Source organism: Pristis pectinata, chromosome 15 (assembly GCF_009764475.1).
Source record: "Pristis pectinata isolate sPriPec2 chromosome 15, sPriPec2.1.pri, whole genome shotgun sequence".
Classification (NCBI taxonomy): domain Eukaryota; kingdom Metazoa; phylum Chordata; class Chondrichthyes; order Rhinopristiformes; family Pristidae; genus Pristis; species Pristis pectinata.
Window position 1 is genome coordinate 34,629,525 of NC_067419.1, and position 288,358 is coordinate 34,917,882.

At 40.5% G+C, this 288,358-nt stretch overlaps 1 protein-coding gene and 1 long non-coding RNA gene across 5 annotated transcripts; one reads left to right on the forward strand and one right to left on the reverse strand.

Moving 5' to 3' along the window:
- Window positions 1-35,443: 35,443 nt before the first annotated feature.
- LOC127578288 (uncharacterized) lies at window positions 35,444-51,527 on the reverse strand. Its single transcript, XR_007957509.1, has 3 exons — window positions 51,466-51,527; window positions 50,098-50,198; window positions 35,444-35,527 (listed from the first exon to the last, which is right to left on the reverse strand). It is a non-coding gene; the product is annotated as an uncharacterized LOC127578288 (long non-coding RNA).
- Window positions 50,764-195,172, forward strand: LOC127578287 (potassium voltage-gated channel subfamily C member 2-like). 4 transcript variants are annotated; one of them, XM_052030114.1, is made up of 5 exons: window positions 50,764-51,684; window positions 181,296-182,226; window positions 184,794-184,958; window positions 186,498-186,590; window positions 195,064-195,172. In XM_052030114.1, the coding sequence occupies exons 1-4, from the start codon at window positions 51,139-51,141 to the stop codon at window positions 186,557-186,559; spliced, it is 1,704 nt and encodes a 567-aa protein (XP_051886074.1). In that variant the 5' UTR covers window positions 50,764-51,138; the 3' UTR covers window positions 186,560-186,590; window positions 195,064-195,172. The 4 variants fall into 4 exon arrangements, with proteins under 4 accessions (XP_051886074.1, XP_051886072.1, XP_051886073.1 ...); XM_052030112.1 differs by lacking the exon at window positions 195,064-195,172 and having other exon boundaries at window positions 185,747-187,434; XM_052030113.1 differs by lacking the exon at window positions 195,064-195,172 and having other exon boundaries at window positions 186,498-187,434.
- Window positions 195,173-288,358: the final 93,186 nt, after the last annotated feature.

Genomic DNA, 288,358 nt, shown 5'->3' on the forward strand with positions numbered 1-288,358 from the left:
GTAGAGAGTTTACTGTAATATTCCAATTTTCCTTAGATATAGAGGAGGTGCCAGAGGACTGGAAAATAACAAATATGAGAGTCTTGTTCAAGCAAGGGTGTGAGGACACTTCTAGTTAGTTTAACCTTGGCTATGTGTAAGGTTCTAGAAGCAATAATCAGCAAAAATATTAAGCAATTGAAGAGGTTTGAGTGAAGTAACAAGAGTAGGCACAGAATTGTAAAGGCAAATCCTGTTTGACGAACAAAAATTGAATGTTTGTGATGCAGTAGCAGAGAAGTGCCTAATGAAAGGAATGCAATGGACAAGTATCACATAAAATGCTGACTAAGAGGTCGATGCTCATAGAATAGAAAAGTTAGTGTCAGCTTGAATAAAAAATTGGCTTAAGGGCATAAAACACTGAGTCATTGTAAATGGTTGTGTTTCAGACAGAAGGAGGAACATTTTCCATCACTATATCCTGCAATATTTTGAGCTTCCTTGAGACATTCAGCAGTGGACATGCTTTGGGGCCGCTGTGCAATGACTTTTGGATCACCACAATCTTATAGGAGCTATTTATGAACCACCAAGACCTCAAAATAATGACAAGGACAAAGAAATATCATTCTATTACTCTATAATTGTCATTTATATACAGAATTTTTGGTTTTACCACTCTCAGGTATATATTATTGTCTACACTGCTTAGGAAATGATTTGGTAGGTGATCATTAACCTTTCGTGCATCACACTTGACTTCTGAATGTCATGGCATAAAAATAAGACAGGTTCCATAGTGGATTAGTAATCAGCTTTGCCACAGTATTGTGCAGGTAGTGAAGATTAAATTCTACCTGAGTGATTTCCACTCCCATAAATATGAGTACCATATAATAATTCATTAATAAATGTTATTGCTTGAAAAAATTCTGTTAGAATTAATGACTAATTGAGCAGCAAAAGGGAGCAGCTATGGAAAATGTCTTCCCTTTCAAGAAAAAAAATCTAAAAAAATAAAGAGTAAAATGGTTTATTTGTTAAAAATATAATTGTGGATGCAATTTTTTTTATATTTGCAATTTTGTCATAGCCAACATGACAGATGTTCTACTGCCATAGGGAACTGCATCCAAATAGTGACCCAAAACAAAATCTACCTCAAAGAGAGCCCACTATGTTCCTTCACCTTCCATTAATCATCTTATGCAGTTAACCAATAGGACGCTGAATATGCAGATGCTGCCTTGCATAGGTACCTCAGAGTCTGCTGATGTCTGCAACAATATCCCTATTGATTAAGGTGTGATACATAAAATTATAATCATTAATATTATTGCAGGAAGGAAACACTAACTGGGTACTAGATTTGGTACCATCATTACTGCACATTCCCACTCCCTGGGGAGTAGAAATCTGACTGTGGTCCTTAGCTAACTGGTGCTAGAGTATTGGGTACCTCATGTTTTCTTCCAGGGATTGAATTTCAGTACAACAGGCAATGTTGGTCTCCTGTAAAGTACTTCCTAGCCCAATATTTGAATGACATTTTATCTTTGGTTATTGTTTTAATGTTCCAAATCATTTGTAGACACATTTAAAGGTCTTTCTAGGAATTGAATATGTGTTTGACCACTAAACAATTTCTGTCTAAGTCACTTTAATTCCATGTGGGTTCAGTGAATTAATTCCCTGAATCTCAGCCCTATAGAATCATGCACTATCAAAACAAATGTGATCATCATCATTGTTGAAAAACAGATGAACTGGCCATTCCATTTGTGAGATCTTGCTATGTAGAAATTGCCTACTGTATTTGCCTACCTAATTATGGAGATAACATTTCACATGTAATTTAGCTGTGAAGTGTTTTGATTATTAAAGTATTACATATATGTTAACTTATATATGAATATTATAAACAATGAATGCAGTTTGCATGGCTGAATAAACCAAATACATGCAAATATTTTGAACATAAATTATTTTAACTGGATGCATACAGGTAGGCTGAATAAAAATAAAAACTGAGAATGCTAACAGTGAGAAACAGACCGAAGGTCCTATTAAGTCAACTTCTCTCTCTTCAGGTGCTGCCTGACCTGGTGAATATTTTTGGCGTCTTCTGTTTTTGATTCAGATTTCCAACATCTGCAGTTTTTAGCTTTTCAAAATACTGGCTTCTAATAGCTTAGTTAATAAATATGTTACTGAGTCGATCTACCCTGGAAGATCCCAAATTTGGTCACTGGGCTGTGCTGAGTTGCCTAAACTCATATCAAGTGAGGACTGGAGGGCTAGAATTACCCTCAGGAAGTGGAAATTCAAAAAATCAATCATGGTTCCTGCTGTTGATTTTCGTTCTCCAGTGAATTGTGTTGGAAAGTGCACTTTTGTGCCTGTCATGTAAGAACAGCAACATGCTTGAAATAGGTGCACAATTCATAAAATTGCCCTCTTGTACTCATTGTCACTAATTCAGTCATAGGAAGAATAGTTCTGTGTGTGAATTTCGGGTAAATAGGCACAGATAGGTGTGTGTGTGTGTGTGTGTGTGTGTGTGTGTGTGTGTGTGTGTGTGTGTGTGTGTGTGTGTGTGTGTGTGTGTGTGTGTGTGTGTGTGAGTGTGTGTGCGTGCATTTTTGCGTGTGTGTGTGTGTGCAGGAGTGCATACATCCATGTGTGTGTGTGTGTGTGCATGTGCACAGAGTCTGAGCACTGTAGCTGAAGGCAGCACATTTGAGGTTTGGGTCACTGTGACAGCTCATGTGATCATGCCTTTTGTTGCAACATTCCATATTTCTGGGGGGTAGCATTTTGATTGACAGCTCTACTGCTACCTGTTCATAGCTAACGGCATCACAAAAAAAATTTACAACACAGAAAAAGGCCATTCATCTCAATGTGTCTGTCCCAGTCAGTAAAAGAGCTTTCCTGTGGAATCCCATCTTCCAGTACCTTGCCATCACTCTGCTGGTTCCAGCTCTAAAAATACACCTTCAGTGTAACTGGGGCTTCTGCCTCCAGTCACCCTTTCAAGTAGTGAGTTCCAGATCCCAGCCACCTTCTGGGTTTAAAACAGAAACTTCTCTCATCTCCTTTCTAATCCCACTACCAATTAATTTAAATCTGTGCTCTCTGGCTTTTAACCCCTCTATTGAAGGAAATAGATCGATCCCATTTTTTCTACCTAGGCCCTCATAATTTTGTAATTCTTAGTTAAGTCTCTGCCCAGCCTCCTTTGTTCCAAAGAACACAACCCTAGCTTATCCAGTCTTTCCTCGTAGTTGCAGTTCTCCAGTCCTGCTCACCTTAAAGGCCTTTGGTCTGTCCTGGCGCACAACAATTCCTTCACATTGTGGATTTCCTCCATCTGAATCTCCATAACATAGTGGACATGCTCCCTTCCTTCTCCTGCATATGTAGAAAATTGCAGTTATGCCATCCACTTGCCTTCATCTGGAGGTGATGGTCATAAAATGGCAAGGAAGAATTAAAATAGGTTTTGGTTAAACAATTCTGAATCAAGCCTGTATTTAAATAGTGTTAGGTGACTTCGTAGTCTTTGCTGCCATCAAGAGGACATAAAGATCTTTCACACTTCCCTATAAACCTGGGGCAAGTTTTTTGAAGCTTTGAACTCCTTCAATGAGCATGGTAAAATGTAAATTTTAGTAACTGCTTTTAGAACTGACATAATCTGAGGAACTAAATTATTAAAAATTAATTAACAGTTCTCAAACGTGCTGCTCATATTACTAAAGCGAAATACCAGATGCTTATAATCTGAAATAAAAACAGAAAATGCTGTGGAATGGGGAACAGAGTTAACATTTCAGTTTGGTGACTTTTCACCAAGATAATAGTATCTAACAATCATGGTTGAAATTTTGAAAACAAAAGAGACCGCAGATGCTGGAATCTAGAACAAAAACAGAACACTGGAATAACTCAATACGACAATCATTTTCAGGGTGAGACCTTGCGTCAGGACTAAGAAGGAACAGGAAAGTTTGTCGGTATATAGCAATATGAAGGGGGTGGGATGGAGGCTAGTAAGTGATTGGTGGAACCAGATGTGATGGAGAGGGGATGATTGGTAGGTGGAACCTGGTAGGGGAATGGAGCTGAAACAGAGACTGTTAGGAATAGGTAGGACCGGATGTGGAAGGGATGCTGGGAGGATGGAAACAGGTGGGGGGAGGGTTGTGAGGAATGAACAAAGTGAGTCAACTGTTAAATTGGTAAATTGGTTTATTATTGTTACTTGTACCGAGGTACTGTGAAAAACTTGTCTTGCATATTGTTCATACAGATCAATCCGTTGTAACGTTGAGGTAGTACAAGTTAAAACAATAACAGAATGCAGAATAAAGTGTCAAAGTTACAGAGAAAGTGCAATGCAGGCAGACAATAAGGTGCAAAGTCATTGTAGAAATCTAGGGAGACAGGTGAATGTGTGTGTGAGGAAAGCACAGGGTGTGTAGATTATAGTACGAATATTTAATTTTCCAGTTTCGGGTAATCTACACCCTCAGTGCCCTCCTCCCACACACACACACACACACACACACACACACACACACACACACACACACACACACACACACACACACACACACACACCTGTCCACCTAGTTACTTTCTCCCTGTGTTCATCGCTCACATCTCCTCCCCCACCTGGTTCCATCTGTCCATTAACCCCTCCCCATTGTCTCCCCCTCTCACCTACCGGCCTCTATCCTACCACCCTTCATGCTGCTATGTACTGGCAATCTTTCCCCTTGCCTCTCAGTCCCAATGCAGGGTTTCGACCCAAAATGCCGACTCACATCTTTTGCCTCCATAGATGTTGATTGACCCGCTGACTTGATAGAGGTGTACAAGATGATAAGATACATTGATCGAGTGGACAGTCAGAGACTTTTTCCCAGGGCGACAATGACTAATACGAGGAGGCATAATTTTAAGGTGACTGGAGGAAGATATAAGGGGGATGTCAGGGGTAAGTGGTGGGTGCATGGAACACACTGCCAGAAGAGGTTGTGGGGGCAGATACATTAGGGACATTTAAGAGACTCTTAGATAGCCACATGAATGACAGAGAAATGGAGGGCTATGTGGGAGGGAAGGGTTAGATAGATCTTAAAGCAAGATAAAATGTCAGCACAACATTGTGGGCTGAAGGGCCTGGACTGTGCTATAATGTTCTATGTTCTACGTTCTTCCAGCATTGTGTGGTTGAAGTTTTAACTTTGTTTCTCTATTCAGAGGTGCTGCTAAGCCAAATGAACATTTCACCCAGTTTCTTTTTGCCACTTATGACATCTGTATTATTATCCATTCCAAGAAAGGAGGTTGGGGGGAGGATGCTAGAACTTGATAACCTTGTAATAAATGTATCTACACAGGGAACCTTAATTACAGCATGAAGTAAATGAACAAATTATGTCAAAGTACGCAATGTTCCTTATGGTACAATTAAGCTGTCATAAGAAAATGTCAATTGTCTTTGAACCACAGGAGGTTTAAAATACTGAATTTTCTCTCAGTACTAAACATTAAAAACATACATATTTCAACTAGCATTGGACATATCACCATATATTTTTGTATTTTCTTTGGTAATAAAAGCATTTACCAAAAGGGGATAAAAATGGGGTGTTGAACATCTAAGTAAGTTTCTGTACCATTTCAATGGATATCTAAAGATAAGAAATGATTTGTAATATTCTTTAAAGTAGGGCAATGAAAATTATTTCAGGAACTGTGTGATATGCATGCATAATGAGTGGGTATTTCTTGGAAGTTGAAAGGATTGTATTTAGTTATTATTATTTCATTGTCAGTATCCAGTATGAGCTTGTTATTAATAGAAGTTATTCGATATAGCAATGTTAAAAATATAAGTAACATTTAGCAAACCTTCATATTTTGTTTAGTCTTTGGTAGGTTTATATAGAATATGGACATTGCATTTAAATTTTCAGAAGCATGCAGATCTTATATTTACATATGCCTTTCAATATAAAACAAAATAAATCCCAAGATGTTTTATGGAATGAAAAAGAAGCAAAATGAAGTATTTGAAAAGACCATGTTGTACATGCTAAACATGTGATGTAGTAACATACTTGCATTAAACTCTGCTTTTCAGATATGGTTCCAGTAAAATCAATAGACACGAATTTCAGAAGCAGAGTTCAAAACAGATATCTCATTATATTGTGTGTTCAGCATGCACAAAAGAGGGAGAATTTTTACCACATCTTCCTCAATTTGGTGCAATCCTATATAATTGAAATATTAAATTTCAGAATGAAATTGGAAAATATTTGCTGGAGGAAATTACTCAGTCCTACATAGAAATAGCAAAGAACTTGGACTGATTGGACATCAAACTGCCAATGATTGCCTCCTGTCATGAGTCTTTCTATGATTCTATGTCTTGGTAGGCCCTTGGTACAGTTGCCATGTGCTTCAGTCGAGCTGACCAATAAAGGAAATCCATGCATTAATCACCAGTCTTTAAACAGCTACTCTTCAGCAAGGGGAGAAAGGGATGGATATTAAATGATTTGATAACATTGTTCATATCATTAGGGACTATTCAATGCCAAGGAATTAATATTTGGCCAAGAATCTTTTTAAATACACTTTATCACTATTCCCATGTAATTGGAATGGGATTTCTTTTACAGTTTAGGAAATGACTCCTTGAATTATATATTGCTAATTCTGATGATGTATTCCTGTAAGAGATATAAAGAAATTCCTTGAATTCATCTATATTATTGGGAAATATATCATTTTAAAAGAGATAATTAAAGAACATGATGCAATATTCCAGGTGTTATATCTCAACAGATAATAAATAAATCACCAAAGGTTAATATGGGAAGGTTTCTAATTTGGATATTTAACATAATTGTTGAAAGAATTAAATAATTCTATCTAAATGTAGGTGTATAAACCTAAATTTTATCAGATGTTATGTTGCCCTGATTATATAACATTAATTTTATTTATGGTGGCACATTTTGGAGTCGTTATACAAATAAAGCAGAAGGAACACAGAAAACTGTTTGCTAATTTTGATCTTTATTTCCCAATTAATAAAGATATTGGGCCAGATCATAATAGATCAAAATAGGTATTGCCTGCATTACCCAACCACACTAACGTCATTCAGATACAGAAGCCTGATTGAGTTGACCCTCTGTTTTCTAATGTCCTCCCTGAAAGTGAAGTAGGGCACAAGCAGTGACTCAGCCTTGTCAAAGGGGCAGAGACCACATCCATTGTTTACTTTTGTAAAACTAGACATCTAACATCGTGTTCAAATTCTTTCTTGGGCTCTGTCATTCAGTGCATTATGAAGGTAAGACCAGTGGTAAGTTAAACATAGTTCCAGTTTTTTTAAAAAATGGATAATCAAAAGACAAATTTGATTAAAGGGATCCAATAATACAAAGTAGGTTACCATAATGTTTGTGCACAAAGATAGTAGGTTGAAATCAAAACATTAAATCTGTTGAATAACAAAGCAAATTAGTGTTGATGCTGGAAAAATAAGACAAAAATAGATAGTAGAGAAGGAGGCAATTAATATTTCTGGCCAATGAGCTTTTGTCAGAACTATAAAAGGTGTTGAGCTCTGGCCTGGTTCATAAGTGAAGCAGAATCTGCCACTTCATGTTGGAAATCTCACTCCATATTGTTTAGTGTCTGATCTGACCCTGTCTGTAGATCTGGGCTGCAATTATTCTGTAACTGTAGTGTATGCCTGGAGCAAAACTGGTTCACACAACTGCAAGGTTAGATCTTCTGTCCAGGTGACTGACTGGCGGAGCACACCCACTAACTGCATGATAGACCAGACGAGAAACTCGCCCATTTTGACAGCTGGACCTCCGCAACATGGGGATGGTTTTGTTGTGTCTTTCCTGTGTCTTCCAGGACACGCCAAAGCACTTTGCAGCCACTGAAATACTTTTTGAAATGCAGTCATGGCTGTGACCTGAAAAATCCTTCAGCCAACTTGCACACAGAAAAATCCCACTGACAGGTGGTAACAACAAGCACTCTGGAACTCTGCACCATCAGCTCCTCCAGGTTTCCTGCAAGTTTAGTACAAGGTGGGGCCCACTTTCAGAAGTATCAAATGCAGCAAAAGCTCAGGTGGATTTTGTGGAGATTTAAGGAGGCTCCTTGTTCACCTCCACCTTAAACAAATAAATTAAAACTGATCTGCTGGGGTCCTTCCAGCTGATACTGGGACCATTAACATTTCTACTCAGATAAATGTAAATTTGAATCTAACTGATGAGTGTAATTTGTAGGATTTAGGACAGTGTTGATTAGTAAGCATCTGCCCACCTCATTTTCCTATCTGGCTCTCCATTCCATTAATCTGTGTCATGAAGTTGCATAGTGCTCTGATATTCATAGGCTAATGAAGATCCTGTTTGCTTCTCTATCTGAAGTAAACTATATTTGAGCTCTTAGTGAATCAGCTGTGACATGGGCAATATTCTCAATATATAGGCATTGCTTGGCAGGCTAACATTTATTGTCAATCTCTAATGACCCTGAAGAGGGGGTAGCAAGACTTTACCTTGAACCACCCTCTGCAGGAAGAAATTCCTACTCATATCAGTCTTAAATGACCACCTCCTATCTTGAAACCATATCCCCTTGTTCAGGATTCTCCCACTAATGGAAATGTCTTGGCATCTACCTTGTCATTCCCCCCTGCCCCTTCCAATGACCTTTTATGTTTTAATAAGATCACCCTTTATCCTTCTCCACTCCAAAGAATACAGATCTAATTTCTTTAGCTGCTCGTAACAGGATAACCCTATCATCCCAAGAATTAGCCTGGTAACCAAGACCTTCCACAGTGTAGAGGGAACGTGTGGGCAGAACATCACACAAAACAAATGAGAAAGCTTTGGCTGATGGCTAAACAGTGCCCTCCAATTTAGTTGACTGATAGAAATATGAATGTTTCTAAATGTTTCTGATTCAAAAACATTCAGTAATCCCAAATTATTAAAAATAATTATTTTTAATGCTCCTAAAAATATATTGAACATGTAAAATATTTAAAAGTATTTAAGCACCCTCACTGTGATCTCTAATTGAACTAATACTCATCTATGTCTATAATAGCTGATCTCTTCAATTGGACTGACCGTTGGAGTCCATCTTCAAAGAACGTTTAGAAAAAGAGAGATGAATGATTAAGTGCAACTCAGGGTGCAGACATACATGCAAAAATCTTTAAGATAAGATATCCTTATTCGTCACATGTACATCAAAACGCACAGTGAAATACATCTTTTTTGCGTAGAGTATTCTGGGGCAGCCCGCAAGTGTCACCATGCTTCCAGCGCCAACATAGCATGCCCACAACTTCCTAACCCATACGTCTTTGGAATGTTGGAGGAAACCAGAGCACCCAGAGGAAACCCAAGCAGGCACAGGGAGAACGTACAAACTCCTTACAGACAGTGGCCGGAATTGAACCCCGGTCGCTGGCGCTGTAATAGCATTACGCTAACCGCTACACTACCGTGCCTGCTTACAGTTACACTGGGAAATGTTGGTAGTTACCTGGGTAAATACTAACAACTCCCTGCAAGATCTGAGCAATACTTTGCATTATTTTGTCTAAAGTAATTTTCCTTAAACAAAAAGTGTTGATGATATAATCCAGAGAAATTACTGAGTCAGATAGTATAAAGAATGTAATTAAACATATGGTTACAGAATGGAGAGGGCTTCATTTAATTGAACTCCCTCACATTATCTCAATTATTAATTATCTCAAATCAATTCTCAAGAAGACACCTTTGGCAATTTAGGTGAAAGTAAAATTCAACAGAATGATAAAGCTAAAGAAAATAATATTAAAGTTAATTATACATTTTTAATTAGACCCTGCAAAAAGAAAACGTGATGAAAAAGCAGCTTAGTTTCTTTTCTACTTTTAATGTCAACAACATTCCACTCCAAGCATCATGATCATAAAGTCTTGGTAGACTTTAACCTAGAGCTTTTTATCAACATGCAGAGAGAGCCATCTGCTGCACCAATACTGCATTGCAGATGGTTGGAAGTGTACATTAAAAATAGTTTTGAGCTGCATCTTGCTTGACCCTGCCTCTATCTTGTGTTCACCCCTATATAATTTTCCATAGTGGTAACCTTCTGTAATCTTGCAATCTGTTCAAGCTGCAAGCCTCACTGCATGGCCTTCCTGTGAAACGGAACTCTCCACAAGCCCTTAGGTGCCAGTTTCTGAGGTCCTGTTCCTGGATCAGAGAGAATCATAGTCATACAGAGATACAGCACAGGAACAGGCCCTTTGTCCTACTGAGTCTGTACTGACCATCAACCACCCATTTACATCAATCCTACACCAACCCTACTTTTTATTTTCCCCAGATTCTCATCAACTTCCCCTGATTCTAGACACTAGGGGGCAATTTATAGTGGTCAATTAAACTACCAACCTGCCTATCTTTCGGATTTGGGGGGGAAACCAGAGCACCTGATGTAATATATTTAATACATGTTTTCTCTATATGAATTAATTAAAACACTAATATTAATTTACATAAAAACAAACTACTTACCTGTCCTTTCTTTACAATGCAACTCTGTGCTAAGTCCAGTGGGAGTCTGACATGTTGGCATCTGGCTTGTAGAACACTGACTCCTGTGCTGCAAGATCTAGGTGTGGAAGTCAGGAATGCTCTAAACCCTTAAGACAACCTCATCAGTGGTTCCCTTCGAAGCCCGTCTTTTTAATAATGTCAATAAACCAACTCTGGTGTTCAAAGTTGCTGTGCATAATGTACAGTGCAAGTATTCTCTTTGCTGACAATTACATTCCTGCAGTCACCACATTCCTTTTGTTGATATGTTTCAAAGCTTTTGAACTATGCAACAGGCAAAGGTAGTTTGAAGGAGCCAATGCGCTAAAGTTTCCTGCTAGTAATAATTATGAAAACAATGACAATGTTTGCCTTTTCAAACTGATTTGCATAATATAGTTAAAGATAGATCTTATGAATATTCTTAATTCAGCAAATTAAGCAATTAGTGAGCATTTAACATAGGTAATATATTGCTAGACTGGCAACAATATGCAACCTCCAATTTGCAGGCATGGGGGCAGTTTTAACAACTAATTTCTGACCCTTTGCCACACAGGATAGGTAGGGATTGGGTAGTTAAATTGATAAAGATGCAGACAGAATCCTCATTGGACACAAAAAGCTGTTTTAACCAAAACAAGTTGAAGAAGGACCTGCCCTTGAAAGCGGAGCTGCTATTCTGAATCTTATATTGAGGCTGCAGGCCCAGCTGTTTCAGCAGTTTGAATTCAATCCAACCTGCAGAAAATCTGACAAATAAAAGGGGGGAAGAAGCTGACAAATTCAGCAGGTCAGTGTTTTTCCAGCACAACTATGAGCCTGGAATACAACCCCACTGTACACTGTCCTCCCCAGATCCTTAACTAAAACCTGCCCTGCTTCAAATTTGGTCTGTGGTCAGGGACAAGAGGGTGTGACTGCAAGTGAGGCAGGTAGGAGAATCCAAGGGATAGTGCTGGATGAGCCTCAGCCTTTGAGCTTGTCCAACAGTCTCAGATTCCTGCTCCCCATGCGGATGAGAGTGGGAGCTGTGGAAAGGATGAACAACTGAACCATAGTTCTGGGATCCATTCCAGAGGTGGGGGGAAAAGGAAAATGTAGTTGGAATTGGGGATGGTATAGTCAGGGGAATAGACACAATTCTCTGCAGCAAGGATCGAGAGTCCTGAAGGTTGTGTTGCCTGCCTGGTGCCCGGATTCAGGACATCTTGTCTGATCTGCAGAGGAATTTGGAGTGGGAGGGGAAAGATCAATTGTTGTGGTCCATGTGAGTGTACCAATGGTGTTGGTTGAACAAGCAAAGAGGATTTGCTGAGGGAATTTGAGCATCTAGGGACTAAATTATAAAACAGAACCAAAAAGGTAATAATCTCTGGATTGTTATCTGAGCCACGTGCAAATTGACACAGTTAAATGTGTGGCTCAAAGATTTGTGTGGCAGAGTGGGTTCGAATTTGTGGGACATTGGCACCAATATTGGGGAAGGAATGAGCTATTCCATTGGGCTGGGCTCCACCTGAACCATGCTGGGACCAGGGTCCTGGCGAATTGCATAACTAGGACTTTGGATGGGGCTTTAAACTAAATAGTAGGGGGGTGGGTTCAACAGATTGGGAAAAGTATGGATATAGTAAAAGGGAAGGCCAGTGCAAGAGAGGTTACTGAAGTCACCAGAATAAAGAATAAGACAGAATGTTTAGAAAGGGATAAGGATTTAACTTCAGGCAACATGGAGACAAATTTGAGAAGAGGGCTGGTGAATACAGGACTGAAGGTATTCTATATGAATGCACACAGTATACAAAATAAGGTAGATGAGCTCAGTTAGAAATTTGCAGGTATGATGTTGTGTGCATCATAGAGTCGTAGCTGAAAGAAAATCACAGCTTGGAGCTAAACATCCAAGGAACATCCTATCGAAAAGACAGGCAGGTGGGCAGAGGTGGTGGGGTGGCTCTGTTGGTAAAAAATGAAATCAAGTCCTGAGCAGGAAGTAACATAGGATCAGAAGGGTAGAGTTAAGAAACTGCAAGGGTAAAAAGACCCTGTTGGGAGTTATATACAGGCCTCCAAATAGTAGCCAGGACGTGGGGTACAAATTACAACAGGAGCTAGAAAAAGCATGTAAGAAAGGCAAAGTTATGGCGGTCACGGGGAATTTCAATATGCAGGTAGACTGGGAAAATTAGGTTGGTACTGGATCCCAAGAGAAGGAATTTGTAGAATGCCTACGAGTTGTTTTTTTAGAGAAGCTTGTGGTCGAGCCGACTAGGGAAAAGGTAGTTCTGTATTTGGTATTGTGCAATGAACCAGATTTGATTAGGGAGTTTAAGGTAATGGAACCCTTTGGAAGTAGTGATCATAATATGATAGAATTCAGTGTGCAGTTTGAGAGAGAGAAGCTAAAATCAGTATTAAAGTTGAGTAAAGCTACCTACAGAGGTATGAGAGAGGAGCTGGCCAAAGTTGATTGGAAGGAGACCCTAGCAGGGATGACGGTGGAGCAGCAATGAACGAAGTTTCTGGGAGTAATTCAGAAGACACAGGATCATTTCATCCTAAAGAAGAAGCAGCATTCTAAAGGGAGGATGAGGCAACTGTGGATAACAAGGGAAGTCAAAGACAGCATAAAAGCAAAAAAGAGGGCATACAATATTACAAACATTAGTGGGAAGCTAGAGGATTGGGAAGCTTTTAAAAACCAACAGAAGGCAACTAAAAGAGCAAAAAGGGGAGAAAAGATGAAGTATGAAGGTAAGCTATCCAAAAAAATACAAGAGGGTACCAAAAGTTTTTTCAGATATATGAAAAGTAAAGGAGAGGCAAGAGTAGACATCGGATCACTGGAAAATGACGCTGGAGAAGTAGTGATGGGGAACAAAGAAATGGTGGATGCATCAGTCTTCACTGTGGAAGACATCAGCAACATGCCAGAAATTCAAGAGAGTTATGGGGCAGAAGTAAGTGTAGTCACTATTACTAAGGAGAAGGTGCTTGGGAAGCTGAAAGGTCAGAAGGTAGATAAGTCACCTGGAATGGATAGACCACACCCCAGGGTTCTGAAAGAGGTAGCTGAAGAGATTGTGGAGGCATTAGTAGTGATCTTTCAAGAATCACTAGAGTCAAGAATGGTTCCAGAGGACTGGAAAATCATAAATGTCACCCCACTCTTTAAGAAGGGAGGGAGGAAAGAGGCAGGAAATTATAGGCCAGTTAGCCTGACTTCAGTGGTTGGTAAGATGTTGGAGTCCATTATTAAGGATGAGGTTTCGGGATACTTGGAAGCACATGATAAAATAGGAGGAAGTCAGCATGGTTTCCTTAAGGGGAGAGCTTCCCTGACAAGTCTGTTGGAATTCTTTGAAGAAGTAACAGGCAGGATAGACAAAGGAGAGTCAGTGGATGCTGTTTACTTGGATTTTCAGGAGGCCTTTGACAAGGTGCCGTTCATGAGGCTGCTAAACAAGATAGGAACCCATGGTATTACAGGAAAGGTACTAGCATGGATAGAAGATTAGCTGAATGGCAGAAGGCATAGTGTGGGAATAAAGGGGGCCTTTTCTGATTGGCTGCCGGTGACTAGTGGTGTTCCGCAGGGGTCGGTGTTGGGTCCACTACTTTTCACGTTATATGTGAACGATCTGAATGACGGAATTGATGGTTTTGTGGCCAAGTCTGTGAATGATACAAAAATAGGTGGAGGGGCAGGTAGTGTTGAGAAAGCAGGAAGTCTGCAGAAGGACTTGGACAGGTTGGGATAATGGGCAAAAAAGTGGCAGGTGGAATACAGCGTAGGGAAGTGTATGGTTATGCACTTTGGTGGAAGGAATAAAGGCATAGTCTATTTTCTAAACGGGGACCGAATTCAGAAATTGGATGTGCAAAGGGACTTGGGAGTCCTAGTGCAGGATTCCCTTAAGGTTAACTTGCAGGTTGAGTCGGTAGTAAGGAAGGCAAATGCAATGTTAGCATTCATTTTGAGAGGACTAGAATATAAAAGCAAGAATGCATTGCTGAGGCTTTATAAGGCATTGGTCAGACCACATTTGGAGAATTGTGAGCAGTTTTGGCCCCCATATCTAAGGAAGGATGTGCTGGCATTGGAGAGGGTCCAGAGGAGATTTATGAGAACAATCCCAGGGATGAAAGAGTTAACGTATGAAGAGTATTTGATGGCTCTGGAGTTTAGAAGGATAAGCGGGGATCTCATTAAAACCTACCTAATATTGAAAGGCCTGGATAGAGAGGATGTGGAGAGGATGTTTCCAGTAGCGGGAGAGTCTAGAATCAGTGGGCACAACTTCAGAATAGAAGGATGTCCCTTTCAAACAGAGATGAGGAGGAATTTCTTTAACCAGAGGGTGGTGAATCTGTGTAAGTCATTAGCACAGATGGCTGTGGAGGCCAAGTCATTGGGTATATTTAAAGCAGAGGTTGATAGTTTCTTGATTAGTAAGGGTGTCAAAGGTTACAGGGAGAAGGCGGAAGAATGGGGTTGAGAGGTAAAAATAAGTCAGCCGTGATCAAATGGCAGAGCAGACCTGATGGGCCGAGTGGCCTAATTCTGCTCCTATATCTTATGGTCTTATGACAGCCTTCCTGTTTGCAAACCTGCCTTCCCATTCCCTGTTTTCTCTTCTCCCTCCCTACAATTTAATTTTCCCTCTGGATTTCTCTCCTTCCTGTAACACCTGAAATATGAACACTTCAACATCTCCAATTTGAACTGCAGTTGTCAATGCCTCAATGCACCTTTATTCACAGTCTTCACCTGTTCATTCTGCTGATGCAGCTTATTTCATATTTCTTTCATTATTTTTCTTCCTTTGTCAACCTGTATTTATTGTCATCAGCAGATTTTCAGTTCCTCTATTCCAATGTTCACTTACCGTTTGTTTTCCTAGCATTTCACTCTTTTCCATTTGTACCTCCAGGGGGATTTTAGCATGTTGGTACTGAGTTAAATAAGAATCTGTTTCTGTCCTTTGTTGTAATGTAAAAACCATCTGCCCTACTTCTTTACCTAAGTACACAATGGCTGACAAGTTCTCCCATGCGATTCACAGAATTCTTGTAACTTTGGATATGATTGTCTCTGATAAAATAAATAGGATATCCCATGATCTCAGGAACACTCTTTGTTTAAAGAAAAAGAAAGGCCTTCATTTTACGTCATGTTCTCATACGTCTGGGTATCCCACAGTGCAGTATGGTCAATGAATCTCATTTGAAATGTAGTTACTGTTCTAATGTAGGAAGCAAGGCAGTCAATGTGCATGCAGCAAGTTCCCACAATCAGCCATGTCTTAAGATAAGATTTATAAGATAAGATTTCTTTATAAAATTTCTTTATTCGTCACATGTACATCGAAACACACAGTGAAATACATTTTTTGCGTAGAGTGTTCTGGAGGCAGCCCACAAGTGTCGCCATGCTTCTGGCGCCAACATAGTATGCCCACAACTTCCTAACCCGTACGTCTTTGGAATGTGGGAGGAAACCGGTGCACCTGGAGGAAACCCATGCAGACACGGGGAGAACGTATAAACTCCTTGCAGACAGCAGCTGGAATTGAACCCGGGTTGCTGGCGCTGTAATAGCGTTAGGCTGACTGCTACACTACGCAACCAGAAAGTGTGTTTTAGTAACACTGATTGTGGGATAAAGAGTGGTGAGGATGCTAAGAATATTTTTTCTGCTCATTTTCAAGATATTCCTGTTTTGAAGAAAAGCTTAGAGGGATATGGGCCAAATGCAGGCATATGGGATTAGCTCAGGAAGACACCTTGGTCAGCATGGGTGAGTTGGGTGTGTGGCAGATAGCCAAAATGAAGGAGGAGTTAGTCAGCAGAAACTGGTCATCAGGTCCAAGGTCCTCCCAGTGCTGCTGTACTTGCTGCAAGCGTGGACCATATCCTGCTCCTTCGCCACTGCAGTCACCTAGGCCATCTTTCTGTTTCATCTGGAGATCCAAATTTGATTGCATGCATCAGGTTGTGTTGAACAGGTCTTCAATAAAGAGAGGGGGGGTTCTGGAGAACATACTTTACATAGCCCTCATCTTCTTGGCCACCTTTGCGTGTGGCTGATCAAGTTGTGGATATCACCTGAGTATGCAAGTACCAAATGTCACTACGTGCTGAGGTCTACCTGTCTGTGGTATTGTGAAGAATGGGCCTGGCCTGAATGGGCCACGCAGAAATCCATTCAATTGGATCTTGCCATGCTATCTGTGCCTTGTAGCAATGTTCCTGCAAAAACAAACCTTTGATCACAAGTCCATCAGGCAGTTCTCAGCAAGGAATATCCAAAAGGCTCTGAGGAAGATAGGTGGACGCCGTGGAATGGTTCCCCTGAACAGACTGTCAGAGTTATTTAGCAAAATGCCTCATCACCAAAACTCACAAACAAGCATCAAGATCTTGCTTGGCTGGTGATGGGGGGGGGGAGAAGGGAAGAGGGAGGGAGGGAGGGAGGGAGGAAAGGAGGGAGGGAGCATCCCTGTCAGATTCCTTGTGCACAAATAAGGCCTGAGGCGCAGGTGAGAAAACTGTCTGCCTCCTCGTGGCCTGTGCATTTGCCAAGAAGGTCTGGAGAGGATGCCGTGGGTCTCGCCAATGTTTCGTCCTGAGCAGCTGTGTCCCACTGGGAGAAGCATGAACTTCTGCTGGAAGATCATCAGCTCAGTGAAAGGTGCATTTTGGTCTTCCTGTTGGCACATTCCAGAGCGCAGGAATACGTGCTGAGGAACGCACTGAAGCTCAGTGAAGCCACCACAGAAGCTCCATGGGGAAGGACCACAGTCTAGCATCCTGCTGCCATTGAATACTGAGGGGCTGGGCCCTGTGCAAGAGCCTTTCAAGTGCTTCATGAATGCAGTGTTTAAGGAGGAAATATGAGTGACGTTGACATTGACACATTGTAAGAGAATGTATTGAACCAATAGTACAATGAACATAGAGAAAGACACAACTGCAGTCTCTTGTGTTTCCATAGAGAAAGATATGCCCCATATGTATTTACTGTATATAATACGAATCAAGTGTATTTGGGGGGGGGGAGGGGAAAGAATGTGCCATGGGATCTTTCTGTCCCACATAACAAAGCAGAGAGGACATTGATATAACATTTCATCCAAAAAATGGCTTTTGGGCAGACTGCCAACCATTCTGATTTTAACGTTTTAATGATGGAGGGCTTTGTTGAAATAATTATCCACATTAATTTAGGCAAGATAAGTATCTCTTCAGAACTGTGAATATGAATTCTTACATGATGCTGACAGGTGGGTATCAGGTGTGAAAAATAAGAAAACCAATTAAGTACTTGAAAAAAAAGACAAAGAACCTCCTGGAGGTTCACCAGCAAATAAAAAGAAAAAAAATAGATAAATGACATAGCTTTAGCAAGAGGATCTCTTCAGCACTAACCTATATCTTTGTTCTTCACAACAATACTTCTACATTTTGTGCTTTATTTCAAATGCAATGAAGGAATATCTTGCATGCTGAGGATGTCTTTTAACTGTGAGTTCATTGTCACAACATTTGCTGCTGTTTTGCAAAATAGGGGATGAAGAAGTGCCAAAGTAAACAAAACTTCCTGAGCAAGCACTGTTAGTAGCCAAACCTTGTGTTCAGTTCAGACAGGTATATTACAACATGCAAACCCATTTGCTGCACAGACAGCTATTTTAGGTCCCCAAAGTGAATGATATTATTGCTTGGAAAGGTCAAATTCAATTATAAGCTGCTAATGGCAGGTTGACTGTCAGCAGGCATAATCCATTTCAGTGCCCTTTCTCAAAGCTCTCTGATCTTGTATATATTTCAGCTGAAAACTTTGCTACCGATTTTTAACTTTGCCTTTTTTGATATAATTCAAATAAATTACTCAAGCACCCTTATTTTTCTTTCTTTTGTGTGTATTGGGTTAAAGTTTTGTACCTATTTCTCAAAGCAGTGGACACATTTTGAAATAACAAGAAGACTGTAAATTACTTTCAATATTAATTGCAGCATAAAAGAAGTCCCTCTATGCCCAATGTAAGTGAGGAAGAAAATCTCTTATGGACAGGCTATTTAACTCTGATTCTAATAGGAGACAGTGAACAGCATGGGGCTAGTTTGCCTTAACTTGTTGGTGTAAAGCCATTTTAGAAGGGCCTGGTGGCAGTGTAGGAGTTAAGTACCTGGACTAACAATCCAGAGTCTTGAATTCAAATCCTATCATAGCCACTGTGGAGTTTAAGTTCAGTTAATAATCTGGAACAATACTTATAAAAGAAATGCTTCACAATGATGACTACAGAACTATCACTTTGGCATTAAAATCCATCTGGTTTGCTAATATCCTTCAGGGGAGGAAATCTGCCACTCTTACCTAGTCAGATCTATGTGTGACTTCAGACCCACAGCAATGTAATTGCATCTTAAAGTGTCTTCTGAACTGTCTTAGCTAGTCACTCTGTTCAGAGCTATGAGTGATGGACAATAAATGTTGCATTGCCATTCATGCTCACATCCTGAAAAATTAATTTAAAAAAATCTTCAGAGCCCCACTAATATCCTTTAGGCATTCCTTCCACCCAAGCACAACAAAGTAGTCCAGAGGCCAGCTCCTGTTATCTATAAGAACATCAAGGAAACCGTAAAAACTTAGGCAATGCTTCCTTGTTAGGCCTCAAAGTGGTTTCTGCTCTTCCTGGTCCACAAGGTAGGAGTTAAGAATTAAATGAACATCTATTTAGGCTTCTTCTAGCTCTGTACATTGGATGTGCAGTGCTTTGGGACATCCTATGTTTGTTTTCCCTTTTTATGATCTAGGTTGATTCTCAAGATGGTGCCATCCTTCAGATGAGGACCGCTCAGGCAGATGCAAGGGATTCCAATGCACTATTTTGAAGAAGGGCAGGGGAATTCACCATTATTTATTCCTCAGTCAACATCAGTATTACTAGTATAATTAATGTATGATTAATGAATATTATTATTGCACTATTATTATATTCTTATTAATCATGTCATTAATATATTGCAGCACTTGGTAATTTGCTGTGAGCAAATAGGCTACTATATTTCTAACATGACCATAAGTTATGTATAATTTATGTTAATTTAAGTTGGTTAATTTATGTTTGTAATGTACTGTGCTGCTGCTGCCAAAAAAACTAGTTTTCATGGCATTTATACCCTGTGTTTGTATATCTAAGACAATAAACTTGAAACTGTTTCATTCTCTATAAGGCAGGGCATAAGTCTGTCTTTGACAGGTTATGGACAATATACTAGCCTCACATCCCCTCCTCACATCAGGAAAGAGGGGTTAAAATTGTCCCCTTTCAACATTTTTTTTGTGAACAAGACAAAATAAAATGCTGCAGCTGGCTCTTGTCGTACTGTGCAGGTTAATTTGCCTTTCACTGTCAGAACAAATTATAGCCATTAGAGGGAGCTCTCTCTCAATCTGAATTACTCCTGTTCCAGGATCTGATTTATCTGCCCTTGTGGCTGATCGTTGCCCCCTCAGAGTGTTTGACCACTCCCAACAATGATGTAGCTGTATAAAACATTTGTTCGGCCACATTTGGAGTAATGTGTGCAGTTCTGCTTGCCACACTGTCAGAAGGATGTGGATACTTTAGAGAGGGGACAGAGGAGATTCACCAGGATGTTGCCTGGATTGGAGTGCATTATCTGTAAGGGGAGGTTGGACAAACTTGGATTGTTTTCTCTGGAGCATTGGAGGCTGAAGGGATACTTGACAGAAGTATATAAAATTACGAGAGGCTTAAACAGCTTAGATAGTCAGAGTCTTTTTCCCAGGGTAGAAATGTCAAACACCAGAGGGCATAGCTTGAAGGTGAGATGAGTTTAAAAGCAATTTATGAGGTAAGTTTATTTTACACAGAGAGTGGTAGGTGCTTGGAACGCACTGTCAAGGGAAGTGGCAGAAGCAGATATGATAACAATACTTAAGAGGCATTTAGACAGACACTTGAACTGGCAGGGAATAGAGGGATACAGACCATGTGGAGGCAGATGGGATCAGTCAGATTGGCATCATTGTTGGTGCAGACATGGTGGGCTGAAGGGCCTGTTCTGCCGTTGTACTTTTCCATGTTCTAAGGCAAGAGATATTTCAACACAACTTGTCCTGTTTTCTCAGATTTCTTTACAATAAAGAAGCAAGCCATTCAGCCCATCGAGTCTATGCCAGCTCTTAGATCAATCCCACCAGTTCCATTTCACCCATTTGTTTCCTCACAACCTATTCTTTCTCACATAGCCATCCCCCTGACTCCCCTGCCACCCACCTACATGAGAGGTATTTACAGTAACTAATTAACTTAGTACATCTTTGAGCTGAGGGAGGAAGCTGGAAAGCCCAGAGGACAACCATGTGATCATCGGGAGAATGTTCAAGTTCTACACAGACAGCACCGGAGATCAGAAATGAACCCACACTGGAGCTGTGAGGCAGCAGCACCATTTAAACTTATCTGTTTTCCGTCAGTATTGTCTGCTACCTTCCTGCTCTTTGGACATTTTAGAGTCTACACAGGGTTTGAATTATTACTTTTAATTTAGTGTGAATTGCTGGTTGGTTTCTGTTCCTGAAATACAATATGAATATTCCATTTGATAACCTCCTAATTCATGTTTTATTAAATGTGTTTTAATTTCAACATTCTGATTGTTGGTATTCCCTGGTGATCCCCTTTTAACTCAGCTGTTTCATTACATCTTTCGGTTTTCTGACCTTCAAAGGTCAATTGGGCAAAGACTAGCCTGTGGAGAGTAAGCCCACAGTAAGACCAGAGGCACCAGCTGGAAACTCTGATCCCAGAGAGTTAGCTGATTGCAGGGCTAACCAAAGGGAGAAAATCTTAATTGTTGCTGGCACTCCTTGGTTGTGTTGAAGGGTAGTGGGTAGAGAGGGTGCCAGCTTCTTCCCCTGACTGTGTCTAATCATTGGGAGCTAGAGACCATTGGACAAGCACAGGAGTGGGCTTGATTATAGCCTGGTGAGACGCTGAGGGTCCTGAGGCACCAATGCTAAAACAGCCACAATCAACAGAGCCACATATGCAGAGGTCAGTGCATCTGATGGCTGGTGCTTCAAATAATGAGGCATTTCTCTCACATGATCCAGACACTTGAATGAGATGTTTGTGTTGTGGATTTCTATGAATCTCAATATGTGTTTAATATAAGAATGTAAGAAATAGGAGAAGAAATGGGCTATCTGACTCTTCGTCATTTGTTGATCTTCTACTTCAGCTTCATTTTCATTCAAAGCTGATTTCTGGATAATAAGGGAATCCATATCCCTTGATTCCTTTAATATCCCTTAATATCCAGAAATCAGTTTTGAATGAATACAATGACTAAATCCACACTGCCCTCCACTGTAGAGTATTCCTAAAGTTCACCACCTCCAAATGAAGAAATGCCTCCCCATCTCAGTCCTAAATGGCCTACCCATATTCGGAAATTGTGCCCTCTGATCTTAGACTCAGGGGAAGTATCAACCTTGCATCCAATCTGTCAAGCCCCTTAACAATGTTGTAAGTTTTGATGAGATCTCCTCTCATCCTTCTGAACTCAGGAGTGCGCAGTTCCTGTCTATGCAATCTCTCCTCAAACAGCAAACCTGTCATCCCGACAACCAGTCCATTGAATTTTTACTGTACTGTCTGTGGCAGCTTGCTGTACTGTACTGTCATTTCTTAGGTTAGAAGACCAAAATTGTACACACTGCTCCAAGTATGAGCTCACCAAGGCTCCATGCAATTGTAGCAGAACTTCCTTAATGCTGTATTCAAATTCTCTCTTTATGAAGACTAACACACCATTCATCCTCCTACTTATTGCCCTTGCATGTTGGCCTTCAGTGTACAAGAACACCCAGGTCTCTTTGAACATCAACACTGCCCACTTTCTCTTCATTTAACAAATACTCTGCTTTCCTGCTTGGTGCACCAAAGAGGAGCTGTCCACATCATATTCCACCTGTCAGGTTCTCTCCCATTCACTCAGCTTGTCCATATCCCTTTGAATCCTTACATTCTCCTCTGTACTCACATGCCAACCTGGTATCAAGCAAGCTTGGAAATATGACATCTAGTCCTCATGGCAAGCTCATTGATTTGAATTGTGAATAGTTGGAGCCCAAACGTCAATCCCTAGAGTGATACATTATTTACAGTCCACCAATCTGAGAACAATTTGTTTATTCCTCTCTTTGTTTTCTGTTATGGTGCATAGCAGTTTGGGTAATGCTACTACAGCACCAGCGGTCGGGGTTCAATTCCCGCCGCTGTCTGCAAGGAGTTTGTACATTCTCCCCGTAACTGTGTGGGTTTCCTCCCCATGCTCCGGTTTCCTTCCATTTTCCAAAGATGAATGGGTTAGTAGGTCAACACGGGTGTAATTGGGCATGCGGGCTCGTTGGGCCAGAAAGGCTTGTTACTGCGCTGTGTAAATAAATAAATAAAAGTTCTCAATCTATATCAGTATCTTGTCCCAAATCCATGTGTTCTAACCTTGTCCATCAATCACTTATGTGCGACTTTATCAAAAGCTTTTCAAAGATCCAAATACACCACCTCTACTGTTTCCTTGTTACTTACTCTCAGTTGAATCTTCAAAGAATTCCAAGAGATTAGCTAAATATGACTTTCATTATGTAAGTCCATGTTGTTCCTACTCTATCTTATTATTCTATTCAAGGCATCCGTTCTTACATCCTTCATTATTGATTCCAGAATTTGCCTTACCATTGATGTTTGGCTGACAAGTCAGCCATTCCATTTTCTCTCCCCCTTCTTTCCAAATTAGTGTTGGTCACATTTGCCACCCTATTTTAGATCAATAGGATTTTTTCTTTCTCACCTGTTTTCTTGTGCTTCACAATCTCTCTTTTAAAAGCTTCTTGTTGAAGATCTATTTCATGAAGCTCCATTCCATCACACAAATGACTTTCCTTTGTGAGTGTGATTGGATACTGAATGTTGCGAGACTATTTGGTCATGGAAGGAAAAGCATATTACTTCCAATTCTGTTCTAACCTTCCATTCACATGCATATGCATGAGGTGATGAAGAATAAACACCCAGACTGATTTCCTTCTCTACCCTTGAGATGTACTGAACAATTTAGAGCAATCTTGCCTCAGCCTGAGATTAGCTTCTGATGCAATGCTGAATAACCTTGCAGTTTTTCTGGCATGTATGCAACATCTTCTCAATCACATTAATGGGCCTGGAGGTTCACATTGGCTTTCCCACAAAGAAATACTATACATATGAAGCAGAAGGGAAGAATTTATATGTACTGTATTCTCCTATATATAAGAAAATGTGTGGAAAATATGCTGATTAACAAAGCATGATAGTATATGTCAAGATACATTTGCCTAGAAATTCATCTCTAGCCAATATCATTATACACATTATATCATAATGGTTATATGTCTACTCTACATCTATGATTCTGTTCCATTGACTTCATTTAAAGAAAATTTCAGAAGCAGAATGGAATATGCAGCTGTTATTACAAACTACATTTAGTACTGCTGACCCATGCTGAATATCCAGGCAACATGCAGACGTAAATGATTGCCATTTGTCTCGGCATCAGGAACAGAATTCCCAATTTTTTGATTCAGGAGCACGAATTCTTCAATTGAACGATCCTAGAATTTGCTTGTTGCTCTTCTTGGAACAGACCATTTGAAACTTGTTTTGAGTTGCACCTACTCTAAAAGAAATTGTCCCATTTCCCTCCTATTGTTCAGTAAAATGAAGATCAAGCAGTGAACAATGATGCTGAGGGCACGTACCACCAGATTTAAGGACAGCTTCTACCCCACTGTGATAAGACTATTGAACGGTTCCCTTATATAATGAGATGGACTATGACCTCACGATCTACCTTGTTGTGACCTTGCACCTTATTGGACTGCAGTTTCTCTGTAGCTGTGACATTTTACTCTATACTGTTATTGTTTTTTACCTGTACTGCATCAATGCACTCTGTACTAACTCAATGTAACTGCACTGTGTAATGAATTGACCTGTATGATCGGTTTGTAAGACAAGCTTTTCACTGTACCTCGGTTCAAGTGACAATAATAAACCAATACCAATACAATGCCCAGTTAATGAGTTGAAAATCAGTCCTACATCACTAAGTTTTTTCCTTATTTGAAGAAATAACAAATCCAGCAAAAGTTGAGGTAATTTTTGAAAATGGCTAACTAACACTGCAAGGCAGTATTCGTTAAGAGTAGACTTGGACATATCTTGAGTGAAAAGGTACATTGGCCTTGCTCTATGCTGATATTTACACAGAGTGCATCGCATAAGATTTCCTTCCAAATACTGAATGAATGACTCAGAGGCCTTAACAATTTGAAATGCATGGTAATGACCCTAAGGAAGTAAACCTTTTGTCATTGAACAGTAAGTTGATGTTTTAGCTAGTCCATATAATCTTGATATTGCAATAGGTCTATAATTCAGAACAGCATTTGGAATAGACTGTGGGACCTGGCAGGTATAACTACCCAGACCTACTTTTAATTTACAAAGAGCATATTGACTTTAACTAGGCTGGGTAGTTTTTACATTATTATTACAGCCATTTATATTTTGATTTAGGTCAGCATTTGCTCTTACCCAGACAGGTCTCAACTAAATTACCTTTGTAATGCTCATTGTATAATATGATTATGGACCATGTGATTATTGTAGTTCCTTTGCATTAATGTTAAAAGATTATACAGTGAACATAGAGTTGAAAAATTGGATGAAGGGTTCTGAAGCTTTTAATACTGCTTTCATTAATGGAAAAACAAAATTTATCTTGAAATCATGTCACTAGAAATGTATAAGGCACAATGGGTCTATGCCAGGTGTCATATGAAGTTTTATTAACCCTTAGACTTCCTCTGTGAAAACAATTAACTTAACCTCAGTGGATCATCTGGAGAAGAGACAAAATGTGCAGATTGCATAAACATCAGTGTAAATTACAGTAACTACTCCACGTAACTTTCTTTACACTTGCCTTTCCTCCTTCTGCCATTCCACACACCCCCCCCAACCCCGTTCCCCTCCTCATTATCTCAGCAGCTACAATAGTAATGTGCCATGTCGTAGAACATGGAGTTGAAGTGGTAGACTGAGCAATGATATGCAAATCAAATATCATATCTTGGATTAATGAGCTGATAGTTACAGGGCTATACTAAGCAGGCAACTGAAAGCTAACTTGAGAGTAGGAGACAATAAATAAGACATTTATTGAGAGCTTACTGGTCCAGAGCATGTTGTTAATGGATGTGCACACACATTTGTCACTACCCTATGTAATAAATAGGAGTTCACCTTTCTCTAAGTCGGGAACATCTTTGAGGTCATCGTGGTCCTGAATGGAGAGGGACAAGACAGAACCTTCAATGTCAAATCATGTGGGGAAACTAGAACAAGCTCCATCCATGAAACGACTGACAAAATTTTACCACATTGCCACAAACTCACTAATTTAGCTGACTGTCAAACCTTGCAAAAAATTAAATGTTTATAGATACCCCTGACATTCAAAAACATGGAAAAATATTCAGCAACTATTAAAAATGTTTAAATTGTTAAAATGGTGAAAAAAATACTTCTGAATACTTGTTAACGTTAAAACATCTAAGTTCAAATGCATTAAATGAGCTTAAATAGGGTAAATGAAGAAAAGTAATTCCATTTAAGGAATTGTTCAAGATCTACAGATACAAGTGTTAAATTTTGGGCAGAAGATACAAGGGCAATGTGAGGTAAAACTTTCTTATACAGAGAGTAGTTAGGACCTGAAATTCACTGTCTGTAAGGATAGTGGAAATAGAGTCAGTGACATCAAAAGAGAACTGGATGGGGACTTGAAAGAGAATAATTTGCAGGGCTATAGGAACAAAGCAGGTGAATGGAACTGCTGGCATTGCTCCACAAAGGCTGGCATAGGTTCAATGGGCTGACTGGTCTTTCTTTGGCACCACTTCATCCTATTGAAATGAATGGACTTCCCGGCCCAGCTTCAGTGAGCAGATTTCCCCAGGTAAATGCTGTGCAGTTTCCCCAGCTTCATGCTCCACTGTTGGAGTCCAGGATCAGTACCTTTGGGAAATCACCAGAGAAAAGCAACCAGCAATTTCACTTACAGTTCCCGCTTGGAAATGTTGGTATCCCTTGCAATCCCCAGCCATTTATTGGACATTACTGAACCAGCAGCAATTTTTTTTTTTATGTTAATCTTTCAACATCAAGAAAGATGTGAATAATTTCACCAATTGCATTATGTTGTTTATCTGTTTGATATTGTTTGAAATGCAACCTTTACATTTAATTCATCAATAGAAAACATTCTGATGGGAGTAATCATATGTAGTATTTACTAACCAAGATGTCTTTTGTATTTCTGTACTCATTCTTTGAAAGAATGTTCTTCAAGGGATGGGACTAAAACCTGCCAGTTATTAACTTAGCAACTGGAGTGTTTTATTTGGATTTAATACCTGCAAGCCATAAGATTTCAAGGCCTACTCAAGAACTTGTACATAAGGTGTAGCTGTGCTGGCAGGCATTAGTGAGGGCAAGTACTATTAAAGCACTATTCGTTGACAGAGCCATTAAACAAAGTCCTCCTGCTTTTTCAGACGCATCTTTAAGGTGCCATATGGGCAAAATTTTGATTGTTTCAATAATTTGATTGTCATTTATAACATTATGCTGCATGGAGATTGATGCTATGTAGAAGACAAGGAGAGGAAATGGATTTCTACACTTACAGGAATGTGGACAGTCCCAAAGTACTTCAAGGCCAGGTAAGTACTTGTAGGAAGTAGTTACTTTTGTTATGGAGGGAAAGAAGGCTGTAAATTTGTGATCAGCGACGTCCCATAATGAGGTAAATGCCCACAAAATCCATTGTTAAAGATTATTAGTCATGGGACATCTTTCAGGAGTTATCAAATAGGGGGAGAAGTGGTTAATTCCAACAAGAACCAGTCTCAAAACATAGAACATAGAACAGTACAGCACAGGAACAGGCTCGTCAGCCCACAATGTTCTGCCAATCCAATTACATTAGTAATAAAATATCCAACTCAACTAATCCCTTCTGCCTACACAACGTCCATATCTTAACATTTCCCTCACGTTCATGTGCCTGTCTGAAAGTTTCTTGAACACCCCTATCATATTTGCCTCACCCGCCACCCCAGGCAGTGCATTCCAGGCACCCACCACTCTCTGTGTAAAAAACTTGCCCTGCACATCTCATTTGAACTTACCCCCCTCTCAACTTAAATGCATGACTTCTGGTATTAGATATTTCAAGCCTGGGGAAAAGGCACTGGCTGTTGACTCCATATATGTCTCTCATAATCTTATAAAACTCAATAAGATCTCCCCTCAGCCTTTGCCACTCCAGAGAGAACAACACAAGTTTATCCAACCTATCCTCACAGCACATGCTCTCTAATCTAGGCATCATCTTGGTAAACCTCTTCTGCAGCCTCTCCAAAGCCTCAACATCCTTCCTATAATGGGGCAACCAGAACTGAATGCAATACTCCAGATGCAGCCTAACTAAAGTTTTATAAAGCTGCAGCATAACTTACTGACTCTTGAACTCAATGCCTCGACTAACGAAGGAAAGCATGCCATATGCTTTCTTTACCACCCTATCAACCTGTGTAGCCACTTTCAGGGAGCTATGAACTTGGACCCCCAGATCCCTCTGCTCATCAGTACTGCTAAGGGTCTTGCTATTAACAGTGTACTGTCTAACTGGATCCTTGACTTTCTAACAAACAGACCGCAATCAATGAGGATAGGCAGCAATACCTCCGACATGATTATTCTCAACACTGGTGCCCCACAAGGCTGCGTCCTCAGCCCTCTACTCTACTCCCTATACACTCATGACTGTGTGGCCAGATTCTGCTCTAACTCTATCTACAAGTTTGCAGATGATACCACAGTTGTAAGCCGTATCTCAAACAACGATGAGGCGGAGTACAGGAAGGAGATAGAGAGCTTAGTGGAATGGTGTCATGACAACAACCTTTCCCTCAATGTCAACAAAACTAAAGAGCTGGTCATTGACTTCAGGAAAGGGGGCGGTGTACATGCACCTGTTTACATCAACGGTGCTGAGGTCGAGAGGGTTGAGAGCTTCAAGTTGCTGGGAATGAACATCGCCAACAGCCTGTCCTGGTCAAATCACGTAGGTGCCACGGCCAAGAAAGCTCACCAGCAACTCTACTTCCTCAGGAGGCTAAAGAAGCTTGGTTTGTCCCCTTTGACTCTCACCAACTTTTACAGATGCATCATAGAAAGCATCCTATCTGGATGTCTCACGGCTTGGTACGGCAACTGCTCTGCTCAGGACCGCAAGAAACTGCAGAGAGTTGTGGACATAGCCCAGCGCATCATGGACACCAGCCTCCCCTCCTTGGACTCTGTCTTTACCTCTCATTGTGTTGGCAAAGCAGCCGGCATAATCAAGGACCCCACCCACCCAGAACATTCTCTCTTCTCTCCTCTTCCATTGGGTAGAAGATACAGGAGCCTGAGGGCACGTACCACCAGACTTAAGGACAGTTTCTACCCCACTGTGATAAGATTATTGAACGGTTCCCTTATACAATGAGATGGACTATGACTTCATGATCTACCTTGTTGTGACCTTGCACCTTATTGAACTGCACTTTCTCTGTAGCTGTGACACTTTACTCTGTACTGTTATTGGTTTTACCTGCACTACCTCAATGCACTCTGTATTAACTCAATGTAACTGCACTGTGTAATGAATTGACCTGTACGATCGGCATGCAAGACAAGTTTTTCGCTGTACCTCGGTACAAAATGACAATAATAAACCAATACCAATTTGATCTCCCAAGGTGCAACTCTTGACATTTGGCTGGGTTGAACTCCACCTGCCATTTCTCTCCCCATATCTACAACTGATCTATATCCCGCTGCATCCTTTGCCAGTCTTCTACACTATCCACAACACCACCAATCTTCATATCATCTGCAAACTTATTAACCCACCCATGTACATTTTCATCCAGGTCATTTATATACATCACAAACAGCAGAGGTCCCAGTACAGATCTCTGAGGAACACCACTAGTCACAGACCTCCAGCTAGAATAAGTCACATCGACCACTACCCTCTGTCTTCTACGTGCAAGCCAGTTCTGAATCCAAATGGCCAATTCACCGTGGATCCCATGCATCTTAATCTTCTGGGTGAGCCTCCCATGAGGGACCTTGTCAAACGCCTTACTAAAATCCATGTAGACAACATCCACAGCTCTACCCTCATCAATCACCCTCGTCACCTCATAAAAAAACTTTTACATGTAACCTCCCCACATTACTCAAAAAGACACCATTATCTGTTAAGAACAGAGGCTTCTGGTTCACCACAGGAGGCCACAAAAGAGATTTGCTTTGGAAACTGACAAGTGCAATGATACTTTATCAAACTAATGGGACTAACTTAGATGGACACCTTGGTTGGCATGGACAAGTTGGGCCGAAGGGCCTGTTTCTGTGCTGTATTACCCTTTGACTCTAAACAGTGTAAACACTGATACTTCAAGGTCATTGAAACCAGTCATTGAGTGTGCGACATTCCCTGGTTCTGTACCATTGTAACTGCACAGGGGAAGATAATAAATAAATGTTCATGTTAATCGACCCTCATTGAAACCCCATGATGAGATCAGGGAAGCCATTGAGTGGCCATCTCCTGTATAAACTCATTGTTAAAGACATATCCCTGCCAATTAATACACCATTCAAGAAATATCTGTGTTGTGTGAAAAGGTTCTTTTGGAATCTTAAAGATGGAGGACCCTGGTCACAGGCTTCGGATTTTAAAAATAGTTTAATCACAAAGGCAAACACGGGAACAGAATGAATGGGAATGGATGCACACTCACACATGCACACACACACACAGGGGACCGCGAACATGAGGGTGGAATCGCAATGAGGATGAGATACACACACACAAACAAACAATAAACAAGGTACAGCTTATCAAGGGATAAACACTTCAATGCCTGAATACCTTGACCCAAACAAGCATTGGCTCTAACACTCCCTGGAATCTGACTAAGATGCTCACAAACCACATGGTGGTGCACCGTCTTACCAGTGGTCTCTGCAACGTTTTCTCACTATTCCTGGGGCAGTCAAGAGAGGAAGGGCCAGGAATGTGCAACACCCTTTATAGTGCTGGAAGGCTGGGTGGACCCCGGCCAGGTAATTTAGACAGGCTAATGGCTTGGAGGTCAAGGACAAAGGTGTTTACCATGGCCAATGGTCAGGCAGGTTCAGGAACAAAGGTGCTTTCTAAGGCCAATCCCTATGCCCACACCTGATGGGTGGGGTGGAGCCAAACCTTGATTGACAGTGGTGTCACTTTCAATCTGATAAACAACGCTGTCCTCCGACCAGAGGGGTCAGTGTTGTTACTGTCACGTGACAGCCATGTGCTCTCATACTACAGTCTGTTTTGTCAATTAATATTCTGGCAGTTTGCATATCCAGGGAGCCATCCCTCAACACTGTAATAAAAGTTGTATATTTTGGGAGTCTGGTGTTTTGTGCTCAGAACCCCTTGGACCAGTCAGCAGTATTTGGATATTCAAAGGTATTCTGTCAGTTGAGATGTGCTTCCATTGTAAATATGTAATTCTACAAAATTACCTGTCTACACCCAAAATGTTGAAGTAATGATAATCATTGAAAATGTAGTTAATCACTTATTGATATCTTTGTACTGTAGAGTTTCTCCAAGAGTGTGTCTCCAAACCAATGCCTGCAAGTTGTGCTGAATTCGCCACCCTTTACATCTACAGCTCCAGTCTCTGTGTGGCTCATTCAGAGTCACAACATCCATCCTTGTGATATTGACTATGGGATGAATATTAAACATATCTTGGTCCTTTTGAAATGGAGCCGAGGGTTCTTCAATGTTCACCGTAGAGGGCTGGTGTCATCTCTTTTTAAGGTCCTTGCACCTTCATCAATCCATCAGCAAATGCCAGAAGTATTAGTCTAGATTTTGGACTGGGCCTAACTATAATCTATTGTTGCAAAAGTTGCAATCTGTATGATATTGCCCTTCTTATAAACATATTTTAAAAGTTGTGCATCAGCCATGTACTTTGTCAACTTTTCCAGTTGTAGTTTTCCACGTCTTCAATTAGAACCCAAGTAACATCAACTTGTTGCTCTGCAATTACTCCCCTCGTTTCATCTTCCCAGCACAGATGCAGCAGTGTCACAGCTGGTGAGATGTAATTGCTCTGTGACAAATTTATATAAGCAATTTCTATCATGAGTTAGATATAAGAACTGTTAATGAAAATAAAAACAGTGTACAACTTTAAAGCAAGAACACATTTCATCAAATTATATTCCCTGCCTCCAATCTATTTTTCTCTGATGATTTTACTTGGACCTCACTCTATGTAACTGCAACATGAGATCTACATGTTAGAAGTGTTTTCTGACATCTTTCCATTCAAGAGTCCTATATCAATAGTACCAGTGTTTTTCTCCTCCCTACATTCACTGTTGTATATCTGGGAGGTACCTGCCTTGTCAAATTCTTAATCATATTTCTTCCCCATTGACATGACAGGCCGTGATTTTATGATTACACACCAGTGGGTGTTGTAGAGCAGATACGTCAATGTTTTATCTGTGCCGGGCCTTGAAGCTTTGACTCACATCTGTGCATTCCAAGTATTTGCAGTTTTCATAATATTCCAGAATGAAAACTGAGTCTGCAAGAATCAGAACCCATTGACTTGGGAAGGTTTACATTTTTTTTTCAAAATAATTCAAAACAAAGTGGAGATTGAATTTTCAATTTCTCTTTATTTCAGCTGAGCAATGAAGTTATTTAACTAAAGATTTGTGCTGTTCATTGATGAGGTACTTACAGCAAAACAAAAGCAACATGTCTATGCAGAACCAGCTGTAACCTTATGAGTGACAGCAGTGGAGAAATGAACAGCTGTTTGTGGATTTTGTAGCTGATTAGAGAGGAAAGCAGATTGCTTGTAGTAAATGATTCTTCCATTGATCATTCTTTTGATGGTTGATACTAAATTGAAAATCACCTTCATTGAGCTTTGGCAACTTGTGAATGGAGAAAAAAATAATAAAGTTTGAGGAGCTTTGGCATGGTTTAATAAAAACAAGATATCACATTTATAAAAATGGTTTAACTTATGAAAATTATTCCTGGTGCACTTCAAGCGAAGGTCAGGAATGCAAGACAGGTAACTGTTTACATTAAAGACACATAGCCAGTATACAAAGGGCTGAAGATGATGGAATCTTATAGGAGAGGAAGGTGAGGCATTAAATAAAGTGAGGGAGGAGGGGAGAGGAACCAGTGGGAGGACCCCCCCCCCCAGTCCTTTGTCACTTCCTCCTATCACCTCCCAGTTTCCGATATCATTCCCACTCTCCCCGTCCCTCAATTATCACCCTGCTTACCTGGATCCACCTATCACCTACCAGCTAATGCTCCACCCCTTCCCTTCAACTTTGTATACTGGCTATCTCTCCTCTTTCTTTCAATCCAAATGAAGGGTATCGATCCGAAACGTCAACTGTCCATTTCCCTCCATAGATGCTGCCTGACCTGCTGAGTTCCTCCTGCACTTTGTGTGTTGCTCCAGATTCCAGTATCTGCAGTCTCTTGTGTCTCCAACTGTCTACATTGTCTTTTGTTTTCTATCCATTGGTAGTTGAAGGCTGACAACGGGGAAAATACTGGTTGAGGCACTTGAGTTATAGAATTGCCCAGGACCAGATCCCAATGCTGCGCGAGGGCCTCCCCACTCTTTCCCTGCCGCTGTTCCCGACATACCTCTCCACCCCCTCTGATCTCATATCCCACCCCCATCCCAAACACCACCCTCAACCCCTCCTCCATCCCCCTCTCCTCTTAGCCCCCTTCCGCCGACCACGTCACTCCCCCAAGCCCTCCCTCCGTCTTCTGACCCCACTCCTGGCCCCAGCTCCACCTCTTGCCCTCTTCGCCATCTCCTCTGATCTCGCCCTCTCAGATGCTGTGCGGTCTGTCCTCAGCAGAGGCCTCAACTTTGTACTCTTGCACCCACACATTAATGAGCTTCAAGCCCATCGTGACGTCGAGCTCTTCTTCTGTTAGCTCTGCCTTCGTGACTACTTCCTTGCCAAGGAGTCCTTGTCTCCCACTGATGACCCTTTCTTCTTTGTCTCACACTCCCCTTCCTCTTAAACACTCCTTTCCTCCCTTTACCCTCTCTTGACCTTTTCATTTCCAATTGCCAATGCGTCATCAACTGCTCTGACCTCTCCACTACCCTCGCCCACTCCAACTTCACCCCCTCCACTCGCTCCGTACCAATCCCAACTTCGTCATCACCTCCTGATCCACCCAAGTGGTCCCGCCTATCCTCTTCTTTCCAACCACCACCCCCCACTCCCCACAGCCTCCTCTGTTTCCCAGTTTGCCTCCCCTCCATCACTGAGTTCCATCTGCCTCTCACCCACACACTTTACCCACTCGTTCCCCTAACCCCTCCCCTCCACCCACTGTTCCCCATTTGCCCAGCATTCCTCCCTTATCTGGCTCCACTCATCACTTGCCTTACTGATTAGATTCCATAATCCACAGCCCTTTGTTGCCTCCACCTTTCACCTCCCAGCCTCTGTCACTATCTCCACCCCTCCCTCCCCAACCTGACTCCATCTGCCCATCAACCCCTCCTCACCTGGATCCACCTTCTACTTTCCAGCCCGTGCCTCACCCCTTCCTCTCCTCTCTTTACACTGTTGATCTCCCCTCTACACTCTCAGTCCTGATGCAGGGTCCCAACCCAAAACGTTGACCAATCCTTTAACTCCACAGATGCTGCCTAACATGATGCGTTCCTCCAGCAGCTTGTTTTTTGCTAACAGTGTGGTGATAGCCTGATGTTCAAAAGGGACGAATGAAAATTTACAGTCCAGTTCATCTGACCCCACTTCCCACAGGGGTTTAAACTCCACATCCCAATACTAACAAATTGCAAAATCAGCCATTATTTCTAATTTCCAACTCTAAACCTTGTTGAACCTCACGATTGCCTTCATCAAATTTTATTTCCAGAACCCTCCTGTAATTAGGATCCTTTTCCCATAATGCTTCTTCCCAGGCCTGACCCAGTGTTCCAAGGGCGTGGAGATATCCTTCTGCACCTAAAAAACAGTTCAATGCTAATAAACACCAAACCTGTTCTCTCAGATCCCAGAGGTATCCCTAATATCAACAAACAATGATAAACGATCTTCGACCTGAAACATTACCTCTATTTCTCTTAGCACAAATGCGGCCTGACCTGCCCAGTACTTCCAGCATTTTCATGCTTTTATTCATCAATAAACACTTTTTTTAAACTTCCTATTCATGGGGAGGAGCACCACTATGTGTGTCTGAAAGAGACAGGGAGATAAAGAGAAAGAGAGAGTGAAGGGGAGAAAGGGATGGAATACTTGGGTATCTAAGAGTGAAACATAAATAATTTATGACCCAGCATTTATCCATAACTATCTTTTAAAAAATGGTGGTGAACTGCCTTCTTGAATCACTGCAGTTCTTCTGGTGAGGATACTTCTCCACTTCAGACAAAAATGGATTCCCACGACTTTGTCTCATAGTTGATGTAGGAACGATAATATACTTCAAACATCCAGGTGTAATGCTCCCTGTTGTCCTTATCCTGTTGGTGGTAGAGGTCATGGGTTTGGCAGGTGCTGTTGAAGGAACATTTGCAAGTAACTGTAATGCATTTTGTAGGTTGTATATACTGTGTCCTGATAGTGAAGGAAATAAATGACTAGAATGGGGAATGGTTGCTAATCAAGTGGCCAGCTTGATTTGAGCAAATTTCCTGTTATAAACTGTCATGCCTTCAAAAACATAACAGCGTTTTCAAGAAATTAATTAATTTGAAGTTGTTGTGCAAATCAATATTTTATTGTGTCCTGGTGATACTAAGCTTTGGTTTAATTTTAAATCCTACAAAAACCTAATGCTAAGTTATTAGTCTAAGATTTAACAGTTTGCAAAACTGTTATTTGCCTTTCAATTGCATAGGCTAGAACGGTGTGAGACCTTTCATTTTTGGTGATTTATCAGCAGTGTCGAAGGATTATCGTTCATCTCTGGCATGTTGTGCATCAGATTATTTGTGAATAACATTTATTAGCTTTAGTTTATAGAAAGCAAGAGTTTATAAAAATAGCCTTTCTTGCTGGTTATCAGAAAAGAGAATATGGAGAACACTCAGACATTTACAACTTAGTTACCTCCATCCCATCTTTTTGTATCAGCCTGACTCAATCGATCCTTCAGCTATATAGAATTTCATGAACCTCTCAGTCTCACTGCCTCTCTCTCTTCCTTTAAATTCACCATAACCTTAGTTTGACCAAATTTTTGGTCACCTGTCCTTGGGTGATTCAGTGTCAATCCTTGTTTAATAACATAGAACATAGAACACTACAGCACAGTACAGGCCCTTTGGCCCACAATGTTGTGCTGACATTTTATCCTGCTCTAAGATCTATCTAACCCTTCCCTCCCACATGGCCCCCTATTTTTCTATCATTCATGTGTCTATCTAAGAGTCTCTTAAATGTCCCTCTTGTATCTGCCCCCACAACCTCTGTTGGCAGTGCATTCCACGCACCCACCACTCTCTGTGTAAAAAACTTACACCTGACATCCCCCTTATACCTTCCTCCAATCACCTTAAAATTATGTCCTCTCGTGTTAGCCATTGTCGCACTGGGAAAAAGTTTCTGACTGTCCACTCGATCTATACCTCTTATCATCTTGTACACCTCTATCAAGTCACCTCTCATCCTCCTTCTCTCCAAAGAGAAAAGCCCTTGCTCACTCAGCCTATCCTCATAAGACATGCTCTCCAATCCAGGCAACATCCTGATAAATCTCCTCTGCACCCTCTCTAAAGCTTCCACATCCTTTCTATAATGAGGCGACCAGAACTGAACACAATACTCCAAGTGTGGTCTGACCAAAGTTCTACAGAGCTGCAACATCACCTCGCGGCTCTTGAACTCAATACCCCGACTAATGAAGGCCAACATTCCATGCGCCTTCTTGACAACCCTATCGACCTGCATGGTAACCTTGAGGGATCTATGGACATGGACCCCAAGATCCCTCTGTTCCTCCACACTGTTATGAGTAAATACTGTAATATCTTGGGATATTTTATGATGTTAAATAAATTCAAGAGATTGTTGTTATATCACTCTCACCTTTTGAATCGGCATCTGATATTTATCCCTCTACAGTCACTTGGTACAGTATTGGTTTGAAATTTCTTGAAAAATTATGATTAGTAGCTCTGCATTATCATTGTAGTCTGCATTTCAATTAACTAATTGAATGACTGAATGCCAGAATTGTACTTTCAATATCGATATAAAATCACTCAACATTGAAGAAGAAATATTTGAAACAAGAAGAAAACAGGTAAAAGTGGAAGAAGCTGCCATTAGTATCTAGTTGAGTGTCAGGTGTGGACAATATGAGTTCACTTACTGCTGTTCATATTTATTTACCACAGAAGGACCCCATACCACCTAATGAGTAATAGTCTGGTTCTCAAAGCAATCTCATCAGTCCCTTTCCCCAGTTATTTCCTGCAAACTGCTCTCTCTCTCTCACACATCCACTGACTGCATCTGATTTGTCTATCATCCACCAATATACGAAAGGTAATTTACCACAACCTTTTAACCTCCCAACCAACATCTATTTGGGATGTGGGAACCCAGGGCAAACCTATGCAGTCAATGTGAGAATGTCCAAACTCCGTACACGCAGCACTGAAGGTCAGGATCAAACCCAGCACCATTGTTCTACTGCACCTTATGTGCCTTTTGATTCAGAAGACAAAATGTCCTGGTCTCCCTGTGGAATAGCATTATACTTTCATTCTGAAAAATAGTGGAATAAATATCCAGCTTCACAACGTCGGTGGAATCTGGTCATGAATCACTTGACCATTATACAACATGACTAATTTTGAATTCATTAAGATCGATAGAATGAACATCTTACTATAAAGGCAGGCAATTTAATTCAGTTAATTTAGTTAATTTAATTCCCTTCCTATCCCCTCCAATTCCAAAATAGTGAAAGCCAGTATTAATAATCTTACTGTATTGAGGGACAGAAAGTAACTTTCTTCCCTTCCTCTTTTGACATGCATACAAAAACAGGCCAAAACTGACAGTTCAATAGTTCATCATGAAGAAAGAAGAATTTGCATTCATATAGTGATTTTCACAACCTCCAGGTGCCATTGAAGCCTTCACAGCCATAAATGGACTTTTTTATGAGGTGTAGTTACCGTCTTAAATTAGAAGGTTTTGTATGCAGAATGATCACACAGATAGCACTGAGATAAATGGCCTGTTTTTGTTTTGATTGTTCCAATCTATGTGGGTAAATTTCCTTCTAGATACTGATGGTATTATATTGTTGAAACCACATCTCCATATGGACTTAGTGATCTTATTGTTTTTATCTTTGTTATTTATATCTTTTCTGGTGACAGATTTCCCTTTTCTGATGTTTCCAATATCAATTTTCCACCAAAACAGTTTTTTTAGGAATTCTCCTGATGGCTCAGTAAATGTATCGAGTGAGAGATAAATCATAAAGAACAATAGCCTGCCAAGTGTCACTGTCAAAGAATGGTAAAGTAGGGCATGGGAAGCTGCATCCCAGAAAGCAGATGAAAGGAAGAGAAAAATGCCAAAGTAAAGAGGATGGATGGAACTGTTGTTTTTAGTCCACAGTTAACATACAGCAGGGACTCCACAGTCTCCAGCAGCCAAAATTGCGTAGTACTGCCCTGAAAATCACAAGGAAAGAAATTATTTATTTATTCCTGTTATTTATTTGGCTTCTGCCATTCTTAAAGGGACCTACCATTCTGCAGCCAACAAACCTTCCTACTTCTGCTGTTTGCGCTTAGCCTCCATGCATTCCAATTGGAGATATTCAAATCACTCAGTCCCTTCCCAGATGCTCCTCCGCCATTTTGAGTTGTCATGGGTCAAGGATTCCCATGGGTCAGTGAGGATGTTACCATCTTTCAAGTAAGTTTTCAGGATTTCCTTACAGCATTTTCTCTGACATCCTGGAAACTGCTTGCTGTGACAGAGCTTAGAGTATAGCGCTTGCTTCCGGAATCTGGTGTCAGTTGTGTGGATAATGTGACCCACCCACCACAGCTGATTGAGCATGATCAGTTTTGCAGCAGCAGTACATTGCAAAGACATGAAAAACAATAAATTACAAAATAAACAGTGCAAAAAAAAGGAACAATGAGATAGTGTTCATGGGTTCATGGACTGTTCAGAAATCTGATAACAGAGGGGGAGAAGCTGCTCCTGAATCATTGAGTGTGAGTCTTCAGGCTCCTGTACCTCCTCCCTGATGGTAGTAATGAAAAGAGGGCATGTCCCGGATGGTGAGGGTCCTTAATGATGAATGCACCTTCTTGAGGCACTGCCTCTTGACGATGTCCTCAGTGGTGGGGAGCATTAGGCCCATGATGGAGCTGACTGAGTTTACAACCCTCTGCAGCCTCTTGCGATCCTGTGTGTTGGAGCCTCCATACCAGGCTGTGATGCAACCAGTCAGAATGCTCTCCACCATACATCTGTTGAAATTTGCAAGAGTCTTTGATGACACACCAAATTTCCTCAAACTCTAACGAAGTAGAGCTGCTGGCATGCCTGGTGGCATGAATGATGGATGGGAAAGCTGACCTGGTCTATGACATTGTTCTATGCTGCCCATAGATTTGAAGAATTATGTGGTACCTCTCCAACACTTTAAGGTGCCTGTTGTAAGTTGCCCATATCTCCAAAGTGTACAGCAGGCCGGGGATTGCTCCTGCTTTATAGTTCATAAGCTTAGTACCAGTTATGATGTCTTGGATCGAATACCTTTTCCTTCACTTGATCATCCATGTGTCCCTTCAGGTGGTGGCTCCTGAGATATGGGAAATGACCTGGCAACCTGTGTTCAGTACTGGCCTCTGTTGCTGTCTGTGTGGAGTTTGCACGTTCTCCCTGTAATCACGATAGGTAACCTCTGAGTACTCCCAGTTTCTTCCCATATCCCAAAGATATGCAGGTTGGGAGGATAACTGGCCACTGTAAATTACCCCTTGTATGTAAGTGAGTGGTAGAATCTGGGGTAAATTGATGGGAATGTGGGGAGAATTAAATTAGATTAGTGCAGGATTATTGTAAAAGGGTGCTTGATGGTTAGTGTGAACTCAATGGGCTGAAAGACCTATTCCTGTGTCTTATGAGTCCGTAACTTTATGACTCCCTGATTCATGTTGGCCAGGGGCTCATCATGGATTATGCTCAATGATACAGGCAGGTCAATGAAGAACATTTGCTTCTAGCTGTTTAGTCTCAAGCATGTTCTCTTGTGTGTTTCAGTGAAGGAAAGGATAAAGGTTTGGAGTTCAACTTCAAAGTGCGTTCATTTGCAATGGACCTCAGCATGTGGGACTTTGACAAATTAAGTTGGTGTGATCTTGGTTCTGGAGTGGAGGTAAAGAACTTTTTAAAATTATCTATTCAATGGATGTGGTTTTGGCAGGCTGAGCCAATATTTAATTGCCTATCCCTAACTGCTCTTGAGAAGGTGGTGGTGAACTGTCTTCCTCAACCACTGCAGTCCCTGAGGTATGGGTATATCAACAATGCTGTTACGAATGGTGTTCCAAGATTTTGAACCAGTGATGGTGAACGAACGGTGATATATTTTCAAGTCATGATAGTGTCTGGCTTGAAGGGTAACTTCCAGTTTGTGGTGTTCCCATGCTTTTGCTGCCCTTGTCCTCCTCGCGGATCGAGGTCGTAGGTTTGAAAGGTGCTGTCTAAGTTGTCTTGGTGAGTTGCTGCAGTGCATCCTGTAGATGGTACAAACTGCTACTGCTGTGTGTGGGGATGGAGTGAATGAATGTCTGTGGATTGGGTGCTTATCAAATGAGATGTTATGTCGTATATAGTGCTGAGTTCCTTGACGGATGTTGAAGCTGCACTCATCCAGGTATTGCTCTGTATTTCAGTTTCACAATGCAAGACCTGCACATTTTTATTGAACTGGAAGGTGGAGGGTGGTGAAGATGAATTGAACACCACCATGTATACACTTCAAAATTGTTCTCGTGAAATTCAGTTTGGTTCTTTGATGTGGTTGTCACATTTGGATCTTGCTGCTAATGTATACATCCTTCCTGTCTCTTACTCATATGTTGACATGGTCTACCAGGTGCTAGTCCTTGGATTGGGGTGTTGTCTTGAAGACAGTCTGACAGATCGAGATCACAAGACAAAGGAGCAGAAGTAGGCCATTCGGCTCTTCGAGTCTGCTCCATGAGCTGCATTAAAAACTATTCCTATCTAGCCCCAATTTCTGGCTTTGTCCCTGTATCCCTTGATACCTTGACTAGTTAGATACCTATCTATCTCCTCCTTAAACGACCCTAATGATTGGGCCTTCACAGCTGTATGTGGCAAAGAATTCCATAATTTCACGACCCTCTGGCTAAAGAAATTTCTCCTCATTTCTGTTTTAAACCGGTACCCTCTAATTCTAAGATTGTGCCCTCTAGTCCTGGACTAGTTATTGGTAATGACAGATACCCAATTGCCCTCATTGTACTGATATGAAGTTTGAGTTGAAGTGTGCAGAGAAAATTTCTGATAGCGCATGCTCTATGATGCCCTATTCCAGCAAGAGTTGTACAGTATGAAAACAGGCCCTTCAGCCCATTAAGTGCATGCTGACTATCAAGCACTCTAATCCTACACTCATCAAACTTTGATTGCATTCCCAGCTGTGTTCATATTCACAAGCTATTACAAACAATATAGCAGCAATTTTTAGGAGAATACAGAAGTCAAAATTTCATCAACTAATGCTTTCGATATTGTTTACAGGAAAAGCCAGGAAGCATTTACCAACTTACTACCATTCCCAGTGAAGGAGTTCATCATCTGCTATCTCATATAATGGATATCTAATCTACATCTATTTCATATCTTAAGAGTGATCCACTTTCTATGAACTTGTGCACAATTAACTAGAGGATTGTAGAAGGTTTCTGAATACCATGAGGTAAAAGCCTGCAAATGGAATTGCAATATCACTGTGATAATACATCCCTATTGATTCAGTTGGTGCATAAGTTCAATTATACTGTTTGTTCTTTATTGTGCAATGGACTGATGCTCACTGGGAATTAGATTTAGACTGACAAATTAATTTCATTTAGGGCCTTCACAGCTGACAAGAAAAGGAAGCTTCCACCCTATCATTTAGGCCAAATTCAACATGTCTCAGAAGCAAAAACTCAGTTCTAAACCAGTGCCTCACAAAGTAATTTAGCAAGAATAAAACCAAGTAACTATTGTGGTAAATTGACATGGATCCACACCTGTGCAGACTATAAAAGAGGCTTAATGTCACATATTTCATCCAAATGATTATTTTAACATGTCAGAAACCTTTAAAGGCAGAACAATATAATAGAGGATACCACATCTTGTGTTCTGTATAAAATGCTTGGAATTTTTACCCAACATTACAAACACTAGGAAGGTTAATGGTAATGCTACGTAACCTGCAATGATTAAAAAAAATTGAGTGGCTTCAGCAAAAGCTTGCTACTCTGAGCTCGGTCAAATTGTTTTTTTTTAAGAAGCTACAGGAAGAGGATATGAGTATGAGATGTGTTGAATCACTCATGGACAGGAGATTCATAAGGTATCTTTATATGCAGATGACTTGTTACTTTATATTTCTAACCTGGAGGAATCCATCCCTGCAGTATTATTACTGCTTGCTCAGTTTAGTGTTTCTTCCGGTTTTAGGTTAAATCTTAATAAGAGTGAACTCTTTCCATTAAATATGCAAACCCCAATTTATAGGCAATTACCATTTAGATTAGTAACTGACCATTTTATGTATTTGGGTGTTAAAATTATCAAGAAGCATAAGGACTTGTTTAAAGTTAACTTGTTACCTTTAAATGATCATGTTAAACAATTATTTACAAAATGGTCCCCATTATTTCTATCATTGATAGGCCGAATTAATGCGGTTAAGATGAATATTTTACTCAATTTCTGTATCTATTTCAGGCGATTCCAACTTTCATCCTGAAATCTTTTTTTGACACTATTGATTCTAAAATTCTTTTATATATATGGAAGAATAAAAACCCAAGGTTAAGTAAGAAATATTTACAAAAATTAAAGAAGGATGGTGGCATTGCTTTGCCTAACCTTAGATTATATTACTGGGCAATTAATATCAGATATTTAATTTTTTGGGCACAAGATTTAGATGTAATTCAATGACCCAAATGAGTATACCTTGAGTATGAATCAGTGCAAGGATTTTCATTAGGTCCTATTTTAAGAGCCTCACTCCCTTTTGCACTTACTAAATTGAGTAAACATATGACTAATCCAATAGGTAAACATACAATACGAATATGGTTTCAATTCCATAAATTCTTTGGATGAATAAATTTAACTTATCAAGCCCCATTCAATCTAATTTTTTCTTTCAACCATCCAGAATCGACTCAGCTTTTTCTTTATGGAAAATGAAGGGAATAACATGTTTCCGTGATTTATTCAATGATAACTGTTTATTATCTTTTGAACAGTTGTCTAATAAATAAAATTTGCCTAGATCACACTTTTTTCGATATTTACAGACTAGAAATTTTTTAAAAGTTACTATGCTTTCTTTTCTGACTCCATATAAAATAGAAATTATGGAAAAATTTTTAGGTTTTAATCCCTATCAGAAGGGCTTGATAGCAATAACTTATGATCTAATTATGAAAATACGTCCAGAGACACTTGACAAAATTAACAATGAATGGGAAAGTGAACTCCAGATACTTTTACCCATAGAGACATGGAAGAAAATTCTTCAATTAGTTAATACATCTTCAATGTGCGCCAGACACTTTTTGATACAATTTAAGGTGGTACACAGGACCCATATGTCTAAGGACAAGTTAGCCCGTTTTTATCACCATATAAATCCTATATGTGACAGATGTAATTTGAAGGTGGCTTCCCTGACACATATGTTTTGGTCCTGCCCTCTTTTGGAAAAATATTGGAAAGACATTTTTAACATTATTTCAACTGTATTGAATATTGATTTACAACCTCACCCAATCACTGCAATTTTTGGGCTACCAATGATGGAATCTGGCTACTTATCTGCTGCTGCTTGTCATATGATTGCCTTTGTTACATCAATGGCCAAGCGATCCATTTTGTTTAAATGGAAGGATCCAAAACTATATCATGTTTAAACTTAGAAAAAATTAGGAATGGCACTGTTGATCCTTCGCTTAAATTTGAAGTTTGGAGTCCATTCATTCAATATTTTCATATGATATAGATCCCTTTTCAATAATCTTTGAACTTAGAGGAGCAGAGTTGATGACATAATAATGCCCTTTGTTCATTGAGAAAAATGAGTCCAATTTTTTTTCTTTTGAAATTTTTTTTTAGTTTCTTACGTTTTATTACTTATAATTTTTTTGATTAGGTTTTTTTTAAACAATAAATCTTTCTCTTTCCCTTTTTGATGTTTTTTGTAATATATTCACTTACTAAGAGACCGTGGGGCCTAGAATATATTTTTTATTCTTCATAATTATATACGTCATGATTGTCGTCCTGATCTCTTTGTATTATGTGTATAATCACCGATGTTATATGTATTAATCTGTATTAATTTGAAAATTAATAAAAAGATTGAAAAAGAGATATGTTGAATTTTAACATTAGAAAATAAAGAAACATGAAAGAATAAAATGTAGGGATAACTTGTTAGATTTAGGAGTAGAAAGAAAATAAAAATTCAAAGGAACAGTTTAAATAAAATTAAAGATGGCAGGTAGTTTTGATAGAATGACAGAACCTGGCCACTGAAGTAGAAGAAAGGTTCTCCTTCAGACAAAGGCTTCCAATTTTATCAATGACTATCCACTATTCGATGTAGAGCCATTATTCTTCTGAGGTACTAAAGTAATCAGTAGTATGGGCGACAAATCTAAGTCCAGAAACTCCTGGCTATCTTGACAAAATGTTTGTGAATATTATGGACAAACAATATTTTTGGTAGGAAAATGGGAAGAACACCACTTAGCAAGATATCCGTCCCAAGGTTGATTCTCACTAAATTCTCTCTGGGAGAAGTACAATTTTCAAAAGCATTAATTGTGTGTGTGTCAGCTGCCAGTTCTAATCACTGTCACTCATTCAATTCTACTACAAATCAGCATGTGCAGAATAGAATATAATGTGCATCCATTCTCTCACATGCATTTAGCTCTACTCAGATCAAAATTCTCCCCACCTGTGTGCATTCAATACCTTCCTAACCTAGGTTAGATATATTATCAAATGGTTTGGGGCAGTGCAACTCAAAGCATTAAAATTGAAACGTACTTCAGTCAAGGCCAAATGAGAATGCTATGGCTTAGCTGTACCTAGATTCAACTGAAATGGACGGTTATGAGGAGTTTGTGAGCTTGACAAATGATGAGAATTTCAGTAGCAATTTCTGAAGCTGGAAGTGACATTTTGCAGCTTTCTTTATGGCATTTTGCCTAGTCTCACTTCTAGCACACTGCCACTGGGAGATGCTTATTGTACCCAATCCCCATCGAGAACTTTTCAGGAGCAGATGTGCCATTCTCCATGGGAGAATGTTTTTAGCACTGCAGAGTAAGAATGAAATAAAATCATGCAGCATGGAGGATGGACCCATCAGTATGTCCCTCCCCATAGAGGCCAGACAAGGGCATTATTAAGATAACGTCATTCAGAGGAACACACATCATGAAAGATTCATTAAGGCAAATCTACTACCTATCTCATGAAAACATGCAGTCAGTCATTTATTCTCCAGATATGACTGGATAATCACAAGTAAAATCAAGTGCAGATACCCCCATTTTGCTGGACAATAGTTCAGCAGTCCTTCGACTTTGTATTTAACAGCCATTTGAAATAATGTGCTCTGGTCTCTAGTATAGGTTGACTTCCTGAGCTGAGGTGATATCACTGAGCTAAGGGTTACATGTAATTGAATCAACAGCTCATCACCAAGCTAGTGCACTCTTTCCAGTTTAGCTTAAGCCTCCATGAATGCCAAAGCAGGAGGCAGGTGCATGTTCTATTTGTCTATAACCATATCCAAAATGAATGCAATTCAAATTACTCATCCTTATGACCAATGGACATTCAAATGAACATTCATTTAACAAACATTTGTGTTTCCTGGGCGCGATGCAAAGGCCAGCATAAAAGTAAATGGTTCACTGCTCATGCTCCATAGTAGCATCAAGGCACTGATAAGTCTCTCCTTCTTGGCTGCACCTTTGGATCTGTAAAAGGACCAGCCAGATGTTCTGTAGTTTCAGCCCATGCCTCAGTGGATAGTTGCTCTTGCCTTTGAGTCAGTAAATTGAGGATTCAAATCCAGTTCCAGGTACTTGAGCTCAGATATCTAGACTAACAATTCAGTGCTCAACTGAGGGGGAGTTGCACTGTCAGAGGTGCATCCTCTTACAGCACCATCTTTAACCTGGTAAATATAAAAGGTTCTATGGATTTGTTGAAGAGGGGGGAGAGGATCTATCCCTGGTGATCCATTTTTACTCCTCAATTAAATTGCACAAGAACAGGTAACCTAGTCATTACCACCGTGTTGTATGTGAGAGCTTATTACATATGAGCTGGCTATAGAATTTCCTATATTACAACAGTGCCCACATTTCAAAGCTACTTAATTTACCTTGAAGTGCTTTGAACTGACCAGAGACAATATACGAAAGCCAGTCTTTTTTTTTACTCCTGCATTCTGTTGGATTGGTGGGATTAATGGGGGAGAGGGGGTGGGGAGAGGGGGTGTGGTCTGTACCTTGTGTTACTGTTCTGACTGGCTGTAGGCATTAGCTTTCCACTGTGCCTGAGATCCACGTCACTATAATTGGATGAGTTGAGTGCTCAAATGGAAGCTAACAGCTATCAGATTCTGAGAGCCGACTTTCTTAGGTGAGATTATGCTGGAGATTCCAATGAAATTGCCATAGTGTTGTCACATTTTTGTAATGCTGTATCTTTGCAATTCCTTTCACAAACACGCTATATATTTTCCCTATAGGTACCCTGTGTATAGTTCAGAGCATGCCCAGTGTGATGATAAATGAAAGCAGCCATGATTCCACACTGCTCAGCAGTGCATCTGTATAATTAATCACAAATATAAGGGCTAACACAAGGTTTATACATTCTATCCATGAAAGCTTTCTTAATTTTGTTTCCAATGACAAGAATCACATGTATCATTAGCCACACATCCTTAGATTGATATCAGAATTGTGCATTGGATATATTCCTTGAATACTCATATTCCACATGTATCCATGACCCCACAATTTCAAAGCCATTCAAAGCCATTCACCCCATCTCTCTACATCCTTGCCCATTCCCAATGCTCCAGTTCTCCCGTGATCTGTACATTCCCATACAATGTTCCTACCACAGTGAATTGTCTTGAGGTGACAATATTTGCAATGGTGAGGGAGCGAGAGTGAAGAAGCAGAAGACGAGGGGTTGAGTTTAAGGGAGTTACTTCAGGCTTGAGGAGGTTCGTAAAGGAGCTAAAGGGATGGTTTGGGTGAAAAGTCAACTCCTTCATCGCCATCCTCCTTATCTTCCTCAAAGATTTCTGTTCCTCCTTGATCCTCATCATTATAATCCTCTTCCTTCTGTACTCCACTCCCTCAGTACATGGAAAAGGAAGGTTCCATGATGGGAAGCTTGTGGTTGTGGGATGTCCCATAGGTATGGCACCATGATTTTTAGGGAAGTCACACACTGAACTGGTGCCAGTCCTATTGCCCCAACCTCAGAATCTCCCACAGAGGAAGCAGGCAGCCTCCCCATGAGCTCCATAGCTTTTTTCTTTGGAAACTGTGAAGTCAATGAGGTTGTAGACACATCTCTCTCCCCACCTGGCCCTCACAAGCACTGCGCACCATTTTGACCCTTAATCAGTTTACCCAAATCAGGTGAAGGTTATGCAAATGAGCAGCAGCAAGTGCCAAAATGGTACAGAAGATGGAAGCAAGAGACATTATGTTACGTGGAAGAAAATATTTCAGGGGTGTTCATGCTTATAATTGTTCCAAAGGAAATGGGCGGTTGTCCCATCATTTTCTGAGTTTTCATTAACAAGAGATCATTGAGCAAGTTTCATCTTATAGTTGTTATTTTTCATGGGTGAAGAGCTTACTGGTGCTCAAAAGATGAGACAAGAAATTGGATGGTGTTACTTTGCCTGCTCTGGTCCTCTTACAGCATTTGTCTGCAGCCCAGGGGCTGAAGGTTACAGCACCACCTCTCTCCCCCTTGGCACTTGACCATTTTAGTAGTTTCCTTACCACTCATATTTAGTATTGTCACCCTCTGTTATGTTACAGTGAATGGCATATCTTGATTGGCCTACATCTGTAATATATAGCATCTGTATTGTGTGGGATGCATGTTAAATGCAATCTTTCTTTGTGCATAAGTCTCTTGTGGTGTCCTTGCTACAAGTGGAGATCAATCACAAAAAAATTGTAAGTTTGCAAAATTCTCCTCCCTTTTTTACAGACCCTCCATATCCTTCTCTCCACCCCATCTCTAATAACAACTGCCAGCCCAAATACCCCAAATTCTCTGCATTCCTCCAAATCTGGCCTCTTACACAACACCAATTTTAATTATACCATCACATACTATTGGGGGTGGTTGATATTGTTGTGCAGTGGATGCAACTCAGTAGAGGACATTTGATTTCTAGGTATTTAGTGCAAGGCCCATTCTTTCATGTACTTCTGTGAAGAAGCCAAGAACATTTCAGAGCTTGGTCTCTGAGTGTAAACATACCAAAATAACATCTGCACACTGTAACCTGATAACTTGGGTTGTCGTGACCTTGGTTCTGAAGTACAAGTGATGAAGGCTGAGCAGTTCAGGTTGTGCTTGTGACAGGTCCAAAGGCACTTTAGTTTATGATTAATTAGATTCTGAATCTTCTGTTCATTCTCATCAAAATGGCAGAGAAACCAATAATCTCTGGACAGGTACTAATCATGACAGGAACCAGGCAGAAAATGGACATTCTGCAACCATTGTTGGTTGTGAGTCATTGGGTTGTCTGTGTGATACAGACTGTCCAAAATAAAAACAGAGAATGCTGGAAACACTCAGCAGGAGAGGCAGCATCTGGTAAAGAGAAACATTTCAGGTCAGAGACACTTCATCAGATTGCTCCCTTTACAGATGTTGTCTGACCTGCTGAATATTTTCAGCATTTTCCATTTTTATCAATGCATCTCCTACCTGTTACACTTTACCATCACATTTTGAGTGTCACATTCAGATAACCAGGTCAGGCAGGGAAAATAAAGGAATAAAGGTGGTCACCTACAGAACGATAAAACATGAGTAATCCAAGGTTGTGTCCTGATGTCTCAGTGTTCACTTTACAGCAATGAGAGATTGTGATTTTACAGTGACACTTTGGCAACAAAATAGTAAATTCTACCATAAATAATGTAGCACTAATACAGCAACAATAGATTATTTAAAGAACCCTCCTTATTTTATGCTTGTAAATTATGTTGGTGCTTTAAAATTATAGCTGGAATGAAAAGTATTCACTGTTAATACGACAAAGGAACAAGGTGGTATCCCTGTCGCCATGAGTGGGAAATAACGGCACAACTGCTGAAACCCATTGACCTAGATCCAAGTGCACCAGTGCTTATTTTGTGCAACGGAGGTTTCAGTGGGACTTAACTTGCCGGTTTAATTTCTCACATCCCACTAGCTTGCACATTCTGCGTTCATATTTAGAAACAATTTATGAGGTTTCCTATCTCCGTTGGCAAGACCGAAGGATGATTCTTAAACTGCATTTAGGTTTTTCAACAGAACAGTGAAATGTGTTGCGAGGGGCTATTAATAAAAGCTGACGGTACACGGTGTGAATTTCAACCCTATTCTGTTACTGAAGCCCCGTTGAACGAGCGGGCCCCACTGAAATTCAGCCACCATCACGCACATTCATAAAGTCTGAGATAATCAAATGCATTGTAGAAGGCAAATCCTCTCCTGCAATACCAACGCAGGCAGCTGTGAGTTGGCAAGAGACTCACCTGTAGCTAGAGGCCGCTTTGCCTCCATCTGTTGAGCAGGCAGCCTGGAGCTTGGGAACTATCGACGGATGAGGAAGCGCAAAGTTTAACGCCGACAGTCCCTATAGGGTTAACAGACATTGTTTTTAATGTTCTAATATGCGCTAAGCGAGACCCCCGACATATATAGTTATGTTAATTCATGTTTTAGTGGAATCCTCCATTGAAGGCTTCTGTGTGAATCGGCTGTAGTTGATACAATGATTGCAAAGGGTAGAGAGTGAAACACTGGCATCTCACACAAACAATGCGTGTACCTCGATAGACAATTTTAGGAAGCGGGTGTCTCTCATGAATAGACCGCGATCTCAAAGGTGAGCAGGACTGACTCGGGGGGTAACGAGGGGAAAAAAACAAAACGTGCGTAACGGTATCAATCCAACAAGTTGCCGGGTGTTAGTTCAGCTTTGACAATAGCCCGGATACCATCAGGACTTAAACGTCTTTGCGTAACCAATATTATTATTTTTCTTAGATAACAAAAAATGTCTGGTCCTCTCTCTCCACCCGTGCTCTCATTGCTAGCGACCTTCAAAGGCAATTTGTAAATAACAGGAAGAAGGGATGTTAAAACATAACACCGAGGCATTACGTGGGCTTCGGGAGCAGGGTGTTGTCTGCCGCTTTCTCCCTGCAAGGAAAACACGGTCACGTACTTTCAGAAAATAAGGCGATCACTTTCCTCGCTCTTTCACTCTCAGAGGTCGATCGCACCCCCAAGGAGGGAGGAAAGGGAACTGGTCAATATTGAGCAGCAGTGTCATTCCGTTTGACTTCACCTGCTCGCCTCGCTGTCTGCATGCGGCGACCGGGAACGGCACAGAAGGGGGCTCAGCGTTCAGCTTTGCTATCGATTTGGCCCTGGTTTGCCACGGGAAAACATTAACAGGCGAAAACAACAACAAAAGCATCCCATCCTCCCCTCCCCATTCCAAAAAAAGAGAGAAAGAAATAATTCACAGCTGCGGGTCTCTTTTTCCGAGTCATGTCTGAGCCGGAGAGATGGGCAAGATCGAAGGAAACGAGAGAATAGTTCTCAACGTAGGGGGAACTCGGCACGAAACTTACAGGAACACGTTGAAAACCCTTCCCGGGACCCGGCTAGCGCTGCTCGCCGACTCCGATGGGCAAAGCAACCCCGACTATGACCCCAGAGTGAACCAGTATTTTTTCGACCGTCACCCGGGAGTCTTCGCTTATGTCCTCAACTACTACCGGACGGGCAAACTGCACTGCCCTGCCGATGTGTGCGGGCCACTTTTCGAAGAGGAACTGGCCTTCTGGGGTATTGACGAGACCGACGTGGAGCCTTGTTGCTGGATGACTTACAGGCAACACCGGGACGCCGAGGAAGCCCTCGACATCTTCGAGGCGCCCGATCTCCTGAGCGGGGAGGTTCAAGACGGCGAAGACGAAGCGGAGCTGAACAAGAGACTGGGCATCGAGGAGTGCAGCCCCGGGGGCAGCGGTAAAATCAGCCGCTGGAAGAGGTGGCAACCGAGGATATGGGCACTCTTTGAGGATCCTTACTCTTCTAGAGCTGCGAGGGTAAGAAACAACAGGGAGGGCGGGGGGAACAGCTAAATAAAGGAGCCAAGTTTTTTTTAGGGGAAGACACGGTTTTCCTCCCAATGCTTAATTTAATTATTATTTTGTCTCAATGCTTGAAGAGGTTGCCCTCAAACTAAGCTCATTGGTGTCTACGCTAAGAGGGCCGGGGATTATCCTTTCTCTTCAATGGAAAGTGTTACAGGTTGCACGGCTATTCGTGTCTCGAGTAACGTATGCCTGCTCGACACCAGCACTGGGATGCTACACTTGCTCGCGTTATTGCGCCCCCCGCCTCAGTCGCGCAGTGTGATGGCATTCAGAGTTTGTTCCGCGGTTTCATCTTTATTTGTGCGCGGGTTTCGCCATTCCTGATTGGCCTTGAGAAGGTGGTTGCTGAGCTGGTTCTTTGCTGTCTGTGTTGTGATGGTACTCCCAACCGTGCTGTTAGGTAGGGAGGTCCAGGATTTAGATCCAGCCACCAGAAGGCAATTGCAAGATCTTTTCCAGAACCCGGTGGTGGGCGGGTTGGTATCCCCATGCAGTTAAAGGTTTGGGGAAGTAGAGTTGAAGAAGGCTCGCCGAGGTGCTGCAGTGCATCTGGCGGAAGGCACACACACAAGCCAAGGGACTGAGCAGTTAAGAATGGGGTGCTGCACATGCCCTGGGCGATATTAAACTTTTTGAATGCTGGAGTTGCGTACATTCAGACTCGAGGAAAGAATTCCATCACACTTCTGTCTTGTGCCTTGGTGGTGATCTAAAGGCTTTGTGGAGGCAGGACGCGAGTCAGTCGCTGGAGGACACCCAGCCTTTGACTTGCTTCTATCGCCACAGCAGTTATGTAGTTGGTCCAGTCAAGCTTGTACCAGTGGTGGCTTCTAAGATGCTGATGGCGAGGATACGGTGACATCGGATGGCGTGGAGGGAGGGGGATCACTGTTGTCAGACTTACTCTTAATTGTGGCAATCTAAACCAGCTATATTTGGAGAACTTTACCGTATATAAGTTGTGTTGACTTTTATAATCAGCACGTGCTAATACAATATGCTGTAATAAGCACAGACAATTTATTTTTGATAGCGATTATAGCTACCTAGCAAATTTATTTTAGAGGTCTTCCGCAAAGAAGTTGCACGAATTCTTATTTTGTATTGCAAATTTAAATCTAAAAAGCAAATTAACGACATTGATATAAATGATCTTGATTCACTTTTTGATCCAAGAAATGTGCAGAGTCAGGTTACATTTGAGTTGTTTTCAGTAACGATTGCAATGGCCGCAATATCCACATGAGATTCAGTGGGTGGCAAGTAACAATTACAAGTGCATCGGTTCAGTGCTTATTCAGTAGATTCTCTTAACCTTGTTAGTAAATTAATAACGTATTCAAAGGGAGCTGCAGTTGCAACCTGTTGCAATAGGATTTTCAAAAGAGGTGGTGAGCTTTCTTTAAAAGTAGTACATACTTAATTCACGTTATTTGTAATATTGTACTAAATTCCGGCAGCGGTCATAGTCATTGGAAAGAAAATCCTTTCATCCCGGACAGTATGTGGGTATTTAATTCGGAGGCAGCCCCCACCCCCCCCCCCCAAAAAAAGGATATACATTCCAACATCTCAAAAGTTGAGTTCAAGAACTTCTGAATTAATATGACACAATGTAAATCTCTTAACTCCCACGAAATACCGCTGTGGTTATTAATATAATGAACCCGAATATACCAAGTAAGAATATAAGATGGAGATATTATCAAGAACCTTTCTCTCAGTTTCACGTTCACAGACAGTTGATTGTATCTTCCGAGAAGTCTTTCCTGGCGAATTTTATGGTTGGCTTGGAAATGCCTTCTTTTAGTCACAATGACAAATGAATATTAATTCTCTGCTAGTGAACGTCAATACCGGAGAAAATAGAATAGAGATTTTGTTTTTGCGTTGTGAGGATAAAAGGCGGTCCCTAAGTATATGATTGGAATGTTCCTTTAAGGGGAATTTGTAAAAGGGAATTAGCATACACAATGTTTACCAAACTGGAGAAAGGAGACTGAAAGCAGTGACATGCATGCACGCATGAAATGTCGCAGGATTTACATGGGAGACAAGTTAGCCAGTGAGGAAGTTGGGGGGGGGGGGGACCTCTTATTTGTACGGATTTAATATTCATGATATTCTAGTCGGTTCTTGCAGTAAACACGTGGTTATGTAATAATTAAACAGCATCCTCAACGACTGTGTAATAATAATCACTCTAGGAATATTTAACGGCGTTTTGTCCCCATTTATCTGCGCCTCCAAAGCGCTGCGAAGGAACCTGTTTGCTGTGTTGAAACTAATTTTGGTGGCAGGGCATGCTGTGATTGACAGGGGGCCCAGTGCACGCGCAGTCACGCGCCGCTGTCCCCGCGCACGCGCTCCGCTCGGCTGCACAGCTCCTGCTCAGGTTGCCATAGCGACCGCCATCTCCTTTGCACTGAAATCTGGTCTCTTGGCTGGCTGGTGCTACCCGGTGAGTCAAAAACTAAAAGGGAGGAAACAAAAAAAATCCATGCATTGCTCAGCACCATTTTAGGAACTGTTTCTAAACTGTTTATTCCACGCAAATCAAAGGGCTCCTTTTTAGCCATGAATGTTCTGGTTTATATCATGGTCCCGCGTTACTGAGGTAGGTCACAATTTCATTACAGAATGTGAACTCCACTCCCATCTTATCATGTCTTCCGTCTTGGCAAGTGTAATCAACGAGCTATGCAGGGCATATGAGTCCTTCCCATGCACGCACATGTCTTTAACCCACAGCTAAACAGATCAATTAAAACTGCACCGATTAAAACTTAAAACTGATGATTTTACTCTAATATTTTGTTTGCAATGAATGAGGGTGTTTGCTAGAAGGCATTTATTGATCATAGCTAATACCAAAATTAATGTCTTCCTAGTCCATTTCATAGACTAGTTAAGAGTCACATATAGACTGGATTGGGTAAAGGTAGCAAGATTTCCTGAAAGACGTTAGTGAATGTGCTGTTTTCTTTTGATAATCATAGAACATAGAACAATTACAGCACAATTCAGGCCCTTCGGCCCACAAAGCTGTGCCGAACATGTCCCTACCCTAGAAATTACTAGGCTTACCCATAGCCCTCTATTTTACTCAGCTCCATATACCGATCTAACAGTCTCTTGAAAGACCCAATCGTATCAGCCTCCAATCCAGTTGTTTCATGGTCTCTGATGCTTTTTTTCACCACAGATTTGTTTACTTGGTTTAAATTCCCCAGCTACTGGGTGGAATTCAAATTCATATCACAGCACAGAAACATACATACCCATATGAGTATTTGAAGTAAATCTGCTAAAAGCAAGATAGATGAAGTAACAGGGATTCAGTTGGAGCAATCAAGTTGGACCACCGCTAACATGCTTAATCTCATTTAAGTAAATGAAACCATGAAGTTGAAGCTTAGCATACCTTTAATGGCGTTTATGTAAGGGCAACAAAAATGGAAACTAAATGGAGTAGTAATTAGCAAACTGGTCACTATGTAAACACAGGGGTTTCTGTTTTATACAGTCTTCGTTTATAATCGCACATCTTCAGTCTATTTCTAATTGAAGTTGACAATATAGGAGCTCATTTCATGGTTTAACCCAGTGCTCTCTCACATTCCCATGGGATATGCCAGATCAGAAGAAAATAGATTTTGATGTAAGCACGTGGTTATTAAAAAGTCATAAGGATGGTTTCTAAGTTTAAAGACTGAAGGTTCATTTCACTGACATGCATTTTGTAAATAGATGAAAACCAACTGTATGTTCTTTTCGTGAACATGAATTCAGCCCGACTTTTCTAGTTTAGTTGTAACTGGACATTTAACAAAACAAGTGATTGTCAATAGAGTTGTAAATTATCCTAAATTTTAACTAATCCCTAATATTCATGCCAGTTTATAAAACAGCAGCATAATATAAACCAATATAAAGAAACAAGGTAGAGATTGAACCAGTTTAATGTGGTGAGTGTGGTGGTGTTCAAGCTATTAGTGTTGAATCCCAGAATTCAGTAACCCAAGAGACCATCTGTGGAAAAGCAAAATGCTAAATTACATTTTCACATCTATTTGATGTAGGTCAGTTAAAGGTCATTTAACAAATGCACCCTTCAATGGTCCACATTAACACTTCAGATTCTGATATTGTTTTTCAAATGACTATATATTATCTAATGTTATCAGTTTGGAAAGAACAGATGGTGCTATGAATAAAAAACATCACAGTAATGCTATTAAAATCACCCTAATCCATATTGCTCGCAGTTAAAATTAAAACATCTAATTTTTGACTAGTTATTTCTTTGTTTAACATGAATGTATGATGAGATGCCAAGAAATATGATCTGCTTGGTAATTGAGAACCAGGCAATGATTCATGACTCACCTGCAGTTTTATTATTGGTGTGGCAACTTATTGAGTGGAAAAAAAAATCCTCATCAGAGAGGGTCCATAAACATACCAGCATTGTTTTATCTGCTTTGGATGAAATAGAACATACAACAGTACAGCACAGGAGTAGGCCCTTTGGCCCATAATGTCTGTGCTGAACATGATGTCAAATTAAACTAATCTTTTCTGCCTGTGCATGATCCATATACCTCCATTCCCTGCCTATTCGTGTGCCCATCTGTTGTGTGAAATGGTTCTTTTCTGTCTTAAGGATCAAGGACTCTGGACACGAGCTTTGTAGACCAAAACTATTTTAATCACAAAGGCAAATGTGGGACAGAATGGATGGGAACAGACACACACTCACGCACAGGATACCACGAACACGAGAGGGGAATTGCAACTGGGGTAAAATACACACACACACACACACACACACACACACACACACACACACGCACACACATTGATACAAACAAGCACACAATAACAATGTACAACTTCAGGATATAACACTTCAATGCCTGACCCACACTAGCATTGGCTCTTAACGCTCCCTGAGTCTGAGTGATGCACTCTTACCAATGATCTCTACAGCGTTGTCTCACTACTCCTGGGGTCATCAAAGAGGAAGGGCTAGGGGATGCAGCCCTCTTTATGGCGCTAGGAGGCTGGGTGGAGCCTCACTGTTGTGATTTAAACGAGCCAATGGTGTGGGAGTCAAAGACAAAGGTTCCTGCCACAGCCAATGGTCAGGCAGGTTCAGAGACAAAGGGTACCGGTCAGGCAAGTTCAGAGGCAAAAGGTACTCTCACAACTGAGGGCTGGGTGGAGCTGCACCTTGATTGACAGTAGTATCACTTCCGATCAGAGGAGCAGTGCTGTCCTCTGGTCAGCGGGGGTCATTGTCATTACTGTCACGTGGCAGCCATGTGGATTTCTCACAACGTTCCACCCCTTGGAAGTTAGACGACTTGCCAATCAAGGGAGGAGCTATCAGGGTACACAGAAACCATAATCAACAAAAGGAGGGCAATGGCCAGTGGATGACAGTAGCCCAACATCCCCCAGTGACCCAAACGGCCACTTGTTTCCCATAAGGTGTCGTGCTGGAGGAGCTGGTCCCTTGGTTCTGAGTTTTGGCCGCCGAGTCCCCGAAGTGAGCAGCCAGGTTGAAGGGGTTGCTGGATTTATCAGAGATAAAGGTGCAGCACTCCTTTGTAATCACCACACATGTACCACCATACGCAGCAAGTGGACCATCCAGGGCCGTCTGATGCCATCAGGTTACCAGCCTGACCGCAGTCAGCTCTGCTGCCGTCGTCGTTTCTCATGGGACAGTCTGGCCGTGCAATATGGGGGGGGGGCAGGCTATCCTCTTGAGCCTCTCCACCTCCGCGATGGCTCTGCTGTCCCTGTACCCGCTGTGTGCTGGGTGCTCCCCCGTTCATCGAGTGAGGATTCAGGGCACCGTCAAACACTGGAGGACAGCAACTGTACCAGCCTGTGGGGAGCCACGGATAGGTACTGGAGCTATATATCCAGTGGGTCACGTTCTGAGTTTAGGGAGCCCCAGCTTAGCGGCACCATCAGCAGTGGTCATGGGGCACCTGGACACCAGTCTCACTCAAACTCACAACGGCCAACTGAAAAGGTGGAACTGTACTCATCCTGGAGTCTACACCAGCATTCCCTTGGCGTGCTCAGTAACTGCGGAATACTCTGAGGGTCGGGACTCGCGTGGAGGTCAAATTGTATGCAAGGAAATACCAGCTCCTGAAACACCCACTCCATTCGGAATCTCTAGAAGGAATGTACAGTGGTGGGGGAAATGATGAGGAACTGGCATCCAGCCCCCCCAGAACACGGATATAACGAGCCCGACAGGTGCAACAGGGAGACCAAACCGCGCAACACCGACGCAACAGAAATAAAAGGAAAACTAATAAAAACAAGAGAGTCCATGTAAACAGTCCATCTGACAAGTAGCCAAAGGAATCATCGTCGATGGCAAGGCTTCAACAGCGTGTGCCGGGATTCAGGGGTAGATTCAACCGTTCCACATGCTCCACGGTTCCGTCGTTGGAGGTGCTGGTGGTTCCGTGAGTAATATCAAGGGAAGGTTGAACAGGCATTTCATCAATCATCATAGTCAGCAGAAAGAGATGGAGGGGGAAGGAGCAGTGCCATCGTCCTGTAGCGGGGGAAACAAACTCATTCCCGGCAGGTCAGGTGTTGGGTATGGAGACAGGACAGGTTAGTTCAACCCGGAATCACGACCTAACGAGTGTCCCCAAGACCACGTGCTACGACTTCCCCCTTCTGAGGGGGGCCTTGTGGCTGTCGGACCCAGACTCTCCCGGACTCCTCAGTCCCGAGGGATTCGGGGTCTCGCAAGTCGGATGGTGGGGAGTAAGCCAGATGGCGGGAAATGGAGACCCCCTTTGGCCAGTGGGCTGTGTGTTCAGCTGATCGACGGCCTGCTGTAGCACACCCGACCACCCCTGCAGTGTGCGGGAGGGTGTCAGCGTGTGTATCGTCTCTTTCAGCAGGCCGTTCATCCTCTCGATCAGGCCTGATGCCTGGGGATAGTAAGGGATGTGAAACAGCCATGAGGTCCCCTCCTCTGCCACCCAGTTTTGTACCTTGGACCCCGTGAAATGGGAGCCCTGACCGGACTGTACCTCCCACGGTACTCCATAGGTGGAGGAGAGGTACTGCAATCCCTTGATGGTACTGTTCTGGTCGGCCCTTTCACAGGGCACTGCCACCAGCACACCTGAGTACGTGTGCACCATCGTTAGGGCGTATTGCTTTCTGTTATGGCGTGGGAGCAGTCTGATATAATCTATCTGCCACATGCGACCTGCTCCCGTGCGGCGGTGAATATGGCCCAGTGGCCCCGTCGGCCAACCTCGTGGTTTCACCTGCCGGCAGATGGGGCAGTTCACGACCGTGGTCTTACACTGGTCCATTGTAAGGGTGACCCCGAACCGTTCTGCCCAGCGACGTGTACCGTCAGCCCCTAGGTGGCTGCTCTTACGGTGCGCCCATGCAGCTAGGGCGCTGAAGTCAGGTTCATCAGGGGGAAGGGTAGCGCAACATATCTGGGCAGCCTGGTCCACCATGGCATTGTGGATGGCCTCCTGGGTCTTTCTGTGTGTATGGGCATCCACGTGGTGGACTGATATGCGTGTCTGGGCCACTTGGTCCCAGACATAGGGCCAATGTTCCTGGTCCCAGAGGGGGCGTCCATGAATTTCCCACCCTGTTTCGTGCCACTGCGCTATCCACACTGCCATACCGTTGGCCACTGCCCAAGAGTCAGTATAGATGTGGACTGGGCCGGTGGAGTTCTGTAGCATGAGTGTCACCGCCGCTAGCTCGGCCAGTTGACTGGACCCTCCCGCTCCCTCTTTTGTCACTGTTTTCCCCGTGGTGGGATGAAGTGCCGCTGCCTTCCAATGTTGCTTCCCATTTTCCAGCGGCTGAAGCAGTCTGTGAACCAGGCCTGCTGCTTCTGCTCGGGATCGAGGGAGTCGAAAGGTTGGCCCCAGGACACGGGGGAGGGCGCGATCTCAGGAATGTCTGGGAGTGATTCCTGGGATTAGGGAAAGGACATGACCTCTTCGTGGAGGCGGCTGACCCCTTCTGGACCGGGCCAAGCCCGGTCCGTAATGTACCACTTCCACTTCACCACCGAGGACCTCTGGGCTCGGCCCTCTTTGTGAGTAGAGTTGGGGGACTTGACCCATCGCATGATGGGCAGATGGGGGCAAGGATGACGGGGTCAGTGCTGGTTTGGTGTTCTGTGGCAAGGAGCGCCAGGTAAAAGGCCAGCAGCTGGCGCTCGAAAAGGCTGTAGCGGGCAGCAGCCTCTGGCAAAGACTTGGTCCAGAAGGCAAGCGGGACTCTGCACCCCTGGGTCCTTTGCCAGAGGCTCCATTCAGCGACCGACTCACTACTAGAGACTTGTAATTCAAAGGGGACCCCTTCCTGACAGGGGGCAAGGGGCAGGGCTTGCTCCACAGCTTGCTTCGCTGTCTCAAAGGCAGCCTGCTGTTCAGGACCCCAGGAAAAGGTGGCCTTTTTTCGGGAAACCCTATGGAGGGGTCTCAGGATCATAGTAAGGTGCGGGATATGGTGTCTCCATTAACCAAGGAGTCCCACGAACCTCTGTGTGTCGGTTTTGTTCTTGGGGATGGCAAAATTCAAAATTTTCATCCATGCGGGCTCAGGGATCTCTCTCCCGCCGGCGTAGCATCGGATTCCTAAGAACATTACATCCTGGGCTGGGCCTTGCACCTTTTCCATATTAATGGCCCAGCCCCGCTCTCTGAGAGAGGAAATTATCATGTCAAGGGCTTCTGCAACAATGGCCTCAGAATGGCCTTGCAGCAAGACATCATCGATGTAATGGGTGGCTACCACCCCTGAGGGGAGTTCAGTGGTCTGCAAATCCCATGCAATTAACCCATGGCATATGGTTGGACTGTGGATGTACCCTTGGGGGAGGTGTCTAAATGTATATTGCCTCTTGTCCCAGGTAAAGGCAAACTGATCCTGGGAGGTATTGTGGAGGGGGATGGAGAAGAAAGCATTGGCCAGATCTATAACGGCGTACCATGACTTGTCTGGGCGCCCTGACACATTCTCCACGAGGATGACTATATCGGGTACTGCGGAAGCAAGGGGGGGGCAGCCTTGTTCAACTGCCGGTAGCCCACTGTCATGCGCCAGGTCCCATTCTTTTTCCAGACGGGCCAGATGGGGCTATTGAAAGGGGAGGCTGCGAGCCTAATAACTCCCTCACGCAGCAAGGCTTGCACAGCCTCTGTGATATCCTGGTGTCCTCCCGGTACCCTATACTGTCGACTGTAGACTACCTGCGAGGGAGGGGGGACAACAACTGGCTCCCATTTAGCCGCCCCGACTACCACCGTGGCTCGGGCGACTCCGAAAGTAAACTTGCCCCGACTAGTGTGTAGGGACTGTCCCTTTAGGTCATTTATCCCCAGTATACACTCAGGCGAATCCGCAATTAAAATGGCCACCATCCGGGGGGGTTGGTTCCCAACAGCCATGCGGACCTTGACTTCCTTTGCTGGCAAAAGGGAACCCCCCCCAACCCCTCAATTTGCATCTGTGGCCCCTTCCAAATCGCGGGGTTCCCTGGTACAATGGTGTCCTGGGCACCCGTGTCAACGAGTGCCATCCACCTTTGTACGTTCCCTTTTCCCCAGTGTATTGATACAGGTACGCATGGCCTCAGATCCCCTGGGCGCGCAAGGGTGATGGAGCAGACACGCTGGGGACCCTGGCCTTCATCCTATGGGAGGGGGCTGGGGGTCTGCCACTCCGTGGGTGAGGGCTCTTGTGGGCGGAACTGGGCCATCTCCTGCAACAATAGGTCCTGTAGCTGAGCTATGAGTGCAGGAGAGGCCGTTTCAGGTAAGGGAGGAGCAGAGGCAATGTCAGCCTCTGCAGGGGCAGCCCACGTGGCCCGGCAGTTGGGGGCACCCCCTGAGTCAGGCTTGGAGCTGGGGTGGCCTCGGGTCTTTCCACAGCCAGGCTTCTCCCTGCAAAGCTCCTTCCAGCGCGCGTGGAGAGCGGAGGTCGGAGCTCCATCTATACTCGCGCCATCCACCCCTGCGGGCAACAGATCTAAGTACAGCTGCCTGCATGTGGGGCGGGGGGAGGTGTCCCCGGCCCTCATCTCCCGTATGGTCTTCCCCCCCGATTGGTCCCATGAGGGGCAGGACCACCGGTCTCAATTCGGGCCGCGCGGTGGTGACTAGGTAGCCTGCTAGCACGCTGGTTGCCACGGTATTTTCTAAAAGCTCCAGGTCACCTGCCCTCTTGTAAATACCTGTCACCAGCACCCACTCTCTAATGACCCCTGTGCCCTTGCTGACCGTACTCCACTGGGGTCTCCCGAATAGGTCCCATTCTAGGAGGGTAGGGTACCGGGTCCTTACTGCGGTCACTATCCGGTTCTACAGCGTGGCATCGTTCCCAGCCCTCCCTGGTGGCACCTGCAGGGCGTTGTTGATGCTTTGCTGGTCGGACAGGCTCCCCAGGGCACACGCCTCCTGGTGGGAGAGGTTCACGTTGGAGGCCCCCCCATCTCACAGCTGGAGCAACCACGCGGCCAGGTGCTCGCCCAGCTGCTGGCGGTACCAGTCCGCCAGCTGCGTTAACTCCTTGATGGAGAAGTCCCGGGTCTCCATGACCTCGGAGGGGTTCTGTGCATTCTCCCCCGGGACTGTCTCATCCCCATTCCCCTCCCTCGTGGAGCGGACCTGGGACCACGTTCGGATGGGTCGATCCTGCAAGGGCTCGGGGGCATAGGGTGGTGGTCGGGCTTGGAGGGGCTCCTGCTCTTCAAGTGCCCCTTCCTCGTCCGTGTCCATCCATATGTCCCCGTCCCCAAGCCATGTGTCTAGCCGGTCGCCGCACTGGACCAGGGCTTGGATTTTAAATGGATTTGGCTGCCAGCCGGCTCTGCGGGCAGCTTGTGCCTGCTGCACCTGGACCAGCCGGCACCGCCTCCTGGAGTGTGCAACACCTTTGTTGGAGGGTCTCTATCTCTCCCTTACTGAGCAGGTATCCTGCAACTGGCCAGTGATCTCGACCTGGTGCCTCAGGAGGGTTGCTAGGAGTCAGATGGCACCCCTCGGGCTCCCTCTGGCGCTGGGGAACCCTGACTGCTGGAGGAGGGCCATCACGTGGTGTCCCAGTTTCTCACCACTTGGATCTAACTGCTCAGCCCAGTCCATGGGCTTGCCGTGGTTTGCCAGCAGGCTGGCCAAGCTCCCAAATCCCTCACATTCGTCTGTCCACCCCGGGATCCTCTCCTCTGTATCTGCGCTAGCCTTGTATCCCCAGTTCCAAAACATTCTCCCCGCGTTTGTGTCCAGCCAAAATCCTCAAGACCCTGTTTGCAGTGCTAAATGTTGTGTGAAATGGTTCTTTACTGTCTTCAGAATCAAGGACTCTGGACACGAGCTTTGTAGACCAAAACTATTTTAATCACAAAGGCAAACGTGGGACAGAATGGATGGGAACAGACACACACTCGCTCACGCACAGGATACCACGAACACGAGAGGGGAATTGCAGCTGGGGTAAAATACACTCACACACACACACACACACAGATACAAACAAGCACACAATAACAATGTGCAACTTCAGGATATAACACTTCAATGCCTGACCCACACTAGCGTTGGCCCTTAACGGTCCCTGAGTCTGAGTGAAACGCTCCCTGACCATGTGGTGATGCACTCTTACCAATGATCTCTGCAGCATTGTCTCACTACTCCTGGGGTCATCAAAGAGGAAGGGCTAGGGGATGCAGCCCTTTTTATGGTGCCAGGAGGTTGGATGGAGCCTCACTGTTGTGATTTAAATGACAGTGAGGCTCCAATGGTGTGGGAGTCAAAGACAAAGGTTCCTGCCACAGCCAATGGTTAGGCAGGTTTAGAGACAAAAGGTACTGGTCAGGCAAGTTCAGAGGCAAAAGGTACTCTCACACCAGAGGGGTGGGTGGAGCCGCACCTTGATTGACAGTAGTATCACTTCCGATCAGAGGAGCAGTGCTGTCCTCCGGCCAGCGGGGGTCATTGTCGTTACTGTTACGTGACAGCCATGTGGATTTCTCACAACACCATCTAAAAGTCTCTTAAATGCCACAATTATATCTGCTTCCACCACCACCCCTGGCAGGGCATTCCAGGCACCTACCACTCTCTATGTAAAAAGCTTGCTTTACACGTCCCCTTTAAACTTTCCCACTCTCATGTTAAAGTGAATTGGTGAATGCTGGATAGGATACCTTCTGTGGTTGAGAATTTCACAGGTTCGTCATTCACTGGATGATGAAGTTTCTCCTTGTCACCATCCTGAATGCCCGACCCCATTCACTCAGGCTGTGACTCCTGGTTCTGGGCTTCCACAAATCAGAAACATTCTTCCTCAATCTGGTCTGTCTATTCCTGTCAGGATTTCATGAGTTTCAATGAGGTACCCTTGCATTCTTCTCAACTCTAGTGAGGATAAACCCAAATCTCTCCATATATCAATGCTGCCACTCCAGGGATCAGTCTGATGAACTGTCGCTGCGCTGTCTCCAATACAAGAACATCCTTCCTTAGATAAGGAGACCTAAAATGAAAACAATACACAAGAGCAGAAGGCAGTAGAGAGACTAAATAATATCAAGTTATTTCCTTCCCTCTCTCCTCTGCATCTTAAAACTTGAGATATTTCTAAAGGCAAATACTCCAGGCAACATGATTGCAGTTTCTCTTTAGTGAAAGTGCACTGTATAAAACTGATCTGAAAACACAATAGCACCAATTAGACACCTCCCAATGAGCAGCTAGTGGGATAATTGGCCCTTAAATTAACCTGTTTTTTGTCGGTAAATGGCAAAAAGAAATAAAGAGGTGTGGTTGGGCATGTGAAAGGGAATAAGTTGCAGGACTGCAGTTAAAATGGAGGGGGGGGGAAGAGAAAGAGAAAAAGAGACAAAGAAAGAAAGAGAATGAGACAATTGCATGAGAAGGCATAGACTTGATGGGCTGAATGGCCTCTATCAGTATCAAAGTAAGAAGAAAGTTAGATGTATGGCTGGTGTGCAAAATGCAACCTGAGTGACTGGTGCAGAAAATGAGCTGCTGAAGGAACTCAGCGGGTCAGACAACATCTGTAGAGAGAAATGGACAAGCGATATTCCGGGTGGAAACCCTTCATCTGGATTGGTCACTTAGGTTTATCACTGTTAAGGAGGTTCAGTGAGACCGAGCAGGATAAATTTATATCCGTTAAACCTATTCAGTGGCTCAGTTGCAAGGGCTTGTTGATGATGAAAATGTTTTATAAGTGTAACATTTGAATAGTGCCCATAAAGATGGGATGCAGTGGGCCAGTAAACATTTGGTTCATGGGCATTTTGCACACGGCCAATCAGGAAGGTAAGACATAAAAGGTCTGATCAAAGGTTAATGACCTGAAATATTAATTCTCTCTCTGTCTCCCTCTTTCTTTTCCTCTTCTCTGTTAAACACACTGCTTGAATGGCTAAGTATTTCCAACGTTCCAACATTATGATTCTACATGAGGCAGCTGAAATTTATTTCCATTACAATTTATATTCAGTGATACTAAGATCAAAGAAAAAAACTTCATTTCTGAAAAAAAAGAGAAATGGAACAAGGGGAAATTAATCATTTGATCATGGAAGTAATTGCAAGTTCAAGTTCGTAGGTAATGCCTTAAGTGAAGGTGAAATCATCAGCATATTTTTGACTTTTAGATTTTATTTCATTCTATCTTCATCACTTTAAAGTCAAACCATCGTTATTCTAATGAACTCATTGCAACTTTGAATTATATACTTATGATGCTCAGGTTAAAATATAGTTAAACAGTAGAATAAGATTCTTCAACATGGTTATTTTCCACATATTACTATGAGGTTGTTATTTCTAAATTTGCTTTGATTAATTAACATATTGGAACTTCACATTCTAGTTCTGGGACATCATGTTGGCAAGTGTTCATAATGACATATGCCACCAGTTTAAATAATAGAATAAAACTACCCAGAGGGAGTAAGTCTTGCACACAGAGCTAAAGTGTTGGTGTTCTCAGGCAATAATTTTCATAGGTGACCAAATAATACATCGATGCAGCTGGAGGCAAGGTGCACAGCAAGTTTCAGAGGTAGCTGGATGCAAATCCAGGAAAAATAGTTGGATTGAAGGTCTCCACTCTGGCAGCTATAATGATCCAGAATGAACCAAGTTTCATGAGCCTTAAGCTGGATCTTATGGACAAATGGCCACAAGCTGAAATTACTCACAGACTCAAAACTAAATTCTAAATGGGGACTTAGTATTTGGGTAGAAACATATTCATTCATGTGATTAATGATTTGAGGCTTGCATTGGGTGTTGGTTTCATGGTGCCAGTGGTATATATGGGAAAAGGGCAGAGTCAGGGGTGAGGAGGCAAAACAGCAATAAAGTTGTTTGGTTGCACCAGTTAGACAGACTATTAAAGCCCATCAAGCAAAGTCAGTAGGTTGATAGCAGATTATCACTGCTCCTACTTGTGCTTGCTCAGTCAGTAAATTGAATCTCACTGTGAGGTACCACGCTGAGGAACTGAGACCAAGAAAAAAAAACAGAGACTTGATTAAGAGTAGAAAGGAAAATGAAGAACTGCATTTACACAGTGCTTTCCTTGCTCTCTGGACATCCTAAAACCCTTCACAGTCAATGGATTACTTCAGAACTATTGTCACTGTTTTGTGTGCGAGTGAGCCTGACAATTTGTGCGGAATTGAATAATTGACTAATGTTTTGGTGAGGATGTGAGGTTGGATATTGACTAGGACACCATATCAGTTGAGAACTTGTCATGTAATCCTTTCCATCCACCTGCACAATTGCAACAGGGGCTTCAGTTTAATATCCCATCCAAATGCAGCACTTTAGTACTGGAATGAATTGTCAAATTAAATCATGTCCTCTAGCTCTGGAATGCACTTGAACTGACAATTTAAATAATTGAAAAGCAGAGCAGGATAAGGTTAGGGACATTTTTTTCCTCTTAAAATGACCAAATGCAAAGTTCTATCCAATATGGTGTTGCAGGTTTTCTAGACCTCCCTGTTCATTGTGGATGTGGGCCCTGACTGCCTCAGTTTTGTCAATAGTTGGGAATCAATTTGCAACCTCAGGTAATAGAGGAAACAATGGAAACTGCAATGTGATTGTTACTGTTGGTATTCGTTTCTGATCTGGCACTCGAAAATTGGACATAGGCAACAACTGGACATGGAACCCAGCCTTTCTTTTGCATATTATCAAATCTTAGAACAAACCTGTAAGGACCAACATATGGAGAAAAGAGTGGATGGTGATGGGCTGCCTCCTTGAATCATGGAAATCCTTGCACTAGAAATGCTCAGACAATATTGTTATATAGGCAGCTTCATTCATTGTTGTGGAAATGAAGGAATAACGCCTTGCCTCCCAGTGTTGACATTGTTTGACTTGGAGAACAAACCAACAATTTGTTTAAAATGGTTTAGTTTTGCACATGGTTTGTCATCATACTGACTCAGTATAAATTTTTTTAGCCAGTTTTACAACTTTTGTCATTTGCTCCATTGTCTTTCAAAGTATCTAGTGGCATCTGAAAAGATAGTCAGAAAGTCTAATACTCAAATATCGTGTGGACTGGAATATGTCTTGAAAGCAGTGTACACTCTGCTTCATTACTTTTAAATGGAATAGATTGTTGGAGACATGACTAAAAAAGACATGAGTGCTTGTGACCTGACAACAGGATGCATTCACTGAAATGGTTTCACTAACTAAATGTGAAAGCACTTCTTGGACAGAATAGATTTAAAGTAAAAGTATTTTCATAATTGTCTTTTTAAACTGGAATTTTAATTTACTAGTCAGATCAGCATGTATTGTAAAATGAACCAGTAGCATAATTTTATAACCTTGTTTATAAATTGATATAAGAAGTATACACATATTTTACTGACTGATGAGCTATGCTCAGCTCCTTATTAATATTGTTCTTATTATCAAAAGTAATCATCAAAAAATTTCCTGAGGCAACTAATATCTTTCTAAACACTGTTTACAGTAAAGAGTGTATTTGTAAAAAGAAATGTTTGGCAAACCTTATTTCTTCCTTTTTAAAGTGTGCTGTGCAGATAAATGAATCATATCAAATGCATTGACACATCACTTGTTCATGACATTGTCATGGCAACAATTACCTAGATTTTCTGAAATTTATTCTTGATGAAACAATGAGAATAACTTTGGCAGAGATTCCCATTTAGGTTGTTCTTTGACTAAAGTGGTCGGGCCAACGTCACTTTCTGATGATGAATGCAAATTTCCTCGTTATCCTTAGTGAATCATCTTACACAGCCAATAGGTTTTAGCACCAAAAGTTGAAATGTAAGTAAATCAGAAAAAAGTAGGAAATTTGTGTTAAGAGATTAAAGCAACTATTAATTCACCTTGAGTAAATTCACATTAAAAGTTTACTGTTGGTTCAATAAAAATCTAAGCATCATTCTTAAGTAATATATGCTGATATTAAACAAGGTATAACAACAGCTTTATCTTAATTATTGTGAAGCACACATGGTTAGTGAATGGCACTGTTTAGTTAAGTGTTTCATTAGCAGTCAACCATTGTCTCAAATTGATCAATGAAGAATCAAAACACATGTATTTTTCTAAATACATTACACTCAGCTTTTACCCTGATACTGCTTTCTTGTGACTCCCTGCACTATTTTTAAATTATCAGATTGTACAACATCCATTGTTGGATGAGCAAAATTTATTTTGTCCGCAGCCAGCGATTCCATTGCTTTCCCTGGCAACCATCTGAAACAGAACCAGATGGTTCACAACCTTCCTGTCATATTTGACCCTAAGTTGAGCTCTGGACCTCACATCCCTACCATTGTTTAGATTGCCTATTTCCAACCCTGTAATATCCCTCAGTTCATCTGCTTCTGAAACTCCCATCCAAATTTCTGTTATCTCTAAACTTGGCAAACCAGTGCATTTCTGGCTGGCCTCCCTCGCTCTACTGCCCGCAATTGTGGACCAACACTAGGCCCCAGCTAAGTAGCACCATAATTCTAAAACTCCCATCCTTGTTTACAAATCCTTCCATGTTTTCACTCGATCCTATCTCTATAATCTCTTCTAACCCTTAACCCTCTGAAATGTTTGCATTCCTCCAATGCTAGCCCATTGAAGCTCCCCAAATGTATTTGCTCTACACTGGTCATCATGCCTTCAAGGTGCCAAGGCCTAAAGCACTAGAATTTCATTCTAAGCCTTTTTGCCTCTTTACTCTCTTTTTGTTCCTTTAAAATGCTTCTAACCTTTTGACCAGGCTTTTAGTTATCTACCCTAATATCACTATATCTTGCTTAGCATTAGTTATTTTGTTTCAATGTGTTCCTGTGAAGCATCCTGAGATGTTTTATTGGCATTAAAGAACCACATAAATGTGAGTTGTCATTGAACAAACTTAGCCAGACACTGATATAATAAACAAATAAATGAACTGAATTTTATTCTTAGTCATAGTTGCTAATTAATGTGTCTTAAAAGCATATTGCTTTGCTATTATTTGGAATATGGATCACCATAGGTAACCTGATATCAACTTAGTCACCACTTTGCCATCACTCCTTGTAATGGCCATTGAACAGACAATCATCAAAACTCTGTGGTCTGGACCATTTCATCATATCCACTGAAAGAAAGTGTTTGAAGATAAGCGAAACAAATGAGGAAGGAAAAGGGAAAAGTTGATTGACTAAAGGAAAGCAAATAGTGTAGAATGTGGGTATGCAGCATAAACCAACTATTTAATTGTTTAGTGAAAATAAGAAAAACAGTTGATTCTGAAAATCTAAAATAAAAACAGGAAGTGCTCAGCAGATTGGGCTGCATCTATGGGAAGAGAAACAGAGTTAATGAGTCAGGTCAAAGACCCTTCATAACTAGGACTCATAAACTACAGTGTGATTGATTCCACTGTAAAATTTGTCAGGTGCATTTTCAGGTACCCTGGATGTACGAGCACTTGAATCAGTCTGTCGATAGTGGGAAAAGTAATTTTGAGCTCATAATTTCCTGGATTATCCATTAGTTTATAAATCAGCACCTTATTCAATTCCCCTGGACCCTTAGAACATGTACTATTGTAAATTTATAGTGATGTGATTGGGACCCCCTCAACTCCTTTCATGTAGATCCCTTACTACAAGTGAATAGGGGAACTTTATACTTAAAGCTTTCAAGTGACACAAGCTTACCTTCCAGTGCACATAGCCATCCACCCTATTTGTAGTTTGAATGCAGTATCATTTTATTATGAGTAAAATAAGGACCTTCTCAGGTATAATTATTTAGTTGGTGAGCGGTCAACTGACACGGCACAGCTGAAAGTTGATGCACCAGTCTGGGTCATTCCCTGTTATTACTCTCCCTGGAGCTATATCCCTGTCTGTATTTTCTCTCTGCATAGGACTGAACATTGCCTAGACTGGGCAGGATGATTCACAAAGATCCTTGCATGTTCTTCAGTCTGACAACTATCCATTGATGACTGCACTGTGTTCAGTTCTATTTACATTTTCTCAATAATGAATCTGTCCACAGAGCATGTTGCAAGATCTGGTCAACATTTCAGGCATTGGCTGACAATTGGAAAGTAACAGTTATACTACATTAGTATCAGGCAATGAGAGAACCTAACAACCTCCCATTGACATTCAACTGCATTACCGATAATTAATTTCCCATCATCAATATCCGAGCATCACCAGTGGGTCGAAACTTAACCAGCAATGTAAAGGTGATGTGGAGCTTCAACAACATTCAAGAAACACAACGTCTTCCTGGACAAAATAGCCTGCAAGATTGGCATCTCAACCTCCATCCTACGTGATCACTCTGCCCACCACTGGTGCACCACGACTGCACAACCCAAAGTAGTGACCCATCATGGTTTCATTGTGATCACTTCTGCCAAGAAGGAGAAGAACAGTAGGCACAGGGAATATCACTATCTGCATGTTCCCACACAAAATCCTGACTTGAAAATACATCCTTTGATGCTAGTTCTATCCTGGAATTCGCTGCCCAACAGCAATGTGTTAGTACCACGGTTACATGGCTGTAATGGCTAAAAAAGGCAGGTTGTTATATATTCATGAGGATGTTAAGCAATGCTGGTGCTGTGGGCATGCCACTACAAAAGGTTACCGTTACATATCCCTTCACTGGCATTACAGGTGACCCTTGCATTATGGCCATTCAAGTAATGGAAATTCACCCTCACAGAACTCACAAATCACTACCACAAAGTTTGAGATATGGAATAAAATTCACTCTTAAAAAACTTATGTGAAAAAAGTAAATAAATAAACACAAAATTTATCTTTTATCGCATTTCTTGATGCGTGTGCAGATGACGTGGCTTTGCTTTACAGTAAAATATGATAATGCAACTCGCCCTCCCCCCATAACTTGGAAGTTACCTGTAATGCATGAAGTGACAGGGCAAAAACACGGTCATCCACATCGTAGGCTGGTCCCACACATTCAAAGAGCTGGTGTAGACACTATGGGTAGAATGGTCTCTCTCTTGGCTGATGAATTCTATAATTATCCTTTTACAATTTGCACATCCAATTATAACTCCTGGAAATATTCCAGGAAATTCCAGAGCATCAATAACCAGGATGGAAATTCGATGTAGTGGGCCATTTTCACCCCCCACCTTATGACATGGCTTCTCACCTCACTTTTTCCTCCAATTATGACAAGGAAATCATGGACCTATACTGAATAGTCTTCTCGAGATAGTCAACAGGTTTGACAAATGCTGCAAAAGAGATTCTTTAATACTACTTTATTTCTGTGAAGAAAATCTTAACAATAGCACTTTGGCTTACAGTGCCAGGAATTGTTTCAGGGAGCTTCTATTTTAGGATTTCAATGAGGAGATCAGATTTGAGTGGTACTGATCTATTCACAACGGTATTGAAACATTTTTAAAGATGGGTCGTTTAAATTCCTGATCTGTTGAAGCTAGCTGTGAAAAATGATGTTAGATTAATTCTGGCAGCAGATGTATCTTTCATTAGTGAAAGTTTATTTACTTAGTTTATTGAAAGGTATTAAAAGTAAATGGAACATTTAGTTAAATTAGATACTCCAATTTTTAAGTTGTACCAAAATTCAAAGAAATAGATAGCACTTGACATGAAACAGACGAAATTTAGCAAGTAGATTTGTTACAGTTTCTGGGATAACAGTTGGTCTGAATGGCTGCTATCCATTTGCAACCAAGTGCAGTGTCTACAGAGTGTAGAAATTGATGAGGAAGGGGGTAATTTCATTTTAAATATTTAATTGCTTAATTTAACTGTTCAATTCTCTCAACTTGTACCAGTAAACAAACAGTATAACATGGTAAACAACCCTGCATCCTGTCAGGTAATTATCTAACCAGCTGCAACTGGTTAAGTGAAATCTGCTGACTCAATTTGTGGAATCTGGGGATTTAAGCCTGGATTCTGCTAAGGCACAGCATGCAGTTTCCATTAGATGCAGTGTATATATAGAGTGTTGACTTTGAGTGAGGAGTCTTGTGGTAAGAGCAATGGTGCCAAAGGAATATGAGCAACTGGTGTCCAGATTTAACTATAGAGCCACAAAGGTAATAAGCATCAGATCCATAAAGACAGAGAGTGGAATATGTGGCTCATGGATTGGTGTGAGAGAAATGGGTTTAAATTCATGGGGCACTGGCACTAGTGCTGGGGAAAGAGGAAGCTCCTTTGTTGGATTGGGCCTCACTTGAATCAGGCTGGGATATGTCTGAGTGAGATGAATATCTAGGCCTGTAGTAAGGGCTTTAATCTAATTATTCTTGGGAGGAGAAGAAAGGAGAGGGTTTTGGTGAAGGGAAATTTTGATTCTTTAAAGATAGAGGATAAGGTAAATGGGTAATGATAACCAGTCTGTTTGTAAGGGACAGAGCAAGCAACCATGGGAGTATAACTCCAATTAGAGTTTGAACAAGGAAAAATGGTAAAAAGGCAAACTAGAACATTCTGTATCTGCAAGCATGCAGCATTCATAGCAAGATAGACGAATTAATGGCACGAGTAGAAATAAATGGGATCTAATAGCTATTACTTAGATGTTTGATAGGCTGCAAAAGTGTCCAAGGTTGGGAACCGAATTTACCAGAATGCTTGATGTTTAGAAGAGACAGTCAAAGTAAAATGAAAAAAGGGGTAGTCCTGATAATAAAGGATGAGATGGAGAAAAATGAAACTTATTTGGAAAATTAATTAGAATGGAGCTAAGAAATAGCAGGGGCAGAAACCATTAGTGGGAGTTCTATATATGCCTCCAAACACTAATGGTAATGTGGAGCAGAGTATAAATCAGTAAATCAGAGACACATGCAGTAAGGATATTCAGGTGGCCTTAAATCTACAGAGACTGGGCAAATAAGATAAGCAATAATTTATTGGAGTGCATAAAATCAGTATGTTGAGGACAAATACAGGAACTATTTTTTGATCTAGTGTTATGCAATAATAAAGGGTTAATTAATGATCTAGCGGTTAAGAGACCTTTAGGGAAGAGTGATAATACAATAGAATTTTACATTTAAAATTGAAAGTGATTTAGTTCAACTGAAGCCAGAGTTGTATATCTAAACAAAGCAAACTCTGGAGGTATGGGATGTGAGTTAACATGGTGGATTGAGAAATATTGTTAACAGTAATGGTAGCAAATAAGCAATGGCTAGCATTTAAAGAATTAATTGTTTTGTGTACAAGAAATAAATATCCCTTTTTAAGGTATAAAAACCCAGTAGGGAAAAGTGATCTAGCATCAGCTAACCAGTGAAGTTAATGATGATAGTAAATCAAATGGAAAGGCTTGTAATGTTGCCAAAAGGAGAAGTAAGCTGCTTGAACATTGGGGTTGTGGGGAGGGGAGGAGAGGAGATCAGGTCAGCAAAGATGGGGGGGGTGGGGGAGGAAACTAAGAAATAGATAAGAACATGGGGGGAGGTATTCAGGGGTATGGAAACTGTAGGGAGGAGTATTTAAAAGTAACTTAACAAGGACAAGGAGAGTGCAGGATTGTGGACAATCCCAAAGCCTTTTATATGTATATTAGGAACAGGAGGGTAATGGGGAAAGAATAGGACCCATTAGGGATCAAGGTGACGATCTCGGTGTGGAGCCAGAAGACATAGATGAGGTCTTAAATGAATACTCTTCATATTGTTGGAGATTTCAGGGAGAAGGGAGTGAAATTCCAGAACATATTAGCTTTACGAAGGAGGAGAACTTGGTGTTTTTAGCAGTTTTAAAGATGAATAAATCTCCAGGGCCTGATGTAATGTATCCCAGAGGGTGCTATGAAAAGCAAAGGAGAAGACTGCAGAAGCGCTGACAGAGAATTGTTAGTCTTTACTGGCTATAGTAAGGTGCAGATGACTGAAGCACAGCAAAATGTGGATAGTGTTGTTTAAGAGCAGAAAGCATAAACCAGGTAATTATGTGCCTGTGGAGTCTAGCATTAGTGGTAAGAAAGTTATGGAAAAGAGACAAGACTAATCTACATTTGAGAAAGAAGGGATTAGTCAAAATATTCAGCATGAATTTGAGGCAATCCTGTCTGATCAATCTAATTTAAATTTTTTTTGAAGGGTAACAGAATGTGTTGATGAGAGCAGTATATGTTGATGTAGTTTACATGGATTTCAGTAAGACATTTGGCAAACTCCCATATGCTGATCCAAAAGGTTAGAGCCCATAGCATCTGAGGCAAGTTTGCAAAATTAGCTTGATGATACAAGATGATAGGTGATAGTAAAGGTTGTTTTTGTGATTGGAAACCTGTGACCAGTGGTGCCCCACAGAGATCAATGCTGGGGCCTTTTATTATTTGTCATATGCATTAATGATATGAATGTAGGAGGGATGGTTTGCAAGTTTCCAGATGACATGAAAACTGGGGGTATTGTTCATGGTGAGAAGGATATCCTTGGGTTACAGGAAGACATTGATCAGTTGATAAAATAGGCAAAGCAATGACAGAAGGAATTTAATCCTGATAGATGTGAGCACTAATAAGATTTGGACATACTCTAGAGAATAGTAGGGTCCTAGGGAGTACTGAGGAACAGAAGGACTTTGGTGTACTAGTCCAAAGGTCCCTGAAAGTGGCAGCACAAGTAGATAATTTGGTGAAGAAAGTGTATGGGACATTAGTCTTCATTAGTGGGGGCATAGAATGTAAGTGCAGGGATATTATAGTACAGATATATAAAATATCAGTTAAGGTACAGCTGGTGTACTATGAGCCATTCTGGGCCATACTGTAGGGAGGAAATGATAACACTGGACAGAGTGCAGAGGAGAATGTTGTCTGTGTTTCAATTATGAGGAGAAACCGTCTAGACTGGTTTGTTTTCCTTGGAGCAAGAGAGGGAAATGTGATAAAGGTATATCAAACTACTATGAAACTTTTCCTATAACAGAGGTGTCAAAAACTAGAGGACATGAGTTTGGGGTAAGGGGAAAAAGGTTTAGAAGGGATCTGAGGAAGAACATTTTCACCAGAGGATGGTTGGAATCTGCAGCCCAATGTCTGAACAAGTGGTGGAAGTGAGTACTCAAGTACTATCTAAACAAACACATGACTTGCCAATGTAAAGGAGGCTAAGGGCTAGGTGGGATTAGTGTGGATGGGTAATTCATGGTCAGTATGAACACGGTGAGCCAAAGGGCTTTTTTCTGTGTTCTATGACTCTGTAACTTGTAATTAAGCAAGAGCCTGTTTTTTGTTTTAAAAAAAACAAAAGTTAATGTGAGTTCCTTGGAGACTGAGATGGAATGAATTGTCTTGGTGAAGAGAAATTTTAAGTGTTTTTTTATGCCTGTCTTAAAAAGATAAAGAAAAGTTCATGAAAATAATGGAGAACATAATTTCTTGACTGAGTATGGAGTTGACAGGGATTGGCATTAGTTTTAAAAACAAAACATAAGTTATTGGAGAAATGGGACCAAAAGCTAATAACTCTGGACCAGATGACTTGCATGGATGCACTAATTGTCATCTTGCAAACTACCATAGGATCAAGTACAGTTCCAACAGATTGGAAGGCAGTAAATATAACCCCACTATTTTTAAAAAGAAAACTGAGGGATTGAGAAAAGAGTCAATTATCCTGGTAGAGAAGATACTCCATCTTTTATTCTTAGTGTGGCAACAGTGTATTTAGAAAAAATAGTAGGTTTGGGAAGAGCTGAAATTTCTTGTAGTTGTAACCAGCAGACTGGATAAGAAGGAACTAGTGGATATGGTGCATTTGGACTTTCAGAAGGTCTTTGATTATGGTACTACGAAAGAGATTATGAAACATAATTAGAGTACTTGGGATTGAGTGTAAAATACTGGCATAGAGCGAGGATTAGATAACTGTAGGGAAAGCAATAATAATAAACACATCTTTTTCAGGTTGGGAGGCTGTGACCAATGAGAGACAGAAGGGTTTGGTGCTGGGAGACCCAGCTGCTCACAAACTATATCAGTGATTTGTATGACGAGATCAAGTCTAATATACCCAAGTGTACTGATGTTATAAAGCTGGACAGCAGTGTGCATTTGTGAAGATGACGCAGAAAGGCTTCAGGCTAAGAGATTGGAGCTCTTCCAGTTGGATAGGGCTGTGATCAGCCACGGAGAGCAGAAAACAAAGCCCCAACCTTGGTCCCGCAACTGATGCTTAAGCCCTCACGAGACATCTTCCAACAATCAAAAGTTTGGAAAGAGTTGAAAAAGTGCAAATAATTTAAAACTTTCTTAAATAATACATTTAGTCAAAAACACTAGACTGCTGTTAATAAATTAAAAACATAGATGTATGCAGTGAAACAAAAAAAAAAACAACCTAAGCTGAATTTGCCTTTTAAATGAAAATTGGTCACTCCATTCAAAGAAATGGCTACATTGCCAGCCATAGCCAGTGTAAAGCTGAAAGTCCAACTACAAAATCTATCTGGCCTTTCAGAATATAGAACATAAAAGAACATGGAACAGAACAGCACAGGAACAGGCCCTTTGGCTCACGATGTCTGTGCCAACTGTGATGCCAATTTAACCACCCCATATCCCTGCACGTGGTCCATATCCCTCTTTTCCTTGACTGTTCATGAGTCTGTCTAAATGCCTCTTAAATGTTGCCATTGTATCTGCATCTACCACCTCTTATCCCATTAATTTCTTTCCCCCCCCCCCCCCTTTCCCTTCTCCCCAGTACCAACCACTTTGCTTTTTTTTAAAATATAAGCAAAGTGGTTGGTTCCTGGAGGGGTGATGCCTCTCATCTTAAATGTGTGCCCTCTAGTATTTATCATTGAGATTTAATAAACAGAGTAAGAGTAGAGTACGTATTGAGTTAAAGACTCTATCTGCTGTCTAATGCCTCTCACAATTTTTATATACTTCTATCAGGTCTTCCCTCAGCCAATCCAAATTTGTTCAGTCTCTCCTTATAGCTAATGCTCTCTAATCCAAGCAACATCCTAGTGACCTTTTGCATCCTCTCCAAAGCCTCCACATCCTTTCTGTAATGTGGCAACCAGAACTGCACATAATTCTCCAAATGTGGCCTTACCAAAGTTTTATACAGTTGCAACATGGCTTTCCAACTTTTACGCTCAGTGATCTGACTGATAAAGGCATGTATGCTATATGCCTTCCTTACCATCCTATCTATTTGTGTTGCTGCTTTCAGAGAGCAATGAACTTGCACTACAAGATCCCTCTGTACATCAATGCCCATCAGGGTCCTGCCAGTTATTGTATACTGGAGACATAAAAAGGTACAGATGCTGGAAATTTGGAGCAATACACAAAAAGATGGAGGAACATAGCAGATCAGGCAGCATCTGTGGAGGGAAATGGATAGTCAACATTTTGGGTCAAGACCCATCATCAGGACTAGAAAGAAAAAAAGAGGGGAGATAGCTGATATAAAGAGGTGGGGGGAAGGGGTGGAGTATTGTCTACTTTCCTCTTGCATTTGGACTCCTAAAGTACAACACCTCACTCTTGTCTGGATTAAACTGCATCAGCCATTTCTCTGCTCATATTTCCAACTGATCCATACCCTGTTGTATCCTTTGACAACCTTCCTCACCAACCAGAACTCGGCCAATTTTTGAATCATCTGCAAACTTGCTAATCAGCCTACCTACGATTTTGTCCAAATCATGTTATCTCTAATATATCACAAACAACAGAGGTCCCAGCACTGATCACTGCAGAACACCACTAGTCACAGATTTCCAGTCAGAAAGATGACCCACCACTAGCCTCTGCTTTCTAAAGGTAAGCCAATTTTGAATCCAATCTATCAAGTTTCCATGGATACCATGTGCTTTAATCTTCTGGATCAGCCCACCATGAATATGTTGTTGAATGCTTTACTGAAGTCCATGTAGACAACATCCTACCCTCATCAATCATCTTCGTCACCTCCTCAACAACAAAACAAAGTTTGTAGCACATGACCTCCCCCACACACAGCCATACTGACTGTCCCTAGATGTGCCTGGTCTCAATCCTGAGTCAAGGGGTTTAGTGAGAGATCAACCGCACATTAGTCTGACCTCCAGCACGTTGCTCACTTCTATGCTGCAAGCTGCACTGCAGCTGGCTGGTGACTCCTGATGGACCTGCCAGTCAGCTGTCAGCATGAGATGACTGAAAGTACCACCAAGCTATTGGCCACTTTCTGTGCTTCCTTCCTTGTTATTGCCTTTGTGTCAACATCTTCATTCTGAAATAAATTGTCAGAATTTACTTGTTGGCTCCAAAGGTCTGCTTGAATTGTTGCTGATTGGTATTATGCTTGGTTAAGCTATTAACAGGAAAATGGTTGCACCTGGAGAATAACAGTGCACTTTGTGAGATGCATGAACTGACTTTAAAGTTATAATTCGCAAGGATTGTTGTGGCATTCATTTACCTTAATTCTGAACTGGACCTTTATGAATTAGAAATTGAATATTCTACTTTAGATTTTGAATATGTGGCAAAGCCAGTTTTAAACATTTTCAACATTTATTAAACTGCAAGGAATACATTCTGAAGAAGGTATTTTAATCTTGTGGACCATTCCCAGCTCTGTTGTTTTCAGTCCAGTGCTTCCAATAATTTGATGTATCTTCCTGTATCCATACAATTTTTAATTACTGAATAAATCTGACCATTTTAGTTTGAATGCTAGGAACTGATAACCTAAGTCATGAAAATGTAGTTGGCACCAACAAAGATGGCTTTCAGGAGATCAAAGCTTCTTTCTTTAGCCCTGCCTGCCTATATCTTTGAATTAATCATGTGCAGTAAATCAATGAAGAGATTGATCCATATAAGCAAGGATTATTGAGGTACCAAAGTCATTTATACTCAGTTTTACTTGGATAACTCAGTTATTTTATGCTTAAAAATGAATTATCCAATAATTTGAAATAAAGTAAACAATGCAAAACAATGAAAGTAAAGTAATAAAAGAAATGAATTATCAGATAATTTCAGTGGCATTTTGTGTGGAGGATCAGCAGTGCTCTTCATTATATTCTGGCTGATAGTGTTATGATTAGGCAGTCTAGCAGAAGAGGGTGAACGTGCATGGACAAATGTGGCATCAGCCATTTAGGTAAACAGCTTCTTCTGTGCTCAATCTCTTGCCATGGGCACAGCCTCAGCATGTCCACTGATGCAGGTCACCAAACAGCTGTAAGCCGAGCCTAACAACTGTCTTCACCTAATCCTTCAACAGGAGTGCTTACCTTACATTGAAGGTCAAAGCTTATATTGCAGCAATCTGAGCATTCTTGAGAGAGAGTCTAATTGAACCGTGTGTCTATCACTGTAGGCCAGGCTGGTGCCTTACTGAGAGTTGATACTTGTAATGGACTGTGGTGCTAAGAAATAGTGGTGCACATCTGCTCTGATAATGGTTATGGACTCCTGCACTGTCACTGACAGACCTGTTAGAGGATTTGGCACACTTTCTAAATGCACCTGAAATCAGATGTGCCCAAATAGTTTTCTCCTATTTAGTACAGACCTTGCAAGATCCAAGTCCCTGCACTTTGCAGGAAAGGACAGCTGCAAGCTTGTACTCCGGAATCAAATCCCAGTTTATGTTCTATTACCATCAGTTGCACCTGCTTACTCATTCTCCGTGCATGACTCGGTGCAATCAACTGCAATCCCCGGGAGTCATTCTAGTATTGACACTTGGAAGGAGTAAGTGAGATGGTGCTGACTTCCTGGACAGCACTGGGATTGTCAGTTGATTCATTTGGATAAAATGGGATTGAAGAGTAAAATACATTAGAATGAGGTCGTAAGCCAACCATTAACAAAGCTGGAGACACGAGACTGCAGTTGCTGGAAGCAGGAGCAAAGAAATAAACTGCTGGAAGAAGCAACATCTGTGGAGGCACAAGGATGGTTGACATTTTGGGTCAAGACCCTGCATTACCCTCTTGGAATTTAGCAAGATTTGAAACATTTTAATCCAATGGGTCCACTATCTCTGCAGCTATTTCCTTTAAAACCCTTGGGTTCATGCCATCGAGTCCCAGCAATTTGTCTGTGTTTAGCTTTGTGAATTTCTTTAATACTTTGTTGTGATTGGGATTTTTTCAAGTTCCTTCATGTTATTTGAAATTAACATATCTGTTATCTTGGGAATATTTCAATTTCTTTTCAATGTAACATTATCCGTGGCCCCTGTTAACCACAGAGTGTGTCTCTTTCTCATGGAGTTCCTCTTTTTAATTGGGATAAATTACTTATGAATCAACTTTGAATATCTGCCACTTTTTGGCTGAACTTGTCCATGCTGACCAAGGTGCCAACCAAAGCTAGTTCTGTTGCCTGCATTTGGCCCATATTCCTCTAAACCTTTCCTATCCATGTACCTGTCCAAATGTCTTTTAAACATTGTAATTGTACCCACCTCTACCACTTTCTTTGGCAGCTCATTCCATATACCCGCCACCCTCTGTACGGAAAAACTTGCCCCTCAGATCCCCTTTATATCTTTCCCCTGTCATCTTAAACCTACGCCCTCTAGTTTTAGACTCTCTTTCCCTGTAAAAAAAGACTGTGACTATCTATTCCCAACTATGCCACTCGTGGTTTTATAAACCTCTGTAAGGCCACCTCTCAGCCTCCTTTGCTCTAGGGAAAAATGTCGCAGCCTATCCAGTCTCTCCTTATAACTCAAGCCCTTAGGTCCCAGCAACATCCTTGTGAATCTTTTCTGTACCCTCTCTAGCTTAATTGCATCCTTCTTGTAGCCTGCTGACCAGAACTGCTCATTACTACCATCCCGGAGGAGGTACAGGAGCCTAAAGACCCACACTCACGTTTCAGGAACAGTTTCTTCCCCTCTGCCATCAGATTTCTGAACGGTCCATGAACTGTACCTCATTATTCCTCTTTTGCACTATTTTATTTATTTTTTCGTATTATGTCTTGCACTGCAATGCTGCCACAAAACAACAAATTTCATGACGTATGTCAGTAATAATAAATCTGATTCTGATTCAATACTCCAAGTGTGGTCTCACCAACATCTTTCAGCTAATGACCTGTCTCTTAGCTTATTTTCCCACTCCGCCTTAGACAACTCCTTGATACCATTGTAATTGGCCTTATTTAAATTGAAGACATTGGTGTTGTTCATGTGGCGTTCACCCTCAAACTGCAATGGAATTCTATCATATTGTGATCCACCTAGAGAATCTTTAACCACGAAATCTCTTATTAATCCTTCCTTATTGCTCATGTCTAAATCTAAAATAGCCTGTTTCCAGATAGGTTCTATAATGTACAGTTCTAAGAAGCAGTCCCTGATGCATTCCACATCCTCCATGCAGTTTCCCATTTCGTCCTTCTGTTTACACAGGGAGCTAGAAACTTGTATCAGTTGTACAAAGATAATGACTGAGGCTCCTTTGGAACTAGCTTCTGGATCCCTCTTCCTGCCTCTTCTATAGTCACACCATCCTGTCCCTGACTATTTGCCAAGTTAGAGATAGTTATTCTAAGGGGTGTGACTGACAGAATTAATTGGCCACTGGTAAATTGGTCCCTAATGTGTAGGTGAGTGGTAGAATTTGGGGGGGAGTTGATGAGAATGTGGGGACTATATATAAAAAAAAAATGGGATTAATGTTACCATTGATGTAAATAGTGGTTGATGGTCAGGACAGAACCCTTGTTGGCTGAAGGGTCTGTTTCCGTGTTGTACTCTGTGACTCAGACATCGTGACGTGTAATGATTGTTAACTGATGGTGGGCTTCCCCAAGTTTTTTAAGTCATCAGCCTGTGTCACAACAGTCTTTCAAAATTGGATTTCCATGATCATTGGTTGTTGGACACCATCATGTATTACCACATTTTGAAGTATTATATTGGCTTTGGGTGGAATATTGGTAGTGCAGGTAGTTCAGCTGACTTACTGCTCTAGCAGCCTGTGGTACAGTTTCAAGACTTTTGGAACTGTCAGTGTGGTTTGCTTTTCTAACTATGACTGCATGGCTTTCACCTGGGCTGCTGCGGTTTCCTCCCACAGTCCAAAGATGTGTTGATGGTAATTTAATTGCCCACTCCAAATTGCTTTTAGAGTAGTGGCTGATAGGAAAATTAGGCAGGTGTCAATGGGATGGGTGAGAGAATAGGATACAGGGAAATAAATGAGGGAATGGTTGAGTCTGTCTGAGAGCTGGCACAGACTTGATGTGCCACATGGCCTCCTGCATCACAAGTAATAAATGAACACTCCCTGCATTTAATTTCTGATCTCCTCTAGAAGCCATGGCATTATAAGTGGTTCGTCCAGTTAAAATTCAGGCCACTGGTGATTCCAGGACATTGATAATATTGCTGTTAAATGTCATGAGAAATAGACATTTTAGGGAATGTCATTACCTAACTCTTACTTGTTAGTCATAAATGATAAGGCCACCATTAAGCCATCAAAAATTGATGTTTGACTCATAGGACAATCCTGTTCTTTTAGTATGATGGAAGTGATCCAGTGGTATTTCAATGAGGTTGTGAAACAACCTGATTTTTGCAGGATAGGTAAATTCCACTCCAACTTCACCAGCTCATATATTCAAAATACCTAAACCCAAAATTGGTGCCATAAGCTCTCTCTGGAATACAGATTCCTGCCACAAAGTTTGATTGACTTCTAATCATTTGCATTAGCAACACCAATTAAATAGAATATGTTGCTCTGATAGTGTGTATAGGTTGTTACAGTGAGAAAGAGACTAAGCCATTAATCACAACATTTGGCCCATTATGGAATAGCCCTGTATGAAAATCATGGAAAGCTAAAAATTGACATAAGCCTTGTCCCTTGATAAAAGTCCCTTGCAATTGTTGCTTACTTTAATTGCAGTCCCATGATCTGTAATGAGATAATACCATACACAGGGGTGTGTGTGGAAAAACTCATGTTTGAATCCTAAACATTTATGCCCAATTCTTGGTGTTTTATCCTCTGAAAATAGTTAATGGTATGAAGGAACTATGTATTTTACTGCCCGATTTCATTTTGTTCTTCGTCATCATAAATAATTTTTCTATTGTCTAAAATAATTTATCAGTGTAGTGTTTTCCTTTCTCAGACAGATCAGAAGTATACAGCGGACACCTCATTGTGGGTTAACTGGGGGGTGGGGGGAGGTGGGATCAGTCGGCTGTTAAACCCATGGTTTGCTTTGACTGAGTGGCTGATTAAAGATTGAATGCTAGGAGCAATTGCTGTTTCTTTTTGCAATGAATATTGGGACGTAAGCTGAACTATAAAAGATCGTTCTCTGGGTCTGGATGTGGAGTCAGGCTGTTCAGTCCACCTGGTCTATTTTAGCATGTGTGCTACACCACAAGGAGCAATCCCTGCTCCAAAATGGCCTGCTCCGCTTCCATATCCCTTTATTTACCTACCCTTCAGCCACTTTTCCCAACGTTAACACAGGTCTACATCATTGGGTAATTACCTAGCCTGCAAACCTCCTGTGCATAGAATTTCCTCTTGCTTCTTGAGATATTTCTCTTAGGTTTTGTCTTGTAGTCATGTCCCTTTGTGTGATTGCAATAGCTGCACAATCTATCGACCCTGTTTTGTAAACATTTTAAATACCTCCATCACACTGTTCTGTGTAATGGCTGTTCTAATAAGCCAAGTCCTATTTAAATTGATGGAGTCAGGCAGATATGTTATGGGTTGTGATCTATTGAAATTACCAGCGCTACTTGACACAGACCCAGGAAAACCTCCTCTTGCCTGGCCACTAGAAGTGCTATGTCTGTAAGTGTTACTTTTCAGTCATAGCTTACATTGAACATACATTCTGCTGAAGAATTTCAAAAAAATTGAACAGAAATTTAAGTTAATTAATATTAGTGAAGAAAATGTACCATATAAATCAGTGGGACAAAGCCAAGAAATCCCTTGGCTCTGATGGCCTAAATCCTTGAATTTTAAGAGGTGGCTGTATAAATAGGGAATGACGAGATGTGATCTTGCAGAATTCCTAGACAGTTCTCATGGGTTGGAAAGTAGCCAATGTAATCCTGCTGTTTGAAAAAGGAAAGGGAGAGAAAGCAGAGAACTGTGGCCGGTTAGCCTGATGTCATTAATAGGGAAAGTGCTCGAATTTATTATTAGGCAAGTGGTAACAGGGTACTTGGAAAATGGTGATATAATTAGGCAAAGTCAATGGAATTTTATGAAAGGAAAATCATATTTAAGAAATAAGTAAGGTTTTGTATGTATAATTTGCAGAGTTTTTTTTAATTTGGTATTGGAATTGGTTTATTGTTGTCACTTGTACTGAGAAACAATGGAAACCTTTTGTTTCCATGCCATCCAGACAGATCATTCCATACATGAGTACATTGAGGTAGTAAAAAGGAAAACAGAATGCAGAATATAATGTTACAGAGAAAATGCAGTGTAGGTAGACAAATAAAGTGCAAGGGGTGCAGCGAGGTAAATTGGGAGATCAAGAGTTCATCTTTTAGAGTGTGAAAGGGTCTGATAACAGTGGGATAGAAGCTATCCTTGAGCCTAGTGGTATGTGCTCTCAGGCTTTCATATCTTCTGCCTGACAGGAGGGGGCAAGAAAGGCAGATTTCTGGCAGTAACAGCATTTATTATCCATCCCTTTTTTGGTCCTGACAAAGCAGTTGAGAGTTAAACACAATGGTGGACGGGAGTCAGATGCAGCCAGACTGGGCAAGGTTAGCAGATGTCCTTTCTGATAGGGCATTGGTAAATGCTAGGTCTTCATGACAAAATGATGGTTTAATGGTTACCATTACTGTTTAAGTTCTGCATTGATTTAATTATTTAAGTTTAAATTCACCAGCTTTCTTGGTGGAATTTGAACATGCATTTCTGGAACAATGATTGCTGGTATAGCAACTTAACTACAAGGCTGTTATATCCCTAACTAGGGGTGTTGGCAGAATATATAGTACATTTGGATTTTCAAAAAGCATATAACAAGTTGTTACCCAAAAAAGTAGATTAAGGTTCATGGGATTGGGAGTAACATTATCTATTGTACTGGGAGAATTGTATTAAATATTAGTTAACTGGGAGAAAATAGAATGGAAATAAATCGGTCACTTTTGGATTGGCAAGTCATAGCAGGTAGATGTCACAATGATTCGTGCTTGTGACAGGAGCTACTTACAGTGTATATCAATGTCTTGCATCAGCCAATCAAGTATCATATATCCAAATGACCTTATGATACAAAGATAAATTAGAAACAAAACTGTGAGGGGGACATAAAGAGGATGCAGAAAAACACAAAGGTTAAGTGAGCGACAAGGGCATGATGGAGTATAATATGGGGAAAATCCATGAACCTTTAGTAAGACTAGTAAATGACTAGTACTGAGGGATTTGTGTGTCCTCTTATACATCTTAGAAAATTAAAGTATTTATTACTTTTACTTATTTATTTATACCTTTATTACTTCCAGCAATTACAGAGGGATTTTGTGAGACCACACCTGGAGTATTGTTTGTGATTTTGATCTCCTTACCTGAAGAAGAATGTATTTGTAAAGGTGAAACAGAAGTTCATTAAATTGATTTCCTCAGAAGCTGCAATTGCCCTTTGTGAAAATATTGAGTAAGGTGGACTTTTATTCCCTGTGGCTTAGAAGGACTATAGTTGATGTCATTGACACATATAATATTAAATGAGGCCTTGATGTAGTCAATGTCAGGCTATTTTCCCTATCTAGAGACTCTGGTCACACAGGCCATAATTTTAGGACATGGGGTTTGATCATTTAGGAATATGAGATGAGAAGGCATTTCTTTATTCAGAATGTTATGGATCTTTGGAATTTCTCCATTCTGTGGAGCTGAGTATAACTTTTAAGTCTCTAAATTTGATTTTTTTTTAGTATCCCTGTCCATTTCTTCAACTAATCTGAGGCCTTTTCTGTGTAACTAAGGCCTTTTCTAGGTTTTTTGTTACATCAGCAATTTCTTCTGCTCTCTTCATGGCTCCAGCAAATTTGACCATGTCACAGTGAAAAATGTCATAAATTATACATAACTGTTCCTTATGTAAGTGACATTGAGGGTCAGATTCAATTAAAGGGGTTTTGCTGATGTACACTAAGTATTTGTGCTGTACTCATGGCTTATCATGTCAATGACATGCCTGAATTAGCAGTGGCATCATAGCTCCATGTCCTGAATATTTTATTTCTACATATAATGATGATATAAATTAGAATTGAACACAGCAATCAATAAATCATTGTTTTTTTTCTTATGAGTCACCTACTAGCACAGTGTTGAGTATGATGCACACCCACCACGGTGCTGATGTCATCTCACAGTGACTCAAGTATAGGCAAGGCCCAAGTGAACAAATGTGGCAAGGAAACAAACTGCTCATAAATTATTTTCTTTTTAAGAATCTAAGAAGTAGGCCTGGGATGGGGCCAATTCAACCTCAAAACCTGCTGAAGACTATGGGTGATTTTCTATTTCAATTCCAAGTTCTTGTGTTACCCTCATAGCTCCTTTTGTATGCAAAATTCTACTCATGTCTGTTTTGAATATACTTCATGACTGAGCATACATGATCCTCTGTGGTAGAAAATTCCAATAATTCACAAACCTTTGAGTGGGAAATGTTTCTTCTCATCCCAGTTGTAATCTCTTTATTGGGATTTTGGTACTTAATTCTAACCTTTCCATCACAGGCACAATCATCCCAGCATTCATAAATCACCCTTTAAGAATTTCATATGCTTCAATGAGATTAAGAGAAAATAGGCCTAGTCTTTGCAGTCTCTTGTTAAAAGACAATCCCCTTATCATTGGAATTCCCATATTAGACATTCATTACACTCCCTCTGAAGCAAGTTTATCCTTCCTTGGGGAAAGGGAGCAAACCTGTATAAAATATTGTGAGTGGTCTCATCAAGGCACTGTGTTATTGTCATAAGATTTTGGTAAATCTTGCACTTTAATTCTTTTATTATTCATAACATTCTATTTGTATATTAACGTTCTGTGACTGATGTGTACTGATGTGCCAGGCCCCTCTGTATACCAACATAAGAACATGAGTAAATAGGAGCAGAAGGCGGCCACTTGGCTGATCTGCACCAGGCCTCATCTCATCTTCTGTGTCAGCTCTCCATTGTCTTCAGTTCCCTGGGCTTTTAAAAACTTATTTACTTCCTCTTACCCCCAGTCTTATAGCCTCCACAACCTTCCAGTGCAGAGAATTACAAAGATTCACCACCCTCTGAGAGGAAGTTCCTGTAAATCCCAGTTTTACAGGAACTAATCTAGTCACTATGTCCCCTCGTATGGGATTCTCCCAGAAGTGGAATCATCTTCCACAACATCTAACCTGTCATGCTGCCTCTGGATCTTATATGTTGCAATAAGATCATTCCTCATTCTTCCAAAGAATATAGATCTAATTTCTTTAGCTGTTCATGATAGGACAACCATCTCATCCAAGGAATTAGTCTGGTAAAGCTCTTTTTTTGCTGCTCCAATGCTAGTATGTCCTTTCTTAAATAAAGGGGGCAAAGCTGTGCACAGTACTCCAGGTGTAGCCTTACCAGTACACTCGCTAGTAACAATTCTTCTCTATTTCTAAGCTCCAACCCTCATGCAATAAAGGCCAATATGCCATTTTGCTTTCCTAACCACCTGCTGCACTGGCCTGCTAACACTTTGCAATTTGTACACAAGAACACCTGGATCCCTCTGCACTTGCTCGTCTGCAATCATTCTCCATTCAGATGATAGTCTACCTTTAGATTCCTCTTACCAAAATACATGACCTCACACTTTCCCACATTAAACTCCATTTGCCAAGTTTTTGCCATCAACACATTGATATCCCACTGCAGAGTCCAAATATCCACATTGCAACATGCTCTCCCACCTATTTTCTTGTCATTGGCATTCCTTAGTTTCTGGTCATTTAAAATGTTTATTTTTAGTTTTCAAAGTGGATAACAACATTTTTTTTACATTATATTCCCATCAACCCTGATAGAGGTATATAAGATCATGAGGAACATGGACAGGGTGAAAACACATCATCTTTTTCCCAGGGAGGGTGTGCTAAAAACAAGAGGGTGAGAGATTTAAAAGGGACGTCAGGGGCAGCTTCTTCACACAAAGGGTGATGCATATTTGGATATAGTGGTTGGGGCCAGCACATTAGCAACATTTGAAAGCCATCTAGCTAAGTACGTGGATAGGAGAGGTTTAGGGGGCCATGGCCAAACATGGGCAGATGGGACTAACTTGCTGGGCAACACAGTCAGCATGGATGAATTGGGCCAAAGGATATGTTTTCATACTGTATGACTCTATGACTCCATCAGCCGTGTTCTTACCCTCTCTCTACCCCTTTGTAGCCTCTTTATGTCCTTCTAACAGTTTGATCAATTAGGCAGCAATACTTGGATAGATGACATTTAGTCTCCGATCTAAGTCATTGATTTAGATTGTAAAGCACTGAGGCCCAAGCATTGATCTTGTTGTATCTGACTTATCACAGTCTGCCAACATGAAAGTGACTCTTTATTCCTGCTCACTTTTCTGTCGGTTAACTAATACTCAATTCATGGCAATATCTCTGTTAGTCCTATTTTGGAAGTAAGTCTTTTTGTATCACTTCATCAATGCTTTTTGAAATCCAAGCATACAAATTCTACTGCTGTACCCTAAACCGTGGAAGCTTCTAATGAATTTGCCAAACATTTTCACCAAGATTCATTGCAATATGTTTTTGTTTGTCTCTGTGTAATGGAATTGAAAAATGATTTCTTTCAGAGTGAAATACTATGATAACTGTTTTGGTGTTGTTCACTCAAGAAATTTGACCAGGCACTTGTGAGTCACCCTTTTGTCCCAATTAAGGTTAGGGTCCTCAACCCTATTCACAACGGACAATTAAGCACCCATCTTCTCTTCCTAGCACCCAAATTAGGTGATTGTGTTAACAACTCTCCTCCTGAGTATTCACCCTCTCTTGAAAATACACATCTTGACCCCTCACAAACTGCCCCCTCAACCTTAACCTTCTTTACCTCTCCAAAAAAACTTCAGTACATTTTAATCTCCCGATAACAACGTGCATCTTAACCAAAACCTCCATCCCTACCATGGTACGAAAATGGCTCTTATCACTTAATGACATCCTTTGAGATCACGACAAATGTCGTCCTCCATCCTTGTTCTTCTCAAATCATTTGCAATCTTTGTTGATCTCAACATCCTCTACAGCTTCTTTAACACTGTGCAGCTGAGTGGGATTGCTTGTACCTATTGCAAGCTCCATTCTTCTGCATCCAGTCATGGACAGAATCTACTGTAGCCTCTTTTCCCACCATTACCTCTTGTTTCCTTTTCACCCCCACCTCCCCCATCCAAGGATCTACCTATGGCCCTACCTATTTCTCAGTTACATGCTGCTCTAGGAATATCATGCAAAACAAATGTCAATTTGTACATGTGATGACACTCAGCTTTACCTCACCACCCTGGACAGTTCATTGCCTCTAAATTACCAGACTGCTTTCACTGAATGGGTAAGAATTTCCTCCAAGATTGTTGCCTATGGTCCATCAGCTCAAAATTCTCAGCCATAATAGCTCCATGTCCTTATCCCTTGATATCCTTGTGATCTCCTCTCACCCTAACACTTCCTAAACTCTGTGTTTCTCTGATTCTAGTCTCATGATCAAAACAAGTTTAATTGCTCCACCAATGGGCCATGCTTTTAGTTGCTAAGGTCCTAAACTATGAAATTACTTCCCTAAATTTTTCCGCCTCCACATTTCTTTCCCTTTAAGACTTTCCTTAAAACTACCCTTTCATCAAGCTTTTGGACATCTGCCCAATGTGGTTTGGTGTCAGTAGCTGTTTGATATTGCGGATGTGAATTGCCTTGGAATGGTTTGCAATGATAAAGGTGTCATTCAAATGGAAATTGTTGTAATTTACAAGCTAGGTGCAATCTACAGAATAACATATGTTTTACTGGTTGTGCTATGTACTCTGAAACTACTGCTTTCAAATCTGTAGTAAAACTGCAGCCAAAATTACTTCAGCATTTCCCCTGTAGCCTATTTACGCACCTGGTAATTTTATTTTTAACCTAACTTTCAGATACGGTTTTCATCAAGGCCAGTGTGAAAATTGTGAACAGTTAAATATAATGGTAGATGAATTAGTAATTTTTTTCATAAAGTTGAAAATTGTCCTGTGAAATTGAAATATGTTGGTGGGAAGAGATAATTGGAAATATGTCAGCTAATGCTGGATCAGTGAGATTAAAGTTATCTGAACTTTCAAACCTATTTGTTATGACTGCTTTAAACTTACAAAATAAATTATTAACTGTGGAATATTAAAAGGGTAAAATGTTTATAATTTTCATACAAATTTAAAAATCATTTTACCTTTTTCATGATGAATTATTTGCCTTTTTACCTTCAATAGTTTACTCAACATTGTAAAAGAAACAGAGCATAAGTGGTTTTCAATCAGGCCACTAGTTTTGGAAAAGTCATCGTAATAAATATAACCTATAGACTTTGCTTCTTCACATTATCATTTGGGCAGCAAGCCAGACCCAGCAGTCAGCATAAATATGTTTTCACTCTTGCTTTGGGCACTTCTCAAATTAATAAAAGCAATCTTGGTATTAAAAGATAAAATATAGTTTCAGACTATGTTTGGACAGTTGCAAGAACATTTGCTACTATATTGTTCCATCTTTAAAGCCAAAAATGGGGTTGAATTTGGAGCTCAATGGATCCAAGTTCTTAGTGGAATACTGATACATAATGAATCCTTTTAGAAAGGCAATTACCATGCTAGAATGGTGTTGGAAACATAAATTCAACAGCACTTTGGTTAAGGTGCTGCGGAGAAGCCTCTGGCATCAATCTAAAATAGACATTAGGCCACTACAGTGTAATACATGCTTGTTTTTGGAATTTTGGAAATTCATCTGTTTTTTCAGGGTCAAAGGAACTCTTGATGATTGCCATCAATGGGGCATATTCTCCTGCTCCTTAACATCACTGTGAAGCACGATCAGCCTCTGCTCATTACAATTGCCTCTCTTACCCACATCCCTCTCACCTCAGGCCCTTACTGAGCATTGCAGAAAGTGAACATTAATCCATGCTTTGCTGGCCTGGTGGATAATATGCATCTTTGAATATTTATCCTATTGAGGTTCAAGCTACAATACTGATTGGCTTTTAAGCCTACCTTTTCCAGCACATCAGCTTTTAGTCTCTGAAACTGTACACATTGGGCCCATTCTTTTCTCTCATCAGTAATGGTGATTGCAATTCACAGTAGCGCAAGTATGATTTTATTTACATTAATATGTTTAAATTTCAGTGTGGCAGCTGGTGTTGCAGATGGGACACCCTGTTACAGAAGCTTTCATACCTTCATTAAAAATGAGATCTGAGCATTTCTAAAGGGTGGTTGATCAGCATTACTTCAGCTTCACACCAAAGTGGCAAGCTGAGTGAGTTATTCAGCAGTAGGCAAATAATAAGCAGTCCCATGTGAGGGCTCATTAGTCAACACTCACACTTCCTGTCAGAATCCACGGATCAACATTTAGGAATGAGGTCTGAGATAGTGTTCCTCTCCTTCATCTATATATGCAGACTGGCTGCTCCACCTCAGTTGGAATGGAACAGTCTTTGTTACTGATGTCCACTCCCTCAACTCATTTTCTGGTACATTGATGACTGCATTGGTGCACAACTCAACAGTTTCATTACTTTCGCTGCCAAATTCCACCCTGCCCTCATCTTCACATGGTCAATCTCTGACTCTTCCCATCCTTTTCTGGATCTCTTGGTCTCCATCTCAGGAGATAGGGCAATTACTAACATCCATTACAAGTCTACTGGTTTCCACAGCTATCTCGACTACTTTGTCCCACCCTGCCTCCTGTTAGGACTCTCTTTCATTCTCCCGTTCCTCTGTTTCCACTGTATTTGCTCCAATGCTAAGACTTTCCATACTGGCACCTCTGAAATTTCTTCTTTCTTTCTGAATTATGGTTTCCCTTCTACCATTGTTAACAACACCACTGACTGTACCTCATCCATTTCCTGTGTATCTGCTCTGACCCCCTCTCCTCTGGGATGGAACAAGGATAGAGATTCCCTGGTCCTTGCCTTCCACCCCACCAGGCTCCACACTCAACAGATCATTCTCCACAATTTTTGCCACCTTCAAAGAGATTCTGCTAGCAGACACATCTCCTCCCTTCTCCTTTCAGCATTTCACAGGGACTGTTCCCTTAGTGACTCCCTCGTCCACTCCTCCTTTCCTACCAACCACACCACTTCTTACAGCACTCTCCTTTGCAAACACAACACTTGTCCTTTCACCTCTTCCCTTCCCACCATCCAGGGACCCAAACAGTCTTTCCAGGTGAAGCACTGATTCACTTGCACTATGAGTACACTGCATTCATTCGTTCACAATGTGGTCTCCTCTGCATTGGACAAACCAAGTGTAGATTGGGTGATCACTTTGCAGAAGACCTGTGTTCAGTCTAGAGGGAGTGACCCTGAGCTTCCTGTTGCCTGCCACTTTAATTCCCCGTCCCATTCCCACACTGACCTGTTGATCTGTGGGCTCCTGCACTGTGACAGTGAGGTCCAATGCAAACTTGAGGAGGATCACCTCTTTTCTCGGCATGTTGCAGCATTCTGGACACAGTATTGGATTTTTCAAGGTAACTTGACTTCTTGATCCGTATCAGTCATCCATCTAAAATATTAGCTAAACTAGTTTTGTTTTCCTTTTTTTCCTCTCTGGGAGTGGATGAACTGCTGAGCTTGTCCTGCTCTGCATTTCACAACTCCCACATCTTTCTGTGTAGGTTTGTTTGTCCATGTTCTCACCCTCAAACTGCTCCCATTGACCAGATAACCTTGTTTACAGCTTATCCCCATGGTCACCCCAGTTTTACCCTATCAAAGACATCCCTCCCTGCACCCACCCACCCCCCCCCCACCCCCCAACCAAGCTTCTTTCTCCCTTTCAGTTCTGACGAAGTGTCTCCAACCTGAAACATTGACTCTGATTCTCTTCCCACAGATCTGGCCTGACCAGCTGAGAATAGAGACATAGGATCATACGGCTGGAAACAGGCTATTTGGCCCAACTCTTGCATGCCAACCAGTGGGCACCCTTCTGTATTAATCCCATATCCCAGCCCTTGGTCCATAGTATTCTAGACTTAAGGAATTAAAGTGCTCGTCTAGACACTTATTAAGATCTGTCAGTGATTCAGCTTCAATCACTCTCTCAGGCAGTGCATTCCAGGTATTCATCACTCTCTGGTTGACGAGGGTTCCCCTAATATCCCTCCCCCACCCCCACCCCCCCCCCACCATAAATCTATGTCCTCTAGTTTTATCTACCTCTGATGTGGGGAGTAGTTTCCTGCAGTCTACCCTATCTGTATCCCTCATACTTTTATAGATCTCAATCATGTACCCTCTTAACCTCCTCTGCTTCAAGGAGAATAGATCTAGCTTCTCTAGATTCTGAGACCAGACCTCCTTTCTTAGTATTTCCAGCATTTTCAGTCTTTGTTTTAGATTTCCAATATCTGCAGTTTCTTTGATTTTCAGCTGGAGTGGTGTTACCTCATCAAAGGTTAGAGATCCAGTCTGATTTTTCTCATTCCATGTTGGCCAACTGCTCACTTTCTGAAGCAGAAAAATAATAACAGCTATCACTTTGAAGTATTATGAAGAAACGCTCATGCAGTTTTTAGGGTTTTCCTTTGCTATGTCAATCCAAGTCGTTAAATAATTTTAGTGAAAAAAGTTGACTAGAGGAACCTAATATCTCACAACTGCCTTGCCCTAAACCTTCTGCTCCCCACCAAAGCATGGAAGACCACTAGACATTTTGTCACTGCTCAAATGGATGATAAAGGTGTGTGTATGGTGGTGGGGTAGGAGGAGGGTGAGATTGGGTACAGGAATCTGCTTGATTTCCTTGACTTCCACCCCTTTCCATACCAGTTCTTTGGAGTGTGGCAAAGGACAATGGACATTGCTAGGAATCCTGCTCAGCGCCACGTTGAAAGGAGAGGATGCAGTAATCAAACCTTTTTCGTCTCTTAGGGCTCTTTTTAAAAACAACTACCATTGTAACCTTGTTGTAATATTTCCCCTATTATTGTGGCAGGTTCAGTCTAGGTAATAAGACTTCTGTAAGATTAAATAAGCCATAAAGTTTGGCCTGGATCATTGAAGGAAGCTGAACTTTAAGGGAAATCCAGAATGTGGAAGCATCCTGTTCCGTAATACTATTGTCACAGTTTGAAAAAGGTATGTTACGTAATTAACACACTTTGATCATAAGCATTCAATTCATTTCAAAACCGAGGACACCAATGTATATAATCATTCTAAGCAATTCCACGTGCTTATCAGAAAATTTCAAACATAATAAATGTAACCCCATATATTGCTTCGAATAGACATTTTCCACACTTAAGGTGTTGGATAAGGTCTGACAGCCGTTGTAGTTTAATAGATAAATAGTTGCTTAAATTGTCTGCAGATACAAGATGTTCTGAGTGGGAATGGACAAAAAAGAACTAAAGTTGCCAAAGAGAGAGAAAACTCTGTTCTCATTCATCAGAAAAAAGTATAAGGAGGATTGCTTTATTGTTTATGTCACCGAGGTAACAATCGAGTGGCACAGTAGCGCAGCGGTTAGTGTAACATTATTACAGAGCCAGCAATTGGGGTTCAATTCCCGCCCCATCTGTAAGCAGTTTGTATGTTCTGCCCGTGATTGTGTAGGTTTCCTCCGAGCGCTCCAGTTTCCCCCCACATTCCAAAGATGTACGGGTTAGTAGGTTAACATAGGTGTGATTGGGCGGCGCGGGCTCATTGGGCCGGAAGGATCTGTTACCGTGCTGTATAAATAAGATTTTTTTTAAAAAAAGATATCACTGGATGTCAGTGACACTACATCCACAATTTGTCTGCACATCTCAACAGTATGAACTTAGGAAATTTAAGGAAGCATTTGCAATTCATTTTCCAGATATTAAGTCTTCAATACAGCACATTGCTGCTCACCTTAATATATCTCTTTTTTAGCCATAATGGGTAAGCTTGGCCTACATCAAAGTCATTAAGATTAATTTCGATGTAATAGTTTTGTTAGTACCCCTTTTATGGTCTCATTTAACTAACAGCATAGGTATCCTTTAAATAGCAAATATTAAGAGGAATTCTTCAGTGTTTGGGCTAAGTAGAATGGCAAGGGCAAAGAATGGAAATTGTGTATGTATGGGCCAAGGAATTTGATCATACAGTGCAATCCAGTGTTATTTACCATCCAACTTGCACCTACAGAAAGAGGAGCCTTTGCCCGGATTTGTCTGCCTTTCTAAGCTGCAGTTCCCAAGAGAGGTTGTGACCTGATCATTATATTTGTTTCAAATTGACCTTAAGACACACGCTATCACAAATGTTACACAACCCACTTTCCATGCAGGTCAATTTTATCTTAATATTTCATTATACACATGAACTCAGGTGTGTAAAGCAAGTCACTGCTGCATTGTTTGGAAGAACAAACCAGTACATTACATTCCCCATGGTAAGTTTTAATAGCATGAATTCCCCATGGAACTCATGTGGCCCTTAGCTGAGATTTGAGTATTTTAAGGCCCAGCAAAGTTACCCTTACTTGACCATTTGAAGAATTCATGTTGTCCTCATTGTTTGGCTTGGGCAGAAAAATGCAGTTTTGACTGTTTAATGGTCCTGGCATATGACATCAGTTAGGCAGTAAATGACAAAGGTATAATGAGGTGCAGGGACCACTGATAGATAGATATCAGAACACACTGATCATCTTGAAGTAGTATTGCAATTGGCATGATGTGTCAGGTTGCATGTTGCAGAAATATCCATTCAGAACTTTCCAATCACTATAATCTGTTATACGCTGCACAGTTTTCCAAGTAACAGCAGGTGTGGAACAGTTGGAGGAGAACAAACAACTCTTGACAGGAGTTAAGGACCAAGCATGGGTAAACTAAAGGATCTTCCTGCAGAAGCACCTTTATGGCCATCACAAATAAAACCCTTGCATAAGTAGAGCAAAGCATAAGGTGCTATTTCTACACCTTCACCATGATGTACCTAATACAGCCTTGGGAATCACACCTCCAGCATTATCTGTACACATTGGACAAAGGGGTAGCCAGTTGTTAATGCCCAAAGGGAATGTGTGTGTGTCCCACATTCACATTCTTCATCCTAGAGATTGCTATATGATGTATCAGATTCCAATTTAGTCATTCTAGATGCCCCCTAGTAAATGATTTGGTCGGCTGTTGTGTGTCTGTAGTAATTATTAGTAACTAAGGAGGCTCAGTGTAATATTAGAGAAACAAGAGACTGCAGATGTTGAGGAACTCAGCGGGTCAAGCAGCATCTGTGGAGGGAAATGAACAGTCTTTGTTTCGGGTTGAGACCCTTCATCTGGACTGAAAGATAGAGGGAAGGTGGCCAGTACAAAGAGGTGTGGGGAAAGGGCTCTTCCATCTCAGCAACTGTGGAGGTTTATAATTTCACAGAGCATAAGGGATGAGAATTTATATGATGGAAGAATGTACCTTAAGAATCATGCAGTTTCTTCCAGTCTTCAGTCTTCAGTCACAGATTTATAATGTTCAGTTGTAAGAAAGTTTGGACCTTTGTATTTCTTTGTGAATGTGACAGAGATAAAGTTACAGGTATAAGATTCAAGATTCCTTCTTTATTATGAACCTTTAATTCATTTAAAATTAAAACATTTTGGCTCTTTTGAAATGGTAGAAAGAGCAATTAACCTTCAGATGATGGTGATATCATGTACAGTCATTTTTACCCTCAAAAGTCTCCCTTGGTTCAGTGGTTGTCTCTCCCCTCAGTTGTGCTGTTGAATGTAAAGACCTACGCTAGTTGACCTATAAGCACACAATGACTAAACTTATAATCTAGGTGAACATTTCAGTGCAAGTATTAAAGCAGAGGTGTTTGCTCAGGAGTATTTCAGATGAACTCAAGTTCCCTATTTGCATGATTTCAAAAAAATTGCTGTGGAAAAAGAGCAAAATGTTTTTCCCATCATGATCCTTCACTAAAATAAATAGTACTATTTCATTTATAATTTAATGAGAGACAAAAATGTAATTAAACTTTAAAAGTAATTCTTTGTATTTGGGGCACTTGGGTATATTCAAGGATACACAGGATGTTATATTTTTGCCAGGTGTATCTTACAAAATGAGTGGGCTATGTGAGAGTTTGGTAGTCGAGCAATTTCAACATTGGATTAGTAATGAGGTGCCTTGATGTTAAACCCATCATACTATGTATTGAATTCATTACATCTGCTAAGAGTAGCACCAGAAAATTTATAATGGAAGTTGTCAGATTATCTGTAAGGAAGTTTGAATCCTCTACCTCTCCTGTAAGACCATACTGTACGGTCTGCTCTTAATGCCTTCAGAGGTGATGAGGAAGAGCAGTAAATGTTGTCTTACTGTGTCATCTCCTGCTGAAAAAAGGGTAATACCAAAAATCTGATTTTTCCCATTCTTCCACCCTCGTCCATTCACCTCCCTGTCAGACCATGATAGGAACCCTGTCCTCGTCCTTGCTTTCTATTCCATATGTAAAATAAGTGATTAATTGCCACACTGCTATCTCTAGCCTGATGTCAACATCAAACTCATCTTCCCTTCCTTCATTCAGTATTCCAAAGGGACTGCTCCTTTTGCAACCTGCTGGTTGACTCTGCCGTCATTCCCGGCACCCGTTTCCATGCCGACAGCATCTTCTCAAGCCCTTTCACCTCTGCTATTCCCTTGATCCACCATCCCAAACATATCTTTCAGAGAAAATGGTGATCAATTTGTACTCCATCTTATTTGGGCTTATTATACATTTTCCAATTTGCTGAACTGTATTTGTTACCATATAGTCTACTCAATCTCATATGGACCAAAAACAAGCTTAAGCTTCTGTTCATACATTATTTCTCCATCTCACTCCTACACTGACCTTTCTGTCCTTGGCCTTTTACACTGTGAAGCAGGGATTTGCTTGTACAGTTTTCAATTTATTCATTACTCACAATGCGTCACTTTCAAGATCATTTTCTCAAATGCTTCCTTTTGGTCTGCAAATATGTCCTGAGCTTCTGTCACCTGTCACGTTAATTCTTGATTCCATACCCATTCTGTGCATTCTGTCTTCAGCCTCCTGCAATGTTCAAATAGAACTGAAAACAACTTGAGAAGCAGCGACTCAATCCTTAGAATAAGCACATTATAGCCTTCTACATCCAACATTTGAAATCAGCAAGAATTCCAAATCATTCTTATGTATCTCATATTTCCACCACTTTCCTTTCACAACCTCAGATATCTCGTCTTAATTATATCTCCTCTGGATCAATCTTTTCTTCCTTCACCCATTCCATTACCACAATCTTTTGCCTCACAGTATAGTTCGCACAGAACATTTAAGAAGTATCCAGAAGGCCATGGACCAAATGCTGGGTAAATGGGACTAGAATGGAAGGGTAGTTGATGGTCGGAGTAGACATGATGGGCTGAAGGGCCTGTTTCTGTGCTGTATGACTCCCCAATCCTCTTTATCATTTAATCTCTTCATGCTGCCCTACCACAGATCTTCTCATTTGTTCTCTCCTTCCCTTCCTCTTTTTTTGCCTCTTACAGCCTATTGATCTGTAACTTTTCCCAGTTTTGTTGGTCAGTGATCCAAAAATATCACCACCTTTTCTCTCTCCATATATGCTTCCGGGCCTGCTGAGCATTCCCAATATTTTCTCTTTTCATGTTCGTTTTCCACATCTTTTTCGATCACACTGCTTGCCCTTTGTTCTTATGTTCTTCATAACAATTGGTTGTGCCATAACTAGGTATAAATCTCTAATCTTTGATATTATCCCCTATATGTCTAGGACTGGTTGGTGTTCTGCATAATGTGGAAAAGGTGAAAAGGGTTGGCACAGTTGCTTCACAGCTCCAGCAACCTGGGTTCAATCCTGCCCACTGGTGATATCTGGGTCCAGTTTGCACATTCTCCCTGTGACCATGTGGATTTCGCCAGAGTACTCGGGTTTCCTCCTGCATCCCAAAGTCATTTGAGTTGGTAGGTTATTTGACCATTGTAAGTTGCCCCAAGTGTTTCAGTGAATGGGAGAATCCGGGGAGGAGTTGATGGGAATGTGGGAAAACTAGTTTATTGGGAAAACTAGTGGAGGAATTGGATTGTTTAATTTGGCTTCATGGTTGGTGCAGACATTATGGGCTGAAGGGCCTGTTCCTATGCTGTACTGTTCTATGTTCGATGTTCTGTGAGCTTGGCTTCCTTCTGTGTTGTAAAGGAATATGAAATTTCTCATAGTTCGTTGTGGTATGATGTATTTTGCCAGTTGGAGATCTTTTGTTTACTCATATCCTTTAATCATCCTTTGATCTGTGTCATCACTCATTACTTTGGGTCTGGAATCAAGCCCCTTATGCAGTTTTTTTTAATTTTAAGCATTTCGGTTACTGCATTCCCACTGTCTGTTTAGTCATTTCCTTCAAAGTATTGGAATGATAGCCAATTATCGCCTGCCTTTACAAATCCACCCTGATTGTCCCTAATTAGCTCCATAATCGTTTCACTATTATGGTTGCCAGCTTGAATTCCTGAAGATAATAGCAAACTAGTGCTTGGTGACCATAGTGGATATAAATGTTAATTCCATAATCAGACCCTCCCAGCAGGGAAGGTGTGCTGAATTATAATTGTCGTGGATTTAGAAAAGGCACTTGATAAGGTTTGACATGGGATTTTTAAAAAAGAAACATGGGGAAAAAATGAGAAATTAGCTGGAAAGTAAAGAGACTTGACCATAGAGGTAAAAGGAATGATACTTGGGAATAATTGTATACAGAGTAAACCTTGGCCTCTTAGTGCTGAAGTTTCTCTTTTCAAGTATTGCTTAGGATTTGAGCCTATTGCTGGCGGTGTTATCTTGGTAAGTGAGGTGCTAAACTGAAACCATGTCTGTACTATGGCCCTGCTTGAGGAGCTGGCACATAAAGCAAATTTGATTGTCATGTAGCACCAGCAGAAAAAGTAACTATTTAGTTTAGAATACATGCATATAAGGTGAGAGGGAGAAAGTTGAAAGGCGATGGACAGGGCAAGTTTTATTTTACACAGAGTGGTAGATGCCTGGAACGGACTGCCAGGCTTAGTGGTGGAAGCAGGTGTGGTAGTGGCGTTTAAAAGGCTTTTAGATAGACACATGAATATGCAGAAAATGGAGGGATGTGGATCATGTGCAGGCACGTTTAATTTGGCATCGTGTTCAGCACAGACATCGGGGGCCAAAGGGCCTGTTCCTGTGCTGTAATATTTTATGTTCTAATTGTTGAGTTTGTGGATATTGCTCTGTAAAAAAAAAGACTGTAGGTTGCTTTTATAATCAAGATTAACTGCATTTCCAATTAATTCACTGTATTCATAAGTTGGTTTTGGAATATTTCTTGAGAAATATTTGCATAGTTATTGGATCATCCTGTTTTTTGTGCTTATATGTGTTCTAACAGCCAATAAGGTTCTCTCTTAATATATAATGAAATAGACCAAAAAGTACCTTTAAATTACTGCTCTGATGGATTGCACACAGAATCATGCACTAAAGCTGAACCCATGTAGTTCCCAATGGGAGCTACATTAATAGTTTACAACTATTTCTGCCACGATGATCATCGGGAAGAGCATCAGACCTTAATGGCAGCTACAGTAAAATAAAGCTACATAAAACAGTTGTATTCCCTGATTGATTCCAAGACCACATCTAGCCCCACACTAGTGCAAGGTACGGGAAGATCAAGAAGGAAAAGCTCTAACATAAACTCTACAAAGAGTCAGTGATGCAGCAACCAGAGTTGAGGTTTCCATTATCCTGAGCATTGAAAACTGAGGCAGGTAGACATCAGTGCCAAAGTGGAAATACCTATTGCCAGTCTCAGCATAATGTGCTACTAGTTTTTTCATGAGTATTCAATGAAGCTGGTAGATTGCACTCAATAGCTCCAGTTTACGCTGCCTGTGGAGTCATTAGGAAGACACCTGTCCTGCTGAGGTGATTAAGCACAGAAGTGCCTGGACCAATTTCCCAATAGGTGTGGTTTCAAATGGAAGTGGTTGCTATCATGATCCAACCCAAGAAAAATTGTTTTTGTGTGATTTGTGCATAAAAGGGGTGCCAATCTAAGCTTTATTCCCCCGAGAGAGAGTAACAATGTGGAACATAACCTGCAAGTGGAATTAATAGTCTGCACATAAACGTCTTTCAGAAAAGTCAACAGAATAGAATCTGATTAAGAATTTTGTTGAAGGTTAATGATGTAAATTTATGTGATAACTGAGGAGTCTAAATTGCAGATTGCGCAGTGTTGGACCTCTATTACAATGGGCTGGATCATCTGACCCACTCCTTCTCCCAAGGGTCTGGCCTCCATTTTGGCCACTCCTGGGATCTCTACTCTCTTTCTTGGCCACTCCTGGCCTTGCTCTTTGAGACCCCAGACTTGTCTGTTTTTGCATCAAACACTGTGAACCTAACCAATCACCTCCCTGTACCGGAACAATGATATGTAATATACCAAGGGATTTGTATTCAATTTAAAATAATAGCTACTAAGGTAAAATATTTCACTGATGCTAGTATAATGGCATAACTTAAATGTTTTAAAAATATATAACATTTATATAGCTTAAACTGTTTTTCTCACTTACTAGAGTCATTATATATGCTGACTTTGGCAGATTATTGCAATCAGTAAAAGTAAATATTTTCTGTAATTTTGTCCATCTCGTCTGCAACTTGCATGCAGTCTTTTGGAGTTCATCCTGCAATTTTGATTGTGCCTTAGTGATAAAACATTCCATAGAATGAGAAGATATGCTATGACACTGAAGTTTCTGAGGGGAGTTGTTGTTAAGGAGAGTAATAAACCAGGGAAAGGTTAGGAAGGGATAAATATTTTGAATTTGAATTTTTGAATTTGATTAATTCTGAGAATTACAGAGAGTTAATAGATACTGTAGAACCTATATTAATGTCAATAGTGCATGCTCTTTGGAAGGGGTGGGGTCGGTGTATTGAATTGTCTTTTATTATTCTGTTTTATGTTCTCGTATAGATGCAGCTTATGTAGAACTCAACCATGATCTGATGCCTGAGGCTGCAGGGAGGAGGATGAGTAATAGTAATCTGTTTAGCTTGCCAGCACAATCTTAGCCTTGGTGGTATCAATAGATTCTCACAATCCTGATAGACAGCTTTTAATATTTTAAATTGCTTAAAACCTAGAGTCTGTACATGATCAATTTGCTACCAATTTAAATCCTTTGATTTGTTAAAGTATACTAATTGCTGCTTCAAGCATCCAATTATTTCAGGAGTCATTTCTAAAATGTATATTTTGTTTTACTTCTGAATATATATTAAAATATGCAATTAAAATTAAATTGATTACGTTTTTCTTTAAATCTCTGTTAAAGTAGGAGTCTATCTGTTTTGAGCCTTGTTGTTTGCCATGCCACAGGGCATGTGGTCAAAAAGCTGCAATGTATTTATGGAATTTCCCTGCTAATGCCATTAGTCTTTAATTTTGGAATCTAGTTATTCTTATTGTCATGGTAACATCCTGTTCATTCCCTCTCTGCATCAAATTCCAGATAAAAGACCACTGCACAATACATATATTGTAGTGTAATCTATCCACTATGTGTTATATTTGGCTGTATTTCAGAAGAGGCTTGTCACATCAGAACCCATCCTCGATATTGTGGGAGATATGTGGTCCAGCTATTGATATGGAAGTACATGACAACCAAAGCATCACAGCACAATCCTTTTTGTTTTCCAACATACAGTAACTGGTAGAAGTGCATCTTCATGTCAGTTCAGAAAAGTCTGTATGTTATTTCTGCTGTTTTGCAGAAGTTTTTCCATAGGTAATAGCCCTGATATTTAGACATGAGCGGGGATGGATGGGCTCAGGTAGAAACAGCTGATTTGGAGATAGTGGTCCTGCCGTAGATGCTGCCACTAAATTTTCCAAGATCTCATTGTTTCCTTTATTGTTTATTGTTTCTTGCCTGGGAGCTAACACGTTGACAGGCTGCTTTGCTCTAGTGGGGGTGGGGGAGGTGGATGGTGAAGAGATGGAAACTAGTGGCAGAAGACTCTTGGGGATTATGGACTAGACTGCAGACTGAAGCTAGGGGACTGTGGGCCAGATTGGTTCATCGGGCAGGTTGCTTATCAGGATACAGGGGCATGAAAGTTCACTGATTGTGGCAGAGGCTAGAGAGAGGCTGCATTCAACGGGAGGGTATTTTCAGTACCATATTTTCTTAAGTGCACCATTCTATAGATTGTGCCTTGGAATAATCAATAATGGGTTGGCTGCTTACCTGTTATACACTACACTGCAGGGGGTGAACTCTGATATAACAAGCTTTTATTGAAATCTAGCCAAATATAATATTTCTATATTAAAAAAACTCTCCTTTCCCCATCAACCTGATTGCATCTACTTAGCATCTTAGTACTCTGTTCAAAATGTTGATTTAAATTTGTGTATTCTATGTATAGGAATACTCTTGTATATCATTCAGTTCGAAGCTCCAGCAATCTCTTATATTTCTTGGATAGTTATGTAATAATACTCACCTGAGTAATCATCAGTAGCACTCAGGGATCCCGGTCAATAACAGAATATCAATACCCACCATTCATTTAAGTGTTATTCAAAAGAGCATTTCACATGAAAGCTCAATGTGTAAGCCTAACACTGTTGACTAAGAGGTATAATTTAAAACATACCTGTGCAAAGCCAGTAGAGGTTAAACCAAGCACAATTTTTTATGCAATTTTTCATATTACAAATCTCCATCTGTATATTATTTTATTGGTTCGTGTACCAGGCTTTTATATTTAATGAAATAGCTTTTGAGCTTCAAAATTTTATGCACACACATTGTTGTATTCTTGAAAAAGCTAACAGGTGGGTAATGTACATGCAATTTCCTAGTGTTCACTGCACCGTCAGAGAAAAAAAATTTCATCCTTCTATTATATTTTGCTCTAGGAGCTTTTAGAGTGTGCTTTGAAGCTTGTGTTCAGGTTTTTCTAGCTCTTTAGGTTGGCATTAGTGCTTGCAGATAATTTCCCTAAGGGTTAGCACATTGACAATGAATAAAAAAACTGAGGAGTAGGCTCTTACAACACATCTGCAATGAACTTGTACACATGCAAGAAGCATCATCGGGAAAGTACATATACCACCTATGTGGCACAATGGCTGATATCACCAAGATCTTCACAAATAATAATCAAACCAGAAGTAGAGAAATTGGAGCGTAAATCTCCACAAATTGAAAGGATAAGGAGCCACCTTCAGTGCTGGCACAGTCTTACCATTGTACGTGTTCCTTTGCTACATCTACATATAGTCAGCGTATCTTAACTGTTCAGTGCTGTGTCTTGTTCATCCCCTTTATTTGGTTTGACCAAGGTTAACAATGGACTCCAATGAAATAAATTTCTCTCATCATTTACGATTAAGAATAATATTTTGTGGAGCATGTCTGCAATGCAATTTACCCTCCCAATTATTGTAAACAGGGACAAGAATTCAAAGCAAAGAATTGGCTGAAAAGATACCATCAAAAGAAATGGCTGTACAATGGCTGTACAATGCCAGTACCAGGAAAACTGTTGTTACTATCAACAAACCAAAATGAATATTGCTTGTAGCAGATATAAGGTGTGTTTTTTTTAGTGAAACAGATTTTCACCACATCTGGTATATTTGTTTAGTGAATATGTGAGAAGTTCTGAAAACAACATGGTAATTTATGTTCCAAACTGTTTTCTGTGGTTTTATATTTTTCTAAGGATAAATGAGATAACAGAAGTGTCAGAAGAATTTTATATTATTATTCAATTTAGCAACATTTCCATTCATAGAGAGTGCTATATTAACTTATTAAGAACATAACTTTCAATGGCTACACGTTTGTCAGTACAGGGATAGTTGAATAAAACAGGTCATTTTATGGTCGCAGAAATATGGTGCAATATGGAGTATGTCAAATTCTTGGGTCATTAGGACCGGTTCTAAGGCAAGGTGATCACCTGGTACATTAAGCTACTGCCAAGAACATTGGTTTAAATTGAAAAAAAGATAATGAAGATGATAATATCTTTATTAGTCACACATACATCAAAACACACAGTGAAATGCATCTTTGCATACAGTGTTCTGGGGGCAGCTCACAAGTGTCACCATGCTTCCGGCGCCAACATAGCATGCCCACAACTTCCTAACCCTTTGGAATGTGGGAGGAAACTGGAGCACCAGGAGGAAACCCAGGCAGACAGCTGGAGGATGTACAAACTCCTTACAGACAGTGACCGAAATTGAACCCGGGTTACTGGCGCTGTAATAGCGTTACGCTAACCGCTACATTGCCGTACTTGCCCATATATCTTTCATAAACGCCTTGTAGTCACTTTGGGCAAAGAAAAAATGGCAGCATTGATAAAATAAACTCTTATAGCTACTGGAAGGGAAAAAGACAGAATCTATTTTCTCATATTCACACACTGAACATGAGCAATGCTAACAAGACCAGCATTTATTAACCATCTCTAATTGCTCTTGTGAAGGTGATGGAGAACTGTCCTTGAACCACTGCAGTTTCTGTGCTGAACATGCTTACTCAGTGCTGTTATATAGGCAGTCATACTATCTAGCCCCATAAATAAGGCAGGTATTGTGATATATATTCAAGTCAGCTGGATGTGTACCAGGAGCAGAAGTTGGATGTGGGAATGTCCTTGCTTGCATTGTCCTTTTCAGTGTCATGTTCATGGGCTTGGGAAGTATCATCAAAACTGCTGTGGCCAATAATGGCAATGCACCTTATTGATGGGACATGCTGCAGTCATGGTCTGTCAACACTCTATGCATTTCTACATGGAGGTAAAGCTACTGACCAGTAGCTTTACCTGCCAACAAGCTCTTGGAACAAGTTAATAATCACTTTAATAGCTATTCTGATGGGGATAATGGTTGACATAGACAGTGAGCAATGTAATTGTTATTGGATTAAGTGTCTGATTATTTTATTTATGGCTGAGTTGAATTGCTGTATTTGATTTTGCACTGTATTTTCAGATTGGAGTTTGCAGACACAGGGCAATATCTCATTATAGTGTATTTGTTTGTAAGGTAATAAATGATGCCTTCTTGAGTAGGCCATGCTCAGTCCTTGTATGTCTTTCAAAGTGGTGACCGGCTCTTCAATTGCCATATTTACAATTACAGGATCATTGCCTTTCTTGACGATGATAAATCCCTGCTTGCATTGTAAATTCCAACATGACACGGAGGCCATGCAAGTGCAGGATTAAAGACAAATTATAACCATTATGATTTAGCAGTTCATGTGTTGGTCTTTTCTGATGGATCCTCTAATTACTTGTGTTCCTGTTGGTCAATCTCTGGTACTTCTGCCAAACAGCCATCAGGAAATTCTATTTTGGAGTCAGTTCAGATGGTGTGATCTGAAAAATCATCTTTTCAATGTTGATTAGTAATAATCTGTAGTGAGAAAATGGAAATTTTTTGTAAGCATTTTATTTTGGTCATCCTTTCACTAGGAGAGATTTAGGTTTGCCTGACTGTTTTGATGCCAAGATTTAGAAGGTATGTGACTCCTTCAGAACCTGTATAGGAGCCCCAGCATTCAAGATTGCCCAGAGATAAAGAACATCTCCTTACCACACTTGGCAGAATATCCCCACTCTTGATGTTGATGGTTGAAGTCACCTGTCTGGTTGTGGATAGTCAGGAATGTGATGGATAAAAGGTGACAACGATTATATCACAAACCTGGACAGAACACCATTCTGTTGTAACTTGAAAGGTGTAATCTCCCTTGATAGTACATGTTACATCATCCCTAATGAAAATAGTAAAGCTCGGAGTCCTGCAGGCAACAGTCTGCAAGACATTAGGTTCAGGGCCTCATCTTCAGTTGCTGTATCATGGGTATTCCTTATTAAAGACCTGTTTGTGGTCTGACACATTCCAACACTGGTTGCTCAAGTTCAATTGTTTTCAACATTGAATTGCAGAACAGCCAAGTTTTACCCTCATTGATAAGAGGGATTACTTTGGCTTATCCCCTGGTATTTCAATGCCTTGCTTTTCCCTACACTAATGATGGGAGATATTGTAAGAAAGTCATCATAATTACCCTGGGGTATAAAATAAGTGCTTTGCAACTGCCTTCAAGGATGGAATTTGCAGTGACTGAGACTGCAGACTTTCAGTCATCCTTAGATAAATAATGATGACAGGTCTGTGAATGTTGCACATTTGCTTCAAAAGGGAGAGGTGGATAAAGGCAAGTGCATGGAAATACAGAAACCTAGAAAGTAGCAGGTGTAGGTAATGTTGTCCTTCGGGCCTGCTCCACCATACACCATGATCATGGCTGATTATCCACTTTGTTCCTGCCTTCTCCCCATATCCCTTGATCCCTTTAACATTAAGAAATATATCTGCCTCCTCCTTGGTTATATTTAATGAATTGAGCTCTGCTTCCTTCTATGGCAGAGAATTCCACAGGTTCACCATCCTCTGTTTGAAGAAATCTCACCTGATCTCAGTTCTAAATGGCATACTCTGTATCCTGAAAATGTGATCCCTGGTTCTGGACACCTCACAAGTTACACTAGTATTGGAAGTGGAGAAATTTAGAGACATTCAAGACAAAGGTATTTATGGTTAATAAGTGCTCAGCACTAGTTGAAGGGAAATCGTGGTTGCTGAACATCACTGCAGTTCCAGCAGCCAGAGCAGCAGAGGGGAGGAGCCAGCAGCTTTTTTTAAATGTTTCTGATTGGCTAAGTGCCAATAAAAGGCAGGTAAGGTAAAGCGGAGCTGCCATTGTGTGAGTGGGCCAGTGTAAGAGTGGGGAGCTGAGGCTTTGGCTCAAGAGGCTTAGGCATGAAGAGGTGGAGGCTAAGGTGAGGTTCTGTTAAGTTCTCTTTCTTTCTTTATTATTGTACAGGTAGAGCAGTGGGAATGACATCCAGTGCAATGGTGTGCTTCTCTTGCATGATGTGGGAAGTCAGGGAGACCTCCAGTGTCCCTGATGACTATATCTGTGAGAGTACATCCGGCTGCATCTCCTTACAGACAGTGTTAGAGAGATGGAGCTGGATGATCTTTGGATCATTCGAGAGACTGTGGGGTTGAAAGACAGGAGTTACAGGGAGGCAGATAGCTGGGTGACCGTCAGGAGAAAGAAAGGGAATAGGCAGTCAGTGCAGGGTACCCCTTTGGCTGTTCCTTTCAATAACAATTATATGGTTTTAGATACTGTTGGGGGGGGGGGGTGGGAGGGTTCTACCAGGGGAAAGCCACAGCGGTCAGGTCTCGGGCACTGAGTCTGGCCCTTTGGCTCAGAAGGGAAGGGGGGAGAAGAGGCAAGCAGTAGTGATGGGGGATTCATTAGTTAGGGGTTCAGACAAGATCTTCTGTGGACGAGAACGAGACCCTCGGGTGGTATGTTACCTCCCAGGTACCAGGGTCAGAAATGTCTCGGATCGAGTCCATAGTATTAAGTGGGAGGGTGAGCAGCCAGAGGTCATGGTACACATTGGTACCAATGACATAGGCAGAAAAAGTGACGAGGTCCTACAAAGTGAGTTCAGGAAGTTAGGTGCTAAGTTAAAAGACAGGACCTCCAGGGTGGTGATCTCAGGATTACTACCCATGCCACGTGCTAGTGAGGCAAGGAATAGGAAGATACTGCAGTTTAACATGTGGCTAAGCAGATGGTGCAGAAGGGAGGGCTTCAGATTTTTAGATCATTGGACTATCTTCCAGGGCAGGTGAAATCTGTACAAATGGGACGGTTTGCACCTGAACTGGAGGGGAACCAATATCCTTGCGGGAAGGTTTGCCAGTGCTGCTCGGGGGGAGGGGGGTTTAAACTAGAGTTGCAGGGGGGTGGGAACCAGAGTGGCAGGGCAGCAAGTGGAGAGGCGGTGGGGAAAGTAGATGTCAAGACTACGAGCAAAGGTGGAAACCGAAGGGTTGAGCATGGTGGGACTAATGTTCCGAGTTGCATCTATTTAAATGCTAGGGGTATTATAGGTAAGGCAGATGAACTTAGAACTTGGATCCGTATGTGGAATTATGATGTTGTAGCCGTCACTGAGACTTGGTTGCAGGAGGGGCAGGATTGGCAGCTCAATGTTCCGGGTTTTGTTGTTTTAGGCATGATAGAGGGGGAGGTATTAAAGGGGGAGGGGTGGCATTACTCATCAGGGAAAATGTAATGGCAGTGCTCAGAGAGGACATACTGGAGGGCTCGACTACCGAGGCAATTTGGGTGGAACTGAGGAATAAAAAAGGATAATCACATTAATGGGACGATATTATAGACCTCCCAATAGTCAGCAAGATTTAGAGGAGCAAATTTGTAGAGAGATAGCGGACAGTTGCAGGAAATATAAAGTTGTGATAGTAAGTAATTTTAACTTTCCATATATTGACTGGGACTCCCATACTGTAAAAGGACTGGATGGGATCGAGTTTGTCAAATGTGATCAGGAAAGTTTCCTTAATCAATATGTAGAGGTCCCAAATAGAGAGAATGCGATACTGGATCTCCTCTTAGGGAACGAGACAGGGCAGGTGACAGAAGTGAGTGTGGGGGAAACTTTGGATCTCGTGATCATAATTCCATTAGATTCAAGATAATTATGGAAAAACAGGACTGGTCCTAGGGTTAAGATTCTAAGCTGGAGGAAGGCCAATTTTGTTGGCATCAGAAAGGATCTGGCAGGTGTGGATTGGGATAGGTTGCTTTCCAGCAAAGAAATGCTTGGTAAGTGGGAGGCCTGCAAGAGTGAAATATTGAGAGTATAGAATCTGTATGTTCCTGTTAGGATACAAGGCAAGGCTTACAGGTTTAGGGAACCTTGGTTCTCGAGGGATATTGAGGCCCTGGTAAAGAAAAAGAAGGAGATGCATATCAGGTATATAGGTAGTTAGGATCAAATGAAGCACTTGGGAGTATAAGAAATGCAAGAGAACACTTAAGAGAGAAATCAGGAGGTCTAAGAGAGGACATGTGGTTGCTCTGGCAGACAAGGTGAAAGAGAATACAAAGAGTTTCTATGGCTATATTAAGAGCAAAGGATAGCACGAGACAAAACTGGTCCTCTTGAAGATCAGCGTGGTCACTTATGTGTGGAGCCATAAGAGATTGGGGAAGACTTTAAATGGATTTATTGCATTGTGTTTACTCGGGAGACAGACACAGAGTCTATAGAACTGAGGAAAAAGAGTAGTAAGGTCATGGACCATATCCAGATTACAGAAAAGGAGGTGCTGGCAGGTAGCTAGGCTCGTAAAGAACTTTTGGCACATTGGCCTTCATGAATCAGGGCGTTGAGTACAGGAGTTGGGATGTTATATTGAAGTTGTACGAGACATTGGTGAGGCCAAATTTAGAGTATTGTGTGCAGTTCTGTCACCTACCTATAGCAAAGAAATCAATAAGCTTGAAAGAATGCAGGGAAAATGTACACAGATGTTGCTGGGACTTGAGGACCTGAGTTACAGGGATAGGTTGAATAGATTAGGACTTTATTCCCTGGAGCACAGGAGAATGAGGGGGGATTTTATACAAGTATACAAAATTATAAGGAGTATAGTTAGGGTGAATGCATGCAGGATTTTTCCCCTCAGATTGGGTGAGACTAGAACTAGAGGTCATTGATTTAGGGTGAAAGGTGAAATACTTAAGGGGATTCTGAGCAGGAACTCCTTCACTCAGAGGGTGGTGCGAGTGTGGAATGAGCTGCCAGCGGAAGTGGTGGATGTGGGTTCAATTGTAACATTTAAGAGAAGTTTGGATAGGTTCATGAATGAGAGAGGTATGGAGGGCTATGGTGTGGGTGCACGTAGATGGGACTTGGCAGAAAACCAGGCCAGCATGGACTAGTTGGGCCAAAGGGCCTGTTTCTATGCTATAGTATTCTATGACTATGGAGATAGATAAATGTTTGGAAGATTGGTAATTTGAGAGTTATGGGAACTGGCATAGAAGAGTTGTTGTGGCCAGCATACATCAGTCATGATAATATTGAAGGGCAGGGCAGAATTTCTTACTTTTTCATGATTGACCTTTACTTGAGTTGTTAGCAATAAATTGATGTAATGGCTAACATTACAACCTCTCATACCCTCCTGCTCAATAACACTTAACTCTCCATTTCCAGCTATCCATGGTAACCTTTCACTCTTGCTTGTCAAGTATCTCTGTACCTCTGCCTTAAAATATTCAGACTGGGCTTCCATTGCTCTTTGAGGAGAGAGGGAATTCAAAAAACTCACAACCCTCTGGGAGAAGAACTTTCATCTTATGTCAGCATCAGAATCATTATCACTGACATATAATGTGAAATTTGTTGTTTTGCCCCAGCGGTACAGTGCAAAGACATAAAAATCTATAAATTGTCTGTTTTAAATGGGTGACCCTTTATTTTTAAATGGTGACCCCTACTTCTGGATTTACCTGCAAGGTGAAACATCTTCACTACAACAACCCTGTCAAAATCCCCTCAGGATCTTGTATGTTTCAATCCCCTCTCACACTTTTAAATTCTAGTGGATACAAGACTAGCCTGTATAATCTTTGCTTATAGATAACCTCTCCATCCCAGTGATTAGACTGGTAAATATTCTCTGAACAGCTTCCTTAAATAAGGAAACAAATACTATGTACACTACTCCAGATTTGGTCTGAGCAATGACCTATATACCTGAGCATAACCTCACTATTTTTGTGTTCAATTCTCCTAGCAATAAATACAGGTCCTCTCCAGGTTATGAATGCCCAACTTATGTACAGCCCGTACAAAAGAACAATTGTTTGTGAGTCCAGCGGGATGGATTTGCCGTCTGCTGTAGGGCTGTAGACATCTTCTGCCGGGTGGGAACTCAGTTCACAATCACATTTCTGACTTGCAAACTGTTTGGGTTACGAACAGTTCACAGGAATGGAGCCCTGCCGTAACCTGGGGAGGACCTGTAATAACATCCCATTACTTTCCTAATTATTTGCTGTTCTGCATACTGTTCTCCTCTGAATCATGCACAAGGACATCTGGATCCTCTGTATTTCAGGATTCTTTAATCTCTCACTATTTAGATGTTTTTGCTTTCCCTGGCAAAAGAGGCAATTTTACATTTTCCCACTTGCCAAATATTTGCCCACTCATTAAGTCAATCAATATCCTTTTATATCTTCCTTATGTCCTCTTTACAACTTGCATTCATATCTAACTTATATAAAAAGCAAATTAGGAACCAAACCTTCAGTGCCTTCATCCAAGCCATTTTACTTATTGTTAAAAAACTGAGGCCCCAGTGCTGATCCCAGGTCATTTATTACATCTTGCTAATCTTGAACAGACTAATTTATGTCTACTCATTTACTTGTTAACCAGCCAATCTTCTGTCCACAACAACATGCCACCTCCTATATGCCTTATGGAAATCCAAGTATAGTAGATCCACTGCTCCCTCTTTATTTACAGCAGATGTTACTTCTTTACATAACTCCAATAAGTCAGTCAAATATGATTTAAACAATGTTGACTTTGCCTGGTTACTTTGAATTTTTCTAAGTGCTTTGCTATTGCATCATTTAACAAGAACTTCTAAGATTTTCCCTCAGCTAATTGACTGCAGTTTCTTGCTTTTCTTGCAGTTTTATCCTTTTGAATAAGGGAGTTACATTTGCTATTTTTCAATCTTACGGAAACTTCCCTGTGTATTGGAAATTAAGGAAGTTTAAAGCTAATGTATCAACTATCTTTCAAGTCATTTCTTTTAAGACCCTAGAATGAAGTTCCCTTGAAACTTGTCAGCCTGTAGCTCTTTGTTTACCATTATTAATTCCCCAGGCTCACTTTCTACAGGACCAATGGTCACTTTGTTAACTCTTAAATATCTTTAAAACATATTACGATTTGTTTTTACATTTCCAACTAGCCTTATCTCATTTTATAATTTTTCCTGTCTTAATTTTTTTAGTCATTTGTTACTCCTTTTATAATCTGATCAACTTCTGACCTTCTACCCATTAGCTATTTCCAGTTACCCTTCTTTGTACAATTGTATTTTTTTTAAACATGATCCTTTTGCCTTTACTTTTTTTAGTTACCACAGCCAGTGGGTCTTTTCTTTCAAATTTATTATCAAATTTTTAATCAGTATACTCTCAAAAATATTAAACCCTTTAATATTTCCACACTTTTTATGACCGGCACAGTACTGTGCCAGTTATCATAACGCTATTACAGCACCAGTGACCCAGGTCAATTCCGGCCGCTGTCTGTAAGGAGTTTGTATGTTCTCCCCATGACTGCGTGGGTTTCCTCCAGGTGGTCTGGTTTCCTCCCACATTCCAAAGACATATGGGTTAGGAAGTTGTGAGCATGCTATGTTGGCGCCAGAAGTGTAGTGACACTTGCGGGCTGCCCCCAGAACATTCTACGCAAAGATGTATTTCACTATGTGTTTCGACATACATGTGACTAATAAAGAAATCTTATCTTGTCTTATCATATATCTAATATTTTACTAACTTCCACCATAACAACAATGTGTCACCCCCCTCTTGTGAAATGGCAGATGCAAGCCATTAATTTGGATTTCTATCCATGTTTTCCACCTCCATATGTTGGTTACCTTTTTAATCTCTAACAGTGCCTACTTTTCTTTTGGTATCCTCTTGCTCTTTATGCATCTGGGATTTCCTTGCCAACTTACTTGCCGATATTTTTTCTCTCATACTTTCTGCTTTTCTAATTTGCTTATTTAATTCCACCCCTGCACTTTCTATTCTCCATTAAACTTCCTGCAATATTAAGCTCTCAGTATCTGATGTAAGCTTTATCCTACACCGCATATTTTTTTAACATCCAGTGGGGTCTAGATTTAGGAGCCTTGTAACTGTCCTCTCCCCTTAATACCCACATTAACACATCCACACATTCTTAGTGGAAACACATTTAATGCGAACCCTGATGATCTCCTCCTTGAATGGTTCCCACTGCTCTGACACCAATTCAGCTACAAATAGCTGTTTCCTGCCACTCCTCCTGAAGGCTGCATGTTTCACAAGTACAGCCTACGTGGAGCTAATTGGGTAATTCCCTGTCAAACAAACAAGACTCCAGCCAATCAGTATGGAACTGATTGGATAATTCATTGTTAAGCAAGCCTGGTGACAACACTGATGTATGATATTGATGTTCTGCAAGTAGTTTACTTGTAACCATTCTTCACTCATTGCATTTTGCTGGATAAATAACCCAGCTTTCACTGGAAGTAGTTGCTGTCACTGGTTTCCTCTGCTCTTTAAGTAGACCATCCATTGAGTAAATTGATTTTGTTTGTTGTGTCATACCATTTACTTCCAACTCATTGGCTGACACAATGTTCTCAATAAATATTGTTTTCTAAAGCATACCTTAGCTGTATGAAAGTAACCTTAATCTAGTTGAGAAGTTTCACTCTGGTCAGTGATGAAGCCTATGGTAAAATAATTAAGACTTTCGGTATGGAATGTAGCACCCTCATGCCTGCTCGTGCCTTGCATGATCATGCAGTTCCCAGTGTTTTGCGGACTGTGTTTCTGTGACTGTTTCTTGAGGCTAAGCGGCAAAACCTGGGTTCCCACCCACAGATCCCACTGATGGGCTTTCCACAGCCTGGGTCTGTCTGACACTTGCTAAATATCCCAACTTTTGTAAATTAATCAAACAAACATTACTCTCAATTGCTATCTGTCAACTAAAGTAATCATGATGAAATAAGAAATTCTGCCCTGCTATTCAATATGATCTTGACTAATCTATGCTGGCCTCAAATCCACTTCTGTGCCAGTTCCCCATAACTCTCAATTTTCAGATATTTCAAATACTTATCTATCTCCACCTCAGTAACATTCAGCAACCATGATTTCCCTTCAACTAGTGCTGAGCACTTACTAATCATAAGCCCTGAACGTCTCTAAATTTCTCCACTTCCAATATTAGCGTAACTTATGATGTCCAGAACCAGGGATCACATCTTCAGGATACAGAGTTTGCCATTTACATCTACGATCAGGTGAGATTTCTTCACACAGATGATAGTGAACCTGTGGAATTCTCTGCCACAGAAGGAAGCAGAGGTCAATTTATTAAATATATCCAAGGAAGAGGTAGATATATTTCTTAATGTTAAAGGAATTAAGTGATATGCAGAGAAGGCAGGAACAAAGTGGATAATCAGCCATGATCATGGTGTATGGTGGAGCAGGCCCGAAGGGCAACATTATCTACACCCGCTATTTTCTAAGTTTCTGTATTTCCATGCCTTTGCCTTTATTCTTCGCTCCTTTTTGAAGCACATGTGCAACCTTCACAGACCTGTCACCATTATTTATCCAAGGATGACTGGAAGGCTGCAGTCACAGTCTCTGCAAATTCCATCCTTGAAGGCAGTTGCAAAGCACTCATTTTATATCCCAGGGTAATTATGATGACTTTCTTACAATATCTCCCATCATTAGTGTAAGGCAAAGCAAGGCGTTGAAATACTTAGCAAGGAATGACCCAAGGTAATCTCTTTTACCTTTGAGGGTAAAACTTGGCTGTTCAGCAACTCGGTGTTGAAAGCATTTAAAATTGATCAATGAGTGTTGCAATATGTCAAAACACAAATAGATCCTTAATAAGGAACACCTATTATACAGCAATAGAAGATGAGGTCCTCAACCTAATGTTTTGCAGACTGCAGGATTCTTGGCTTTACTACTTTCATCATGGATGATGTAACATGTACTATCAAGGGAGATAACACCTTTCAAGTTGCAACAGAATGGTGTTCTGTCCAGGTTTGAGATATAATCGTTGTCACTTTTTTTCCATCACATTCCTGACTATCCACAACCAGACAGGTGACTTCAACCATCAACATCAAGATTGGGGATATTCTGGTAAGTGTGGCAAGGAGATGTTCACCTCTGGGCAATCTTGAATGCTGGAGCCCCCATACATGTCCTGAAGGAGTCACATACCTTTTAACTCTTGGCATCAAAACAGTCAGGCAAACCCAAATCCCTCCCAGTGGAAGGATAACTCAAGTAAAATAAGTTGGGTGGGGGGTGGTTGGAAATAAAATGGACCACCTACCTTTTTAGTGATGGTCAGTGACCCTTCAAGTGAATGGAGCCATATTAGATGCACCAGCTTTGGCTGGCACAAAGCTGATTGGCCAGATATGAAGTGTATTCGGTGGTGAGTCTGGAGTGACAGGTAGGTCAGATATTCCTGCATCTGGACCTCCCACTCATTCCATTTGTCGACTTGACAGTATGCAGGTACATCTCCAGAACATGCTGGTATGTGCTGCTGCTCTTTGGTGATTTTGCTCAAAACTATTAACTGTTGCGAAGCACGCTATAGACTTAGGTGTTGACAACACACTGCATAACAAACGTGCATGCAATATTAGAACCTGTGGGATTAACAGGACCATGGCAGCACGGATATAAAATTAGCTGAAGGCCGGAAAGAGAGAGCATCAGAGCACAGTTGTTTATCAGACAGGAGCACAGAGACATGTTTCCCAGGAAGGACTATTGAGATTATTGTTATTTTTCATTAAAATTATGTTATATCTAGGTCAAACGTTTTAAAATTTGCAGATGCAGAAATGTACGAAACCAGAGGAAAAGAGTAACAGGGCTTAGACAAGTGAAATGGGCAGATATACAGTCTAGTGAAGTGTGCAGATGCGGATGGTCTGAATAGGTGTGCAGACATATTATGGGAGATGAGAGTAACACAGAGGAATTAAAATAATTTATTTTTCCTGGAAGGTGCTAATACAAAAGAACCTAATTTTAAAGGTGCTGCAAGAATAGAAACAGGTGGGGGTGTAAGTGCACAAATCTTTCAAAGTGGCAGGAGAAGTGGAGAAGACTATTTAAAAGTGTAAATCAGGTCTTTAAATTAATAATAGTGGCATAGAATACAAAGCCATTAAGTCATACAAAACTTTTCTAACTCTGGTAAAGTATTGTGTTCAATTCTAATCACTACAATTTTAAAAGGATGTCAGGGTCTTACTGCGGATGCAGAAGAGTTTGATGGGAATGGTAGAATTGAGTTGTTTGAGGACATCAGAGGAGCTGATGTGTTCTTCTTTGAGTGGAGCAGTTTAAGAGTTAATTTGATAGAGATATTTAATACCATGAGCCACAGTTATGATGGGCCAAGTGGCTTCCTTTTCAACTCTATTATCACAAATGATTCTGTTTTGCCACAAAAAATTGAAAGAGTTTGTTCAGCTGTTAAGTCAAAATAATTGAATAGCCTTACTTACAATTTTTAGATTAGCGTAAAGCAACAGAACATTGGGCAATTTTTCTTCAGTTTTTCAGCTGAATTTTTTTCACCATCGTTTGTAGTGCTGGATGCAGACAACTAGAAATTTGCTTTGTGCCCCACGTTCTGATATTACCTTTGTTCCTCCACCTGAATGTTTAAGTTAGCATTGCAGAGGCTTAATTGCCCACTTTAATTTTGGCTTACCTGCAACAACTTATGCTCTGAGAAAGAAGGTCACCAATGAAACACAGAAAATGTGTAAAAACAAAATTCAGATTTAGTCTACATGCTTTTTGGCCACAACAAGTACCATTCCAGTTCAAAAATGACATTCAGTGCACGGGATATGCTGATTGCCATATTGGTGAGTGTTGGCACTCTGCAGCTTGTGCAGGCAGTGATGCCCATTGGCATATTATGAATTGATGCCACAGTTGCCATTTTTGAGCTGGGGCTTCTAGATACTGCCCTTTATTAATTGTGCATTGCTGAATAAGTGTTCAACAGCAGAAAGGACCCCTTTCTAACCACTCTCCCATGGCTGCCAGTGCTATATAATGTCCATAAGATATAGGAGCAAAATTAGGCCATTCGGCCTATCGAGTCCTCTCTGCCATTCAATCATGGCTGATTTTTTTTCAACCCCATTCTCCCCTCTTCTCCCTGCATCCCTTAACCCCTTTACCAATCCAGAACCTATCAGTCTCTGCCTTAAATCACCCAATGACTTGACCTCCATCATCTGTGGCAATCAATTCCACAGGGTCACCACCTTCTGGCTGAAGAAATTCCTCCTCATCTCGGTACTAAAGGGATATCCCTTTATTCTAAGGCTGTGCCCTCAGAGCCTAGACTCTCCCACTAATGGAAACATCCTCTTCACATCTACTCTATCCAAGCCTTTCAATATTCAGTCGGTTTCAATGAGGTCCCCTCCCTCATTCTTCTGAACTCCATCGGGTACAGACCCAGAGACATCAAATGCTCCTCATATACTAAGCCTTTCATTCCTGGAATTATCCTTGTGAACCTCCTTTGGACCTTCTCCAAGGCCAGCACATCTTTCCTTAGATACGGGGCTCAAAATTGAACATAATATTCCAAATATGGTTTGACCAGTGCCTTATAAAGCCTAAGCAGTACATCCTTGCTTTTATATTCTAGTCCTCTCAAAATGAATGCTAACATTGCATTTGCCTTCCTTACTACCGATTCAACCTGCAAGTTAACCTTAAGGGAATCTTGGACTAGGACTCCCAAGTCCCTTTGCACCTCTGATTTCTGAATTCTCTCCCCATTTAGAAAATAGTGCACACCTTTATTCTTCTTACCAAAGTGCATAACCCCATATTCCATCTGCCACTTCTTTACCCACTCTCCCAACCTGTCTAAGTCTTTCTACAGCACCACCTGTCCCTCCACCTATCTTTGCAAATATATAAAGCAATCATTGACTAAATTCAGGTTAATTACTGATTTATTTTCATTAGCTGTTGCTACAATTCAACAAACGTTCTTTAAAATGTTGAAGTCTACACAGGGTTTTGTGGCTGATTCTACACTAACCAATTGTTCCCAAACATGGACAATTAGGCATGTAGCCTAATACATGCTTGGAATGTAGCACAGAAGGGAGACTGCACAGAGGCAAATTTATGGAAGAGGGAGGAGAAAGAGGAAGAGCAGGAGGCCACATCAGCCCAGGATGTTTAGGGAACTGCAGAAAAGAACGTGTGAGATGTCTACAATTCAGTTAGGACAGACTCTCTGCAATTTGCCAACTGCCCCCAATCACAACTCACCTCACTTTTAAGAGGTGCAGGCTTCCTTTAAGTAGCGCCCAGAACTGGGTTCATTGCTGAGGTGTGCAGACACTCACCACCACAGTTAGTGCCAGGTTGCATGTTGTAATAATGTTAATTACAGGTGGCACATAGTATAATTTCTATATTGATAACAACCAACAGCACATTTCTCATACCACTTTTAACGGGCTACTGAATTTGGCTCAGCCAGGTCTTTCCATCCTCTTGCCTGTCAGCTTAGTTTAACAACTGAGTATTTTTTTGTTCAGGCAAATATAATGGTTTTAGTTTCATGCTCTAGGTGAGAATTTGCACCTAACAGAAGCAGTTATCAGAAACTGTGGTTCAAAGTACCCACAATTTTAATTCAATAACTCGAGAACGAAGGAATCAGTAGTGGTTTTATTGACCCATATTGTGGGAGTTAAAATAAAGACAAAGCATTTGACCATTTGGGAATACAGAGCAGTAAAATAACTGTAACATTAACAGTGGTAAGTAACTTTGAACTCTAGCAGTTTTGTGCACAGTTACTACATTGGAGAACAGGTTCTGTTCCCACATCCTGCTCTTCAGGGTTCATGTTTGTTTTCTCTTCCTGTTTTTTCTTAAATTCATTTTATGGCCCTCTACTTCAACGGCACATCTCTTCCAAAGGTGTTGACATGTGATGGTTTAACTATCATGCAGCTTCCACTAACTTGCATTTTTCCTTTCTCGTTTAATTCTTAATGCAACACCTTAGACAGTGATTGACATCACACTATTGAAATGATAGTCACACAGTGTGGAAACAGTCCCTTTGGCACACTGAGTCCGTATCGACCATCAAGCATTCATTTACATTAATCTCAGACTAATCCCATTTTATTCTCCCAACATTCCCATCAGTTTGCTCTAGAATCTACCTCTTACCTACACAATTTAGTGGTCAATTGACCAACTAACCCGCATGTCTTTGGAATGTAAGTGAACAAGATTATCTTCGGGTTGTAAATGAACAAGGACAATGAAAAAGATTCTTGAATGTTACAACAGAATCTAGATCAATTGGGAAAATGGGCAAAGGAATGGCAGATGGTATTTAACTTAGACAATGCAAAATGATGCTTTTGGGGAAATTAAACCAGGGCAGAACATACACAGTGAATGGCAGGGCCCTGGGGAGAGTTGTAGATTAGAGAGACCTAGGGATACAAGTATATACTTCCCTGAAAATGTGACGTAGGTAGACAAGGTATTGAAGAAGATGGATGGCAAGGTAGGGGAGTTCAAAACTAGAGGACACAGATTTAAAGTAAGAGGGGAAAAATTTAAAAGGGATTGGAGGGGCAAGGTTTTCACACAGAGGGTGGTGGATATATGGAACAAGCTGCCTGAGGTAATGGTAAAAGCAGATACAATTTTAATGCTTAAAAGATATTTGAACAGTTACATGGATAGAAAAGATTTATAGAGAGATGGGACAAATACAGACAAATGGAACTAGTTCAGGTAGGCACCTTAGTTGGCATGGACTAGTTAGGCTGAAGGGCCTGTTTCTGTGCTGTGTGATTGTATAACTCTGAGGAAACTGGAGCATCCAGAAGAAACCCACAGGGAAAATGCAAACTCCACACAGCCAGCACCGAAGGATTGAACCTGGGTCTCCAGAGCTGTGAGGCAGCAGCTCTACTCACTATGCTACTGTGCCACTCCGATGGCTGGGATAGGCATCCCTTCTAAGGTTAGCATATCCCTCAGCCTATGGCTAAATACCACTGCTAAATAATCAAAAGCTGCACCTGGTGGCTAACATCAGTTGGATCAATTCAACAGGATTACCATAGAACAATACAGGCCCTTCGGCTCACCATGTTGTGCTGACCTTCAAACCACTCCTAAGACTATCTTTCCTTTTCAATCTTTTTGTTAGTTTTCAAATTAATACAGATTGATATATAGCGTCAATATTTATACATGTAATACAAAGAGATCAGGATAACAATCATAGCATAGATAATCATAAAGAACAATAAAATATTTTAAAAATCTGTAGATCCAACGATCTCTTAGTAAATTAATATAATTTAAAAGAAAGGAAAGAAAAAGATTTATTATATAAATTAAAAAACCCAAATCAATAAAAAAAATTGTAAACAATATAAACTAAACAAAAAAATTTTCAAAAAAAACAAACAACAAAAAAAAGAAAAAAAACTGGGCTAAAATTTCTCAGTAGAAACAGAGCAATATTATGTCATCAAGTCCGTTTCTCCAAGTTGGAAAGTTATTGAAAGGGGCTCTACATCAAGTGAAAATATTGAATAAATGGACTCCAAATATCTTCAAATTTAAGCGAAGGATCAACAGTACCATTCCTAATTTTTTTCCAAGTTTAAACATGATATAGTTTGAGAAAACCATTGAAAAGTAGTAGGGGGTATTGGATCCTTCCATTTAAGCAAAATGGATCGTTTGGCCATTAATGTAACAAAAGCAATCATACGGTTAGCGGAAGCAGATAAATGGCCAGACTCTATCCTTGGTAATCCAAAAATTACAGTGATAGGGTGAGGTTGTAAATCAATCTTCAATACGTTTGAAATAATGTTAAAAATGTCTTTCCAATATTTTTCCAGAGGAGGACAGGACCAAAACATGTGTGTCAAAGAAGCCACATTCGATTTACATCTATCACATATAGAATTTATATGGTTTTAAAAACGAGCTAACTTATCTTTGGACATATGGGTTCTGTGGACTACCTTAAACTGTATCAACGAGTGTCTGGCACACATTGAAGATGTATTAACTAAATGAAGAATTTTGTTCCAAGTCTCTATAGGTATAGATGTCTGGAGTTCACTTTCCCATTCATTCTTAATTTTGTCTAATGATTCTAGATGTATTTTCATAATTAAATCATAAATTATTGCTATCAAGCCCTTCTGATAAGGATGAAGACCTAAATTTTTTTCCATAGTTTCAATTTTGTAAGGTGTCGGAAAAGAGGGTATAGTAGTTCCTAAAAAATTTCTAATCTGCAAATATCGAAAAAAGTGTGATCTAGGCAAATTATATTTATTAGACAATTGTTCAAAAGATGAAAAACAGTTATCAATGAATAGATCCCGAAAACATACTATTCCCTTCCTTTTCCATATGAAAAAAGCTGAGTCAACTCTGGATGGATAAAAGGAAAAAATTAGATTGAATGGGACTTGACAAATTAAATTTATTCAATCCAAAAAATTTACGAAATTGAAACCATATTCGTATTGTATGTTTAACAATTGGGTTAGTCATATGTTTACTTAATTTGGTAAGTGCATAAGGGAGTGAAGCACCTAAAATAGAAACTAATGAAAATTCAAGAACTGATTGGTGCTCAAGGTATACCCATTTGGGGCATTGAATTACATCAGAATCTTGTATCCAAAAAATTAAATATCTGATATTAATTGCCCAATAATATAATCTAAAGTTAGGCAAGGCCAAACCACCATCCTTTTTTAGTTTTTGTAAATATTTCTTACTTAACCTTGGGTTTTTATTCTGCCAAATAGATGAAAGAATTTTAGAATCAATAGAGTCAAAAAAAGATTTCTGAACAAAAGTTGGAATCGCTTGAAATAAATATAAACATTTTGGTAAAATATTCATCTTAATCGCATTAATTCGGCCTACCAATGATAAAGACAGTGGAGACCACTTAGTAAATAATTGTTTAACATGGTCAATTAAAGGCAATAGATTAGTTTTAAATAAGTCCTTATGTTTCTTGGTAATTTTAACACCTAAGTACATAAAATAGTCAGTTACCAATCTAAAAGGTAATTGGCTATAAATTGGGATTTGCATATTCAATGGAAAAAGTTCGCTCTTATTAAGATTTAATCTATAGCCAGAAAAAACACTAAACTGATCTAGTAGTGATAGTACTGCTGGGATAGATTCATCCGGATTAGAAATAAAAAGTAACAGGTCATCTACGTAGAGACATATCTTATGAATCATCTGTCCGCGAGTAATGCCACGTATATTTGAAGAATCCCGAAGTGCAATAGCCAAGTGTTCTAAAGCAATATCAAATAATAAAGGGCTTAATGGGCAACCTTGTCTAGAACCTTGAAAAAGCCTAAACAAAGGAGATCTTTGATTATTAGTAAGTATTGAAGCCATAGGTGTATAATAAATCATTTTAATCGCAGATATAAATTTAGGGCTAAGATTAAATTTTTGAAGTGTAGTGAATAGATATTCCCATTCGACTCTGTCAAACGCCTTTTCAGCATCTAGTGAAACAACACATTCTGGAATTTGGGATGAAGGGGTATATATAATATTCATTAATCTCCTGATATTAAAATGTAAATAACGATTCTGAATAAATCCTGTCTGGTCTTCAGAGATAATTTGTGGGAGAACCTTTTCCAATCTAAAGGCCAATATTTTGGAAAATATTTTTGAATCTACATTTAATAAAGAAATAGGTCTATAAGATGCACAATCAGCGGGATCTTTATCCTTTTTAAGAATTAAAGAAATAGTTGCTTCTTAGAAAGATTGTGGTAGTTTACCCACTGATAGGGCATCTTTAAAAATTTTGGCTAACCAGGGAGCAAGAATATCAGAAAAGGATTTAAAAAATTCAGCTGTATATCCGTCAGGGCCGGGTGCTTTACCAGAGTTCATTGAAAATATTACTTTCTTTATTTCTTCCTCCGAAATGGGAGCATCTAATGTAGAGCGTTCATTTAAAGATAGTTGGGGAATCTTCAGATCTCTTAAAAATTCATGCATTAATGTAGGATCCTCAGGGGATCCTAATTGGTATAAAGAAGAATAAAATTCTTGGAAGGATTTGTTGATTTGAACAGGATCTGTCGTGTAGGTATCATCTGATTTACGAATTTTATTAATCTGACGTTTAGATAAAGTAGGTTTCAATTGGTTGGCCAATAATTTACCAGATTTGTCACCATGTATATAAAATTGACTTTTGTTTTTAAGTAGTAGATTTTCAATTGAAGATGTTAATAATAAACTATGTTGTAATTGGTGTTCTGTTCTCTTTTTAAAAAGCTCCAGATTCGGAGTATCAGAATATTTTTTTATCAATTTCTTTAATCTTGTCAACCAATACACGTATTTCATTATTAGTTCGTTTTTTCAAATCAGCGGAAAATGAAATAATTTGACCATGGATATATGCTTTAAAAGTATCCCATATTATCCCACTGGAAATTTTTTCAGTAAAATTAGTTAAAAAGAAAAATGAAATCTGTTCTTTGATAAATTGGACGAAATCTGAGTCTTGTAATAGAGAAGGATTAAATTGCCATTGTCTGACATCAAAGGATCATCTGGTAATTTAATTGATAAAGTCAATGGTGCATGATCAGAAATGGCAATTGCATTGTATTTACAGTCCATAGTAATCTAGCATCAATAAAAAAAAATCAATCCTCGAGTGGTTATGGTAAACATGAGAAAAGAATGAAAATTCTTTATCATATGGGTATAGAAATCTCCAAACATCTAAAATTCCAGATTCAGCTAAAAAGGAATTAATAAAGACAGCGGATTTGTTTGGAAGTGCAGGATTTGACACAGATCTATCCATGGAAGGGTTTAGACAACAGTTAAAATCTCCACCCATAATCAGAGTGTATTCATTTAAATTAGGAAAAAATGCAAATAGATGTTTAAAAAGTTCAGGGTGAGCTACATTGGGTGCATAAACATTAACCATAACAACTTTTTTATTATGAAGCAGACCAGTAATTAATAAAAATCTACCATTTTGGTCTGATATTGTCTCATGATGAACAAACAAAATTGAGGAGTCTATAAAAATAGAAACTCCTTTCACCTTTGCTTGTGATTTCGAATGGAACTGTTGACCCCTCCAAAATCTAAAAAAAACATTGATTATCTTTCTTCCTGATGTGAGTCTCCTGAATGAAAATAATCTGAGCATTTAATCTATGAAAAACTTTAAAAATCTTCTTACGTTTAAGTGGATTATTTAAGCCATTAATATTCTATGAATAGTCTTATCCATTTTAACAGATTTAATAAGGTATGTAAAGGGTTAATCTTGATATTTCTGAGTCTTACCAACAGGAAGAAGTAAAAAAAAATTCAAAGAGGAAACGGATGTGACGACAATTTAGAAAAATTTGTAGTTTAGCCCAGAAGAAAAAAATGTAAAAACAACCCCACCCCCCTCCCCCAACAGCCCGAAAACTGGCCAATAGGCAGCCAGTAAGCTACCCTCTAATTGAACGAACCCCTGTTTTATTGGTGGCAGTAGTCCAAATTGAAAAAGTATATAAACCACCCATGTTTTGTCTAAAAATGAACAACATAATACAAACAGAGATAATGAACTCACAACATATTTGCAAGATTGAAACAGAGCCAAAGGGCGTTAACAGCCGACAGTTAAAAAATACGGTTTAATAATTATTTCGAAAAGAAAGCAAACGATCAGTCATTTTGTTAAATTCTTAATTGTTATTAAAACAAGACATTAAAAATATTAAAAGAAAAAAGAAAGGTTTAAATCTAAAAATTAATTAAATAATAAAACAAGTAGGTAGTAAATCAAAGGAAAAACAGTGTGTCTCTTCCACAATTTCTTAGCTTCTAAAATTAAAAGCTAATTCAAAAGAAAATTCTCGGCTTCTTGAATAGATTTAAGCCATTTACGAGATTTATCAGGCAGTGTAATTCACAGCCTTGCTGGGAATAATAATGCAGGATGATAATTGTTTTGATAAAAATGAGCCATAATTGGTTTGTAGGTCAGCCTTTCTTTCATAACTTCTGGAGTGTAATCTTCAACTATTCGAAACTTCCATTGTTTAAATTGAATCATTCCACGTCTATGAGCGGTACGAATCAGGAGCTCCTTGACGCTGACAAAATGGAATCTCAGTATTACTGGCCGAGGTTTTTGATCTGGAGCAGGTTTAGATCTTAATGCTCTGTGAGCCCTATCCAAAATGGGCTGAAGAGGGAACATTTCGGAACCAAAAACATTGACCAAAAGATTAGAGAAGAATTCCATAGGGTTACCAGTCTCTGTATTTTCTGGAAAATTGATGATCCTTAAATTTTTCCTCCTGCTGCGTCCTTCCAGGTCGATGATCCTCTGTTGTTGCTTTTCCAGGTTTTGCTTGGTTGTAATTAAGGCTTTTTCAAATGAGTGAAGTTTGGCATCTCTCTCTTTACCAGCTTGGTCAAGTTCAGCAATTAATTGCCTTGGTTTGGCATTCTCCTGGATAAGAGTATTTTGCTTTTCTTCAAAGTCTTTTAAAGTAGACTTCAATTCGGCAAAGCTCCGATCGAACTTTCTGTCCAGATTAGAAATAGCTTCCAAAGTAGGTTGGTCTCCACTACCTTTACCATTAGCAGAGGCTTTAGATCTGGTGGTCATTTTCAAGATTAAACTTGTGCCAGTATTGTAAAAGACTTATTAAAGGGTGGTAAATAATAAATCGAAAAGTGCCTGGACCAAAGCCAAGTTATGACTTAGTCCACTGAGCGCCACCAACAGACTCTCCTAAGACTAACCTAAGACTATCCACTACCTTTACCATTAGCAGAGGCTTTAGATCTGGTGGTCATTTTCAAGATTAAACTTGTGCCAGTATTGTAAAAGACTTATTAAAGGGTGGTAAATAATAAATCGAAAAGTGCCTGGACCAAAGCCAAGTTATGACTTAGTCCACTGAGCGCCACCAACAGACTCTCCTAAGACTATCTAACCTCTTCCTCCCATATATCCCTCTATCTTAAATTCCTCCATATGCTTATCTGACAATCTCTTGAACTTGCCCAACGTATCAGCCTCCACCACCACCCCCGACAGTGCATTCCATGCACCAACCACTCTCTGGGTGAAAAACCTCCCTCTGACGTCTCCCTTGAACTTCCCACCCATTACCTTATAGCCATGTCCTCTTGTATTGAGCATTGGTGCCCTGGGAAAGAGGTGCTGCCTGTCCACTCTATCTATTCCTCTTAATATTTTGTATACCTCTATCATGTCTCCCCTCATCCTCCTTCTCTCCAAAGAGTAAAGCCCTAGCTCCCTTAGTCTCTCCTCATAATCCATACTCTCTAATCCAGGCAGCATCCTGGTAAATCTCCTCTGCACCCTTTCCAACGCCTGCACATCCTTCCTATAATGAGGCGACCAGAACTGGACACTACTCTAAGTGTGGTCTAACCAGAGTTTTGTAAAGCTGCGTCATTACTTCGCGGTCCCACGACTTATGAAGCTAACATCCCATAAGCCGTCTTAACTACCCTATCCACCTGTGTGGCAACCTTCAGTGATCTGTGGATATGAACCCCCAGATACCTTTGCTCCTCTACACTGCCCAGAATCCTGCCATTTACCTTGTATTCCGCCTTGGAGTTTGTCCTTCCAAAGTGTACCACTTCACACTTCTCCGGATGGAACTCCATCTGCCACTTGTCAGCCTAGCTCTACATCCTATCAATATTCCTCTGTAAGCTTCAACAGCCCTCCACACTGTCCACAGCACCAGTGATCTTTGTGTCATCTGCAAACTTGCTAACCCACCCTTCCACCCCCTCATCCAAGTCATTAATAAATATCACAAAAAGTAGAGGTCCCAGAACCGAACCCTGTGGGGCACCACTAGTCACAGCCCTCCAATCCGAATGCACTTCCTCCACCACAACCCTCTGCTTTCTACAGGCAAGCCAATTCTGAATCCACACGGCCAAGCCTCCCTAGTTCCCTTGGCCTCTATCCTTCTGAAGAAGCCTACCATGCGGAACCTTGTCAAACACCTTACCAAAATCCATGTAGACCACATCTAGTACACTACCCTTATCAATCCTCCTGGTCACCTCCTCAAAGAACCTTATCAGGCTAGAGAGGCAAGATCTTCCCTTCACAAATCCATGCTGGCTGTCCCTAATCAGTCCACGATTCTCTAAATGCTCATTGATCCTATCTCTAAGAATCCTTTCCAACAGCTTGCCCACCACAGACATAAGGCTCACTGGTCTGTAATTCCCTGGACTATCCTTACTACCTTTTTTTGAACAAGGGGACAACATTTACCACCCTCCAATCCTCCGGTACCATTCCCATGGACAACGAGGACTCAAAGATTTTAGCCAACGGTTCAGCAATCTCCTCCCTCGCCTCACGAAGCAGCCTGGGGACTTATCTGTCCTAATATTTTCTAACAGCTCCAACACATCCTCTCTTGATATCTACATACTCTAGAATATTACCCTTACCAACACTGTCCTCAGCGTCATCAAGTCCCCTCTCCTTGGTGAATACTGAAGAGAAGTATTCATTGAGAACTTCACCCACTTCCACAGCTTCCAGGCACATCTTCCCACCTTTGTCTTTAATCGGACCTACCTTTACTCTAGCCATCCTTCTGCCCTTCACGTACGAGTAAAAAGCCTTGGGATTCTCCTTAACCCTACTCGCCAAAGCCGTTTCATGTCCCCTTCTCGCTCTTCTCAGCTCCTTCTTAAGTTCCCTTCTTGCTACTCTATATTCCTCACAAGCCCTGTCTGATCCTTGCTGCCTACACCTTCCATATGCTGCCGCCTTCTTCCTAACTAGTTGTTCCAACTCCCTTGTCACCCATGGTTCCTTCACCCTGCCATTCCTTCTCTGCCTCACCGGGACAAATTTATCCCTAACATCCTGCAAGAGATCCCTGAACATCGACCACATCTCTATAGTACATTTCCCCTCAAAAATGTCACCCCAATTTACACTCCCTAGTTCTCGCCTTATAGCCCCATAATTCGCCTTTTCCCAATTAAATATCTTCCCATCCTCTTTGCTCCTATCCCTGTCCATGACAATTCTAAAGGTTATGGAGCAGTGGTCACTGTCCCCCAAATGCTCACCCACCGACAAATCTGTCAACTGACCTGGTTCATTACCTAAAACTAGATCTAATATGGCATTCTCTCTAGTCGGCCTGTCAACATACTGGGTCAAGAATCCGTCCTGGACACACTTAACAAACTCCGCCCCTTCTAAACCTTTGGCACTAAGCAGGTGCCAATCGATATTTGGGAAGTTGAAGTCTCCCACTATAATAACCCTGTTATTTTCGCATCTTTCCAAAATCTGCCTCCCAATCTGCTCTTCAGTATCCTTACTGCTGCCAGGGGGCCTATAGAATACCCCCAGTAGAGTAACTGCTCCTTTCTTGTTCCTAACTTCCACCCATATTGACTCTAGAGCGGATCCTTCTACATTATCCACCCTTTCTGCAGCTGTAAGTGTCCCTGATCAGTATTGCCACCGCTTCTCCTCTTCTCCCCCCACCCATCCCTTTTAAAACACTGAAAACCAGGAATATTCAACATCCATTCCTGCCCTGATGTCAGCCATGTCTCTGTGATAGCCACAAATATCATAGTCCCATGTACTTATCCAGACTCTCAGTTCATCTCCCTTATTCCTGATGCTTCTTGCATTTATGTTAATGCACTTTAGCCCATCCGCCTTACTACTTTTATAGCCTGTACTCTGCCTCTCCTTCCTCAAAACCTCTCTACCTGTTAGATCTGACTTTCCCCATCCCCTTCTTCCTCTGACCTACTCCTCCGGTTCCCATCCCCCTCGCAAACTAGTTTAAACCCTCCCGAACCTGGCTGCAAGGATATTGGCCCCCCTCAGGTTTGGGTGTAACCCATCTTCTCTGTACAGGTCCCACCTTTCCCTGAAGAGATCCCAATGATCCAAAAATCTAAAACCCTCCCTCCTGCACCAACTTCTCAGCCACGCATTTATTTACAGCTGGTACTTTCTGATACACATGGCCCGGATATTCACCCATGCTCAAAGGCAACTCATGCTATCCAGGAAGACATTCAGTGACTTCTGTGCAGTCACTTTGTCTATTTGTCAAGTACTGAAGCTGAAAATATTTTGCATTACATTCTTTAAATTTCTTTTTTGGATCTTTGTTAAAATACTTGGATTGCTTAAAGGTACCAATGAAAGAAGTGCTGATGTAAGAGAAACCATTTCCTTTCATCAAATTACTTACAGGTGCTTAATTGTCCTTTACCTTCCCTTTTCCAATTTGTAACAAAAAACTTAGCTAAAATTTAATCATCTAACACTCCTATTAAAATGTAGTAAGCTTCAACTCTGTCTATTCTAATCATTGAAATTGTTGTTCAGCCTCATTAACAATTTAAAGCTTGTGTCAGGCTATGTAGATTCCACAACATGAGTCTTTTGAATATTATGGGGCAATTTTTGTACTTGCAAAACCAGCACAGGATTTCACCTGTTGGGAACACAAATGGCAAACTTGGGTTTGCACTATGCATGGTTTCAAACTATTTGTTTAACAGAGAAAGAAAGGCTTTTATGACCACAGTGTTTTACAACCGATTGTGTTTGAATTGTTATCTTTCTAATGTGGGAATAACCCAGCAGCTAATTTGCACACTGCTTCCTGTAAACACTATCTGATTGACTGTTCTAATGACGATGATTGGCAATAGAAGTAAAATAGCTCTTGGAATATGTTTAGGATTTAAATTTTACAGTTTTTAATTTTGGTGCAGTTTGGGTTTTTAGTGTTTGGCAGTTGTGATTATTGTAAAAACTATATGTAATAATGTGCATTTAGCAGGAGTCTCTTACAGTGTCAATTGGTGCAACTAAATCAAAATACCACCAAATTTGTGGGCTATCGTGAGAAATTTGTGCACTGATGCTCCAACCTATTTTTCTATCATTTGAAATCTCCTTACTCTGATTATAGAGGATCATGTACATGGGACCCCTGCTATTTACTTGATAAAGATTGACTTTATCTCTGCTTCTTTTCAGGAAGTAGTGAATTTTGTCATTCATGCTGTTTTTTTTAATTCAACCATGCCTTGGAGTTGAAGTGAGCCTACTTTGCAGTGTGCCAGGTAATGGGTTTAGGATCTAAAATAATCCCATCAGTTACAATATTTGTTTTCACTTAGAGGGCATTAACTGCTTGACTGAATACTGAAGGTGCTTCACAAAATTTCTTTTGGGTGACATGGCCTCCTGAGTGAAATACCTCAGAAAGAACAACTTTGACAAAGACATCACTATAATATAGATTGTTTTCCACTCCATTTCTACCTGATACTTTTTCCACTGTGCTCATGGTGTATCTCCTAGACAAATGCAATTAGTCAGAGTTCTGTCAGTGGGGGGAATAAATTTCTCTGGGAAGGCCTTTTGGGAGTGTTTTTCCAGTTTTATCAGTTAAAACCAAAAGTCTCAAACCAAAATGCATCTATTTCTTCAAGGCAAAATAGTACATAAGCATATTATGGTACTTAAAATAATACTATCCATCTCCAATCTTAGCAGAGTGATTAAATTAATGCTAGTTTGATATTCCACCAAATCCTGCTGTTGCCAGCTCTGCCTCAAGGTCATTATCCATGCTTGCCCTGTGGCCATATTCTATTGTTGCATTTCTGCAGCTCTCAATGCATTTGCCAGTATTGCTGCTGTAGGTCTTCCACAAGGTGCAGCAGAAACTAAGTTCCCTGCACACAGACTGCCTGGATTGCCTTCTGACTGTTCATTGTATCCAAATGTCTCTGATAATGCATTTTGTGAAGGGTTGTGGCTGTGACAGTGATATGGTACACTCATTTGAACCCTTAATAAAGATTCAGTGCCCACATTATCTCCAGACACTGTGCAGCAGATTCACAAAGGAAAACCGTCGAACCTACCTACATTGCTTTCCTTCTGACTGAAACCCCTTTAGAAGTAACCTTTTAATATGGCAAGTAACAATTATAAAGGGGTACAACTATGTTTAAAATGTTAATTATCTAATTTGTTTATTTAAGTACAGCATTGATATTATTCATTACAATGAGTTTGTTTTGCCGACAATTGGATTTGGGCCAGGATAGTATTTCACAATTATTTGTGCAGTTCCAATCTAGTTACTAAAGTTATCCATTCTGGAGAGCTAGGCATTAAATGCAAATTTATCATTAATTTGAACAAACTCTGCTTGTATCTAAATGGAAGGATTATGTGGAATTAATTTTTTAAATAGACTATGCTAATTAAGTGTAATGACAGGTAACTGTTCTTTATCAGTTTTCTGAATACAATAGAACAAATTACTATCAGAACAATGGCAGTTTTGCTTTGTAAATTTACAAGTTACAATTAGTATTGTGTGAAGGATATAGAGGAAAACTCTAATCTATTCTCCAACTATCTGGAAGTGCACGCGGTTTGGCCTCTGGCTCACTGGGCGATGTTTCAAAAGCTCTCATCCAATTCACCAGGGCCCTAGTTCCTGGGTTCCCTTCCAATTAATCGGAGCCCCGGTTTTCCACTCATCAGGATCCTGATTTCCAGACACCCTTCCCACCCACAAGGCCCCTATTGTATGTGTTGCCTTCCCACTCACTGGGGCCCTGTTTCACATGATCTTTAAACTGACAGGACTTTGGTTCCCGCACTCTTTGAAACACATTGAGTTTGCCGGGAAATTTATTATAATGTGGTTTGACACCTGAAAAAACATAGAACATTGGGGTATTAAGTGAAATAACATTCTGTAGTCTGCAAGATCTGCTAGACCAGCAGCACCAAAATCCTGAGCATGCCAGATTATCAAAGTTTCACTATATCTTCAAGTTTCTTCTGTTGCATCAATGTCATGGCAGAATTTAACCTGGGAATAATCAGTGGTATGAACAGGACATCAAAACTAACAAAGGTTTCAGAGCAAGAGGAAGCGACAGCTTTCATATTTATCTGAAGCATCTCAGTAAATAGCTTGCTTGCTAACATATTCAAATTGTTCAATTGATGTATTTCAAATCACTTCTACATTTAACAGCCCTTCTGCAGGTTTACTGAGCTTCTAGAAACTTGCCAGTGAAAGCAAGGTAGCAATAGCAATTGACAAAGCTAGAGCAACCTCAGAAATTGCCATGGACACTTATGCCAGAAAACAATTGTGAGTATTGTTCGTGGGAAAGGGTTTGTCTGAGCACTAGACCATGCCAGTTTTTCCAGAGAACCATAGCTGAATTGCAGAGGGAAGAGTGGTGACTGAGAGTATGGTACACTTCCCTTGTAATGTGCTATGTATGGTACAAGATATTCAGCCAGAGGGAGACATTCCTTGGCTTGCCTGCCTGTGCCTATATTCTGAGGCTTAGGATATCATATTAGTGTCAGATATCGGCAGCCTCTTAAAAGACTTGCTCTTTTGGTAACTGGTGACCACGTTGGCTATCCACATCACCATTGCACTTAGCTTTTTTGACCCTTTGAACCTTGCATGGGTCTGCCAGAGATGTATCAAAGGTCTCAGAGTTGGCAGAATAACACAAATATTATCCTGGGTAGAGTTTCCACTTGGGCTGCACTGGTTTCCCAGCAGTGTTCATCCACAATTTAACTGTGCAAAAATTTCAAACGTGATGCATCCTGTACAAATCAAATCAGTGCAAACTTTTGCTCCATTCTGCAAAACTGACCACAACCCAGATGATGTGCAGAAGATGGTAAGTTTCCATCAGTTGTGTCTGTCTGCAGCTCTTTGAAGATCTTCTTAATATTATACTTTCTTTAGGTGCAAAGATACCAAGGGTTCCTTTTAGAATCTTGGTGTGGAAATTCATCGTCTGTTGAATGTGCTAAATGTTCAATGGATTTAATGGAACTGAATTTCAAAAGTAGCTTTCAACTCTTTTACATTACTGCAGATTATAGTGGACAATTAATTTTTAAAAAAATCTTACTTGGAAATTTACTGGTGTTAGGTAATAAAATTGTAAATGGTTCTCCATAATTTAAGTCATTTCCATTATTTAAAATTAGATTACTCAAGCTGGCAAAGTATATGCTTAATAAAAATGTCTCTTTGTGATTAAAATCTTGTTCAGCTGAATTAATAAAACTGCCAAAAGTCTGAAACATTAAAAGGAATAATGATTGCACTTTTAAACTCTGCCTATTTGCATTGATTCATGGAAGAGTTTATATTTGCTAACATACATATGAGCTTGAGTTAAAACTTAAATCATAACCAAGTCAGAAAGTTAATTTTGTTTTGAGCAAAGTTTGTCCCAGGATTGTTAATTGCACCCATACCAAAAACTGGTATGCTATCATTTCTGATTTGTGAACTATTGTTTCTCTTTAATTTCACTTGTGTATAAAATTTTAAAACTTTATGCACTTTAATTTTGTACCTTTTCTCAGCCACTGTTCTAGACATCTAGTATATTGTTCACCTCTTCCTTTCTGCACTAATGATTAGGTCCTCACAAAATGTAAATAAATGTTTGCATAATTTACAAATAAGATTTCTTTAATATTCACATTAAAAGTTTTACAGAATTTTATACCATGGGATTGTTGGATATAATGACTGTAACAAAAGTAGATTAAGTGTTACTGAGTCTTGTATCTCTGGTTCAATTTGTGGTCTTCCTGGCAAGATTTGTTGTGTTCTGATGAATATATCTCAAGGAAGTTTGAAACATTTTACACTCCTAAAAGAGAATTTTCTCTGATAGAGCAGAAATAGACATGGGAAATGGTGGATCTTTCTTCACTTTAGAAGTACAGAATTATCCCTACTGTCCTTTTCAACCAGATGGTCTTTCTTGGTCACACATTTTGCTTTGGTCCTCAACTTGTGTGTAATCAAGCCTTAGCTTAACAATTGCTTTAATTGTCTTATAACATGTTCAAGGATTTTCCTTTGTATTGTTCTGCAGTAGCTAAAATAATTCTTTTCCTTCTCTTTTTCTGCGGCCTATTGATTTTTTTTAACTCTGATTCTTATCTGTACATGTAGCAGTAATAAGATAATGGCAACCATAAATGATCATTACCTTTTACAGTAAGTGATATTAGATTAAAGGTTATGCCCAAGATAATGCTTAAATGTAGTTTCAACTCTGATCAAATTAAACTTTAGTTAAGATCAATTGTTTTATTCGGTGATTATGTTGTGACTTTGCATTTATGAATTCAGACAGGAATGAAACACTTAAAAACAGAAAAAAACTAGAAAACTGGATTTGGTTCATTGCCATTTTAAAAGGGAAATCACAGACCAATGCTTTTGATACAAGCCATATGTCAGAAGGGAATGTGAAGGTACGGTGACTTATTCCCAAGTCAACATGTACTCTAAGACTTGGGAGTGATGATATTCCAATGCGTCTTACTCTATTCTTCCACACAGCAGAAACCACAGGTTTAGAAGACTTGGTGATGTACTGAACAGTACCCTGTAGGCAGTACACACTGAAGCCAAAGTGCACTGAAGTTTAGGGGGAGTGGATGATTCACAGATGGATAAGACACTGATCAAATGGACTGTTTTATTCCAGATATCATCTGTGTTGCAGTTACATTTCACTCAAACACATATGATAATGGGAATGTGGGAATGCCAATTGCTCACAATTACCTTGAACTTCAGTGGTTCAGACTGGGTAGGAAATCGTCAACACTTACCCATATAAGTGACTTTCTTTTCCAAGTAACCATCAGCAACTTGGAAATTTCCATGGGGATGGAAAAGTCCATAAGTTGCAGCCAGCTGTCCCTAATTGTTTTTTTCCAAATTGAGATCTGATGCTGGATCAGTCACAGAAATCCCTTTCCATGTTGGACCTCGTGAAGAGAATGCCTCTCCATTGACTTTACTCTAGGGAATGGCTGCAAGTGTACAAGGCATTGGTTGAGTTAGTTTTTTTTTAATTGTTTCATTATTTAGATGTGCTTTGTGTTCTTAAGCATTTGAGATTGTTTTGTATAATTTAAAATAAGATTTTAATTGTTGTAGTAGTTCTTTTAAGGTTCTTAAATACAGCTAAATCTCAGAAACATTGTGTGTCTCGTGTTTTCTCTGCTGCCTCTGAGCTTCACTTCATTGACTTCAATGGAATGAATTTCAGAAACAGTACAACGTGCTGATGTGACTGCATGGTATGCTACTTTATGAGGCAGCCCACCTTTAGAGTGTTATTCCAAGTGCATCTGTTACTTACGTTACCATACCATCACTTCCGTGAGTGATATGAGGCATAGAGTTATACGCTGCAGAAACAGACTCATTGGCCCACCAAATCCAGGCTCACCATCAAACTCCCATTTACACTGATCCTACTTTATTCTCCCCACATTCCCATCAACTCTCCCTAGATTCTACCACTCACCTATGCACTATGAGCAATTTATGGTGGTCAATTAACCCACCAACTCAAATCTTTGGGATGTGGGAGGAAATTGGAGAACCTGGAAGAAATCCATGTGGTCACAGGGAGAACATGCAAACTCCACACAGACTGTACTGAAGGTCAGGATTAAAGCCAGGTTGCTGAGCTGTGAGGCACCAGTTCTTCTGTCTGCACCACTCTGCAGTACCATGTCCTATCACATAAATACTTCAATTGGAAGTGCAATTTTACTTCATTCTTTACAAGTATTCACCTCACAAAAGCCTTCCACAAAATGTTTTACTTGAAATTATCTTCAGAATCTCATTTTGTGCTTATCGTTACTAAAACACTGTCCACACATCAGAAGCCTATCGGTGATGTTGAGTCCTTGAACACTGGAAGTAATTTTTACCCTGCTTCTGAGAAATTTTCAGTTCAGCCGGAGATTTTGGATAAAAAAATTAAGGCTTTATCGTAGAACTAGCTGTGTTTTTTTTTTAAATGACTGTCTACAAGCTAAAGTTGGTGTCGAAGATTGGACTCCAGCAAGGTTAAATTTGCAGTTTGTAATCGGTGCAACACCTGGAGGCTTTCTGTCACTTGGCAATATGAACAAAGTCATTCAAGCTCTCTCAGGGGGTATGCCAGCTGTAGCATCAGGAAGGTATGCTTTCTCTATCTAGGATATGCCAATGGCAAGTTATCTTATTTAACTTTGGCTAACCTTACACATACTTGTCTTTCTTAGTTATCCATTTGTTTACAATTCTCTTATGTTTGGAAATGTAAGCTTTTGAATCCATGGCACACTGATCATGTGAGAAATCAGCTGAATGATTCCATTGCACTGTTTAATAGGGATTCCTCTGAGTATACCAGTAATCAGTCAGCTTCTCAGAGGAGTTTTATCAATCCCAATAGTAACTATTAAGTGGTCAATTCATTTCTGGAGTAAATATGACCCAGTATAATTGAAACTCTTGTTTTACATTTTAAAGTTTTGCTTTTGTAAATTTTCTGATTTAATATTTTAAACACTCAAGGGGAAACTTGCTTGAATCTCCTTGCAGGAAGGTTTCATAAAACCTTAAACCCTGCAAAAGCCTTTTTTCAACATTGTTTTTACAATGAAAAATATATTATTTTAAGTACTCCTGACCACAAGAGCTTGTCTTTATGTTGTCTATTTAACAGGATAAACAATGTCAATGGTCTTCAAAGGAGTAGAATCAAATGAAATTTGACAAGATTAGAATGGTGCAACTTCTAGTGACCTGACCAACTAATTGACAATGCCAATCTCTTTCTAACATGCAATATAAATACATAAAGTGTTGGTGGTCAGTATAACTGACACAAATTAAGCTTGAAGAAATTTTGCCTGTTAGCAGCATTACTGAGAAGGTTCAAGGCACAATGCTGAATGACTCTGGCTACCTGTGTAAATCCATGACCAAGTAGATCGATTTTGTTTGGTTAATATCACCTGCTTCATCAGAACTGACATTCTGACAGTATGGTAGAATCAGCATGGAAAGCAGGTTAGAAAATAACAAGCCTACTCACCACACTAAGGAAGAATGCTCATTAACGATTCTCATACATGTAGAATGAGTGAGACAAACGTACTTGCTGTTTATCCATGCTCAGGTCGGAATACATTTTGCATTTCATTCAGTTATCCCTAGAAATACATGCAGTTTTGCTTCCTTTTTCCAAAATTATGTCCAGAGTAGATACATTACTTTTTGCACAAAGAGTTAATTTGGCAAGCAGTTCTCTGCTTTGGCAAAATATGCAAAGAAAGCAAAAAGAAAGTGACTAAATAGTTGCCATGCCAATATGGCATGCCTGTTTCAACGTCTGGATTAAGCAGCAATTTTGGGTCTAATTGTTGATTATCACAATTTGAACATGCCTGGAGGTAATAAAACAGACTTCACTATGTTTAGCTGATGAGCAATTTTCATGGTGTAGTATATGTGGTTCCACTTGCCTAATTCTAATGCACTCTACACAGTCAATGCACTCCACACAGTGGCAGCTTTCACTATGGCCAAAAGGCTGAAGGAGAGGCCATACTAAAGACCCTTCGATGGGAAGTTCAAAAATGAGGATATTCCGAGCCTGCAGGCAAGAAGGTATCCACCACAACTTTCTGCCCCTCCTGACCTTACTTCCTGCAGTGGCTAATACTGCTCTGCCCAGCATCATCCCATTTCTCTTCAGGCTAAGGGGGTTCTCTAGAATGACGCTGAGGCACTTCCATTCTCCTAGTGAATCCTGTAAACTGTCCAGTAAGACAGAGGAACACAATGCTAGGACTTCTAATGCAAAATTCAACATTTTCAAAATAAAAGTTGAACAGAATGTTGGTAGAGTTTTAATAACTTGTCCTAGAAAGCGACCATGGAGACAAGAGACTGCAGATGCTGGAATCTGGAGCAACATACGACGCAGGAGGAACTCAGCGGGTCAGGCAGCATCTATGGAGGAAAATGGACAGTCAACGTTTTGGGTCGAGATCCTTCATTGTCAACTGTCCATTTTCCTAGAAAGCGACCAGGTGTTTTTAAAAAAACTACTGCAGATTTCTAGCATGAATTGAACAGTGAAAGTTGAGTGTGCACTAAGTAACACTCAAGCTACTCAGCAACAACTTGTTTGTTCAGTTGGTTGCTGCTTGAATTAAGTGCTGTCCATCAAAGTGCCAAGTAACTTCTTTAGTGAATGATTGCAGACAAGTTAAGGGCTCCTGCTGCTAACCATTCAGCTTCAACTGTTCTGACAATATGTCAGAATTGCTGCAGAAACTCCTACTCACTGACTCCAGGCTTCTCTCTCGTTAGTCACTGACACAAGTATTTATTTGTTTGGGGTGTGATTAGAACCTGGCCTAAGCTTCTGATCCCCACATCCAGTCTGTCAACAAGATGATGCACCTTCATAACACAGCCCATTTCTGGCTCTGCCTCTGCTCATCCATGGTTGAAGTCCTCATTTGTGCCTTTTTTGATTGAGAGACATGACTATTCCAGTGATCACTTGTCCAACTCACACCGACATCCTGTGAACTTGAGCTCATCCAAAACTCTGCTCTCTGTATGCTAACCGACACTGGCCTGTTGACCCGTGCTTGCTGAGCTATATTGCTCCCAATTGTGTTATGCCTCTCATTTTAAATTGTCATCCTATTTCCAAATCTCTTCATGACCTCAGTCCCATATAACTCTGTAACATCTTTTCAGGACTCAGAATTCCTCATGTTCTGGGCTCTTGCCTTCCCTAATTTTCTTTGCAGTCTAAGCAGTGGAAATGCCTCCCCAAAGTTCTCCACTGCAAACTCTTCTTCCTTAAAAGAACAACTTAAAAGCTGCTCCAATGACCAAACTCTTGGTCTCACCACTTTATCTCTATGTGCTTTGAGGTCAAATTTTTTTCAATAATCACTTCTGTAAAGTACTTTAGGAGGTTTTACTGAAGGTGCCACATATTAATGCAAGTTTTGTAGAAACAAATTTGAGGACCCTTGAAGAACATACAGCAAGTAGACAAATTGTGATTACAAATGGTCAGCTCTCAAGAATACTGCCGATGTTGAACTACTGAGATCCACTGTCTGCCGTTAAGGTACTTTGGCAACTACCGTAGGGAGCAATGCAGTGTTTTGTGTGTGCAATATTTACCAATTGAAATTCAGCCCTAGATGTAGGTAGCAGGTAAAAGCACAGGAACAGGTGACTCCTAGCTGGTGCCAGTCACTTATCTGTAGGTGACTCTGGGCAGGTAACAGGGACAACCCTAAAGTTTGCAGATCTTTCAGCCAAATTATGTTATATTGTAAACTAGTGCAGAGACTATTTCCACCATATTGAAAAATGTGTATCTTATTAATAAGTTGGTCATCAGGAAAACTATCGAGAATCTACCTCACGTTTTACTTTAAATTGAGCAGTAATTGAGAAGTTGCATGCACAGATGGATCTGGCTAAATTGCAAGGTTTGTTTTTTTTTTAAAAAAGGATCACACCAGGATAGTAAGTTACTTATTATTTCATTCTACTAAACCAGATCAAACAAGTCCAGTTGTAGGGTCATGCAGCACAGAAACAGGTCCTTCAGCCCACCATGTCTATGCTGACTATCAATTATCTATACTAATCCCATTTACCAGCACTTGGTCTATAGCCTTCTGTGCCTTGGCAATTACAGTGCAGCTTTTGATTCTGTCTTTCAAAATAAGATCAAGCATTGCAGAATGCTTTTCCCTTTGTAGATGGCTTTCATCAGGCAGCAGTGTACCACAGACTTTATTACAGGCAAACCTTTAATGCTAACAAATCATGACAAGGAACTAGCATCACTACACTCTTACACAAATGACATTTATTGCACTGTTTCATTGGCAATCTAGTGTAGAAAAAGTAAAAACTGAAATGATGGAACCACTCAGGTGACTGGGCAACATTTATGGGAAAAGAAACAATTAATATTCCAGGTCAAAAAATTCTTCCTTATAAACATGATAAAGAAAAAAACTTAGTTGTGAGCCACCTAAAAATATGGAACAGTTTTAGTTGAAATTTATGCATAAAATTCTGTGTTCTATTGTCTGCAGGAAGTTGAGCGAGTAGCTGATAAAACATTGATTGGTTTTCATCGAGAGGGGTGAGTGGGGCACTGGCTGATGTTCAAGGGTTTGCTGTCCTGCCCCTCAACCTTTTCCAGGAGCTTGTCTTCTTGTAGCTCCTCAGGACAATACTGTTTCATTATTATCCTAGTAGCTTATTCATTCTGGAATGAATCTCCAACAGGGTCCCCAATATTTTAGGAAGTTGGTGATCTGGTTCTTTAAATTTCAGATATGAAAATTCACATGAAATGGTGGCATTCTTACAAGATTCTATATTGGGGTTAACCACCATGTTTGGTTGGGAGTACATTTCCTAAGCAAGTTTGTCCTGTTTTTTCCTGACTTCATGTTCACAACAATCTTTGGTGACCATTATCCATGCAATCATTTATGAGGGAAGTCCCTGGATGAGGTACTCTACCCCCAGCCAAAGAATATTCCCAATATTTCCCCAGTTCACAAGAATTTAGGGATGCTGTTGGGATCCCCACAAGGGTAGACTAGCACTGCTGTCTCCACATCCCATGTTGAACTGGGGCAAAGGAATAATGGTAGAACATATCCAAGCCACAGTGAACTGCAAGTAACAGGCCTTGGCACTAACTCCTCCTACTGGGAAGAGAATCACCCAAATTGGGGTAGGATAGCAGGAGGAGAGAGTGGGGTGATTTGTATGAAGAGATGTACAGAAGAAGGGAGAAATGAAATGGTTCCCCAGATAGAGAGCACCCCTCCTTTGCTTGAAAGTTGGGGCTTGATTTGATTTGCAAATGTGCTTCCTGGCCACTGATTTGGGCAGCACTCCCAGCCTCTTACCCTCCCCCCCTCTCTCTCTCTCTCTCTCTCTATCCTCACTCCTCCTCCCTCTACTTTCACTAGCAGTCTCAGTCTGCCCCTCTCCCCGACTCTCTTGCCTCTCACTTCCTTCTTAAGCCTTTAATCTCTTCTATCCTCACACTACCTTTTACCACCTCAAAGACAAAACATTCATTTTTGCAACCTTCATAAATGTTGGTATTCTATTATTCATGAAAGCAGCAATTAACAGCCACTTGCATTTTTATAAATCATATTATGCAAGATTTTATTTCAATTACTTGACAGCCCACATTATAATTTAATAATGTTAAGACATTGACAGTGGTATGTCACATTCATTAGCTTGTAGTCAGAACTCCTTTCATGCCACCAGTACAATCCCTAGATTTAGACTAGAAAATATGTTATTTTGAATTTTAGTTGAAGTTTGTGTAACCGAGTGTGAGAGAAGTGACAGCAGAGAAACGTCATTCTTCACCCCCATCTCAGTGAATTCATAAACAACTTGACTCATGGTGTCCAGAAGCATCCAAAAGTGTGTAAGTATTGCATAGAGTTCACTTTCACTTCCATTGAGGAGACTGCCTTGGCTTTTCTCCAGCATAGATTCTGTGGCACCTTTTTATGTCATAGGAAATAAATATAAATTGCTGGGCTGTAATTTCCCACTTTTGCTTCTCCAATGTATCCTAGATTTGATATGGTATCTTATCTGCAGTAATCTCCAAAAGATCCCCACAATTAAGTCCAATTAAGAATGCAGTACAATTAAAAATACAGCAAGTTTAGCTAATGACTAGTTAGTAGGCAAGTGTGTTTCAATACCATATTTGAGTTATGGACAGTCCACTACAGTGACCTGTTACCAATGATTTAAGGAGAGGAAAAAAAAAATCAGGCAGGCTTCCCATTCCTATCAAGAATAGTAACCTTGTATAATGCCAATTGTCAACATTTCTTTGAGATGTCGTTGATGTTGACCTTTTTTTAAAAATCACTTGGCCAACTGAACAGCTTTTACACTTTTTAAAGCCAGTTGCTTGGGTTGGAATTAGTACTGCCAGAAGGTTTGGATGTATGACAGTTAGTGAGGACAAAAACAACTTGGCAATGGTTAAGTAGCCTCAAAGCATTCACTGCAAGCAGTTGTACATATGTAATATGCAGAAGGGCAAATGAGTGAACACATTCAAGGGATGAAAATAGAGAAAAAGGAACTACATAAATTTGTGTCTGATGTGAGGTTTTAATCTTGCAATGGTCAACACAAGCTTCACAGCATTGAGAAGATTGAACCCTGAACCAAATTTATACTTGAGCTTTAAGCCTGGAAAAGCTCTGATGAAGCAAGGCTTAATATAGACAATTTAATGACTCAAAGCAAGTTCCCACAAAATACCAATGTACTAAAAATAATACATTGGTGGATTTCAACTTGTATGAAAGAGAAGTCATGTAATTGTTTTGTTGAAACTTGATAGATTTCACTGCTGGACTTTAGAAAGCTAATTTCCTCATCATTGTGTGGAAGTGTTAAATGTGAACTAATTCCTACCCCAAATTATTGCCGAACTGACAGATCTGTGAGAATATTTCAATGAGTCAGAGTAACCAATCAACCTGAGCCAGCTTCAGAGCCAATGTTAAACTACTATCACAGTTAATGAGCTTAAACCTATAAAGGTTAACTGATTATCTTCCTCCTTGCACATGTTAAATACTTTGAGGAAACTGCTTTCATGCAACTTAACTTAAAATCTCATCACCATTAATGCATGAAAGGTCAATTATTTATCAAAACCACAGAGGTAAAATTGAATTGCAAGCATATTGGGACATCTTACTATGTTGAGGTATGTCATCTGGAAGCATGGATTAGAATCAAAAAATGTTACTGTCATACACTGGAGATTTCTGCAAAGAAATACTTAAAAAGGACAGAAGTGCAAATGCTGAAATAATGTAATCTTGCCACATCTGCAAAAGATAAATACAGATCATTGCTTATATAGGAAATTGCCCTTCAGTGTTTCTGATAAAGGCATTCTCCTGAAATGCAATCCTCTCCTCACTTTGAGATGCTGATAAGCCTGCTACACATTTCCAATTTGTTGCTTTCATTTCCAACTGTAATATTGGGGATGCCTGTGTAGATACATATACATGATCTGTACAAAATCCAAGCATGAAAAGTTAGGTGTGTGCTCCTACTCTGATGGGAATGGGAAATATAATTTAAGGCATTCCTTTCGTGATTGGTTTATTATTGTTGCATGTACCAAGATACTGTGAAAAGCTTTTTGTTTTGCATGCCATCCAGATGGATCATGCCATACTCAATTACATTGAGATAAGTGAAAAGAAAACTGAATGCAGAATATCTGGAAGAACTCAGCAGGTCAAGCAGCTTCTGTGGGAGGAAAGGAATTGTCAAAGTTTTGGGTCAAAACCCTGCACAGATGCTGCTCAACCCACTGAGTTCCTACAGCAGATTATAAATAGGAGCAGAAGGCAGCCATCTGGCCCATCGAGCCTGCTTCGCCATTCAATAAGATCATGGCTGATCTGGCCGTGGACTCAGCTCCAACTACCTGCCTTTTCCCCCCATAACCCTTAATTCCCCTACTATGCAAAAATCTTACTAACTGTCTTAAATATATTTAATGAGATAGCCTCTACTGCTTCCCTGGGCAGAGAATTCCATAAATTCACTGCTTTCTCAGAAAAGCAGTTTCTCATCTCCATCCTAAATCTATTCCCCTGAACCTTGAGGCTATGTCCCCTAGTTCTAGTCTGACCTACTAGTAGAAACAACCTTCCTGCCTCTCTTATCTATAACTTTATTCATTTCTGTAAAACCCCCTCTCATTCTTCTGAATTCCAGTAAGTATAGTCCCAGGTGACTTAATCTCTCCCCATAGGCTAACCCCTTCATCTCCAGAGTCAACCTGGTGAACCACCTCTGCACTGCCTCCAAAGCCAGTATATCCTTTGTCAAGTAAGGAGACCAGAACAGCATGCAGTACTCCAGATGCAGCCTGACCAGTACCCTGTGCAGTTGCAGCATAACCTCCCTGCTCTTAAATTCAATCCCTCCAGCAATGAAGGCCAACATTCCATTTGCCTTCTTGATAACCTGTTGCACCTGCAAACCAACTTTTTGCAATTCATGCACAACCACTCCCAAGTCCTTTTGCATAACAGTATGCTGTAATCTTTCACTATTTAAATAAATTTCTATTTTCCTTCCAAAACAGATGACCTCACATTTACCAACATTGTACTCCATCTACCAGACCCTTGCCCACTCACTTAATCTCTCTATAGACTCTCTGCATCCTTGGCGTAATTTGCTTTTTCACTCAATTTAGTGTCATCAGCAAACTTAGATACGCTACGCTTGGTCCCCTCTTCCAATTGTTAATGTACATCATGAACAGTTGTGGGCCCAGCCCAGTAAAGGCCTTGGCTATTTCCATATTACCCAATATCAATTCCCCCTTCATCTTCCAAGGGACCCATCTTCAATTTAGGCACCTTTTTCTGCTTTATACAATTATGAAAACTTACCATCTGTTTTTATATTTTGTGCTAGTTTACTTTCATAATCTATCTTCCATTTCCTGAAGGCTTGCTTGGTGGTTCTGTTGCTTTTTAAAGTTTACCCAATCTTCCAGTTTCCCACTACTCTTGGCAACTTTGTATGCATGAGCTTTTAGCTGGATGTCTTTTTATTTCCTTAGTTATCTAAGGCTGGCTCTCCCCACCTTTACTGTCCTTGATTTTAACTGTTATATACTTTTGTTGAGCACCATGAAAAATCTTTGTAAGTCTTCCACCATGTAGCCTGTGGTCCCAATCTATGCTAGTCAACTCCTCCCTCATCCCATTGTAGTCTCCCTTGTTTAGGCATAATACACTGGTTTTAGATCAAAGTATTGCACCCTCCATTTGTATGAGAAATTCACTCGTACTATGATCACTTTCCAAGAGAATCCTAACTACAAGATCACTAATTTTACCAGCCTCATTGCACAGGACCAGATCTAAGATGGCATTTAATCTTGTAACTTCACTAACATGCTGTTCAAGAAAGCCATCACAGATGCATTCTATGAAGTCCTCCTCAAGACTGCCTCAACCAATTTGATTCACCCAATGTGAAGTTCCCAATGACAATTGCCATTCCATTCTTACATGCATCAAATATTTCGTGGTTTATTGCCTGTGCCACTATTATTTGGTGGCCTTCTGACAACTCCCACCAATCATTTTTCCCTTTACTATTCCTAATCTCTACCCAGATGGATTCAACATTCTGCTCCCTAGATCTTACATAGTCTTTCACTATCACCCTGATCTCATTCTTAATTAAGAGCACTACCCCACCTCCCTTCCCACCTATCCTTCCATATTACTTGATACTCTTGGATATTTAATTCCCACTCATCTCCACCCTGCAACCACATTTCTGTAATAGTCACTAAATCATACTCCTTTGTATGGATTTGTGCCACAAGTTCACTGATGTTGTATTGAATACTACAGGCATTCAGATAAAGTGCCCTTACATTCATTTCCCTTTTTGAATCTAGTAACTTGTGTCCTTTGCATTTGACTTTTCTGTACTCCACTCTTACTTTTGCTCTGGTCTCTGCTTTACTTTCCTGTCTTTCTGCATTGATTTACATCCCCCTACCATATTAGTTTAAACCCTCCCCAACAGCACTAGCAAACAAACCCCCAGAACATTGATCCCAGTCCTACCCAGGTGTGGACCATCTGGTTTGTACTGGTCCCACCTCCCCCAGAACCAGTTCCAATGCCCAAGGAATCTGAAACCCTCCCTCCTGCATCACTGCTCAAGCCACGTTCATCACAACTCCACTGCTGTTCCTACTCTGACTAGCACATGGCACAGGTAGTAAGTAATCCTGAGATTATTACCTTTGAGGTCCTACTTTGTAAATCCATCTCCCAGCTCCCTAACTTCAGCTTGCAGGACCTCATCCCACTTTTTTCCCTATATCACTGATACCTATATGCACCACAACAACTGGCTGATCACCCACCCCTTCCAGAATGCCCTGCAGCTGCTCCGAGACATCCCTGACCCTTGCACCCAGGAGACAACACACCAACCAGGAGTCCCATTTGTGGACACAGAAGCTCCTGTCTATTCCCCTTATCATGGAATCCTCTACCACTATAGCTCTGCCACTCTTTCCTGCCCTCCTGTGCAGCAGAGCCACTCACAGTGCCATGATCCTGGCTACTGCTGCCTTCCCCTGATAAGCCATTTCCCCTAACAGTATCCAAAGCAGTATATTTGGTTTGGAGGGAGATGACCACAAGGGATTCCTGCACTACCTTCCTGCTAGTGCTCCACCTGTTGGTCACCCATTCTTCATCTTTCCCTTTAAACTGCAGTGTGACCACCTCACTAAACATGCTATCCACAACATTCTCAACATCACAGACACTCCAAAGTGAATCCGTGCACATCCAGTGGACACACATCCTGCACACATGGCCAGAGATATTGGCAGCCTCCCTGAGTTTCCCACATTGCACAGGAGGAGCATGACACAGGTCTGAGCTCATCTGCCATGTCTCAAAAGCTTTGAGGGAAAATAAAGAGTCAGAAAAAGAATAAGAACCTACTCTCACCTTACTTTAGTGTTACTCACCCTCCTCACTGAAGCCCAGTATTCACCAAAGCCCACACTTAAACAACCAGCAACACTTTGACTAGACAACAGCCCCTCTCCAAAATGGGCACTCCACTTCACCCTAATTTCTTTTTATTAGCTGCTGATAATTAACTAATTGGCCAATCACCTATTAACTAACAATTAGCTGACTTGCCTCTTAAATTCCTTAAAGTGAAAATCACAAGCAAGCAAGGAAACTCACTTATTTTCAATTCTCCCACTCTCACTCCAAGTTGCCAACTTCTTTCTGGTATCTGCAGTCTCTTGTGTCTCTAATGCAGAATATAGTGTCGCAGTTGCAGAAAAAGTGCAGTGCAGGTAGACAAATAATGTTGCAAGGGACGTGTGACACATCACAGCCTTTAAGTATGATGTTTCCAGGTTCACAGTTTGAATATCTATCCTTGAGGTAGAAGAATGCAATTCACTCCTGTTATGCTGACAACAGGCTGATTATGCTGAATGTTGGTCAAATTCTGACCCTCGTGACCTACTCATTCTGATGCATTTTGTATTTCAACATTATATGCAACATTTTAGCTTTGCTCTCTGAAATGAGCTTGCACTATATCAAGGCAACATGGTTTTATCTCATATTTTCTTCTGGCATGGAAGTGGATCATTCAGCCCATTGAGTCTACATCAGCTCTCCTCGGCGTTTCCATCTGTCCCTTTACCCCATTAATTTCTCTGCAACTTATTCTCTCACACGTGTCCATATCAGCAGATCCTGATTCTCCCTCCACCCAACCAAACTAGAGATAATTTACAGTAACCACTTAAACTACCAACCATTATATCTTTAGGACATGGGAGGAAACCCATGCAAACTCCATCCAGACATCTCCCAAGGTCAGGATCATACCTAGGTCACTGGAACCAAAAAGCAGCAATACTACCTGCTGTGCCATTATTTTGTCCTCAGTCAGTGAAAACATAACATCAATGTGGAGGGAAGACTTTCAGCTTAACCTGCTTTTAATAGAAACTGCCTAATTTTCAATGCTTAAGATTCACTGGTTTTCCTCTTACAGGTTATATTTTACACCCTCCCAAATTCTTACAGACTTTAAGAATTCAGGGGAAAAATACTTCACTCTTTCCATAGGGAGCTTTTAACAAGCTGTTGTTCTGTCAGGTTGTTATAGTTATTATGAGTATTTTAAAAATCAAAAGCAAATCCAATGTTATACAGTTGCTTTTTTAAAAGGAATAATTTCAGCAGATGGGAAAATTATAAAGTATGCAAAAGTTCTAGTGCAGACAAAACATTCATTATATTTCACCCAGAGATGTGGAAACAAATTACAAGAATTTAAAAGATTGTCGATTTAATGGATAGGTTTTAAAATTTAGCAATTTTTTTTTGAGAATCCCAATCTGAGAAGGTAAAATAAGTTTAGTTTAATTGTACTGACAAGTTTAGGAGAGAATTGTATGAATGAAGAGTCTAATATGGAGAATATGGTAGGGGTGGGGAAGCTTTATTCCCCAGAAATGGGGATGGCGGTTAAAATCGGGATTATTAGGGGGAAAGAGTGGCAGTAAAATAGAATGAAAAGCGTACTGACCCAAGCTTGCTGTTTACAGTTTTAATACTAAACAGCAAAGAAGCTTACCACAAAGCTGGAGAGGTACTTGTTTTAGCAATCACCAGTGGTTTGTACAGAAATGCTCTCATGGCTTCTTCTACCAAGCGAAGCTGGCGAGAACATTAAGCAAAAGAGATTTTTAAGAAGTTTCTGTTGGGCTCTGTTTCGGCCAGGAGAAAAGAGATTGCTCAGCCACCCCTCAAAAATAAAACCCCACAGTTTTCCTGCACTGAACTTCCTTCCCCCGCCCCCAGCCCTATTCCATTTTGAAACTCCAGATTACCTCCACTGACCCAAACAAACCCCACCCGCAATTTAGCACCACACCCTGACTGTTTACCTTAAACTCAGAACCATCCCCTTCCTTGCTCACCGCTGTCCCTGATATTCCCACTAGATTAGTGTTGGATCCACCCTGACAAACAGTGTAGCCATTAAACTCAACCAGGAGGTAGCCATTCCTGGGCAGTCCAATTTCTTGTCAGCCTAAAATTACAACCCACTGTTGGTTTCCAAGAAAATTCATCTCTGCATCACTTCCAGCTCACAAAATATGTGGTCTTGACTACTACAGATTTACAGACCAGTATAGACTTGAGGAAATGTTTAGCCCCTCAGCATGAAGTAATTAAACTAAAATGTCACAATGCTAACTCTGTTGAAATTTTTCCATCACTTCTTAAGTTTATTGCCACTACTCAGTGGGTATAATTGCACCAGTAATTTGCAAATTGTTTATCTCATTATTGTAAATAATTTGAATTTGATCTAACATCCAGAGGCACAAGTGGCAAATAAATACCTTACATAAACAATACCTGTAGGACCAATTAGACAAGAAAGGATGAGGTATTACATTTTTTTGGAGTAGGATATTCAGAGAATGAAGTACACAATGAAGAGATTCAGATAATGTCTTGTGGCCTTTTGCAAGGTCCTCTACCTCACCACCAATACCACTCTCCTTCCACACACCTCTTATCACCAATATAGATGATTATTTACCCACTTGCTCTCTTCCGGGTCTCCTTACCCATCTACCTCCACCTAACCAAGAGGAATACTCCAGCAATACACACAAAATGCTGGAGGAGCTCAGCAGGTCAGGCAGTATCTATGAAGGGAAATAAACAGTCAACGTTTTGGGTCGAGACCCTTCATCAGGACCCGAATCATTGACTGTTTATTTCCCTCCATAGATGCTGCCTGACCTGCTGAGTTCCTCCAGCATTTTGTGTGTATTCCTCCAGATTCCAGCATCTGCAGAATCTCTTGTGTCTCAGGATAACTCCAGCCATGCTTTGAAACCTCTCTGGGATGATTATTGGAATTAGGAACATCACCAACCCGCCTACACCATCTCTATGCCACTGCATCAGAAGATGGTTAAGAGTCAATGATGAATATTCTTAACAGGACTATCGAGCATTCTTGGGGCAGGCCATAAAGTATTCCATAAAATTCTTTAAAGCCATTTTTAATGTACCAGATGTTCAGTTTCACTCAGAACTTTTTATTCAGCTGTCAAGGAGCTACTAATTACATTATCTTAAGATATCTGTATTAGTCACATGTACATCAAAACACACAGTGAAATGCACCTTTTGCGTAGAGTGTTCTGGGGGCAGCCCGCAAGTGTCACCACGCTTCCGGCACCAACATAACATGCCCACAACTTTTTAACCCATACATCTTTGGAATGTGGGAGGAAACCGGAGCACCTGGAGAAAACCCAGGCAGACATGGGGAGAACGTACAAACTCCTTATAGACAGCGGCCAGAATTGAACCCGGGTCGCTGGCGCTGTAATAGCATTACACTAACCGCTACACTACCATGCTGCATTATATATGATTTACCATATAAACCCATGCTGTATTTGTGTGCTGTTAACACATTTCTAAAGGTTTCATTCCTCTATTTTAGTGTACACAGTTATATTATTTGAGTCAGATGAGATCCTTTTCAGTTAAATGTCAAATCACAGTAGGTATTTAATACTGGTGCTGCAGAAGTTTACAGTGTACCCATGAAATGTGATAGATCTTTTCTGACAAAAGGCAAAAGCACTGATTGATCTGTCTGAATTGAGTCTTTGATGTATGCAATAAACTCAGTAAGCTTATGATGTAACTGCACTTTTCATTAATTTTCAGAAGAAAATCAAACTTGCAACAGTGTGACTTTGTTACTAATACTCAGTTCTTTGGATCCAGCAAGAAAAATAGTATCTGCAGGCAGTTTTGGTGTGATGTGGGGAGATGATAATTGAGTTGGAAGCTGTGCCCCATTACACCTACACAGATCTGGCTTCTAATGGGAGATATGAATTGTAGTCACGATAGGGAATCCTACTATATTTTCTCCAGTCTGTTTGTAGATATCGAGGTTAGTTGTAGCATGTGTCCACTATTTCCTTAATATCTTTGCTGAAATTAGCTAGCTTAGCAGAGCAGGAATTAACTGGGATGCTCATAGTTGCTATGATTAAATACTGTATTGAATGACATATTTAACTATGGAGCCATCACAAGGAACAGAAAATATAGGGCCAAAAAATTAGTGGCCTATCTGGTGGAAAAGAACCTAAACTAGGTGTAATCTAGGCATTTCTTGGACCTTGTAAAAGGATGAATGTCTACCCAATCTAATCAAGGCTTACTGACACAGGGCAGGATCAGAAATGGAGACTTCCAGTGCCTGGAGTTTCTGTGTATATGCTCTCTCCAAAGCCATAGACACATTGCCAGCAAAAGTAGGTGCATGAGATATGATCAGATGTTCAGGCAGCTGAATAATGGGCCTAGGTCTCAGATGGACACCAAGCACTGGCACAGGGCTCGAGCCTCTTTAGATTCAGTATCTAGTGGGAAGCACACTGGTGCAGCAGATAGTACCGCTGCCTTGCAGCTCCAGAGACCCTGATTCAATCCTGATCTCCATTGCTGTTGGTGTGGAGTCTACAATTCTTCCTGTGACTGTGGGACTCCTGTTGGGTGCACTTGTTTGCCATTCTGGTTGATAGTTTAATTGGCTGCTGTAAATTAGTGTAGGGTGTGACAAAAGAATTGTGATGGAATTAATGGACATGTGACAAAGGTTAGTGGGAAATAAGTGGGATTGATGGAATTGCTGTGAGAGCAGGTATAGACTTTATTGGCCAAATGACCTCCTACGTAGTAAGAGGTATAAGATGATGTAAATATTTGGCTGGACCTTGCATTGCAACACCAGCAGTATTGGTTGGATTTGCCCACACTTGGCCTCTGAGTCCCCATTTCCAGAGCTCCTGCTCCTGCACAGTATAGAGTACAGAGGACAGAACAAACTTCCACAGGCCTGCCAGCTTTCAGCCTGGGAAGCGTCCACAGGAAGCCTGAACTAATGTAACCTTCGTACAAATACTGCTGTTCCATTCAAATGGATGGGTGAAATTGTTTGTCAGGAAAAAGGAAGGGGTTTTGTTATTTAATTAAGTCAATTTCAGTATTTTAAATTATATCTTAGTGTGCAAGTATATGTTTTTCAGTGTTTAAAATGTCATAATAAATAATATTGAAGTTATCTTCAGTAAGTCATTTTGAATTTTGCAAATGCCAAATATGTTCTCACACATTCAGTAACAATTAGCTTTGATGGCCGGTGCTTTTGGAGGTGAGTCCTCACCGGCTGTCTAAACCATTCTGTGAGTGCAGCTATCTATCTGTACTGAGTAGCCACTACGATGCACACTGCAGCTCTGAAGTACTGGGACCTCGGACCCCAGTGAAAGCCTGTGCCTGAGATCACGTCTGAAGAAAGGGGTAGCCAGGCAGTGATTCTGGTATAACGGGAGGTTTGCCCAATGTATTATTTACATCTTATAAGGTGGGAACCCTTTGGTCTCCTGCAGACCCAGAAACCAACTATGGTTCAGGATTCCTGCTGGCAGCTAGCACTGCAATGATAATACAAAATATCTGTTGGGATATGCTATTGATGATGCATTTTGGCAAAGATGCATCTTGACACTTAAACTGAGATGTATCCCTACAAATCTTTGCCATCCGCCACATTTTCATGTGGTCATAGATTAGAAGCTGCAATGATTTTTTTTAGCATTCCTTAAGTAGACTCATTTAATTATATTACCTTGATAAGGTTAATTTTTCATTATATTATAAAGTAGCTATCTTAAGTATCTCTTACCTTATTTCAAATAATGCAATTATTTAATTATCATATAATATTGCTTCAAATTTACTGACCCTTCACTCAACTGTTTCAAGTTTCATTCTGAACCCTTAAGAGACTTGCACGCTGTTCCTTCCTAATCACTTAATGGGATTATGAGTCATTAAAATCTGCCTGTTCCTATGCACAAGACGTATTTTAAATATTTTATTCTTTAGTATGCAGTTATATTATTTCACCAGGATGAATTGCCTTGAAGTGGCCAGAAAAGGCAAAATCACAACAGCACTTGATGGATTATGTCACATCCTCCACTGTCAGCCCTGGGAAGGGGATGAGTAGTATTGGTATTGGTTTATTATTGTCACTTGTATGGAGGTACAGTGAAAAGCTTGTCTTACAAACGAATCGTACAGGTCAATTCATTGCACAGTGCAGTTACATTGAGTTAGTACAAAGTGCATTGATGTAGTACAGGTAAAAACAATAACAGTACAAAGTAAAATGTCACAGCTACAGAGAAAGTTCAGTGCAATAAGGTGCAAGGTCACAACAAAGTAGATCGTGAGGTCATAGTCCATCTCATTGTATAAGGGAACCGTTCAATAGTCTTATCACAGTGGGGTAGAAGCTGTCCTTAAGCTGGTGGTACGTGCCCTCAGGCACCTGTATCTTCTACCTGATGGAAGAGGAGAGAAGAGAGAATGTCTCGGGTGGGTGGCGTCTTTGATTATGCTGGCTGCTACACCAAGACAACAAGAGGTAAAGAGTCCAAGGAGGGGAGGCTGGTGCCCATGATGCGCTGGGCTGTGTCCAGAACTCTCTGCAGCTTCTTGTGGTCCTGGGCAGAGCAGTTGCGGTACCAAGCCGTGATACATCTGGATAGGATGCTTTCTATGATGCATCGATAAAAGTTGGTGAGGGTCAAAGGGGAAAGCATCTGATTCCTGTCCAAAAGTAATTTTATATAATCACCAACAGTGACATGGCAGAGTTGGGGTCCTCAGTTCTTCTCCCATGTTTTCTGGCTTCCACCTCACAGGACCTCCCCAGGCTCTGAAATATTGAGCTCTGTAATATTCAAACTAATATTATGTGAGTGAGAGGCTACAAAGAATGTGACAAATACAGCAACTATAAAGAAATGGGTATGAAAGTAATTGGTGTGCAGGGGCACTCTTGACACAGGAAAATGTCCAGTAGGCTTAAGTAGAGAGAAGTTACAAGGAAATTTAGCATTAAAGAATGTCAGCAATGAAAAAATCTTTGTGTTATTAGTTGGAAATTACACAAATGCTAGGAAAATCAAAATTGTTTCAGAGGGAGCTGCATTTGTGAGGAGTGTGACCTTGAGTATCCCATGAAGGGAAAATACAAATGCACAGTGTCAGCAGATTGTTGTATTCAAGCAGAGGAATTCTGGGCATGGGAACCCCCTGGCAAAGCGTTGCAACCTATGGAAGGAGGATTACTCCTGGAAGATGCATTTTGGAAAGTGGCTGCACTGCAGTCAGAGAGAAATAGTGAAGTGGGTTAACGTCCTGCAGCAGGAAAGGAAACTGAAGGAATCAGTGAGGACAAATTCAGTGGACCTGATCAATAGTGCTAAATGACTGAAACATTGATGTAACTTACCTGTCTTCTTATAAATCATCAATCCTCACAGCTGAGTCTCCACCAAACCTACTGCAAATGACTATCCTTCAGAACGTTTTTATCTACGATTGAACATCAAACAACATCATCCAGAGAAAACATAGCCTCACATTTATACTTAAAGGCTTGTTAAAGGCAGCTGTTTCTCACATCACTGATCCCCACTATTTGGAGACATCACCATTGCCAAAGATGTATAGAATGTGATTGCAACTAAACTTGTGTTCATATTTTCTGGGCTGGTCTCCTGATTATTGCTTCTATTACAGATAAATAGTTCATTTCAGGAACAGCTTCTTCCCCTCCACCATCAGATTTCTGAACAGTCCATGAACACTACCTCATTATTCCCCTTCTGCACGATTTATTTATTTTTGTAACTTATAGTAATTTTTATGCCTTTATGTCTTGCACTGTACTGCTGCCACAAACCAACAAATTTCACGACATATGTCAGTGATAATAAACCTGATTCTGATTCTGAATTAGGTGAACTGAACAATCTTTCTCGAACTTTGTAAAGTAGCATTAACTGTATCATCGAAAATGATTCTAATTATAGCTTGAGAAGATCAGGAAATTTACATCAAACCATATGAAAATGGGAATTTCTATTCATTCTGTTGAACACCAAGCTGCTGATAAGAAAAGTCAGGATCTGTACTTGCCAATAACTGCAGAAATGAGCTTGTTTTAGCATCAGTTCTTAAGCTTTGGAACACCGGTTTTGTTTCCGTATGTTGAAGTTTCACTTAGTTTATAGTCATAAAGTAATAGAAATGTGTTTACCAAGGAGCAAAACACAAGCCTCACTCAAAAGGGAGTCAAATAGAAATTAAGAGCAGCTAGATGCAGAACAATAAACTGGAAAATGTTTTTAACTTCTAAGCATCTTTTTTTTATTGTAATAACTTTTAAATACAGATTGGTTGCAGGTAGCCTTCATGCACAGAATAATTTGCAGAGGTACGGGGAAATAAGGAGAGAGGGGATGAGATAGATGGAATTGGTATGCTGGTAGTCAGCATAAACTTAATGGGCTGAATGGCTTCGCTCTGTGCTGTAATTAGTATGTATGTATTGTGCAAACACATTTAGGAGAGCCATTTGAAGCAGTTTCTCACTAAGTAATAAAACATTTAATTTAAAATAAATAATCTTATTAAAATAAGTTAATTCTGCTTGTAGCCTTTAACATGTAATAACTTCAGTGTGAATCAACAACTGCTAAAGGTCTGTCAGGATGGATCCCAATGACTGCTCAAAGATGCACTTTCCACTGTAATCACAACAGGTAACACAGCACCTGGTAAGGGGTATCACTTTTATCATATAAAATCTTCATTGATCCAGGTTGTGATGCCCATACGAGTCCCAGATCCAGTATTCAGCTCTGTACAGTCTTTTCTGTGGTTACTGAGAGAATGAACACGCAGAAACTCTGGGCACTAGGATACTATTGATCCCACATAATTACAAATTTTGGTTAGGGTAAGCAGAAGCTTTGCATTCTTTTTAAAACTCATGAAATGTCCCAGTCCAACCTAACTTACACCCATTCCAGCCTTTAGTTTCAGCTCCCTCTCTCAGCTCAATTAGTAAGTGTGCCATGCAAGATGACACTTAACTGTATCAATCAAGATGACACCAGCTGTAACCATACTCTGTCGAGTGAATTAACCTCAGCAGAGGTAATGGGGCAGTCATTGCGAAAGAGACATGTAATAATTCATCTTGATAACCTACAGCCCAGATTGGGTAAAAAATAAGCAAGCATTCTTCTCCTGATTGCAATCCAGAACTCTTCTTAGTAATTAGAAGTATAGACAGTGTGTCAGCCAGCATCAGGCTTCTCTTCCATATCCTAATCAGTTATCTTTCATGGAACTGTTTGAGAACATTTGTTTGGTTGAACTTATGAATCAAAAACCTGTAGATGTTTTAAATCTGAAATAAAATAAGAAAATGCAGTGAATACTCAGCAAGTTAGGCAGCATCTGTGGAGAGAGAAACCCAGTTAATGTTCAGGTTGATGAACTTTCTTCGTAACCCCAACCGAGCCTGTTTAAGTTGCCAGACACCAAAGCTGCCATTCCATTAAACTGGAAGCAAGCAAGTTGAGGGTTGAGATTTTTTAAAAAAATTAACATCATAATCAAACTCAGTCTTTTCCCCTCATTCAGTTAGTAAACACATGGTTTAATATCTAAAAGTTTGCAAATCAATCAAACAATGGATAGGGAGTTAGTATGGAAAGTGGTACTGAGCTAAAAGATCAGCCAGGATGTTATTGAGTGGCAGACTAGGCTGAAGGGGATGAATGCCAAACAGGTGACCTCTAGTATTGGCCATTGCCACCATGGGGAAAAGATGCTGGCTGTCCATTCTGTCTGTGCCTCTTATAATCTTATATACCTCTATCAAGTCGCCTCTCATCCTCCATCACTCCAAAGAGAAAAGCCCGAACTCGCTCAACCTCTCCTCATAAGGCATGCTCTCCAACCCAGGCAGCATCCTTGTAAATCTCCTCTGCACCCTCTCCAAAGCTTCCGCATCATTCTTATAGTGTGGTGACCAGAACTGAAGACAGTATTCCAAGTGTGGTCTAACCAGAATCTTATAGAGCTGCAACATTGCCTCTTGGCTCTTGAACACAATACCCCAGCTAATGAAGGCCAGCACACCATACATCTTCTTGACCGCCCTATCTACTTGTGTGGCAACTTTGAGGAATCTATGTACTTGGACCCCAAGATTTCTCTGTTCCTCCACACTGCTAAGAATCCTGCCATTAACCATGTACTCTGCCTTCAAGTTCATTCTTCTTACAGCCATTGTCATTCTCCATCTCACCCTTTCAGAAAAATTAGCTAATCTCTCCATGTATCATCTTGAGTGAGTGGGAGTATAACAGTTGTAGATGCAAGTAAAATGTGAGCTGTGCATTCAGTGTACGTTATCTCTCCCTTCTCTAACTTCAAGGAAATTAATTAAGATTTCTTACTTCAGAGCATTTGAGAGTTTCTTTTTCAAGCACAACACACTTCTATTTTCCTCTTTACTGTTATACTTTTGTAAAGAATGCTATTTGCATAAGTGTATATCATCCCAAAGCCTGTCAGTTCACGGCCTGAAGCACCTTTTTCTCAACCTAGACATGGGCTGTTTTGTGAAGAACTAATTGTGTCTGTATTTAAGACTGTTCTATTATTAGATTTACCATTTTGTGGTTATAACGATGGAATCATTGAAATGAAATAATAAAGGTAAGGGTAATACGGAATTTTAAAAAAACATTTTATTTGCTCATGGGATGTGGATGTTGCTTGGAATGATTATTCCTGAACAAAGGAGACAGTTACATGTGAACCACATTAGCAGGGTCTGGAGTCACATAGAGGCCAGTCCTAGCAAATCCAAAAATGTTCTTTCCCAAGTGACATGGTGTGACTCACTTGCTGCTGGATACTCATCCTCTGCTCAAATATTTATGTATTGGTCCATTGGGTACAGATTCCACTTTACCACATATTTAGGTAAGACTGCCAAATTGCCCGAACACATAACACAACTCTCACTGACGTGCTTCACAACCAGAGGCAGCAGAAGCAGTGCATCTCCTAATACCACTGGAGGAGATGGTGTTGATTGTTATAGGGTCATTACATGCTCCCAGGCAGGATTGCAACCATTGATCTCCAGGCTACAGTTTGTTTAATCACACATCATTTACTTTCCCCACCAGCACCCTGCCCCTATCCTTGCCAGCTTCCTGTATTACCCCAAGAAGTGCAACCTGGCCAAGAAATGGAGATAAGAATGAGGAATCCCTGCAGTATGATGTCACTCTGGCAATTGACCATGGATGGCCTGCAGCCCACTCACCAGAAGTTGCACTGGATAAGTGAAGAGGTCTTATGTGAGGCTTTTGGTTGGGAGGTCCACAGATGGCCAGTGGTTATGTTCACTGGATGACCAGGTGCACTGGGAAGTCGCTCACTGTCAAGGAGCATGGAGGAACCTGGCACCAACTTAGCACAGTGCTTTATACAGTACCCATCCCTTGATGTGGAAGTGGTGAGTTATGACTGTTAGTTGTGTTCCCCATGCTGCATTTGACAGCTGATGTGACCATTTGCTTTACAGAGCAAGCATTGACCACTCTGAATCATCAGCTGTCACATCATTAAACTGCCCTTCATCAAGAGGTCGGAGTGGACCTGTTCACTAGCACAGTCCCATTGACACTTCAGATAATAAATTGAGCTTTTTAAGAGAGGTAAGCATTATTTCAGAGTGCTAGTAGTCTCTTCTGTCATGCTTTGTGTGGCAGCATTGGTTTTCATTGCATCTCGCACTCGGCATGTCGCATACTGGAATCACTCACCACCTATAGAGGTACTACCTTAGAAAGAAGGCACCATGACCACAATCAGGGTTCCTGCATTAGAGTCATATGGGACAGAAACAGACCTTTCATCCCGCCATGTCTATGCTGACATCATGTACCCATCTCATCAAATCCCACTTTCCAGCACTTGGCCTATATCCTTCTTTGCTTTGGTGATACAGATGCTTGTCTAGATTCTTATAAGTACTGTGACAGTCTCTGACTCCGACATGAACTTACCTGTTTCTCAAAGGCCAATAGGCACAATGAATTGCCTTGTAGACAGTCAAATCATTGCCACTTGATCACTCCGATTGCTTCACTTTGGAAAGGGAAGATGAAATAGTTAACTTTAACTGCCTTTGAATATGGAGTCTCATTGGCTTCCCTAAGCAAGGCTTCCCTAAGAGGAATCACAAATATCTCCAGGACTTTCCCAGACAAATCCAGATGCATAAAAGTTCATCTTGCCTGCCACTAACAACAGATTTCAGTGAGGATGTCCTTCTTGAAGTGCAGACACCTTTGTATATTGTACCTTCCTGTGATTCGGGTGCAAGAAATGTTCCTTGAACCACATGAGTAGACATAATTTCCCTCTTCCATTAGATTATCCAGCTCTACACATTCTCTCCTCATTCTTCCAGTAAGACCCCATTTCAAAAGGAGTGCCTACTGATGCTCAAAGTCCACAGCAATTGATTTGTGCAGAAGCCTTGAAAATCATGAAACTGTCTTTCAGCACCAGTTCCCTGGAGATGTTTGCATCTTGAATCAATTATAGAAACCTTCAAATAACTAGAACAAATCAACAGTAAGAAGTGGAATTGGGAAGAGGCCACACATTCTCTTGAATCTGCTCCATCATTCAATAATCTCACGGTTGATCCTGTACTTAAAATTTACTTTCCCACACATATCCCATATTCTATGGTTCCCTAAGTGCACACAAAGCCATCAAGCTCAGTTTCGAATATAGTCTGGACTGGGCATCCATACTGGTCTGAGGTAAGGAATGCTAAACGTTTATAGCCCTCTGCACAAAGACATTTCTCTTCTCAGTTCCAAATGGCCCCTGGTTCTTGATTAACCAATCTCTGGGATCAGCTTCTCAATCCCTCTCAGACTCCTACATCTCAGTGAGGTCACCTCTCACTCTTTTGAAACACAGTGAGTATAGCTCAGTTATTCCTCTTGGGAAACACTCTCATCCCTTAAATTAATCTGGAAAATGTATGCTACACTGCCTTCAAGACAAAGGATATCCTTCCTTGGTTATGGAGACCAAGCAACTAACTTATCAGTAGTTGGATTCCTTTAAACGGGAACTGATGGGGTTTCTTTTCTGCTGCTCAACAGCAATGCAAGAGCAAAGAGGTAAACTACTTCTGCACAGTGGTATCAGTGGAACATGTTCTCCAAATTGCCAACACTTCCATCAAATCAACACTGTACACTCAATGGCACTGTGATCTACACACTAGGAATACATTCATTGGACATTTACCGTGCACACTGACTGATGCTTTCACCAATATGGCATTTTGTGCATCTGCCTCTGCAATAATGCTTGCACCATGAGTGTCATTTTGAAACTCCAAGTGCATTTGTAGCAATCAGGTAACTGGCACCAGTGAGTCCAAAAGCAATTGAAAAGAAAAAAAAACTAAGATGGTAGAAATCTGATATAAAAACTGAAAATGCTAGAAATACTCAGTAGGTTCAGCAGCATCTGCGTAGAGAGAAACAGAGAAAACATTTCAGTTCAATGACATTCAGTGGATTCAGATCTTTGCAAAGTAGATTTACTGCCTGTTCTGCTAAAGTACATTGTGTCTGATATTGAACTAGCAAATAGGTTTAAAATTAAAATGTTGAGATGTAAATTTAGAAACAAGTAATGCTAAAATGTCAGTCATTGCTAACAGAATTATTTTGTCAGTTGTCCACAAATCTGTCATTTTTTTGCAAGTGTTTAATCCCAGGAGCTTTCTTCAATGGGTGGGCTATATATAACCCTGTGCAATGATGGTTGTCAGGTCATGTAAGGACAGTAGGTGGAGATGATGTATTTCCACGTGGTAGGCTAATTTGTACCAGTTTGTAGTATCATTACAATTTTTCAATCAAAAACGAATAGATGCTTTATAAATATATAATGACATTTTTAACGATTTATCACAGCCTTGGGGATGAAGCAATTTTTAATAAAATATACCTTTTGTAGACTTATAAATGACCATTTTGTAATAGCAAAAGCAATAGTGCAGCAACATCTGAGGACTTCTCATCATAGACTTGTCCAGTCAAGTTTTACCACTGTCTGCAATCTTACTTAACCCTTTTAGTATACATGGTTCAAAATAGGTTTAAGCAACAGTTTCATGAGATAGAATTTCCAGGATATTAGCTATATATTTCTAATACTGCTACAGTTTTAAAATCATATTTGTAAAAAGCTCAAAGTTGCTTAAAATTAAGGTAATTTTAAAATAAGCTAAAAATGATAATTCTTTTGAACAGTATAAAGACCAGAGAACAACCAATGTTGTTACTTTGTTTAAGTAGGGCAACAAGGGCAAATCAGGAAATTATAGGCTAATGAGTCTTACACCAGTAGCAAGGAAATTATTGGAGAAGATTCTTAAGGACAGGATTTACTCACATTTGGAAAAGCACTAAGTTATTGGGGATAGTCAGCGTGGCTTTGTGCAGGGGAGGTCCTGTCCCACACATTTGACTGAGATTTTTGAGGAAGTGACAAAGATGGTTGATGAGAGTATGACAATGGATCTTGTCCATGTGGATTTTGTAAAGCACTTGACAAGGTCCTTCATGGTAGGCTGGTCCAGAAGATTAGGTCACATGAGATTCACGGTGCATTGGTAAATTGGATCCAAAATCATAGAAGACAGCAGGGCTGGTAGAGGGGTGTTTCTCTGACTTGTGGTCTATCACCAGTGATGCTCCGCAAGGATTAGTGCTGGGATCTTTGTTGTTTGCAATGTAAATGAGTTGAAGGAAAATGTAGGCGGGCTCATTGGTAAGTTTGCAGTGGAGATGAAAATTGGTGGAGCTGTGGACAGTGAGGAAGGTTGTCACAGGATGCAGCAGGATATAGATCAGTTGGAAATTTGGGCAGAGAAATGGCAGATGGAGTTTAATCCAGACAAGTGTGAGGTCATGTATTTTGGGAGGTCAAATGCAAGAGGAAACTATAGAGTAGGACCTTAAAAGCATTGATGTACAGAGGGATTTTGTGATGCAAGTCCATAGCTCCATGACAGTAGCTATATAAGTGGATAGGGTGGTAAAGAAGGTTTACAGCATGCTTGCTTTCATCGGTTGGGGCACTGAGTATAAAAGTTGGGAAGTCATGTTGCATCTGAATAAAACTTTTGTTAAGTCATATTGTATGCAGTTCCGGTCGCCACACTATAAGAAGGATGTAGAGGCTTTGGAGAGTATGTAGGAGAGTTTCACTGGGATGTTGCCTAGATGGGAGTGTATTAGCTGTAAGGAGAGGTTAGACAAACTTGGATTGTTTTCTCTGAAGTGCTGGAGGCTAATGGGTGACCTCATAGAAGTATATAAAATTATGAGGCATAGATAGGGTAGATAGTCAGAGTTTTTTCCCATGGTGGAAGTGTCAAATAATAGAGGACATAAGTTGAAGATGAGAGGGGGGATTTGCGAGGTAAGTTTATTTTACACATAGAGTGGTAGGTGCCTGGAATGTGCTGCCAGTGGAAGTGGTGGAGGCAGATACGATAGCAGTGTTTAAGAGGCATCTAATCAGACACATGAATAGGCAGGGAATAGAGAGATACAGACCATGTGCAGGCAGATAGGATTAGTTTAGATTGGCATTAATGTCAATACAGACATGGTGAACCGAAGGACCTGTCCCTGTGCTGTACTGTTCCCTGTTCTATGTAAAACTATTATTACAGCAAAATTGAAGAGTAACAATCTACTATTTGCCATAACATTGTATTGAAGAGACTCTTGAAGAGCTGTAACCAATAGGGTTATTGATCAAGTACTATGTTAGTCAGAATAACCTAAGTAGCTGCATTTTTGCCTAGCATGGACATCATCTCTATGCTCCTGGGTACTTTATGATTGTTATTGTGGGAACAAGAATTCTGGTGAACTACCCAGTATCCAGAGGGTGGTATATGGAACAAACTGCCAGCGGAAGTGGTAGAGGCAGGAACAATTACAACATTTAAAAACCATTTAGGCAGGTACATGCATCAGAAATATGTAGAGGGGTACGAGCCAAAAGCAGGCAAATGGGACCAGCTCAAGTAGGCACCTTAGTCGGCATGGATGCATTGGGCTGAAAGGTCTTTTTATCTGCTGTATAGCTCTATGACTTCAAACTCCCTATAACCAACCAATTTTATGGCAATCGCCAAAACTAAATACTTGATGTGCTTTTCCATAATTCTTACATTAATTTGCCATTGGACACAAGGGGAAGTAATATTTAATAGTATATTATATTACAGAAATGAAAGCTGTATTATTTTGCATGCTGAAAGAACAAACATTTGTTCAGAGGTTTAGAACTATCACAACAAAATGGCCTAGAAGTTGTGCCACAGTTCTACAAGTACATTAGATTGGTGATGTGCCGGTGGGTCCATGCCTGTTATGTGCTTAATCTCCCAATGGCAATTATCTATCATGCACAAGGCCTGGATCACATGTGCAGTAACATTGACCTTGCATGGTAAACGCACACAAAGGTCTTTTTCTCTGTGAACTTTGCTACCATGAAGGTAGTGGGTAGTGAATGGTGGTGATTGGTTTGTGCTTGAGAGAGCCTTTAAGGGTGAGGACAGTTGGAACTATGGTTGGAGGGGCATTAAAACCTTGAGGGTTAGTTCAGGGTATTGGTGGCACAATCAGCAGTTTGGTGGGGGTGGGGAGGGAAGGTGGTGATCCAGCGACATGATTGGGCAGGGGACATTGATTATAATTTTGTCATGGTTCAAGGACTGGAGGATTGAATCGTGTCAGCATTGAGGAGGCTGCATGTTGACTTGAGGGGCATCCACAAACCTTACCAAGTGGCAGAGTATCCATGCACTGGACTCCGTGTGCAGTCCATTTAAGTCTCATGGTAGCTGGCTTCCCTTGCCTTGCAATGACCTTTATCTGTATGAGTGGTTTGCAACATATACAGGTCACAAGAGTATTGTGCAACAATACCTGCCATTTGACACCACCAAATACATCCAGATACTCCCAGGCCTATATGTACATCATCTGCATGGAAGGCACAGATCAAATTCATCAACCACTATGCAATCAAAATTTTTAAAATTAAATTAATTTGCATAGACCAGAGAATGGTTGGATAATGCCAGAGAATTCCTAATCCATTATGTTAGTTAAGCAAAAGTGCCCCTACTTCAAATTATAATGTCCTGGTAGTATTTAAACAATGTTTTAGACATTGTGTGATCAGTACAGATGCAGGGAGACTTGATTGATGACATATATTGAGGTAGTTTTGCTGAAGAACAAACAAAAATTGAATACTGATATGGTAAACCCTTCAGTAAGATTTTTCACTGAAGTCTTAGGTATCTGATACAGTAATTCACATGAACGCAAGGACTTGACAAAAGCTTTTAAAGAGGAGCAGATAGTTTGGTTAAGTATCCTGGTCACTTCATTGATTATTTGCACCAAAGTTCAGCAAGGTAAAAGCAGGGAACATCAACTCTAATTCTTGACAAAATGAATGCAGTACAGCCTCATCATAACGAACATCCTGTTTTGTCAGAGGGACAAGCACAAAATGTCATGGCAACAATCCCAGTCCAAGTGTTGGCACCTGTTAGATTGTATCTTCGTCAAAGCAAGTGACTGCAAAGATTGCCATGTCACCTTTTCCGTAACAGGCTTCAGTGACTGCTGGACTGACCATTACCTAATGCATTGTTACCTCAATGTAGCAGCACTGCCACAAGAAGATCAATGTTGAAGCTCTCAAGGACCCATAAAGGCAGCTTCTCTCAGACAGTGTCTCACAACAACCTGTCAATGCCTATTCTATGGGAACCACAGTTTAGCTGCTTATAGGCCTCCCTGGATTGTCCCATTATTGGCACCTGTGAAGACAGTTTTGGCCAAGAAGAACCACGGCAGGTTTGATGAATACGACAAGGAAATCAAAGAGCTAATCAGCTAAGGTGTTTCTGAATTTATTCAAGGGAAAAGAAACAGCTCTACAGACACCTAAAAGCAGAGATCCAACAGAAAGCTCATGACCTAAAGAACAGATGGTGGATGGAGAGAGTGCAGGAGACTCGACCACTGTCTGATAGCCATGATATTGCATGGATTCATCAAGAAATGTCAAGACCACCTATGGTCCAAACCCCACCCCACTGAGAGCTATAAACAGGAGATGAACTCATCAAAGATGGATAAACAGGCAATGACTGCTGGAAATTCCGTCACAAATCCACAATCTCAGTGTCATATTTGGGAAAAGGAGGATATATCAAGGGGCCTTGCTGTAATCATGACCATTTTTTGAGAAAAAAGGCAAGTCTGACTCTGATAACTGTAGGAGTCTCTCTGCTGTCTACACAGGATAAGACAGCACCAGAATTCTCCTCAAACACCTCCTTCCAGTGGCCAAAGAGTTTCTCCCTGTAACATAATGTGGATCCTATCCATCTAAGGGCACTGTGGACATAACTTTAACTGTGTGACAATTCCAAGAAAAATTCAGGGAGCTGCACCAGCCACTATACATGGCCTTCTTCGACCTCAATAAAGCCTTTGACTCCATTACTCTGGAGAGACTGGTGAACGGCCTCCTCAAGTTTGGCTCCTCACAGAAAATTATCACCATGGTGATGTGCAAGTCATGATATAAACAAATAGGTTTGCAATGGAACCAATCTCAGTGAAAACTGGTGTCAAACAAGGCTGCGTCATTTACCCCAATAGCATTTACAATATTTCTCACTTCACACCAACAAGTTTCCCATGGGAGTGGGGCTGATCTTCAGAACTGTTCAGTCTATAGCAAGTACACTCCAGAACCAAGGTCACCTGAACTTCAGTAATAAATCTGCAATATGCAGACAGTGCTTGCATTTGCACACATCTAGAGGTTGAACTTCAGGACATTGTCCACTCATTCACTGAAGCACACGCAGGCCTTTCTGTCAGCATCCGCAAAATCAAGGTTCTCTATCAACCTGCCCCCACCAGACCATACTACTCTCTGATAATAAAGATTCATATTGAAACCCTGGAAATCATGGACTACTTCCAAGATTGTGGGAGTCACCTCTCAGTGGAGGCAGACATCAGTGATAAAATTCACCACCACCTTCAGTGGAGCAGCACAGTCTGTGTTGATTGAGGTAAAGGGTGTTTGAAGATCAATCCCTCATTTCTGCACAGAACTCACTGTCTACTAGGCAGCAGGAATCCCTGCCTTCATACGTATTTCTGAGACCTGGACTATCTACAGCAGGCACCTCAAAGCACTGAAAAATATGTTGTTTCAATAAAATCCTCTAAATTCACTAGAAGGATAAACAAATCAATATAAAAACATCTTCAGTAATGAGGCCCTAGTAAGTCTCAGTTGGTTACGTTGGGCTGGCCACCATGTTCATATGCCCGGCACCACACTCCCAAAGGAGACACTCTATTTTGAGCACTATCATGGGAATAGGTTACTAGGGGGCCAAGGTAAAGGTTCAAGGATGTGCTCAAAGCTTCTTAAAGAAATACAGCAGTCCCACTGAATCCTGACTTCTGGTCCAAAACTCCTCAATATGGAGAAGGAGCATTTGGGATGGTTTTGAGAAACTGGAGGCCATGCATTGAGAGTACACAGAATCCCTGTGTTAGCTGTGGAAGGAGTACCTCACAAACTACCCCTGTCCCGTCAATTATTTCTTGCCCCATCTGTGAAGAGTCTGTAATGCCCACACTGGCCTCATCAGCCATCTCAGAACCCACAAAACTGGAGCTGTTCTCAGACTCTTGAATGGACCTCTCGCACACTAAAAGATAAACTTTTGATTCCTAATCTACCTCGTTATGGCTGTTGCACTTTATTTGTCCACTTGCACTGTACTTTCTCTGTAGCTGCTATGTTTTTCACCGTATTTCAGTACACGTGACAATAATAAACCAATTCCAATTCCGATGCAGCGGGTCATCCTCGATCCTCAAGGATTGCTGAAGAAGGACACCAAAAGCAATTCATGGGAGACTCTTCTGTGCAAAATGTATGAATGTAGAACAGAAGTCCCTTCAATTAAAAGCACTTTTAAAGCTATGAGCACACTATTAATTGTATCATTCCGATACCCGTAATGATTAAATTTTCCTTTGTTGTGCGGACTCTAATGGGAAAAGCAGATTTAGCCTTTGCGTGTGATATACACATGGGTTAACTGAAGAAAATAGTCTCATTTGTTTTTATTTATCACTAAATAGTAGCAGGGACTTAATTATGTTGAATGAATTTTAGTAACACATGAAAATTCCACAGGGAATCTCCTGCTTGTCCTCTGGAACTATGGAGGAAGTACAAAAAATAAATGCAGAAGTGAATTGTAGAAAAATAATGCAAACAGAAGCAACAACGTTTACACCATTTTCAAGGGTTTCTGAGATTCCTGCACCAAAGTTACAACAGGCAAGTGGGAGAATTGTGTTGCTATTTCTGATGAGCAATGGTACTCGGTGCCCACAAGCACTTTAATCAGCTGATTAAGCAGCTGCTTAACTTATCCTTCTGATACATCCAATCCCTCCGATACATCCAATCCCTCCGATACATCCAATCCCTCAAAAAACAGTTGTTGTTTTTGTTCCATTCATGGATTTCAATTCAAACAGTATTCTGGATTGAACACTGCAAATCAATCTTAGGTGTTACTAAATACCAAGTTATCATGAGGACCCCTTGTACTTAAGCTTCTAAGACTAGTTGGGCATAATTAGCTGCTTTTTAGAATTGTTATTCCCTATTTGTACAGATTAACCATGCTACAAGGAAAGCAATAGAAAGTTGCAAATAAATTGGTCAGGATAACCAAACTGAACTGATTGTTGAGGTAGTATATAGTGCCATTGTAGAATAGCTTTGGAAAGCTGAATTTCATCATCATGACAGAGTCCAGCATAACAAAGTCCCACTGTTGGCAGGCTTGTAACCTTGAGACCATTTTGTACTCCCTGTTAAGCTGCATGTACATCGGCTTTCCCTGAATGTAGCTGGTGCAAGCTCCCATAGGCATACCAGTCTTACAGCCAGGGCCTCAAACAGGCATTGGGTTCCCCCTTTGCTTCAGTAAGCAATTAATGCTGTTAACAGCAAGCCGAATGTCATTCTGGCTTCCTGGCCACCGAGACAATATGCAGGAATTCAAACCTGACTGCTTTAGGGGAGGCCATTAGTAACACAGATATTATCCACAGAGACACATTCTTGCACTGAATGATTAAGAGCCTCGTGCCCTTGTTGCCCTCATACCCCTTCTGAGTGGTTATATTCACCATATTGAAGGCTTAGGTGGCCACTTAGTGCATGAGAAGTGAACAATGCATGTTCAAATTTCTTAGACTGAGACTTTAAGCTATTAATATGCAGACCTGCTACAACACTGGTAGTGGAACTGCATTCTGCTTTTCAACCAAGCTCAAGTTCTTCAAGTTATATATGGCAATGCCCAATGGTCCTATTAAATCTGCTTATATATTGTTAATTTGCTCTATGTCTAGCTCATTACAGCTTTCATATTGTAAAATAATTGACAGGCTCCATGGAATACAAATTCCTTATGTTCTGAGTAAAGTCATTTAACTATTCTTTTGAGTTGATTTGTTGAAGTTCCTTACATCCCTTTTCCCTCATTTGTTCCTTCTAGAATATTTATGTCTAAGCCCATCTCATCAGCCTTTTCCTTCCAGCTATGTGGCTAATTATAGTCCCACTGAGAATTTCCCAGATGGCAACATCTGATTCCACAAACTGATAGACAGCAGATTTCTAATTTCCTTTTTGATGCTTTTCACATTTAATCAATGAATAATTATTGTACCTGCATTACAAGGTTTTAAAGGTGCCATCATTTTGGTAAAGGAGGGAGGGGTTTTGCTATTTTAGTGTTTGGTCCAAAATCAATATAATTTTAGTTTTAGGTTCTGTTATTGTGAGATAGAGTCACACAACACGGAAACAGTATGACCAAGATTCCCATCGAAGCTAGTCCCATTTGCCCGTGTTTGGCTTATATCCCTCTAAACCTTTCCAATCAATGTACCTGTCCAAGTGCCTTTTAAATGTTGTTAATGTACCTGCCTCAACCACTTCCTCTGGTAGCTCATTCCATATACTGACCACCCTCTGGGTGAAAAAGTTGCCCCCTCAGGTTCCCGTTAGACCTTCCCCTCTCACCCTAAAACTATGTCTAGTTCTTGATTCTGACAGAAAGTTTGAAAACCATTTGATAAAGCTTCTCATAAAGGCTACTCAAAGTTGTGGTGAATGAGACTTGGAAGTGGATCAGAAACTGTCTGAAGGAAAATCACATAACTGATGGCATTACATTAAGATGGGGGGGGGGGTGCAGTAGGGAATGGAGTATACCTATTGTTTATGATGTAAATCAATCACGTGGAAACTCAGCCATATTGGTTATCAAACCAGATCGAGGATGTGTTTCTGTGGAGACAGTTATAGTCCTAAACATAGTTGACAAAATATCCTCAACATGCCGCAATAAAATTGATTATCCAAAACATGATGGAACAGTGACAAATGAAACATAACAAGGATCGTGGCAAAGTAGCGCACATTAGAAGGACTTTTATTCTCCATGATATTGACTAAAACATCAAGGTCACTTAAGCGCTGAACATATCCAATCATTGCAGAACCGCAATCAACAAAGCAAGCAAAATGCTGAATAATGTAACCAGTGATAAGTGCAAGTCAGAAGTTATCCTGAGACTGAATAGTGATATAGAGTCGTACAGCACAGAAATGAGCCCTTTAGTCCCCCGCATCCATGCCAACCTTTTTGCCCATCTACACTAATCCAATTTGCCTGCATTAAGTCTGTATTCTTCCATGACTTGTCTATTCAAGTGCCTGTCTAAATTGATAATGGATAGTTGGTTTATTCTTGTCACACGTACCGAGATGTATATTGCCTTATAACAGCAGGATAGAAGTTGTCCTTGAAATATCTTAAAGGTTGTGATTGCATCAGACTCCACCACCTCCTCTGGCAACACATTCCAGATATCAACCACTCTCTGCATAAAGGATTTCCTCCCAGCTCCCCTTTAAAATTCCTTCCTCTCACCTTAAATCTATGCCCTCTGATATCCCTACCATGGGAAAAAGATTCTGACTATCTATCCTACCGATGCCTCTTATAATTTTTTGTATCTCTCTTTCAGATCACCCCTCAGCCTCCCTCGTTCCAGAAAAACAAACCCAACATATCCGATCTCTCCACATAACCAAAGTCCTCCAATCCAGGCAACATCCTGGTGAAAATCTCCTCTGCACTCTCTCCACTCACATTCTTAATATGTCCATGCAATGCTTCCCATTCCATTCTGACTATTTAGTTTGCATCATGGAGGAATTTCAGAAGAGTGCTATTTGACTTGTATCCAGTCTGAAGAATTACCAGGGAAAGGAGAAACTCAAGTGTCAGATATCAGGCTTGGCTTAGTGGTAGCTTTCATGCTTATGACTAAGAAGGTTCAGGGACATGAGTACATGATCCTGTTTGACATTCCAGCACAGTGGAATGTCTACTGTCTGAAATGGTAGCTTTGAAATACAACCTGGGGAGGTAACCCTTAGCACATAGCATGGTAGCAGAGTAACATTGTACTATGCATCTAAAATTTGTTTCCATTAACGAGAGCAGAACTAACTTTTGCAAACCACTACCCACATGCTGCTTGTGCTTTCCACACAATGTGATTCCTCCTCTCCTTGAGTGGAGAGTTTCCGTGAAGCAGTGAATGCAACAGTACACTGCAAATCATTGTGCGGTGTATCAGCTACCTGAACTAATCCAGAGGCTGAGGTTTAGGACTGATGTGATCTTCACCTAAAGTGCTCAGGCCTCTCTCTGGGCTGGAGCTCTGTCTGTACCAGTTGACAAATCTCTGTGGCCATTTTTCTAGAAGGAGATTTGACAGCAGGCTTGGACCTGAGCAGAAATGGGAGCATAAACTGAGACCCAGGCTCAAGTGGCCATGATAAAGAGAGAGAGAAAAATATCAAAGTCCAAGTCAAAAGCTCGTTGCCTGTATTTTTTTCTCTCTATAGAGCTAGGGCCTTGGTCTAAATTGCTTTCCAAACATAAAAGCATATAGCAAAGAAATTTAACTTGAACTTTATCAAATATACTGTAAGTAGACAATTGAACAATGTAAAAACTATTTAATTAAATACTGTTATTGTGAGTATACAGCAGAATATTGAGAAGCTGAGTGAGCATGCAGATTGAAGAGTGGAAGTTGGGAGTTTTCTGCAAGTGAGGAACACAGAGAGGCATGTAGGTGATGAATTGGTGAGTATTACAGATTTTTTTTCTTTGAGTTAGAGCCAACTTATGATAAATTAAAAATGATAGTGTAAGTAAGATTCGAACTGAATTCTAAAAGACAGAATATAGATTTCTTATAGCACTTGAATGTGCAGGTGAGACCTGTTGTTTGCAGTCTATGCACCATATGGGAATTTCATGGCAGTTTATGTTCTCTTGGGGTACCGCGTGTGGAAGAAGTGTCTCCATTTGTGTGAGCATAAGTTCAGGGTTTCTGGGGGTTTAAAGAGTGGCTAGAGATAGGGAAGCTGAGAATTTTCTAGATAATGCATTGCAGGAGGTAGCCACTCATCAGGTAGAGAGGGAGTTCAGTATTGTAAATGGGTGCCCATCTGGAAGAGACAGGAAATGCAGGAATCTTTGGGGTGTGTACCACTCCCAGACTGCTACTCAGCCTCAGATACTGTTCGGCATCGTGACATTTTGTCATCCAGACCATGCCACTAAAGGGCAAGGGACTGCAGAGGGGAACTGGAAAACTAGAAGTGTGATTGTTATGGCAAATTCTGCAATTAGGGGAACAGACAGGCATTTTTGTAACCAGCATTGTGAGACCCATCCATTGTGTTGCCTTCCTGATATTAAGGGTAAGGATTCACTATATTTAAAATAGAAAGGGCACTTGGTTGCGTTGGCTTGCATCCCAGGTGGTTAAGAAAAATGGGGGTGGAAATAATGGAAGGCCTTGCCAATATCTTCATACCATCTCTATTTATGAAGACTGTACCAGAGAATGAACAATGGCAAATATGACACCCTTGTGCAAGGAAGAGTTCAGGGACATTCCAGTAACTACAAACCATTTAGTTTAACATCAGTAGTGGACAAGGTTATAGAAATACTAACCAGAGAAATAAATAACAAGAGAATTTGGAAGTTTAGGTAAATAGATCCCCAAGTCCATAGATCCCTCAAAGTTGCCGTGCTACCCTTCATTAGTTGGGGGATTGAGCTTAAGAGCCGTGAGATGATGTTGCAGCTCTATAAAACTCTGGTTAGACCACACTGAGAGTATTGTCTTCAGTTCTGGTCACCTCATTATAGAAAAGATGTGGAAGCTTTAGAAAGGGTGCAGAGGAGGTTGCCTGGATTAGAGAACACATCTTATGAGGAAAGGTTGAGCGAGCTAGGGCTTTTCTCTTTGGAGCAATGGAGGATGAGAGGCGACTTGATAGAGGTGTATAAAATTATGAGAGGCATAGATAGAGCAGACAGCCAGAACCTTTTCTCCCAAAGCGTCAATGGCTAATACCAGAGGACATCCATTTAAGGTGAGTGGAGGAAAATTTAGGGGAAATGTCAGGTAGGTTTTTTACACAGAGAGTGGTGGGGACCTGGAATGCACTGCCAGGGTGGTGGTAGAGGCTGATACGACAGGGACATTTAAATGTCTCTTAGATAGGGACATGGATGTAAGAAAAATGGAGGGCTATGGGCTGTGTAGGAGAGAAGGGTTAGATTGATTGTCAAGTAGGTTTATATAGGTTGGAACAACATCATGGGCCAAAGGGCCTGTACTGTGCTGTACTGTTCTATGTTAATTAAGGAGAACCAGCACAAATTTGTAAAAGGTGGATCCTGTTTGACTAACCTAATTAATTTATTTTTTAATGAAATAACAGAGGAGTTTGGTGAAGGGATGTCATCTGTGTGCATTTTAAGTAAGTGTTTGACAATGTACTACATAAAGTGTTTGGTTTATAGCATTGAGGCTAATGGAGTAGGAGGCTCGTGTCAGCTTGGATTAAAATTTGGTTTAAGAGGAGAAAAGAACAAGTCATGCTCAATGGTTGCTTTTCAACCTGGAGGGTGTTGGATAGAGATGTTCAACGAGATTGTACCAGGTAAAACAATAACAGAATATAGAGTCAGTGCTGGGATCCTTGTTTACATGTACAAATGGGTATTGAATGAAGAATGATTTTTCGCAGTTTGCCAATAGTACCAGATAAGTAGGTGTGGCAAATATTGAGGATGATACTAATTGGCTAAAAGAGGACATAGGTAGGCTGGCAGATGAGCAGGTAGAATTTAATACAGAGGTGATGTATTTTGGTAGAAGGAATGGAAAGAAGCAACATAGTCATGGTTCCAAAGAGGGTACAGAAGCAGAAGTAGCGAAGGGCCCGTGTGTAGATCTTTGAAGGTGGTAGGACATATTGAGAGATAAGCATGTAAATTGTAAGCATGTCAGATTGTAAGCATGAGCTTCATAAATAGAAGTATTAAGTACAAAAGCAGGGAAGTTATACTGAACTTCACAAAATTTTGGTTAGACCACAACTAGTGTTTTATGTCCAACTGTGGTCACCACACTTTCAGCTGGAGTCAAATGTCTTTGAGATGGTGCAGGGGGTATTTGGCAGACTGATTTCAGGATGAAGAATTTTAACTACACGGTTTGGGGGGGATTGTTCTCCTCAGAGCAAAGAATGTTGAGGGGAGATTTGATAGAGGTGTACAAGCTCATTATAAGCTCGTAGCTTGTTATGACCTTGCACCTTATTGTCAACCTGCACTGCACTTTTTCTGTAGCTGTTACACTCTGTATTCTGTTATTGTTTTACCTGGTACAATCTCGTTGAATTGATCTGTAGGAACAATATGCAAGACAAGTTTTTCACTGTACCTTGGTGCATGTGACAATAATAAATTCCAACCAATTCCAAGTTCATGAAAGATCTAGATAGGCACGAAACAATAAGTTTTCACTTGCTGATGGTACACTCTCAAGGGGACTTAAATTTAAGGTTCTAGCTAAGAGGTACAGGGAAGACGTGAGGAAGGGCTTTATGCCTCAGTGAATGGTAATGATCTGGAACTTGCTGCCTGCGAGGGTGGTGGAAACAATGATTCCAGAATGAAATTAGATAGGTGTTTGGGGAAAATGAGACAGAGCAGGCAATAGGACTGTCTGGTTTGCTCTTTAGTGAGCTGGCGTGTACTTTACAAGCCAAATTTTGACATCCTGTGCTGTAGTAACTCTGTAAGCCATTTCCTTTGAAAGTCTTAGCCAGTGATGGTGGAGATAGGAGCATTACTGTCCTTCCTGACAAGAGCCTTTCTCCTCCAATCTCCTTTAGCCTTCTTTGGCAAGGAGGCCTTGTTTCTGTGCCCTTCTCCTCCTGCTTCTGGTCATGCTGGATGCCTACAACTCGGTCTCCCATATTTCAAACCACAATCTACACCTCAGCTTTCACAAATCTTAACATATTTCCAACATCACTCTGAGATCATGTTGAGCTCGGTGAGTTCTGCTGCAAGTCAGATCCCAACCAACCCACAAATAACCAAGAACCCTTGCAGAGTAGCTAATCAGATTCTTTCTCCTGTGCATTGTTCATACAATTAGGTGCATTCTTGCTGCGCAGTTTATCTAAGCAGGCATCAAAATGGGGTCACTGTGGATTGATGATGCCACTCCCAACTCTGCAGACATCTGGTGAGCACATATAAGATGAATGGAACTAAGTTATTCACTTTGGTGTCATGCACCTGCTCTATCATGTTGCAATTGCACAGTCTAATCAAGCTTGCACCTAAATCAGAACCTGCAGCACTGAATGAAGCAGTACTGTGTGATCCATTTTCTAGGATAGTAGTTTAAATGATTTTTTTCTCTCATATTTTCACCTCTGTAAAGATATTTTTGTCAGAGACTCAGTTTCCCGCCACAGACAACTGACACTTAATCACCTATTGTCATTTTTAGATATTTAAAATGCAGCAATGCTTCATCCAATTTAGTCATTTGCTTCACTGAGAGTGTCTCTTGTTCCAGACTTTCCATTTAAACTTTATTTTGTTATTAACAAGCGTGCTGGCAATGACAACAATCATGCTTTAATCTGCTCCTTTTTTTTTATCATTTTTATGCAGACAACCTTAAACTTGTCAGATATCTAATATTTTTCTCTTTGTACATTTTTATTTGAGCTAATAAAATTAGGGATATTACAAAACAGTCGATTTGCCCTTGGAATTCTGAATTGCAGGGTTTTAAGATACTGGTTAAAGTCAATTCAAAAGGTTAGTGAAAATCAAAATTAAAAAACTGCAGATACTGGAGATTTGAAATAAAAACAGAAAATACTGGCCAAGCACAATCTGTGGAAAGAGAAACAGAGTTAACATTTCAGGTCCAGAATGTTAATTCTGCTTCTCCTTCCCCAGATGCTGCCTGACCTGTTGAGTGTATCCAACAGGTTAGTAGTCGGTAGAAATCTTGATAGTGGTATTTTTTAACAAGATTAAGGCTTCATTGGCAAGCCCAGCATTTATTTCCCACTACTAGTAATATTGATGCAACTGAATAGCATATGAGAGGCCATCTGACAAGGTAGTCCAGTGGTGCCGCTTGTAGAGCCACTGCCTCACAGCACTAGAGTCTCGGGTTCTATCCTGATCTTGGCTGCTGTCTGTGTGGAGTTTGCCCTGTGACCACGTGGGTTTCCTCCAGGTGCTCAGTCCCCTCCCACATTCCAAAGACGTGCAGGTTGATAGGTTAATTGGCCACTGTAAGTTGCCTCTAGTGTGTTGATGGGTGGCAGAGTCTGGGGGGAAATTCAGGAGAAGAATAAAAAAAAGAGATTAATGTCGGACTACTGTAACTGATTGGTTGATGGTTGGTGCAGAATCAATGGGCAAAAGGGCCTGTTTCCGTGCTGTGTCTCTCTAAATTTAAATCTCTAAAAAGCCATCTGGACCAGAGGAAGAGTCTTGACCCGGATCGTCGACTGTTCATTTCCCTCCACAGATGCTGCCTGACCTGTTGAGTTCCTCCAGCAGCTCATTTTTTGCTCCAGATTCCAGCATCTGCAGCCTCTTGTGTCTCCTTTCCATCTTGAGGTGGTGAGGTAACGAGTATTTTGTCAGATGTACCCAAGGAGCCTCTGGTACAGCCTCACCTAAATGGTACCTCTTCACAATTCTTCCTCTTCCTTCTCTGAACTTACTTGTATGTTTCAGGTTTAACAATGGATGGCCGTAATAGGCATTATAAGTGTAAGAGGTAACACTATTTACTTATCCAGTGCAAATCAAGCCATCCTTCTGATTTGGTGAGTTCAGCATTGTTAGATCACCACTGAGCTTGCTGAAGGGATGGTCCTAAGCAATATGCATTATCATCTTTAATTCACTAAAGGCTCAGCATGAAGGTTGCATAGCAGTGCAGCAGATACTTAACATAGAACATTACAGCACAGTACAGGCCCTTCAGCCCAATGTTCTGCCAACATTTTATCCTGCTCTAAGATCTATCTAACCCTTCTTTCCCACATAACCCCCCATTTCTTTATCATTCATGTGTCTATCTAAGAGTCTTTTAAATGTCCCCACAACCTCTGCCGGCAGTGCGTTCCACATACCCACCACTAAAAACTTACGCCCAACATCCCCCTTGTATCTTCCTCCAATCACCTTAAAACTATGTCCCCTCTTGTTAGCCATTGTCACCCTGCGAAAAAGCCTGACTGTCCACTCGATCTATGCCTCTTATCATCTTGTGCACCTCTACCAAGTCACCTTTCGTCCTCCTCCTCTCCAAAGAGGAAAGCCCTAGCTCATTCAACCTATCCTCATGAGACGTGCTCTCCAATCCAGGCAATGTCCTGGTAAATCTCCTCTGTACCCTCTCTAAAGCTTCCACATCCTTCCTATAATGAGGCAACCAGAACTGAACACAATACTCCAAGTGTAGTCTAACCAGAATTCTATAGAGCTGCAACATTACCTCGCGTCTCTTGAACTCAATACACAGACTAATGAAGGCCAACACACCACACGCCTTCTTAACAACCCTATCGACCTGCGTGGCAACTTTGAGGGATCTATGGACATGGACCCCAAGATCCCTCTATTCCTCCACAATGCTAATAGTCCTACCATTAACCTCGTATTCTGCCTTCGAATTCGATCTCCCGAAGTGTATCTCTTCACACTTATCTGGGTTGAGCTCCATCTGCCACTTCTCAGCCCAGGTCTGCATCCTATCAATATCCTGTTATAATCTACAGCAACCTTCTACACTATCCACAACACCACCGACCTTTGATTTATCAGCAAACTTACTAACCCACCCTTCCACATCCAAGTCATTTATAAAAATCAAAGAGCAGCCAGCATAATCAAAGACCCCACCCACCCGGGACATGCTCTCTTCTCTCCTCCTCCATCGGGTAGAAGATATGGGTGCCTGAGGGCACATACCACCAGACTTAAGGACAGCTTCTACACCACTGTGATAAGACTATCGAACGGTTCCTTTATACAATGAGATGGACTATGACCTCGCAATCTACCTTCTTGTGACCTTGCACCTTATTGCACTGCACTTTCTCTGTAGCTGTGACACTTTACTCTGTACTGTTACTGTTTTTACCTGGACTACGTCAATGCACTTTGTACTCACTCACTGTAACTGCACTGTGTAATGAATTGACCTGTACGATCGGTTTATAAGACAAGCTTTTCATTGTACCTCGGTACAAGTGACAATAATAAACCAATACCAATACCAATACCAGGGGTCCCAGAACAGATCGCTGCGGAACACTACTGGTCACAGACCTCCAGGCAGAATATGCTCCATCTACCACCACCCTCTGTCTTCTATGGGCAAGCCAATTCTGAATCCACACAGCCAAGTTTCCCTGGATCCCATGCCTCCTGACTTTCTAAATAACCTTTCCGTGAGGAACCTTATCAAATGCCTTACTAAAATCCATGTACACCACATCCACTGCTCTACCTTCATCAATGTGCTTTGTCACATCCTCGAAGAATTCAGTCAGGCTCGTGAGACACGGCCTGCCCCTCATAAAGCTGTGCTGACTGTCCCTAATTAGCCCATGCTTCTCCAAATGCCCATAAATCCTGTCTAAGAATCTTCTCCAGTAATTTTCCCACCACTGAAATAAGACTCACTGGTCTGTAATTCCCAGGGTTATCCCTACTCCCTTTCTTAAACAAAGGAACAGTGGCCTTGAGCAAATTTTTACTCTTGCTGCCTCACAACTCCAGTCATTCAGATTAAACATAGACCTCCCGTGTTGTCTTTGAGGAATTTGTGCATTCTCCTGGTGACTTTATGGGTTTCCCCCAGGTGCTCTGGTTTCCACCCACATCCCAAAGAGGTGCTGGTTGGTAGACTAATTAGTTACTGTAAATTATACCTACTCTGTGGGGAGTTGATTGACATGTGAGAGAGAATAGGTTTCAGGGAAGTAAAGGGGGGAATGGGATTGATAGGATTGCCCTTACAGCTGGACTGAATAGCCTTCTATGTTATAACAAAATTTAAGGAGAAGTCATAGTAATGAAGATTTGCCTGTCTTAAACCTGTTCAAGGCAACTGCTCTCTCTCTTAACCTAAAACTCTCAGGGGTGATATGTGAAGGGAGTCATGAGGAACTTGATCTTCGCACCCATTGATTCCTATTCCTGCTTCCAATGGATGTTTGGAGACATATGTCGATAGGTTGTTCCATTGACGTTGGAAGGCTGGCAACAGGTGGACTAAACAGGTTGTTGTATGGGGCTAAGTCAGGTGCACCATGCACATACTCATTTCAGTCACTATCTGCAGATGGATTACTGAGAGAGTGATATTCACAAGGAGGGGAGTTCGAGCAGAGAGTTTCAGATACATTGCATTTGTGGAATTGAATCAGTCTTGTACGTTTGCAAGTTTATAAAAGAATGGCTGCTCATAAAAGCATGTTAATGCTGGGTACCTTGAGTTGTCCAAGTTTTACCTGAGCAAATTAGAAGGGAAAAGTAATTGATCTGAATGCCATGTACAGTGGAATTCATCAATGTTTTCACTTTGGCCTCTTTATAGTCATGGTTTGTAGTTTAGCAAGAAGCTCAGCAACACCTTGCCAGCAGCTGTTCTATGAGCAGCTTGGTTGCATACTTGTAGTAATATAACTGATCTCATAAAGAGCATGATAAGTAAGGTTCCCCAGGCCACCGTTTTGAGAATATCTCAATAAATAATGAGGTATTACACATGATGACAATCTTAGAATATTTTGTTAATTTAAATCATTGTGTAGACCCTTCCTTTTCAGCTCTCAATAGCACTACTTATCATTTAATCAAGTATTAGAGTGTATTTCTGCAATTTTCTAATGTTTGCAATGGCTGCAGCATGAAGAAACACACTTTAAGAAAGATTTCATTTACATGCTAAGGTTTTAAAATAAATTTGGATTCCAGGAAAGGTAATGATAATGTAAAAATTGGGATGCAAAATAATAATGCAGTTTGTACACACTGGACTATAAAATTGAGGCTGTGTTTGAAAACAAATTAAACAAGTTTACATTAGTCATCTACAGTAGCACATTATAAGTTTGAGAGAGTGAACATCCCAATGTATTATATGTTACTTGTACAGTATAGTGCAAAGTTGCAAAGTACTAATGGCTTCATCATCTGTGGATACTTTCCAAATATTGCAAAGCATATTTTTTGTAAGTCTAGATTTAATTTACCGTAATTAATAATTGAATAATAGTTTTGTCTGCTACTAGTTTCTTTTGTAACTAACCAAATCACTTGAAACTATGTCATTTCCAATTTAAATAATTGCATGTTTACTTTCTCTTTCAGTTTATTGCCTTTGCCTCTTTATTGTTCATCCTCGTCTCTATCACCACCTTCTGCCTTGAGACACATGAGGCATTTAACGAAATTGTTAACAAAACAGAACGTGTAAAAAATGGGAATTCATCTAAATTAATCCAACACCTTGAGATTGAAACAGACCCGGCACTAACATACGTTGAAGGAGTATGTGTAGTATGGTTTACTATTGAATTTTTAGTCCGAGTCACGTTCTGCCCTGACAAACTTGAATTCGTCAAAAATCTTCTAAATATAATTGACTTTGTGGCAATTTTACCCTTTTACTTGGAGGTGGGACTCCGTGGACTCTCGTCAAAGGCTGCAAAAGATGTACTGGGCTTCCTCAGGGTGGTAAGGTTTGTCAGAATTCTGCGAATCTTCAAGCTGACCCGTCACTTTGTGGGACTTAGAGTGCTTGGACACACTCTCCGTGCTAGCACAAATGAATTTCTACTCTTAATCATTTTCTTGGCTCTGGGTGTGTTGATATTTGCTACTATGATTTACTATGCTGAGCGAATAGGAGCGAACCCAAATGATCCAACAGCCAGTGACCATACCAAGTTCAAAAATATCCCTATTGGATTCTGGTGGGCAGTCGTCACTATGACAACACTTGGATACGGAGACATGTACCCTCAGACGTGGTCAGGAATGTTGGTAGGAGCACTCTGTGCTCTTGCAGGTGTCCTCACCATAGCGATGCCTGTACCTGTTATTGTCAATAATTTTGGAATGTACTATTCACTGGCCATGGCAAAACAAAAACTTCCGAGAAAGAGAAAGAAGCACATCACCCAAGCTCCTCAAGCAGGGTCTCCAACATACTGCAAAACAGATCTGACTACACCTTGCAACAGCACTCAGAGTGACGCATGTCCTTTTGGGAAGGATAAGTTGGAGTGCAACAGAACAGGTAAGGCAATGAATGGAAAATACATAACCTGGTAAGCTCTGGACTTCGACTAGTTTGCGCACTGCACCTGAACATTGACTTCAGTGTACATCTGGCCATTTAAAAAGTTATATTTTCTAACTTTTTAACTTCAGTCATGAGCAAGTTAAGATATGTGAGTCTGTATAATGGGATTGCATAATTTTAAAATAAGCTAGCTTGTTCATTTGAGCCCAATAGAAACTTCCTAATAGAAATGCTCAAGTGATGAGCACACATATTAATCCAGCTATTTCTATTAAACAAACATTATAGACTTTATGATGTTGACCATATGTCACTTTTGTGTAACACCCCTTTCACCAGATGCTCATATCCTCAATAAAAGGAAAGATTAGAAGAAATTAACACAAGGTGATAGGAGAGAGGCTTCAACCACCATCTGCCTCTGACACACTTGAGAAATAGAGGTCGAGCAAGCTGGATAGCCTCCAGACAGGTACCTTGGGTGTCACCTTGATACCCAATTGATGCATTTTGTACCGTTTTTTTTACATTAAGAGGTTACTTCAATATCCATTGAATGGTTTTAGTTCTCAGCACAAATGGGCACGAAGCACCCTCTGCTTATTTGCACCTGGCATTGAGAGGTCCATTTACTGGAATCTGGCTCCATCAATAAAACCTTTTGTGAAGCCAGGCAACATCTGCCTTTCCTATTTCACCTCTACAGCTCACGGACAGCTTTGGCCATCCTGAACAACCATTCCAACGTCTTCTTGGGTATTTCAGGCAGAAAGTGGAGATTACCTGTGTTTTACCATTTAAAGATTTCCTTGTCATTAAACAAAAGTTCAGTTTCACTAATTTTCCATAGCAACCCTTTCTCCAAGCTGCAAAGTGTTTACTGGAACATATATCAATGCTTGCATATGCCATGCTCTGGTTTAACCAAAACCTTCACCCACTCTACAAAAACAAATTAATCTAGCAAACAGGAAAGTATCATGAGGGCTTGTTAAAACACCAGATACTTACACACGCAATGTTGGCAATTAAAACTGCTTCTGCCAAGCCTCAGTGGTATATTAATAGCATCTAAATCAGTTTGGTGACCTTTCTGTAGCTTCAGTGGTGATAGTGCAGCCACCACTGAGGGATCGCATTGTATCTGCCTGTTGTTGGTATTAATGGGCAAACTGGAAGCCAAAGAGGCCCAATATAAAAGAAGAGTGTATTTATTATAAGTGGCCTGCACTCTTCCCCATTCTGGAGTCTGAAAAACCTTATGGACATTTACTGCTTGAAAACAATGACCCAAAATTTGTGTAGCTTTGTTGTTCAAAATGGCAACAGCTGGATCTAGTCAGCAGTGTATGAAACACAGGTGGTGGGCAGTTGGGTGTAAAATTCATCTTGGGCTATAAATTGTTAGCATGCAATAAAAAAATATTGCAAATGGGCACTTTTCCACCATTTTGTATCCTGTAAAGATGAATTTCCATGAAAATCTTAGAGTAGATTTTCTCCTTAAGCATTAATGATTGCAGAACAACGAAGGATATCTGCTAGGAAGATTGCACATGCATTTTGAACTTGTCTGACATTCCACCTGTTCGAGTAAATGACCATATCTGAGACCTCAATGCTTTTTGTCCTGGCATTTCTTTATCTGAACACGAGGAAGAAAATTAGCCTCCGGTTCCAAGAAAAATAAAGGGCAAGTGATCATGAACCCATGAGAATTTTGAGTGAATGTAACACTGTTTCTTTTTCTTCAAAAGAGTCATGGTTACATTAGATTGAAAGTCCAGTCCACAACTAAATACAACTTACAGACAACAAGTGCAAGACTGGAATAATTCCACAGCACAGATTTCTCAAGAACTTTAGTTAATGTATAATATTACCTCATTATATTTACTTGAAAGTCTTAACAACAAAATGTCACTATTTTATGGTTTAACTGGTTACTTCTGCATCTAATCTTTATTTATTTAAATTTGTCAGTTTTTAATGTGTCATTTTAAAATGTACCTTCTAGGGAATTCTATATAAACTAGATATTAAGATTAGCGTTGAATGGATCATTATTTGCTATAAAGAATCCTAAATGTTAGTACAAATGAAACAAGCTTCAGGAATTTGCTTTCCAATTGATAAATTTTGCTGTTTTCTTATGGACAGTGTTGTTCTTTTGCTCATGATGTATTTGCATATTTGAAAAAGAATGGTCTATATAATAGTAATCATTAGCAGCATTTGCAACAATAGTGCATGGTGTTATTTTTGTTTTGTTGACTTCATTGAGTTTTGCTGTTTGTGGATGTGCATCTTTGTGTGATAATTGTAGGCCGTGATGGAATCCTTCTTCCCAGAGTGTCTGGTTTCTTTGCCTAATGTGTGTGGCATTTTCATTGTCATACCCCATTAGTGTATTAGTGTGCTTATTGATAAGAAATAAATATTTCAAAAGGCAACAACATATCCACGCTTGCATGAATCTGTTATGAATTCAGATTGTAGACTGTTGATTTGAACTAGTGGTGCATGTTCAGAAACAATAAATAGAATGGTGATGTGAACAGTGTTGTCAGGTGAAGACAGTGCAGGAAGTGACCAGCCACTATCACCTGAAGACAGGCTTCCAATCAGACGGTCTAGCACCAGGGACAAAAACAGAAGAGGGGGAACGTGTTTCTTGCTGACAACGGGTGATTATGCGTGTACAACAGATGGAGGGATCAGGAAAGGTACGCAATTCTCCTTAGAAAGCTAAAAAAAATGTTCTGAAAGTTATTGCATAAGCTAATTTAGAAAAAAGTGCATTTTTCATATCATACTTCTCTGTGCAGTCACTTTTCTTGTAATGCATTAGCTAATGAACATCCAAGTATACATTTTTGAGTCTGTGTTTGTGTATGTTTTAAATTGAGATCGCTCTTACATGTATAAGCCCATCAATGCTTCAGTTAGGACAGTCATATCTGAAGAGTTCACCATTAATATTTAACTTGTAATTTATGTTGTTACTTGTTTTTTTTGAAATAGCACAGAATATCCTTAGCCAATCAAGTTTTGCATATCTTATTGACCTTTACCGCAGCTCACTTTTTAAATAAAAGATGTAAACTGTAAATTTGAGGGCTTTATACAAAGACAGCAGTCTGCAAGTTATTACATTAAGTTGGTATCTGTTTCAGTACAACTGCTATGTTTGCCCAGTGGACAGAATTAACTATGTTATGCTAAAAATTAATAAAAGTAGTCAGTGCCCTTGTAACAGAAACTCCATTGCAATCTGTGTAGAACCCCAGTTAATGTGTTTGTCCCAATTTTTTCTCTGCACTATTTTAGCACATTCATTGATGCATTTGGCACAGAAAGGACTACAAATCCCAAATCACTGTTAAAGTAATAGATTTTAACCAAGCCACCTTGTAGTAAAGAAAATCATGTTTGATTGCATTGAATTTTGTAATGTTGTTTTCATGGCTGTTAACTGATGCAAACTGATATCTGTGCATTTTTTTTGTAAAAGGATATGAAAAGTCCAGAAGCCTAAACAACATAGCTGGCTTGGCTGGTAATGCTCTAAGACTGTCTCCAGTAGCTTCACCCTACAGTTCACCTTGTCCCCTGAGACGTTCTCGATCTCCCATCCCATCTATACTGTAAACAAGCTTAGAATAATTTATTCAAGTTACATTCTACTGCATTACAATATAATTGAAACAACAGCTTTAAGTGTAGCCCTACCAGTAATATTTAAAACCTGCATGATATAACTGTAAATATAAAAAAAATTGCATTAATTGAAGTTTCTGACCTTTGCATTTAATCTTTGCAAAGTAATGCGTCTTGCTTAGATGTTAATTTTATTGCATTACCATTGCAAACTAAGGGCATTTAGAAGATCTGCTTAGCCACTATGTTCAATGATAAGTGTTTTTCAGGGAGATACTGAATACAAATATGTGCTTCCAAATGATATCACTCCATTGGAACTTCATTTCTGTGACTTTGATCCATTTCGAAGATGTCTTGACTTCTGTCTGAGTTCACACAATGTGACTTGGGTTAAATCATTTGCATGGAACATTCTGTCTCATCGTCTGCAAGCAATGTGCACTTTCTGGGACGTGGATGGCTCTGGATATTTGTGTGTATTGCACCATTTGCTGAACAAAGCATTGGCCAACTGTTCTGCATGTTGGAATTTATTACTGTTCTATAGAGAAGATGAGTAATGAAGTGTGTAGAACTGAGTGTTTCCGATTGTTTACATGCAGATAACTGCAAAGATGTTGTCTTTACTGGTTACACGCAAGCAGAGACAAGCGCACATTCTTAATGGCTTCAGGAAGGCACAAACATGAAAAGAGGTAACATATCCATCATCTGGGGTAACATTTTCAATCCAACAAGAAATGCCTAGCTGGTTTAACTGAAACCATAATGGACCTCCATATTCATGTCTTAATTATTAACATATATATGTACCTGTTAACTAGATGAGTTATTATATGTGTATATAGTTCTATTCCTATAAGCATGATCTGCATGATATATCTTGTAAAATATGTATCAATGGAAATATACATTTCTGATATTTAGAGATGTACATTGTTCAGTTTTGTTAACATTATCAGCAAAGATATTTATTTTAAAGATTTCAGCAATGGATTTATTACTATATTGGTGCTGCTGTTACTGACTGCAGTGTTATACTGGTATCAAGGATTTCAGTCTTTTTGAAATGGTAAAGGGATTTTAGCCATAATGATTTTCTGGATGAATGCTGCATATAAAGTGGTGTTAAGCATAGCTTATCTCAGAAGTGACATTGGTAAGATTTCAAGAGTTAAAATATCATTTTACAAATGTAAGTGTCTGGAATCAGTTGTCCATGAAGTGAATATGTGGTAAAGTGGATGAGCTAATTATAAATATTGTGTATACATGGTCTGGGGTGCTTCAGCTGATTACTGAGGCAGGATCTAGTTATGCTGAAATCAGACATTACTGAAACTGTATATAAAACATGTATATCATTGATGAGAACAATGTTTTTTTTTCTGTATTAACCCTGTTCCCTGCAATAAGTCTACACTATAGTGCTATAGACATATAAAAGCACGCAATTACAGGAAACACAGCTGGAATTAAATTTAAAAAATCATCTGGCATTTAATCATATCCATTTTGAATTATTTTCTGCTATTTTTGTGAAGTCGTTAATATAAAATATTTTTGTGCAATTTTGTTACAACCTATTGTTATTGTTCAATATTTTATGTTTGTGAACATATGAACATATTAAACATTTATTTTTTAATTTACTGTATGTTTTTGTGGTCTGTGATGTACATAATATGGGTACAGTCAGCAAATCTTTGAACTATGTGTATGAAGTTCATGGTTGTATTGACGATGACCTGATGGATGACATTATGTTATTTCTCGTTCACTTTTAATCACATAAAGTGACTTTTTTTTTAATAAGAAGGACAAAAAGAGTTTTATACTTTCTAGCATCTGATGGCATTTGCCAAAGGAAGACCAAGTTTGCAAATAGTGCTCTTCTATTTGTTAACAAGACCATAAGAATTTAAACAGAATGTGAATATCAGAGGCTTATTAGGTACGATATTTATGTCACAAGAATTCTAAGTGGGATATGCATGAAACACTGCAAGAGTATTATCAGATTAGGAGAAAAAAGTACAAGTTTTCTTTAATTTACAAAATTTTCATAAATGGAAATAATAGTTAGTCTTTCTGTTTCCTTTGGTTTTGTCGCACTTTAAGCTAAAGTGACACAGAGGATGTCGTATCTCACAGCAAATTAATTGACTCTATCAATTTTGCCATTGGTGTGACTGGAGAAATAGTTTCAATTGGTTAGTCTAGGGCAGCTCGTTCATTGGTGGCAGTGTAGTTGCTGAAGGATTGTTTTCCCAGTGCTTTGATTTTCTCTACCGTGATTGAATGAAAGATGGGCATCAGGATTTATACAGTCAGGATGTACTATTATCTTCAAATGTGGAGCAAAAATAAGTATATTGTAATGTGGGGGATATATAACAGGCTGAACAATGTAGTGCATGATCTATGTACAACCTTGTTACATTTTTATAATACAGATCCAGCTGCTTTAGAGAAGGTGCAAGTTTTAGTCACTGATATTAATACAGAAAGGTCTGTGTTGGGAGATGCAACAATCTGGTTTGACTAGGATCATTGCTTCTTTTGATTGTGCTCACCTCATGTTGAGTAGCAGGATATTGGCCAAGCTATGTTTTGTTGCCCCACAGTGAAGCTTTTTAGTGTCCCTTTTAATATTTAGAAAATAGAAAACAGGAGTGGCATCATTTGACATTTTCCTCAGAAAGACATTTAAAGTAAACCACTTCCCCATAAAAATAAAAATAAATTATGAAATGCCCACTTTATGGATACTTTGTATGCATCATTTACACTGCAGAAGCTAGCACATTTAACTATTCACACAGGAAAGCAAGAGCAAAATATTGCAGATGCTGAAATCTGAAGTAAAATACTGGAAGTACTTAGCAGATCAGGTAGTATCTGTGGTGAAGGAAATTGAGTTAATGTTCCAGATTTACAATGTTTCATCAAAACTTGTCTCACTCTCTCTCTTGATGCTGTCAGACCTGCTGAGTATTTCCTTTATTTTCTAAATTTTATGCAGGAAATTATGAGCTATTTCCTTTCAAAGATTAGAAACATATTGTGATTGCCTCAGTTGTCTTGAGGTAGTGTTTTTTATAAAATTGATTCCTCCACAAAATGTTGAAACCTCATAAACCTTATAGTGGTTACCATTCATTTCAGATTTTCTGCCCTGGGAAATATTTCTCTGATGAACAGGAAGAAAAACAACAAGTTTGAGGTTATGAACTGCCACTGAAAAAATGATTTTCTCCAAAAAGTGCTAGAAAAGGTCATTTTGACTTTGACAATAGTGTAAGTCAATGAGAGAGAAAATCAGGAGGAAAGTATAAAGGACAGACAATATTAATTATGTCAATGTTAATACAAAACAATTAAAGAATTATCCACAGAAAAATTCTTACAAATCAAACTTAACAGCAGAGAAATTATTTCTGTTACCTTATCTCCTTCATAGATTAGAGAACCAATATTAATGCTGTTGGGTTCAAACTAACTAACAGTAAATGACAACCTGGCCTTCAAACAAGTTGAGCTTCTGAGGGCTCTGTCCACTGTTGACATTTATATTGTGATTGGCTTTTGTTTATTTTGCAGTCCCTCATTGATCTTGGATCTTAAATGATCAGATTTTTCTTAAACTGTATATAGTTACTCAAGCAATGGAACATAGTACTGCAAGAATGCAAGTAAAGACTTTTTACTTTATTGTAAAGTCACCTCTACTGATGTCAATTGTCCCTCTTGTCACTTTCCAAACTCACCAATTCTGTTTCTGAGTTCCCTTGGCCTTCCTCCTCTCCAAAAGTTAGATGCAACAGAAGGATGCTGACCAAAATTCTGTCATAAGTAGATAGCAAGTAATCCCAGTCTCCCATCCCACCCCCTTCTAAAAGTTAAAGCAAGGCAAATAGTTCAGGAAATTAGCCAAAGATCCAATCCTACTGTGCCAATAAAATTTGCTAAAATTAGTTAGAGTCATAAAACCATTCAACACAGAAACAAAAGCTTCAACCCACTAAATCCACATCAACTATCAAGCACTAATTTACACTAATCCCATTTTATTCTTTCCACATTCCCATCAGCTCCCCTAGAATCTACCATTACAGTACCTAGATTCTGGCATCAATTTACGATGTCGGATTGATCTACCCATCTGCACATCATTGACATGTGGAAAAGGGCGAACCTGGAGGAAACACATGAAGTCATTGGGTGAATGCACAAACACCACATAGATGGCACCCAAGGTGAGGATTGAACCTGGGTCCTGGAATTCTCAGGCAGCAGATCTACTTGCTGCACCACTGTGCTGCCCAAATCCAGATTAATACCCATTCTGTACCCAGCCTAAAAACCAATAACTCTGCTTGTTCATGAAATTCATAAAGCCAGATAGTGGAAGTTTGAAATAAAAAAACAGAAAATGCTAAAAAACACTCAACAGGTCAGGCAGCGTTCATGGAAAGAGAAACAAATAACGTTTCTACCATGAACGTTACTACGTCTGGGACACTTCATCAGTTCTGAACCGACACTGTCTGACCTGCCGAGTTTTGCCAGCATTTTCTGTTTTTATTTCAACATTTCTTGTTAAGTTAATACCAAGGGATAAAAGTATATCCTTGATACTTGCTCTAAATATGCATATTTACTAGCAGGTCCACATTTTTGTAGTATGTTTCCAAAATTAAGCTCCAAGTCAATGCAGCCAAATTTGAGAAATGAAATGAGTTCAGTCATTACAATATGTATGAAGACAAATAAGATAGATTTCTATCCTGAAGAAATTACTAAATTGCTCTTTCCATTGTTTTCCTTGAGTGTTGTCCATGAATCAGTGTTGTCCATGAATAAAAAAAATTGTGATATTTGGACAGGTAAGGAGAAGTTTGGTCAAAGGGATAGATTTAAAGGAGCATCTTAAAGGGGAAAAGCTGGAAGACTTGTATGGCACGGCACACCAAAGTGAAATAACTGGGGATGAGCCAGTGTTTACATATTTTGCATTAATTACTGTTACATGTCCTGTTTAAACAATGATCATAAGATGTGTTTCTATGTTGGAATTTTGCAAGCAAGTCATTTGATGCTGGTTTGATTTTGTAAATGGTTAACAGTAAATACACACAGATAGTAAAACATATGTACACATATGAATTTAAATATATTTTTTGACATCTACCACACATCAATGACAACATTTTACATAGAAAATGACTATACCTACTTTTCCTCCTTTAAGCCACTCCTTAAGATCTAGCTCAGTACAGTAGTAATGTAGCTTGGTGTCAATTTTCATTTGGTACGTTAAACATACTATGTAATTGGAAGAGAGTGTAAATATATTGAAGTGATAAAGGACTAGGACGAGAAATCAGAACAACAGTTTAGTGTTTGATTGATATGGAGGTCTTTGAGGGAGTGTAATGTAGTAGAATTAGTTTGTGATTTATCCACGGCTGTGGGGAGAATATGGAGCAATGTTAATGATTTGCATTTATAAGGACAGAAGAAATAGAAACAGGAGTTGTCCACATACCTTCTTGAGTTTGCTCCACCATTAAGTAAACTCATGACTGATCTGATCTTGGGCCTAAACTGTGTTCTTTCCTGCTTGTTCCCCAAAACCATTGATTTCTCCTTTAGTCCATAAATCCATCTCAATCTTGAAAATGTTCAATAATTCATACGGGACAGAGAAGAGTGGCTCAGTGGGATTGGTTTTACATTGATATAGGGATATAGGAAGCCCAATAGGATAAATTTAGGGATAAATTGGCATAAGGGAGACTCAACCAATGGGATAAAGTTAGGAATGATACAGGGGCACAGGGAAGATTCAGTCATTAGATTTAATTTGGGATTGATGCAGGAGTAGAGTAGGGATTTGGTCAATGGAAGCATAGCGGAAATTCAGACAATGGGATTAGTTTGGGATTAGTATGGTGCTATAGTGGAAATTCAGATGATGGGAAGAGTTTGGAATTGATCAGTGGCATGTGAAAGGATTTAATTGCCATTCCATTTTGAGAAGCATTTTAAACAGACCCAGATTGTAAATAGGCGTGTGCCTTAGTGTAGGTAAATGATTACCGGGAGGGGGAGGGCTTGTGGCCCCACATGTCCTCTCTGCCTACTTTGCATGCACACCTGGGATCGGTACATTGCTTTTGGGAGAGAATGGAGAATGGACCAATGCCTTTAGCTTGGGATTGTTTAGGACGAGCAGAAAATGGAAGGAGGAGAGACCATGATAGGAATAAATTGAGCTTGATACAAGGCTCTGGGTGATGGGAGCAGTAGGTGGGTGCATTGCAGGAATAGACTGAAGATAACACAGGTCTTTGAGAAGAAAGTCAGCCAGTAGATCTAAGTTTGGCTTGACCATCAGTAAATTGACACAGACATAATGGACCAATGGGCTCTTTCTATTGCTTGGAATGAATCACAGTAGATTAATATTTTCTTTCTGATCATATGCATGTTAACACTGTTATGCCGTGTTTGTCTTTCCATTTTCTGTCTCTGCTCGGAAGGAAGAGAGAAGCAACTGATTTACTACAAAAACAATGTTAGTTTTGGTTTCCATTGTGATAAGATGCGCTTTGTGTCCATAGCATATAAGATTGTGGTCACTTGGTCTGGTTTCTATCTTCCCATAATAAATGGAGTAATGTATTAATTTTCAAGATGATTTGGAGTAACATGCCTGTACTGTCCATTTCCTTGTGGTGGCAATATCTATCTATGATATTTGTTTTAATAATAATATAAATGTATCAGTTATCTAGTAAGTCAGTGCAACATTTAATTAACTACAGCACCCATTTTCCAGTGGTTCATTTATTTATGCTGTATATATTTTTAGACTCCCCTTAAAACAAAATCTTCCTCGGCCTGTTTGTCCTCTTCAACTTTTGTTTGAAAGTTATAACAAAGATTTACATTTAAAATAATTTAAATCTGTACTTAATCAAAACAGTCACCCCTTGCTGAATAGATTATCAATGAATCTTAGAAAGTGAAATTGGAACAGACACTGATATACTCAGACTTCCTTCTACACCCAATATTGCTATAAAATCTTAGAGGTTTGAATTGATAGTTGAAAACATTAGATTCCATTATGTTGCTTGTGGGATTTAGCAACAGCAGCTCAGCTCCCCTCTGACTCCCTAGGTTCTGGATTCAAGTTCCATTCTACAATTGAGCGTAATAACTTAGGCTGATGCTCCAGTTGTGTGCTTAGTGGTGAACTTCTGGAGTGCTGTCTTTCCAATGTGATGTTTATCTGATGCTCCATTTGTTTTCTCAAGTTGATGTTAAAAAAATCCCCTGGCACTACTTGAAGAGCTGAGGAGTTATCCCTGGAGTACTGGCCCATACTTATTTCTCATTCAGTTTTTCTAAAACGACAAAGATTATCCTGTAATTCCTATTTGTGGGAACTGCAATATGCTAATTGACTGCCATGTTTCTCACTCACAACAGTGACTACACTTCAAGAGCACTTTATTGGCTGCAAAATGCTTTGTGACATCCTGAAAAGAATGTGAAAGACAGTATATAAATGCAAATATTTTATTTCTACACAGGTCTGTGGTTTTGTTAAAATAACATACAAGATAGTACTAGGAATCTATTAATCCATTAATTAAAGTAGTACACAGAGGGAGGTATGCCCTTTGCTGTTTGTCAGAAGACTTAAGGTGATATACTACTCTGCCATTCAGGAAAGTCTATAAAATTGTTAGTTCTTTTATTGATGAAACTAACAGTGAGAAGCATTAGTTCTGATTTAAAAAAAGGACAGTATCTTTTATACAATAGAAAGCTAAGGTAGAGGTGCTACATTAAGCTTAATGAACCATTTTCATTCCCAGTTTCCTTTATTGTACGTTATGGTTATTAAACATGAAAACATTCTATTCTCTCCTAAAGATTATATTCTGGGTTTATTTCATCGTTTTGTATTTAAATAATAGAAATGTTTGAGCCAATTAACACAAGATCTAGTTCTGGCACTGATTCACAATGGAGCTTATCGCATTCGAGTTTCATATTTGGGTGATTAGCATGTAGGTAGTGGGTGGCCAAGAGGTAGGAGCAGGAATATACTGTAGAGTCATCCACTGGAGCCAAAGGACAATTAAAGCAAAGATAAAGGATATCCCGAGTTTAAGAAGTCACAGAACCAACTGCTGTAAGGAATCAGTCTCTTTCCTCTTTGATGAGGTCCATTGCCAGATATCAGACATCTGCCTCTTGTCAATGTATAGTGTGTTTGAAGGCAATGGAGATAAAAGTATTGAATCCCCGTGACTGCTTTGGAGGAAAAAACATGAAAACAGACTCGCTGAACAAAATACTGTGTTTTGCATGCTGTAATATTCTGTTTTCTCAAGGGTATAGTGCATGACTGATGGGGCTCCTATTGGAAACAGACATTTCAACATTTTAATGATGGGACGTGATGTCAGTTGGACATCTTAGTATAGAGCAGCCTTTATGCTGGGAATTTCCATTCCATTAATTATCCCAGTTTACATTGGGCATCTAAGCCTTCTAAGCAGCCATATAAGGAAAAGTTCTAAAGTTTCCAAGTGATAAAGGACATGTTTGAAAGTATGCTTTGCAGTTTCTATGTGAGTGTTTTTTGATTCATTGAGTTGATGAAAGAGATATAACATTGTGGGTTCTGACACAGTAAGAGCAGGGAAAGTTAAGTAGGGACTTAATGGAAGAGTTCAAGATTATACAGGGGTTTGAAGGTGAAAGTAAAACAAAATTATTTCCAGGAACAGGAGTGTCTGTAGCCAGAAAAGATGATTTAAAGTAATTGGTAAAATATTTAAAGGCTACTTAAAGAAAATAACACAGGGAACTATTGTGATCTGGAAAACAGTGACTGAAAGGTTAATTCAATTAAATTCAATAACTTTTAAGAAAAGAATTGGATAAGTACGAGGAAAAAAGAGATGGGCAAAAGCAGGAGGATAGAATTAATTCAGTGATGCTACCAAAGAACCAGTACAGGCACAATGCACCTCCAGGCCTCCAATGCTCTATTGTTCTATGATTCTATACTTTGATGGTTCCAGCAAATAGTGACAATAGGTTTCCCTATGGAATCTGCTATATTTATGTTTCCTGCAGGGAGAAGAGGAGTGGAGACGTGCAGAGCAGGTAAGATTGCACCAGAAGAGAACAGCATCTAAACGCCGTCGTTCTCCAAGTCACACACACAGCTGGTGGTGGATTTACCGGGATTAATCCGAAGTACAGTGTCAGAATTGGTTAAGGTTGCCAGTGGAAGCTGTGACACAGTGGTGCCCATGCTGGAAGAAGCCTGCTACCGACCCATGCCAGGGGACTGGCACACCACTGACAGGCAATGTTAATAGTGCACTTATTTTGTTTTGGTTCTGCCTCCGAGCAAAATAGATCATCTGCAGTGTAGCTAATGTGATGTCCAGTGATCTATGAACAAACAGTTGATGCATCATGCATTTATCATCTGTTTTTCTGCTGATGAGTAATACAAATAGATCATGTTTACACAGTGTTATCTCACTCCTGTGTTTCCAATATAATTCTGTGCTTGATGTAAATCAAAAGGTTCCTGCTCCTCTTTTAAGAATATTTTTGTTCATCATCATTGGTGACTTCTGTTACAGACTGGACTACCTCCCACACAATTTGCACCCTCTGAGATGTGCTTAAATGTGCTGCTAATTGTAAAGTTGTGAGAGGCATGAAATGTACAATAAGGTGCTGTCCTTGCATGGACAGTGAGCAGTTCATGGAACCAGCTATATCAGGCTTAAAATGTTGGGAAATGACGAAAGCTGTCTCCAAGAAACATCTTCCAACACAGCTCATTGTACCATACCATACCGTAGTCATTGCATGTATTGTGTGTTCACCTCTGTGGGATTGTAAGAAAGGGGAGGCAAAGTATAATAACTATGTCGTAAGAACTTGCATTTATAAAGTGCCTTTAATATTGGTAGGATATCCCAAATAGCTTCACTAATGAACTACTTTTGAAACGCAGACACTGCTATTACGTTGACAGATGTGGCAGCCAACTAGTTCATTGCAAGGATCCACATTCCGAGCAATGGGAATTGTTTTATATTTACTTGTCACGTGGCTGTTGTTGGCAAAGGCACATACAATGCCCATCAACGCATCACCTGGGAACATGGTGGTGGGTGGATCTTTTATTAGAGAAGTCCAAGTGATATTATTAGGCATTAGTTTCTAGGATTTGACCCAGCACTAATGTAAATATTCTTGGGTTTTCATGGCTGTTCTTGAAAATAAAGTTGCAAGCAAGAAAAAGAGAATTTCACAGAAAGGCTTCTTGTGTGTGCCAGGGCTTTGAATTGTTTGGCTCTGTGGGTAGCCATGATGAGCAATAATACAATGTAAAATATGTGCCTTAGGATGGCCCTGCTGTAAATGTCCAACTGTTTCCCAACAACACTTAGTGCTGTGCATGTTTACTCTAAGCTGAACAAAGCAACCATGTGGATTTACTTTGTTAGCTGTAGGCACTACTTCCTCTGTTGTTTCCGTGCTATTCTGTGCTCAAGTAACAAAGAACAGAGGTGCCTCCTCCTACGAATCATAGTGGTTTCTCTCCATAGAGGAGAGGGCTCTGGTGTGGTAAATAAATCAAATTGTCTCAGACGCCGGCAACTCTAACCAGCTGTCATCGTTTCAGTATATAAAATTGTTAATAAAATGAATGTGGAATCAGAATATGCACTAGTAATGATCCCCTACAAGCCACACTTTAATCCTGTTAATCAAATAGTTCCCTGACCTAATCTGTTGAATTCCTAATACCAGGCCTAAAGCTGGGAGTTAATGTAAGAGTGACCCTGGTTTCTCCAGCTTATCCAATTGGTCCTTCGGGATTCAGCTCCACACATGGGGTTAAAAATCAACCTGATATTTCTATGCATGTGATCTTGGACCATGATTACTGTCTATAGATTCCTAGTCAATGTTAAATGATGTTGATGTTCTGCCATTTCATCCTGAACTGGAGCAGAACCACTGCAAACTGAAAGGTTCTACCACCTTGAAGGAGAGTTGCATCTGGTCCTGATAAAATGAGAACACAACATCTCAGGATCTGTATCCCACTTTGTCTCTCAGTAATCACTTGTCCTGAACTAGTTAACAATTGTTTCTACCAGGCTATTGCATTTGCCTTCCTGAGGCCCTGCCAGTTTCCTCCTTCAATTCCATCACCACCTTCTCAATGCCTGAAAATCCCATCTGCCACAGTTGCAATGTTCAGCAAATTTTGTTTGGTTCTGATTATTCACAATACTTGGAGAGAGAGTAATTTTACAATGCTAGATTTTTTTTGTGTGTTTCTCAATTATTTCAAGCCCGAAAAATTAGAGAAATTTGAATCTCTTGGCTTGTCTTTTTGCACAAATATTGGGTGATACTGTGGTGGAATCTGCAAATATTCAGCATGATAAGCCTTTGGGCATTTTTCCAACCAAGTGGCCCTTTTGCCCACCTAAGTCACACAACAGAAATATGGGTGATGTTGCATGCACTGTTACATTATGCGCTGCCAATGGACAAGCCTTTTGAGGCAAAGTTCCAAATGCTCCTTGGAGCTCCAATTTAAGATGGGGCTAGAGTCTCGACAGGTCATAGTCTTGTGGCCCAGATCCTCAGAATGGCAGCGAGCTGGCAGTTATATCACAGTGTCAGCCAGGACACAGCTCCTGGTCACAAAGTTGTGTGTTCAAGTTGACATCAGAGACTTAAGCAGATAAATCCAGGCTGACTCACAGAATCATACATCAGGGAAACAGGCCCTTTGACCCAACTGGTCCATGCTGACCAAGATTCCTGTCTAAGCTGGTCCCATTTGCCCGTGTTTAACCCATATCCCTCTCAACCTGACTGTCCTGGTACAATGAGAAAATGCTACACTGCAGATAAGAAAGAAGAAATAGAAGCAGAAGTAGGTCATTTGGCCCATCGTGCCTGCTGCTACATCATTAAATAAAATGATGGGTGATCTTTTTCTTCAGCACCACTTCCATGCACTAACCCCATATCTCTTGATTCCCTGACAGCCAATGAGATGTTAAAGCAAGGCTGTGTTTGCTTTCTCAGGTGCTAAAAGAATCCCATGATGTTATTTTGGAAGAAGATCAACAGTAACCTCCACTGCCCTACTCATTCTATCCCTCAGCCATCATCTGAAACCAGATTATTTGTCACATAGCTGTTTCTGGATCTTGCTGTGTGCAATTGGCAACCATATTCCCTACTTGGCAACTCAAACATACCTCACTGGCTATAAAGCTAATTGGGATGCCATATGGCAAAAGGCTGCTATATAAATGCAATCTTTCTAAATATATTTGGAACCTTGAATGTTGTGAAACCTCCCAGGGTGCTTCATGCTGGGAAAACAGAGCAACATGACTCTGGTGCTTCAATCAAAGAGTTGAGCTTCTACAGCACAAATATGCAGTTCTCCATTATATCCTTGTCATTCTATGATTAGTTGATCTGGGCTTCCAATCCTAGCTACAAGTAGACTTACTCTGTAATTCATTGGGACTAGTACAGGAGGTTTTAGACATAGGATTTTGTTTTCAGTCTTTCCATTAACCTAATATTGCCAGTGCCTATCATGTACAGGATCACCAAGAAGACCCAGAGCATGGGAACTCTTAACAAGGCAACCCTCACTCTCACCCCAAGCCTTTAACACTACTGGCCTAGATTATACAGTGGAATTTCATAGCCAGAGGTTTTTTCTTATTTTCTCAGTATACTCACTGCTGTAAACAAAAGGTCCTTGTAAAGTTAGTCTATGAATAGGCCTTTCGTTTGAATTGGCTTACTGAGTCAAAGCCAAAGTCGAGTTTATTGTGATATGCACAAGTATAAGTACGCACAGGTGCAATCAAAAGCTTACTTGCAGCTGCATCAAAGGCACATAGTATTAGAAACACAACATGCACAAGAAAAACACAAATTAAACATAAATTATACAAGAAAGAACACAATTAGAACAAAATAAAGCAAAGTCCATTGTGGTGCAGAGTGGTAAAAGTGATCATAGTGTTGCTATACTGAGATAGTGATTAAGGTTGTGCAAGTTGGTTTAAGAACCAAATGTTGAAGGGAAATAGCTGTTCTTGAACTTGGTGGTGTGGGACTTCAGGCTTCTGTACCTCCTGCCCGATGGTAGCTGTGAGAAGATGGCATGGCCTGGATGGTGAGGATCTTTGATGATAGATGTTGCTTTCTTGAGGCAGCACATCATGTAGATACTTTCGATGGTGGGGAGGGATGTACCGAAGATGTATTGGGCTGAGTCCACTAGTCTCTGCAGTTTATTAGGTTCCTGCACATTTGAATTGCTATACTAGACCATGATGCAACCAGTCAGGACATCCACTGAAGTTTGTTGGAGAATTCAGTGATATGCTGAACCTCCTTAACCTTCTAAGAAAGTAAAGACGCTGGCATACCTTCCTTGTGATTGAGCTGACAAAAACCCATGTGAAAATGCCCTCCAGCACTGATTCTGCCAGGATTTGTGGGTTCAGCAAATTCTCCTGGCCCATACATAGAGAAAATCAGTGGCTTAACCACCACGAAAAGCTGAGACACAAGAGACTGCAGATGCTGAAATCTGGAAGAAAAGACTTTCAGGTCAAGAGGTCCAGACGAAGGGTCTCAACCCAAAATATCGACTGTCCATTTCCCTCCACAGATGCTGCCTGATCTGCTGAGTTCCTCCAGCAGCTGTTTTTTTTTTGCACCTTGAAAAGTTGCTCAAGCCATTCTGATGCATTTGATTGTCCAATTGACCACCTCCTGTAAAGAAACTGATTTCTCTGGGCATCCTCCGTGAGCCACCTTTTACATCTGCACAAGTGTAGCGACCTCCATGTCTGCTGTGATGGGCTAGTGGAAATCCTTGGCATGAAGAGCACTTATATCTGCTGCTGTCCTTGTAACATTTCCTTTGAAAGACTTGGGCAGTGATTTCACCCTCTATTGCCCAACAGGAAATAATGGGGAGCAATACACAAAAGGTGCCAGAGGAACTCAGCAGGCCAGGTAGCATCCATGGAGGGAAATAAACAGTCGAAGTTTCAGGCCAAAACCCTTCATCAGGACTGGAAAGGAAGAGGGCAGAAGATACAGTTTAACTAGAGTGCTGCCATTTTCTGGAGGATTTCAGCAGATTGTCGCTGCCTTTACAGCAGAGATTCTTAAGAGCTTCTGCCTCCCACATTACCCCCAAAAACTTGCTATATAAATGCATGTTTTCAAGTCGTCAAGTTTATTGTCATGTGCACAAGTACAGTGAGGTACAGATACAATGAGAAACTTGCTTTCAGCCGCATCACAGGCACGTAGGTACAGCCAACACACAGAATATGTTATACATAAATTACACATAAAATTGTACTATACAGTGAAAAAAAGAGTGCAAAAGCAAAACCTTGATGCCAAAAAAGACACAATTGAAGACCAGTCCATGGTAGTGCAAGAGGTGGTCCATAGTGTCCCTTGGCTGAGTTAGAGTTAGAGTTAGAGTTCAAGAACGTGATTGTCGTCGGAAAATAGCTGTTCCTAAACCTGGTGGTTTGGGACTTCAGGCTTCCGTACCTGGCGATAGCAGCGAGAAGAGGACATGGCCTGTATGGTAGGCATCCTTGATGATAGTTGTCACCTTCATGAGGTTGTTCCTCCTGTAGATACTGTCAATGGTGGGGAGGGCAGTGCCGCATGGAACATTGGAAGTTGTGAATCCTGCCAAGGGTATTTTACACTGGGAAATCAGAGCAACATGACTGTGGTGTCTCCATCTAACAGATGAGCTTCTACACCACAAATATACAGTTCTCCAGTTTATCATCATTCAGTAATTTGGATGAGAATGCTGCACTGCAGACTAGAAGGAGTTATCATTCTTGCCCTTAAAAGGAACAAGTCAATTATTAGAGAAAGTTCTCTTTGAATAAGGTAATGGACCAAATTGTATCTATTTCTGGACTACAGTGATATCTTCTTTATGGGTCAGCTTGTCTGAGGCTTCTGCATGTGTGCATTGGATCATGAAAATCAGAGGCTTGCTGGTATCTCAGATCTTCCACTCCATCACTGGAGTCACTCCTGAGTCCAGGGGTGGATTGTTAACCAGGCAAGCATGGCAGTGTAGTGATTAGCATAACTCTATTACAGTGCCAGCAACCCAGCTTCAATTCCAGCTGCTGTCTGTAAGGAGTTTGTACATTCTCCCCGTGTCTGTGTGTGTTTCCTCCAGGTGCTCTGGTTTCCTCCCACATTCCAAAGACGTACTGGTTAGGAAGTTGTGGGCATGCCATGTTGGCGCCGGAAGCGTGGTGACACTTGCGGGCTGCCCCCAGAACACTCAACACAAAAGATGCATTTCACTGTGTGTTTCAATGTACGTGTATCTAATAAAGATATCTTAGCCCTTATATAGTGCAGGTAACATGACCTTCACAAAAAGACAATTATAGGAATAATTTGTTTACTTTTCTTCATTTACTCTATATTAATGTTAACTAATTCCAAGTATTTTATTATGTTTTAACTATTTTAGACTATATGAACTGTTTTAAATGTCTGTGACATTTCAAAAACCTTTTACAGCTACAAACTCTATAGGGCTATCGGAGCAGCCTGGAGGCAAGGCATCACTCTTGGCCTGCTCTGCTTCACACAAGGACACACAAGTTAAGAGCAGAAGTAGGTCACTTGACCCCTGAAGCCTACATCACCATTGAATAAGATTGTGGGTCTTCTAAATGTAACCTCCTCTACATTGCTATCTACCCATGGTAACCTTTCAACCCCCTGGTAACCAAGATTCCATCCATCCTTGCCTTAAAAATATTCCAAGAATCTGTTTCCACCACTCTTTGGGGAAGAGAGTTCCAAAGACACATGACCTTCAGAGAAAGAAAAAATGCCTCAGCTCTGTCTGAAATGGGCAACAGTAACCTCCAGTTCAGGATTCTACCACAACATGAAACATCCTCTCCACATCCACCCTGTCAGGATCTTCCTCAGACAACTCGGTCGACTCTCTGTATCTAGATCATGTTAATGTGGGAAGTAAGTTCAGACACCAGGCTAGATCCAGCAGGATCCAGCCCAAAAATCTGTCAGCCCTTCAGTGGCTCATTGGATTCATTTGGCTATAATTCTTTTCTTTATAATGTCTTACTTCTACCATCATTGACTGATTGACTTCTTGTGACTGTGAGGTTTTGCCTCTGTATTACCTTGCTGGCATTAACTGCATCTGTGTATGTTGTGCTCCATCATTGTTGGTGAATCTGTTCTTTTTAAGTACTGATGCTCATAAATTATCAAATGCGGTGAGACAGAAGGCCTACTCTATTCCAATGCTTACAGGTTTGATCATGCATTGGACAATTCCCTTGCCCAAGTCTGCAATTACACCATGCATAGGCCATTTTTGTCTTCATCCATGCTTAGAACATGATGCTATGCAACATCTTCCTATTTTGTAATTGGCTCACATCTCCCTATCTTTTTGTATCAGTCCAAAGTGATAGACCATAGAGTGGGTTTGTTTTCCTTGGAGCAGCAGAAGCTGATTGGGGTGTGCAAAATTATGAGAGGCATGGATAGTGTAGATAGTAAGAAACATGGCAGTGGTGTCTAAAGCCAGAGGGTATAGGTTTATGGTGAGATAAGGTAAGATAAGAAAAGCAGATAAGATATCTTTATTAGTCACATGTACATTGAAACACACAGTGAAATGCATCTTTTGCGTAGAGTGTTCTGGGGGCAGCCCCCAAGTGTCGCCACACTTCCAGCGCTAACATAGCATGCCCACAACTTCCTAACCAGTACGTCTTTGAAATGTGGGAGGAAACCGGAGCACCTGGAGGAAACACATGCAGACACGGGGAGAACATACAAACTCCTTACAGACAGTGGCCAGAATTGAACCCGGGTCGCTGGCACTGTAATAGCGTTACGCTAACCGCTACACTACCGTGCCTGCCCACAGAAGTGAGAGGTTTAGAGGGAATCTGAGGAAAAATGTTTTCACCCAAAGGCCAGTTGCAATCTGGAATGCATTACCTGAGAGGGTAGTGTAAGTAGATACTCTCACAACATTTAAGAAGTTTTTGGATAAGGCCATGAAATGTCAAGGCATGGTAGCCTATGAACCAAGTTCTGTAAATAATATTTTACCTTTCATCACCAGTGCAGAAGTTTTCCAAAGGTCTTCTAATCCTTTCCTGTTTTCAAAGAAAGAGAGCTGACCTTTTCTCCTTCATTCTCCATGTTGCCTTATTCGAACACTGACAATGTTTGCTAAAATTTAACACTTACAATGACATGTTGAATACATTCTTCACTCAAACTTTTCTTGAAGGACTCCTTTAACTTTCTGGGTGTATTTCATAAAAGTATACTGAGGCTTATCTAGGTTAACAACCATAGCTTCACTACCCCATTTCTGTTTTGTGAGCTCAAAAAGACTTTAATCTCTTGTGAAGATTTTTAGCTCTTTCCTTTCTGTAGAGGAGGGAACTATCTTGATACTTTTGATATTACTTCTAGGCTCAACTGTCAGAAGCTTGCTGGCTGAAATCACAACTTTCATCTTTTCCTTCATAAGTTCAACTGATCCAAAACTCCACTGTTCATATCCTGCTACACGCTAAATTTTAAGATTCTGTCTGGCAGATTGGGTGGTACAGAAGTTAGCATCAAAATAATAGGCACACGGGTGGTTTTGCTTTCTGTTAGTATCTTCTCATGTTTGGCAAGATGTTAATGAATGTACTTAAATAGGGTCCTATTGCACAAATGGAAATCTGGGGCTATTATTATGATCTAAAATAAAAACAGAAAATGAGAGAAGCACTCAAAGGGAAACAGAGTTAATGTTTCAGGTTGAAGATGAAAGGTCTTTGAACTGAAACTTTAATTCTGTTTCTCTTTCCACGGACGCTGCCTGACCCGCTGAGTGTTTCCAGCATTTTCAGTTTTTATTTTAGATTCGAAGCATCTGCAGTTTCTTGATTTTTATTTACCTTTATTCTGGCATACTGGGCAGAACATCTGCTATCGATACATGGTTCAGTAGAAGCAGTAAGTCAGGACATTGAGGTAATCAGAACTAGGCTTTAAAAGAAGCATTTCTGTGAGCCAGGAAGAGCAGAAGTGGTCTCACAAAAAATTCTGCACTGTTGCAATATTCATGTCTCCTTATGACGTGGAAGGTGGCCGTCCAGCCCATCACTGTTGTTCCCCACTTATTTCCATATAACCTATTCTACTACGCATACCTATTTACATGCCTACTTGTTCTCCTGGCATGCATTCACACTAGGAATAATTTACAGTATCTAATTAAGCTTGCTACCAGCATATCTTTGGGATGTGCAGGGACAGCAAACCTCCCAGGGAACACCCATAGAGTCACAGGGAGAAAATGCAGACTCCACACAGACAGCACCAGAGGTCAGAATTGAACCTGGGTCATTGGAGCTGTGAGAGAGCTGCACCATCTGTACCACCACTGTGCCACCCAACTTCCTCCATCCTGCTCCATGGGTGCAAACATTTCTCCTTTGCACTTCCCCTGGTGGTAGCAGTGGATGGTGCACCCAATGTTGCACAGAGTTGAATTTTGGTCAGCTATATTCATGATGATCTATCTATCAAATTGGTCTTTCTCTCTGGAACTCTTTCCATGGCTATCTTCATTTCTCTTTCCACTTTTAATAAAACATCATAACCAATTGTTTTCACTATGGTTTCTATCCTATTTTCTATTTGCTGTCTTTGTTGTTTGATTTACACTCCCAATCACTATCTGTAAATTACTTTGGAACATTTTTATGAGTTAATGGTGCTGTAAAATGTAAGATGTTACTCTTTTACTGCAAATTCAATACTTTCAAGATGGATTTTTCTTTTAGGAAACATAATTCCAGGACTGGTTGCCAACATCTGTCAATACTTGAGGTCTAACTTACATCCTAGAAAGTCCACGGTTATCATTCACAATCTATTTTGTTGTTTTGGTGAGATGTTCCATGTTCTCATCTCTCACTGAATATATAATGTGTAAGTTTATCAGTTTGTGAAGGAAAAATGTGTGTTACTTATCCTTCCTTTAAACTTAGTTTTTTTTCCTGCGTGCCCACTTCTTCTTTTAACCCAGATTAGATTAAAATGAAAGTCAACTGGGAGGATACTGTATATATTTTCTCACTGTCAGCCACCTTCACTTTAGTTTCACTGACCAACTGATGGCACATGCATAGATTACATCTGTCTGAGATAATCAATCTACTTACAACACAGTAAATGGTAGGGCCCCAGGAAGTGTTGTAGAACACAGAGATCTGGAGATGCAGGTAAATTATTCCTTGAAGGTTGCGACGCAAGTGGTGAGGAAGGTGTTTGGCATGCTTGCCTTCATCGGTCAGGATGTTGAGCGCAGGAGCTGGGAGGACATGTTACAGCTGGACATTGGTAAGACCACAACTGGAGTACTGCATGCAGTTCTGGTCAGCCTGCTGTTGGAAGGCAGTCATTAAATTGGAGAGGGTGTAGAAAAGATTTACGAGGATGTGACAAGACTAGAGGGCTTTGGTTATCAGGAGAGTCTCTATAAGCCAGGATTTTTTCCCCTGGGGCATAGGAAGCAGAGGGGTGACCTTATAGAGGTTTATAAAATCATGAGGGGCATGAATAAGGAGAATAGCCAAATTCTTTTCCCCAGGTAAAGTAGTCGAAAACTAAAGGGTATGGGTTTAAAGTGAGAGGGGAAAGCGTTAAAAGGGACCTGAAGGGCAACTTCATCACACAGAGGGTGGTGAGTAAATGGAACAAGCTGCCAGAGGAAGCTGTAGAATTGCATTTTTTGAAAGTCATTTGGATAGAAAAGGTTTAATGAGATATGGGCCAAATGCAGGCAAATGGGACTAGCTCAGTTAGGCAATTTGATCAGCATCGACGTCTTGGACTGAAGAGCCTGTTTCTGTGCTGTATAACTCTGTGACTCTAAGTTTCAAATTGGCCAAGTATTGATATAGTCTGATTAACATTTGGTGTGAAGAATGAGTCATTACACTTCATTTAGTGAAGTATTTTGTATGTTATATTGTCATTCAGTATTGTCTCAGATCAGGAAGTCAAATTATTATTTTACAGAATGTAAGGTCCCCTCTCCTCTGAGACCATAATTTCTGAATTCAACCTAAATCCATCCAGGTGGGGTAAAGATCATAAAACAATTTAAAACAATGTTCATTCAATCGTGTGTTGTAGTTACAAACACCATATAAATACTAATCTGTTATTCCATTTAACAGTTTTTAACTTTAAAAATTATTCAGATATCTGCTTCTAATTGACTGTAGGTAACTTTGAATGCAACTTGTCCTTGCAATTATTCAGAGAAGTCTGCTCCCACATGTACAGGTGATCAGTCCTATCCCTTCCAGATTGCTTTGTTCAAACGTTTTTCTTTATAATGCAAAAATTATCCCCATGACCATTTAGTTAATACAGACCTCCTTGCTCCTTTGATTGTACTATCTTAATTTTGTCTGTTTACTGTAAGTGTGAAAAAATCCTTCTCACTCCCACCCCTTTGAATTAGTCCATTGTCCTCTTAATGTCATCCAATTTGATAGTTTGACTATCATCACATCAAAGTGTTTTGATGTGAAAGTTCTGGGTTTATCAGTGTTTCGTAAACAATGATTTGGGCATTGCCATTTCCAAACGCTTTGCAAACTGTTTCCAGACTTGGTAGAGCTGAGGTTGTTACGACTTTGTGGGTCTGTAAGTCTTGCAAACAGTCAGAGCACAGGAGTTCGGAGAAGCCAGACGAACAGTTAGATTTAAACAAACACGTCATAGTGTGGCCTGATTTCCTTGGGTTAGTGTGAAGTCCATCCTGTCTTTGTGTGAATAGTTCCTCCAGCACTTCCTTCAGTTGGCAGCCAACTGCAGAAGTTTATCTAAGACCCGTTGTTTCCTTCTGACACACTGGAGTAAGGAGTTTGGTCAATATTTATGAGTGAAGGCCACAAGACAGCCCTTACAGTACAACTGCCTGATTACTTTAAAGTAGGTGTATTTTGAGTTGAATGCATTCAAGCTGCAGTTCTGTCTGCAGAGTATGCAAATAGCATAATAATTTAACATGCTCAAAAAAGTGTGGTGTAATGTCACGAAAAAGCCGTCTGTGAAAACTATATTTCACAGCTGTTACTTCATGAGCTAATTAAGGCAGCTCATTGTATAATGAAGAATTGATTGATATTTATTAAAAATGGAAAGCAATCAATTAGAATAAAGTGACAAGTAATTTTATAAAAAATGTTGACTTTAGCACAGTGAAAATTACATAACAGTATCCATACAAAATGAGCTCTATGAAATAATTGCTTGTGATTATAGATGCTTAAAGGATCAAATTTGGAGAAAGGAAGCAAGGGCTTCCATTATTTAGAGCCTTTCATGTGACCTAATTATGGACCAGATTGCTTTCTATCCATTAGACCTCATTTTATGCATGGAGTCTGTTGTAGAAAATGTATGTGAATGAATAGGCTATTGGATATACCACCAGCCCAACACTCCAATATTTCCTTCCATAATTTCAATAGAAAGGCAAATCAGTTAGGCTGTAAGTCAGTTCATTTTGCAAGACAGTGGCAAGATCACTAAATTGTTTTAAATGGATGGTCAACATAAGCCAGTCAAAGCCTCCTTTGGTAATATATTAGATGTGGTAAAGAATGCAATACCTCAATTCCCTGCACTGTCCTTTTCCATTTAAAAATTCTCCAATGAATTATCATAATTAACTTTATGATTCTTTTAAGAGAGTTTATTTGAAGGTCTTTTTCAACCAGACACAGATACAGGCCCTTTGGCCCGACAAGTCCATGCTGACCACGGTGTCCACCCAGGTGGTCCCAATTTCCTGCATTCGGCCCAAGTCCTGCCCCTCCATGTAGCTGTCCAAGTGCTTTTTAAATGATATTGCCTCAACCAAGTGGTACCCACCTCAACCACTTCCTCTGGCAGTTCATTCCATAAACTCAACACCCTCTTGCATGAAAAAGTTGCCCCTCAGCTTCCTTTTAAATCTTTCCCTCTCACCCTAAACCTATGCTCCCTAGTTTTGGACTCCCTTACCCTGGAAAAAAGACTGATACTATCCGCCATATCTATGCCTCTCATAATTGTATACACTTCTACAAGGTCGCCAAGAGCAAGAGTCAACTTAACAACCATATCCTAGGTGCCTTCATCAAAGTTATTCACGTATATTGTAAAATTTGAGGCCTCAGTGCCAATCCCTTTGGCATATAACTTGTCATCTCCTGCCTACCAGAAAAAATCGAGTTTATTGTCATATGCACAAGTACATGTATGCACAGGTGTGATGAAAAACTTACTTGCAGCAGCATCACAATATCACAAGCATCAAATACACAACAGTCACAAGAAAAACTTAACATAAATTATACATGAGAGAACACAATTAGAACAATAAATAACAAAGTCCACTGTAGTGCAAAGTGGTCATAGTGTTGCTACACTGAGGTAGTGATTAGGGTTGTGCAGGTTGATTCAAGAATCGAATGGTTGAAGGGAAGTCATGGTTCCAGAAACGAGGTGTGGGACTTCAGGCTTCTGTACCTCCTGCCCGATAGTAGCCACGAGAAGATGGCATGGCCCAGATGATGGGGATCTTTGATGATAAATGTTGCCTTCTTGAGGCAGCCCCTCATATGGATACTTCCGTTGGTAGGGAGGGATGTATTGGGCTGAGTCCACTATTCACTGCAGCTTAAAAAAAGACCCATTTATGTCGACTGTCTGTTTCCTGTTAGCCAATCTTCCTTCCACATCAATATGTTATCTCCTGTGCCATGAGCTTTTACTTTCTGGAATAACCTTTGATGAAAGAAATCAGCAGCTAACAACTGGTTCTTTGCCAGTTGATTTCCTCAGGCTGTTGGTTTATTTCTGCAGACACAAGAGACTGCAGTTGCCGGAATCCAGAGCAACAAACAACCTGGAGGAACTCAGCGGGAAAAGCAGCATCGTGGGGAAAAAATATTAGAACATAGAACAGTACAGCAGAGGAACAGGCCTTTTGGCCCACAATGTTGTGCTGAACCAATTACATTAGTAATAAAATGCCCAACTAAACTAATCCCTTTTGCCTACAGAATGTCCGTATCCTACCACTTCCCTCACATACATGTGCCTATCTAAGAGCTTATTGAATGACCCTATCATATTTGCCTCCCCCACCACCCCAGTCAGCATATTCCAGGCACCCACCACTCTCTGTGAAAAAAACTTGCCCCACACATCTCCTTTGAATTTACCTCCTATCACCTTAAATGCATGCCCTCTGGCATTAGATATTTCAACCCTTGGGAAGAGATACCGGCTGTCTACTCCATCTATGCCTCTCATAATCTTATAAACCTCTGTCAGATCTTCAGCCTCCACCGCTCCAGAGAGAATAATTTAAATTTGTCCAATCTGTCCTCATAGCACATGCCCTCTAATCCAGGCAGCATCTTGGTAAACCTCTTCTGCACCCTCTCCAAAGCCTCGAAAGTTGACATTTCGGGTCAAGACCCTGCATCAGGACTGCTACCAGGAGCTGCATCCTGATCGAGGCCCAACTTGGCAATAATTTATTTTCCCTGCTCAACCTGCTGAGTTTGTTGCTTTAATTCTGCAAGCATTTTCTACTGATATAAATGTCTACAGGCTCCAGCCTAGCAGGTGCTGAAGAACTATCGGTTGCTTTCAAAACTTCAACACAAGCAGTTGCTCTGGGCATAGTGGATTCCCTTCGAAACAAAGCAATATTGGAAGAATGAGAGGAGTGCATACAGATCAAAGCACACTGATCGCTGATGGAAATGGGAGCAGGTGAATGGGGAGAAAAGCTTTTTGCAGAAAGTCATTACCATCCAGACTGTTCAGGGAACAGTTCTTTGGCCTGACTCCTAGTGATAAACAGTGTGTGAGGCACTTTCTCTTCAATAAGCACATCGCCACTGAAATCTAATACCTGCTGCAGGCACAACTGCAACCTCAGATCTGGGAAAAGGCTGCATTACCAAGGTGATTCCACATTCATGCATCTGCTGAAGGTTTGGATCTGGAGATGTTTGTAATACTCATGTAATGATCACTATGATTCCTTATTCCAAGAGAGCTAACACAATTTTATTTTTTCCTTGGCAGAATCATACAGAAGAAAGCGTGCAGCACTGGGAGGTTTGCAGCTGAACACATGGTGCAGTCTGCCTTTGACTGCATGCTGTAGGAGCCATATGTTAATCCTGCATTTGCCTGAATGAAATTGAAAGGGATTCCACTTCCTCAACAGTAATGCAAACATAGGCATCAACTCGTGCAGAAGCCACCATTCCAGATTGCTGGTGAGATCACTGTACCAGCTGCATAAGAAACACCATGGTAAACCAAGGAGTAATAAGAGCAATTTGCCAATGAAATGGTGAAAAATTCCAGGTCAGAACTCTGTCTGTGTTAGCAGAATGCATGACAGAAGACAGAGAGGAGGAAATGAAATGGATTGGGTAACCTTTGCAGGAGTTCTCCATGTGTTCTGTTCGCAGAAAAGTCATCCATGTGATACCACTACCTGGAATCACAACTCCCATTTACCAACATCCCACATCTTTACGGACAATCATCTCCTCTTGGCCACTAATCAAAAACAAAATCTATCAGAAATAAACATTCCAAAACAAAATCATCAATAAAATCATGGCATTGTCCACACCACAGTTAACCAATCACCCCGTGTGTCCCCTTAGAGTTTGTCCTCCATTTGCATTTGCTCAATTTACTTCTCCTATGCAATGTTCTTTCAATGGGTGCAGCATAGCTGGTGGAAGGCTGCTGCCTTTCATGGGAGGACATTCCACATGATCTTGAAGCATGGCCTCACAACTCCGGGGATAGAAAGCTGCAGATTGCACCATCTTGGCTGTGGGCAGCAGGAGTCTGAGTTGGTGTGCTGGGGCTGTCTGAAGAGCAGGGATGTGGTGCAGGACAGGAGTGGAAAGCACAAGGTCTATACCTGCATCATCCGCAGCCTATGCCAAAGGAGAGTGGAGTTGATGGGGAGGTTGATGTGAAATGGAGGACAAGAGATGAGGAAATCACCTTGTTCGATGGGTTCAATCCTCAGTCTTAACCCAGCACAGATTGCTCTGTGCCCCCTGGTCTCCAAGGTTGTTCCATCTTTTTCTGAGGAGAGGAACACATAAAAGTGACTTGTGTGTAACAAACTATCTACTGGAGGAACTCAGTGGGTCGAGCGGCAGCTGCAGGAGGAAAGGAATTGTCGCCATTTTGGGTCAAAACCCTGCATATGGTCTTTCCACACAAAACGTCGACAATTCCTTTCCTCTCGTAGAGGCGGCTCAACCCACTGAGTTCCTCCAGCAGATTGTATTTTGCTCCAGATTCCAGCGTCTGCAGTCCCTTGTGTGTCTCTTGTGTGTAAAGTGTCTGGTTCATGCAGCTGGCATGACTGAATAGCGAGCAGAAGTGAAATGTGGGTGTGAGGGGTTCAGTTGTGATGGTGCAGAATGAATGTCAGGTGTGAACCTTGATTTATAGAAATTGTTGGTAGATGAGTGATGCAGATGAGCTGTTATGTGAACATGTGAGACTACTGGTGGAGGTGGTTGGAAATAGCATTTGAAAATTTATTTTTGAGCTTGACTGTGTGAGAAGCGATTGGATTTTGTCAGCTCAGTATAAAGGAACTCATCGCTGCATCCCAGGGCTATCTGTTCCTATCTGAAGGAGCTCTACACATCCAACCCCCACTCCCCCCCAACTACACACAGATACAGATGCTGGAATCTGGAGCAACAAACAATCTGCTCGAGGAACTCAGCAGGTGGAGAGGCCTCAAATTTCTGTTACTTCACTGCCTCCAGTGCACCAACAAAAAATGTTGAAGCTCGCTCTCTCCAGTGCCTGACAATGTTTCCAGTGTCAGATTCACTTATAAAACCCTTTTCAGCACTTACTCCACTTTCCCTTTGCAAATGCACATTGACTAAGTAACACGGTCTCATTGTGGCCGACGTTGGCCTCCCATGCTGTCTGCCTGTTTCTGATGCATTTGGCTAATGATCAGCATGACCAGAAACAAAAAACAAGACACACAGCAGGTCAGAGAACATCTGAGAAGAGAGAAGCAGGGTTTAACCAGAGAGTCTAACCACTTAGCCTTGACATTCAATATGCATTACCACTGCTGAGTACCCCAGCACTGATATTCTGGGGGTCACCATTGACCAGAAACTCAGCTGTACCAGCCACATAATTACAGTCCCTACGTTCAGAGACTGGGTATCCTCTGGTGAGTGACTCACCTCTTGATACCTCAAGGCCTTTTCAACATTTTCAAAACACATGCCAGGATTATGATGGAATACTCTCTACGTTCTTGGATGAGCCCTGCACTAACAGCACCGAAGAGGCTCAACAGTATCCAGGACAAGGCAACTTGCTTCATTTGAACCCCCTCAACCTCCATTGAACATTCATTCCCTCTGCTACTGGTGCACAGTGGCTGCAGTACCATCAATAAAATGCACTGCCTTTACTCTGACAGCATCCCCAAACCTATGACCACTACTACCAAGAATGACAAGGGGAGCATTTCTTGGAGCATCACCACCTGCAGGTTCCCCTCCAATTGTACACCTTCCTGACTTGGAACTACATCACCAGTCCATCAACATTAGGTACAAGTCCTGAACCGCCATCCCCAATAGAACAGTGTGAGTATCTTCACCAGAAAGGCTGCAGTGGTTCAAAGTGATGGCCCACCATCACATTCTCATAGGAAACTAGGGATAGGCCTTGCCAACTCTGTCCAGAAAATGAATTTAAACAAAAGTTAATGTTGTGGCAACTGCCATTTTACACTTTTCCTTTTTCAGAGATACTATTTGACCTAATGTGTCATTCCAGCACTGTAGATTTCTGCAGTTGTTTTGCTTTTTGATCAGTATGGTCAGGGCTAGCAAGTTGCTGCAATTATGTAAAGTGAACATCACCAGTGAAAGGCAGCGTAAAGTCAGTCTGCACTACAATCAAGAGGTATAGGTTATTCATACATCTGTGCCCATTTATGGGGTTGCATTAATTCATTCCCTCAGGACCCGCTACATCAATGGAAGTGTTAGTTTAATAATTATAATTTCAGAAAATAATATAAATACATTAATTTTGGAGAATGTCGAAGAGCTTTTTACCAAAACTTTAGCAATTGAAAATAGTTATTTTACCTACCAGTTTGGTAATGAATAATTTGATATGAGTTTATAAAATGATCCCTATGTTTTGAAAATCAAGCCTTATAAGAGGATAAAATTGTGTCCTTCATCAAATGTGCTAAACCTGTTGAAGTAAATGGAACCAAATTTTGGAAGTGGAGTCACACAGTGCTCTACAATATTGTGTGATTAGTGCTTGCAACCAAGGACACATTTCTGCCCCCCTAACTTTTCCCAGCATGTTCTGAACAGGTTTAATATTCCCCTAACTGTATCATTTAGACATGCTGGATTTTCTGTGTTCTTTGATCCTGTAGTGATTAAAGACCATTTTATGCTTGTGTGTGGAACAATAGGCTAGCTGGTGTGGACAATTATAAAAGATTCAATTTAAATTAATAATTCATGGAGGTTATTTTTGTGCCTTCAACTTAAAACATAAAGCAAGAACAGAACTCTGAATGTATTCACTTGCCTCCAGTCCTGGCTGTTCACACCAAAAGCAATAAAATTATTTTGACAAGGCCCTGCTTTTTAACTTGGAAAATGCCGTAAATAAAACTGAATGGATGTTACCAAAATGGTACAGATTTATAAAACCAAATGAATATTTATAACTTCCTTTATTTCAGCACCACAGCTGTTCTTTTCTATGTAGATTTTTGCTGCACAAATATTTATATAAAATGCATTTCAGTATGTAGAACTTATCAATCACGGCCTCTCAGTTTGGCAAATTTAAGGGAAGCATCATTTTCCAAATATAGGTTCAATGCACAATTTTTGTACTATGAATATTTATCAGTTAAACACATGGAAGAAGATACAATATTGTGTTGCTGATAATGAGGATCGATTGTACTTTGCTTTAGGCGGAGGTAAGCAAGAAAAAGATCAGAATAATATACATATAGCATTTTTTGGAATATTATTACAAAGCAACATGATATAGAAATGTCTGAAATATAAGAAAGTTCAGCTAAATCATAGAAACTTTATGACACAAATAGAGGCCATTTGGCCAATCATGTCTCTGCTGTTGTAAGAACTCCCCAGCATAAGCCCATCTTCCAGCATTCTAGAGTTCAGAACTTTACAGTTCTTGGCTCTTCAAGTACATAATTAACACAATTCGCAATATCTGAGAAGTAAGATGATGATAGTCTGAGAAATATGAAGCTGTTAAAGAACATAAAAATGTACAGAACATATAAGCCAGCATAGAGTAGCTGGGCTGGATGGCTTAGCTCATATGATGCATTCTTTGTAACATAAGTCCAGGTATTAATAATCTGCATGAATGTATGCTTCTAGCAAAGTTTAAAGTGTTAAAAGTACATTGTCATAGTTATTGTGGGTGCTTCTGTTTCCATGGCAGCAGCGGAGATAATTGAGAGATGAGTCAGTGGAATACACGGTTGTCCCATTAGGTCACACTAATAATGAGAAAGGGCTGCACCATAAATTCTCTATTGTTGAAAAGTGAGGAAAAGAACAGAGGAAAGAATCAAATAGCATTAGCTCAGAGTGAAAATAATGGGAAATGAAACTGGAGAAATTAAGAGTGGAATAAACGAAGTCTTTGCTTTGAAAAAGTGGTCATTGGAAAAATTAGCAAAATCTTGAGAAAGAATTGGTCTGCTTATTATTGGTCAGAATTTTCTGAAATATTTTTGAATCTATAACAGCCTCATAGATGTGATGTTTCATCTGTGAAATACAGACACAATTCTTGAGCCTTCATTTCAAGTAAAACTGGGCATGCACTTCAGGAGGCAGTCAAGTTACCTTAGAAGTTAGAACTGAAGAAGACAAAAGTGCTGTGGGCTTCCTGAAAGTTGAGTAGGCTGCATTCAAGCTTATACCAACTTCCACAAATGAACCAAGGGCTCTCGGAGACATAAGGGACTTCTGATTGCTTGCTGCACCCATTGAGTGCAAGATTTCGACCCAACACATTGACAATTCCTTAACTCCCCACAAATGCTGCTCAACCCATTGAATTCACCCAGCAGACTGTTTGTTGTAACCAAGAGCTCTTGAACCTCAAAGGTCATTAATCCTTGAATGTCCAAAAAAAAATGTAATCTCAAAAGAAATCCTTTTGGCCATTTGTGCACAAGTCTAGCAGCATTCATTTATCCAATGTCAGTCCACTCTACCTATCATATTTCAGGTGCTGCACAGACAGATGTTTGACTCTCAGGGGACATGGGCTCTTCCCTCTTCCCCGACCTTCTCACTTCAGTCTGCCCCTGTGATTGTGGTGGACTGTGCATTAAACTTTGACTGTAGGGATGAAGTCCCAGGAGGAGATGTGCAGAGATCTCCTCCCAACCCATGTTAAAACAATGCAGGGCTTAACCCAAGCTACCCAAACTTCACAGCCCCAGTCATCAACCTCATTTCTCCTCCACCCAAATCAGTGATTTCCAAGGCCCCTTCCACTTGCTGACTTGCAAGAGGGTCATATTGAAATCACTCGGCAATATTTGATGGGTCAGCTGCCTCTTCCTCTTATTCTCCCTTCTTCCAGTCAATAAGGCCTGAATTTCTAGGCCTTTATGCTTTATCTGTGGATAAATTATATTTTGTTTCCCTTTCCATTTTCTTTCTTTTCCTTCAGCTACCTGTCTAATCCATTGATGAATGTTGATAAAGGTTCAGCTTTGAACAACCATTCCATTAGCCTCATGGTCTCAAAAAGCCTCTCCTGCTTTCTGTCTTATATCTTTCACCTATAATCTTAGATCTATACCCCTCCATTTTGGACCTTGCAAAAACAGGAAACAGTGTATTTCTGTCTGCCATTGCTTTACAATTGAATCAGCATGGGCTAGAAATTTGTTACCCAGGAAAAGCATGCTCTAAAATGGTGCTGTGCAGGGAACCTTAAACAGAAGGTTGTGAGCAACCAAAGGTCTCATCCGTCCCTCTCTCTCCATTTCTGCTGTTCCTTCCCCTGTTGTTCTACAGTGGACAAGTCCTCAAGATCCCCAGATTAAGTAGTATGTAGCATGAAACTCTTTCTGAAGATTACTGCAAGGTTCTCTCAAGTAATCCAAGCAACGGAATCTCATCCTGAGGCCGCTGACAACACACCCCAATAATCTCCGGGTGAGCACATGGCCGCAATTGTAAATATAGTTGCCACAAACTCAAGAGTTCAAACTGGAGCAAGAAGGTAAAGATAAATTGTGTAGCCCTTATTCACCAGGAGCTAACTGTTTAACTGGGGCAATGGAGGAAATATGTGCAGTGTAATTCTACAAGACAAACAGATCATGCAAGCTTTGAGGTTGTATAAATGCCAAAGCCATGGGGGTTGGGAGGTTAATTGGCGAATACAAATTGCATCGTTTGTAGGTGAGTCATAGAATCTGGCAGGAGTTGATGGGAATATGGGGAGAATAAAATGGGATTAATGTAGGATTAGTGTAAATAGGTACTTGATGGTTGGCATAGACTCAGTAGGCTGAAGGCCCTGTTTTCGTGCTGTGTGACTCTCTGACTCTTTGACAAGTAGAGCTTAGTGCAACCCATCAGAAGCTTCATTTCTAACAAAATGGTCAAGAAAGTGTCGATCATGTTTTGTTAAATACTTTACATGTTTCTTCAAGCATATAGCACATAAAAGACCTGCACAATGTGACTGAATTTCAAGGTCCTTGTAACTGGGCTCTTTAACAAAAACAGGCCTAATTCTTTCCTCAATCCAGTCAACAGTGGTGTGAATTATCCATTTTCTCAGCAACCTCCTTGTAGAGTGAAGCCTAAAACTACTGCCCAGGAGCATTTCAGTGAAGTTACCACCCTTGTTGTCAGAAGGTAACCCTGTGTTCTAATCCAGTTAAAATTAAGCAGTGCCCTAGTGTTTAAGTCTTGCATGCTGCTATCTAGAATTTTAATTGTCTTATTCTTGGCCAATGCAATGTGTTCTCTTCCTGCCCTTGTATGATTTCCAACAATCTATCGTGGGATGCTTCCTGTTTTCATCTGCAGACTGCCCTTCAACTCCTCCAAAGATGCATCCTCCTGAGTTTTCCTGATGACTTCCCCCATTGACCCATTCACTGTGATACAATTGTCAGACTACTTGTTCAACAGTCAGCTTTGAATGAACAGAAAATTCCTCCAGCTAAAAATAGAGATGAGTGAAATCGTTCCAGATCCCATTCCAAGTTCCCTAACCAATGACTCTTTCACCCTTCCTGGCAGTTAATGAATTTAAACCAGACTGTTCATATCTTGGTCTCATATTTGATCATAAAATATCTGAGCCTCCACTGAGCCCATTTATTTCCACCTTCACAACATTATCCAGATCTACATCTATCTCAGCTGATCACTGCGTAAAGCCTAAGCCATTTTTTTTAAAGATAGACCTGACTGTCCTGAAACATTCCTATCCTGTCTCCTTGCTCCGCTGCCTGTAAATATGAAATCATCTCAAATTTTGCTGCCCATATCCTGAACTTGTATCCATTATCCCTGTTCACCCATTATCCCTGTGCTTTGTAACTTACTTGAGCAAACAGTTAAGCAAAACATTATTTTTTTATATTCTTATCTTTGTTTTCAAATCTCCCCACGGCCCTACCCCTCCCTAACTCTGTAATCTCCACCCTATAGTGCACTAGGATATTTGCATTCCTATAATTTTGGCCTCATGATCATTCCTGAATTTCATCACTCCATCCCATGACTTCAGTTGCCAAACCCTAAGCTGTGGAATTCTCTCTCTAAACCAATCCATTTATTATTCCCCTTTCCTGCTTTTTAATGCTCCTCAAAATTCCCATTCATCCTGGTATCTCCTGATGTGGCTTGGTGTCAAGTTTTGTTTGCTAACATTATTGTCATGTTTTGACACAAAAATTAACAAATTGTTGTCGTGTACATCCCTAATCTGAGAGATCAACTTTCCTTCTTGAACAAATAGGAACTCTGCTTATATGTTCCTCATTGGTTTGGTATGGGTGGTAATGGGTGGTAATGGGTGGTAATGGGGATGCCTTGAACAATGAATTCTATAAGAGTGAGTTAGAGCAAGAATAATAGGTTGCCAAGTGCCCAAGTAAAATTGTTATTCTGTTTTAATGATTTGCTCTCCCACTGACCCTACAAACTGTAGGGGAAGACTGGAGGTGCAAAGGAGCACTGATCAGAGAAGTCAACTCAGGCATTAGAATGGCAATCAACATTTAGTCTCTGACTACGCAAAGAACATATTTGCCCCTCAATCAGCATTGCCATTTCTAAGCATGATTTAAATTCTGAAGGTGACATGTTCATTATCCTTCAATGCAAACCCAAGTTTATTGAGGAATGATTTGTTGTATTTGAACTTGATTTGTTTTGATGCTGAATTCCTATTGTCCATGCCATTGGTTCCTATGCATTTATTTGCAGTCCAAAGACAAGGTCTGGTGATCTTATCCAAAACCTGCCATAGATCTGGGTGTTTTTTTCTTAAATTCAGCACGAAGTATGACACTGTCTGCACACCACAGATTGTCAACTTTCATTCTGCCCACATGAATGCCAATGTGAACATTTTCACATTCATCCATAATTCTTTCTAAATTTAGATAGAACAAGAATGCTAAAAAGCAAAATTGTCATGTGTTTTGATTAATTTTGGTGGGGAAAAGAATGACTGACAGCTCCTCACCTGCTCATTTTGTGATTTTGTCTGAGGATGGTACAATAACTTCAATATTTGTACTGCTCTCAAACAATGAATAATTTTGTTTGCATGGATGATTGGACTAATGATATTCAGAATCAGAATCAGGTTTATTATCACTGACATATGTTGTGAAATTTGTTGTTTTGTGGCAGTAGTACAGTGCAAGACATAAAAATTACTGTAAGTTACAAAAATAAATAAATAGTGCAAAAGAGGAATAACGAGGTAGTGTTCATGGGTTCACGGACCATTCAGAAATACGATGGCAGAGGGGAAGAAGTTGTTCCTGAAATGTTGAGTGTGGGTCTTCAGGATCCTGTACCTCCTCCTCCTACCCTGATGGTAGTAATGCGAAGAGGGCATGTCTTGGATGGTGAGGGTCCTTAATGTTGAATGCAGCCTTCTTGAGGCACCACCTCTTGAAGATGTACTCCATGGCAGGGAGGGTGGTGCCCATGATGGAGCTGGCTGAGTCTACAACCCTCTGCAGCCTCTTTTGATCCTGCGCATTGGAGCCTCCATACCAGGCGGTGATGCAACCAGTCAGAATGCTCTCCACCGTACATCTGTAGAAATTTGCAAGAGTCTTTGGTGACATACAAAAGTGTAATATTAAATATCGTAATTCTACCACTATATGTGTTTTTCAATTTCAAGATAACTACCAAGCTGGTTTAACAAAATGTTACGTTTATGGCATATCCTAGTTGGGACTTGGGAGCTTCTAAGTTTCTAGCATGTATGCAGATAGACACCCAGGCACAAGGAATTAAAATATAATTTTGATTGTAATTATATATTGCAATATTGTGTTGATCTGACAAGAAGTTCATTTATCCTCATATCAGAGAGACCAGTCTTAATAAAGTCAGGCATAGCGTGTTTGAAAATATATGCACGATTGAGTTAATATAATGAATAGTTGAACTATGGAGAGGGGAATCAATAATGACCATTCAGATGGGGTGTAATAAGTACACAGGAAGCTGGGCAATAAATTGTCATGATGATGATTGAAGAGCATATTGTGTCTCAGCAGGAAGTAGAAGATTCCTTTCCAATTCATTTTATATGTAATGTATGTGAGAAAAGTCTATCAAATAGGCAGCGATTCTTCAGGATGAATACTACATTAAGTTGAATAACAAGAGTACATCTGAGCAATGGCAAACAATAGCAGGGAAACATTATATACTAGCTGGAGATTTTCAATGGGCAGTGGCTGATGCTCAGCTGACAATGATTAATTCAAAAGCTTTTGAAGCAAATGTAAAATTGTTGTGCGACTGATAAATGATTAATTTAAATGGCTGTATCACATTAATAAAATATTGTGAATTGCGTCACTGTTGTGCAGCTGTTTTCTTTATTTTGAATGGATTTTTGTTCTCATTAAGATGATGGAATATTGGTGCTGGAATATCTTCAGTTGTTTTATTAATTATTGGTCAGAAACTCTTCCCATTTCTAGTGAAAACACAGTGTAGAAACAGCATGAATAAATTTAAGTTTATCATCTATTTTACTTGGAAGTAAAAGTGGAATGATATTCCTTGGAGGAGGTAGTTTCATTCCATTTTTGGTTTTCAAAGAGTTTAGGCTGAGGTTGGGCCTCCCGACACTTTTCAAATCTAATCTATTTCTGTTCATTTAAATGTTTATAGCACAGATTCCAACAACATCCTTGCCTCCTTCCCCTTTAAACATTTAAATGCTTTAAGCACGGGAACAGAGCACTATTCATGTGTGTCCAAGAGTGCGCAGAGCTCCTTTCTCAGACACCATCATTTCAGCGTTTCATGATGGCAGGCTGCAGATTGACGTGGCAAATATTCAGCAGTTTCCTTGTGCAGGCTTTGAGGCTGCTGAGTTTAGATTCCATCCAGTATTATGTGATTATCCCCAACATGTCGTCCATAGACCTAAACCTTAGCTCCCAAAAATGGGTGAATCGGTGACACATCAGAGATTAAATTCCAAATAATCTGAAAAGGGAGCTGATTCACCTCAAACCATGCAACTCCAGTTTTAACAGAGGTAGTTGGTCAGTGACCAACTCACAGGAAGTTAATTGGTTATTTATATATTATAATGAGTCTGCCTGCCTTTGTTTAATTCATTTTTGCAAGTTTTAGGAAACTTGTCAGTTAAAAGGAGGTGAGTGGGATTGAGGCAAATGCCTTTGTACCACCGCAAATAGCCCAGGAGGAGCAGGACTGCTTCCCCAAGCCCCTATCTTTACATCAACATCTGTCCACACCTTCCAGCCCTCACCACAGACCATCATCACCCAACCCTCCCTACTCAGCCAACCTCTCACAAGTATCCGCTCTCCCTGGCCACAAATGGACCCACTGACCACAATCCAAACCCTGCCTCACTATCAGGCCCCAGCTGTGTGTAAAGCTGATCCCTTTAGGTTCACCCTTGTGAAGTAGTTTTCATCTCAAAGCTGGTTTAATTTATTCACTTATTAATTTAAGCAACACTTTCTTATAATAACAAACTATTTAAAACGCCATATTGCATTCAATTTTCTGAGTTTTATTGAAACAAAAGAAGCAAATGTGATCCTTATCAAATCATGATGTTGCCTCTTTCAATTAGTTAAGATAGGTTGAATGGACAGACAGAAAATCTCTCTATTCTGTCAATCTGTTGCCTTTGGGCAAGAACTCAAGGCAAACAATTTAAAGGATCTTTGCCAAGTAATGCCATTTCAGTGGATAGGGCAGTCATTGCAAAAACATCTCAATGAAATTTTACAATCTTTCATTAAATAAGGAGGCCCAGATTCTTCTGGTGTAAGAGGTTCCATGATTTCAGATTTGAAAGGTTTCTGATATATCTCATATAAAATTAAACAATGATTACCTTATTGGTATGATTATTATTTTTCTGAGCAATAGCCCTTGTGTTAATAATGTTAACCAAGCTTAATACTTAGATACTTTCACAGCAGCATCATCCATAAATCTGATAGTTATCACAGGGAAGTGTGAACACTTATCCATAGGACCAATGTGACACTATTTATAATCTCCTTTGAATTTGCAATGTTGTGGTGTTGTGATCATTAATTGGTAGGTTAATTGGCCATTGTAATTTGTCCATAGTGTAGGAGAATCACAGGGAAGTTAATGGGCGTGTGAGAGAAAATGGGTTACATGGAAATGAATGGAGGAATGGTATAGCTGGCATATAATTAATGGGCAGAATAGCCTCTGTTATTGGAAGAAAATACAAGAAAATATGAGAACACAGCCATGGAGTGAGAAAAATGACAGGGGAGTGGGAACATAGAGATCTTGTGTGTGTGGGAGTGACTCCCAAATGAGCTGACCTGACTGAGTCCCATTCTCTGAGTGGCCTCACATCACTGCAAAGGTGGGTGAATCAATAAGGCAGGGAATGTAATGTGTAGCACTGATGGCCACTGCAACCAGCGATGGAGCAACCAGTGATGAGGCTTCAAATATTCTGAGGATGTGTGCAAGAGTGGAGACCGCATAACTGATGTTTCTGCGATGAGCTCCAAGTTTTTTCCAGATTGTTCAATGAAGGCCAGAGGCTGCATTAAAAAGCTCCAATTGACTTTAGAAATGGAGAAAACTATAGCATGTAACTTGTGAATTCACTCCTTGCAGGATTTGTGGCAGGCTGATGTCAAGTACGCAGGCCAATTTCCTGATGTCACCAGGAAATGATCGCTCTGGTGAAATTGGGTTTTAAGTACAAATTGCACATGCAAATTGGGTGCCAATGGTTCTGATTTCTGGGATAATTAGTCTTGGAATTATTTTTATATTTTTCCATAATTTCATATTTCTTCATAGAACTAGATATAAAAGATTTTCATAGTTTATGGTTTAAGTCCTGTCAGATAAACCTGAACCCCTAAATATTACCAAACAGAGTATCTGTCTGTTAATGTGAGCTTTCTGATAATGTTACTGTCTAGAATAAATCAGGAAAGAACATTGGTGGTGGCGTAGAGTGAGCTACTTGGTTTAATTAATGCATTTATTAGTATATTTAACAAGTAACCTACTTTTAAGATATGGTAATATTTCAAGTGCGTTCAATCCTCAGAGTTTCTACTGAACTGAAAAAGCATGTGTGGTCCTAATCTTTTTAAATTTTTTTTATTTACAGCATGGTAACAGGCCCTTCCGGCCCAACGAGTCTGTGCCGCCCATTTTTTAAACCCAACTTAACCTACCCGTACGTCTTTGGAATGTGGGAGGAAACCAGAGCTCCCAGAGGAAACCCATGCAGACACAGGAGAACGTACAAACTCCTTACAGACAGCGACGGGAATCGAACCCCAATCGCTGGCACTGTAATAGTGTCGCGCTAACCACTACGCTACCGTGCCGCCTCAAAAACCATTTTAAAATATTTCATATAATGTGAATCACACAAACAGAAAATCTTCCTTGCATAAGATTAAATTTCATTCCTTTAGATCACTTGTACGTTTAAAAGCCATTACATGGAGATAGAAACTATCAACTTTAATTTTCCTGTTTAGCATCTGACACTACATCACATATTGAAAATAACCTCCATGTTTTGCAGTGCAGACTCTTTAGAATCAAATGGTTCATCAATGACCCACTTTGTGAGTCATTTGTTTCACATTTAGAGATAAGCTGATGAATCATTTTTATCACGTTAGAAAAGTTGATGTAACATCATTCAATAGAAGGGAAATCTAAACTCAAGTCTTCAAAAATATAGTTGCAACATTCTGCCAACAACTATCATGAACACTTTAAGCTGACAATTAGAATCAGTTTTTTTTTAAATGCTGCATTGATAATACTGATGATCAAGGCTCACATTAACCGGATTTGCAAATAGAATGTTATTGTTACAACTATGCATGGATGGAAAAGTAATGACATTGTATCCTACTGCCTTGAAGAACTGAATAAGGTATATTTCGACAGTAATTGTAATAGTTGGCTGTGTAAATTACATCCTTGAAGTAGTCCCCCTTGCAGGAAGCAATGGGATGATTTTTTGTATTTGCTATCTGGACAGTAATCTAGGTTAGCAGGTTGCTTGTCCCTGAAGGAAGCTGCCTTTGCATCTCATTCAAAAAGGATGAAATTCATGCAAGTTCTGCAACACACGAATGGCATGCTTTTCCTGATTAATGTCCAGGCAGTGAAGATGAAAATTTACCCCAACATCTCGAATGTGTGGTTTTGAAGCTTGGTTTTTAAAAGAAGTTTAACATTAGAAATATCAATTCTACATTGTTGATCAAGGCAAAGTCAAAGATGAGTTTATTGTCACATGCACAAGCACGCGCATGCACAGGTGTAATGAAAAACTTACTTGTAGCAGCATCGTAGGTACATGGCATCATATAAGCAGCATTCACAAGAAAAAACGTAAATTAAACATAAATTATACACAAGTTTTACAAGAAAGAACACAATTAGAACAAAAAAAAATGTCCATTTTAATGCAAAATGATCGAAGTGGCCAGAGTGTTGCTAAACTGTAGTGATTAGCATTTTGCCGGTTGGTTCAAGAACTGAATGATTGAAATTGATATAATTATAATTGCGGTTTTTATATAAATACTGTAAAAAAAATTGGAAGTACTGATAGCTTCTAAACAGGAACCTGCACCTTAATATACCATTCAAACTTTGCCACCTTTCTCCTTTCCTAGTGATCATTTGTACCTTCAGATATATTGGGGGATCCAACTGACAAATGCCAAAGATGCAGGGTATTGAGAGAGCACTGACTGTACCAATAGTAAAAGCATTTAATGAATGATAAAGGACAATGATCTACAATTCAAGAGCAGCATCTAATTAGCTTGATACCGTGCTATGGATTTGTAATAAGGAAAGCAAACAGATCTAAAAGATAAAGCCAGAAGGAGCAAGGAAATTCTAATATTTACTTGGAGCTTTGGGTAAGCTCTACTTGAAGTACAATGCACAATTTTAAGAGCTTTACGAGCTTAAGAGCTGCACAATTTTAAGAGTAATTTTAAGAGTGGGGATAACCAGGCTATGCATAGTATAGAGGGTGACCAAACAGATTTAATATCTTAAAGCCATTTGCTACAATGTTAACCTGGAAGTGTTGGCATTGGAAAAATGAGGCCACAGTGGAGTAATTTTCAAAATCATAAGAAGTACAGATGATTTGTACCTTAGATGCAGGGTGATGCAGTCAGAAAAGACAAGCTGCATGGTCAACTTTGTCTAAACTTTACCTCCTAAAGATTGGTGGGTTTAAGATTCCATCAGATATTAAGATGTAAAGTATCTGGAGTGGGAGCCCAGCCTGCCTCGAAACTGCTCAATTCCAGTTTGAGTGGAGGTGTGACAAAGGGTAGGTGACAAACCTGCTTGTTAAAAATAGATTATAATTTAATTTAACCAATGCTGCCCTCCTACATTTTTCTTATCTCTTTGTCAAACCATTTTCCAGGCCTAGCCGAAGTGGCAAGAAGGATTGATTCCACATTAGGTCCCCAGTAGGTCACAAATAACTATTCTGCTAGACTGCATGAAGCAGGCGTCCTTCCCAAACGGTCTCTGGACCATAAACAGCACCTCAACAGAAAAGGAAAAAGATCTACAGAATCTTGCAGCTCAAAACCTAAAGACATTTGAGAAGCCAGTTCTTTGGGGTCTGTAACATAATTACAATACCTTCTTACCATTCTGAACATTTCTCTGAGCTTAAATCCCAGCCTGTAATTTAACTACTTCTTATAGGTGGCATAGAATAGATAAAAAGGGCACCTCTGGACACAAAGGAGGTGAATAAAGTTGACAGATTCAAAGGTGAAAGAGTGATTGAGGGTTGGAAGACAAATACATTGCAGTAGTCTTGAACCTATGAAGCAACCATGTAGATTTCAATGATCTTATCCACTTTTAAGATTATAGAATAAAGCATAGTCCATACATCTCCACAGTTATTGCAGCAAAAGCGAGTCATCAAATGACACACACTTGCCTTCCAAAATTACTCTGCTGCTCTGTTCCTTTAAATCTGTAGGGGCAGCAATTTAAACAGAAGTAAACGTCAATGCAAAATTGTGACAATGGATTAAAGAATGAGAAATTATTAATGCATAGAAAATAAAGCATCAGTAATTAGCTTGATGATTTTGCAAATCCAAATCAGTAAGTTCCCATTTTCAGTAAATTACTGGTGTACAATGAAAAAGTGAAGAACTGCAGCTGCAAATGTAATCCATGGCAATTTACAACATTTCATATTTGAAACATAGTTGTAGCTTGAATGATTATTGTAACCGCTTCCCTCTAATTTATAACTGCTTAGCTTGTAGAAACATTTTGTAAAGAACTAAATCACTTTTCTGGAAAATATTATAACAGCTGGTTTTATTATTAATGTTTTATCCAGAATTTAAAAGATAGTTTAAATACCATTAAGATAGGCAAGTGGAAGTCCTCGCAGAAACGGGAGAGGTGGCTCTTCTAAACTCTTTGAGTACTTCAATGAGAGAACTAAATTGTTGGACTCTTGAGGAAAATTGTTACTTCTCTATGTTGAAGCAGATGGTTTTGTTTAGAAGGCCAACTCCTGCTCATAGTCCTTATGTTGTTGAGACATCCTGAGATTGAGGATGGCATGGTATCAATGCAAATCTTATTTACTTACATTCTCTTGCCCATTATATCTCTAAATGGCCTTTTATGTGAAAAATGTACAAGTATAACAAAATGTGAACAATGCTAATCACTTACATTTATTCAGCATCCATAAAAGTGGAAAATATTCCAAGGTGCTTAATGGTTCAATGCCCAGTGACAAAAACTTCGGAACAGTAAACATGGAAACTAACAAAGTGATCCTGATTTCTTCAATCTGTTAATTCTGTGCTATCACCCTAAGTGTTTCAATAATTTCTAAGTGCCATTAACTCTAAACCAAAGAATTTATTGAACAGTATTAGATTTGTAGAAGATAACAATTGAATAACACTGTGAAATTAAGCCAATCCATATAAAAAATCCAGAAGTAAGTAAGTGACTAAATTAGCATTTCCATTTTTATGCTAAGGCATAGATAATAGAAGGTATAATAATATTCTGCTAGGTTATTTCAATAGTAGCGCCAAGCAAGATACTGCAGATCCTGGAAATCAAGAATAAAGTAGAAAAGACTACAGTACTCAACATTTCAAAACAGTAGGGCAACCAACAAACAGCTAGAGGAACTCAGTGGGTCAGGCAGCACCAATGAAGGGAAATGGACAGTCGACATTTTGAGTCAAGACCCTTCATTCTAGATCTGCAACATTAACTGTCCATTTCCCCCCACGGCTGCTGCTCGACCCACTGAGTTCCTCCAGCAGTTTCTTTGTTGCTCCAGATTCCACTGTCTCCAGTCTCCTGTGTCTCTGTTTTCAAAAAGTAGATTTTGTTTTGCTTGGTATTTCCAGCAGTTGATTTCAGAAACTGACTTTTGTTTTGATATGTGATGAAAGAAATGTGATTTCAGTAAAAATACAGTGTAGTTTGTAGAATCTAATAATTTTGGTGATTATCTTTTCAGGAGAAACTAAGTATGTGTGCCATTCAGTTTTAGTCCATTTTATTTGTTGATTCCAAGCTGCTCTTGATTTGTTAGAAACAGTATTTTATTTTTATTTCTTGGTTGCTTCTAATTGAGCTTGAATACATCAGTAAAGGCCTTCTTTCCTGTTGAATCGTTATGCCTTATCCATTATTTAATATCTGACCTATTTTCCTGGTGTGGATTATCGAGTTTTTTAATATGCTGATTAAAATGCATCTCAAGAGAATTGGGAGTACAAGTAACAATCAAACTTGAATTAAAATTAGTTACAGAATGACTAGTACTATTTCACACACGTTTAAATGACACTGAACCAAAGGACCAGTCACAGTGCTTTGAGTAATTTAATATCTGCTATACCTGCAGCATTGTCAGAATAGAATTACAGACTTTATTCATCACCTTGTGCTAGGGGATAATGGAGAGGTGAGGGATACAGTTCCATTTTACTTTATTAAAATAAAATAGCAAAATATTATTATACCTTCCATTATTGATCCACTAGCATATAAATGGAAATGCTAATTTAATTACTTGCTTATTTCTGGGTATTTTATGTGGATTGGCTTAATCTCAGTGTTATTCAGTTATTATCTTCTTCAAAGCCAATACTGTTCATTAAATTCTTTGGTTTAGAGTCCATGGCTTCTTAGAAATTATTGAAACACTAACAGCACTCATATGGTGATAGCACAGAATCAACAGATTGAAGAATTCAGGATCACTCTGTTTCCATGTTTACTTTTCAGAAGTTCTTGTCACTGAGCATTGAACCATTAAGCACCTTGGGATATTTTCCACTTTTAAGGATGCTGAATAAATGTAAGTGATTAGCATTGTTCATATTTTGTTATACTTGTACATTTTTCACATGAAAGGCTATTTAGAGATATAATGGGCAAGATAATGCAAGTAAATAAGACTTGCATTGATACCATGCCATCCTCAATCTCAGGATGTCTCAACAACATAAGGAATATGAGCAGGTGTTGGCCAATTGGGCCTTTGGACCTGCTCCTCTATCCAATATTGTGGATGATCTACATCAACGTCCCCTTTCAGGAAGAGCCTTCATGCAAAGAATGAATCCAGTGAGCCTTTACTGCACGCTTCTCAGGCAAGTATATCTTTGGTAGGTAATGGTAAGACTCCACAGAGATATGGTTGAGATATACTCTCACCTTCCCTTTATATAGTTGTAGCAAGACTCCCTTGTTGTTATATTTCAGACTCATTGCATTAACAGTTAACACAATATCTGTCATACTGATGCTTACCATGTATGTGAACTTGCTGTGATTCATGTACTATGGTACAAACACCCTTTGAGTAACAACATTCACTAGATCCCATTCTTCCAACTAAGGTGGATAATTCCTCACACTGTCTCACCTAATCACTTAACCAGCCTATATCACCTCACAATTTCTTTGCATCTTCTCCCTCAGAGCTCTGTCGCATCATCAAACTTGACACCCATAGTAGATCACCTCTACCAAACCACTGTTGTAGATTGTAAATAACTGAAAGCTAAGCCAAATAGCTGCTTTTGAGGTAAAACAGAAAATGTTGGAGGGAAAGAAATAGAGTCAATATTTCAGGTCAGTTTTTCTTCTCATCAGAGCAAAGATCATTGGCCTGAAACCTTAAGGCATAATTGAAAGACAAAGATTGGCAGATGCTGGAAATCTGAAATAACAACAGAAACATTTTGGAAATACTCACCAGGGTCAGGCAGGATCTGTGGTGAGAAAAATAGAGTTAATGTTTGATGTTCTCATTAGAACTGGACAATGTCAGAGATGGACCAAGTTTTCAGGTGTGGAGAAGGAACCAAGAGAATAAAATAGAAAGTCTGTGATAGATGGAGGCCAGGAAAAAATTAATCACAAAAGTGCGCCTATTGATTTAGCGTGGTGCAGAGAATATTTATTCAGAATGATGTGTAATAATACCCATATAGGAGGTTCATCAACAAGTTTAGAGCACATAGAATTGGAGGTAATATACTGACATGAATGGCGAATGTGTTACCAGTTAGAAAGCAACAAGTGGAAATAAATGGGTCTTTCCCAGATTAGCAGATTGCAACTAGGAATTCCACGGAGATCAGTGCTCGTGCCCCAGATGTTCACAACCCATGTCAACAATTTGGCTGAAGGGACCAAATATCATTTGTCCAAGTTTTCTGATGATACTAAACTAGGCATGACTGTGAGTACTGAAGGGTTTGTAAAGTGGCTTCTATGGAAGGGTGGGGATATGGACAAGTTGAGTGAGGGGGTGAACATGGCAGATGGAATAGAATGTGGAAAAATGTGAGGTCATCCGATTCAGTGAGTATAACAGAAAAGTATTCTACTTGTTAAATGGTGAGATAATAGGAGGAGCTGATGTTTAAAGGGACATAAATGTGCTTGTACAAAAGTCACTGAAAGCCGACATGCAAATATATCAGACAATTCACAAGGCAAGTGGTACATTAGCCTTTATAATGAGAGGGTTTGATTATAGGAGTAAGGAAGTCCTAATACAGTTGAAGAGGGCTTTGTTAAGACTGCACCTGGAGAAGTGTGTACAGTTTTACTCTCCTAATTTAAGGAAAGGTATACTTTCCATGCAGGGAGGGCAGCAAAAACTCACTAGACTGGTTCCAGGGATGGCAGGTTTGTTGTATGAAGAGAGATTGAGTAGACTGGGGCCGCATTCTCCAGGAGAGGAGATCTCATCATAAGTTACAAAACTGTAAAGGACTTGACAGGCTGGATGCAGGGAAAATGCTTCGCTGAATGAAGAACCAAGGACTGCAGTTACTGTGTCAGAATAAGGGGTAGGCTGTTGAGGAATGGGATGAGTAAACATTTCTTCACTCAAAGGGTAATGAACCTTTGGAATTCCCTACCATAGAGAGCGACAGAAGCTCCAGAAATAAGTCCATTCCAAAGAGGGATCAATAGATTTCTACATATTCAGGGAATCAAGGGTTATGGGATAGTGCTGGAAAATGGCACTGAGATAGAAGATTGGTCATGATCTTGATGAATGGTGGAGTAGGTTTGAGGGACAATGGCTTACCCTTGCTTCTATTTCTTCTGCATCAGAAATGTCCGGATTGGATGAGATGTCATCAACTTGTAATGTTAACTCCATTTTTCTCTCTCTGCAGTTGCTGTCAAACCTCTTGGATATTGCCAGCATTCTCTTCTCATTTTTCAGCAATTTCAGTTTGTTACCTCACATTCCTCCCATTCTATCTTCCTCCTTTGTGTTCATTCATTGCTGTCTGTTTACATCTCCTGATAGTTCAGTTGCAAGCATTCCCCACCCTCTCTCAGCCAGCACCGCCAGCTTTTGTCTCATTCAGTCTTCCTTGGTCTCTCGCTGCCACCGATATTGCCTTTGTTTTCTCCCCCTTCTCCGTTTGATTTCTAACTTTTCCTAGTTTTCATTAAAAATCATCAACTTGAAATGTTAAGTATGTTTTTCTTCTTTGTGGATCCTGTCTGGCCTGCTATATATTTCTAGCACTTTGTGTTTTTATATTCCCACCTCTCTCCTTGAAATGGTCATTAATTAGAGAGCTGAAGATAGTTAGCCCACAACAGTGCTCTAAGGAACTCTTTCGGAAATGGCCTGAGCTTAAGATGATGGCTGTCACCAAGTACATCCTTCTTCCTTTTGTGGCTGGTTATCAATCCAAGCAGTGGTGAGTTTTTGGTCCAGTTCCCAGGGGAAAACTGATGGGCAAAATTCCCAAACACATTTATCTTGCCAATAGCAGAAAAAATCCATACCAACAAGTCTCTTGTTATGCTTGTGCATTTGGTACAATTGTCTTACATGCTTCAGCAATAGGATGTCAATGCTAGCTATGGAAGGTGTATTATGCAAGTCAGAACTTAAAGGTTTGACATTTGTTTCACTGCAGGTACTAGCGTATCTGTAAACAGATGGACATTTCATGCTCTGCCTTTATTGACAAGGTGTTCGATCTAACCAGCATCCATACAAAATGGAAAAGACTGAGGAAAGCTTTAGCATATACAGCATAATGTAGCCTTGGATAGAAAATAAATCCTCACTTAAGCTAGTGCTGTTGAAACAAAACATTATCACAATCATTACAGTTTTCGATTACAAAAATGAGTTTCAAATTCTCGTCGCTTAATTTTGGAGGAAAGGTGCAATATTAACGTTTAGTTTCAAATTGTCTCAAGATAAATTCAGAACAATAAATACCATAAATTATCATTTATTGTGTTTGAAGTACTGATGATAATCACCACAAAATACCACTAATGTTAATAGCTTTAAGAACAAGTTATTGGCAGCTGCTCTTAATTGCATAACAATATGCAAATGACAATAAAGAAAGCAAGTTCTTTGTGTGCAACAGGTCCTCTGGGAAGTCAGAATGGAGATACAGCATCATTATTTTGACTTCTGACTATAAAAGCATTTCTGATATGGAGGTTGAGAGGCAAACAGTATTTCTGATATAGAGGTTGAGATAGAAATAATATTTCTATGATGAGTGGTCTATGGTTATTTTTCACCCACACTAAACTTGGGCAAATAAACTGTTCATAAAATCCACACAATCCACTCTCTTTCCACTATTTTGAGGATTAGTTAAACTCAAGAAGATCTCAGAGGTTTTGGATAAATAGCAAACTCATAAAAGGGTGCAATACCACAACTAATGTCATTCTAACACATTGATAGTTGCCTGATTTTTCTCTTGCTCCTTTCTTAACTAGTGCATTTATATTTGCTACCTTCCATTCTGTGGGAATGTTCCAAAGTCTATGGAATTTTGGAAAATGACAACCAATGCATCCATTGTCTTCATAGCCACCTCTTTCAATACCTTCGATGCAGGTCATTGAGTCCTGAGGATTCATTGGTTCTCAGACCTAATAATTTCTCCAATACTGTTAATTTATTAATTTGTTTTGGTTCCTCAGTCACTCCAAATCTATTCTCATCACCGCTGCCAGATTTGCTATATTTTTTCCATGAAGGCAGATGCAAAATATTTGCTTAGTTTCTCTGCTATTTCTTTATTCCCTAATATAAGTTCATCTGTCTCAGACTAGGATTTCTGTTTTTTTTTCCTTTTTACATATTTATAGAAGCTTCTGAAGTTTCTTTTTTATGTTTCTTGCTAGATTATCCTCCTATTCCTTTTTCCCTTTCCTTATTAATATCTTGATCCTCCTTTGATGAATTCTGAAATTTTCCCTATCCTCAGACAATCTAGCCTTTTGGAAATGTTATAAGCCTTTTCCTTGGATTCAATAGTACAACTTCCTTTGTTAGCCATGGCTAGACCACCTCCTGACTGGATTTTGCCCCTTAAAGGGATATTTATTACAGTGTATCAGGTCCTCTGGGAAGTCAGAATGTATTAATTCTTTAAATGTTAGCCAACTCACTTTATACCTTTTTACTTAAAACACGAGTTTCAGACTGAACTAAATCACTTTCTATCTTAGTATAAAATTCTATAATGTTATGATCACTCTTCTCTAAAGAGTCTTTAGTTACCTGATTATTAATTAACTCTTTCTTACTGAACAACTCCACGTCTTGCCAGTGGGAATGAAAATTACAGGTGTGGTATTCTGACATGAATCCCTACCACTGGAGGTTGTAGAGACTAGATCATTGGCGGTATTTAATGAGGAAGTAGACACATTCTTGAAAGATCAGGTTAGTGAGGACTGTGGCAACTGGCACAGAAGAGGAGATGAGGCCGGGAGCGGATGAACTGCAATCATATTGAATGGCGGGGTATACCTGATGGTAAAATGCCCGTAGTATGTAGCTGATTGGCAGAAGCTAGGGATAGGGATGTGGGGAGAATAAAATGATGGAATGAAGAATAGTGTAAATGGGGGGTCAGTCATCAGCACAGACTTGATGGGCTGAATGGACTGTTTCCGTGACTATCTCTCTATAACCCTTTGAGATATCTGTGGTCCTCCAGTTCCGAACTTTCAATCATCCCTGGCTTTATATCTCTTCAATTTCCAGTAGTTTCTTCATCTTCTGAAGTCCTGAACTCTGGAATTTCCTCCCTAAACCTCCCCTCCTCTCTACTTCTCCTTCTTCCTTTATGATGCTTCTTAAAACCAACCTCTTTGTCCACAGAACACAGAACAGTACAGCACAGGAAAAGATCCTTCGGACCATGATATTGTGCTGAACATTATATCTAACAGTATATCTAAAGTTTGTGATGAACAGAACATAATTACAAATATTTATTATCGAAGCAGGAAGGCATCTTCCATGCTTGCCAAATTCCATTTTCTTGATCAGTTATTTCCATTGCTATTCCATTATCTATTTTGCTTCACTCTAGGGGGGGGGTATTTTAGTGGAAAGTGGAGGAGTTCAAATCCCGGCGTGGGTGCTGGAATTTAAATGTTGTTAGTTAAATAATCAGTGATTGTGATCACAAAACTAATGTTTTGTTATAAAACACACCTGGTCCATTCAGGAGAGGAAAAACTGGCCAACATGTGGCAGTTGATGCAAGCAATGTGTCTCAACTGCTTTCTGAAATAGCCCAGCTAGCAAATTAGTTATCAAGAACGCAGCACATCAGGGGTAGTTCAGGATGGACAACAAAACCCAGCCTTGCTTGTCACACACACAACCTGTGAATCAGTGAATAATAAGGAAACTAGAGAATGATTAAGAATGGTTTTCTGTAAAATGAACAACCTTCAAAATGGCTGATATTGAACAGCAAGAAGAGATCACACCCAGCTTGGCAGGTAAAGCTGCAGTGTCTGTGATTCTATCATAATGCCTTATGAGACACAACTCAGCAGCATGGAAGAGAGGTAAGGAATCCTTCACTTGTTAGAGCTTCAGCTCTTTGTTTAAAATAGGAAATAGGAAAAGAAAACAGCATTTTGGATGAATGATAAGCTCAATGAGCATAAATATTTCAACATGGTTTCAAAATCCAAAAGTTAAGCCGACTTTTAGGGAGTGGGTGCAATGAAAGCCCTGTCCACAGTAAAAATCACATCTAAAGACTTCTGTCATGTGTGAAACACAGACCTACTTAAAGCAGGTTTGTAAACTGCTCTGCATCATAAACACAGACTGTGATTACGTCAGTTTATGTGCATTGAAAAGGAAAAAAAAACTAAAACTGCTAAAAACCTGAACTACAAGATAATACTAGAAACATACATCGGATCAGTCCACAGCCCTCGCAAGGATAGAGAATTCAGTAGACTAGAAACTCAGTTATGTTTATTATGCATGAAGCAATTGAATCAAATGACATCATACCCAATACAAAGTTGTCTCACGGGGCTTTGTGGGACAGCATACCTTGCATGGAAACTGCTAAATGTACAGCAGAGAGTACAATCCATGTGAATGGACTAAAAATTGAAAATATTGGAAACACTCAGCAGGTCAGGCAGCATCTATGGAAAAAGGTTAAATTTCAATAACATAGAAAGTGGGAAGGGATTCGTAGAATAAAGGGTATATTTCTGATAGGGTAAGGTCCAATGTGTTGATAGGGGTAGTTGGAGTAGCATTTACGAGCACGTTATGCTTCTTTATCTGTGTAATATGTTGACCCAGCAAGTCAGACAATATGAATAGAAAAAATATAAAATGGAGCCAAAATGATGACATTTTGGCCACTTCTGAAACAGAAAGAAAGAGCTACGTACTCAAAGTTGTAAAATGCGATATTGAGTCCAGAAGGCAGCAACGTGCCCAGCTGGAAGACAAGGTATTGTTCCTCAAGCTTACTTTGAGTGTCCTTGTAATAAGACTCACTGTCTTAACTCTGCCCATGTGAAAAGGAGGATCTAATGACTGACTCCCCACCCCACCTCCCCCACACCCAGGAGACATCCAGTGCACCTTTGGGGTTATGTCTTGACAGCTCTTCAAGGCTCACCTCCTGCCAAAATTACCTAGCTCTATGACAGTTTTTTTTTAAATGTATCTGATATTCAGAGACAAACTCCTTAGAAAAAAAAGAAGTAAAAGAATTGATAAAACATTAAAACACTAGGAAAATATTGAAATAAAATAAACTAAAAGTTGAATAACTGACTTTACCTTTCTCCTCATAATCTGCTGCTCAAGGATCAGGACTCAGACTGTACCAGGTCCAGCTGACGAGGATTGTGTGGACAAATTCTCTGCCATAACGGATATATTGGAGAAGACCTGAGCAAGGAAGGAAGTATTGTTCTTGGACCCACAATTGCGTACCAGTGGGATGGAGGTGGCTAAGAGATTCAGGGAAGGAACATTGGCCTTAGTGCCCAGTTCTAGTGCATGAAGAGATTCAATGACTTCACCAGAACAGCAAAGATGTGTGGATTTGTTCATCACTCTCTCAGTCATCAACACTTTGCCACCACCACAAACTTTAAGGAATCCATTTCACCAAGAATTTTCCTTCCTGACAGAGAAAACTCTACTGGACTCCTGGAGATAATGACTACTATCTGCAAAAAGTATTGAATACATCATTACAGCTTCCAAGGACTCACAGTGATCACCTGATAACCTGTTCCAAGCTCCAATAGACATCAATGGCTGTCTCACAACAGTCTTCTGTTGCCCTGAAATTGAAGTCAGCCTTCCCCTTATCCATTCTGTTTGTTCCAGCAAGGCCTGGGTGCAGTCCTTCATTGACTCTCAACACTTCAGTTTGCTGGAGTGCAATGCAAAGGTTTCTCACAGAATGGTTTTGACAGCTGATAAGACCCCACCTCCAGGTTCACCAGCTGTCAAATAATGCCTTTGACATTAACAAGCATTCAATAACACTTGGAAACCGTTTAAAAAATGTTAATTTTTCTTGACATTTATAGCACAAAAAGTATTTTCACACTCTAAAAATCAATTAAAACATTAGAATTAAATTAAGGGATTTTAAATTTAAGAAAGTCAATCTTTTTCCTGCCAACCATTCCTCACATCTATTTGAAAGGGGCTGCTGGGATTGTGTCAGGTTTAACCTGAAGTAGGTTCCAAAGGCAAGTTTCCCAGGACAGGAAAGCAGGCAAGGCTAAGGAGGAACATGCTGCCCTTCTGAACACCATTTGGTTTCCCCAGTAGCTGTAGAAAAGACCACATCATAAGTACCAAATGCAGTACACTAAATAACACGAACACCACCTTTGCAGGACACCCACGTGCAGTCTGCAGGAGTGAAGCTGAGCTTCGCAGTAGAATGTCATTTTAATTTTCCATCCTTCTACAACTCAGACCTCACACTGTTCCAGAGAAACTCAGTGTAAGCTCAAGGGTCGGCATCTCATCTACCAGCTAGACACATTACAGCAAAGGTTCAAGTAATTGTCCATTCTAATCTTGCATTCACACCATTTGATATTTTTCTTTTCCCTTCCTATTTGGACATAATTTGCCTCCTCTTATTTATACCTTTTGTTATTCTTCAGCCTTTATCGTCCTTTTTCACCAGCACCTCTTTCACTTGTCCAGTTCAGTCTCTCCTTGTTCCAATGTTATCACAAACTTTCCCTTTTGTTTGCTCCTCCCACCACCCCCCACCCCCCCATTCACTGCATCTTAAAACTTCTTTCCTCTGCATACAGTTCTGATGAAAGCTCATCAACCTGAGATGTTAACTCTGTTTCTCTCATTACAGATGTTACCTGACCTGTTGAATATTTCCAGCATTTTGTTTTTATTTTGGTTTCCTAGCATCTGCAATATTTTAGTTTCAGAAAAAAGAGAATAAAGTTAGTTATTTTAGCAGTTGTGAATAACAGAAGTAATATTCTTCATCTGTTATGAATGGCTAAACTAATTCTGAGGACAAAAACTGTAAAGTGACGTCTTTACAAGCGAATAGATTAATATAACATTGTTCTAATTAGTTAGTATTTCATTAAACATGAATCATTTTTGCTGTCTGCTGAACCTCTAATTGACAGATGACGACATCACTTAAAATCATCAATCCTGTTATAAATGACAAGGTTTCAATCATTTCAACATGCTTAAGGTGGGTTTTGAAGAGAAACATAGTGATATACCTTAATTAAGGTCATATATTCTCATTTTAATTTCACAGCCGAAAAGTTACATCTAACAAATCATGTGAAAAGCTTTTGCAAAAGTATCCAACCGTAACAATAATGTACAACTTGTTTAATTATGAAAGAATGTATTTTATCTAATTATCCAATTAAATTGGACATATTGAAAAAATACATCTGAAAGGCAATGTCTGGCTATTATCGTGAGTTCAGGATTAAGGAATTACAGTAGTCAGATATATAATGAAAAAATCAATTAATAACTATAGATTGGAACTGATTTCTCTTCCATAAATAAAATAAATGATATCCATTGACAGTGTTATATGTTAACTAGACTGATTAGCCTCAAAAATATATAAATGTGTACTTGATTTATGGTTGCCATTAACAAAAGCAGCTTAATGTTAGCAGACAAAAATAAAGGTTATTTGATGGATTGCTTCTACTGCAGGCAGTGCACAGACGTCTGTTCTACTGAATTGAAATGACAGCACACAGTTTATTTATAAGGTTCTTTAAGGGTAAAATTCTTTTTTTGTTGGTGTGATAATATTCAGCAGAATGAGTACAGTACCCAGGACAAATTAAATTTCACTTTTGCTGGAACACAGTGTAATCTTTTTTGGAATACTACATTTAAACGTAAGAGTAAAATGAAATAAAATCACAAGAAGACCACTTGGTCTATCAAGCTTGTTCCACCATTCACTAAGTTCATGGCTGATCCTTCATCTCACCCACTTTTCTTCTTGCTCTTTGCTTCCCTTATAAGCTAAAGTTTTATTCAGTCTTGAATATATTTAATGACTGCACATCCACAGCCTTCCACAATAGAGAATTCCAAATATCTACATCCCCACCCCCCCCCCAGTAAAGAAATTTTGCTTACCTCAGCCTTAAATGAGAATTGGATGGATCTTCAAGGACCCAGCTCAGTGCCCAGACATGGGAAGTGTTTCTGGACATTCTCTTCAGCACGTAAGAGCTCTGTTGCTGTGCTTGATGCAAGTCCAGCAACACAGTTAAGATCAGCTAGGCTGTCATCGGATCTTGGGACATCTGTATCTCAACAAGCAGATGTGGATGCCCAAAGTGCCCTGGACATCAAATGGCTGAAAACTGGTTGTTTCCCATTGAACCACCGACTGCAGGCAAGCTCAATTCAGCTCATTATCCTGAGGCCATGTCCTCTAGATCTAGACTCACAAGCCAGAAGAATCAGCCTCTTAATATCTGCCTTGCCAATCCTATGTTTCAATGAAATTGCCTCTGATTTTTCTAATCTCTGTAGAGCTCAGGCCCCATATACTCAATGTTATATCGAACAACTCCCTTGTCCCATGAACCAGTTAAGTAAATTTCTTGTAGTGCACCAAAGATAAGTATATTCTTTATCCAGGCATTGTTTCACCAAAGCCCTCAATAATTGTAGCAAGTGTGCAATTGCAGGAAATTGCTACCTCTACATAATTAAATATGGCACAAGAGCATGACATAGAATGAAGCATGATGTAGAAAGATGGCAAAAATAAAGCACTTGGAAATCTTCCCCAAGTAATAGACAAAACCAAATCAGAATATCCATATACTTCCCCCACGTATTTTCCTCAGGAGCTCATGTTTCACAGTCAGTCAATTAATAAAGAATTTCAGAATTTCATCCAAAAAGGCCTGAAGAGTGTATAAATATTGTCAGAAATTATCAATGGGAACGTCTGACAGCACCACTAAAATGAAGCCATTGTTTGGTTTGTAAAGGTTCTAAAGGATGCCAGTTTGAGAGGAGCTGCTCCAAGCTCTAAACTATTCTTTCATTGTCCTTTTGGTATAAAACTGCAAATGGCATGGTGCTCTACACATCGCACTGTGCTGCAAGCTCCCCAGCATGACTGTATGGAAATTAATGTGCTACACTGTCACATTTTGAAATATCTACGGACTTCTGAGAGAACACTTTTGTACAAAGGCTTAGAAGAGAAAGCTGCAAAAATAATTATATAAAGTGTATTAACTTTTTTTAATCAATCTATGAAATTAAATAGAAAAAATTGATGCGGAATATATTGGTATGTCAGTTTTATTTAATAAAGATATGTATTTCAACAATGTACTTTAGTAAATATTAATATTGTCTCACTTCAATATAATGTTGAGAAAACCATCATAAAGTTTCCAGGTCTACTTAAAGCATTAGACTACTTGGCATTGCACAGTGTGTATAGTCATTTTGATTTATGGCTCTTTGAAATGGAAAATATGCCCCCATATTTGGTGCACAATACATCCAGCGTGAAAATAATCCAGGAAAGCTGTCCAAGATGAAAAAAAAACACCTTTTAGTCCCCAGACCAAACAGGTTAATCTCTGCCATGATGATATATAATCATATTTGAACAACCCCAACATCTTTAGCACTTGTAACTAAGCTCCTAAACATATTTCTAAATTTTACTGCTTTCATTAAATAATTCCAGTCAATGTAACATCATCTACTTTGTATTGCTGCTGGAGTAAATATGGGCCAAATCACAATTGCTCCAGTATTATCCTTCTTTGTCATTGAATGTTAGAAACTGGTATTTTTGGAACAGCCCACTTTATAATACATCTTGCAATTGCTGAAATAATTTTGTTTTGTCTTATTTCTGAATATTTAAAACAAATAAAACATTAACCTATCACTTGTGTTGTTTTTTTCTTCATGTGTTGCAATTTGAAACAGTTCAAAGATGTAATTAGCAACCGTCAATATGACAATGTAGCTGTAAGTTGTCATAAAGCGTCTGACAGACGTCAAGAAATTAATTTTATCATAGTTTGAGATGGCTGAACAGAATAATGGCAGCATAATGAAGTTTATATTCCAGGAGGTCACTACTTCTTAAAAACATGTATTAAATAATACTTACTTGCTGGGTCTTCATATCAGCATTCTTGATTTTCAAGAAGAAAGAGAAATGGGCCTTAGTAAGCTCCATACATCAGTTATGACCATTTATGTAAAGAATCGACTGATCACAAGTTAACCTGGTTGAAACGTGAAATCCCCATACATATCAGATCAACTTCAATATTGTGCAACCAGTTTGATCCAACCAGATTTATTTTCTTGCCACCATCCCATCTTCTCTCTTACTGTTAGGCAACATTTGGGTTCTGGTTTTTAACCACTTCTTTGGCTTACAATTTTGACTGATTGTAGTCCAACTTATTTTCTGAGGCCTTTTCAAAGGCTGTACAAAATTGGAGTTGCTTCAGTGTTTTGTGAACAAATTTAATGTCCATTATACATTCCTGTCATAGATCACTATATGCTGTACACCCACTGGGTATAAAGAAAAGTTCTCTGTGGACCATTCTTTGCTTTTTTTTCAAGATAATGCATAAATCTTAAAAGGTCCAATGACCTGCGTTTCAGGCTCGCCCTCTGTCAAAACTTTATTAACCTCTGAATGAAGAAATGTCTCTTGTTACATCTTAAGATACAAAAAAGATGGAGGCTAATTTTGTCCTTTGGGAAGTTCAAGCTTGCTGAGTGCTTATGTCTGCCATCTTAGCCATTACAGAGATCAACCAAGAACACAGTCCTGTCAAACATCAAAGCAGACAAGATAAATCTCTAAAAGCACCATGTCTTGGAGAAGATTCTTCATAATTGAAGAATATACACTTAGTTGTACACATTAATGCATTACCCTCACTAAGCTAATTCAAGAGGGAGACCCAAGAGACTGCAGATGCTGGAAATCTGGAGCAATACACAAAGGAGCTGGAGGAACTCAGTGGGTCAGGCAGCATCTATGGAGGGAAGGGAACAGTCAACGTTTCAGGTCCATTGAGTTCCTCCAGCTCCTTTATGTGTTTCTAAGCTAATTCAACATTATTTAGCAACATCTTTCAAAAACGCAGGCGATCTCCTCTCTCTGTTGGAGCTTCTGACATCCATTATAGGATCTTCTGCTGTCCAATATCTAACTCGCAGAGTAGTCATGTGCATAGTGTCCAGATGATCCATCATCAGTACTTGGCCCTGTATTCCTTCGTTGGCAGTTGTCTTTGGCATTGGAAGATGACTGAGAGCATCTGCGTTACCTTCCTTGTTAGTTTTTTTCTACGATCTCAAAGTCAAAGCCCATCTTCATATCCTTTCACAGCAAAAGGGGCACTAGAGCCAAGAGTTTTACAGTCCTGATGCATGGTTTCAACCCAAAACATCGACAGTTCCTTTTCTTCCACAGATGCTGCTCAGCCAATTGAGTTTCTTCAGCAGATTGTTGCTGCAGATTCCAGCATCTGCACTGTCTTGTGTCATAGAGTCATGCAGCATGGAAACAGGCCCTTCGGCCCAACTCGTCCACGATGACTGTGTTGCCAAGTGAGCTGGTTTCATCTGCCCACATTTGGCCCATAGATCTCTAAACCTTTCCTATCCATGTACTTATCTAGGTGGCTTTTAAATGTTGCTAATGTGCCCGCCTCAATCATTATTTCTGGCAACTCATTTCAAATTTCTGGCAGCTCATTCCAAATACACATCACCCTTTGCATAACCAAGCTGACCTTGATGTCCCTTTTAAATCTCTCGCTTCTGATCTTAAACCCATGCCCACTTGTTTTTAGCACCTCCTCCCTAGGACAAAGACTATGTACTTTCACCCTGTCTATGTCCTTCATGATCGTATATACCTCTATCAGGTCACCCCTCGATCTCCTAGATTCCACAGAATAAAGTTCTAGTCTACGCAACCTCTCCTTTCAACTCAGGCCCCAAGTCCAGGCAACATCCTGATAAATCTTTTCTGCACTCTGTCTAGTTTAATAATATCGTTCCCATAACAGGGTGACCAAAACTGTATACAATACTCCAAGTGTGGCCTCACCAACATCTTATATAACAGCAGCATAACTTCCCATCTCCTATAATCAAAGCCCCGATCAATGAAGGCCAGCAATGAAGGCTTGCGTCTCCTAAGAGTTTTACTGACTTGGCAAGGATTTATTGAAATGATTCAACAATCCCATATATGCCTTTGGTTCAGAAACAGTAATTGGGCCAGCAATATTGGGAATCGTTTTTACTTTCTCTTCAACTGGGTATTTAAGACATTCACGTGAAATCACAAGGACCACACCATTCTCCAAGAAAGTACATTTATTTCTCTTTAAATGCAGGTCTGCCATTTCCAATATGCACAACACTTCTTCCAGATTCCACTGTTCTTAGGCTCTTGAGGCTCCCATAACCAGGATATTAAGTATACAGTAACCCTAGGAATTCCATGCAGCAACTCCTTCATTGTTCTCTGAATGATAGCAGGTGCAGACAACACGCTGAGGTGTAGATGATTTTATGTGAATAAGCCTTAGTGTGTGTTAACAGTCAAAAACTTCTTTGGTCACTCCTTTAACAATATCTATTTACGTGCTTGACTCATAACCAACTTAGTGAACTGCTGCTTTCCAGACAAATCTGCAAATATATCTTCTATTTTTGGAATGGGATATTGTTCCAGGACCAAGTTGTGATCCTTGCAATCTCCACAAATCCTAATGGATCCATCATACTTTAACATAGACACAGCGAGTGCTGCCCATTCAGAGTACTTAGCAGATTCAATTATTTTCTCTCTGAGAAGTCTGTCACATTTTGCCTTCAATTTTGGTTTCATTGCATGGGCCACTGACTTTAGCTTGAAGAACTATGGTTGTTCAACATGAATTTTGGTTTAGGTTCCCTTTCAGTGTGCCCAGCTCATCTTTGAAAACCACTTCACATCTCCATGGCAGCTCTGTAATCTTCTAGACGCACCCATCTTAACGTGATGTTCCTCCTATCTAGGGGTTTTCTTTCAGTCAGCCTCTTCCCAATGAGTTGGTCCAAAGCTTGCAACAACTATTAGGTTTTTAACCTGCAGCTAATATTTCATCATCAACTCCAACTATTTCAGTCCTTTTACCTGTGTAGTTTTCGGGTCTAGCTGTACATTTTTAAGTTCAGGTGTAGTATTTTCTGGCCACCTGGTTTCACATTCAGTCTGGTATCATCAGTGTAACAGCACATCCAGTGTCAAGCTCAAATGTCAGATGGTGGCAAATAAAATGCCTTCCTGAGTTAATTGTTGGGAATATATATGGTGTAGTGTACAACCTGAACAAATATGAAGTGCACAGAAGAACCAATGTGGTTTTGTTAAAGAGTGGTGCTACTGGCTGTTCAAGCATAAGAGCCGCTCTGCCCGAATCTTCACAGGGTTATGACGTAAGCCTTGCATCCACACACTCTCTGAACTGGGTTGAGGACATCACTCCTCTCAATTAAAAAAAATGTCATTCACTTTCATGACAACAATCAATCATTCTAATTTTGTTCATTCAGTCTCTTTATCATTAAACATTGTGAACACTATCTCTATATTAGAGTCTTCATTTATGTAAGAATTGTAAAAATTTTGTGTGCCTTCCTTCAATTTCTTGCTTTCATTTTGTTTACCGAACTTTATGTTTATTCCTACAAGCCCTCGCAGTATGGATATTTAAACCACATGTATGACACTTTTCAGCTGAACTAGCAAAATGGCATCTTATTTCCGTCCATGAGAATAACAACATCTTAAAATCGTATTTGGTTTGCTACAGAACAGTGAGTTTTGTTCTTTGTCCACTGTTACAAGGAACATATGGTCTCAAAATGTCTTCATGTTTTTGCTTGTCTGTTCCACTGATTGAGTAACTTTCAGTGCATTCTCAAAGGTCCAATTTACCTCTGATAACAACCGCTTCCAAATACAGTGTCATTGATTCTACACACTAATGTGTCTCTTAGTATCCGTGAGAGTGTGTTACCATAATTACAATCTTGTGATAAATATCCTCAATTCATGTCCAATCTCAGCCAATGTTTAGTTTGGTTTTCTTAACTATGAATCAAACTTAAATTTTTGCACATAATCACTTGAGTTTGGGTTAAAGTAATTCTTCAACATATCTTCCAATTACTTAAGTGTTAAATCACTGAGTTTCTCTGAGCTCAGCAGGTTTCTCATTAAACAATATGTAGTAGCTTCCACCACACTGATTAGAATGGACCTCTCTTTATTTTTAACATTGATGCTGTTCACAGTAATGTGCCAGTGTCTCAATATTCTTCCCATCCCAGTGTTTGAAGATTCAATGCTGCAGTTGAGCTTATTGTTGTAGCCATTTTCCTTTCCCTATTTTTTTTAAACTGGCAATGGTTACCTTTCCTTCTATCTCACTGAATTTGTTTTTATGACGTTCCCTGAATTTGTTTCCTATGACAAAAATTTGTTTCTCAACAATTTTACGTCACTTAGTTCTATCCTTGAAGTTTTCATCTCTGGGATCACTTCAGTGTGTCTACAAGTAATGCTAAATTGTTTTAATGACATTTCTCTAATAGGATGCCCAAAAACTGTACCGAGTATCCTAACTAATACTTTATTCATCAGTGGTCCAACTGCTGCTTTGTTCAAAATTATTGTGGCATCCAAACTATTGTACTCCATGCCTCATTTATAAAATAACATTGCCCTCTTTTTTGCATTATCTACATATATTTGTACCCTGAGGGTGTTTTGTTTTCAACTCTCTTTGTTTGTCCATATTCTTTACATTTTCCAGTGGGTGTTTCCAGTATTGTCATTTCTTGTTTTTACACCTATATTTGTATTACCTCATTTCTCCACATCATTTGCACATAACACTAAACTTCCTGAAGATTTTCACATTCTTCTTCATTGTTCTCACACTTCTGTACTGTTTCTTAGTCGAACTGTCAGGTCAGTTTGATTGAATTGATCGCTTTCACTTCTGGCCATGTTGTGTAAGAATATTTAAAGAAGACACAAACACAGTATCGGCCTGTTGAAGCAACTTCTTCAATGTCCATTGGTTTAACTGATTTAAATGCAACTACATGGCTAGGAGAGTATCAGAGAGGCATGGATTTCCATTTATGATGTGGTGCTATGTGGGTAAAAGAATTATTCAAATTCAAGGAAAACAGGATAAGATGGCCTTACATATGAACTTGAACCAGAGGATTGCATGAATATATGACAGTATCTCCCAACCTGATTGAGAGGTGAAACACGCAAGCTCCTTTGACATATTCTCTTGTTCTTCACAGGAGCTGTTCTTCATTACGTAGGGAAGAAATGAAGAGAAGTAGGGGAGAGGGAGATGGGGCTTGGTTTAGATTTTCTTTAAAATAACATCCCACCCACCCCTAATCTACTCTTCCTGAGGGTTAAAAGAATTCCACACCACCTCTAAGCCACTCCTAATTCAGACACATTAGCTTTAGATTTTGACTCAATTTACTCTTCTCTACGATATCCTTATATTGAGTGGGTAATCTTCTATTCGTTTTTGAAATGCCTTGAAAGTCTTCCAAGCATCATTATTATTATTTGCTTCTCTCTGTCTTTTCAAAGACTAATTTCATCTTACTGTTAGGAAATGGCCCGTCCTTTTAAGATAGTATATCTTTATTAGTCACATGTACATCGAAACAAACAGTGAGATACATCTTTTACATAGAGTGTTCTGGAGGCAGTCCGCAAGTGTCGCCATGCTTCTGACGCCAACAATAACATGCCCACAACTTCCTAACCCGTACATCTTTGGAATGTGGGAGGAAACCAGAACACCCAGAGGAAACCCACGCAGATACACAGGGAGAACGTACAAACTCCTTACAGACTGTGGCCGGAATTGAACCCGGAACACTGGCGCTGCAATAGCGTTACGCTAACTGCTACACTAGAAAGAGTGGAACACCTTCAGAAGTTTCAGCTCTATCTTTATGCACAATAACATTTGCCTGAGTGTTAGTTTTGAACAATTCAAAGGCAACATAAACAAAAAGGAAAAAAAAACACTCTCCTTACTCTCTTGAAGCTATGCCAAAGGAGATCCATTCTTAATTAGTGGAACCTTGGATTTCCTTTAATCACTCAATCTATCAAGACTATGTGGTAAATGCAAACACCATTTCCCCTGTGGCAAGCCATCATATGATAGGAATATATATCCTGGAAATTCATCTGCATGCTCTCCACAAGGATAAGGTACCACAAATTGTATTTGAAATTGCAAAATGCCCTCCCAGTGAATGAAGTTCCATGTCAGGAGTGCTGAAAATATGATTTTTATTATTTTTATGAACTACTTAATGCATATTATATGAGTTTGTAGAACAGTTTGTAAAGCTTAAATCAATGTTATGAATCCGCACATAAAACAGTTACTCTTAACAAGTACTAATACTCTACGTCAGGATTTCTCCATCACTGAGACAGAAACACTAAATTGCTTTTAATTCACATGTAAAGCACAGTATTACATACAAATAACATTTAAACATTAGATAAAGTATACAAAAGCACTATGATTAAAAATTGAAAGTGATTGGGATCCATTATCCAAATTTATTTATCCCTTGAATACCGATTGGTTCCAAAATATTTGGATTGGACACCTTGCATGTTATCTTGCACATCCAGGCACGGTAGTGCAGTGGTTAGCGTAACGCTTTACAGTGCCAGCGACCTGGGTTCAATTCCAGCCACTATTTGTAAGGAGTTTGTACGATCTCCCCATGTCTGCGTGGGTTTCCTCCATGTGCTCTGGTTTCCTCCCACATTCCAAATGTGTACGGGTTAGGAAGTTGTGGGCATGCTATGTTGGCGCTGGAAGCGTGGTGACACTTGCGGGCTGCCCCCAGAACACTCTACGCAAAAGATGCATTTCACCGTGTGTTTTGATGTACATGTGACTAATAAAGATATCTTATCTTACCTTTTCCAAATTTATTTGTCCTTTGAATACTGATTGGTTCCAAGGAATTTGGATTGGATATCTTGCACATTATCATACTTATTTGTCCCTTGAATACTGATTGGTTCCAAGGAATTTGAATTGGACATCTAGTTCATGAACAAGGAGGTAGTAAGTACTGGGTAAGCACCACAAAGGAGTGACTTGCCAGGACTTTGTGGAGTAGGTGGTTAGGCTTTGCAGACACTAAGTTTTACTTTAATAAATGATTAAATGGAGAAGTGGACCTAGCCTTTAGTCCCAGACCACTGTAATGGAGTATGGGGCTGAATTTATTCCGTGGTTCCAGACAGACTACAAACTGTAAAGGAGAATTTAGCAATCTGATACAATGAGGCATCATGCAGCATCTATGCATGTGCCCTTAGGCTGCCCATTAACAAATATTTTCTGCCTTTCATGAACTTGCAAATGGAATCTGGATAGAGTCTTTTTTATTTCAAATATAAACTTGATTCATAATAAAATATATATACAAAAAGAAAAAGTGCAAAACTCTGCATTCTTAGTGTCATTTGGTCCATACATCCAGTACTGTTAACATATATTTTTTAACATAGCACCATTGTCACTCATGTGGTCCCCTGGGGTGATACACTCTTTCATTGTGTGAGGGCTTCCCCACAGGACTCAACTCCAACGTCCAGCATTGGAAGGATCTTAGACTATGGTCCTTCACCACAGAGCCTCTGCACTGACTGCACCAAGCCTCAATGCATCGCTCAGCACATACTCCTGCAGCCTGGAATGTGCTAGTTGGCAGCGATCCCTTATGGATATCTCACTGTGTTGGAAGGCCAACAAGTTCCGGGCACACTGAAATATGAGTTGATGATCTTCCAGCAGCACTTTAATCTTGATAGAGTCTAGGAAAGGCTGAAGTCCTTTCTTGGAGCTATGGAACCTGAGTACATCAATTACACAGGCTTAGATACACAAGCTGTTTGTGAAGCTTTTAAGAATTCAATGTTAATCATTAATTCAGCAAAAAAAAAAGCCCTCCCATTAGCTACAGCAGCTGCCTGCCTGTGCCTTGCCCCCAGTTCAGTCTTCCTGTTCACATCACTGCATCTCAGCCCCTGGCTTACCAAGTGGTCATTATCCAGCTGCATTTCATTCTATCAAAGTGTTTGGCTCATCAGCTATTCATGTAAATACCGAGCCAGTGCTAACTGTGGAAGAGGCAATTTAATTGAGGATCTTCTGTCCAAATATCCATAATCCAAATACATCCAAAATTCAAAGGCCTCAGCTGTGCCTGATTACACCCCAGCACATTATCTTCTATGTAACTGCCAACCTTTCTTAATCTGAATTACTTTTGCTGGCAGCAGAGAAGAAGAATTTGCAATAAATAAGATTTAAAACATTTAAATGTTTATATCATGTATATCCACAGATAACACACAGTATTGCATACAGATAATTGAAATTGGTTTATTATTTAATTATTATTAAAATTTAAAAATTAGTTCAGGTACAAAAGCATCATTATTAAAATTAATAGAGATTGGTATTCATTATGTATTTGTCATCTGAATAAAACCATTGAGAGAAACAACACAGAAACAGGGCCTTCAACCCACCGTCCACACCAACCATTAACTACTCATTTTTACATGAATCCAATCCTAACCAATTTTATTCTCCTAATATTCTCATCAACTCCTCACAGATTCTACCCCTCACCTACACAGTGGCCAACTAACCTACCAACTTGCAGTTTCTTGGGACGTGGAAGGAAACCAAAGCACATGGAAGAAACCCATGCAGTCACTGGGAAAATGTGCAAACTCCACACAGACAGCACCAGAAGTCAAGATCAAACCCAGGTCACTAGAGCTGTGAGGCACTACTGAGTTCCAAGAAGTTTGGATTAAGGATCTTGTACCCTGAAAGCCAATGTTTTTAAGATACTTATTCAGTAATCGGAAACAAAACTGTAACCAAATTGTGTGTGAGAATGAACATATGTTCTGTGCAAGAACTCTTCCTATACATTCTTTGCACAAGATATTCGATGTTGCAGCGATACAGGGGAGGTGGTGGTATTCATAGTATAGTGGTTAGCAGAGAAATAGCAGGTGATAATTTATGAGGCAAACAAATAAGAATCTGTCAAATTTCCCACCACAGAAATAAACTAACGAGTAATAAGTATATTGGACCCAGCAATCTACAACACTTTGGTTCTTAAAATAGATATGATACCTATATGATATATAAAGTGCTGAAAGTTTCATTAAACTGTCTTTGGCCTCAAACATTGATTTGGCCTCAAACAATGTTTGGCTGTCCAAACATTGTAGTTGTGAGGTGTGGGGTGTGTTAGCGTGTGGGTGAAAGCTGAAAGTTAAGGCAACGGGTAGCGATCTGTGATCACAACTGAAATGAAGCAATAAATTTTGACTTCTGAGTTCAGCTTCTCAAAGCCGCACAGAAGCACACCGTCAAATGGTGTGACCCCAATTTAACGTAAAGGGAAAGTGCGCAGATGGAAATTGGAGGGCTGCATAATACAAAGGGAGGGGACATTGCTGGTGGGAGGGGCCTGAAGCTTAGCAATTCTCATACTTTGCTGTATGTAAGTATTAGATGAAGCTTTGTGTTATTGGTTCATTCTTGTAATCCTACACTGAAATGTACAGGAGTGGTCCACTGATGGATCTCCCATCTTCACTCTCCACCTCCCCCTCTAGACATTCCCATGCTGAACGATGAGCCCTTTCACCCTCCTCCATCTGCAGTTGTCACTGTTGCACTGTGTTGTGTGGAGTGCAGAAAACCACTAGAATTGTGGACACCCCCTCTCTGGGAAAGCACTGAATGATACAGTACCTCCTGACTTAAACATTCCACTTGCTTGATAAATGAGCTGATGATTACTTGGTTTTTCATTATTGGGTTCCTGCCTAATATTGGGCACCATTATTGTGTGCAAGTTCCCCATTGGTACCACAAGACAAGTTTGAAGAAGGACTTGGGGCTCCTGAGCATCGTTAGAGAAAAGAGATCTTCTATACAGTCAGGGATTCATTTGCAGTTACTGAGGTACTCCTTATTAGTTTCTTTTCCTTTGCTTTGCGATACCCTCAAATTCAGTGGGTTGTCACGTCTGATCTGAAGTCGTAAGCAGAAGGGACAGAGCGCCAGTTGGGCAACGCAAGGCAGATGAACAAGGCAGGCAGGCGATGCAAGCCCCCACTTCAATCACGGGGAGCAGGCATGCGAGCTAGCCGCTCAGGCACGCAGACTGACAGAAGGCAGCCCCTGCGCGTGTGCACAAGCAAGTGAGCCCAGCCTCGGCTGAATGTTTTTCCCAGAGCCCTGATTTACGTGGACAGGTTAACAGGCGACAGAGAGCATGAGAGGGTGTGATGGCAAAAGTGAGGCTGTCTGTTGTGCAAGGTTCCCACTTGGGGGAAAACTGGGTGCAGTGGGCTCTTCCCAATAGAACACCTCTCTCTACTTCTCTAGCACTGCCACAGGGAATCAACACTAGCAAGGTTCCCACTTGGGGGAAAACTGGGTGCAGTGGGCCCTTCCCAATAGAACACCTCTCTCTACTTCTCTAGCACTGCCACAGGGAATCAACACTAGCAAGGTTCCCACTTGGGGGAAAACTGGGTGCAGTGGGCCCTTCCCAATAGAACACCTCTCTCTACTTCTCTAGCACTGCCACAGGGAATCAACACTAGCAAGGTTCCCACTTGGGGGAAAACTGGGTGCACTGGACCCTTCCCAATAGAATACCTCTCTCTACTTCTCTAGCTCTGCCACAGGGAATCAACACTAGCATTACTATATGGCAATGCTCTCAGCGAGGGTGGCAGTGAGAAGCGATGTCACACACAGGTGTGGCTGTCTTGCAGTGGCAGGCATGCAACGGAAGGGCTCTGTGTTCACATGCAATACCCAACAGGACATGGGTCACAGGTCTCCCCGGTTGCCACGCAGCTCACAGGGGGCTGGGGTCCAGGGTCTGTCCTAGGGAAGAAGGTCTTACCTACACAGGCAGCATGAAAACATCTGGCCACAGCTGCACAAACCTCTTGCGGTTGAACAGAAGCTGCAATATCCCTTGCAGTTTATAACATTTCTTGGTGAGATACCAATGTGCGAGCAACCATTGGGGCACTGTATCTGGAGACAGATCCAAGTATGTGCCCAATCTGACAATTTTCAATGGAACAGAGAACACTACAACACAGGAACAGGCCCTTTGGCTCATGATGTTGTGCCAAGCTAATTAAACAAGTAATTAAATGTTGAACAAAACTAATCCATTCTGTCTACACAATGTCCATATCCCTCCATTTTCTGCACATTCATGCGCCTATTTAAGATCCTCTTAAGCACCTCCATCGTACTTGCCTCCGCCACCACTCCTGGCAGCACATTCCAGGCGCCCACCACTGTGTGAAAAACTTGCCCACAGATCTCCTTTGAACTTTCCCCTCTCACCTTAAATGCATGCCTTCTAGTATTAGACATTTCAACTCTGGGAAAAAGATATCAGCTGTCTACTCTATCGATACCTCTCATAATCTTAAAAACTTCTATCAGTTTCCCCTCAGCTTCTGCCGCTCCAGAGGAAGCAACCCAACTTTGTCCAACCTCTCTTTATAGCACATGCTCTCTAATACGGGCAGCATCCTGGTAAACCTCTTCTGCAACCTCTCCAAATCCTCTACATCCTTCCTATAATGGGGTGACCAGAACTGTATGCAATACTCCAGATGCAGCCTATCTAGAGTTTTATAAAGCTGCAACATAACTTCCTGACTCTTGAACTCAATGCCTAATAAAGGCAAGCATACCATACACCTTCTTTACCACCCCATCAACCTGTGTAGCCACTTTCAGGGAGCTATAGACTTGGACCCCTAGATCCCACTGTACATCAACACTGTTAATGGTCTTGCCATTAACAGTGTACTGTCCCCTTACATTTGAAAATCAAAGGGAAATTTATGTCATTCCCAGCCCTGGCTAACAATCCATTTTTCTCCTTTTTAATGCATTTCATTGCACTAGATTGGCAAATCCCCAAGACGTCATTGTAGATGCCCGGAAGGAACCAGGGACAAAAAAATTGATGGCAATGGTGACTGTCACATCACTGGCCATCCATGTCCAACAGCTCCAACAGTAGCAGATCCTCTTCTTGAGCCTGCAGATGTCTCGTATTGGCTCAGATGACAGCCTCAATTTAAAAACACCCTCCTCAGATCAAAGAGCTGTGAACTCTGATATGGACAATATTTCCTTCAACCTCTCTGCTGCCCTCTCTCCATCCAACCCACTCCTGTCTGTACTCCTTTACTCCTCTCCACTTCCATTGTGTCCCTCCTTTCTGTCTCACTCTTAACTCCCCACCTCTCTCCTTTCCACACCCTCTGTGCTACTCTCACATTTCCATCTCCTTCCTCTTTTTCACTTCCATCTTGTCCCTCCCTTCTGTCTCACTCTCATGTACCCTCACTCCACCTTCCTCCAGTCCTCCTCCTTCTTCCTCTGCACCTCCCTGCTCTGCACCGGCTGATCCCACCGCGTCATATTGTTACAACTCTAAATTTCAATAGCGTTCCTCTTTTGAAATGCTATCAAATATGTCATGTTGTCTCTTTCTCTAGTCTGATCAGTTAGAAAGCTTCCAAACAACACAAGAACTCTCTGGTGAAAGTTTCTGCCAGAGGGAACTGAGACACAAATTTTTAAGAAGTTTATTTTTATTCAAGTGGAGCATACATATGTCTCAGCAACCCCCTGAACTGTGGTTGTGTCTCACCTCAGTTTCAGTGGTCAGTTTGCTGTGCTCTGGGACATCGGCACAGGAGCCAGTAAATTTAAAGGTGTGAAATTCACTTCAAGATGACCTCAATAATGTCTCCTAAGGATGGTAATTGGTGTGATAAATGCCCACTTGCCTGCTATTAATTGACATCCTCACTTCAGCAAGTGGCTTATTATAGGCATACAAATACACTTCCATTGAATATCAATGGATGCTGTACAGCTGGTTTTAATCATATCATAAATTAATTTATTTTAAATTCCCAGTCCTGAGTTCAAAATTCTGCATTTTCTGCAGTTTAATGATTCCTCCACTTAAACTATGACTGTTTGCAACTAGCAGAATAGAAATTGATGATTTCCATTTGCAAATAAGGGTTGAAATTATCAGGCCACACACATTAGGTTAACATATTGTGCTTTTAGAAGCTAGTAGAGTCCTTGGGGATAAAAGTCTCAGTTGTGTCTGCTGTGTTTAAGGTGTCCTTATAAGACTATTTTATGTAATCTCTATCCAATTTCTAAAGGCCAAGGTTTGCAACAGAAATTTTAACCCTAAAAAGAGATGCCCTGGAGTCAAATTAGAGTTAGATGTTTAGAAATCCCAAACCGGATCTTAACTGACTCCATCTTCTCCAACTCTAGGTTGAACGGAGTTGGGACAACAAGCACCCAGTTGATATGGTTCCACAGGATGGGTTGATAGTTAAAATATTTTTATCAAGCTTGGATTTCGCATTTTACTGGATAAACCACAGTCAACCAGATTTCCCAGAGCTTGAGATGTTTGTCAGCTGAAAGGAAGCAAAGACTGATTTGGAATGAACATAAATGGCCAAAGACCACAGCTTTTGGGTCAGGATGAAAAAAAGTTTCCTCCCTCAACCAACCTCACCTCATCTCTCCCCCAACCTCTCCATGCTTCCTTCCCTAGTGAATCCTCATGGATTTCCGGGTTAAGGATCATCTGCTCCTGCAGACTCCCATCCTGCTCCAGTATCATCCTTCCATAACTGAAAGCCTATCCTGCTAATCAGGCTGACTTCCAGGTAGACGAACTGTCGAGGAGAAAAAAGTGCAGTGTTGAGTTAAAATTCCACAGTTATGTTCCACATTTCCTGTTTAAAAATCCATTTACCAGACATATACAATTTTCACATGTCAATATTGTAGTCTAGCAAATCTTGCACAGAGGATGTTACTCAAGTCCATAGGCAGCAAAATAACTAACAAGAGTTGAGATGCCTATGCACAGTGTGTATTGCTGCTGAAGTACAGTGCCTCTTTTGACAAGAGGTTGATGGCAAGGAAGATAAATAATTTTCATTTGCACCCTTTCCTGCAGAACCTTTAAAGGGAGATTTTTCACAGAAACTTTCATGCATCCAATATTGAGCACTGAACCTTCCCAGGCTACTACATGTCAAAGGAAGAGTTAGCTCCACTAAACGGCTGTGCATTTTCCCTATCGTGTTTATTCACATTATCTCCATTTTACTGATACAATAAACTAGTAGCACAATTACAAAAGAAAACTAACCACTGGAGCATGATATTGTTACATTAAACATTAAACATTAAAGCCTTGAACATTACCATTTTAAATGGATACTTTGATGTAAGATATGAAGTGAATTATGAACTATATGATTAAAATGGTACATTAAACTTAGTTGGTGTAGCTATCTGCATGACTCTCATACCACATTAAGCCCTGTGCCTGCAGAAATTCACTTAGATCTTTCTCCGCTATTTTTGCTTCTAATAATGAGTGACCTGGAGAAAAGCCAGATTCATTTAAGTTCACATTTTTCTCATTGTCAGTAAACATCTACTACACAAACATATCCTTTTCATATCTGCCATTGTTTAAATATTCCACAGTAGTAAAATGCTGGTGATCTTATGTCATGAAAGTTGTTAGATCCTCTGTCAATTTTTTTTTGCTCTTGCACTTCCTTGAACTTAGTCTGGTCCCTTTGCCTCTTTGGTATCTGGTTGATGACCTGCTGTGCTAGAAAGATAACTTTCTTTCTCATGCACATTGTTCTGTTCCGGTGAGTAAATTCAGCATCAGAAACTGGAAAATCCTCTTTCCTCTTTAGCTGTTTGCTTAACTTTGCACACTTCAGAGCTCAATCAATGAAATATTACTGTTTATATAAGCTGTTATGATCCAAAAATTAGAAATTGTAAAGGAAGTATCATTTCTGATTGATTTATTAATTGATAATTCCACTTGTCAAATTTTGGTTAAACCCTACATTGAAGTTATATCTCACTAAAAGCAGAATACTACTTGAAAGGTTCAATTAGTATTAGGAATGCTAAATGTCCATCTGGAGTATTGACAATATCAGCAGAAATGGCTGCAACTTGGATATAAAATTGACAGATGGTTAACACAGATATAATATGGAATACCAATATCCCTCCTCATCATTATTTAAGCAAGACCACAAGACATTTTCATCATCACAAGCAGTTGCTTTAATTTTATGATTGATGGATGTTTTCATGTGAAACTTCCTTTCGTGCTATGTGCATTCATGATTGATTCATATTTTAATGCTTTAAAATCAACTCAGTGTGTATTGTTTGATAGATGTCCATGAACAAGATGAAGCTAACATCAAAAAATAGAAAAAGGCAACTGATGTCAGATGCATTTGTTAATTAATTCAGTCCCCATTCTGGCATTGCTCCATTCTTTTTTAATCATAAGAACATTAAGAGCAGATCATAGCCATTGAAACCCTCGAGCCTGCCCTGCTATTCAATTAGATCATGGCTGATTAGTTCCATTTTTCATTTGTTTGTTCCAAATCTCTTGATATCCTTACCTCATGGAAATTGACCTGCCTCATTCTCGAAGACTGCAATTGCCCCTTCATCTCAAATCTCTTGGATTGTAGAGAGTTCAAAACTCCACTGAACTTAATGTGTTAACATGCAGATCTACTCATTAGTGGCCTGGTTCTAATTTTAAGATCTGCTCTTATATTTCTATTTCCTAATTCTTGATTTCCCCCTACAAGTGGGAAGGATTATTTCATATCCACTCTCTTGAATTCTTTTCAATATTTTAAGCATTTTAATCAAATTATCACCAGTATTCAGCCAGTTATTGTAATTAATGTTCAAGGACTAGGTGTCACTTTGTGTTAATCCAATTCAATTGGCAAATCCAAACCAGAAGTTATACTTTACCATTCCTGAGTAGAAGAGTAAGAACCATTTCCTGGACTGACTCTTGCCTGCGTGTTCTGCAGAGTTTGCACATTATCTCTTTCATGTAGGATAGGAAGGTCTGGAATGCAGCAAAAAGCAAGGAGGGTGGTCCCAGAGGAAATGCCTTCACTGGAACACTAGAGCGAATTAAACAAACCGCATGTTGGCCATGCCAGAGGTAAAGCAGCAGTGTAAGTTAAAACACTAAATAAACAGCTAGCACTCCACACAAATGATTATTATCAGAGACTATTGCCCATGTTCATTGGTCTGGAATGGAACTCTACAGATAAACAAAAACTGCATTTGAAACATCAGAGGCAGAGTTACTTCATTAAGATTGGTCTTGTTTAGATTACAATGGGCTGCCAGCATTTCAATGGATATACTTGACATTCGTTATATGATTGATAACACAAAAAAACTTTTGATTCTAGAGCAGCTTTTTTTGTCTAATAACCTTCAACTGTATTGCACTTAAAAAGCAGCCTGGCTTTTTGTGTTCTTCCTTCTGTGGTAGGGCTTGAAACCTCAACCTTTTGGCTAAGAGGTAATACTGATACTAATTAAAAGGTAGGATGTACAGAAGCCTTCAGGAACACCACAATGGAACACTACGGACCACCTCTTGCTCTACCATGGACTTGTCTCTGATTGTGGACCGTATGCAATGACTTCTCCCTTCTGCGGGGGACCTTGTGGCTGTCGGACCCATACCCTCCCGAAGTCCTCAGTCTCGGGGGGGTTCAAGGTCTCGCAGGTCGGGTGGTGGGGAGTGGGCCAGATGATGGGATAATGGAGACCCTCCCTTGGCCAGTGGGCCATGTGTTGAGCTGGTCGACGGCCTGCTGCAGTACACCCGACCACCCCTGCAATGTGTGGGAGGGTGTCAGCGTGCATATCATTTCTTTCAGCAGGCCGTTCATTCTTCTTATCAGGCCCGATGCCTGGGGATGATAGGGGATATGAAACAGCCACAAGATCCCCACCTCCGCCGCCCAGTTTTGTACCTTAGCCCCCGCAAAGTGTGAGCCCTGATCGGATTGCACCTCCCATGGGACTCCATAGATGAAGGAGAGGTGCTGCAATCCTTTGATGGTGCTGCTCTGGTCGGCCCTCTCACAGGGCACCGCCACCAGGACACCTGAGTATGTATCCACCATCGTCAGGGTGTACTCTTTTTTATTGTGGCATGGGAGCGGTCCGATATAGTCTATTTGCCACATGCAACCCACTCCCGTGCCGTGGCAAATGTGACCTGGTGGCCCCGCTGGCCAGCCTCGTGGTTTTACCTGCTGGCAGGTGGGACAATTTGCGACAGTGGTTTTATACTGATCCACTGTAAGGGCAACCCTGAACTGTTCTGCCCAGTGCCGCGTACCATCAGCCCCTAAGTGACCTCTCTTACGGTGCACCAATGTGGCTAGGGCGCTGAGGTCAGGTTCCTCCAAGGAGACAGTAGTGCAACATATCTCAGCAGCCTGGTCCACAGTGCCATTATATATGGCCTCCTGAGTGTTCTTCTGGGTATGGGCATCCACGTGGTGGTGGACTGATATCTGTCTCTGGGCGGCTTGGTTCCAGATATAGCACCAGTGTTCCTGTCCTCAGAGGGGGCGGCCGTGAACTTTCATCCCTGTCTCGTGCCATCCACACCGCCATACCGTTGGCTACTGCCCAGGAGTCGGTAGCAACCTGGACTGGCCTGGTGGTGTTCTGTAAAGTGAGTACTACCGCCACTAGCTCCGCCAATTGACTGGACCCTTCCGCTCCCTCTTTTGTTAATGTTTTCCCCGTGGCGGGATGAAGTGCCGCCGCTTTCCAGTGTTGTTTCCCGTTTCACCAGCAGCTGGAGCTGTCTGTGAACCAGACGTGCAGTTTCTGTTCGGGATCGAGGGAGTCAAAGGGTTGGCCCCAGGATACGGGAGAGGTCTTGATCTCAGGTATGTCCGGGGTGGGTCCTGGGACTGGGGGGAAGGACATGACCTGTTCGTGGAGGCGGCTGACCCCTTCCGGACCGCGTTCTGCTTGGTCCACGATGTACCACTTCCATTTCACTATCGAGGACCTCTGGGCTTTGCCCTCTGTGTGTGGAGTCAGGGGACTTGACCCAACGTATTATGTGCAGGTGGGAGCGAAGGACCATGGAGTCAGTACTGGTTTGGTTCTCGGTTGTGAGGAGTGCCAGGTAGCAGGCCAGCAGCTGGCACTCGAAGGGGCTGTAGCGGGTGGCAGCCTCAGGCAGTGATTTGGTCCAGAAGCCGAGCAGGACTCTGCGCCCCTGGACCTTCTGCCAGAGGCTCCACTCAGCCACTGACTCACCAGCGGAGACCTGCAACTCGAAGGGGACCCCTTCCTGTCGCGGGGAGAGGGGCAGGGCTTGCTCCACTGCCTGTTTGGCTGCTTCAAAGGCAGCCTGCTGTTCAGGCCCCCACAAAAAAGTGGCTTTCTTGCAGGAGATCTTATAAAGTGGTCTCAGGAGTATAGTCAGGTGAGGGATGTGTTGCCGCCAGTAGCCAAGGAGGCCCATGAAATTCTGGGTGTCTGTCTTATTGGTGGGGACAGCAAAATTTAAAATTTTGTTCTTCACAGTGTCAGGAATTTCTCTCCTGCCTGCGTGCCACTGTATGCCCAGGAACAATACATCCTGGGCTGGCCCTTGTACTTTTTCCATATTAATGGCCCAGCCCCGTTCTGAGGGAGGATATTAACATATCAAGAGCCTCTGAGACAATAGCCTCCGAGGGCCCCTGTAAAAGTATGTCGTCTACGTAATGGGTGACTCACACCCCTGGGGGAAGAAGAATGGCTTGCAAATCTCGGGCTACTAAACCATGACAGATTGTGGGGCTGTGCACGTAGCCTTGTGGTAGACGTTGAAATGTATATTGCCTCCTGTCCCAGGTGAATGCAGATTGGCCCTGGGAGGTCTGGTAGAGGGGAATGGAGAAAAATGCATTAGCTAGATCTACCACGGCATACCATGGTTTGTCTGGGCGCCCTGCAATATCTTCCACTAAATTGACGATGTCGGGTACCACGGACGGAAGGGGGGGCAGCCTTGTTTAAGTGTTGATAGTCCACTGTCATGCACCTCGTCCCGTTCTTTTTGCAGACAGGCCAGATAGGGCTATTAAAAGGGGAGGCTGCGGGTCTAATGACTCCCTCCCGCAGCAGGGCTTGGACGGCCTCTGTCATGTCTCGGTGTCCCCCCGGCACCCTATACTGCCGACTGCAAACAACCTTGGAGGGAGGGGGAACAACGACCGGTTCCCACTTGGCCATCCCGACAACCACCATGGCTCAGGTGACTCCAAAGCTGAACTTGCCCTGGTTGGTGTGCAGGGACTGTCCCTTTAAGACATTAATCCCCAGTATACATTCCGTAGAGTCTGCGATTAAAACAGTCACAGTTCGGGGAAGTTGGTTCCCGATGGTCATGTGGACCTTGACTTCCTTTGCGGGCAGAAGGGAACCCCCCAATCCCTCTACCTGCATTTGGGCCCCCTTCCACGCAGCGGGGTTCCCTGGGACGATGGTGTGCTGGGCACCCGTGTCAATGAGTGCCATCCACCTCTGCACATTCCCCATTCCCCAGTGTACCGCTACGGGTATGTGTGGCCTCAGGTCCCCCGGGCGTGGAAGGGTGACAAAGCAGATGCACTGGGGACCCTGGCCTTCATCCTATGGGAGCGGGGTCGGGTGCTGCCACCCAGTGGGCGAGGATTCCTGCTGGCAGAAGTGGGACATTTCCTGTTGCAACAGGCCCTGGAGCTGAGCCTGGAGGGCAGGGTAGGCTGTTTCAGGTGGGGGAGGTGCAGAGGCAGTATTGGTGTCTGCGGGGGCAGCCCACGTGGCCCAGCGATTGGGGGCATCCCCCCCCCACCGTGTTGGGCTTGGCCCTGGGGTGGTCGCGAGGCATCCCCCGGCCAGGATTTCCCCCACAGAACTCCTTCCGTCGTGCATGGAGAGCGGGGGTCGGGATCCCATCTATGGTAGCGCTGTCCACCCCTGCGCGCAACAGGTCCGGGTACGGCTGCTTGTGCGTGAGGTGGTATCCCCGGCCCTCATCTCCGCTCTACGGACCTGTGTGGGCACCCCCCGCTGCATGTATTCTAACCCCTCCAGGAGGGTAATGGCTCCCTGTATGGTCCTCCCACTGGCGGGTCCCATGAGGGGCAGGACCACTGGCTTCAGGTCAGAGCGCACGGTGGTGACCAGGTACCCTGCTAGCGCACTGGTTGCAATGGTATTTTCTAACAGCCCGAGGTCGCCCATATATGCCATCACTAGTGCCCATTCCTGGATGACCCTGGTGCCCTCACTGACTGTGGTCGCACATATAAATCCCACTCGAGGAGGGTAGGGTATCAGACTCTCATGGCGGCCACTACCTGATCCCACAGGGTAGCGGTGTCCCCAATCCCTCCCAGTGGCACCTGCGGACCGTTATTAATGCTCTGTTGTTCCAACGAGCTCCCCAGGGCACTCACCTCCTGGTGAGAGAGGCTCACGTTGGGGTCCCCCTCATCCCACAGTTGGAGCAGCCACGCGGCCAGCTGTTTGCCTGGCCACTTGCGGTACCAATCTGCCAGCTGGGTGAGCTCTTTAACGGAGAAGTCCTGGGTCTCCATGGTCTCGGAGGGGCCGTGGGCACCTTCCCCTGCGGGGGTCCCATCCTGACTCCCTTCCCTTCTATGGCGGACCTGAGACTGCGTGGTGACTGGTCGAGCCTGCAGGGGCTTGGGTGCATAGGGCAGGAGGCAGGTATAATGGGGCTCGGGTTCCTTGGGTACACCCTCCTCATCATCGTCTATCCATATGTCCCCATCCCCCAGCCATGCGTCCAGCTTGTCGCTGCGCTGGACCAAGGCATAGATTTTAAACGGGTCTGGTTGCCAGCCAGACCTGTGGGCAGCTTGTGCCTGCTGTACTTGAATCAGCTGGCAGGCGACCTCAGTACCCCTGGCCTCGAGGTCGTTGGCCTGAGTCTGGGCAGTCTGAACTGCCTCCTGCAGAATGCAACATCACTGCTGAAGTGTTTCTATCTCCCTTTCCCTCTGTAGGCAGGTATCCCGTAACTGGTCAGTAATCTCAACCTGGCGCCCCAAGAGGGATGCCAGGAGCCAGAAGGCACCCCTTTGACTCCGGGGAACCCCGACTTCTGGAGGAGGGCCACCACGTGGTGCCCCAGTTTCTTACCACGTGGATCTAACTGCTCAGCCCAGTCCACTGGCTTTGCATGGTCTGCCAGCAGACTGGCCAGGCTCCCAAATCCCTCTCTCTCGTCAGTCCATCCGGGAATCCTCTCCTCAGTGCCCACATTTTCCTTCTTTCCTTGTTCCAGAACATCCTACCCACATCTGTGTCCAGCCGATAACCCTAAGACCCTGCTCGCAGCCCCAATTGTTGTGAGAGAGGTTCTTTCGGGTCTCAGAAGTAGAGGTATCTGGACACACAGTCTTGTATTTTAAAAAGGAGAATTTATTTACAAAGACAGACTCAGGAACAGAATGAAGAGGAACAGATGCACACTCGCACTTGGGTAATTGTGCAACGTGAGGGGAGTCGCAACAGGGGTGAAGTGCACACACACAACAAACTGGTACAAATGATCAAGGAATAAACAATACTTTGCCTGAACCCCCTGAATCTGGACAAACAACAGCTCTACGCTACTGGGAATCTACTTAAGACACTCCTAGACCCCTGTGGAAGTGCACCTTCTTACCAGTGGTCCCTCAATGTGGTCTCAACTTCAGCAGCAATCAGCAAAGAGGAAGAGCTACTCACGTGTACCATCTTTTATAGGGCTGGAGAGCTGGGTGGAGCCTGCTCAGGTAATTCAAACAGGCCAATGATCCAGGGTCAAGAACAAAGGTGTGTTACAAAGCCAATCCTTAGGTGTGCTCTTGATGGGTGGGGTGGAGCCAAACCTTTGATTGACAGTGGTGTCACTTCCGACCCGATGGGCAATGCTATCATCTGACCATGGGGGTCAGTAGTGTTGTCACCATCATCTGACAGCCATGGCCTTTCATATTACACCACATTTGGAGAGGGTTGAAGCAACCTTTAAACTGGTGGTGGTAAATGCACACAATGTTGGAGGCACTCTTTATCCTGCATTCAAACCTCTCCCATCTATTGTGGTAGGTCAGGGATTTTAGATAATTTTAATGCCTTCTTCTTCAAAAGTCCTATTGTGCAGGCAGTTTTATTCACAGTCAGTTGCTACAACTGGTAGCAGGTTCATTTCCAAAGTAGAAGGTTGTGGGTTCAAATCCACATGTAGAAGAAGGAGCAAAAAAAAATAGACTGACAATTTGGACGAGCTGGCTCTTGGGTGAGCTACTAAACCAAGGCTGCCTTTGTTCTCTCGTGGATGCAAATGATCCTATGATATTACTTTGGCTAGTGAGTAACCCTCAGGGTCCTGGCACTATTTATCCTCAATCAGTATCACAAAAGTAGATTATCTGATGATGATCACATTAGAGTTTGTGTGAGCATGCGGCGTGCACATTGGCTTCTGTGTTGCTCACATCACAGCAGTGATTACATTCTTAAAATACTGTAAAAGATTTTGAAGAGGGACAGATCAGAAATACAAACGTAATGCTTTGTTCTGCTGAAAGGTGAGTAACATAAATTTGAGGAGTGTTTTTATTTCCATTCGTTGAAGCTTCATTTACTGAGCAATTATGGTAACAATAGTGCAATTTGGCTAAACTACAAGCAGAGATTTAGTTTTCATTTTTAATTTGGTTTGTATTGAGACACAAGCTGTTTCACTGCATTTCACAGATGGCTAAGAAGCATGTGAGGTGCTTTATCTTCAAGTGGAAAGGAGAATGAAACTCACGACTGAAAAACTTTTGACCAAGATTCCCAGTCTGGTGTTCTCTCAGATTTTGACATTCTGACACATCTTCTGAGGGACCCAGCTACTGATCAGAATCAAACAACTGAAGAAACCATGCATTGCAAACTTTCCTTAGATCGGCACTGGTTAATGGCCTGTGCATTCATGCATTAGACCTGGATGGAATTGTGACTGGTACAGCAACTCAAAAGCTGCCGGTACTTAAGTCTGACCTCTGCACTTATGCCACATGTCCCTGATGTCCCGATATTCCTTTTCAATTATAAACCATGTCATGGATGCCAGAGGTGGCACTTCAGACACATCACTCTGGATTCTGAAACCCACTCTTTTATGAAAGGTGCTTTCTCCAAGAACTAACTGAGAAAGTTTCACTCCAAAGTTAACCATACTTGTGAACCAAGGATTGCATGCGATACCTAAGGCTGGCAAAGCAATCTGGATTTCATGGCAGATAAATGCAATATAATAAGAATGGTCCAGTTATTAAATTCCAACCATCCTCCATTAATGTTCAAAATGAATATTTTGCTGTTTCCCTACAGTTACTTTTTTGGTACAGGCAAGGTAACAACATCCTTCCTGACAAGTAAGATGCGGAAAAATAGTTAGTATAGAACTGAAAATCAATTGCCTGACCACACACAAGCGTCTCCACAGTTAATCGTGAATGTTCATGAACATTTTCAGCTTGTTCCGATTACAACCTCTGCAGATATTTCTGGACATCTGATTTGTTGAATCCCCTAGCTCTGCCTTTTCCCTAACTCCAGATTTACACACTGCCAATTAAAACAATTTCCCAAAACACTGAATTTATGAATGAAGCATTTAAGTAGATATATCAAAATCTCATATGAATAAAGAGAATAAGGAAATGCCAAACAATATTGAAGTTCTTGACCAGTTCAGAAAACAGCCAGATGTGATTATAACAATCCCCCTATGAAGGATGCTTGAAATTTTGCATTAAAATTGATAAGAGTAATATCAGAGGACTCATTTTTTTTAAAATGGAAAGCTAAATTCAGTGAACAAATTGTCACACAGTGCTGATCAATAAGGGTATTATATAGAGAGATGATTAAATAGAAATGAATACAATTAATTCTTACTTTGAGTTAGTTAAAAACATTCTGAAGATTCGGATAGATGAGCAGACAAAACTGAATATTTTCTACTTAAACCTGTGCAATATTTCAATGAGATCACAACTGTGATGAGACTGGAAAACAATCCATTTTACTAGCTTTGCATAATTGTGCTAATTGGTTTTTACTTCCTTCAGGAAGTTAAAAAAATCCAGGAAGGTTCTGTAGAATGTAGAATTCCCAATTGTAATCACTCTACCATTAATTTCCTTGTCTTCAGCTGCTGAAGCATTAAGACTGTGAATTTCTAATATGCCTCTCTCCCTCTCCTTCCTCTTTTTTGATGACCAAGCTTTTGGTTGGTCATCCTAATTTCTTCTTCCATAGCTAAGTCTCAAATTTTGTTAGAGAACATTCTGTGAAACACTGAAACATTCTAAAGCTTGAAAGACCCTCTACATTGTTGATTGTGGAAAAAAGTGCTCACAAATACCACATAACCTCTTGACATTCTCTGTTATCTTACTTTTAATACTTGAGTTGATTCATTCATACAGGATTCATTTGCAGTTAATATGCCAACATTCTCATAAAGAGGAGTAAAATGAGACATTAAAAAAATAAAAGCATATAAATTGCATTCCAAGAAGTTCTGCCTGCTTTTTAAGCAGAATTGACACATAGAAAGCATTTGGCATGTGGTTGTGCCAATTTCCTCTTTGTTTGCCCATTGAAAAAAAAATCTCCTTTTTGGGATGTGAGTATCGCTGGCAAGGCCAAGGTTTATCACCCATTCGCAATTGCTCTTGAGAAAATGCTGATGAACTGCCCTCTAGAGCTGTTGCAGGTACACCCACCTTTATCAGAAGACAGCCTCCAGAGAGGGACTTGAATGGTCAAGGATTAGAAGGCTACATGCCTAATGTGAGCAAGTGGGATTCGTATAAATAGATAATTAGCCAGGATGAATGTGGTGGGTCCAAGGGCACGGTAGTGTAGTGGTTAACATAACACTATTACAGAACCAGCAACCCGAGTTCAATTCCGGCCACTGTCTGTAAGGAGTTTGTACGTTCTCCCCGTGTCTGCATGGACTTCCTCCGGTTGCTCCAGTTTCCTCCCACAGTCCAAAGACATACGGGTCAGGAAGTTGTGTGCATGCTATGTTGGCGCCGGAAGCGTGGCGACACCATAGAACATGCTACACAAAGATGCATTTCACTGTGTGTTTCCACACACATGTGACTAGTAAAAATATCTTATCTTATTATTTCTGTGCTGTGCGACTCTGTGTATCTCTGACTCTATGTATGAGACATGATGCCAATCATTGGAATGTTCTCCTTTTGAGGCCCATTGATTTCAGTTCTACCAGGGCTCCTTGAGCCCACACGCAATCGAATGCTGCTTTCACTCTCAAATCACCTCTGGAATTCAGCTCCTTGATCCATGCTTGGACTAAGATTGTGAAGAGGTCCGGAGAGTATCCTGAGCCCTTGCTACCTTCCTTGCTTCTTCCACGTGTTGTTCAACATAATGAGAACTGATTCATTGGCTGAGGGAGGACAGTAGGTGACAGTCAGGAGGTTCCCTTGCCCAGGTTTGGTCTGATGTCATGATACTTCATGGGGGTCTGCAGTCAATGTTGTAGACTCCCAGGGTTTCTCCCTCCTCCTCCCACCTCTGTGCCACCAACTTTGATGGGTGTGTGCTGTCAGTTGGACAAGATCTGCACAATGATTGTGAAGGAGGAATCTTGCATGTTACTTGTGGAGACAACCATGTCAGGCTGCGGCTTAATTATTCTGTGAGACAGGTCTCCCAATTTAAAAACCAATCCCCAAATGTTCGTGAACATGGATTCAAAGGTGGACAGGACTGGGAGTTGCTTTGCTAAGTCAATGCCAGAGGGATCCAGTTTTATTCTTTTTCTGCCTTGATGTACTAGTTATGGTATTGCCAGGCCATGTAAGAGTCTGCCACAGTGCTGCAGGACTAGAGTCATATACAGGGGAAAGGACAGTCGATCTACTCCCTTAGAGGGCATTAATGTACTAAATAGGTAAAATCCAGCTTTTGGTCTTCAGTGTCTGATTAGTTGATTCTTATTAGAAATTTGGCTGAATGCTATTTTAGTCTTAATAATCATCAACAATCAGGATTGCCTATGAATGAACAAATATTGTAACATGTGTACACTTTGACCCACAAGGCTGAGATGTGATGCAAAACTTTGTCTCCAAGAACCTTGTTTATATTATCCTTACTTATACTGTAATAAATATTGTAGTAAAGTGATCTTGGGATGCTGTAGGTAATGTGTTAAGCTTGACTAAGTAGAACAGAATTATTGTCCTTTTCTGATGGTGATATAATACTTCCTGGCATCATCCATGTAAGCTCCGCTAAGCAAATATCAGTTAATGTATCCATTTGCAGTTATATGAGATGTGTTTGGACAGCTATTATGAAACGATCCTTACAAGACAGGTCCTTCCAAATTTTTTGTTATCCATAGTTCATTTTCTGCCAAAAACTGATACAAAATCCATGTGCATGCTATCAAAATGCATAGGTTATTTGCAAATGCTTTATTAAAAGTTATGTTAAACGTGTGTCCTAAATGATGCGTGCATTGGCACCCTCTCTTGTGCTATCAACTGCCCACAGAGTGTATCAAAATCTCCACAGCAGAGTCAGAAGACAAATGGAGCTGAATCTTAACTCCACAAATACAAGGTTGCATTCAAAGAAAGAGTATACTTTTAAAAACCTGATACCTAAAGCCAACCACCTTCTAATCTGCCCTCTTCAGGTTTAATTGGAAGTTGGTAACCAAGTCACTAACCAGGAGTGTAAGTGGCAATTAACTCTTTAAATGAAGCTACCTGCGGTTAATTTAAACTGCTTCACACACTTTGCTTTAACTGGTAGGTGTTTTCCAGCTTCAGGAAACCTGGTAGCTGCAGTAGGGTAAAGATAGCTTATGGGAAAAGGTAGGTACTTTAAAACACTGACTGTGGGCTGGGAGGAAGAGGCATGCTTTTATTCCCCAATTCTCCCAAGCCCTACTTCCACAGATTCCCAAGCTCACTACTCCATATGACCCAACTTTCAAAAACAAGAGGACATGGGTTTAAGGTTAAAGGAAGGGAGTTTTAAAGGGCATCTGAAAGGTAAAGATTTTTTTTTACACAGGGAGTGGTTGATATCTGGAATGTGCAGCCAGAGGAGGTGTTGGATTCAGATACAATCATTACAATTAAGAGATATTTAGACAGATACAGAAATAGGCAAGGCATAGAAGGATATGGCCCTAATGCAGGCAAATGGGATTAGTGTGGCTGGCAAAAAGGTTGGCATGGATGTGACTGGGGAAAAAGGATTTGTTTCTGTGCCATGCAACTCTAATAACTCCTACAAAAAGGTCCCCAAGATCAGGATCTTTGCTGAAGATCTCTAGGTAGTGAATTGGAACCACGTGCTGTTGTTCCTGTAGCTGACTCTTCAATCTTTCTCTGCTAATTGGGCTGACTTGCAGATGGAGTTTCAGATTCCATATATGCAGATTCCCTGCTCAAAATTCAGACCCATAAATCCCACCCAGGGGTGGAGAAGAGCAATGGAACATGTTTCACATTTGCAATTATAGAAACAACTTAAAGGGAAACAGTCGAAGTAAGTAGGAACCAGAATCCTGAACTGTACTCATGGGAATGTGGTATCCATGTGACTTAACCAGTGGTGTTTAAATTGTTGGCTCAAAGCTGCCACAAAGAAAACATAATTTAACAAGTACTAATTGGGAAGCAGAATGTGATGAAGTGTTCCTCCTGAGTCCACGTTAAAATCGTTGGACAATACTCGCGTCTCATTCCCATACTCTTTCGATTGCCTGATTCCCTTGCTGATTTATTTTCCTTTCTCAGCTGTAGCTTAAGCATCACTTTAAAAATTGCAACGGCTGAATCTTTGACCTTCCATTGGCTCGGAATCTCTTGGAGCTGTTGATTTATTTCAACATATTTGGACCGTTACCTCAGTTGGATATATCAGATTCCATTGCAAAGAAGAGTAGAGATATTATTCCTGGAGGCTGACATTTGCCCTTCAGTCAATGTCACTGTAGTCTAGTCATTGGTTGTTATCCCATTGTGGTTTATGGGAGCTTCCTGTGTGCTAACTGCCTGCTAGTTTCCTGTTTTATAACAGTTGCTGCACTTCAAAAGTACTTAATTGGCTGTATGTTTTTCAGGATGATGCAATGTTTTGTATAAATGTGGGTATTTATTTTACCATTTCCTTTTGAAAAGGAAGGTGAAAACATCAGCATACACTAATTTGATGCAAATAAACAGTGCACGAAAGAAAATTACAATCTCAAACAGGCAAAAGATATTTGATCTGTTTGAGCAGGAAAGGGGAAAAATGGAATCTTTCATAGGTTTCACTGGTACCAAAACATTTTTTTTAAGATACCTCAATACCTTGTTTTATTTTCTATTTTAAAGGCGACAATATTCACAAGTGGTCAATGAATTTATGCTCAAAATGTTAAGAGTCTCTGCAAGATTAAAGAGAAAGGTATTGATTGCATTTAATTCTAAACACAAGGTGCAGCCTTGAGTTGTCATAGAGATGACCTAAAGTTGCTTGCCAAGATTTTGTTAGGAACCAGTCCCACAACCAGTTCGTTTAATGTGACAGATGGAGTCTGATAATGAGAATTTTGTTTCATGTGAAAAGTTGGTGTGCACTACCCGTGGCAATGTCTGATCAAGAAGTTGCATAGTTTTAACACTGTTTAATGTGAACCCATTACCAAATGTATGTCTCGGTGCCCCTGTTGCTTATCAGAGCATGATGTGATACCTTGTGATCAATTGTCATGTAGGAGGGGAGCCACTTAGCCATCAGATACAAGAACAATAAGTAATTAACTTTGTTATTTTATTTGAAAGAAAGCTGCCCAAACCAGTGATTTAATGGAGAAAATTGTCTTGTAATAAGATACGAAAAAGTATTTACATTAAACATGGGAATAATGCTTGATTGTCTAAGTAGTCTATCAGATGCAATTTAAAAGTTTTGAATAGATTAAGTAAGAGTTTGTGAGTGAATTTTATTCAGTTCCTTATGTTATATCTTTATAGTTCTAAAATGTCTTGGCATTCCTAAATTATTACAAATACTTGAAAAGGCATGAAGCCAAATAAGATTTGCCGAAACTATATTACTTGGGCAATAACAGCCTTAAAATGGGTTTGATGGACTTAACTGCCCTGTTAATGCCAATATAGTAACCAACAGAAGGATTTTACTGCAGGTGGATGGAGTATCTAACTATTTCAGCTCATACTTCTTTCACTATGCAAACAAAGGACAAAATATATAGTTAGGAATTGTAATTTCATGAAAACATGGATAGATTATCGACCAATATGTCCTGTTGATGAGCTCCCTGACTAGTGCTCCTTAAGGGATCCATTAGTGGTCAATATAGGAATCAGTCAGCCTCCTATTTGTTAAAATTTGCACACAAAGATATTAATTGGGTTTGAGGGACAGAACTATATTTTTAACTGCAATGGTGTACAAAAGTACAGAATGATTGAGCAACAGAGTGACTGAAAGGGTGCTCTAGTGCTGGAGAGATAAAAATAAACAAATGGAAGGTAAGGAAATGCAGTAAAATGAAAATGGGGGAGGAAAAACCAATGCAAGTAAAATAGGCGATCAGAAGTACAGGGAAAATAAATAAGAAGATAGGTAGAAAGACACGGGTCTATTGAAAGGATGGAGCCCAACATAAGCTGTTTGCCTTTTGAAAAGGATTTGTTTTATTGCAAGTAATTGAATATGTAGAAGCAGAAGTGGCAATGATCCAGATGTCAATATCAACTTCACTGCAAAACCTAATTTTGTTAGAGCAAGTAAGATCTTAATTGCAAGGATTCTTCAGTTTCTGATAAAATATCACGTTTGAAGTTTTAATTTACAATTGGCTTGGACTCAGCTGAATTGGATTCCCAGTTTTCTATCATCAATAAACAAAATCAGAAAACACAATTAGTTTAAAAACACTGGAAGTACTCAGCAGGTTAGTTTTCGTTTGTTTCAGTTTTCCTCAGACTCAATTTCCCCCAATGACTTGCTCTTTTTGCAGCCAATTTAAAACTGTACTAGCTTGTGTATATTATTTATTCTCATCCTTCCTTCTGAGGTGTATTCACTCATATCCGTTTGCCCTCTAACTCATTTACCACTGGTCTTCCTACTTGACCAACCTATTTATTTTCCCATAAAACCTTTCACTGTTCTCCTCAATGATTGCCATATCACCAACTTTGGCACCATTTGCAAATTGCAAAATGTACCCTGCACCCTCATTTTCTATTGATTGTTGGATATTATTTGTCCTGGCATTGAACCTTAGAGGAATCGTCTGTATATGCCACTACAAACTCTTTGGGGGAGGGGGGAAAGAGAAGAGGGCGAAGCGATTGACTGAAACTTAATCCCTCAGCTAGTCTTGCATTTGTCCTTTTAACCCATAGCCTTTAATTCTGCTAACAAGTCTTGTTATGCTACTTTATCCAATACCTTTCAGAAGTCCATATCAGAAATGCCAACCACACTGTCTTCATCCACCTTCTATTACGACATCAAAGATCTTTATTCAGCAGGTCAAACATAATTTGGCTTTGCCAAGTTCTTGAAGATTTTCTGTTATTAATCCATGTGTCTCCAGAAGCCATTATTTTCTCCTCATTTATTGTGTCAGAATATAACATTTGCAGTCCTCCAGTCTTTTGGCACCCACTGTATCTGTGGAAGACTTGGTACCTTTGTAACTACTACCCTTTCTTCCATGAGAAAACTGATCAAAGAGACCTTTTTGGAATAAAGTCAACTTTGTCTGGAAATTCCCAAGTTCTGCTAAGTTGGTGTCAGTAATATAATTTTGATCCCATCACTAACCTAACTACCCGTGGCTTAACAAAAGGAAATTTTACTCCAACGTGCACAGTAAAATGTGAGGAACAAGATGAAATCTACGCAATTCCACCTCCATTCCCACCGCTTCGTATATCTGCAACTCTTGGCTTAATGTGTTTAAGTATAAGTTAACAAGTCAACCTTCAACCAGGATGTGCTTAAATTGAGCAAATGTGGCTTGAGAGTCACGCTGTTCAAGCCCCAGCAACATATCAGGAGAAATGCTCATTGCTATTTTTCTCCAGTCACTGGTTTTGAAATTTGTGCAGTGTAACTAATAGCTCTGAGGCTTTGTAGCTCTGCGTCAGTGAGTATTGGGGTAAAGAAAGAATGAAAGGCTAATATTCAATGGCACAAATGTTTTAGACTATTTAATTTTCTTTGATCTTCATGTTGCAGATTATTAATGGTGACATTTCAAGGTACATGAGCAATAAAAACCAGAGTTCACACCATACTGTGGGGTGTGTTTCAATGAACAATGATATTTTCTAAACAAGGCAGTAGATAATCTATTGTAATAGATTATTTTTACTGTAAATATATGGCTGCATTTTTTCCTGGTCAAGGTTTATTTCTGAGGTTACTTTAATGTTTTAACTTGGTGCTAGCAGATCTAATTGTGGAGTTTTGAGTTTTTGTCTGTGTTTCTGCGTATGGACACTTGTTGTATGCTGTTGATCCAACAGCCACAGATGGCTGGGTGGAAATCTTCCTTCATATATCTATAATACTGTTACAATAATACACATTAGAAGAAGTAAATCAGTGTCTGTTATATTGTTTGAGTTATTTTTGAACACAGCTCATACCTTTTATTCTTAAAATGCCTGTGTAAGTTGTTATAGTTAGTCTAACAGCATGGAAACAGGCCCTTCGGCCCAACTTGTCTATACTGACTGTGTTGCCCAGTGAGCTAGTCCCATCTACATGAGTTTGGCCCATAGCCCTCTAAACTTCTCCTATCCATGTGCTTATCTAGTTGGCTTTTAAATGTGCCTGCCTCAACCACTATTTCTGGCAGTTCATTCCAAATGTGCACCACTCTTTGCATGAAGAAACTGCTGCTGATGTCCCTTCTAAATCTCTCGCCTCTGATCTTAAACCTATGCCCTCCTGTTTTTAGCACCCCCTCCCTGGGGGAGAAAGACTGTGTGCCTTCACCTGTCCATGCCCCTCATGATTTTATATACCTCTATCAGTTTGTTAGTAAAAGGAAGGTAACTATATGGCCAACTGGGAACCTACAATTAAGTAATCAGGTTTGATATTTGAATTAGAACCTACTTCTCCTGCAGCCCAGAGAGAGCTCACCCAAGACACAGTCCACTGCCGTGACCAGAAACCACCTGGATTTCCAAATTCAGATCTACGCCATTGGCACCTTTCAGGATGTGCACCTGGACCTGGAAGTGATATCCAGCTTGAGGATTCCCGTGGCCCAAGGACATTCTGTATTTCTGGCCAAAAACAGACATCCAGCAGTGAAGATTCTAGATCTCCTTTAAAAACAACTACTATTGTCTCTTCCCTAATGGTTTCCCTTGGCCTTTCTGCTGTGACTGCAGACACTCTGGTCTAAGCTAGAGCTGGTACGGAAATGTTGCACAACATCTACTGAGTGTCCCTGTTTGGGAACCTGTCCAACAGTTGTGAACAAATGGGGTAAAATATCCCTTTAAGTCCTACATCAAATCCATAGCCTTTGCTCCACACAGCAGTACTCTGCCTCTCACATAAGACCTCCAGATGTAAAGAGAAGAGACTCGAGCTCCTGTGCATTTGGAAAATGAATGTTACTGAACCCTTGGAAAAGGATACCTCTTTACAATTTGCGTCTGGTCATGAATTTATAGCTCAAAGTAATACAGCACAGCTACAGGCCCTTCAGCCCACTGCAACTGTCATGCACCCATCTGCACTGTTCCTATTTTTCCTCTTGCTTCCTCATCAGCTCTTACTTGTCTCACCCCAATTTTCCTGCTGCCCACATGTACTGGAGGCAATTCACAGTAAGTAATTAACCCACCAACCAACACATCTTTTGGATGTGAGAGGGAACTGGAGCACCTGAAGGAAATCCTCAGTGAGGGAGAACACACAAACTTCTCGTGCGCAGAATTAGAGGTCAGGATTGAAGCCAGATCTCTTGAACTGGAAGGTAGCAGCACTAACTGCTGGTTCACTACGATAATCTAGTTCTTCATTGGTTGCTGCAAGATTGCTGTATCTAAAACCAGTGACACTACAAGCAGTTTAGTTCATATAGAGCATTAAGCATCCAAATGTCCCAACCTATTCCCTAAGTAACTGTAGCATTTTAAATGCACTGAATCTAATCAGGGATTTTGACCAACGTTTTTAACTGAGTGCCCATGGTTTTGTTTCTGTGCTCTATGCAGGAATAATGTTCCTGATAGAAAGGCTCTAGACAGACATTGAGCAAGTGCAAGCTATTAAGACACACAGGCTTTCTAACTATTCCTGGCTGTCCATTAAATGGCTGAGCTGGTAATTCCAAGGCATTGCTTGCTCTTGTTGGATACACAAAAGAGCCAGCTCTCAATTCTCCACTTAATCAATCCAGTTCCCATTTGATGTTAGGTCCAACCATTGAAAGTGGACTTTGAAATGTAATGAAGCATTATGACCTTTTGACAAATTTTCCATATGGGAAGAGTGAAAATTTATTGTAGCACTTTGACTTAAAGCTGCTAATAGGGTGAGGTTTCAGTTCATTAAGGTTATGTTGAACATTGATTTCATAAAAACAGCCCCAGGAATTTCCATGGGGATTTTCTTGATTGGCCAACATAACTTTGCACAGTTGTGGGCTCTTTTGGGAAATTATTCCGTAAAGACTGTGTGTTCAGATTTCTGAGTCCATCCAATGAGATTTCATGCTGTGGAACTAATTGGAATGCAAGCCATTTAACTTTATTCCACAAAGTCAACTGTTAGTAAGACAATGTGCTCAAATGCAAGTTTTCATTTCATCAAAAGTAGCTTAAATAAAATCAGCCAAGCTAGTTAAGTTGCATTGGAGCTTGGCACCCAAAATGGGAGTGCCAACCTTCCACAAAGCCATTCACCAAAACAGCCAACACCTTCCTTAAGACTCAAGAGATTCTGCAGATGCTGGAATCTGGAGTAATACACAATGCTGGAGGAAATCAGCAGGTCAGGCAGCATCTATGGAGGGAAGTAAACAGTCAACATTTTGGGCTGAGACCCTTCATCAGGACTGGCAGTTTAGCAATTTAAGAATTGTAAGGAGGCTGGCAGCATCTGAGTTTTAAACTATTTTACAGGTTTATTTGGGGAGAAGGTCACTGAAGATAAGAGCAGAGATGATTTCAAGTCCACTTTCATTTTGTTTAGGATATCCGTACATTTTGGTAGTGTGAAGTGTATAGATGGGTAGAGAAGGCTACCTAGTGTGCATAGTGACTGAAGAACTAGATCATTTGAAATAGCGGTTCCAAACTGTTGATATCAAACTTGTTAAAGTGTTTTCTTTTTAAATAGGGTTTGATGGCTTTGCTTTCTAGCAGCAAATCCCTGTAGTTCCTCATCAATACAAGATCAGAGCTGTTGATGTGCTCTGAATGCATTGTCCTCAAGAAGCTCCACCTTTTAATTGGCTCATTTGAGTGCTTGACACACTGGTCAGTGTCAAGTTGAATGTAAACAGACAGATTTGGGGTAATGACTCAATCTGGTGGCCCTCAGATTTTGATCAACACCATTTTTCTGCCCTAGCCTCACGTCCCTGTATTCTTCTTGTATCCAGAAATCTGTAAAACTCTGTTTTGAATGCATTTGGTGACTGAGCCTCCAGTGTCCTCTGGGGTAAAGAATTCCAAAGAGTGAACACTCTTCTCTGTACTTCAGTCCAGCAAGGCCTATCCTTTATCATGAGACTGTAACTCCTCATTCTAAATTCCTCAGCCAGGGGAACATGCCTCCCATATCACCCTGTCAAACTCTCTCAACTTTGTATGTTTCAATGAGATCTCCTTTCATTTTCCACACTCCAAAGAAGCCTATCCTACTCGATCTCTCCTCATCTAGCAGACTTGCCATCCCAGGAATCAGTCTGGAGAACCTTTGCCATACTGCCTCTATAAGAAGCAAATCCTTTTTTTCAGAAAAAAATGTTAAGGACACTAAATCATGCACAAGTGTGATTTCATCAAGGCCCAATAGTAGCAGCAATTGTATTCCATGACTGGGAATTCACTCTGTTAATCCAGCCATTTTCCAACTGAAAATGAGGGTGCATGAGGCATTGTTACTGTGGGTTCATAGTTTGGACGATCTGGCCCAATGTAAAATGACTCGAGTACTTGTGTTTTTCCACATAATGCAAAGTACATATGCTCCCCTCCCTTCCACCCCCTCCTCACTTAATGATCAGTCTAGGAATGGAATGTGAGTTCAGCATCCAGCATCCAGGTTCCAGCTCCTCTCTCATTGAATTCCCTACTGACCACTAGCTCAATTCACTTCATAGTAATCTTGGATAATAAATTAATATACTGAGCACAGACTAGAGATTGACTAGATATGAAATACTGATGCTGCCACCCAGTTACAAATAGCAAGAGATTTATAGAGACAAACCCTGAGTGTGATAATGGCCCAATCTCAGCCTTGGTCATTTTAACTTCCCTGGGTTTCTATCTCTATTTCTTTGGCACAAACTCAGACCTTTAGTAAATAAATGGCCCGTCTGAAATTCAGTGATAATGACATAATCCCAGGAAGGGTGTCTCACAACACCAGAGTCTGACAATATTGCTGTATGATTGGCAGGCAATGGCCTGCTTAGTGGAAAAACATGAGCTGCCCATAATCCCTGCAGCAGGGGAGATGAGTCCTGATTTAATGGAGTTGATTGTGTTTATCAATCAAGCTAAACACAAGCGCACAGTTTGCTCTTAGCAAAGTGATGCACATCTGTCTAAACTCAATGGAGCTCATTGCTTTGTAAAAGCTGTATTTTGATGCATGGCTCAGCTCAGGTTTTCAATTGTACAATGAACTGCTGCCATAATTAATAAAGAACATTGAACACTGCTTAAAAGTATATATTTACAATGTATACAGTATGAGTGCTTTATTTGATGTCTTCATTATTTAGAAATAATTGTCAAATTTTGGCCAAATCTTGTAGATTATCATAATTTTTATGTGCATGAGAAATAGAAGCAACAGTGAGCCATATGGATCCTTGAGCCTACTCTACCCTTCAGTTAACCCATAGCCAGTCCTGTACCACTCCATCACCTGATTTCCCCAATCCACTCATTCCCTTCAAACAAAAAGTGCTGGAAGAACGCAGCCAGTCAAACAGCATCTGTGGAAAGAGAAATCCAGTTAATATAACAGGTCAAAGGCCCTTCAACAAAATACTTTGGCAAAAGTCGTTTGAAATCAGCCTTCAGTACACTCGGCCACTGCATCCACATCTGAGGTAGACAACTACTGTATAACCCTCAGCCCAAACACATTTCTCCTCTTCAGTCCATTATCCTGAGACCATGGCTGTTAGTTCTTGATTCTCCAGCTGAACAACTTTGCAGCATTGACCCTGACAATCCACCACAGAATCTGGTTTATCTCACAATAAGGTATTAATATTTCACAAAGTTAATTTTCACTGCCTAGCTGGTAATTTTCAGTATGTGCACATTTAATGGATCACCCACCCGTAATGAAGCCCACCTGCTTTTGTTGTCACAGGTCTTTATTTTCCATTCAGCCGTGAAGGAACAGCCCTGCCTTTCTTCACACTGACGGACACCCACAAAGTTGCACCATTCTTTGATTGGAGACTTGCTCTCACTGCAAGAGGCACAGTAGAGCTGCTCCCTCGCAACTCCAGTGACCTGGAATCCTATCTTCAGTTACTGTCTGTGTCAAGTTTCCCTGTTTTCCCTGGTTGCTCCAGTTTCTTCCCATGTCCCTAAGACTTGCAGGTTGGTAGGTTAATTGACCAATATAAATTTCCCCTAGTGTGTAGGTGAGTGGTAGGATCTAGGATGCATTGATGGGAATGTGGGGAGAATAAAATAGGATTAGTATAAATGGGTGCTTGATCATTAGCACAGACTTGGTGGGTTGAGGGCCTGTTTCCATGCTGTGTGACTCTATGGTTCTTTGACTCTACACAGTTTAGCTGCCTCCTGTTTTACTTCCATTTTTTGCCTAGTGAGAACTGGGCTATACAGAATTGGTGGCCTCTATACCTAGTGGTATGGGCCCCTTCTCTGAAAGGAGAGCTGATGAGATCCAAACCTATAAATAAAAATTATGGAGATCTTGGACTGATTCTCACTGAGACACTTGGGGTCAGCCATGTTTTTATTGGGCCCTGAATGTGGGCCTGATGGATATACCAGCACTTGTAGCAGCGATCTGCTTGGACAGCTGACATCTTGTGCCAGCTGGTCCCAGACCCTGTGCTAGGCCTGAGGAAACTTCATCACTTGCTTATCACAGAAAACCAATTAGCTGAAACAATGGCCCTTTTCTCGCGAAGGACCCTTCCAAAGATTGATGGTTCTTTTTCCTTCAGCCACTCTTTGGCTCTTGAAGTCTCTGTGTGCCTGCTCATCAGGTGGTGTTGCCCCTGTTATGGCACAATCAGCTAGGACAAAGCCTTTGGGGTGGAATCAAGATTTACTTGTGATGGAAGTTCAGAGTCTCGTTCATCTTCACATCCAGTGGTGAATCAGGAACTCTTGGCTTTTGCCTTCCTTTTTTCCAGTGTAACCAATATCACACAGACTGTGGACCATGAGGGAAGAGCTACAGCACGTGTTTATGCTACACAGTCTGTTATATTTCTCTTTTGTGCATCTATGCATGTTTGCACTCTCTCTGTTTAAACTATGCTCAACATAAAATTCATCATCTTTTTTCCTCTTCCAATAATTTTGAAAAACTGAGCAGAAACCTCTAAAATGGGAAGGAAAATTGCCAGCAATTCAGCTGATTCCTGGAAAGCTGGTCAGCATCACAGGCTTGTGTTTTAGAATAAGTCTTCAGTGACCATTTCTGGGGAAAAATGTCAAGACTGAGTCTGAATTTTAGGAGTGACTAACAACTTCAAGATAAACCTGTCCATCATTAGCCTTCTAAATGTCTAACTCTCCAATACAAGCCTCATAACTTTTCTATCTATTGTGGCACTTCGCTGTTCAAGCATAGAAGTATAAACTATTAAATGTCTCATGAGCCCCAGAGTTGCTACTGATGGTCATGTTGCTGACAGGATTCACTTAATGCTATGGTTAAAATGACTTAATTTATTTATGCACACTTACATCCTAGGTCTGCTGAAATTACAAGTCCCACCAGAAGTGGAGAGAAACTGTGAGATTCAAGTCAAGGAATCTGATAGATTGTTAACCCATTTAAACAAGCAGAGATTAGGAAACACAGCAGCATCTGAATGCAGAAGGAAATAAATATGGCATTGTTCACATTTATCAAAGAGCCCTGTGTTTTGGATTTTGGCTTTGTTAGCTCTTCAGTAGGGAGAGCTATAATTATCTACAAATGCATCATGCCTTAAACTGATTATAGCATTGAATTTCCATAGGGTTTTTGTCATCTTTAAAAGATGCACATTTATGTAGCACCTTTGTTATGGTACAGCATCATTGTGGATTAGAGGGCAGGTGCTATAAGGAGAGGCTGGCCAAACCGGGGTTGTTTTCTCTGGAATGCCCGAGGCTGAGGGGAAATCTGATAGAAGTTTAAGATTATGAGAGGTATAGATAGAGTAGACAGCCAGTATTTTTATCTCTGGGTCGAAATGTCTGATAAATGTCGCATGCATTTAAGGTGGCGGGTGCATTGTCAGGGGTGGTGGTGGAGGCAGGTACAGCAGAGACATTTAAGAGGCCCTTAGGCACATGATTATGCAAAGAATGGAGAGATATGGACCATGTGCAGGCAGAAGGGATTAGTGCAATTCGGCATCATTGGCTTAATTAGTTCAGCATAACATGGTGGGCTGAAGGGCCTGTTCCTATTCTGTACTATTCTATGCTCTATCATGTCTCGGTCTAAATACTGGAAGTCTCTCCAAAAGCACAATGGGAAATATCTTTACCAGAAGTATTGTAGGAGTTCAAGAAGGCAGCTCACCATCTTCTGACCTTAACATCTACATCTGCATTGGGGGGAAAAAATATCAAGTTGGGTGGAGGGTTGTCACAGAACTTGATTCACACAAGGACGTATAAGGACTGAATGAAAGAAGCTGGTCTTGAAGGGGGAAAGAGGGATTTGGAGGCAAAAGTTTAGGAAGGCAATTTTAATGCTTAAGGTCCAAGATTCTGAGGACACAGCTGTCAATGGAGCAAAGAAACAGAAGTTGCATCAGAGCCCAGAAATGGAGGAGTGCAGAGGGTGATGAGAGTTGTATAGCTGGAGGACTTTGCAAGAAATGGAGAGAGGTGAAGCTACAGGTGGATCTGAACACGGGAGAAGAGAAACTTTAAGCAGAGCATTTGCTAGCTTGAGGACAATGTCAGTGGATTAGGTGAAAGTGTGTGCCTTCCCTTACTATTGTTTCACCAGGGTCTGCTGATTCCTGCAGAGAATCCTACAGTAATTCATTTGAAATTAAACAAATGACACCCACCCCTATTAAGCGACAAGTAGTGTGCTACTGAAGTCTGACAATGCTGTTGTGGTTAATTAGTACGACTTCCAGCACCGCACAGTTGGCTCACATGTTCTGGCGGTGTTGTCTAGTAATAAGTATAACACACTGAAAGATCCCAGTCAGGTGAAAGGCATGTTAGCTCTTAATAGACCATTCTAGGTACCAAAGTATCAATCAATCAACACTCAGTGATCAAAGAAGCTTAAAGTGCTTGTAACTATCCCCATAATCCATTAAATCTGTGAATGGCATAAGATTCCTCATTTGGTTGACTTCATATTTACTAGAGCACAGTGGAAAAGTTTGCTCTTCAGAGGTTTAGTCTTGAAGGTCCTAAGGTTATTCTTCACTATTTGGAATTAACGGTGAAGAATATCCATGTAATATTTACTAGGAAGTGCTTGTTCAAAGAATTCTGAATGCCTTGATGTTCAAGCAAGTTGTCTTCTCATTTTCCCACAGCAATCCAAACCCTAACCTCAAACATTTCACTGAAATTTTTGATTTATGTTGTCACATCATTAACTGTGTTCCATCTCAATTACACATTTGGTATTGTGACATTAGTCATAGCGCAGAACAAATGGAAATGAATATATGTATAAAACCATTAGAAAGACATATGAAATATGATTAATAAAGAATTTCAAGGTCTCTCATTCTTGAAGTAAGATTTGGTCTCCACTGACTGTTCTCACACTCATGTACTGTAGGTGATGTTTTAATTAGATTTAAAGCAGAAGCTAAGTAAACCCTCAGTGTGGCCTTTAGGGACATTCTAAGTATTTAATTTTATAGTAAGTATTTTAACATTCTAAAGTATTTAATTTAAATCACTACGGTATAGCAACACTATGACCACTTTGATCACTTTGAGGTAAAATGGACTTTTTTGTTCTACTGTATACTTGTAAAAATTGTGTATAATTTGTTTTTCTTGTGAATGCTGCTTATATGATGCTATGTGCCTGTGATGCTGCTGCATACACATACTTGAACCTGTGGCAATAAACTCGACTTTGGACATTTTTGTTTGCATTTTCTGAAATGACAGTGTAAATTCTAGGAACTATTTTCTGCTACCATTGAAGGACAATGAAAACAATGTTTAAATCTAGTCTAACATTACAATTTATCTTTTATGTTTCTCATGACTTCTAGTACACTGGCACTTCAAAGCAAGTTATAAAGCTTGTTGAGTTTTTTGGTAGTTGTTACTTTTTTAAGATGTCTGATTTTCTGCAAGAGTTTAAAAGGCATCACTTTTCTATATGGGAGAAATAAAATGCCCAGAAATTGGTCTTGCTGCAATTGATATCAGTATTAATTGGGGAGTGTCCTATAGGAGAACAGATATAATGGTAATTCATTATTCATTACTTATTAATTAACAATAGCCATTAATGTTAATTAGAAATAAGAATATCGCACCAACCCTCATTAACCCTCACTGTTGCTTCAAACACATAAAACTATGGTCAGACACAATTCACTCCACTGAATAACAAACAGCAATACCACAGGAGATTAAACATCTTCAAAGCTGATTATTTTAAATAAATAATAAGTAGAAAGCAGGCTACAACCAGCAATGAAATCAATTTAAATATAATTTTCAATGCAAACTGCATGTGGTGCACTATTTTTTTAAAGTTGTTGTCACTAATCTCAAAAACTTGTTGGTTGATTGCATGATCTGACTTCAAAGTGGTAGACTTGTAAATTAGTTATTCAATGCCCAATCTGATTACAGCAATGAAAATCATTCATATGTTTTGCATCTTTGGACAATGATTGCCACCTTTTGCTAGTGGTTCATAGAATTATAGATTGATTACTGCACCAAAAGAGGCTATTTGGTGCATTGACCCTGTGTCAGCTCTTTGGTAGATTCACTCAGTGGATCCACTCCTCTTCTGAATGGTGATGTTGAATTTGCTTCCTCTATTCTTGTATTGAAGATCCCAGCACTTAAGTGTGATAGAATGTAGAACAGGGGCATGAGCAGCTGGCTGTCCTCCAAGGATGGCTTTGACAGGTGGTGGGACCCTGCCCCAGGCCCACCAGCTGTCAATTACTTGTGATTTTCTTTTTAATTCAGACGGTTACACTAGGACCTGCCAAAAATTAAAAAATATTGAAAACGCGGGTTTTACATTTGCATACTAGCTCAAATAAATTATTGTAAACAATGCTTAGCTTTCTCCCAACAGTATACATATGTATCCCAAATGGAACTATGTTTGTGCCAGGTTTTATCCAGCATGGGCTCAGCAGGCATGTTTCCCAACCTGAAAGTTGGGAAGCCTGGGAAAATTTGTATCTCCCTACTGGACTCCACACAGAGTCTACTGGAGTGGTACAGGAGCAGTCACAGTCAGCTGGGTCTGCACATAAGATGCAGCCACTAGAGTGGTACAGGGGTAATACAAGAGAGGTCACAGTCAGATGGTGCTGTATGTAGGGGGTAGCCATTAGTTCATCACCATGACAATGCTGGAAGCTGGGTCTTCTGCAGGAATACTCGGAGAGCTCTCCACTAGTGCTTGATGATCTGCCTTAATATTCCTTCATGTCACCTCCTGGTTCCTTACCAATTAAGTTAAATTTCTGTCCTTTGGTTATTAATCCTTCTGCTACTTGAAACTCCGTCTTTCCTTATTCCCTCAAATCCATTCATGATGTTTTGAATGCCTTCTACATTAATATAAATTGTCTGGTGAAATGTTAAACAAACTCATTCTGTGGAAAACAATAATGATACACATCTCTACCTTTTTATCCTTTGAAAAGTACACACCAGCTTCCAAAAGTAGAAATCACGCTCTAATATTTTTGGTCTAACTTTATACCCTCTAATCTGATTTGATTTATACCACTGGACACTGAACTCTAACTGCTTAATCAACTTGGTTATCCTAATCCAGTTTAATTCTGCAAGGTTTTCTCCAAAACAGACTGCAGTTGATAACTAAAAGACCAGAAGAGAGAACTGAGATCAAAGAACTTTCAGTCAAAGCTTCTTTCGACAGAGGTCGATAAATGCTTCGTGCTAAGGCTTTCAGGATGACACTTATCCTGAAACTTTTTGACATACAATTATGTTTCCTTTTGACATGTAGACCTAAATCTCAGATAATTTGCTGCCTGCAGTTAAATGCAATATAGATTGCACTAATACATATCAATGTATGGGAAATCAGAATCAAAAACTGTGGCAATGAACACTTAAGACCATAAGACATGGGAGCAGAATTAAGCCATTCAGCCCATCGAGCCTGCTCCGCCATTCGATCATGGGTGATTTATTTTTCCCTCTCAACCCCATTCTCTTGCATTTTCCCCATAACCTTTGACACCCTTACTAATCAAGAACCTATCAACCTCCACTTTAAATATACCTACTGACTTGGCCTCCACAGCAGTCTGTGCAATGAATTCCACAGATTCACCACCCTGTGGCAAAGAAATTCCTCCTCATCTCTGTTCTGAAGGTACGTCCTTCTATTCTGAGGCTGTGCCTTCTGGTCCTAGACTCTCCACACTACTGGAAACATCCTCTCCATGTCCACTCTATCCAGGCTTTTCAATATTCAGTAGGTTTCAATGAGATTCCCCCAACCCCCTTATCCTTCTAAACTCCAGTGAGTCCAGGCCCAGAGCCATCAAATGCTCCTCATACGTTAACCCTATCATTCCCGGGATCTTTCATGTAAACTTCCTCTAGACCCTCTCCAATGCCAACACATCCTTCCTTAATATGGGGCCCAAAATAGCTCACAATACACAGGTACAAAAGGAAGCCTTATGTCAGCTAGAAATTAAGAAACTGAGTAAAAGTAACTAATGATGCCACAGTTATATATTTTTCCCTCACTGATGCTCAGGGTGCTCCTTGATGCTCCCTCCTGAAACTTCACCCCCCCCCCCCCAACCCCCAACCCCCAACTCCTACTATCTGACCTGCACTTGCATCTAATTCCTTTCTAAATCTTTGGCTGAGTACTAATAGCATGTGGTATGAGATAAGATGTGAGAGAATTTCTCTTTTTTTTCCTCACCTTATCCACCTAAGCAAGATGAGGGAGAACATGCAAACATAAGGGACTGAAGATGCTGGAACCTGGAGCAACAAACAAGGTGCTGGAGGAAGTCAGTGGGTCAGGCAGAATCTGTGGAGGGAAGTAGACAGTCTGCATTTCAGATCAACCCGAAACATTGACTGTCTGTTTCCTTCCATAGATGCTGCCTGACCCGTTAAGTTCCTCCAGCATTTTGTCTGTTCAGAGGGAACATGTGAAAGAGTAGTGCAAGGAGCCAGTGAATGTGCATGGGGTGACATCCCTCCTGCACTCTAATATAATAGAGGACAGACACAGTTGCCTGCTTTTCACTTAATGAGTATCAGTGGCCAGCAAAAAGATAAATGTGAAGGGAGCACCTACTAGGTTACCAACAAGGTACATCCAACCACCCCATCAGTGACCAACACAATGATAAATTATACTCCACCCATTTCCACTTTCAGCAACCTCTGAACTTTTTCATATTTATATCTACAGAGATATCTATATCTATATACTATACACTCTCACTTACTTGTTCTCTCGCTCTCTCTTGAGGATTACTAACAGCTTTTACCTGGCATAAAGAAGATGCAAACAGAGTTAAAATCCAGCAGCTGTCACTCATCACTTGCACCAATGCCATTGTAATACTGCTATGTTCCTCAGCAGCTAAGGCACCAGTCTGATGTAAATCAGGGTCCTACACTTAGCCCACACTGTTAACTGTTGCCCTGGTGAGCATATTCTTCTCTTAAAGTTTGATGGTCGCCCAATAGCAGTCCTTCACCAGAGGAGTTTCTGTGGATCTGAAAAGAAACTTTGGACTATGATACAAACAGGTGAGGGGAGAAAGGCAGGGGTGCAATTGGAACATCAATGGTTCAGACTTTAATCAGAGGAAGCCAGCAGCTGGGCGGCGCAGTGACATAGCTTGTAGAGCCGCTGCTTCACAGACCAGTGACTCTGGTTCAATCCTGACCTCGGGTGCTGTCTGTCTGGAGTTCGCACATTCTCCCTGTGACAGTGTTGGTTTCCTCTGGGTGCTGTGGTTTTGCTCCCACATCCTAAAGACGTTAGGGCTGGTAAGTAAGTAGCCAGTGTTAATTGTCCCTAGTGTTAAGTGACTGGTTGAATCTGGCAAGGATTGATAAGAATGCCGGTAGGATAAAATGGGATTAACGTAGGATTAGTTTAAGTGAGTGATTGATGGTTGACATGGACTCAGTGAGTTGAAGGGCTTGTTCCCTTGTTGGATGTCTCTATGATTCTATGAGGACAGATCCAAATCCATGGCCAAGATAATTGGATGAATCATATATAGAGTGTGTTGAGACAAAATAAAGCTACCAAATCCTGCTCTTTTAAGGTGGTCTCCAAAAATAGCAATCTAACTTGATGTACAGTTGTTAAATTATCCCTGCTATGAGAACTGTTTACCAACTTGACAAGAGTACTCATTTTTAGGGTCTAGTCAATGCTGATCTCATTTGTGTGTGATGTCATGAAAATAAATGGCTCCTGATCATGTTCCTCTTCTGTTAAATTAAACACTTAAAATAAACCTCCCAACTTCTCCTTCCAGTGAGAATTACTGGATCCCAAGTCCCAGTTAACTGGAAAAGGGCATGCCATTCACCACAACAGTAATCACTAGTAGGGCACTAATACGGAACCAAGGCCATAAAATAATTTTTGCTTGCCTTCTATCCATTTTACAACTTCTTAGAACGCTTGATGATTTTCATTGTAATTTGCATTAAAAACAATGGAATATGGAGCAGAGATAGCCATTTGGCCCATCACGCTTGTTGCTGCTTCCGCAGACCATGTTTACCTCCATTAACGTTGACTTAGCCCACTTATTTGGAGATCAATAGATTTTTGGATGTTAATGGAAATGGGGGATATGGAGATAGTGCAGGCACAATGGGTTGAATGGACTCCTCCTGCTTCTATTTCTTATGTTCTTGGACCAGACAACAGTAACACAAGAAAATAGGAGCGGGTGTAGGCCACTCGCCCCATCAAGCCTGTTCCACTATTTCCATATGTTCAAATCCTCATGTGCTGATTCCACAGAGCCCTAAATTTCCAAAGATTTATCTGCCTCCTCTGTAAATACTCTTAATGATCTAGCCTTCATAACCTTCCAGGGCAGAGAATTCCAGAGTTTCACCACCCTCTGCAATAAGAAATTTCTCTCACCTCGGTGTTAAATGCCTTCCCCCTTATCTTATAGCAATGTCCCTCATTCAAGACCCTCCTCACTCATGAAAACACCTAAACAACCACCCTGTCATACCTCTTACAGGTTCAATAAGATCAACTCTAATTCTTCTAAACTTCAAAGAAGACTGGGTCTAATTTTTTTAGCTATTTGGGACAGAACAACATTCCTATCCCAGCAAGTATGCTAGCGACTCTCTCTGGACTGCCTCCAATGCTTGTATGTCCTTTCTTTAAAAAGAGGAACAAAACACCTGAAAGTTGTTGGACAACTACTTTTCCATCAGCCAGTATCTTGCCACTTTAGCCTATCCATTTGCAAGTGATAACTTATCTCTCTCCCTGGCAACTGAAGAATTATCATGCTCTAATATTCATGGAGCTTTCCATACAGAATAAAGATGAGACCTTTCATAGTGTGGATCTATCTCAATTTATTGTTACACCAAACCATTTTATTTTCAATGTCATCTTCCCAGCTGTAAACTCAACACTATATGTCAGCCACGACAAGTGGAGCAGCTTGTTTTAGCTGACCCTGCAGCAGTCAAAGCCATGACAAAGCAACTCATTAAAGTTTGGAGCTGCATACATGGTGCCAGGGGTAACATATTCAATAAGTTCCAAGTTATTGCTGAAGATCCTAAAGGCAGCAAGAAATGAAATTTCTTCTTTCTTTCTTGTGTTCATTTCTGCAGAAACTGTCACACTAATGATAATCCAATGGGCATAATGCTATACTTGTCAAATGTTGTGGGACTTCTATAGATCCCAAGTGACTGGATTCACTGACAAGTTTACCCCCTTTACCATTTCCCTTTAGTACAGGGCCAAGGAACTTTCTACCCAAAACTCCCATGCCTGGAAATTTGTCTCTGGGCAGCAGTGGATTGCTCCGTTCCGCTTCAAAAATGGGTGCCATTGAAGTCACGGGAATGAATTTTGGAAGCAGAGGTGAATGCATTGTTGCTCCTATGCATTTCATTTAATGCATTTCCATGTTCCAGAAGTCAAGGGTTCATGTGTGATGAGAATGGCGGCAGGGGTGCCCTGTGCCAGTTTGGTCCATCCACACAGCAACATTTGTTTGTAGTTTGTTTTTGTGGTGTTGTCTAGAACACTGATCTGCTGCTGAGAAATGTCACAGGGATCACAAGAGAAGGAGGAAGTCAAGTGAGGTTTGAGACAGACAGATTCTGGATTCATCTGCTCGTACATGGTACTAATGCCCATTCAACAGATACCAGATGGATATAATCCCACTGATACAACATATGGTAGAAGCATTGCTGAGTGACCAGAAATGCCAGACCTGGTTTTTCCACCTTATAGTATGCAATCTGACTCCATGCTAGAGGATGTAGCATTGAAAGCCAGTTGGATTTTTTGAGGCAAATGAATGGAAAAGCAATGGAAAAGAGTATTCCCTCCTTGAGTTGGCAATGGTTAATAGAGAGAATAAAATAAAAGTGAGGATGCTGCTTGGTTGGTTACTGAGACAAACCAAACAATTAAGCATTCTAATGGGGCTTACAAAGCCTTTGAAAATTTCTGCAGATTTCCACACAGTGGACAGATACAGGTTTTTCAGAGATGTCAGGCATGTCGGGAGACCTTTGACACATGCCTGATTGATATGAAGTTGCTGGCTAAAAATTGTTACTTCAGTCATGTGAGGGACTCATTGATCCATGACAGGATTGTATGTGGAATTTAAGATGCAGGGTTGAGTGTGGGTCTGGTGAGAGAAACAGGCTTAGAAAAGGAAAGACGAGTAACAGTTTGAAGTATGCATACATTGTGGCAAACAGCATGAATGACAGCAGAAGTGC

Bases quoted from the DNA above. Each gene is read 5' to 3' on its own strand.
- LOC127578287 (XM_052030112.1), top strand. From the start codon at position 51,139: ATGGGCAAGATCGAAGGAAACGAGAGAATAGTTCTCAACGTAGGGGGA. The intron at 51,685-181,295 runs GTAAGAAACAAC...TTTCTCTTTCAG, and splicing joins ACTCTTCTAGAGCTGCGAGG to TTTATTGCCTTTGCCTCTTT. The intron at 184,959-185,746 runs GTACGCAATTCT...TTTTTGTAAAAG, and splicing joins AGATGGAGGGATCAGGAAAG to GATATGAAAAGTCCAGAAGC.